The 273,458-nt window shown below is 54.5% G+C and overlaps 14 protein-coding genes and 1 long non-coding RNA gene across 42 annotated transcripts in view; 7 read left to right on the top strand and 8 right to left on the bottom strand.

Annotated features, from left to right (window-relative positions):
- The window catches only part of GCDH (glutaryl-CoA dehydrogenase), a 6,894-nt gene extending 622 nt beyond the window's left edge, over window positions 1-6,272 (top strand). The window contains exons 4-12 of the mRNA XM_025983519.2: window positions 209-352; window positions 495-557; window positions 847-1,017; window positions 1,725-1,854; window positions 1,935-2,151; window positions 2,648-2,751; window positions 3,038-3,163; window positions 3,467-3,627; window positions 5,037-6,272. Of these exons, the coding sequence (XP_025839304.2) occupies window positions 209-352; window positions 495-557; window positions 847-1,017; window positions 1,725-1,854; window positions 1,935-2,151; window positions 2,648-2,751; window positions 3,038-3,163; window positions 3,467-3,627; window positions 5,037-5,110 (1,190 nt within the window). The 3' untranslated portion in view covers window positions 5,111-6,272. The remainder of the gene's footprint in view (window positions 1-208; window positions 353-494; window positions 558-846; window positions 1,018-1,724; window positions 1,855-1,934; window positions 2,152-2,647; window positions 2,752-3,037; window positions 3,164-3,466; window positions 3,628-5,036) is intronic.
- SYCE2 (synaptonemal complex central element protein 2) lies at window positions 3,940-20,184 on the bottom strand. Its single transcript, XM_025983520.2, has 5 exons — window positions 20,140-20,184; window positions 19,457-19,572; window positions 7,298-7,508; window positions 6,048-6,236; window positions 3,940-4,947 (listed from the first exon to the last, which is right to left on the bottom strand). Exons 1-5 carry the CDS (start codon window positions 20,152-20,154, stop codon window positions 4,903-4,905), a joined length of 576 nt encoding a protein of 191 aa, XP_025839305.1. The 5' UTR covers window positions 20,155-20,184; the 3' UTR covers window positions 3,940-4,902.
- A 3,484-nt stretch (window positions 20,185-23,668) lies between these two features.
- FARSA (phenylalanyl-tRNA synthetase subunit alpha) lies at window positions 23,669-32,204 on the bottom strand. The gene is made up of 13 exons (XM_025983521.2): window positions 31,925-32,204; window positions 29,922-30,059; window positions 29,742-29,840; window positions 29,543-29,661; window positions 28,100-28,192; window positions 27,887-28,015; window positions 27,694-27,809; window positions 25,632-25,716; window positions 25,439-25,538; window positions 25,182-25,350; window positions 24,997-25,074; window positions 24,730-24,844; window positions 23,669-24,052 (listed from the first exon to the last, which is right to left on the bottom strand). Exons 1-13 carry the CDS (start codon window positions 32,150-32,152, stop codon window positions 23,914-23,916), a joined length of 1,608 nt encoding a protein of 535 aa, XP_025839306.2. The 5' UTR covers window positions 32,153-32,204; the 3' UTR covers window positions 23,669-23,913.
- A 3,147-nt stretch (window positions 32,205-35,351) lies between these two features.
- On the top strand, window positions 35,352-39,335 carry CALR (calreticulin). The gene is made up of 9 exons (XM_025983546.2): window positions 35,352-35,576; window positions 35,942-36,043; window positions 36,232-36,435; window positions 36,869-36,963; window positions 37,054-37,263; window positions 37,343-37,456; window positions 37,549-37,692; window positions 38,377-38,469; window positions 38,553-39,335. The coding sequence occupies exons 1-9, from the start codon at window positions 35,486-35,488 to the stop codon at window positions 38,751-38,753; spliced, it is 1,254 nt and encodes a 417-aa protein (XP_025839331.1). The 5' UTR covers window positions 35,352-35,485; the 3' UTR covers window positions 38,754-39,335.
- Window positions 39,336-40,605: 1,270 nt separating this feature from the next.
- Window positions 40,606-46,477, top strand: RAD23A (RAD23 homolog A, nucleotide excision repair protein). 2 transcript variants are annotated; one of them, XM_025983491.2, is made up of 9 exons: window positions 40,606-40,846; window positions 42,166-42,327; window positions 42,495-42,676; window positions 42,813-42,868; window positions 43,001-43,128; window positions 43,403-43,481; window positions 43,637-43,767; window positions 45,464-45,628; window positions 45,709-46,477. In XM_025983491.2, the coding sequence occupies exons 1-9, from the start codon at window positions 40,775-40,777 to the stop codon at window positions 45,820-45,822; spliced, it is 1,089 nt and encodes a 362-aa protein (XP_025839276.2). In that variant the 5' UTR covers window positions 40,606-40,774; the 3' UTR covers window positions 45,823-46,477. The 2 variants fall into 2 exon arrangements, with proteins under 2 accessions (XP_025839276.2, XP_025839275.2); XM_025983490.2 differs by having other exon boundaries at window positions 40,623-40,846; window positions 43,634-43,767.
- A 500-nt stretch (window positions 46,478-46,977) lies between these two features.
- GADD45GIP1 (GADD45G interacting protein 1) lies at window positions 46,978-48,999 on the bottom strand. The gene is made up of 2 exons (XM_025983492.2): window positions 48,473-48,999; window positions 46,978-47,330 (listed from the first exon to the last, which is right to left on the bottom strand). Exons 1-2 carry the CDS (start codon window positions 48,820-48,822, stop codon window positions 47,021-47,023), a joined length of 660 nt encoding a protein of 219 aa, XP_025839277.1. The 5' UTR covers window positions 48,823-48,999; the 3' UTR covers window positions 46,978-47,020.
- Window positions 49,000-60,071: 11,072 nt separating this feature from the next.
- Window positions 60,072-67,620, bottom strand: LOC140593962 (uncharacterized). Its single transcript, XR_011994467.1, has 2 exons — window positions 67,228-67,620; window positions 60,072-62,563 (listed from the first exon to the last, which is right to left on the bottom strand). It is a non-coding gene; the product is annotated as an uncharacterized lncRNA (long non-coding RNA).
- DAND5 (DAN domain BMP antagonist family member 5) lies at window positions 60,676-63,619 on the top strand. The gene is made up of 2 exons (XM_025983550.2): window positions 60,676-61,002; window positions 63,374-63,619. Exons 1-2 carry the CDS (start codon window positions 60,676-60,678, stop codon window positions 63,617-63,619), a joined length of 573 nt encoding a protein of 190 aa, XP_025839335.2.
- Window positions 67,621-75,706: 8,086 nt separating the features above from the next.
- Window positions 75,707-172,254, top strand: NFIX (nuclear factor I X). Of its 19 annotated transcripts, XR_011994469.1 has the most exons (12): window positions 103,176-103,585; window positions 103,893-104,424; window positions 109,693-109,817; window positions 150,445-150,507; window positions 150,869-150,943; window positions 151,304-151,424; window positions 152,597-152,733; window positions 155,628-155,750; window positions 158,406-158,581; window positions 164,318-164,465; window positions 166,609-166,700; window positions 170,978-172,254. XR_011994469.1 is itself a non-coding variant. In XM_072721467.1 (11 exons), exons 1-11 carry the CDS (start codon window positions 75,814-75,816, stop codon window positions 170,990-170,992), a joined length of 1,509 nt encoding a protein of 502 aa, XP_072577568.1. In that variant the 5' UTR covers window positions 75,707-75,813; the 3' UTR covers window positions 170,993-172,254. The 19 variants fall into 19 exon arrangements, 14 of the variants coding, with proteins under 14 accessions (XP_072577568.1, XP_072577575.1, XP_072577574.1 ...); XM_072721467.1 differs by lacking the exons at window positions 103,176-103,585; window positions 109,693-109,817 and adding an exon at window positions 75,707-75,840; XR_011994472.1 differs by lacking the exons at window positions 103,176-103,585; window positions 164,318-164,465 and adding an exon at window positions 101,877-102,905.
- Window positions 172,255-175,619: 3,365 nt separating this feature from the next.
- Window positions 175,620-178,833, bottom strand: LYL1 (LYL1 basic helix-loop-helix family member). Of its 2 annotated transcripts, XM_072721479.1 has the most exons (5): window positions 178,533-178,814; window positions 177,752-177,878; window positions 177,220-177,572; window positions 177,045-177,136; window positions 175,620-176,185 (listed from the first exon to the last, which is right to left on the bottom strand). In XM_072721479.1, exons 3-5 carry the CDS (start codon window positions 177,549-177,551, stop codon window positions 175,770-175,772), a joined length of 840 nt encoding a protein of 279 aa, XP_072577580.1. In that variant the 5' UTR covers window positions 177,552-177,572; window positions 177,752-177,878; window positions 178,533-178,814; the 3' UTR covers window positions 175,620-175,769. The 2 variants fall into 2 exon arrangements, with proteins under 2 accessions (XP_072577580.1, XP_025839310.2); XM_025983525.2 differs by lacking the exon at window positions 177,752-177,878 and having other exon boundaries at window positions 178,533-178,833.
- Window positions 178,834-180,642: 1,809 nt separating this feature from the next.
- On the bottom strand, window positions 180,643-187,652 carry TRMT1 (tRNA methyltransferase 1). 2 transcript variants are annotated; one of them, XM_025983446.2, is made up of 16 exons: window positions 187,393-187,652; window positions 187,249-187,304; window positions 186,853-186,995; window positions 186,495-186,682; window positions 184,886-185,001; window positions 184,680-184,792; window positions 183,728-183,876; window positions 183,454-183,540; window positions 183,301-183,370; window positions 183,065-183,199; window positions 182,881-182,966; window positions 182,471-182,579; window positions 182,309-182,385; window positions 181,248-181,367; window positions 181,026-181,155; window positions 180,643-180,833 (listed from the first exon to the last, which is right to left on the bottom strand). In XM_025983446.2, exons 1-16 carry the CDS (start codon window positions 187,650-187,652, stop codon window positions 180,684-180,686), a joined length of 1,989 nt encoding a protein of 662 aa, XP_025839231.1. In that variant the 3' UTR covers window positions 180,643-180,683. The 2 variants fall into 2 exon arrangements, with proteins under 2 accessions (XP_025839231.1, XP_072577566.1); XM_072721465.1 differs by lacking the exon at window positions 186,853-186,995 and having other exon boundaries at window positions 187,393-187,474.
- A 336-nt stretch (window positions 187,653-187,988) lies between these two features.
- On the top strand, window positions 187,989-208,053 carry NACC1 (nucleus accumbens associated 1). Of its 4 annotated transcripts, XM_025983451.2 has the most exons (8): window positions 187,989-188,154; window positions 188,908-189,000; window positions 202,358-203,326; window positions 203,478-203,651; window positions 204,245-204,350; window positions 204,450-204,547; window positions 205,156-205,411; window positions 207,865-208,053. In XM_025983451.2, exons 3-8 carry the CDS (start codon window positions 202,366-202,368, stop codon window positions 207,959-207,961), a joined length of 1,692 nt encoding a protein of 563 aa, XP_025839236.1. In that variant the 5' UTR covers window positions 187,989-188,154; window positions 188,908-189,000; window positions 202,358-202,365; the 3' UTR covers window positions 207,962-208,053. The 4 variants fall into 4 exon arrangements, with proteins under 4 accessions (XP_025839236.1, XP_072577578.1, XP_072577579.1 ...); XM_072721477.1 differs by lacking the exon at window positions 207,865-208,053 and having other exon boundaries at window positions 188,033-188,154; window positions 205,156-206,315; XM_072721478.1 differs by lacking the exons at window positions 187,989-188,154; window positions 188,908-189,000 and adding an exon at window positions 189,192-189,366.
- Window positions 208,054-209,867: 1,814 nt separating this feature from the next.
- On the bottom strand, window positions 209,868-213,037 carry STX10 (syntaxin 10). 2 transcript variants are annotated; one of them, XM_025983453.2, is made up of 8 exons: window positions 212,592-213,037; window positions 212,169-212,338; window positions 211,932-212,026; window positions 211,793-211,855; window positions 210,745-210,852; window positions 210,538-210,644; window positions 210,349-210,443; window positions 209,868-210,253 (listed from the first exon to the last, which is right to left on the bottom strand). In XM_025983453.2, the coding sequence occupies exons 1-8, from the start codon at window positions 212,624-212,626 to the stop codon at window positions 210,177-210,179; spliced, it is 750 nt and encodes a 249-aa protein (XP_025839238.2). In that variant the 5' UTR covers window positions 212,627-213,037; the 3' UTR covers window positions 209,868-210,176. The 2 variants fall into 2 exon arrangements, with proteins under 2 accessions (XP_025839238.2, XP_025839239.2); XM_025983454.2 differs by having other exon boundaries at window positions 210,542-210,644; window positions 212,592-212,750.
- Window positions 213,038-213,330: 293 nt separating this feature from the next.
- Window positions 213,331-217,262, top strand: IER2 (immediate early response 2). Its single transcript, XM_025983456.2, has one exon. The coding sequence runs from the start codon at window positions 215,609-215,611 to the stop codon at window positions 216,272-216,274; it is 666 nt and encodes a 221-aa protein (XP_025839241.1). The 5' UTR covers window positions 213,331-215,608; the 3' UTR covers window positions 216,275-217,262.
- Window positions 217,263-252,390: 35,128 nt separating this feature from the next.
- The window catches only part of CACNA1A (calcium voltage-gated channel subunit alpha1 A), a 288,336-nt gene continuing 267,268 nt past the window's right edge, over window positions 252,391-273,458 (bottom strand). For all 3 annotated transcript variants that reach the window (XM_072721457.1, XM_072721459.1, XM_072721458.1), the window contains 12 exons: window positions 272,461-272,588; window positions 270,147-270,243; window positions 267,562-267,667; window positions 259,432-259,539; window positions 259,190-259,290; window positions 257,920-258,029; window positions 257,670-257,808; window positions 257,377-257,490; window positions 255,968-256,003; window positions 254,713-254,899; window positions 254,127-254,377; window positions 252,391-253,331 (listed from right to left, as the gene is read on the bottom strand). In XM_072721457.1, coding sequence (XP_072577558.1) covers window positions 252,621-253,331; window positions 254,127-254,377; window positions 254,713-254,899; window positions 255,968-256,003; window positions 257,377-257,490; window positions 257,670-257,808; window positions 257,920-258,029; window positions 259,190-259,290; window positions 259,432-259,539; window positions 267,562-267,667; window positions 270,147-270,243; window positions 272,461-272,588 — 2,088 coding nt within the window. In that variant the 3' untranslated portion in view covers window positions 252,391-252,620. The remainder of the gene's footprint in view (window positions 253,332-254,126; window positions 254,378-254,712; window positions 254,900-255,967; window positions 256,004-257,376; window positions 257,491-257,669; window positions 257,809-257,919; window positions 258,030-259,189; window positions 259,291-259,431; window positions 259,540-267,561; window positions 267,668-270,146; window positions 270,244-272,460; window positions 272,589-273,458) is intronic.

The following is a 273,458-nucleotide window of genomic DNA, read 5'->3' as shown; positions in this document are numbered from 1 at the left end:
TGGGCTCTGTCCCGGAATCCGAGAGCTGCCCTGGAGGGAGGCAGGGCGTGGCTAGGGCCGAGGCAGTGAGTTTCCCGGAGATAAGCTCACATCCACCGGGAGCCAGCTGGAGCCGGGAGCGGGGCTGAGCATTCCAGAAGAGGAGGGTGCGGTGGTAGGGTGGCGGGGCCCAGTTAAGCCTCCTCCCACTCTCTGCTCTGCGTCCCAGCCTCACGTCCTGAATTTGACTGGAGGGACCCGCTGGTACTGGAGGAGCTGCTGACAGCGGATGAGATCCTCATCAGGGACACCTTCCGCACCTACTGCCAGGAGCGCCTCATGCCCCGAATCCTGCTGGCTAATCGCAACGAAGGTGCTCATGCCAGTGGGCGGATGCTCCCACCCTGCGCACCAGCTCTGCCTGCTTTAGCTGAGCCCCTGGCCCCCTCTGTCCCTGGGATGGGGTTCCAGGGGGGCCAGGGCTGGGCCTGAGTTTGGGCATCCATCTTTTGCAGTTTTTCACCGGGAGATCATCTCAGAGATGGGGGAGCTTGGTGTGCTGGGCCCCACCATCAAAGGTAGGGACAGGTTTGTCTCCACACTCTGCAGCCCCCACTGTGGCCTGGAAAGCCCCCTCTCATCCCTGAGCTTGAGTTTCCCAGTCTGCAAAGCGAGGCTGTTATTCCTCCATCTGAGAGTGGCTGTGAGGACAAATTAATAAACCCACAAACTAGGGCCAGCTTGGTGTCCCCTCCCTGGGCACCCCTACGTAGCTTTGTTTCTTGGGCCCCAGGAATCACACTGGTCCAAGCTGGGCAGGGCTTTGTCTCCCATTGCCCCATCTTCCTTCTCCCTCCCCATCACCAGGGTATGGCTGTGCTGGAGTCTCATCTGTGGCCTATGGGCTCCTAGCCCGAGAGCTGGAGCGAGTGGATAGCGGCTATAGGTCAGCAATGAGCGTCCAGTCTTCCCTCGTCATGCACCCCATCTACGCCTACGGCAGCAAGGAGCAGCAGCAGAAGTATCTGCCCCGGCTGGGTGAGCAGTTGCCATGGAGTCTGGTGGAAGGAAGATTGTGTCAGGGGTCTGGAACTTAGGAATGGGACTGTCCCCAGTGCCTGCAGAACTTCTGTCCCTACCTGAAAGATACCCAATGGCTACCCAGATCCCCTGCCAGACCATGGGCTTCGCCCCTGCATCTGATCCTGACTGTCCCCTCCTAGGTCTGTCTAGACTCTGCCCGCTTCTTACCACCATCATCTCACTCCTGAGTTGCTTTCTGTGCTGCCCCTTCCCAGCCCAAAGTTTAAAGTCTTAATTTCCTGATGGTCCACAAGACCCCACATGAGTAGCCTGGCCTCTGCTGACCATTCCACCTCATCTATGGCCATTCTCTTGACTGCTCCTCCATAGCAGTCAAGAATTCTCCGAAAGTACCACCTTGCCTTTGCACATCTCTACCTTGCTGGGAGCACTCTTCTCCACTCTTCCTCCTCCTGCTTAGCTCCTTTTCACTGCCTTCAAGACAGATTATCTCTTTCCTGACTCCTATGGGGCCTCTCCCCATCGTGGCATTGTTACTGTGGCCTGGGGGGGGGGGGTGGCTGTCCCCACATACCACCATCACCTGAGAGTGCCATGAGGGCAGTTGGGTCTGCCTTTGGCCTGGCTCAGTGGAGAGGCTGACAATTTTGAGGGGATGGGTGAGGGACAGGCAGTCTTGTGACCCTGTATTGTTCCTGCAGCCAAAGGGGAGCTCCTGGGCTGCTTCGGGCTCACAGAGCCCAACCATGGGAGTGACCCTGGCAGCATGGAGACCAGAGCCCGCCACAACCCATCCAACAGGAGCTACACCCTCAATGGGACCAAGACTTGGTGAGGGGCCTGGTGTCTCAGGCAGGTGGGCAGGGGCAAGGGGGAGGTGGCCAGACCCTCACTGTCTGTCCCTCCCCCAGGATCACCAATGCACCTGTGGCCGACCTGTTTGTAGTATGGGCCCGGTGTGAAGATCGCTCCATTCGGGGCTTCTTGCTGGAGAAGGGGATGCGGGGCCTCTCAGCCCCCAAGATTGAGGGCAAGTTCTCCTTGCGCGCCTCATCCACGGGGATGATTGTCATGGACGGTGTGGAGGTGCCGGAGGAGAATGTGCTGCCTGACGTATCTGGTCTGGCGGTGAGCAGCAGCCACCTTGGGAACTGGTATCACTCACCAGCTGGTTCAACTTTCTAGGGCAGGGACCATGCTGGGGGCCCAGCTGGGAAACAGACACAGTCCCTGTGCTTGCAGAGCCCACACATGAATGATTCTGAGAGGTCCTGTTTGGCTCACTGATGTTTGGAAATTGCCCCTTTTTGGTGACCATTTTGCTCATACTGGCTCTGCCAAGGGCACATACGGGCCTGAGCCAATTTAATTCTTTGATGCATGTACATCTTTGTCTCCTTACATCATTCCCTAGATCTGAGCATCTAGCTCAGATCCTGGGCTGGGTAAAACTGTATGCATGAGCTTTGGTGCTAGGACCATGTGTGGTTGAAACGGCTGCCCCGAATCCCTCTGTTTAAACTGACTTCGTGTCTGGGGAAGGGGGTTTCCTTTATGTAGGTTAGTTCTGCATGGGGCCTCTCAGCTTCCGGCTGGGGCTGAGGCCTCTCTCTCAACTTTACAGGGGCCCTTTGGCTGCCTGAACAATGCCCGGTTTGGCATCGCTTGGGGTGTGCTTGGAGCTGCTGAATTCTGCTTGCACACGGCCCGGCAGTACACTCTGGATAGGTATGTGGGGCTGCCATGAGATTTGGAGGTGTGGGAGCAGCATGGGCTCCATCCCTTACCCCTACCAGTGACTCCTCATCCCCTGCCTACCAGACTTAAATTCCACACTGGGTGAAATGGCCTGGGAAGTTCTTCTGAACAGTGAGGGCCTGAGTGCTCAGTGACATTGGTAACACTGAGCAGTAACAGGGCCAGGGTGAACTCGGTGAGGGCCCAGGCAGCCTAGGAAGGCCTCCAGGACTGGGGGGTGAACATCCCCACACTTACCCTGAACTTGCCCACCTAGGATCCAGTTTGGGGCCCCACTGGCCAGGAACCAGCTGATTCAGAAGAAGCTGGCAGACATGCTCACTGAGATCACGCTGGGCCTTCATGCCTGCCTACAGCTTGGCCGCTTAAAGGATCAAGACAAGTAAGGGTTATGTGTTGGGGGAGCAGGGCGTAGGCAGCAAGGACATGGTGGTGGCTGTCCCTGGGGACCAGGAGAGGAAGGTCTTTTGTTTCTGGTGGCCCCTGGGGACCTATGCCTTCTTTCCCTCTTGGCCTCGATGGGACAGGACTGCTTGCTTATCCCTTACTGGGAGCTCAGTGTCTGCTGCTAGGACTAGAACTTGGGGAATCGTCTCCCCTGGCTGGGTTTGCCCAGGGCTTAGGGATGCCTGGGGTCAGTTCTTTGTGTGAGCCCATACTTGTTACATGCCTGTGCCACTCCCAGGGCCACTCCGGAAATGGTCTCCCTGCTGAAGAGGAATAACTGTGGGAAGGCCCTGGATATCGCCCGCCAGGCCCGAGACATACTGGGGGGGAATGGGATTTCTGATGAGTATCATGTGATCCGGCACGCCATGAACCTGGAGGCTGTGAACACCTATGAAGGTAGGGGCTGGGTCTCTGGGGGGAGGAGTGTCACAGTGGCCTGTCTAAAGAAGAAGGGTGGGGACAGCAGGCCTGAATCCTCCCAGCTGTCATCACTGGTGACCTGGGGCAAGTCCTACCCTGTGTTCTTCATCGGGAGTGGCTCACACAGGGACTGTGGAAGTGAAATGCTCTCAGCCCTTTCCCCCATGGTGCTCAGGTGGAGGGGTGCTCCCTAGACTGTTTTATGACCTCCTCGGGCATCCCCAGAATGGGGCACGATGCCTAGTGAGCTGGTAGATGCTAGGAAGCAAGAGCGCAGCTACACACAGGAATCACCACTCCATTTTATGTTAAGAGAAAAAAGACAAATCATTGTCAGGCTGTAGTGCCTACATCTGGCAACTGGATATAATCGCATTGGACCTAGAACACCTTTCCTTGAGGGAAGAGACATGGAAAAAGATTATTTGAAAAAGTGCAATCTAGTATGAGCCAGGCAGAGATGTAAAAAGGTACAAGTGCTCATCTTGAGAAGAAAGTGGGACCAGGTTAGGCCTGAAGGGAAGTGTAGCTCCCTGGGCAAAGACAGTGAAGTAGCTTCTGTGTGCTATTCTAGATGGACATTCCAGAAACAGCAAGAGGGAAGGTTGGGGTTGGGGTGATCCTACAGGTGTGGGGATGACCCTGAGGACAAGCAGAGCCTTCAGGGAGTTTTATGCAGGGGAGGGATGGGGTCAGATTTGCACTTTAGGAAGTAAACGTAATTGTTTTGCTCCATAAAAGGAAAGCAGTAACCTTTGCCTTCCACCCTGTTAAGCTGAGGAAGAGCAAATGAGAACACTGATGGCTCTAAAATGTTACCCAGACTTGACAGCATGGGATGTGGTATGTGGGGTGGTGGCTTTAGGATGGGGAGATCAGCTGGGACAAGCAATTTATCTGATGTCTGTGTTCCCATCCCTCTTGTAGGTAAGAAAGGGCCTGACATATCTCCACAGAGCTCATCAGCTTTCTCAGCCTCTGTGTGAAAGAAGCATGAACGGGTTGAAAATTAAACATTTAACCAACTGTGCAGGGTGGGGTGGAGTGAATTTGCCAAGTATGGGGAACACCAAAGCTGGGCCCATGGCCACGGCTGGACTTGCTGAAGTTTTGGGTCTAGCACAAGGACTTTTTTTTCCCCCGAGATGCATTATAGAACTGTGAAAAACAATTTTCTCAGTGTGGCCTGAACGGTGGCCTCTGAGCCTTCTCTTGGTTGCTGTCACTAAGAGGGGCCTCTCCCAGTAGCTGTTAGCAGTCGCCATCTTTGTGGGTCTGATCTTCCAAAGTAGTAGCCTAGGGGGAAGAGGGACATGAAAATGGACTTTAAAGGGAAGTTGTGAGCTGTTCTGACTTCAGACCATCTCTGTATTTATCTTGTCCAGGCACTCATGACATTCATGCTCTGATCCTTGGAAGGGCAATCACAGGGATCCAGGCGTTCACGGCCAGCAAGTGAGCATACTTCACCCAGGAGCCCAGATGGTCTCAAGCTCATTCCCAGGGAAATGCTGTGCTCTGAGCTTACTCAGGGAGGTGGCAGATGGAGCCAATTTTTATAGTGGGAAGTGAGAGACACTGATTCTTAATTATCAAAATTTTCCCTTTGAAGTCATTCAAATGTGTTCCTTAAAAAAGAAGATGGGACTCTCTGTACCAAGTTCCTCAACCCACTTTTAACCATGGACGGGAATGGATTCCACTTATCTTGGAACAGAAGCTTCTCTTGATGGAGGGGGGGCAGGAAGAGGGAAGGAGAGTGACGTGGAAGCAACCTCTGGTGTCTGAGCAAATCCCCCCGACACCAAGAGTTCACTGTGTGCCCTCTGACCCTTCCATCCTGAGGGTAAGTGCCTTATGCTGGATGTTAGAGCAAAATGAGAGTGAAAGAGAGAATAAAGTCTGTATGTCTGACCTCAAGGTGTTGGGGCACATTTAATTGTAACCACCCAAAAGGTCATTTCCGTCACAGGAAAAATGTGGGGACGGTGAGGTGATTGGGCGTATGGCAGGGATTTCCCCACAAGTGGTCTGGCCTGGGTTGGAGTCTTGGGCTCTGCTCCAATAACCCTGGTCAGACACTGACCAGGGCTCAGGCCTGTAGACAGAGGGGCCCTTGTCCTTTCTGTCACCACAGGGCTGACCACACAGCCTACCACAGTGGTAGGAAATAACAACTATCTAGCTCCTCAGCTCAGACACACCACCTCAGAGGGAGCCCAGGGCCACGGGTGAGATGTCAAGAGCATCAAGGGTTTTGCAGTGATAGTGGCCCCTACGGGGTTTAGGCTGGGCACGGTGCTAACATCCTTGGTTTGTGTGGACATTTACTTTCATCTTAGCCACCAGGCCTCACCTTCCTCAGGTGGCACCCGCATGCATGAGTTTAGTCATACCTCGGGTTGGATGCACAGATCTTTGTACACTGTCTCCACGGTGTGGCACACTTGTTTGAGCTCTGTTTCCAAATGGCTGATCTTTGCCATTTTCTGGGTGAACTCTTGGAGCTTGTCTTGAATGATCTTGTTATGGTGATTATAAATCTGATACATCCTCTCCTCTAGCTTCTCTGTCAGGTCTGAAACCTTTTAAAGAATAAAGCAAGTTCTTAGAAAATCAAACAAGAGGTATCATAAGATATTTGTTTTAAGTGGCTAATATTTCTGCAATTTATTTTATAATAATGGTAAGAACAATGCCAGTGACTGGAAGTGAAACTGCCTATATATTCTGTTTTTTTTTAAAGGAAGATGCAAAATTATGTATGTGGTACAGGCTCAAATAGGAAGAAAATATGCAATGGAAACTGTAAGAAAACATGTGACAAAGTAGCTGCTGCATAGTGAGATCATAGGAATGTTTTCTATTTTTTCTGCTATGTTATATTCTTCTCTACTTTCTAAATTTTCTATTATGTACCAGGGTATGTGCTGATAGGGATGGGAGGAGGGAAAAGGGAAAAAAAAAGTCAGCCTGTCATTGAGAGATGCATGACATGTGTCTCCCATGTGACCAACAAGCTGTCCCACTCACAGGACTCAGTGCATTCTGAAGAAGCATCAAGGATGATCATTAATGTTGGACCTGAACATCACATCAGGCTTTGTTAGACTCTTAAGGCCCAGCCATGTCAAGGGAACCCTAATCTCCCATCACAAACCATTCCACTTTTTTTTTTTCTAAAGATTTTTAAGTAACCTCTACACCCCACACAAGGCTCAAACTTACAACCCTGAGATCAAGAGTTGCATGCTCTACTAGGTGAGCCAGCCAGGCACCCCCAAAACAATTCAACTTCTGAAGGACAAATGGGTGTAACAATGCAGGCTGTGCCTTGGCCCCTACTACATTGGCCATTAGCCTTGGCATGAAATAAGAGGGCTAGGCTGCAGGTGCAGATGGACCTTCGTTCCTCCTCCTGGCTCCTTCATTTGGGCAAATCATTTCCAAACCTTACTCTACCATCTGTAAGATGGGCCTGATCTCTGGGCAGGATTGCTGTAAGGGGGAAATGAGGTGCTACTTGCAGGTTGCCTAGAATCTGAAAGACACTCAGCAGCAGCTTCATTCCCTCCCCTCTCACCCTTTATACAGGACTCCTTCCCCTGCCCACTGGGGCTTTGCAGTGTATGGGGGAATCTGTCACCTTGATCTTGAGGCTGTCCCTGAAGTTGGTCATGAGTGCGTGGTCTTTCTGCCTGCTCTCGTTGATGTTTTCAATCAGTTCCTGGGCCCTCTTCTTCAGGATGTCAATGCTTGAGTCCAGAGAGGAAAAGCAGGATCCTGACTTCCCTTCTAGCATCATCAGCTGGCGGTTGGCACTGGAGGTGGCGATAGAGGGGCTAGAAACCTGACTTCTGAAAGTACAGGAAACTGAGGTCAACACCAAACTCTCCTGAGAGTGCTGACCTGAATTAGCTCTATGGTGGGAGGGGAGCCAGTGTTGTGTGTCTCCTGTGGGTGATGCTTGCTTATTTCATTCACACACTGAGAGGCAGGGACAGCAACCCCATTTTGCAACTGGGGAAACAGATCCAGGAGTGCAAACAAAATCCACCTAAGGTTCCGGAACAGGGGGATCTGCTGGACTCCAAAGCCCACTGTCATTTTTATTACACCAAGTTGCTGCCTTGTTAAATGCATGTCAGTTATACTATTTAACTGAATAATGAATGTCAGTTCATTATTGAATGAATGTCAGTTATACTATTTAGTTTATCAACAACTATAGGTTGGGGCAAAGATTGTAAACAACTAGAGGGATTCTGCATAGAGATTCCTTTGTCAAGACCTGTAAGTTTTCACTCTGGTTTAAAAACAAGTGGAAGGGGATCGCTGGGTGGCTCAGCTGTTTAGCGCCTGCCTTTGGCCCTGGGCGTGATCCTGGAGTCCTGAGATTGAGTTCCACATTGGGTTCCCTGCGTGGAGCCTGCTTCTCCCTCTGCCTGTGTCTCTGCCTCTCTCTCTCTGTGTGTCTCTCCTGAATAAATAAAAACTTAAAAAATTAAAAAAAAAAAAAACCAAGTGGAGGGGTGCCTGGCTGCCTCAGTTGGTAGAGCATGTGACAATAAATAAATAAATAAATAAATAAATAAATAAATAAAGTATTTGAAAACAAAGAAGTGGAAATTATGCATAATGCGTTATGAATGAAGTTTATGCAAAGAAAAAGTTGCAATCTGATTAGTAGACCCTTTGGTGTTTAAAATTAAGATAAAGGGATCCCTGGGTGGCGCAGCAGTTTGGCGCCTGCCTTTGGCCCAGGGCGCGATCCTGGAGACCCGGGATCGAATCCCACGTCGGGCTCCCGGTGCATGGAGAGCCTGCTTCTCCCTCTGCCTGTGTCTCTGCCTCTCTTTCTCTCTCTCTCTCTCTGTGACTATCATAAATAAGTAAAAATTAAAAAAAAAAAAAAAACTTTAAAAAAAAATAAATAAAATTAAGATAAAATGTTTAAGGTATGTTTTTTTTTTTTCTTCCTTCCTTCTTTCTCTTTCTTTCTTTTCTGTATCTTGCTTTATCTGATCTGTAAACACTTTCCATCTGTCAGGCTCCATGCTAACCTGCACAGGTTGTCTTGCTGCAACCTCTTGACCATGTTTTGGGGTTGGTCCACTCATCATCTTTACCTACCTTGTAGCTGAGGATGCAGGGTCAGTGTGTCGCTCTGAGGGTCACTGGCTGGGGTCCGGCAGAGCTGGGTGTGGCACCCAGCTGGCCTGACTCCCCAACCCATGTCCTGCTGCCCCTGGGTCCTGTTTCTTCCCCTCTGAGGTCCTTCTAGCTCTTAATGGCTGAGACTCAGAGGTGCCAACAGCGTGGTTCCTGAACTCACCAGTTCACAAGCAACCATAAAGTTGGCCAAGACCACACAAGTCAGGCACTGATTACTTAGAAAATTACATCTTGATTTTTGGATGTTTTTTCCATAAAACTATTTTTCTTGGTGGTTTCCTGACTGCCCAAGCTCTTCCCTTTGGCTCAGGATACAAGCACAGTAAAACCCCTGAGCACAAGAGCCTGGGTGGCCAGAGCTCTCACCAGCACGAAAGCTCTCAGGCCCAAGACTTCAACTGTGTCCTGGTCCTTAAGTATTCCTTGCCAGATTGCTTTTTGGCTCTGTGGCTCTGTGCCTGCTCTCTGACTTGACCTGTGAGACCTAGCCCAGACCAATGCCTCCTTTGAGAAGCTGTCCATGATCCTGTGCCTATCACTGCATGTGCTTGTCACAGCTCACATCCCTATCTCCCCAGAGGGCTGTGTCCTATTTATCTCCGAATTCCCAGCACTCACCACATAGTAAATTTTCTATTGTTGGTTGAATGAATGAAGGACACCTTCTATCTGATCTATCCCTCCCTCCTCTGGCTTCATACAAAGTATGCAAGTCCATCAGTCTCCACGGCAAGATACACGAGGTCAATGCATTTATCAAGTTGGGAAAGTATTCTCTGAGGCAGATAATCTATAGCAAAGACTTACGTCAGCTAGAAAAGAATAGACCAACTAAAGTCTTCCTGAGTATTCTTGTAAAAAGACATTTTACTGCAGGACAATGGTTTACTAAGGAGTTTATGGCCTCTTAAGCTTGCAATTACTGCTTTCCTACAGGGAAGTGAGGCAGAAGGAGATTAATTCAGACCTGGGGCACACTGATGTTTTATTTTTTCCTTTTTTTTTTTCTTAAGATTTTATTTTTAAATAATCTCTAAATGCAATGTGAAGCTTGAACTCACAACCCCAAGATCAAGAGTTACATGCTGTACGGACTGAGCCAGCCAGACCCCCACAGACTCAGTTTAACACTCAGACTTTTGTAATGTTTGGATGCAAGCGAAAAACACCATGCTTCATGATGATAATGAAACTTGCAGAGGTTCAAGAAAACCTGGTGTTTCACTTCCCTGAGATTTCAAGCACTGAAGGCCCTCATGTTCAGCCTAAACTGGGGTTCTATTACTTCAGTCTCCATCTAAGAGTGTCAGCCGCTCTTCCCTTCACCACTGTATCATACTCACACCAAAACCCTACCCTGGCTCTCCATAACCAAGTGGTGTATCTTTTCTCAAACTCAGGAGTTTGAATGATACTGGAGGAAATAACCTGTGAACAGGGTCACTGCAGAGTCTTGCTCTCTAGCCTCTGGGAGTCCTCAGGGTCACTGGGCATCCTATCTGTGCTCTGGTCACCTCCTTCTCACATGCCTATCAGCTATTCCAAACCTTCATAATTCTCCTGTCCCTGACCCCACACTTGCCTCCCCTCACCCTGAGCATATACAGAAAGAGACCAATTCCCCCCACTACTGTTCCTCATAAATGGATCCACAACCATTTATTCCTCTTTCCAAATTCCCAGCTTGGCAGGCAGGAAAAAGGTCCCATGCCTCTACAGGGCTCCCAATCCTTCCCCCCTGTACCTCGCCCTCTTCTTATACTTTTGACCTTTCCCTTGGGCTAGCCCTTTCTGGGGCATGTCATCCCCAGTTTTATGTTTCTTTTTTTTTTAAAGATTTTATTTATTTATTCATGAAAGACACAGAGAGAGAGGGGCAGAGACACAGACAGAGGGAGAAGCAGGCTCCATGCAGAGAGTCTGATGTGGGACTTGATCTGGGGTCTCCAGGATCACACCCTGGGCTGAAGCTGGTGCCAAACCACTGAGCCACCCAGGCTGCCCCCAAGTTTTACATTTTAAAACAACACACATATACATCCCTCCCCTCATACACCCTTCAGTCAGCCTCCTTCTTTCCTCCCCTTCACAGCCATGTAGCTCTTCTAGAGAGAGTTGCTGACACTTTCTGAGATATTTTCCCACCTCTCACTCTTCTCAGCCCCCCAGTTCCTATCCCAGTTCTCAAATGAAGTGTCTCCTGCCAGGGTCCCAAATGGCACCCAGCAGATACCTCACACCGTAATTCCCTTGAGCTGGCTGTGGTGTTACTGACCATCCTTCCCTGCCATTCTCAACACTTGGTGTCCTCAGGCCCTGTTGTCGGCCTCATTCTCTTCTCTTCACACCATCCGTTCAGACCCTTGCTCTGAAGCCAGGACCCCCAAGCCTCCTCCCTGCTGCCCTTTCCTGCTAACCCCCCACCCACCACCTCACAATGGACAACCTGTTATTCCCTAAAGGCATCCTTGTAGCCAGAATGCCCTAGCAATCCTTTTCCCTTCCTATATACTGCCTCTTCTAGAAAGTCTTCCCTGGCTGCATTATTTGCATGCGGTACCTACAGCGTCAGTATCTGCACCTCAGCCTCTCCCTGTAGTCTCTGGGAGGACTGGACCATGTGTCACTCATCTTTATGTCCGTAATACCTATGCCTCATGACAGGAGTAATAAAGGGGTGTGGGATAAATGGATGGATGACTAGCGAGGGCATTCATTACCATCCACCTTCTACAACCCCCCAGGTTTATCCTCAACCCAAACCTGTCTCCTGAGCTCCCAACAATGTATCTATTTTCCAGGCCCTCTCCACTTGGCTGTCCCAGAGGCCATCTCAAACTACAAATTTGCATACCGACATTGCCATCCTCCTTATTCTTCTGTGAATGACACCAAAAGCCACCTGGTTCCCGTGCCAGAAACTTAACAGTCAGCCTAGAGTCTAGCTTTTCTCTGCAACTCCACATCCTGTCAAAAAAAATCCTCCCTTCCACCTCCTTGATCTCTCCCCAACCTATCATCTTCTCCCCATCTAATCATTTCTAACTCTCCACCTATCATTTCTCACCTGGTCTCTAGGGACCTTTCTAAATTGCAATCTGATGTCCTACTCCTGCTTGACAGCTTGAGAGCTCCCACCTGCCACAGGATCTAGAAAATTCCCTAGCACTGAGCACAAGGCCTTCCGGGGTCCTGGCTGCTACCTTCCCTTTCCATCCCCTACTCCGAGCAATTTGGAACCTTCCACAACTTCACCAAACCCATCAGCCTTTGCCTGAAATGGCTTTCCCTTCCTGCAACTTCACCATTTGGAGTGTATGCTGGTGCAGGCCCACAGCACCTGCGCTTACTAATCACAACACTGCCCAGATTACACACATTGGTTCCTTCCAAGACATGGCGCTCGCTTGGGGGAGAGGGGGGTAGTTATGGATGGCAGTCTGCACATCCCAAAGGCAGCATAAATATTCACTGAATACCTAAAGGGAGACACCGGGGTGGCTCAGCAGTTGAGCGTCTGCCTCTGGCTCAGGGCGTGATCCTGGAGTCCCGGGATCGAGTCCCACAACAGGCTTCCAGCATGGAGCCTGCTTCTTTCTCTGTCTCTCATGAATAAATAAAATCTTTAAAACAATTTAAAAAATAAATGAATACCTAAAGGAACTAACTTCTTCCAGAGCTGCGTGTAACATCCCCGCTCACAAACCTTCTTGTCCCCACAGTTGCCTTGTCCCGACAGTGTAAGGGTCTGAGATTAAAATCAATGATAAAAACAGGTGCTTCTTTTTATGTAATTGCTCACAACCTGCTTGAGCTGCTAACAATTCTAAGTTGCTCCTTTCTCAGGCTCCAGGGATGAGGCTGGAATGGTCTTCATGGCAGCTATGCAAATAGTGAAAAATCACTTGAATTCATCTCATTCAAATTTTGTTGTGGGACAAAGGCCTGCATCAGATGTCTGCAGAGAGCTTCTTGATTTTTTCCAACCTCTCCTTTGGGGATTTACTTCTTTCCATTTCATTTTTCTTAATACTCAGCAGCTGCATATTCATCAGGATGCTAATGAATCATAGGCTTCCCTGGGCCTGCATTCACCAATTAACTTTAATAAACAAAATGCATGGTGTCCTCTTCACTGGTTTCCCCCATTCCCAGGCCTGCTTCTATTGCCCAACCCTGGATGGAGGCCAGCGAATGGAAGTGGGCCCAACAAAGCAGGCTGGGTGTGCATGGCCTCACAGAGGGGTCGGGCAGGGGGGATCTGGGGTGGGGGCTGTGAACACTTCACCCGGCTCATCTATTATAGTCTGTCCTTCTAAGAAGTCCCTAATTCGGCTGCAAGGATTAGGACATAGTTTCTGAGCAGGGCCCACGCTGGCAGGGGGCCCGGGAACGGTGAGGAAATGGGTCTAAGTGAAGAGACCATCTGTTCGCTCCAGGTAAAGCTGTGATTGGCAGGCGTATGAGCCAGAGCCCCCCGCTGGTGGGGCCCTCCCTCCATGGCCTCTAACAGATATACAAGTAAACAATCCGCCAGCCACTTATGACCACCGCAGGCGGCAGTCCCAGGAGGGGAGACAAGCTAATCAAACATTCAAGAAGGAACACAACAGAATCGCTGGTGCTTGGGCAAAATGAGGTTTTGCTGAAGTACAGCCAGGAAGGGGGAAGGTCTGAATCAAAGCTACCGAGCCTGTTCTTCACCCTCTGCTTTTCTTTCCTGAAATGTGTTCACATTTTAATCATGTCACTGAGTGTCTGCTGCTGGATCTATTAATTGCTCCTTGCACTGGTTCTAATCCATCTGTTTTTTTCAGCCCAAAGCTCTTGTGGAACTCCTTGAAGTCTTTGATACACAATTGTCTATGTCTCTTTGCCACTTAGATCCAGGTCTAAACATGCTATTTGTAGGAAGATGTTATCAAACAAATGGCTCCAGTCATTTCCTTCTTTTTTCTGGTCTCCAATTGATAGCACACACCTAGAAACCACTCCACCTTGTAGTCTGCTTTACAACTGGGGAATCCGGAGGTAAGGAGAAGCTGGCTTTATATGTAGAATCCTTAGGGCCCTATCCTGAGCGTGGCCTTGTCTCACTCCTTCCGCAGGTGAACTCATTCACCCCACAGTTGCCACTGAATCAGTGACTCCTACGGAACCATCTCCAGCCCCTTGTCCCACCCAGAGTTCCAGATCAGCAAGTCCAACTGTATTCTGGATGTGTTCATGCGCATGTCCCCAGTTACCTCAAGCTCAATAAGGGCAAAATGGAACTTGTGTTCTTACCTCTGCCACGGAAACCACTATCTGCTGGAAACCAGTCCAAAGTGGGGAGAAAGAGGTGTGCTAGTAAACATTTAGCAAGTGGCTCTCCGTGGGGGAGGAAAAAAAAGGCCTGATTTGTAATGTTTGCCAATTTCCATAGTGCCGACTCTCACTATGGGCAATTTCAAGCTACTAACATAAAATCGCTAAATGCTATGTTGGGAAGAGATGTGGGAGCTGGGAGGAGCTGGCCCCAGTACAACACAGCATGGGTATCCCTGCTGCCAATCACAATGCCTGATACACTGGCCTTTTCACTGTTTGGTAGCACACTAGCAGGGAGAGATCCTCAGTTCATCCCCTTTCTCATGCCTCACTAAACACTCCCCCCTAACCCCCATAAGAGTTTCCCTCCATCTGCCCTGCTAGATGCGACCCCCACAGAAACCTCCCACCCGATCCCCCAAATCCACTCATGCCCCCTCCCTTCCATTCTCCACAAAGCAGCCAGTATCTTTTAAAAACAGAAACTAGGGATCCCTGGGTGGCGCAGCGGTTTAGCGCCTGCCTTCGGCCCAGGGCGCGATCCTGGAGACCCGGGATCGAATCCCACATCGGGCTCCCGGTGCATGGAGCCTGCTTCTCCCTCTGCCTATGTCTCTGCCCCTCTCTCTCTGTGTGTGACTATCATAAATAAATAAAAATAAAAAACCACTTTATTAAAAAAATAAAAAATAAAAACAGAAACCAGAACATGGCACTTCACTGACACAGTGATTCCCCTCCTATGTATCTACACAAGAGAAATGAAAATATATATCCACACCAAAATGCATACATGGATATTCACAGCAGCATTATTCACAAGAACCAAAAAGCAGAAACAACTCAAATGTCCATCAACCAATGAATGGATAAGTAAAACATGATGAGTCCATAATATAGAATATTACTCAGCCACATAGAGAAATGGAGTTCTGATACATTACAGCATGGATAAATTGTGAAGACATTATTCCGTGGACGAAGCCAGTCACAAAGTACCATGTAAGTGGGGCAGCCCAGGTGGCTCAGTGGTTTAGCGCCGCCTTCTGCCCCGGGTGTGATCCCGGAGACCAGGGATCAAGTCCCGTGTCAGGCTCCCTGCATGGAGCCTGCTTCTCCCTCTGCCTGTGTCTCTGCCTCTCTCATGAATAAACAAACAAAGGACCATGGAAGTGTATGATTCTGCTTATATGAAATGTCCAGCAGAAGCAAATCCATAGAGACAGAAAGTAGTGGTTACTAGGAGCTGAGGAAGTTGCAGAACCCGGTGGATAATGGTTAGAGATATAAGGTTTCTTTTCAGAGAGATCAGTGTTATAAGGTCGATAGCGTTGATGGCTGCATGGCTGTGTGCATGTACTAAAAACAATTGAATTGTACATTTTAGGGATGCCTGGGTGGCTCAGTGGTTGAGTGCCTGCCCTGGGCCCAGGGCATGATCCTGAAGTCCCTGGATTGGGTCCCACATCGGGCTCCCTGCATGGAGCCTGCTTCTCTCTCTGCCTGTCTCTGCCTCTTTCTCTGTGTGTCTCTCATGAATAAATAAATAAAATATTTTTAAAAAATAATTGTACATTTTGGTTGGTGAACTATATAGTATGTGAATTATATTTTAAGCTATTTTCAAAAAATCCTCTGAATAAAAAAAAAAAAAAAAAAAATCCTCTGAATAAAGTCTGTGGCTGACAAAATGCCCATGATCTGGCCTCTGCCCAGCCATCCAGTGCTCCTCTTGTGCTCACACCCACACCCAGCCACACTGGTCTGCCTTCAGTTCCCTGAACACCACAGGGGCTTCGCATAACTTCTTCTCAGCAACTTCTCCCACCCCCATGGCCACTCAACATCCATTCTCCCTTACCTTTTGACTCAGCATTGCTTCTTCAAGGCTGCTGTCTCTGGCACCCCATTCAGGGCTGGCTGCCCTGGGGTATTTTCCCAACACCCCAAATTCTTCTTGTTGTCAGTACTTGTTCAGTACTTGCCTCTCGGTCCGATGGAACCACCGGGAGGGTATGTATGAGAGCATGTGTCTGGTGGACTCAGGACCTCCCCCTGCTGCAAATCACAGTGCTTGATATGCTGACCTTATTACTGTTTTGTGGGCATACCAAGCTTATTCATACCTCAGAGACTTCCACTCGTCCTGTAAAATCTGGGTCCCCCTCCTCTGAGGCCTCCTGGTTGGTACTTTTCATGTGATCTCCTTAGAAATTTTCTCTAGGGCAGCCCTGGTGGCTCAGAGGTTTAGTGCCGCCTTCGGCCCAGGGCCTGATCCTGGAGACCTGGGATCAAGTCCCTCATTGGGCTCCATGCATGGAGTCTGCTTCTCCCTCTGCCTCTCTCTCTCCCTCTCTGTGTCTCTCACGAATAAATAAATAAAATCTTAAAAAAAAAAAAAAAAAAAGAAATTTTCTCTAAACTCCCTATCACTCTAGCTGCTTCTTACTCTGTTTTTTTTTAACAGCAATTGCCACCAGTTGAAATAACATTATTTTATTGTTATGATTATTATCTCTCTCTCTTTCTCTCTCTCTCTTTTTTTTTAGAAAATTAGCTGGGCAACAGACCCAGAATAACCAATACAATATTGAAGTAGAAGAACAAAGTTGGAGGACTGATGAGCCTTGGCCTCAAGACTTACTATTAAGCTGCAGTGATCTAAATAGTGTGGCCCTGGTTAAAGAATAGATAATAGATCAGTGGAACAGGATAGAGAGCCTAGAAATAGAGCCACACATATGTAGTCAAAAAATCTTTGACAAAAGACCAAAGAAAATTCAATGGAGAAAGAAGTCTTTTCAACAAGTGACACTTAAATGACTGGACAGCCATGGGCAAAAAACGAGACACAGACCTCATATTTTCACACAAAATACAGCACAGACCTAAATGTCAAACACAAAGCTATCAAACTGGAAGATATCACAGGAAAAAAAATCTAGAGGACCGTTTTAGATATAATATCAGCAGAAAAAAATCGGTAAGTTGGACTTCATTAAAATTAAAAACTTCGGGGATCCCTGGATGGTGCAGCGGTTTGGCGCCTGCCTTTGGCCCAGGGCGCGATCCTGGAGACCCGGGATCGAATCCCACGTCGGGGTCCCGGTGCATGGAGCCTGCTTCTCCCTCTGCCTGTGTCTCTGCCTCTCTCTATCTCTCTGTGACTATCATAAATAAATAAAAATTAAAAAAAAAATTAAAAACTTCTGCTCTGCAAAAAGGAACTGTTAATAGAATGAAAAGATAAGCTACAAACTTGGAGGAAATCTTTGTGAAACACATGCCTGATAAAGGACAAGTATCTAAAATATACAAAGAACTCTTAAAAACAATAAGGGAACAATCGACCTGATTAAAGAAGAGGCAAAAGATCTGCACCTCCCCGCAAAAGACTTATGAATGACAAGCATATGAAAAGATGTTTAACTTCATATCTCTTCAGGAAAATGCAAATGAACACAACAATGAGATACGACCACACACTTATTTAAATGGTGAAAATCCAAAACACTGACAACACCAAGTGCTGGCAAGGATGTGGAGCAACAGAAACACCCTTTCCTTGATGATGGGAATGTAAAATGGCACAGCCACCTTGGAAGACAGTTTGGCAGTCTCTTAGAAAACGAAATATATTTTTATCATATCGTCAAGCCATAGCACTCCTTGGAATTTAGCCAAAGGGAATTGAAAACTTAACTCCACACAAAGACCTGCACGTGAATGTTTATAGCGGCTTTATTCAGAATTCCCAAAACGTGGAAGCAATCAAGATATCCTTAAGTAGGTGAATAAACTGTGGGACAACCAGTCAATGATGTATAATTCAGCACTAAAAAGAAAGGAGCAATCAAGCCACGAAAAGATACAGAGGAACCTTAAGTGCATACTGCTGCTAAGTGAAAGAAAGCTTCAAGAGAGTAGAACTTCTGATTTGTTCACTTCTGCATGCTCAGCATCAGTGGCCAAAGCAGATCCTCAAAAAATATTTGCTGAATAAATACATGTTCAAGACAAAAACATTTTTGTCACCCTTGATGCTGCTCTTTCAAATCCAAAAACTAATCCATAAGCAATTTATGTCAGTTCTATCTTCTTAAATATATCCAGAATCTGACTTCTCATGATCTCAACAGATCCATCATAGGCCAAACTGGAGTCATCTTGCACCTAGATGATTCCAATTGCCTCCTCACTGGTCTCCCAGCTTCTACTCTTGTCCTCAATAATCTATACTCTACATGGAAGCCAGAAAGAGGCTTTTAATACCTTAGCCCAGAGGACTTCAAACTTCTATAAAGGGCCAGAGAGTAAATTTTCAGCTTTGTAAGGTTCTGTTGTCTCTGCTGCAAAAAACTTGACTCTGCAGAAGCAGCCATAGACAAGCATGGCTGTGTTCCAATAAAACTTTATTAACAATAGTCCTTGCTATGTCACTCTATTCCAAACCTGTCCATGGGTAATTAACACCCAAAGTCCCATTATCCTGTCTGACTGCATCTCTTCCTATCTCCCTCTTAGGCTCCTCCAACACAGTCCTCCTCACAGCCTCTGCAGGTACTGTTCCTCTGTCTAGAGCATAGTTCTGCCTACCCTCATGGTTCCCTCGTCACCTCCTCCATGAAGGCTTTCCTGACCCTCTGCTCTAAACTGGCACTCTCTTGGGGCACCTGGCTGGCTCAGCGATTGGCGGCTGCCTTGGACTCAGGTCACAATCCTGTGGTCCTGGGACTGAGTCTCACATCAGGCTCTTCACAGGGAGCCTGATTCTCCCTCTGCCTCTGTCTCTCGTGAATAAAAAAAAAAAAAAAAAAAAAAACCTTAAAAATAGGGGCAGCCCAGGTGGCTCAGTGGTTTGGTGCTGCCTTCAGCCCAGGGTGTGATCTTGGAGACCCGGGATTGAGTCCCATGTCAGGCTCCCTGCATGGAGCCTGCTTCTCCCTCTGCCTGTGTCTCTGCCTCTCTCTCTCCCTGTATCTCTCATGAATAAATAAATAAAATCTTTAAAAAAAAAAACCTTAAAAATAAACCTCAAATCTTTAAAAATAAAGAAACTGGCACTCTCTCCTTATTCGGCCTCCCACCCCCACAGTATTATCATCTCCGGACTACTAGATACTCCCAAATTTACCAGCTGTCTTGTCCTCTCACTACTCCCTCCCAACACTTGGAACCATGCCAGGCACGTGGTAGATGCCCGACCAGTAGGTGGAGCAAATGCACGCAGAGTGGACGCTCGCAGGGTCTCGTGGAAGAATCGGGTGAACAAGAAGGACTAGGGGGTCTGTGTGCACCGTGGGCCCGAGGGCTTCCTCACCTAGCTGGCCCTCGACCAGCTTCTTCTTCGCGGCTCTCCTCGCCCTGAGGCTGCTCCTTGCTCTCCCCCAGCAGCTGTGGCTCCTGGTCCTTGCACTCTACGTGAGGCATGTCCACCTGTGAGCACAACCAGCGCTTGAGAGGCCAGAGGAGGGAGGGCGAGAAGGGGTCCCTCCTCCTGCCCCTTTGACCCCGGGCACCTCCGTTTGCCCCTGCGGATGGCTGGGGACCCCCAGGAGAGGCGCGGTGGGGCGGCCCTGCGCCTGGAGCGCCCGGGGACATTGGCCGGGAGACCTGGAGGGGCTGGAGTGAGGGGAGTGGCGCTGGGCTAACCGGTATGTGCCTCGGCTCGAGTCCTTCCAGGAAGGGGAAGAGGTAGGAGAAAAAGAAGAAAAGGAAAGAGTGCGGCGCGTGGGTATCTGAGTCTTTCTCTACCCTGCGCCTGCCACGCGCCATGCGTCTGGGTCTGTCCTTCCGGCCTGGGCTGTCAGCGTGTCAGTCACACAGTCCCGTCAGTCAGGGCCTGGTCAGTCAGTCAGGAAATCGCGGCCCAGCCTAGCGAGGGGTGGCCCTGATGGCAGGAGACAAGCGGCCCGGTTCGGGTCCGCCAGGGAAGTCCGAGATCGGGGCAGTTCCCCGTCCGTCCGCCCGCCGCCCGCGCGAAGGGAAACCAGCGCCGCGTACTCCCTGTAGCTCCATTCTGTCTTTTCCCGCCTTCTCCTTCGAGCCCTCTGCGCACGCGCCGACCCCGCCCCCCTGGCTCGCCCCGCCCCCGCGCACGTGCGACATCACGCGCTCCTGGTTCCGCCTCTTTTTGAGAACTTGCGCGCGCAGCAGGGCGGAGTCGACCGTTAACCGGCGGTTGGGCTGTCCCAGGGGCTGCGCGCGCAGCCAGCGGCGCCCGGAGGAGGGGGTGGTCTGTGTGCGTGCGTCCCCCTTGTGGGAGGATCCCGGGCCTACTCAGGTGGAGGCAAGCGATTGGCCGCTGCGTTTATTCTTAGGTTTCGATTATCTTCGCTCCCCCAAGAAATCTTTGCAAAGAAAAATCCTGACCGTTCCTGTTCTTGATTATGACCTATTGTCCTCAGTGAAAAAGTTTTTGCGGTATCATCTTGAATCAGTTACCTGTGCACTCTAGCACTGGAAGCTCCTTAAAAACCTGATGGGTTTGGCCTTTACGGAGTTGGGCCCATGTGCCTTACTACTACTACTACTAATAGCAATATTACCTTAATGGTGACAACCATAACAATTGGCACCCGAGGAGCCAGAGTGGGAGAAAATACTGCTAAACATATTTCTGAGCACTTCTAGCCAGCATCTGCAAAGAACTCTTACAACGCAATAAGACAACCCAATTTAAAAATTGGCAGAAGATTTGAATAGGCATGTGCAAAGGTCCTGAGGTGGGCACAAACTCCCTGTACTTGAGGAGCAGCCAGGCCCGGGAGGGAGGGAGAACAAGGATTGGGGGAGGCTATAGGTGAAGGATCAATGTTGGGCAGGGACTGGGCTGGGAGCCAAAGCAAGGGGGTTTGGCTTTTGCTCCGACTCACTGGTAAGGAGGTAGAGCTGCTCTGTGGGACACGTGTCAATGTCCATGTGGGAGAGGCAGCAGGAAGCCTGTGCAGGACTCTTGTCACCTGTCACAATGACTAGGGCACACACATCGTGACACCTACATTCTGGAGAATGTGGTTTGAAATCTGGTCGCTGGGATCCCTGGGTGGCGCAGCGGTTTGGCGCCTGCCTTTGGCTCAGGGCGCGATCCTGGAGACCCGGGATCGAATCCCACGTCGGGCTTCCGGTGCATGGAGCCTGCTTCTCCCTCTGCCTGTGTCTCTGCCTCCCTCCCTCTCTCTCTCTCTCTCTCTGTGACTATCGTAAATAAATTTAAAAAAATAAAATAAAATAAAGGTCAAGTGCATGCATTTGGCTTTAAAAAAAAAAAAAAAGAAATCTGGTCGCTTGGGATGCCTGGGTGGCTCAGCGGTTGAGCGTCTGCATTTGGCTCAGGGTGTGATGCCAGGATCTGGGATCGGTCCCACATTGGGCTCCTTGCAGGAAGCCTGCTTCTCCCTCTGCCTGTGCCTCTGCCTCTCATGAATAAATAAATAAAATCTTTAAAAAAAAAAAAAAAAAAAAGGATGGGATCCCTGGGTGGCGCAGCGGTTTGGCGCCTGCCTTTGGCCCAGGGCGCGATCCTGGAGACCCGGGATCGAATCCCACATCAGGCTCCCGGTGCATGGAGCCTACTTCTCCCTCTGCCTGTGTCTCTGCCTCTCTCTGTCTCTCTGTGTGACTATCATAAATAAATAAAAGTTAAAAAAAAAAAAAATGAAACCCTTTAAAAAAAAAAAAAAAAAAGGGAATCTGGGAATCTGGTCTCTTACCAACCAGAGAACTGCCACTCAGTCTCAATATCCATTTTTGCCTGTAACTGAGGCAATAAAATCTAAACTGGAACACAATGAGTTTAGTAAACAGCAGCTAATATTAGTGTCTTGTGGCAAAGCCACAACGTAAGCAAAATGTACCTTCCTGCAGTACCAGGTTTGGAGATTTGAGTAGATAACTCAAATCTCCAATCAAAAATTTCAAAAGATTTACTGTTAAGGACACACACATGCACACACACACTGAAAAGAAACAAAAGCAACACAACATGCAGGACAATTTTTTTTTTTATAGTGCAGGGTTTGTAGAACTTCTGAAAATAAGCAAAATCAAGCCTGTCTTGTTAAAGGAACATATATAGCAGCAAAAATTTAAAAACACAGAAGAGAAACACCAAATTCAAGAGGGAGCAATCTTAGCAAGGTGCTGGCAAAAGGAACTAGGATAAGCCCATAGGGTCTTCAGAACATTAGTCACAGATCTAAAATGCGGAAGATCCAAAACAAATATAGTCAATGTTGAGATTTGATCAAACTGGGGGCAGACTCCTAGGTGCTTGATGTATTAGGCTTTATATTTTATGCTATACACTCTTCTTACCCACCCACCTTCACTTTTCTGGGGTTGTATCCCTCCTTCCATTTCTGGAACTTACCTGTTTATGGCCCCCATGCCCTCCCTTCCCCCTGGGAGCTCCCAAGGGCAGGGACCTGAGTCAGCTTTGCCTATTGCTGAGTCTTTAGCTCATGATACTGCTGGCACTCAGGAGGTGCACTGTTGTTGCATGAGTATTTTTCTGTATGTCTGAATTATTTAATTTGAAACAAAGAAAAAAAAAAAAAAAAAAAAAACCTGACCGGGTAGCCCTTGGGAGATTGGTGACCATACACCCTGGGACCAGAAAATTCTACAGCCTCAGCTGCCAACTGTGCTGGCTGTTAACGGTGGCCTCATGGTTCCAGAAAACTGTTCACGTTTCCAAGAGTGCGCTGACCTTGAAGACGTGAGGGGAGCAACACGGAGACTGAGATTTACTTTAAAATATTTCCACAGACACAGGGATCCTGCTCACACTGTTCAATGTGGGTTCATGAAGCTCTATCCTACTCATCTCCCTCCTCTGAGCTCCTGTGAAATCCTTAGGAGATCATTAAAAAAAAAAAAAAAAAAAAAAAAGCAGTTTTTTAGGGGGAGGATGGAGAGATGAATTGGTGGAGTACCAAGGACTTTTCTGGGAGTGAAAATGCTGTCCGAACCCAGGGGATGAACATGGAGCATGAACCACAACACAAACCATGAATCGTGGGTGATCAGGATGTGTCTATGTACTTCATACATTGTAAGAAATGCACCCCTTTGGTGGGGCTATTGGTAGTGAGGAGGCTGTGTGTGTGGGGGGGCAGAAGGTAGATGAAAAAGTCCTCTACTTTCCACTCAATTTTGCTGTGAACCAGAAACTGCTTAAAAAAGGGGGGGGGGGAAGGGGCAGCTTTAAAGAAACGCTTTAAAAGTACAAACACCTATCTAAAGCTGCCCCCCAGTCACCCCACCATGCCTGGCTCCCAGGGTGAATCATGGCACTTGTCTTGGCCTTCCCCTCCTATATGCCCCTTCTACAGGGGTGGGGGACTTCTGTTCTATTCACCTAGAGAGTCTGGCACCACCAGGTGATGGGTAAATGCTTAATGGAGCTAGCCTTCCCCAGGTGGATCTGGCTCAGGCAAGCCAGGTGCTCCCGAGGATCCAAGTCCCCCAACCCACCATTCCTCACACCCAGGGCTCTAGCACTCCTCCACCCCTAAGGAAAGGCACCATATGAGGACAAATGCCACTTTATTAGCCAGCAGCTGGCCTGCAGGGCTCCCACCTTCATAGATCAAACCTGCTACCTGCTCCCTTGCCCCTGGGACCTTGGGGCAGGTGAGGAAGAGGAGATACCAGGAACGGGGGTGGGGGGATGGCCTCATAGAGGCCTTATAAATACAAGGGGGTCACTGGCAGGGATGCAAGGGAGCTGGACAGCTGGGGCCCAGGGAAGGCAGGTATCCAGAGTGGCCCATGTCATGCGGCGCCCTGTGTCCGTGGGGGCCCCGGTTCAGCATCCAGGCGGCACAGGGGACTGTCGTACACCATCTGGAGGTTCACCTTGTGGCCCACAAGCTCCCGGATATTGTTGATGCCATATTTGATCATTGTCGGGCTTGCAGTGGGGAGGGAAGAAAACAGTTTTGATGCTATGTCAGGTCACACTCTCCTCTGATCAACCAAGCCATCTCTGATGGTCCCCACCTCCTTAAAAGCCCAAGTTATTCTCAGGGCTCAGAAGGCCCCGAATGATCTATCCTGTCACTTCCCCACCCTCATCTCCTCCCATTCTACTTATTCACTCTCTCCAGCCACGCTGGCCCCCTCAATGTTCTCCAAATACAGCACACACATTCCTGCCTCAGGGCCTTTGCACTGGCTATTCCTGCTGCCTGGAACACCCTTCCCCAGATAGGCCCCCAGCTTACCCCTTCATCTACCTCCAGTCTTTGCTCAGATGCTACATCCTCCTGGAAGCTTTCCCTGACAATCCTGTCTCAGCCCTCCCTGCTGTGTTTCTATAGCACCTACTGGCTTCAGACACACTCTAAATTTTACTTGTCCAATTTACTTATTTATCTTGCTAATTACCATCTTTCTCACTGCGCTATAACCTTAGCTTTGCAGAGGCACAGATGTGTGCTGTCATACTCCTAGCATGACACATAGCAGACGCTCACTAAAGGCTTTTCAAATGAAGAACAGATGGAATGGTGTGAAGGTCTGTAGGCCCCCGTGCCCAGCAAGTCACCTGAGTGGCAGCCAGACACTCTAAGTGGTTTGGGCACTCACCGCTCCAGGGAGAGGCCCCAAGCAATGACTGACACATTTTCAGGGAGCCCCATGGGCAACAGCATCTCGGGGCGGAAGAGCCCAGAATTCCCGACTTCTACCCACTTCTTCAGACCTATAGGGGTGGTAGAAGGTAGGGCAGATGTGTGGATGATGCTGGGTCTGGCAGTGATCTGGGGAGTGGGCCTGGCAGTGACAGGGACCCAGGCTTAGCTGTGGGCAGGCTGACACATCCCTCCCCACCCCATTACCAGGTTCTGCCCTGACCTTGGTGGTAGCTGAACACCTCCATGCTGGGCTCCGTGTAGGGGTTGTAGGCCGGCTTGAAGCGCAGCTGGGTGATACCTGGGCAGGGGAGGCAGGGGGGCAAGCAGAGGAGTGGAGGATAAGCCTGGCAGCAGGGCCTCCTGCCATGGCTCCACTAGACCGTCCTCCGCAGCCTGCCTGCCTACCCAGCTTGGTGAAGAACTCCCGCAGGATGCCCATGAGGTGGCCCAGGGTGAGGCCATGGTCGGCCACAACGCCCTCAATCTGGTGGAACTCAGCCAGGTGTGTGGCGTCTAGGGTCTCATTTCGGAACACACGATCAATGGAGAAGTACTTGGCTGGTGTGAAGGGCTTCTGGGGGTGACAGGTAGGCCAGGCCTGGGAGGTCAGAAGGTCGTTGGGACAGCCCCCTGCCTCCCCCACCGCCCAGGCTGAGCTGCACCTTCTGGGCCAAGCGGTAGAGAGCACGGGCACTGGCAGACGTGGTGTGCGTGCGCAGTATGTTTTTCCGGGCCTCTTCCAGCTTCCAGTTGTATTTGTACCTTTAGAAGGACACATGGGAAGTCCGCGTTGTCGCCTTCAGACCCCCAAAGTTCTTTCCCCTGATACCCCAAAAAGTCCTGGTCCTGCCTCACCCCTGTGAGCCGTAGCCACCCTGAGAGTGAGTCCGCTTGACCCGATGGACGTAGTCCATTGGGAGCTGCAGGGCCTCCGCTGGATCTGGGCAGGACAGAGTATAATCGTGTCAGTCAAGGAGCATTTCTCAAACAGCCACTGTACAGAGGACAAACAGCTACATGTGTCGCTCCCACTGTTAACACCCACAGCAGCCAGAGGGTGCCTAGGAACACCCAAGTCCATCACAACCCTCCATCCATCTCCCAGGGGTGGGAACAAAGCCCTCCCTTTGGCTACACTGTCCTGTCGCCTCTCATTCCTAACTAATCACTCCCTCCAGTCACAGGACCTCCCACCTGATCTGTGAGCAATACCAGGCACATTCCAGCCTCAGGGCCTTTGCACTGGCCATTCTCTCCTGGAACTTTCATTCTCAGATAAGGTTTTCTCCCTCACCTCCTTTGGCCTTTAAACAAAGGCTTGGTTTTAAATCCACAGGCCCTTCCCCCTTCACACCAATTTCTACTGTGTCTACTGCCACCTTGCATTACTGCATTTGTCTAGCACTCAGGATTTAATATACATCTATCTACCAGGACACAGGTCTCACCAGGGCAAAGACTTCATGTTTCATTCATGGCTGTAACCTAGATGTTTAACAAAGACCTTGGCCCACAGGAGGGCATTAGCAACCATTTGTTGTGAGAACGTGCAAATTTTTTTAAGATTTTATTTATTTATTCATGAGAGACACAGAAAGAGAGGCAGAGACATAGGCAGAGGGAGAAGCAGGCTCCCTACAGGGAGCCCGATATGGGACTTGATCCCAGGATTCCAGAATCGTGCCCTGGGCTGAAGGCAGACGCTCAACTGCTGAGCCACCCAGGCATCCCTGAGAATGGGCAAGTTCTTAGGCTCCCCTTCCAGAAACATAATTTTCGTGCACCTGAAAAGCTTGACATCAAATCCCAGCTCTACTATGTATAAGCTGTGTGACTCTGAGCCCCAGTTTCATCCACTGTAAAAGAGAGCTAACAGTACTACTTCCTACAGTTTGCAGAATTAGAACAGAGATTAGAGTGAATGGGAGGCACCTGGGTGGCTCAGTGGTTGAGTGTCTGCCTATGGCCCAGAGCATGATCCTGGAGTCCTGGGATCGAGTCCCGCATTGGGTTCCCTTTGGGGAGCCTGCTTCTCCCTCTGCCTATGTCTCTGCCCCTCTCTCTCTGTCTCTCATGAATAAATAAAATCTTAAAAGAAACAAAAAAAAAAGAACAGAGTATACAGTGAGTACTTATTAAGTTTTGGGTGCTGTGACAATGACGACAGCAATGCCATTGTTGCTCCTAGCCAGGTAACAGGCACCCACTGGCCTCCCCTGCCTTCCTGCAGTGGAGAATTGGGGGACTGGATGCAGTTGGGGGTGGGGAGAAAACGACTGTGGAAAATCATTCAGTTTCAGACAGAACTAAACATTGTGAAATTAAGAAAGAAAAAAATTGGGAAACAAGCTTCAAGACTAGGGATGAGGGACTTTTAGAACTCAAGGTGACAAGGGTATGTCATCTTCTTTTTTTTTTAAGATTTTTAAATTTATTTATTCATGAAAAACACAGAGAGAGAGAGAGAGAGAGAGAGAGAGAGAGAGGCAGAGACACAGGCAGAGGGAGAAGCAGGCTCCATGCAGGGAGCCTGATGTGGGACTCGATCTGGGGTCTCCAGGATCACACCCTGGGCTGAAGGCGGAGCTAAACCGCTGAGCCACCCGGGCTGCCCTGACAAGGGCATGTCAAAGTGGCCTCTGTGAGGTGACCCCCGTCAGCCAAGGTTTGATGCTGGAGCCAGCCTTGAAGATCTGGGAGAAGGCGGTTCTCAGCAGAGAACTGCCTGGAAGCTCAGGCAAGGGCCATGAAGTGGGCAGGCAGGATGTGGGAGGAGGTGACAGAGGTCAAGAGGACCTGCTCACACCAGCCCAGTCAGCCACACCAAGGATAGAATTTATTCTGTAAAATGAATAAGCCTCTCCAAAAAGTTCTGCCCAGGCCTGGCACCTCTGGTGGCGCGGCCAGTTCCACCCACCTCGGAGGAAGAAGGTGTCGTGTTGATCACGGGCCGGGTGCTGCTGGGGCTGGAAAAGTGCATCAAAGTTCCAGAAGGAACTCTCAATGAAGTTGTCAGTCGGCATCTCTGTGAACCTGGAGGGAGATGCAGCCTGACTGTCCTGCCTGTGCCCAGTGGCTGGGTCGGCCCCACCCCCTGGCCCTGTGCTCACCCCATCTCCAGAAAGATCTGCCGGAACTGTGTGCGGACCTTGAGCAGAGGATGCAGGTGGCCGCTGTCTGGGAGGACGCCACGGGCCAAGAAGTTGTATGGCTTGAAGGGCCGGTCCCGCCAGGAGCCGCTGTTGGGGGATGCAGGGTGCATGGGCCCGGTGAAGGCTCCCCTCCCTCCCTGACCTGACCCAGTTCCTGAGGCCACCCCCTACCTGGAAATCATCTCTGGGCTCAGCTCTGTCTCCTGCTTGGAGATGTTGGTGCTAAAAGTACTGCCTTTGCTCACCCAGTAGGTCTTCAAAGTCCTGTGGTCAGAGAGGAGAAGGGCACTGTCACTTCCTTCAAGAAGTTTCCTGCGATATATCTGATGCCGACCCCAATACCAGCCACCAAGTCCCTCTGCTTTATTTTCTTCCTGACATTCATCATCACCTGAAATCCTCTTATTTAGCCCACACCTACATCCTTCTGCCGCTCACTTACTCATTCAACAAGTACCTAATGAGAATCTACTATGTGCCAGGGTCTGTTCAAAGTACTAAACATACATACATACATACATACATACATACTAAGAATAACAGGTAAACTCTTGAGGGTTTATTCCGTGCTGGGTTCTATTCCACTGAAATCATCCCACTGTCTTATGAAAAAGAGGTCGTTTTACAGATAAGGAAACTGAGGCCCAGAAAGATCAGGTGACTTGGTCAAGGTCACAAAACTAATAAGGACCAAAGCCATGACCTGGACTGGGCAGCCTTCCTCCAGTCTGTATCCTCAAAACTGTTATGCCACTAAGTTATCAGTCAAAGGGTATATCAGCCCTGTGAGAGCAAAGCCCCTGGCCTGTCCAGGTCCCAACATACAATCAATTTCAGACACGGACATCAGAGCCATAAAGGAAACAAAAACGGCATCCGATATGCAGAGGATAAGTAAGGAGATTTTGGGGCGCCTGGGTGGCTCAGTTGGTTGAATGTCTGCCTTCGGCTTGGGTCATGATCCCAGTGCTCTGGTATCGAGCCCTATGTCAGGCTCTCTGCTCAGCGGGGAGTGTGCTTCTCCCTCTGCCCTTCCCCTACTCAAGTTTGCTCGCCTGCTCTCTCTGAAATAAATAAATCTTAAAAAAATAAGTGAGCAGCTTTTATGGAACTCAAAGGGAGAAAGGGGTGCGAGGATGGCCTCTTTAAGGTGACACACAGGGATGTCTGGGTGGCTTAGTCAGTGAAGCATCCGCCTTCCACTCAGGTCATGATCCCAGGGTCGTGAGATCGAGCCCCACTTTGGGCTCCCTGCTCAACGGGGAGTCAGCCTTTCCCTCTCTGTCTGCCTCTCCCTCAGCTTATGCTGTCTCTCATGCGCACTTGCTCTCCCTCTCAAATAAATAAAATTGTAAAAATAAATAAATAAATAAATGGACACACAGGCAGAGGTTTGATGCCCAAGCCTGGCTTAAGAGAAGACAGTTCTCGGCAGAAGTCATGGCATGAGCAAAGGCCCTGAGGTGGCACGAGCCTGGCATGAGTACATGGTAAAGCAGTGCTGGGGGAACACTGATAGCATTGTGGCCCAGTGTGGGCAGGATGACTCCGTCCGCCACGCCCTAGGACCACTTGGGTGATGCGGGATGGAATGGGGGGAGGGCATCCACTCACACTTCAGTTAGCAGCTTCCTCTTCCTGAGCTCACTCCTTTCCTTCTCACCCAGCTTCTCAGCCTGCCCACCTTGGACCAGCTGGAGCCGCCGTTGCACCTCGTCCTCCACACTGTCCACCTGCCGTGATGAAGGGTGTGATAGGCTGTGAGGGCCAGGGGCCCACCTGCTTGCCTGCCCCCCTGCAGGCAGGGACTCACCACTCGGAACACCCGGGGCCCATCAGCTGCACTCTTGTCCACGCGGATCCACTTGTTGGACATGGCCTTGCTGAAGCCCACCTTGCCGCTGGGAAGTCGCTGGGGGAGCAAGACCACAGTGAGCAGAGCATGAGGGCCACCTCAACCGTCACTTCCCATGCCTTGCCCTTAGGACCTTACCATGAGCTCGCTCTGGGCCAGGCCCTCCCGGGGGATGCTGTGAAACACCCGCGCCTCATGGCTGCCCTCCCGGGCTATCTCCTCGCCTTCGGCGGTAAGCTCCCAGCGCTTGGTGGAACGCAGCTCAGCCTCAATGATCTGCAGGGAAATGGGGAAGGGAAGACCCGCAGAGACAGGGTTCAGAGCCAGGAACGCCCTCTCTACAGCACTCCGGTTGCACGGTACCTGAATCCAGCTTCACATCTGAGCTGCTCCACTTCCCAGCTGAGTGACCACCCCTTGTTGAATCTCAGTTTCCCTTCTGTGACACCAGGATAACAACACAGATGGCTCACATCTCCCAGGGTGAGGTAAGGTACTAAGAATGGTTCCTAACAGAAAATAAGTTCTTCCTATTGCTTTTGAATCTGAGAAAGATTTTTGAGGTCCCAGGTGAACTGATTCATCTCCACCTTTAATGTGTTCGCATCTTAGTGCCCAGAGTGTCAGAAAAGGGCCCCTGGGTCCACATTACACACAGGAACACAAAGCTCCATGATGAGGATGGGTTTAGGCCATGCACAGAGGAGCAAGGCTGGGTGGGGCCCACAGGGCTTAGCTCCCTATTCATTCTAATTCCCAGCTCTGCTCTTCACTCCCTGTATGACCTGGGGAAAGTTGCTTAACTTCCTTGAGCAAGCTTTCTTATCCCAGAGAGAAAGGTGTGATGGGCTCTACCCCCAGGAACCGTTCATGAGTAGTTATTAAATTAACATATGGAAAAGACGTAGGATGTTTAGCAGTACCTGCCAAATACTGTGTGCATTCTACCAACTATTACCATCATTGTCGTTATTACTATCACTGTCATTAAACTGAACCACAATAAACAGCCACTGTTAAACCTACTGTGACCAACCCAAGTCAATTTCACAGGAATCCAGGTGCTATCATGCCACATAAGATCCCCAACCTGTATTGATGACGTCAGGCTCTGCAGCCTGAAAGCTTAATTTAAAATCCAGGTTTGCCTGCTCCTTCCAGTGACACTGATCCAGTTACTGACCAGTGCTCAGAAGATGTCCTGTCTGCAAAATGGAGATATCAGTGCTACCATCGTGGGATAATGACAAAGACTAGATGCTACATAAAGCTGAGACCAAAGTGGGGCACAGAACATGAGCTGATGAATATGCAGCCCAGTTAGGTTTTCTGATTCGTAGCCTCAAGAATCCAGCCTCCTGGGTCGCCCACAGGCCTCTGATAATCATTCTTCTATGGCTCCATCACCTTTCACTCGTCTAAGTCAAAAAGGCTGGGCTTCATTCTTGCTCCCCCTGACTTGCCATGAATCTCCTTTCATTCCCTCTCTTGAATCTTCTCCATTCCACCTGCCTCCCTACAACCAGACACCATGCCCTCTACCTTGGGCATGTGCCTGCCTCACCACCAGTCCTGTCCCTGTCAATCCTTCGCCAAAGAGACACAGACAGGACACATATCTGACTGGCTCCAGCTCCTGCCATGACTTTCCATGAGATCGAGACCTACGAGGCCTTGCAAATTTTGCCTCTACTAATGCCTTTCAACACCTGTTTCGCCTTTCTGCCATTGATCCCTGAAGCTTTCTTCCTCAATGCAGAGGCCCGACTCAGCTGTCACCTCCTCCAGGACGTTCTCCTTGATTCCCATGCCTGGGCCAGCTGTCACCTCTGGATTCCCTGTATTTCCTTCATCACTCTAAGGGTCACCTGAGTATCTCCCTCGTTAGACCGTAACCTCTGTGAGGGCGGTGACCACCGTCTTCTTGTCCACCATCGTGCCTTCCCCCATGCCTACTATATCTCAATGGACATCTACTGAGTGCAGAACGTCAGTGCTCCTGGGCTCTTACTTGTTCTAGACTCCCTGCCTGCCCACCCTAGGCTGGACTACCGAAGGATTCTTCAGCAGGCAGGGTCTTCTGGGCAAGGGGACGGCAAGCGCAAGAGCGAGGAGGCCCAGCATCACGGGGCCGGACTCACCTCGCCCAGCGCTTGCAGGCTCTTCACGGCGCCCACCACCGCCTGGTGGTCCACGCCCAGCTCAGCCGCCAGTTCTGCGCTGTCCAAGCCTCCATCCGCCGCCTCCAGCTGCCGAAGCAGCACCTCTGCCACCGGCCCATCCGCCATGGCTCCTCCGAGCGTGTGCGGCTTATCCCGCGGGGGCCTGAACAACCGGAACCGGAACCGGCGCTGGGAGTGCGTCGCCATCTTGAGCGTGGCCGACCTGTGGCCAGGCTCAGGACGCCGCCATATTCAGTGTGGCGACTGAAACTTAGAGGGTAGGAGAAGCTCAGCGCCCGCCTGCGCCCCAGCTAAACTAGTGGTGTCTGGTTGACCAGAGAACCCTAATTGAAGACCTCAAGGACAGAATCACAGTGTTGTTTTAGGTTTCATACAACCCCACTTCCAGCAGGTGGTGTGACCTTGGACTTCTCTCTCTGAGCCTCAGAGCCCTCTGCTCTGGGATTTGCTCTTGGCCTGCGGGAGGGCTATAGGTGGTGGGCTCCAGAGATAATCATTCCGCTGAGATCAAGACGACTTTTAATTAAAAAAAAAAAAAAAAACGACTTTTAATTTTTTAAAGGGAGGCTAGGTAGGGACCATCCCTATTTATAAAGGGGAGAGAGACTCCATTTAATAATAGTTATAGGCAAGATAGCAGCTAACCTGTAGGGACATCTCGCGTTCTCCACCCAGGTACATCAGGTGTGTTATTTCATTTTCCCAAACTTTGATGTAGATATTAATATAATCCCTCTTTCACAGATGTGAAAATGGAGACTTAGAGGGTGATATGACTTCCTCACAGTGGGTAGAGATGGTGTTAGAAACTACAAACACCCTAAATCCCACCCCAATCCCTGCATGTTTTTCTGAGAAGGTCAATGTCAGGGTAGTAATGGATGCCCTAATCAGTTCTGGCCTATAGAAATATAATGGAAGACACAAATCTAATTTCAAGTGTTCTAGTGGTAATGTGAAAAACAAAATGGATGAAATTAATTAGAAGAATTTGGGGATCCCTGGGTGGCTCAGCGGTTTAGTGCCTGCCTTTGGCCCAAGGCATGGTCCTGGAGTCCCAGGATCGAGTTCCGCACTGGGCTCCCCACATGGAGCCTGCGTCTCCCTCTGCCTGTGTCTCTGCCTCTGTCTCTCTCTCTATGTTAAAAAAAAAATTGCCAAACCTAGTATGTCCAAATTATCATTTCAGTACTTTTTTTAAAAGATTTTATTCATGAGAGACAGAGAGAGAGAGGCAGAGATATGCAGAGGGAGAGACATACGCAGAGGCTCCATGCAGGAAGCCCAACGTGGGACCCCATCCTGGAACTCTAGGATCACACCCTGAGCCGAAGGCGGATGCTCAACTGCTGGCATCCCTATTTCAATACTTATTATAAAATTGCTAATGGAATACTTTGTTCTTTGTTTATAGTAAGTCTCAAAATCTGTTGTGTTTTACACTTATGGCACATCTCAATTGAGACCAGCTACCTTTGGTCAATAGTCACAGGTGGCCAGTGGAGATTAGAGGAAACAGTGCAAGTAGATTCTAATCCCATTTATGCTACTCAGCCAAGTCGCTTAATCTTTCTGTGCCTGTTTCCTTGCCTGGATAGAGATGATATAAATTCAGGTTATTGTGAGATTTAAGTGAAATACTGCCCACACATGTATGTGTACTTGCTAATACTAAATTGAGTATGGACCACGTGACAAGCACTATTGTAAGCAGAACATCTTTACTCATTTAACCATCATAATTATTATGTGAGGCTGGAAAATGGGGTTACTAACATCACCCAATCCTGACCCCATAGTGAGGTCCTAACAAAAATTCATGATGTGTCCCTCAAAGTCCCTTCTTAGCTTTGAAGCACTTTCCTCATTTTTTGTTTAATTGCTCCAATTTCCTTCTTTCTCTCACACAGCAGGTTTTAAGCCTGTTGTGTGCCAAGTGCTTCAAGAGACCTGGGGGATGAAGTGAATAAGGTAGTCACGGGGTCTACCCTCAAGCAGGAAGCACCAAGCTCATGCATGCATGACATATGGTGGAAGGGAGGGAAGGTGAGAGGGTCAGTGGCGGGCTTGGAGTGGTCACCCCAGATTGGCTCCTCATGCAGGTTGAGTGATACTGGATACTGCCTGGGGCAGAACCCCAACTTCTCCAAGACTCCACATTCTTCTCTTTTCTGAGTCCCCACCACTATCAGGGAAGCACGCCTTCCCTGCTTTTTTGCCAGGATTCCACCCCCTTCCCCAGTCCACTTCCAAGTTCCCAGGTCCAGGGCCTGTTTGCTTAGAGTTTGGGAAACCCCCAGAGTGCCTTCCTGCTTCCTGCAGCTTGGGAGGAGGGACATGGTTTCAGTCACGTGCCCCTGGCTTCTGAGCCTCTAAACTCAGGGGTCCTGCCCATCTCCCTCGGACCTTATCTTCCCTACCATCTGTCTCATTTTTTTCTTCTTCAACGGAACCCCCCTCCTCTCCTCTTTAGCCGTTTAATTGCAAAAGTCAGGCCGTTTGTGGGAGACCACAGGCAGCGACCCCTTTACCGGCTGAGGGAAGGTTTAAAGGAGAGGCTGCAATCAGACAAACAACGCTACCAAACTCTAGGAGCCACAGCCTATAGTCACATCTTTGTCTTCTAGGTTTCCTTTCTTCTGTCCCAGGACAACCCTAACAGTTTTGAAAGCGGCTCTGTAGAACGGCACCTAGCCAAGGGTGCTCCTAGCCTCTTCGGGGCTCCTGTGATTTCAGAGGCTAAGTGACTCGTCTCAGTCACTCAACAGCAGTCTGACAGGCTGTCAGGGCACTAGGGACCACTAGGGGCCAGAGAGGAGAGAGCTGGCACTGAACTCTCTAGCCTGCAAGGCTGTGGCTCTGGAGTGAAATGAAGATCCAGAGCCCCAGCCCCTGAATTCTGGTGCCCTCTGTCCCATCCTGGCCTGGGGCGGGGGAGGGCGAGATCGAGAGCGAGCGTGTGGGAACAGGGGCTCCCCAGCTGCAGAGTAGAAAGTGGTTAGGAAAACCTTGCCCACACCTCCCCGCAGAGGGGATGAAAGAGGGCGAGCTGGAGCGGGGTCCAGGTCCTGCGAGGTGACACCGGCACTGGCGCGCGTTCTTTAAACGCCCAGACCAGGAGCTAAGCGCGCGGGTAAGGGCGGGGTTGGGTCGAGGTCTGGTCACATGACCTGGGCAGAGGGGCTCGAGGCCCCCACCACGCCGGTGGGCGGCCCCCACAACGCGTGGTCGACCTTCATTGGCCAGCTGTGTAGCCAATAGAAATCGGCCATCTGGGAACCCTGCGTTCCGAGGCACAGCCTAACATGCTCAGACGACAACGGTCCAATGGAAAGTCAGGGTCGTGGCCACAGACCAATGATAAGGTGCGGAGGGCGGGACAAGAGGCCGGGCCAGGTTGGTTTGAGGGGCGGTAGGGTATAAAAACGCGCGGCCGGCGGTAGCGTCCGTCCCTACTGCAGAGCCGCCGCCGGAGGAGAGGTTTAAAGGGCCCGCGCGCCGCCGCCCCCTCGCCCCGCCATGCTGCTACCCGTACCGCTGCTGCTCGGCCTCGTCGGCCTGGCCGCTGCCGAACCCGCCATCTACTTCAAGGAGCAGTTTCTGGACGGAGGTAAGGCCTGGTCCGGTCTCGAGGCCGCCCCGACGACGAGGGCGGCCTCTCAGCCTAGATCTGCGTTGTCCTCTGTAATTACTGCTTAGAGGACCAATACGGTGGCCTCCAGGGACCAGAGCCGCAGGCGATCCTTCCTTCCATGTCCCTGGGGAGCGTCGAGGGTACAGCGGACTCCCGCGGCGGGAGTTAGGGTTCGCCGGAGGAGCCCTTAAGCCATCGAAGATGTCAAACTAGAGGTTGGGGTGGGGTCAGTCATGGGATAGCTCCTTTCCAGTCTTCAGCAACTTGAGGCCATTGGCAGATAGCTATTCTGTGGGGAGAGGTCAGTACGGCCGCACTGACCTGCCCCTTTGATCCCCTAGACGGGTGGACCGACCGCTGGATCGAATCCAAACACAAGTCAGATTTTGGTAAATTTGTTCTCAGTTCCGGCAAGTTCTACGGTGACCAGGAGAAGGATAAAGGTAAGAGCCTGCGACGGATGGATGTTGGGATTCAGGAGGACTTCCTGGAGGAAGCCGTGCATGCCACACAGTGTGGATATCCCCATGAGCAGGGCATGGGGAGGAAGGGGGCAGTCTTCTTTGACTCCAATGCTTAGGGTCCCTGGAGCTTGGGGCTGAGCCATGACCTCACTATGGTCTCCTGCTAGGGCTGCAGACAAGCCAGGATGCCCGCTTTTACGCTTTGTCGGCCAGATTTGAGCCCTTCAGCAACAAAGGCCAGACACTGGTGGTGCAGTTCACCGTAAAACATGAGCAAAACATCGACTGTGGGGGCGGCTACGTGAAGCTATTTCCAGATGGTTTGGACCAGACGGACATGCACGGAGACTCTGAGTACAACATCATGTTTGGTGAGGGACCCCGCCCTGGCGCTGACCTTTGATTAGTTGGAAGGAGACCTAAATCTGGGTTCCTTAAGGGCCACCACAGGTAGTGTTGAGAACATGGGAAGATACTTGTGTAGTTAAGGCTTGTCTTTGCAAGGAAAACTGAGGACATTGCATTGTTACTGTTGGTCTGAAACTTGTAGTTCACGGGATTTTCTGTAGCTATTTCCTGATAGTTCCAGTGAGGGCATTAAATTCCAGAGGTGATTTTTTGTTCTTTCTGTTTTTCCTTTTTAAAAGGCTCCATTTTCAGCTCCTTAGAACCAGTCAGGGTATGATTCCTGTCCTGTAACCCTTTACAGATCTGCATTTAAGATCCAGGCCTTCTTTTGTAAAGGTTGGGAGCTTTACAGTGGTGGGCAGTTTCTTGTTCTAACTAAACCCACTTTTTACCTAGGCCCGGATATCTGTGGCCCCGGCACCAAGAAGGTTCATGTCATCTTCAACTACAAGGGCAAGAACGTCCTGATCAACAAGGACATTCGTTGCAAGGTGTGACTGGGGGTGGTGACAAGTGGCTGATAGGGAAGCCTCAGAGGCCAAGCCTGATGGGCGGGGCCACTCATCTCCCACCCTCTTCAGGATGATGAATTCACACACCTGTATACGCTGATTGTGCGGCCGGATAACACCTATGAGGTGAAGATTGACAACAGCCAGGTGGAGTCAGGCTCCTTGGAGGATGATTGGGACTTCCTGCCTCCCAAGAAGATAAAGGATCCCGATGCTTCGAAGCCTGAAGACTGGGACGAGCGGGCCAAGATTGATGACCCCACAGACTCCAAGCCTGAGGTTGGTGCTTGGGCAGAAGCTCCCCATGTGGAGGGTGTAGAGGACGGCTGGGTTGACTGACCTTTTTGTGTTCCCTCAGGACTGGGACAAACCTGAGCACATCCCTGACCCTGATGCTAAAAAGCCAGAGGACTGGGATGAAGAGATGGATGGAGAGTGGGAACCACCTGTAATTCAGAACCCTGAGTACAAGGTGAGCTTGGAGCTCAGCAGGGTGGGAGCGCACAGTGGGGAGCACACTGTCCTGTCCTCCACTCAACCACTGGTTCCCTTTCCCTTCTGCAGGGCGAGTGGAAGCCCCGGCAGATTGACAACCCAGATTACAAGGGCACTTGGATCCACCCAGAGATCGACAACCCTGAGTACTCTCCTGATAGCAACATCTATGCCTATGAAAACTTTGCTGTTCTGGGCTTAGATCTCTGGCAGGTGAGACACAGAAGGGATTCATGGAGCACTTCAAATGTTGAGAGTCACTCAGGAGGAAAGGGATGATAAATGTTCAACCCCAGGCAGCTCTGAGCCAAAACTTGGTGCTTTTCTTGAATAATATTCTGGTCTGTCTTTATGGAGTTCTCACGGCACCCAATTTGAGGTTCAGTTTATGTGCCAGATACCTTTCTAAGTTCCTTTTTGCAAACAAACTTTTTAACTGCCTTCAACAGTTAGAAGTTAGTTAGATACCCCTGGCACTATTTTTCTAATGAGATTATCTGTCTGACTTAGTTGGTAGAGCATGCAACACTTGATCTCACAGGCATGAGTTCAAGCCCCACATTGGGAGTAGAGCTTACTGGAAAAAAAAAAAAAAAACAAGTAAATAATAAATGTGACTACTAGAAAAAAAATGGTTCCTCTGAAATGAAATGTTTTAAAATTTTGTCAGTTTTATTAACTAGTAAACAATATGTGTCTGGAATGGTGTCTGGCATGTAGGTAGGTACCAGAAAAACATTTGAACAAGATATTGAGAGATCCTATTTTACAGATGTAGAAATCAAAGGGCATTGTGTAGTTGTCATGGGAACATGGTGGTGGGGGGTGGGGCTTGTCCAAGGCCAGGGACATTAGTGTCCACCCTGACCACCCTCCATCCACTCTCCTGTCCTCCAGGTCAAGTCTGGCACTATCTTTGACAACTTCCTCATCACCAATGACGAGGCGTATGCAGAGGAGTTTGGAAACGAGACCTGGGGTGTCACGAAGGTGGGACCAGGGTCTGGTCCTGGGCTTGGGAGTGGGCAGGTCTGGTGGCGGGGGGCCGGCTGAGCTGTGTGGTTTCTGTGCAGGCGGCAGAGAAGCAGATGAAGGACAAGCAGGATGAGGAGCAGAGGCTAAAGGAGGAGGAGGAGGACAAGAAGCGCAAGGAAGAAGAGGAGGCAGACAAGGAAGATGAGGAAGACAAGGACGAGGATGAGGAGGATGAGGATGACAAGGAGGAAGAAGAAGAGGATGATGCTGCCGCTGGCCAGGCCAAGGACGAGCTGTAGGGGCTACACTGCTGCCTCTAGGGCTGGACTGAGGCCTGAGCGCTCCCGCCGCAGAGCCGGCTGCGCCAAATAATGTCTCTATGAGACTGGAGAACTTTCATTTTTTCCAGGCGGGTTCTGATTTGGGGTGGATTTTGGTTTTGTTTCCTCCCCTCTTTTTTTTTTTTTTTTTTTAAAAAAAACGTGTTTTGTCTTTGATTCTCCTTTAGTCCTTGTTCCTGATCCTCATCTTTCTTGATTGACATCTTTGCCTTCCTCTGTCCTGTCCTTTCCTCCGATCCCTTAGTTCTCCTCCAACCTGAGGGGGCAGGGGGAGTGTGGAAGAGAAGCCCCAGGCCTAAGATTCCATCCACTCACCTTCCTGGATCCCAGAGTGGGGCAGGAGAAGAGGGTGGCATCCCCAGCACTGAGGAAGAACAGGGCTCCTAGGGCCTGAGCTCTGATCCCCACCTCCCACCTCCCTTTCTTCCCTGCTCCCAGAACTGGGCCACTTCTGGGTGGGGCAGCGGGTTCCAGCTCGGCTCACACTGAGAATGTAAGAACTACAAACAAAATTTCTATTAAATTAAGTTTTGTGTCTTCCTCCTGTGTCTCCTTCTGGGGGAGGTGACTCTCGAGTAAGGCTCATTTTCCAGTGGCTAAAGTGTTGGTTGAATGTCCCCTAAGGCTACAGGGTCTGTTGTTTACCCCCACAACCTCAAACCAGTGGGAGAAGAGTGTGTTCTAAGTGCCTTTACAGAGACTCCAGATACTACTCATTGAGTCTTTGTGCCAAACTGAGCTTTGTTTTTAGTTTGCCCCATTCAGTTTGATGAGGCTAAGCTCCAAAATGTAAGGAGTAGGGCAGGGCTATGAACTCACACCATAGCACCATTTCATGAGATCTGTTTTACACTCAACCATATATACTTCTTGACTGTTAAAAGAGCAAGACTAGGATGATTGGACTATTTTAAACAAGTATTCTTAATACAAGTCAGGGTTAAGTTACTCCTTTTATAATCAAGAATATAGGTTCAGATATGGTAGATCTAGCATGTTGGTAATCCTTGAATTCTTGGAAAGAGATAGCCTCAAGGAAGGTGCAGTGATGACAGGCCAACAAGGTCTAGGTTCTCCAGAGCCCATCTCTTTTGGGGTCTACCATGGCTGCCACTGAAGTCCACCAGGTGGCCTGGAGCTTATGTCCCTTGTTGCAGGAGAGAGACAAAAAGCCCTCAACAGCCTGGCCTACTGTGGTGGGAACTTCTAGGCTCTGCCTGCTGTGAAGGGAAAAACAGCAGGACCTGGTTACAGTTGGGCAATGGGTGAGGTGTCTGGTAACTCCCGGGTGCAGGGCTTATGCTGAGTGAGAAACTATAAAGAGTTTTGGAGGCAGGTAATGGTCAGTTCAGGATGGAAGGGCCTCTACCCAGTAACTGGGAGAGAACTCTGCCTTGCCACCAACCAGTCCCCCAAAGCACCATCTTCACCTTCAGCCAACTAATCCTTCATTTTTTAAACTAATTGTTGGTGACCTTTTGAGTGTTTTTTCCCAGTCCCGAGGAACGGTTCCTTTGAGGGTAGCCACACAAGAACAAAAGTCTTGGGAGACAAAAAAAAAAAAAGCCTTTGTACAAGAAATACAAGTGTCGACAACAAGTATATGAAAAATCTTGTTCGATGTAATCAACAAACTCAAGATCATGAAAGTGGGGGACTTTGGAGCCATTTTGTGGCTGTATGACGTCACCGCTAGCGGGCATGGCGTCACTCTCAGGGAGCCACGTGACGTATATGCGTGCTGAATGAGAAGCTGCCTCCGGGAGCTGAGTTTACTCTGCGCATGCCTGGCCAAAAGCCTCTCGCGCATGCCCACCAAAGCTAAGGGGGGGCGGAGGTCACGTGCTCTGGTGGTCGGCGCGCGCACCTCCTGCCCCGGAAGCGGTCGGCTCGCGGCGCGGCTGGGCGCTAAGATGGCGGCGGCGTGAGTTGCATGTTGTGTGAGGATCCCGGGGCCGCCGCGTCGCTCGGGCCCCGCCATGGCCGTCACCATCACGCTCAAAACGCTGCAGCAGCAGACCTTCAAAATCCGCATGGAGCCTGACGAGACGGTGGGAGCTGGACCGGAGCCCGGGGGCGGGAACGACGGGTGCCGGGGGATGGGGTGGGGGCGGGGAGGACGGGATCCCTACTGGAGGGGCGGGGAGGACAGCGCGGGCAGGGCTCTGCCCACCCGTCCCAGCCTGCCTGTCTTTCCCGAACTTCCCTGTGGTTCTGGGCCCAGCCCCCGGCGACTTGTGCTGTTGGCGCTCAAGGGCCGGTCTCCAGACTAGGCCCCACCCCCGGGGCACCCATCAGGCCCGGCTCCAATGTCAGCGCCCTCGCGGGTCGCGGGAGCCGAAGGTTCAGATTCCCGGCCCGGCCACGCTCTCCGGGACCGGGGCTCCGAGTTCCCAGCTTTGCAGGCGTCTCCTTGGGACGTTGGTGGCCACATTTGGGAGTGGTGACGCCAGTGACGATGATAATGATAATAAACGGCTTGACTTTTCAGTGGTCTGTGTTGGCGGTTTGTTCTTTACCAGCAGCGGAGCAATTTTGTGTTATCTTACTAAAGTTGCAAAACAGACATCATTTGAGCACTCTTGACTCACTCCGTTTTACAGATGTGGAAATTTAGAAATAAGAGAATTTTGCTACGGTCACATAAAGCAAGTAATGGCAGACGTGGTTTCAAATTTGGTTTTGTCTCATGTGAGAGCCCGTGGTCTAAATATTGCACTGCGTTTTTAGCTGAAAAGAGGTTTAGGACCCAACGGACATTGAATGTGTGTTTGGCGCTTTGCACAACTACCTCATGGAGACATTGAACTCTACGTTTTGTAGAAAAGGAAACACTCGTATTTTTTGATCATGCCAACTGTTTGACTTTGGGCAAGCTACTTAATCTCCCTGTGCCTGTTTCCTCAAATATAAAACTGGGATAATGATACCTACTTCATGCAGTAGTGAAGCTTTAAAAGCGGTATGTACACACTTATGTTAGTGCTGTCCGTATAAGATGTTTTTGGCAAACACAGCACTGTCAGCAGTGTGGAATGAGGAATCTCGTTTCCTTTTTGTTTTACTTTTCATCACGTTTTACGTTATCTGAGGTTATAATTGTTTTCACTTTTCTTTGCATTAGTGTTATCTTCACAGACGCAGGGAGTTATGTTGAGTTTTGTTCCTTTCTATGTTATGTGCTCAATTCCTAGAACAGCACCTGGCGTGTAATAAGTGTTAGGTAAATACTTCGTTGAGTAGTGGGATCTGGCATGCTTGACTATGAAGCTTAGCTTCTCTGCTATTGAGGTCTGCAGTCCCTTCCCCTGCCTGTCCCCCCATCAAGAAAGAGTCTTGAGGTTTGCAATGAGTGTTCCTCTCCTTCCAGGTGAAGGTGCTAAAGGAGAAAATAGAAGCTGAGAAGGGTCGTGATGCCTTCCCTGTGGCTGGACAGAAACTCATCTATGCTGGCAAGATCCTGAGTGATGACGTTCCCATCAGGGACTATCGCATTGATGAGAAGAATTTCGTGGTCGTTATGGTGACCAAGGTGGGTAAAGTGTGCTGGCTGGGAGGGTGAGTGAATTAGCTGAGGAGCTGACAAAGAGCCTGTGTGCCCAGGAGAGATTAGCTATGAATAGGGCGGGGCTGAGACGGGATGGGATGTTGGGGCTAGATAGGGATATTGATGCCTGCTCCTTTTTCTGGGTGTCACAGGCCAAAACTAGCCCAGGCACCTCAGTACCCCCAGAGGCCTCACCCACTGCTGCCCCGGAGTCCTCCACATCCTTCCCTCCGGCCCCTGCCTCAGGCATGTCCCATCCCCCACCTACTGCCAGAGAGGACAAGAGCCCATCGGAGGAATCAGTCCCCACGACATCCCCGGAGTCCGTGTCAGGGTAAGGCCAGGGAGCAGAAGCCCCAGCTTGGGCCCTGTCTTCCCAGCACATTTTGACACATACATGTTTCCACATACCTGGGGGGAGGGCAAGCCGCCAGAAGCCAGGGTCCGATTTCTCTCTCTTGAATTTGCAGCTCTGTTCCTTCTTCAGGTAGCAGCGGGCGAGAGGAAGATGCAGCATCCACACTAGGTGGGTGGGTGGTCCCTGTGGCAGAAGCAGTTGGGTGCCCCAGCCAGCTGTGGGGCCTTGTGTGGGTGTGGGGGGCCTGGGAACTGACCTTCTCCCTCCTTGGTGACCCAGACCTTGCTGCTCCCTCCACAGTGACCGGTTCTGAGTATGAGACGATGCTGACAGAGATCATGTCCATGGGCTATGAGAGGGAGCGGGTCGTGGCCGCCCTGAGAGCCAGCTACAACAACCCCCACCGAGCCGTGGAGTATCTACTCACGGTGAGGTGGGGCTGCTGCCTCCTGGGGAGGCCTCAAGGGAGTACATGGGCTTACATGCTGTGATGGGTGGTCAGAGAGGCAAAACTTTGTCCTCAGAAGACTTTGGGTTGTGATTCCCACCGGGAAAGTCTTCCTACAAGAGCCTGGGCTTGAATGGTGGGGTGGACCTCTGGAGGGCAGGGCCAAGGCTTCACCTGTCTTCTGCCAGGGCTGAACATGCAGAAGGGAGGCAGTGGGCAGTCTATGCGTTAGAACTAAATAGGACCCCTGACAGGGAATTCCTGGGAGTCCCGAGCCAGAACATGGTTCTGTCCAGGAGAGCCAGGTGTTGGAGCAGCCAGCCACAGAAGGAGGTGAGTGAATTGGGAGATGTACATGTGGGGTGTCTGCTGAGTGAATTGGGAGATATACATGTGGGGTGTCTGCTGTCAAGGCATCTGACTCCCTGCCCCCAAGCTTCTGGGAGTCCAGTGTGGTGTCTGACTACACACCTTTCTCCTGCCAGCAGGAGAGAACCCCCTGGAGTTCCTGCGGGACCAGCCCCAGTTCCAGAATATGCGGCAGGTGATTCAGCAGAACCCGGCACTACTGCCTGCCCTGCTCCAGCAGCTGGGCCAAGAGAATCCTCAGCTTTTGCAGGTGCGGCCCTAGTGGTAGAGGGAGCCAGGGCGGGCACCACCTCTACTCCCCTCTGGGTACCACAGCCTCAGAGAGCTAGTCTGGCCTAGCGTGGTATGTAGGAGCCCCACTGTATTTGGAAAACAGACTAACAACTCCCTGATGCTCCATACAATCTAATGATCTGCCTGGTTTCATGTAATTTTCTCAAACACCTTGTGAGGAATGGGTGCTGTTGTCATCATCTCTCACAGAGGAAGTTGCCAGAGGTCTGGAGCATTCTGACAGTTGGCATAGTGTGTGTCTGCTTTCAGCTTCTGGGCCCTTTGCTCTACCTTCAGGGTCTTTTTGCCCTGTCTTAGCCTCGTGTACGGTTAGTGCATCATAGGTGTCCATGGGATTACCCATAAGCACTACCCAGGATCATTGTGTCCCAGTTGGCTCTGGGACTCCTGTGCTCAGCAAGGCTTCATCCTGCCCTTGAAGGTTCCTGTGCAGAGGGGCAGTGGCCCTTCCATGTGACAGGGTTTATTAGATCCTCTGTAAAGGCATGACTCTCCTGCTTTAGGGCCTGTCGTCTGCCGCTGTTCTTCACTTCTCAGTCTCTTTTGTTGGCTCTTCCTCCTCACGTTCTCAGGTGTGACAGCACATAGGCTGAACACCTTTATTTTTCATTTCTTTTTAGTGTTCCCTGCATATCATCTTGAGTGATGATGTTCCCCCCCAGATTGACGTAACTGACCCAAACCTCCAAATCCATGGCTGACTTGACGGACCCGTGAAAATGCTTTCTAGAGGTCTAAGATTTCAGAGCTGATCCTCTTCCCAGTCCTCCCCATGCCTACAAAGACCAGCCTGGGGTTGCTTGAGCCACAGGCCCTATGCCCCTGCTGGGGTCATCCGTCACCTATCTTGCCAGAACATCTCACTCAGCCCAGCCCTGCATTCAACCTCCGTGGCTTCCACCTCTTCTCCGACCCGGTTCCCTGGCAGCCAGTACCCAGGCCTTGGCTTCTGCACGCCTGCCATGGTCCATTTTCCACCAGGAGCCAGATTCCTGAAAAAACATGTTTTGCTGTGAAGTTAAAGTCAGATGTACATAAAAATAGAGTTGTAGAGAGTTTTAGAAGCCCCAGGTATGCAACACCCACGAGTTAGTCTTTTTAAAATGTACATGGATCTCGTCTTTCTCTATTTAACCATCACCGTGGTGTCCCATCATACTAGAAGGCACTAGAGAAAGGTGTGGTCTTGGCCTTTTTTTCTTTTTTGTTCCCCTTCTGTTGCTTGTTTACTTTGTTCCTGACACACAGATCTTCTGTTTCTGGGATTTGTCAGGTGCATTTCTGTCTCCAGGCCTTTGCCCTTACTGTTCTATCTGGAGGAAACTTCCTGTCCTACAGATCACAGGTCCCTCTTTTCCTGGCCTGCAGTGTTTTTTCTAGTCCAGTTTTTTGCCTACTATATGCCAGGCCCACTATTTACATTTTAAATAATTACCTATTTGCTTCTTTATAATAGCCTGTGTTCCCTATGCCAGAATCTCAGTTCCACCAGGATAGGGCCTGTATCCACTATGATGTTGCTGTTTGATTAGACTAGGCACCCTCTGAATATTTGCTGAGTGAAAGAAAAACCGGCTGGGATACGGACCTGGCAGGGGTGGATGGGCACCAAGGGCTGTGGGTCACAGTCCCCTCCCCTTTGTCTCCCACAGCAAATTAGTCGGCACCAGGAGCAGTTCATCCAGATGCTGAATGAGCCCCCTGGGGAGCTGGCAGACATCTCAGATGTGGAGGGGGAGGTGGGCGCCATAGGGGAGGAGGCTCCACAGATGAACTACATCCAGGTGACACCACAGGAGAAAGAAGCTATAGAGAGGGTAAGAGGCCTGGCTGCGGGGTGTCCTCCCTGGTGGGCAGGGCCCCCAGCCCCTGCTTATACCTACCCATTTTCCCACAGTTGAAGGCCCTGGGCTTCCCAGAGAGCCTGGTGATCCAGGCCTACTTCGCTTGTGAAAAAAACGAGAACTTGGCTGCCAACTTCCTCCTGAGTCAGAACTTTGATGACGAGTGATGCAGGGAGGCCAGGCCGCCCCCCCCCCCCATCTCCCCACCCCTCAACTCCACAAAAGTTTTATAAAAGAAAAAATATATATATATTCATGTTTATTTAAGAAGTGGAAAAAAAATCAAAAACCTTAAAAAAAAAAACCAATTTCCCACCCTCCTAAAGTGGCCCCCATTCCCATCTTGGCCTGAGAAGACCCAGGCCAGACAGCTGTCCCCCATCCCCCGCCCCAGCCCTGCCTGCTCTAAGAAACTGGCAGGACTGGAGGCGACAGATGGGCCCCTCTTGGCCTCTGTCCCAGCTCCCTGCAGCCAGATGGAGAGGCGGCTGCTTGCTTCCCCCTCCCCCTGAAGAGCCCCGGAGACCTCCCCCCCCTTCTTCCAGGGTGAGGGGAAGCTGGAGCCCCAAACTTTGATCCTCCATTGAAGTGGCCTGACCTTTCCATTTGGGGTGAGCACTCAGAGGCCCAAGGACCCCCTCTCCAGTCTGGCCTTGGGCTCTGGCCTGCATCCCTTTGCTGGGGAGGAGGCGGCCTGGTTTATTAGTTCTGCCTGGGGAGGGGTAACAACAGTGCTGCTCTGGAGGTCGAGGCCACCCCCCACCCTAGGACAGAACTGTGTCTCTGATAAAGGTTTTGAAGTGAATAAAGTTTTAAAAGCCAGTCCGGTGGTGTGTGCCTACTGGGGCTTCTTGTTCCAGCTCATCTGGGTCTGGGGGCTAGTTGGGCACAGGTGATACAGCAGTGCTGAGAGGGGGCAGAGCGGTCCGTCGGCCTCTGCAGATTGGGGCTCCCTGTGTCTCACACCCCCCTCTGAGGCTGTCTCATTCCCAGGCAGTGGGCCCCAGCCTAGCCTTGGAAGGGCTGCTTCTCCCTGCCCCCCGCCATCACCACCACAGTCTGTTTTGGCTACACTCCCCCCCCTAGTAATTGGCTAATTACTGGAGATTAATGTTGGTAAACAGAAGCCTTCTTCTTTTCTGCCATCTGCTCCTGCATTATTTTCCCCCACTGCAACCCCTTTTCTTCCCCTGAAGCCCCAGTTAGTCAGCATGGCCTAGAGTCCCCAAGGAAGCCAAGCCCAGAAGGGTGGGGGGCTCCTGGCCACAGGTGTTGGGGCACTGAGGAAGGGGGATGATGAGAGAGGACACAGAATTCTCCAGGGCTGGGGCCATCAGGTGGCAGGTTTTATTGGGAAAGGCTAGCTCAGGAGCTGGGTGCTGCAGAGTCTTGGGCCATAGTAGTGGCCAGTGCCGCAGCTCGTGCCTCCTTCTTCTGTCTTTGTTTCTCCTCCTTGAGGCGTTTGCGCTGCTGCTTCTCCAGGTCCTGCAGCAGCTCCTGGAAGCGGGCACTCCTCGGGTCCACGTGGTAGCCCAGGCGCTCCTGGGCCTCAGCCTGCAGTCGGGCCCGCCGCTCCTTGTCTGCCTGTTCCTTCTCCCTGCGCTCCTGCTGCTGCCGCCGCCAGTTCTCAATCATCTGTGGCATCTTGGCCATGCGCTCTGCAATGAGCTGCTCCCTGCAGGGGAGGGTAGAGTGGTGAAGATAGCAAGAGCCAGCCAGAAGAGGAGCACCCATCCAACCACAGCCCACCCCTAGTCTGCCCACATTCTGATTCCCCTAACTCAGATGAAAAACTGGGAAGGCTTCCAGGGGTCGTTAAAACTGTCAGGAAAAGTCCTTGACAAGTGAAGTAACAGGCAGGAGAGGTAGATTAACTTGTGTATGACCCTGAGCACAAGAGCACTACACCCCTCAGGGGAGACCTCAAGTCAACTCAGTGTTTCACTGAGCTGTCTACTGAGCCATCCCAGAGCTGCACACCATATGGCCTTTCCCACAGCACACTCTCATCCTGCAGACATCGCTGAGCACCTCCTGTATGCCAGGCCCAGTTGTAAAGGCAAGAAATGGATTGGATCTTTCCTTCCAATTCTGTGAGTTTGTGGGTGCCAGTCACAGTCCCCATTTTGAGGATTAGAAACATGAAGCTGAAAGATCTAAAGCCCCACAGCAGGGTTATCCAGCTGGGATGGGGCAGAGACTGAGGTTCACATTCTAGCTCCACTGTTCATTGATGGGGTGACTAGACAAATGACTCCAAACTTCCAGGCCTCAGTTTCTCATCTCTAAAATGAGGGTGATGCTCTCATACTCCTACAGCTATTACGAGGACAAGAACAATGAAAACCAGGAGCGCACTTGGCCTGCTCCCTCCCGGAAGTGGCAGCATCCCGACTTTCTTTCCTGGTCTTGAGTTGTTCTTTCAAGCCCAATGCTTAAGACCTGTCTCCAAGTACAACCTCTGCATTGATTCCAGGCCCCATCACTTCCCATTCATCCCCCACCACACTGACCTTAGCATATTCCTACCTCAGGGCCTTTGCACCAGCTGTTCCTGCTACCAGGAACACTCTCCCTAAGATCTCCCCATCGCTATGTCTGGTCAAGTCCCTAAGGATCAAGTTCTTAGAGTTTCCTGGTCTCACAAACCAGAGTCGCTCTGCAGCACACACATTTTCCACCCAATTTTATCTTCCTAATGGTTCACTGTTGCCGTCTGAAATTATCTTGTTCTCTGCTATGTGCTCAGCACCTGGGAAAGCCTTGCACACAGGAGGGCCTCCGCCCACAGCCCCGCGCCTGCCCGACCGCACACACCTGGCCTGACGCTTCTGCTCCGCCGCCAGCTGCTGCACCCGCAGCGACTCCTGCATGGCCGCGAGGCTCGGGCACCATTCGCGCTCCTCAGCTTCCAGCTCCCGCAGCTGCTCCCGCGACGGCCACAGAGAACCGGGGGCCACCCCGGAGGCGGCGCCGTGCCGCCCGAACTGCTTGGCCGCATAGCGCGGCCCCAGCTGCCAGCGCGGGGTCAGCGGGTCGTCCGGGTCTGGCCACCAGGGCCCTGGCAAACGGCATGGGGGCGGCGGAGCCCGGTAATCACGGGAGCCGCGGCCCAGGGTAGCCGGCAACCCTAGCAGGCTGCGCGCCCGCCGCACGGGCGCCGCCATCTTGGCTGTGCGGGGTCCTCGCGGGCCGGCCGGGCTGGCCACCGCACTGCCTGCGCGCGAGGTCCGATGGCCGCCGGGGCGGAGCGAGGGGCGTCCCTATGCCCCAGCCCCAGGCAGGGGAGAGAAGGGGGTAATATATTTTTATACATGTCAAACATACATTTTTTATACATCTCATCTCTTATTTATTTTAAATAAAATTTAAAATTTTAGCAGCTATTTCTTAAAATCATACTAAATTTTACTTTTATACATTTAAAGTAGCATTTGATTTCTTTCAAAATTTAAATGTCTAAATTTCAAACTACTTAAAAATTTAAATATTGCTTCAGTTTGAAGTTCAATCTACATATTACTTTATATTTTAACTAGTCTTTTTAAGATGTTCGTTAAAATATTTAAATTCCATTTTAGATACTCGAATATTGTTCATACATAACATTAGATATTTATTTTTATGCTTTATTTTGTGCTTTTAAATTTGATTTTGAAGGGACGCCTGGGTGGCTCAGGGGTTGAGCGTCTCGTCTGCCTTCGGCCCAGGGCATGATCCCAGGGCTGGGGGATCGAGTCTCACATCATTCTCCCTGCGTGGAACCTGCTTCTCCCTCTGCCTGTGTCTCTGCCTCTCTCTCTGTTTCATGAATAAATAAATAAAATATTTAAAAAAAAAATTTTTTTTATTTTTAAGATCTCAAGATTTTTAAATAATTATTTAAAGCCTCACCAAGTCAATTATTTTAAATATTTAAATTTCTACTTTAAAATATTTAAAGTTGTATAATTAAGATATTTCTGTAGAAATTTTATTTTAAATTTTATTGTAAACATTTTGTTACTTTGTGCCTTTTAATTTTTAAACATTTGAGAGAGTGAAAGAACACAAGCAGGGGGAGTGGCAGAGACAAGGGAGAAGTAGGTTCTCTGAAAGCAGGGCTCAATCCCAGGACTTCCAGATCATAACCTGAGCCAAAGGCAGATGCTCACCCACTGAGCCACCCAGGCGCCCCTAATTTAATTATTCATATTTAAAAATATTTAAAATATTTAACCATGGGGTAGCAATTAAACTGTTTTTTGAAAACAGGATTTCTACCTTAAAAAGAAAGGAAATTCGGGGACACCTGGGTGGCTCAGCGGTTGAGCACCTGCCTTTGGCTCAGGACATGATCCCAGGGTCCTGGGATCAAGTCCCATATCGGGCTCCCTGCGTGGAGCCTGCTTCTCCCTCTGCCTATGTCTCTGTGTCTCTCATGAATAAATAAATAAAATCTTAAAAAAAAAAAAAAAAAAAAGGAAGGAAGGAAGTTCTGTCTCATGATACAACACGGATGAACCTGGAAGACATTACGCTGAGTGAAATAAGCCAGTCACAAGAGGACGTATTTTATGTGATTCTGCTTATATGAGGTCTTTGGAATAGCCAAATTCATAGAGACAGAGAGTAGAATGGTGGTTGGCAGGGACAGAGGAGACAAAGAATGGGAGTTAGCGTTTAATGGGGACAGAGTATCTGTGTGAGAAGATGAAAAAGTTCTGGAGATGGATGGTGATAATGGTCGACAACAATGTGAATGTGCTTAATAGCACTGAGCAATACACTTGAAAATTACCAAAACGATATGTTTTATGTTCTGTGTATTTTATCTCACACCCACAGACGAATTGTGAACTAGGAAGCCTGGAGAAGAATGTTTATAATTTATAGTCGCAGCATATATATATCATTTATGTCCATCCCAAACTGGAAACAGCTGGCACCCCAAGTCCATTCACAGCAGAATGGAGACCTGTTTTGATGTTTCAACAAACAGAATGCTACACAGGAATGCAAGGGCAGAAATTAAAGCTGGGTGTGACCTCAACATGGGTGATTCTCAGGGACATCATTTGCAAGAAAGGAAGCAGGACCCAAGTGGTTCCTGTGCATAAGGGAATGTTTTTCATTGTGTAAAGTTTACACAAATTGTTCTTTTTATGTAAAGTAGAAAAATCCTGGTGTCATTATGGATGCACACCTTTAGGGGTAAACGGTAAAAGCAAGGCAGCCATCATTCTGGAAACCAAGATGGGACACTTCTGATGGGGATGAGGGCGCGTCCAGATGTGGCGGGGGGAAGAGGGTCACTCGGTAACAGGTCACTGAGCTGGACATTCCCGTTCTGTTTGCTCTTCTCCAAGTGGACTGTATTTAATGTTATTTCTTGATCTGGGCTACGGTGGTGCCTGAGTTAAAATTATTCTGTAAGCTGTGTATGTGTGGGCTGCACACTTCCCTGTAGATTTATTATATTTTGTAAGTGAAAAAAATAAAAATACAAGCAACAAAAAAGACTACAGTGAGCAGTCGTACAACCACCTGTCTCCCATGCCCTCCACCCCCGCCAGAGCTCCTCCCCCCACTTGTGTTAGGTTCTCATGTATCCTAGAGCATTGCTTTAGACATTGTCATTTACAGTGTTAATGAATTATTTTGCAAGGGCAGATGAGTACAGTCACATATGTCATCACCCAGAGTTAACAGATATTAACACGTTGACTAGATTGTTTCAGATCGTTTCTTTAAATGGAAGTATAGTTGACATAACAATATTCTTTTAGTTTCAGGTGTTCAACGTAGTGATTTAACAATTACATACATTGCAAAATGCTCACCACTATAAGTGTAGTCACCATCTGTCACCATACAATGTTGTTACAATATTATTGACTATGTTCCCTATGCTGTTACTTGTCATCCTCTAACTTTATTTTATAAAGTTTGTACATCTTAACCCCCTTCACCTATTTTACCCATCCTTCTACTCCCCTCCCCTCAGGTACCCACCTTCAGATCTTTTATTTATTTTTTTAACTCCTTTTATTTATTTATTTGTTAAAGATTTTATTTATTTATTCATGAGAGACACACACACACAGAGAGAGGCAGAGACACAGGCAGAGGGAGAGGCAGGCCCCATGCAGGGGCCCCCCCATGTGGGACTCGATCCCTGGGACTCCAGGATCAGGCCCTGGGCCAAAGGCAGGTCCTGAACTGCTGAGCCACCCAGGGATCCCCTTTTTTTAACTCCTTTTAATAAGACTTGCCCCCTACTATGAAAGCCTCCAATGACGAGTAAGGCCTCCACGTACAAATGCCATCCCTTCCCTCCCCACCCTTCTCAGGAGTAACAATTATTCGGAAATTAACTTATTCTTCCAGGACCAAACTTTATGTATTTGCTACTTACCTGGAGTCTTGAAAACAATATGCAACATATATTTTTATTTTTTTTAAGATTTTATTTATTTATTCATGAGAGACACAGAGAGAGAGACAGAGACACAGGCAGAGGGAGAAGCGGGCTCCATGCTGGGAGCCCGATGTGGGACCCGATCCCAGGATCTGGGATCACGCCCTGAGCCAAAGGCAGACGCTCAACCGCTGAGCCACCCAGGCGTCCTGCAACATATATTTTTAAACAGTTTAATGGTATTTGGAAAGTATTGGTTTGCAACTTTTCTCCCTCAACTTCACACTTTCCAGGTGTTTCCACGTGCATCCCTGGAGATTTACTGTACATGCTGGGTAGCTGTTTTTCACACTATGGGTCATGGGACCCATTATTGACTCAGGAAGTCAATGAGGTGGGTTACAACTACCATTTATTTATTTTCAGGTTTACAAGAAGGGAAGAATAGTTCATAGAAAACTTTTTATTTCAAAAATTGTTTATTTAAAAACTTGTGACAGGGGCACCTGGGTGACTCAGTGGTTGAGCGTCTGCCTTTGGCTCAGGTCATGATCCCGGGCTCCCGGGATCGAGTCCTGCATCGGGCTCCCGGCATGGATCCTGCTTCTCTCTCTGCCTATGTCTCTGCCTCTGTCTGTGTTTATCTCATGAATAAATAAATAAAATAAAATCTTTAAAAAATATATCAGGTTGTATCACATGTAGTAAGGATAAGTATCTTTTGGTAAAACTTTTATTTCTATCACATATACATGGACGTATATACTGGTGTTCCAGTTGCAAATGATGCGACAAACCTTGCCCAAACAACCACTTTGATTATGCTCATAGAGCGTGTAAATCAAGAATTTGGTTATCAGGCACCTGGGTGGCTCAGTGGTTGAGCATCTGCCTTTGGCTCAGGTCGTGACCCTGGGGTTCTGGGATTGAGTCCCACATTGGGCCCTCCCCACAGAGAGCCTGCTTCTCCCTCTGCCTATGTCTCTGCCTCTGTGTGTGTGTGTGTGTGTGTGTGTGTCTCATGAATAAATAAATAAAATCTTAAAAAAAAAAAAAAGATTTCGGTTATCAACAATAGCCAAACTCTGGAAAGAGCCCAAATGTCCACGGACAGATGAATGGATAAAGAAGATGTGGTGTATGTATATACAATAGAATATTACTTAGTCACAAAAAAGAATGAAATCTTGACATTTACAATGATGTGGATAGAGCTAGAGGCTATTATGCTAAGCAAAATAAGTTCGAGAAAGACAAATATATGATTTCACTCATATGTGGAATTGAAGAAACAAAACAGATGAACATATGGGAAGGGGGAAAAGAGAGAGAGGGAAACAAACCATAAGAGACTCTTGACTATAGAGAACAAATTGAAGGTCAATGGAGGGTCGATGAGCCAGATGGGTGGTGGGTATTAAGGAGGGCACTTGTTGTGATGAGCGCTGGGTGTTGTATGTAAGTGATGAACCACTGAATTCTACTCCTGAGCCAATATTGCACTGTATGTTAACTAACTAGAATTTACACAAAATTTTGCAAAAAGAAAAAAAAAAGATTTTGAGCAGGGCATGGTGGAGATGGCTTGTCTCTGCTTCATGCTTTCTGCAGCCTCAGCTGGGAAGAATTTGAAGTTGAATGAATTGATGCCTGGCTACCAGAATCATCAGAAGGCCTCTCCCTTCATTCATGTCTCATCATTGATGCTGGCTGAAGTCTCAGCTGGGCTATTGGCCGAGTATCCTCTACCAAGTGCTTTCTCCGTGTCAGCCAATTTGAGCTTCCTCACAACATGGTAGCTGGGTCCCACGTGCAGGGGGCTAAAGTGCATGATGTTTTTATGACGGAATCTCAGGAGTCACATGACATCATTTCTGCTCTATTCTATTGGTGGAGCCAGTCATAAGGTTGTCTAGGTTCAAGGGGGAGGGGACAAAGATTGTCAGGCAAGCAAAGGATTTTCCAGGTCATGTACAAAGAATTGTATGTAGAACATGTGGGCTTGGGCCTATTGTGGAGGTGTCTTTGGAAAGTACCTCTAGTTCACAATAAAAAGTGTATTTCTCACTGCATTTTGTTGTAAAAAAATAGTTAAAAACAGTTTTCAGAAAATCTCTGCTCAGTATTGTTCGTGGTATGAATAGGCTATAATTATTCCAGCAGGCTGCTTTTTAAAAAAGATTTTATTTATTTATTCATCAGAGACAGAGAGAGAGAGACAGAGACATAAGCAGAGGGAGAAGCAGGCCTTCTCCATGCAGGGAGCCTGATGCAGGACTTGATCTTAGGACCCCAGTATCACACCCTGAGCTGAAGACAGATGCTCAACCACCTGGCCACCCATTCGCCCCCAGCAGGCTGTTTTGATGAACATTTGGTTCCAATTTTTGATTGCAGAAATAATGCTGTAGTGAGCCTTCCTATTGGTGTCCCCATGTGCCCATGGGAAGGTTTCCCTAGTGTGCCCCCCAAATACAAATCTTTCCCCAAAGTTTGCTGAGGGACACATGGCCAGTGTGGTTGAAGTCTAAGTGAATGAAGGGATGAGGGAGGAGGTGCATTGAAGAGTGATAGGCAGAGAGGCCAGCCATGTATGCTTTATAGGCCATGGTGAGGAGTTGGGTTTTATTCCAAGGGCAATGGGGAGCCATGGGACGTCTTTGAGCAGAGAAGAGATGGATATGATTTATGGTTCTCCTCTGGCTGCTGAGATGACAAGACATTGAGTGGGGCAACGTGTGGAAACAGGAAGAACCATTAGGAGGTAGAAGGAGGCACATGGTCCCTGACCTGCCCTGGCCTCAGGGCTTTTGCATTACCTTTGCTGTTATGATGCCTAAAACTATCTTCCAGGATCTTTATATGGCAGGCTCTTTCTTGTCATTCATGTTTAACTCTGCAGTCACCTCCTCTACTTTTTGAAACTTTGAAGAGATTGGTAATGAAGTAGAGCTGGTCCTTGACCTCAAACAGCTCACAGTCTTTTGGGTGAGACACACAAATAATTTTAATGGAGGTGAAAGAAGTAAGTTCCCACACTGGGGCTGATGCACAGCCAGATGTGGGATATCTGAGCCACCGTTTCCTACCAGGCCAGGAAATTTGGGATCCACTCTAAGAAACACCAGTTTAGAAGTTAGCACTTTGATGTCAAAGTTTCAGCCACTGGCCAGGGCTCTGCACATAGCGGGGCCAAATGGAACTGGGGTGGGGTGGGAGTGGGGGTGGGGGGGTGCAGAGGGGGAGACTTCTGAGGGTAGGTAAATTTTTTTTATTAAGATTTATTTATTTATTTATGATAGACATAGAGAGAGAGAGAGGCAGAGACACAGGAGGAGGGAGAAGCAGGCTCCATGCCAGGAGCCCGACGCGGGACTCAATCCCGGGACTCCAGGATCGCGCCCTGGGCCAAAGGCAGGTGCTAAACCGCTGAGCCTACCCCGGGTAGGTAAATTTTAAGTAAAATGTCCACAGCAGAGGACATTTAAAAAAAAAAGGTGGGTGGGGGAATCCCTGGGTGGCTCAGCAGTTTAGCACCTGCCTTCAGCCCAGGGTGTAATCCTGGAGTCCCGGATCGAGTCCCACCTTGGGCTCCCTGCATGGAGCCTGCTTCTCCCTCTGCCTGTGACTCTGCCTCTCTCCCTCTCTCTGTGTCTCTCATGAATAAATAAATAAAATCTTAAAAAAAAAGAGAGAGACACGAGTTGGGCTCTATGTTCAGTGGGGAGTCTGCTTGGGATTCTTCTCCCTCTCCCACCCCTTCTGCACCCCACCCCATGCTTCCTCTTACTCTCTCTCTCAAATAAATAAATCTTTAAAAAATAAAGTGAACAATCCAGTGGCATTTAGAACATTTACAGTGTTGTGTAACCAGCACCTCTATCTAGCTTCAGAGCATTTCCATCACCCTAAAAGGAAATTCCATACCCGTGAACAGTCACCCTCTTTCTCCCCCTCCCATCAGTTCCTGGCAACCAGTAATCTACTTTCTGTCTCTACATGGATTCGCCTAAATATGGACATTTCATATAAATGGAGTCATTTGTGACCATTTGTGTTTGAATTCTTTTACTTAGCATATTTTTGAGGTTCATCCATATTGTAAGATATCTCAGTCCTTGTTGGACTGAGTTGTGGCTCCTCAAAATTCATATGTTAGAGTGCAAACTCCCAGTATCTCAGAATGGGGCCATATTTAGAAATAAGGTCTGTAAAAAAGTAATTAAAATGAGGTCAGTAGGGTGGGCCCTAATCAAGTATGCCGGTGTCCTTATAAAAGGAAGAAATTTGGATACAGACTCACATGGGAGGAGGATCATGTGAAGATACAGGGAGAAGATGGTCTTCCACAAGCCAAGGAGAGAGGCCTCAGGAAAAAAAAAAAAAAAAGACAGAAAAAAAAAAACAAAACTAACAAGAGTGACCCCTTGATCTCAGATTCCTAGCTTCCAGAACTGTGAGAAAATTAATTTCTGTTAACCCTCCTAGTCTGGGGTCTCTGTTATGGCAGCCCAAGCAAATTAATATGTAATTCATTCTTTTTTACAGCTGAATGATTTTCCATTGTAGGGATTTTTTTTTTTTTGTAGTAACAAGATGGAAAAAAAACAAACGCCCCCAAATAGAGGGCTGGTTAATTAAAGTACTGAATACCTACATGATGGAATACTATGCGGGTGTTAAAAAAGAATAAAAGTGTTCTTGGGGCACCTGGGTGGCTCAGTTGGTTAAGTGTCTGCCTTCGGCTTAGCTCATGATTTTAGGGTCCTCCGATTGAGCCCCACATTGGGCTCCCTGCTCATTGAGGCGTCTCCCTCTCCCTCTGCTCTTTCCTCTTCCGCGTGTGCTTTCTCTCTCTAAAAAAAAAAAAAAAAAAAAAAAAAGAGAAAAGAAAAGAAAAAGAAAAAAAAAGAATAAAGGTACTCTATAGATTATGGTTCTCAAGATTGTGGTTCTCAGATTATGGTTATCAGCATCATCACCACCTGGGAACTTGTTAGAAATGCAAGTTCTGGGCAGCCCGGGTGGCGCAGCGGTTTAGTGCCGCCTTCATTCCAGGGCGTGATCCTGGAGACCTGGAATCGAGTCCCACGTCGGGCTTCCTGCATGGAGCCTGCTTCTCCCTCTGCCTGTGTCTCTGCCTCTCTGTGTGGCTCTCATGAATAAATAAATAAAATCTTTTAAAAAAATGCAGGTTCTGAGGCTCCGTCCGGAGAATCAGATACTCTATCTACAGTGAGCTTTCCAGGAGACACTGATGCATTGCTGAAGCGTGAGAGCCACCGTTGTATAGAACATCCTAGGGGTTTACAGCAGCCCCAAGGTGGTTTCTAAAAACACCAAGGTCTAAATCCCATTTCCAGAGATTCCACTGTAATTGATCTAGAGCAGGGTCTGGGAATGGATTACCCGATTAGAAATAACTCTGATCGGCAGCCAGGAATGTGAACGGCTGATTCGGAGCAAACTCTCAGAAAGAGGAAATGCAAACATTCAGATGGAGACGAGTCACGATCCAGATTGTTCCTTGCAGTATTGATTGTGATGATTAAAAATTGGGTGATGGGGCAGCCCCGGTGGCTCAGCGGTTTAGTGCCGCCTTCAGCCCAGGGTATAATCCTGGAGACCTGGGATCAAATCCCATGTTGGGCTCCCTGCATGGAGCCTGCTTCTCCCTCTGCCTGTGTCTCTGCCTCTCTGTGTGTCTCTCATGAATAAATGGATAAAATCTTTTTAAAAAATGGATGATGGAGAAATAAATTTGAGGTATGCATGTGCAGTGGAATACTATTTATTCATAAGAGACAGAGAGGCAGAGACATATACAGAGGGAGAAGCAGGCTCCATTCTGGAAGCCCAATGTGGGACTCGATCCTGGGACTCTGGGATCACACCCCATGCTCAACCACTGAGCCACCCAGGCGCCCCATATCTGTATTTAAATGCCTGAAATAGTTTGCTTAAAAAGCAGGGGCAAGACCAATGGTATAGATTGCTTACTTGTTTTCTTTTGTTTTGATGCTTAAAACAATTTTTTTTAAAGTAGACGCCACACCCAGCATGGAGCCACACACGGGTCTTGAACTGAAGACCCTGAGATCAAGACCTGAGCTGAGATCAGGAGTGGAAGCCTAAAGGGGCACCTGGGTGGCTCAGTGGTTGAGCATCTGCCTTTGGCTCAAGTCATGATTCCCGGGGTCCTGAGATGGAGTTGTGCACTGGGCTCCCTGCCTGTGTCTCTCCTGAATAAATCAATAAATCTAAAAAAAAAAAAAAAAAAAAAAAAAGCAAAACTTAGTTTTTCTTGGATATCTTTCCACGTAAAAACGGCTTCCTTAGCCCTGTACTACTGTGTAGTATTATGGGATTATGCCTGGTGAGTCTGGAGAACAACGAGGCAGCTCCGGGTGGCTGGAGAAAGGGGGAGAGGGTGGGGAAGCAGACAGTGGGGTAGTGGTGATAGGAGTGGACACCTGTGGGCTGCAGTGAGGACTTTGGCTGTTACCGCGAATGAGGTGGGAGCCCTGGAAGGTTCTGAGCAGAGGAAAGAAGTGCCTGGACACCAGTGTCCATGGGCACCTTCTGGCTGCTGTAGAACAGGGAACAGACTTGGGAGGAGGCAGCGGGAACTGGAACACCAGGGTGGAGGGACCGTGTAGGTTCAAGTGGGACATAATGGCTGTGTCCGGGTAAGGGATCGAGAGAGGAGTGAGAAGTGGAAGGATTCTAGGTAGATTCTTTTTTCTTTCTTTTCTTTTCTTTTCTTTCTTTTCTTTTCTTTTCTTTTCTTTTCTTTCTTTTCTTTCTTTTCTTTTCTTTCTTTTCTTTTCTTTTCTTTTCTTTTCTTTTCTTTTCTTTTTTCTTTTCTTTTTTTCTTCTTTTCATTTTTATTTTATTCTTTTCTTTTCTTTTCTTTTCTTTTCTTTTCTTCTTTTCTTTTCTTTTCTTCTTTTCTTTTCTTTTCTTTTCTTTTCTTTTCTTTTCTTTTTTTCTTTTCTTTTCTTTTCTTTTCTTTTCTTTTCTTTTCTTTTCTCTTTTCTGATTTTATTTATTCATGAGACACACAGACAGGCAGAGACACAGGCAGAGGGAGAAGCAGGCTCCCTGCCGGACTCGATCCCAGGATCCCAGGATCCTAGGATCCTAGGATCCTAGGACCACGACCTGAGCCAAAGACGCTCAATCACTGAGCCACTCAGGTGCCCCGCTAGGTAGATTCTGAGGCAGCCGGATTTGCTGTCATATCAGATCTGGGAGGGGGGCCAGTCAGAGAAAGAGAGGGGTCAGCGGTGCTCCAAAGTTTGGGGCCTTAGCACCTGGCAGGACCTGCCATCAGGTGGGTCTAGAGGACAGCGAGGGGGCGGGTTGGGCGACGCTCAGGGTCTCGGAGGTAGCCGGGTGGGAGGGAAGCCCCTAGTACCTCCAGGTGGGGCGTCCAGAAGGCGGTGTCCTGGGCTCCGCCGCCGCGCAGTCCCGAGAGCCGCCGCCAGAGGGCGAGGGCGTCCCGTCGCCGTCCGCAGCTCCGCGGGGCGCGGGAAGGACCCGGCCTGCCGCTTCTCACGCCCCGCGGCCGGCAGCTCCTCGCCTGGGTGCGAAATGGGGCCCACGGAGGTGCCAGGGCCCGGCCCGGACCCCCCATGCGTCCCGGGGCTCCAAAGCCTGGGATGCGGCTCCCACCTGCTTTATGTGTTTCTGGCACTCCAGCCTCCACCCCCCACTAGGCTGTTCCCACCACCTCCACCGCCACCCTCAGGGGTCTGCAAAAATGTCACCTCCTCAGGGAGGCCTTCTCTGACCACCCCGGGGGCAGAAGCCCCCGCCCTGACACCTGTAGGGCACAAACTATTTAAATAACTTCTTAACACTGAAGGCTCTGAAATCATCTTGCCCGTTTTTGGCACCACGATGTCAAATTCGCGGCGAGGCCCGTGTCTGTCTTGCCGCCCCCCTCTCCCGTCTCTCCAGGGATCAGAATGCTCGGCCTCTAATATGCACTAAAGGAAGAAACAGCTACAATGATGTTTATGGTAGTTTACTCGTGGTTCCACTGGGTATCAGCCTCTATTCCAAGCTGCTTACATGAATCATCTCCGGGGCCCTCTGAGCCACCCGACCAGGTAGGGGGTGTTAACACACCACATATATCCCCATAAGAGAAGAGGAAGCTGAGGCCCAGAGTGGTTACGGGAGTTGCCAGAGGTTGCACAGCTAGAGAGTCCCCCACCCTTGCAGCTGAAACCCTACCAGCCTGGCTGCAACATCTGATCTTGCCAACTGGATGGATGGTGCCCCAGACCTGGAAAGAAGCCCCTCGGAGCCTCCAGGCATTGTGCCCCTGAGCCCCTGTTTCCAGATGTGCCTTTCCTTGTCCCCGCAGCCCACACACCCACAGACCCAGCCCCTGATCCCTGCCAGGCTGGGGGGAGGGGTGGGAACCCAGCAGGCCTCAGTTTATTTTCCTCCCCACTGTGGTGGGTTTGCAGAAGTGCCTCCCCAGCTGCCCAGGTTGGGGGCAAGTCATTAAAAGCGGGTCCGAAGGGCTGAGACTCCACTCACCAGACAGCAGGGTTGACTGCCCAGGACCCTGAGCCCAGCCCCAGACTGAATGACAGGCGGACGGATGTTCCTCGGCCAGCTGACCGCTCTCCTGAGCCTGCTCTGTGGGGCCCAGCTGCACGCAGGCTCTGGGACACTGGGACTCCTGGGTCCCCCATCTCAGCTCTGGGCTGCCACCAATCAGACCCAGGCTCTGGGTCGAGGGCTCCCAGGCTCGCAGGTACAATCCTCTGCCCTCAGCAGCTGGAAGGCCTTCTTGGGACTGCAGAAAACCAGGTGGCTGGGGAGAGGTCGCCTGCACCGAGGGCAGGAGGTGGCACCCACCGTGTCTCTGCCACTGGACCTGCAGGAAGTGGTCCAGGAGATGTGCAGGGCTGTGCCCTTCACTCAGGTGAGGGGTGGGGGAAGGGGGGTGGAGTTCCAGCATGGGCAGAGAGCCCAGACTGTGGTCCTGCACAGATCTGGGGTCAGTCTCCTATCTTCCATCTAAATAACTCCTATTCTCAGTTTCCTGTCTTATAAAATGGGGCATAAGCTTCTCCTACCTGACCATACAGTTACTTCCATCCTGGTCTCTCACCCAAGTCTATTTTCCCATTTAATGGCCAGAAGGCACCTGTGAATACCTGAGTCACATTCCCTCCCTCTTCCCCTCAGAACCCTCCATGGTTCCCACTGCACTCAGCAAATCCATGTCTTTCCCGAGGCCCACAAGGCCCTGCACTCTCTACTTGTCACCTCCCTGACCTCTCCGCCTCCCCCTCTCCCCCTCACCCATTTCACTCCTGCCACACCAGACACCTGGCTTTTTATCCAGATACACCAATGTCACATTTACCTCAGGGCCTCTGCACTGGCTGTTCCCTTTTGCCTCTACCATTCCCTCTGACTCCCCAGCATTCTGTGGCTCCTTCTCTCACCTCCTTCATGTTTTTACTCAAATATCACTTAGAAATGCAGCACCTTTCACCCTGTTCCCCTTTTCTGCTTTATTTCTCGCTGTAGAACACATGATCACCTAACATATAAAACTGATTTTGTGATTGCATTTATCATGTCTCCCTCACTAGGATCTCTTCTCCACCAGGGCAGGGATTTTTATGCCTTATTCACTTCTATAGCCCCATCCATCCCCAGGCCTGTGAGCAGAGCTAGGCCTACACTCAGGGTTTCTTGAATGAATAAATAAATGTATAAATAATAGTATCTGCTTCCTAAGGGTTATTGGGCAGTCAAATGAGACAGGTATGTTTATGGGCATTCAGTCAGTGCCCCATAAGAGCCGTGCGAACTCATAGCGTGTGTTTAGAGCCCCGGCTTTGGTGCCAGGTGTACCTAGCTTCAAAATCGGCCTTACCTGATAATTTCTGTGTGATCCAGGGGAAATGGATTCCCTTCTCTGAGCCTCATTTCCTATCTTTGCAAAACAGACTTAACGATAGATGTGATTTCATGCACAGTGTTTGGAACCATGCCCTTCAAGGCATCAGCTCCCCAGGCCTCCTGGCTTATTATTCATTCAGCAAATTTTTGCTGAGTCCAGGTGATGCGGTGGTGATTGCATGGCCTTGGACCAGTTCCCTGGCCCTGAATCCTGCCCCCGTTGCCCTGTACAGCCAAGCACACTGCACACAGCAGAGGGAAACCCTGGCCTGGGGTCCAGCTGTGTGCCCTGGGGTGACAGAAAGACATTCTAAGGGTTAGCAGCCCCTTCAGCAGCTGTGTGGCTTTAGGTGAGGGGTGGCTCTGAGCCTCCGTTTCCTCATCTGTAAATAAGGATCATAATGTTTCAGCTTGTAGCATTGTGGGAGGAGTGAGTTCATCTAAGGTGAGCAGCACAGGCCCAGCATGGTGTTAGAGCTCAGCAAGTGTTGGCTTTTGTTCTGATGTGCCTCAGAGGTTATGGCCATAAACAAGGCAGAGAGAGTCCCCGTCTCCAAGTAGCTTGTATTCTAGGAGAGAACAACAGAAAAGAGACAGAACTAGAAATTACTAGGAGTCCATGAAGAAAGGGATTGGCTGGCTGAGATAGAGACCACCAGGGGGTGACATATCCTTTGGGGGTGCTTCTGAGAAAGGATGAGTTGGGATGAGCTCAGGGAAAGGTAGAGGGAGGAGTGGTCCAGGTCCAGGGCTCAGCAGGGGCAACAGGTCAGAGGTGGGCTTGCAAGTTTGGTGTCTTGGAGGAGCAAGGAAGAGGGTGGGGTGTTTAGGGCAGGGTGACCGAGGGGAGGAGGGTTGACAAGGGGGGCAGGACAGGGCGGCAGGAATGCAGGGTTTAAACAGAGAAGGGCCATGATCTGGGGGTGAGTTGATAGAGCCACTTAGTTGGAAGGGATCATAGGAGGAACTTTTATTGAACACTAACTGTGTGCTAGGCAAGGGGCTAAGGGTTTTCTGTTTAATGCCCCCAGGCTCCTGTAATACCGCCCCTTCCTGCAACCCCTCATCCCTAGAGGTGGTAGCAGATTCCTACCAATGCCAGTCCCCAGGCGACCTCATTATTGTTTCCTGCTTGGGAGAAGCAGCCTATATTAATCCTCTCTGTTGAAAGGGCTAGATTGGTTTCTCTTCTTCCTGGTTGAACTTGCATGATTTTACAGCTGAGGAAACAGGACCAGAGAGGTTAAGTAGCTTGCTGCGAGTCACACAGCCAGCAGATGGCAGTTGGGATTTGAACCCCAGGGTGGAACTAGATGGGAGATGATTCTCACCATTCTGGTCCCATAATCCACTGCCCTTGACCCATCTTCCTGCCCCAGGTGCTCTCCCAGCCCGGCTGCACGGCAGTTCACCTCCGCAATCACCTCTGCTTTGGCCACTGCTCCTCCCTCTACATCCCCAGCTTGGACCCTGCCCCATTCGTCCTCTGCAACAGCTGTGTGCCCACTCGCCAGCGCTGGACACCTGTGGTCCTGTGGTGTCGGGCGAGCAGCCCAGCCTCCCGTCGAAGGATCAAGATGTCTACTGTGCTGGTTGAAGGGTGTCAGTGCAGCCCGAAGGCATGATCTGAGCTTGATGGATGGACACATCTTGGAGAGATGTGGGGCAGGGGGACATGTGCCCAGAAAGACACCAGCCTGGATCATGAGCACTGGGTCAAGAGACCAGGGACACAGGGACAGCCAGACAGGGCTCCAGAGTCCTTGCCCTGCTCCCGGGGACACCACACGCATGCCTAGCTGTGAGGGTGGACCACTCATAATCATAGCACACACTTATGGAGCGCTCAGTTTGCCAGGCCCTGTACTAAGCATCTGACACGCACTATCTCATGTCACCCTCAGAGCGGCTCAATGAGATAGGTGTTAGTATCATCCCATTTCGCAGAGAAGGAAACTGAGGCTCTAAGAGGCAAAGCCACTCACTCGCTCAGGTCACACAGCGATCTGGCACTTGAATCTTAGGCAATGTGGCAACTGATTTTAACCACCAGGCTGGACCCCCTCTCATAGAATGAAAGACACACTCCTAGATGCAGGGAGGACAGATCGCCACACACAGACCAGGAGACACAGTGATGATCTCCGTCCTAGGGACCCCAAGGAACCAAGGCAGGGAGGCCCATGTAGCTGCTGGGGAAAACGTGGGCTCCCCAAATCAGGGGCAGGACCCGTGTGATCCCAGCTGCCCCTCCTGCCTCACACCCTTAAGTCTCCACACAGCCCTATGCACAGTGTGACATTAAACAGGAACCATAAAGGTTGGCCAAACCCAGTGGTGTATGTGTGTGTGTGTGTGTGTTCCTCCAACTGGGGTTTCCTGGGAGCGGGTGCCTGTTTTGGGGTGTGGGCATCAGGGGTGTTCCTTCCTTAGCTGGGCACAGGGTCTGCAGCACATGAGGGCAGCCTGGCTTTGGGCGGCTGGAACCAGGGCCCTAGCAGATGGGCCCGTCTGGCACAGACGCAGGGACATGTGGCGCTGTCAGGGTTGCCTCCAAATGCCCCCCGGAGCGCGGGGCGGGGTGGGGGGGTGGCCAGGCCCCTCTCAGCCTTCTTCCTGCCTCAGGAAGGAAGGCCCCAGGTGAGGGGAGCAGAAGGAGGGGACCCGAGGAAACAGATGGGCCAGCAGGGCGTGGGAGCCTATGACCTCTGACCCTACAGGCCTGCACAGAGGGGTGGGAACAGGCCAGGCAGCCAGCTCCCAAGGCCCCGCTCCAAGGGCCCTGGGTGGGGGAGGGTCATGAGAGGCCCACAGGGGGCGCACTCTCCCTCCTCCCTCCAGGGTTCTGTGCCAAACCCCAGGCAGAGTCCGAGTGGGCAGCTCAGACCTGGCACCATGGGCACCCCTCTCTCTGGCAGGCACGAGGAGCCTGTTTCTCCCCGTGCCCCCCCCCCGTTCAGCTGTGCCCACCTCCTGCCAGCCGGGGAGCCAGCTGGGAACCTTGGTGCCAGGGGGCCCCCGGAGTCCCTGCCCCCTCCTGGGCAGTGCCAGCCGGCCCCCACCCCCGCCCCCCAGGCCCAGTAATGGGTGGGTAATGAGTGCTGGGGGAGCGGGGGAGGGGCAAGGGATGCAGGTGCCACAGGCTCTGGCACGGGGGCCGCTAATCAGGTTTGCCAACGCCATCTGTCACCGCGCGAGCATCTGGGGCTCAAGGTGACCCTGTCACCCTCAGTTACAATTATGAGTTTGGCATCTGTATTAAAGCCCGCCAGCCGGCCAGGCAGGGGAGGGCTGGGGTGGGCACGGGGGTGCACGGCAAGCCCTGTCCCGGGGGTCCTGTTCCCAGGGGCTGCATAGCTGCCAAGGCACGGGGCTTCTCCATGCTTGGGGGAGTTTGTGTGTGTATGTGTGCGTGTGTGCGCATGTGTGTACGCCTGTGCCAGCCTCCACAATTCTGTGAGTGTGTCTGGATGCAGGGCACAGAACCCAGGGTGTCCTGGGTTTTTGTGTGTCTCTGGGTATGGTGGCTGTGTGTCTGAGCTTGGTGGGAGAGGGGGTGGCTCTGAGACTGCATGGGTGCAGAAAGGAACATGGGTCCATGTGCTGGGAGAGGAGTGCTGGCTTGTAAGTGTGTGCGTGTGTGTGTGTGTGTGATTGTACATGTGCATCTGCAGTGTGTGGCGCTGTTCATGTGATGGTCACAGGCTATATGTTTTGGGGTGTGGGTCTGTAAGATCCTTTTGAAGTGTGTACGTGTAAACACACAGGGGGAGTGGCTGGGCGAAGCTCTGTGTGGTCACTGAAGGGCTCATCTTCTGTCCTTCAGCTTGTTCCTGCCCTCACCAACCCCTGCTGCCCCGGGGTCGAATGTGGGAGGCTTCCGGAAGGTAGGGGGCTGGCTCTGAGGAAGGCGCTGGGCTCTAGGTTCTTGATCTGAATTCTACATCGTTGTTTTTAGATTCTGGAAGATAGGATGTCTAGGTCCTGGCATTTGGATCTGGATTTTAAATTCTGAAACCAGAGTTCTGGGATCTGGATTCTAGATATTGGTATCTGGGATTCTAGATTCAGATTCTGGCTTCCGAGAGCTGATTCTGAATTCTGGGATCTGGATTTCAAGGTCTGAATTCTGGGTCCGGGTTCTCGCTTCTGGACCTTGGCTTTGGGTCTCTCCAGGCTCCTGCTAAGCTGGGCCTGTCCTCTCTGCCCTTCTATTCAGGCTGGGCCAAGGGGCCTCCCACCACCTCGCCACGTGATGGGTGCAGAGACCACACATGGCCACCAGGGGACACCCTTGGTCCAGGTTTGGGCCAAATTGACCCAGACATCCTGGAGGTAGGGGAACACCCTGGCCTGGCTTGACCCAGCCCTTTGAGGCAGAGCGAGGTGGGGCTTCACTTGGTTCCCTTCCCTTCCCAATGTCTACTGATGACAGATGTCTGTATGTCATACATGGAGAAGTGGACCCTGCAGCCCCAGGGACCCCCAATCTGGACCAGGGGGGCAGGAAGCGGTCAATGGGACAGACCAGAGGAAAGGCACATGTGGGTCTCAGAAGATGTCACTGAATATAGGGAGACATGTGCGGATGAGACAGAGAATTCTGTGTTTGGGGTGGGTACATATGACACTGTTCCCTGGAGCGTGAGCCTGTGTGGTGATGTGTGTCCATGTGTGACCAGGACCACATGTCTGGCAGAGTCCTTCCGAGATGGTGCATCTGTGGGGCTCTATCTGTAACTGTGGTGATGGTGCATCTGTGGGGCTCTATCTGTAACTGTGGTGATGGTGCATCTGTGGGGCTCTATCTGTAACTGTGGTGATGGTGCATCTGTGGGGCTCTATCTGTAACTGTCGTGATGGTGCATCTGTGGGGTAGGAGTCCCTGTCATGGGTGTGCCTGACTGTAACCACGACTGTGTCTCTGGGTGTCTGTGGATGTGTATCCGTAGATATCACAGTGTCCCTGAAGTTGTCTCAGAGTGTCTGGACAGTGTCCCCAAGGACTGGATCTCTGTATCGATGGTGTCTTGTAACCCCGGGTGTGAAAATGTGTAGGGCAGAGGTTTGCTGCTGAGAGTGTCTAGCAGGGGGAGGCAAGGCATGGAAAGGAAAATAAGCAAAGGGGAGTGGAGAAGGGACTGAGGTGGGTGGGCCCAGAGACCCTGGGAGCACTCCCTTCATTTCCATCCTGGGTCTCCCTGGCCCTCTGGCTGGCTGGGTCTGCTCCCACCTCTCGGCGTCTCCAACTTTGTCTGGGGGTCCTGCTCCTCTGCCTCCTCCCGTTGCCAGGCGCGGGCCGGGCACCGCGGGGCTCTGTTCCCAGCCTCCGTCTTCCATCTCGACCCCCGGCTCTGCCTCTCCTTGGGCCTCCTCCTCTGTCCGTCTTTCCTCGCTTGTGCATTTCTCTCCATCTCGCAGGTCTCTGCCATCTCTGTCTCCAGAGCTGTCTCTCCCCCTTGTCTTCGAAGCCTCCTCTCTCCCATCTACAGCTCTGTCCGTCTCTCCCCACCTCTTGTCTCTCCCTGCCTCCCTCCCATCTCTCCCCATCTCTGTCTTTCTGCGCCCCGTCTCCCGGGCTCTGCCGGCCCGGGTGGGTCCGGGTGGGTCCTGGACAGCCTGGCCCGGGCGCCGCGACGAACAATGCCCCATTCACGCGGCCCGTCGGCGCCATGGCAACGCGCCCGCCCCGCCCTCCCCGCGCGCGGGCCGCGCGTGCCAAGAGGATGCCATGGTTACGTCAGGCGCGTGCCCGCCCCGCGCGCCGCCGCCCCGCGCGCTCCTGAGGGGGCCGGGCCAGCAGGGGGCGCCCGGCCGCAGCCTCTGCCTGGAGTCCGGTGGGACCGTCCTTCCCCGGGCCTTCAGGGACTCGGTGCCTCAGTTTCCCGTTCTGTAAACCGGCAGGGATGGGCAGAGTGAGATTGTGGTGGGAGCGTGCGAGCGTGTGTGTGTGTGTGTGTGTGTGTGTGTGTGTGTATTTGTGAGAAAGAGAGGAGAGAGAGCAAGAGAAAGTGAGAGAGACAGAGACGTTCATGAAGTCGCTCTTTGGGGGTGGTTGTGTGTCGGTGAGTTTGCATTTGAGAGTCGGTGGAGCTCTATGTGCGAACGTGTGGGTCCATGTTTGCACCCTTATGTAGGTATTTGATGGGAAGTAGCTTGTAGTTTGGAGGTGTTCGTACACGCGTGTGTGTGTGTGTGTGTGTGTTTCCATGCCTGTGTGTGATACTATGTAGTTTGTGTGTGATGGTAGATCGGCGTTTGTGGTTGTGTGACAGTGTTTGTGTACCTCTGTTTCCATGTTGTGTGTGTGTGTGTGTGTGTTGCGTCTGTGGTTTGGGTGTGATTATGTGTTTGTGGTTGTGAGTTCATGTGATTGTGTGCCTGTCTTTGCATGTGATGGTGGTGGATGGCTGTGTTGTTGGGTGTGGTTTTAAGTTTGTAGGACTGTCGTTTGTGTGTCTGGGGGGTCCATGTTCACAGATTCGCGTGTGTTTGTGTGCAGAACTGGGGGTGGGCTCTGAGGACTGCTGGGGCTGGGCTGAGCCCCTCCTCACCTGAAGGCCTCCTGGCACAGAAGGGGGTGCCCAGCTGCCTGGGACCTCCAGCTCCCCACAGGTTCAAGAGTGCCCCAGCTGATGAATATTCATGAGTTGGGGGGGCTGGCACCCACTGCCTACAGCTGCGAGTCCATTAGCCCCCTGGCTCTCTGCACACTGACTGCAGCGTGCGGCGGGGGGGTGGTGTCAGAGTGGGCCTGTCCCTGTCTCCACGACTTGGGAGGCTGGGGGGTATCCTAGTGACTATTGTGGGGGCCATGCAGAATGCTTGGCTGCTTGTTGGGACAGCTAAGGGGCTGTCTCAATGTTGTGACAGGCACTGGGGAGAGCGACTGTTGTGTGACAGGATGTTCTTGTAACAGTGGTGGCGGCTGTCATCCACGGTTTCTTTGTAGCTCTGTCCAGGGATTCTGGGTGTTGTGTGGCGGTGTGAGATGTGTGCCTGTCACCTGCAATGGTGCAGCCTTGAGTGTATGTCTTCAGAGTGTCTTTGAACACTTTTGCCGTGGCCCATACCTGCTGGCTGCCTGCTCTGTGACACCATGACAGTGAGGGGATGTTGTTGTGTTGTTGGAGTGACTGGTTCGGCTCAAACATTGACTGAGGGACAGCTGTGTGCCACAGCCTGGGGATGAAGTGATCAGATCTGCTTCCCCTCCTTGTGACCAAGGGGGGCGGTGACTCCATGTGGCCACGTGGCTCCCGCAGCTGCCAGGGCCCCCGGACCGAATATGTCAGGGTGCCTCTGCTGGTCAGCGTCACGCTGAGGCAGTGTGAGGGTCAGCGTGTCAGGCTAACTGTGAGGACACATGAGACCATGTGGCTGAAGGCGTGTGTGACCAGAATTGTTGAGGGTGTGATGGTATTTCTGTGTGTAACAGCGTGGCTGAGGGTGTGACAGACAGTGTCGCTGGTTGAAGGTGTGACAGTGTGGCTCTGTGTGTGGTTGAAGGTGTGACAGCATAACTATGTGTGACAGCATGTGTGACAGTGTGGTTGTGTGTGACAGTGCGACTGAGGATGAGATAGTGTGGCTATGTGCGTGGCTGTGTGATCGAAGGTGTGACAGTGACACTATGTGTGTGACAGTGTGTGTGATGACATGAGCCAAGGGGCTACGACTGCCCCACCCCCATCCCCAGGCTGCACAGGGAGCCTAGCTACACTGTCACACACAACTACACTGTCACATCCTCAGCCATGCTGTCACATACAGCCTTGCCGTCATACCTTCATGCTGGGGCAAGGGGCCTCATGGCATGAGACTGGTGGCTGCCCAGTCCAGGGACACATGTGGGCTTGAGGCAGGGACACCTGGAGATCCAACCTCTAGCGGATCTGTCTTCCGCAGGCTGGGTTTGGGGAGGCCTCCAGATGCAGCGGGGATGGGTGTGGGGAGGGCTCCTCCGGTCTGTGGGGCTCCCGCCTGGGCCCTGGTGTGTGGTTGGGTGGCCCCTGAGGCTTGGCTAGGGACATGGCGCAGCCAGCCTCACCCCCCCTGATACCTACTCCCTGGGTCAGCTGGGCGGTGGCAGCATACAGAGGCCCCATTCAGGAGCCCGGGCTGGGTTTCCAGGGCGGGTGGGGTGGGTCTCCTGCCGGCTGCAAATGAAACATTTCCCCAATGCCTTCCCCTCGCTGCCAGATGAGTGCTGGCCACGGGAGGCCTTGCTGCCTGCCTCCCCTCGGCCCTGGCCAGGCCGCGCCACCAGTGGCACATGTGAATGTGTGCCTGTTGGCCTTGTGTGCAGCTGTGGGCTGGTCTGCATATTCCCATTTGGGATTTGGGAATGTTTGTGTGTATCTTGGGGTGTTGGTGTGACCAACTAGCTTGTGTATGACCATTTCCGATCACAGGTGATCTTGTGGATCTATGTGTCTGCGTGTGTGTGTGTGTGTGTGTGTGTGTGTGTGATCTGTATATCTTTGTGTGACTTTGTGTGTGCCCCATCTATGGATGATTTTGAGAGCATCCGTATTTGTGACCAAATGGATTTGTCCTGTATGAGATTTTTGTGTACCTGCGACTTTGTGTGGCCTTGTGTGTATCTGGGTAACTAGGCTCAGTGTGAATCTGGGAGTCTGTATCTGTCCCCGTATGTCTGAGTGTGTCTTTGTAAGTTGGTGTATATTGGAGTCTCCATGGGGGTCTATGTGACGGTGCTGGTCTTTGTGTGTCACTGGGGTGTTATTGGTGTTACTCTGTGGATGGATCTGGGAAAGTCTGTGTGGGAGTGTCTATGTGGCTATGTGTGTGTTTGTGTGTCTGTGTGCTATTCTGGAAGGGAGCTCTGGGTGATCCTGTGACTGTGTGGGATTATGGTGCTTTGTATGACCTCCTCCAGAGGAGGAGGGTCTGTATCTTTGTGTGTATGAAGACCCTGTGTGTCTTTGTGATTCTCTTGTGTGTGAGACATGGTCCCAGATGCCTGGCCAGGTGTGCCTTGGGAGCAGGTCCCATAACACCTCAGGATTAGACCCCATTAGGGGGCTCCCAGCTTGGGGCGAGGGCATCAAACACAAAGCTAGGACCCCAGGCCTGGGGCACAGACTGCCTGCCAGGCTGGGCAAGGGAGGAGGCATCAGGCTCTCTTGGAGAGTGAGGATCCCTAGTCCCGACAGGAAGGCCTAGAGCACCCGTCTCCCTGATCCTGGCAGGATCCACAGGCTGGCTCTTCACTTATCCTGAGTGCCAGATGTTTACCCGCATCCCCCGAGAGGCATGCTCAGCTGCCTCAGAGCCCAGCAATGCCTGGCCCCACCTTCAGTAGCCCAGGACAGGGCTGCCGGGGCCCAGATGTTTCAGTGCCCTCCCTTACCAACCCCCAGCATCCTGGCCAGGTAATGCAGTGGGCCTGGTTCCCGATCCTCCCTCCTCCTCATCCCCCCACACACACCTGCATTGTAAGAACACACCTGCCACCAGCTGCAGCCAGGTGGGCAGTCCCGGCAGGGAGGAATGCGGGGGATTCCAGCTGTGGCATCCCAGCTGTGCCCAGCCTCCTGGCAGCGCCCTCCTCCCCCGCGATTTCTCGAAGGCCAGGTGTGCCCTAAGACCTGGGATCTGTGGGAGAGGGGGTGGGGGAGCCCGGGTGTACTCTAGGGCAGCCCCCCCCCCACTTTTTTTAGAGCAGCCCCTTTGCCTCATAAAAATCCACCCAGCTGGCAGCTGTGGAGAGGGGAGCAGAGTGTGTGTGTGTGTGTGTGTGTGTGTGTGTGTATACACAGGGCGGGGGGGTGGTCTCAGCATGTGGAGAATTCTGAGTGCAGATATATGCATGAACATGGGTTCAAGTGTTTTGTTTGTGTGAACATAAATGGATGTAGTTTGTGATTATATAAGGAAACAAGTGTGTATATGCACACAGTGGTTTGAGAATGTGTGTAAATGGAAGAATGGGTATTGTGTGTTTATGAATGGAAGGAGGGGTGTTGTGTGTGTATCTGGATGTTGTCTGTGCATGTCTGTGTATGTGTGTAAATGGAAGGCTGGATGTCCTGTGTATGTGTATATGGATGCTGTGCATGTGTGTCTGTGTGTATGTGTAAATGGAAGGATGCGTGTCCTTTTTTGTGTGAATGTGTTTGAATGGAAGGATGGGTGTTGCCTGTGTGTGTGTCTATCTGTCTGAATGAAAGGATGAGTCCTCTGTGTGTGTGTGTCTCAACAGAAAGATGTCCTGTGTATATGGATGTTTGTGTGTGTGTGTGTGTGTGTGTGTGTGTGTGCCTGAATGGAAGGATGGGTGTTGCTTCCATGTGTGTGTGCGCACGCTCACACCTAAATGAAAGGATAGGTGTTTTTTGTGTGTGAGTGTGTGTGAGTATGAGCAGAGTGTGTATGTGAAAGAAGGATGGACGGTTTATGTGTGTGCAAATGGAACTGTGGTGTGAGTGTGGGTGTAAGTGGGTATGGGAAGCTGGTTCAAGCAGAGCCGAGGTTTGGGGCCAGATGCAGGACCAGGAGGGTGATAAGGGAGTGGGCAGACCGAGCCCCGGGGTCTGGCATGACTGGTGAATGGGGCTGGGAGGACAGGCCATTGGGTGGGGGCGGACTGGACCCAAGTTGGGGGAGGGGACTTCGGAGGGGCGTGGCCCTTCATGGCCATTTGCAGAGGGGCCAGGAGGGTCTGCTTGGCCCTCAAGAGCCCCCGCAGGCCCTCCAGCTATATTAAAGGTGCCAGACATCTCAACCTGCTCCATTTCTTCCCTGAGCCATCCAGGCCCCAGTCCCCCTTCATCTCTAAATCCCTTTCCTGTCCTTTCTTTCAGCCTCTCACCCCCCCCGCCCCCCCCTTCTCTGTGCAGCTTGCAGCCTGGCCCCTTCCCTTCCCTTCCCTCCAAACCCTTGCTCACGACCCCCCCTGCCTTCCTCCTGCAGCGGTGCTGCTGCGAGGAGCAGCAGCAACGGCCCTGAAACTTTAAACGGTGTTAAAAGTTTCTGTTTACGAGAAGCCCTTGAATTTTTAAGGACGTATCGATTCCCTCTGCCACGGCCTTGCATCGCTGCGGCTGTGGCATAGCAGGGGAGGCCTTGTGGGACCCGCAGGGTTCTAGGGACAGAGCCCCTGAAGCACTGAATGACGGACACATGTACCCAGACACTTGCTCAGGCACACAGACTCCCTCCCTGACACATGCAAACACACACACACACACAGATCCTCATCACTGCCCCAGACCCACAGAGACCACCCCGCAGGAGCACACTCCTGGTAACAGTCACACCCGTGAACACTTCTGCTGCACAGACCCTGATCACAGACTCACTGGGACCCTTACCCATGTACCCCCTTGGTCACTTGCACTCTGGGACACACAGACCCATATCTCTGCCACACATACACAAGCTCATCACACACACTGGCACTCTGACGGAAAGACCCTCAGGGCTGTTGCACACGCTGTGGTCAGTTTGAAACACGCATGCTTGTTCATCCATGCAGCCACATCACCGGTACTTTCTGTCAAACCCAGACCCATCTACACCTGACTCCCACTAGAATGTCAGCCCTCTGAGGACAGGGGCTTCTGTCTGTTTCTCACTGTGTCCCCAGTGCTTGGGGCCTGACAGATGCTTACCTTCTCTGACTCATAGACACCCCCCCAAGCCCACAGCGACACCCACCACTCCACAACACTGGTCCACACAAAAAGACTCCTGGAGGTACACTGATCTGTGTCTCTTTTCCCCCAGAGAACACCTAGTCCCACACAGACATCTGAGGACACAGTTCCAGTCACCCTGCCTCAATGATGTAATGTGACCAGGAGCTCCCCACCTTGGTGGGTGTGCTCTCTCTCTCTCTCTCTTTCTCTCTCTCTCTCACACACACACACACACACACACACACTAACCCCCCCTTGTGTCTGCTTGCAGGGACCCAATGGGCACAGCCATGGCAGTCCCACACAGCCAGTTCTGCACGTGTGTGAGTGCATGTGCACACACATGCGCGCGCACACACACACACATCTGGGCACCAACACCCCTCCAACAGACAATGCATGGCTTAGAATTGCCACAGCTTCTTGGCCCTGGAGGGTGAGAAGGTGTTGACTGTACCTGGCAGCAGGAGAGAGCTTTGTCTCGGCAGGAGCTGCCCAGGGGCTGCAGGCACTGCCTCCCCGCCCACTTGGGGGTCACCTAAGGGCTCCCCCTGCCCCCATACCAGGGTCCTCAGTACCAACCTCTGCCCCCATTCCTTTCTGCTCTGGAAATGAGGAGTCAGGGGCCTGCATGAGAGACTAGAGTCTTATGGGCAGCGGGGGTGGGGACAAGAGTATACATGTACCTAAGGCCTCCATGCCCATTTTTGTTCCTGCGGTTTGGGCTCTGTGGTGCTACTAGATCTGTGTATGTCCATGATCAGGGTCAAGTAGAAGTGTGTGTGTGTGTATGTGTGTGTGTGTATCTGCATGAGTGACATAAAGCTAGGGTATGGGAGGGGCCTGGGTGTATACATGTCATACCTGTGTGCATGGCTGAAGGATCCTCTGGACTGTTGGTCCATGTACCCAAGGCCCAGGGGCACATCTGGGCACCAGGTGTGTCCTATGTATGTCCCTATGTTGTTGTGACTGCCAATGTCACTTTGTATCAGTGACACTATATTTCTTTATATCAGGGTCAGTGTGCTCCTTCCCTGTGTCATTTGGCATGTGTATCCAGGTATCTAATGGTGTATGCTTGTATGATAGTGTGTTAGCACATTTCCCTTTTATTAGTGTCATTCTGTGTGTGCCGGGCTGTGTCCTCTGTGCTGCCGCTCTTGCCAAGATGTTTTGGTGTGGCTTTGTGTGTGCCTTTGGGTGTCTATATATAGGAGTTGTATGTCTGGAGTGCATCAGAGTGTGGTTGTGTGATCATGCCTGTCAGTGTGTCAGCGTTAAGTGTCAGCGTGCATTGGTGTGTGTGTCTTGGTGTGTATCAGTGTGTGTGCACCCGAGGCCCGCATCGCGTGTCTAAACATGGTTCGTTGTTGGAATGCGTGTGTACAGGTTATCATCATGTGACGGTGGGCCCGTGTGCCTGTCAACGCGTGGGTCGTGGGCTGGTGTGCCAGGGCGTGTGTCTATGCCGCGTGTGTGTAGGTGTCTGTGTGTGCTTCGTTGTTGGAACGTGGAACGTGTGGCAATGCGTTCTGTACGTGACATGTGTGGCGGGGTCCGAACCCCGCTGTGTGTCAGCGTGTGTCTGCGATGGAACGCGGGCCAGCACGTGTCGGGGTGGCTGTGTCGGTGTGCGCCCCCGCGCGCGCGCGTGTGCATGTGTGCGTGTGTGCGTGTGAGTGTGTGTGTGTGTGTGCGCGCCGGCCGCCGCTCCCCCGCCCTGCCCGCCCCTCCCCGCGCCCCTCCTCCCGCCCGCGCCGCCCGCCCGCTCCCTCTCCCCGGAGTGCGCCGCTTCCAAACTTTGTCTAAACTTTCACTTTCACAGCGCGGCGGCGGCGGCGGCGTTGGCGGCGGCGGCGGGCGAGGGTGACCGGCCGAGCGGCGGCGGCATGGAGTAGACGCGCAGCGGCGGCGGCAGCAGCGGACGCGAGAGGCAGCGGCGAGCGCGGCGGCGGCGGCGGCGGCGGCGGCGGCCCCGGAGCCGGCGGGGCCGAGCCTGCGAGCGGCGAGCGCGGGGCCGCGGGCCGGGCGGGCGCAGCGCGGCGGAGGCCGGAGGAGCCGAGCCGGAGCCGGAGCCCGAGCGCGGCCGCCGCCTGCCGGGCCTCCCCTCGCCGCGGCCGGCCGCCGCGCTCCCGCCCGGGCGCCCAGCTATGTACTCCCCGTACTGCCTCACCCAGGTACCGGCCGCCGCCCCTGGGCGACCGGGGAGGGGAGCGGGCGCAGGAGGCCGGCGGGCGGGCGGGCGGGCGGGCGGCCGGAGGGGGCGCGCGGCGGCCCGGGGGGAGTGAGCCCGCGGGCGGCCGCGGGGTGCAAGCCGTGCTGTGGGCAGTCCCCGCACGCATGCGGGCGTCACGGTGCGCGTGCGACCCTGGCCGCCGGGCGGACTCCTGTTGGGGCTCTGGGGGTGGCCGGCTGCGTGCGTGGCGCTGCCCCCGGAGCGCGGAGCGGGAGTGCGTGTGTGTGTGCGTGCGTGTGTGTCTGTGTGTGTGCGCGCGCGCTCGACTGGGGTGCGGTGGACTCCCGCCGACCGGTGGGCGACTGTGCCGTGCACCCGGGCAGCGTGGCCACTGGCAGCGGTTGCGGGGGTGACAGAGTGGCAGGGGGTGGTCCCGAGGGCGCAGAGCGGGGACTGGGTCCCGCGGCGCTCTCCGGGGCGGGCGCAGCTTTTCCCGAGGGTGGCAGCGGCCGGCATGCGTGGCGGCGGCCCCTGCGTGCAGCGGGGGTGCCGGGGGCCGGCCGAGCGGCCCGGGCGTCGCCCCAAAGTCTTTGTTCAGGCCTCACATGGGAGCGGGGCTAAGAAAATGGCGGGGCTCCCAAATTTCGGAGGGTTAGGGGAGGGGAGGGAGGGATGGGCGCGCTGCCAGCCGGGGCCGCGCCTCTCGGCCGACCCTGGACGTCGCAGCCGCGGCCCCCCCACCGCCCCAAACTTTCCTCGGCACAAACTTTCCTGCCCCGGCTACCCCGGCCGCGGCGCGGTGGCCCAGGCGGGCCGGGGGGGAATCCCGTCCTGCCGCCCGGAGGCGGGAGGGGCGGGAGGCAGCCGTGGATGCCGCCGACAGCGCTGCGGCCACGCCGTCGGGTCAGCCGCGGGCACAACAGAGCCGACCTTGGCGCGCTGCGAGAGCAGAGCGCGTCCCGCCTCCAGCGAAGTTCCCTGCGCGGCGCTCGGCGGCGGCAAAAGCGCGGGGGCTGCCTGCCCTGCCAGTCCGCCTTCCTGGGCTGTGGCCCCAGGCTCCGAGAGGGCACAAGAACTGTCCAGAGTCCCACAGTGGCCCTGGCAGCGCTGCCTGCAGGGCCAGGCCACTGCTGGCAACACAGACTCCGAAGAGGGGACACCTGGGGGCTGCCCAGTCCTGCCTGCCAGCGGGGCCTGCGTGTGTAAGGAGAGTCTGTGGGCCAGGCCTGGGGTCCTGATTGTCTCCTCTACCCAGTCTGAGCCCTGCCAGCCTTCTGCCAAGTGTGCCCACAGATGGGAGTGGGAGTCCGAGTGAATATGGCGGCTACCAGGTGGCGGTGTGTGGCGAGGGGCAAGGCAGTTTGCCGGGGTTGTGTGTCACCCGTGGCCACGACACACGCCTATATCCACAGACTCGAGTGTGTATGTATGTGTCGATCTCAGGGTCTGCATGTGGCTCCTCTGGGTTGGCGGTGGGCAGGCCTGCATGGTATGGACTGGTGTGTGGCCCGGGGAGCGGGTTTTCCTGTACGAAACCGGGTATAAGTGTTTGTGGGGGCACACAGGCACATGTACGTATCACAGTGTGCATGCAGGTGTAAGCAGGCACTCTAGCCACCATGGCAGCATGAGGGACCCCCCACCCCCAATCTCTGCCTCTGGCTGACCAATCACTCTATCTTGGGCCGCATGACAACCTTGCCCACTAGCGGGGTCTGAGCTGTGCTTGCCTTTGGGGCTACGCTTGGCTGGACTGTGTGCTGGTATTCGGGGCCCTAGTGGGATCAAGACCCCATGCTTGTGTAGCGCCTTGCCCACCAGCCACCCGCCCAGTACTCGGGCCTGCCCCCTGAGACCTGGATAAGACTTGGGCCCCTGGAAAAGAAAATGCCAGTTGATGGATCCATTGGTGATAAGACTAGGAAGGGGCTGGCGTAGCACCTAGGGCCATGGCCAGGGCTTGACTCTGTGATACCCCAGAAGGGAGCTAGGGCTCGGCTCTGTGTCACAGGCCTGAGTGTACCCAGGGTGGGTGGGGGGGGAGAGAGCGGGCATGGTTTCTCTGGGTTGCACCCCTCAGCTCGGTGCAGGCGGCTGCTGTCAGCTGGTCAGCAGGGTCTGGTCTGCCCCTCCTGACAATCACATCTCTTGGATCTGGAGTCTCTGTTTTTACAAATCTTTCTGCTTCCATAATTTGCCCTGCCAGTCTCTGTCTTTTTCTCTGTCTCTGTCTCTATATCTGGCTTGCTCTGCACCCCCCCCCGCCCTTCTATATCTTTGACTGTCTCTGTCTCTCCCTGTCTCTGTCTCTGACTTTGGTTCTGTCCCCATCTCTGCTTCCCCCCCTCTCCACGAGTCTCGGACTCTCCCTGTCTCTCTGGCCTCTCTCTCTCTCTCTCTTTCTCCCCCTTTTCTTTTTTTTCAAACCAAAATTGGCTTCGATTTTAAAGTCAATAAATGATTGAGCAGGAACGAGCTTGGAGCAGCGGGGCCCTGGCGGGGAAAGGCACTGTGGGCGAGGGGGAAGGGCGGGGGGTGGGGGGGGAAATCTCCTTCTGGAAAAAGCATCGAAATCCAGGGCGGCTGGGCGGGGCGCTTGCTGGCGCTGCTTGAGCCCACTGCAGCCGTAGGCCTGAGTCCTGAGTCCTCGGCAGACAGGAGGGGGTGGATGGATGAGACCCCTTCCCCAACAGACAGACACACACACCAGAATGTGGACAGACATATACATCACTGCCGCTCCCAAGACAGAACATAAGTGACCTGCTCATGCTGATCATCCAGACACATGGCCATTGAGAAACCTACAGACCCAGGAAATGGTGGACCTGTGTTCGCTCCCACCCACAATGCACACACATAAACACACACATACGCACGCGTGCACGCACACACACACACACACACATCCCATGACATGGGACACGTATATCGATGTAGGCTCCTGAAGACACAGCGACAGTGCCTCCCAGATACACTCGGAGACAGGCTGACTCAAGTGTGTGTTCATCCCTGTGTGTACTCACACAGACTCAAGGACAGATGGATGGACAGACACACGGCTTTATGGAAGACGTAATGCTGTTGGCTCACCTGGGTGTGTATGTAGACATGCATGCTTGCCGACATTTCCTGCCACACAGCCACATGAGCAGCAGAATGTTCACGCGCCCTTGTTTCTGTGCAGCCACACACACAATCCTTCCAGGAAAGGGGATACGGGCTGGGGCCTCCCTGATGTCCCCACCTCAGCTATCTCCTTGGGTCTCCGCGGCCCCCCTTCTATCCCCATGATGCTATTGCTCCCTGTCCTGGCGCAGTGTAGGGTCCTCTTTTTACAGTGCATTTTCTCCCTGGCTCTGGCCCTGGCTGCTTCATGCCCACTTCTGGGATAGAAGGTGTGTGCAGGCATGAGTTGGGGTGGGGCAGGCCATGCTTGGGACTAGGTTGGGCTCCATTAGATGTTTTGAGGCTGGACCAGGCCACGCTTGGGGCCAACGGCTCTGCTGGGCTGATTTGGAGGGCAGGATGCTCCCTTCTTGCTGGGTGCTAGAGCCAGGGGTCCTTGCTGAGCCAGGAATGTCTTGTGTGGCCTCAGGGGTCCCAGATGGAGGCTGTGGGTGCAGAGGTCAAGAATTGGGCTTTGTCATAAGAGCGCAGGGTCTGAACTCTGGCTCTGCATCTTTTAATCCTGTGACTTGAACCACAGATTTTCCTGGTTCGTAAAATGGGTAATAATAGCACCTATCTCTCTGGCTGTGATTAGGCTTTAGCGCAGTGCTTGGCATAAAGCATGTGTTCAGGAAACGGAATGAGTTGTTGTCATTTTGGTCATCATCATTAAGTCACCCCTAGGCCTTCCCAACTGAGGGAAGAGTACTTTCAGGGAGGGAAAGCACGGTGGAACCCCTCCCAACCATAGAAGTCCAAGTGTACTGCCTGGAGGAGGAAGCAAGAGAAGAATTTGGGAGGAGGGAAGCTAGCTCATGGCCCAGCTCCTTTCCCTGGGGTGGAGTCCTGTCAGCCAAGCAGGGGACAGCAGGGGTTCAAGGCAGGAAGAGATGGTGGGGGATGGCAGAGGGGCCGGGGAGGAGAGACAAACCCTGCACTGCCCGCTGGGGACCAGATACCATTTTAGGGGGCCACTGGCTGCCCTGACCCTTTCCCTAGTCTTGACCCTGACTTCAACCAGGCCCACCGTGGGGCTGGGCTCTGAGGCCCTATTCTAGAGTGTGCAAAAGTATGTGTGTACATGAATGTCCAAACGTGAGTGGGTCAAAGAGCCTGGAGTTGGGGGTGGGTCGTGATGAGGGCTTCAGGGACGTCTGCATGGCTCCAGAGCTGTTTCTGCATTTGCATGCAGGTGGTGTCACCTGGGTCCACCATGGGGCTAAGATGCACATGGGGGATCCTATGTGGGCACCTGGCAGGGTCAGGCAGTCACTGTGGGTGTGTGCAGGGGGTGGGCACACAGCTGTGGCTGCCAGTGAAACTCCCCTGGTAGTGAGTGTCTGATTGCTGGCTTCCATGTTCAACCTGCTGGGAGCCTGGCCTTTTGTGTCTGCCTGGTCCTTGTTCTCTCTGCTCTTGAAGCGCAAATTTGGGGTCTCTCGCTCCCCCCCCCCGCCCCCTGGCTGCACCAAGAGTCAAAGGAGGCACAGACACCTGTGTTTTCCTCCAACAAAGTGCTGAGGATGGGGCTCCTGCCCCCCCCACCTTGCCGCCCTTCAGCCGGGCGGAGGAGGGGGAGGGAAAGAGGGCTGTGTATTCATTTTCCTGTCCCCAAACCCCCAGATGTGGAGGCAGAGGAGCTAGGAGGATGGCTGTGAGTGACTAACGGGGTTCTTCCCAATCCGCATGTGTTCACTGGTGTGTTGGGCCGTAGAGCCACCATTTTGCTGCAGATGACTGTGTAGCCACAAACGTGTCTGGGTCCCTTTGCAAGTGTCCCTGTGTCTCCAAGGGTCCGTCATTGGGTGCTGCCTGCCTGTGTCTCCAAGGGTCGTTACGAGCTCTGTCTCTGCGTATCCGGGAACAGTGGGGTTGGGGGGTGGGGTGCGTCACTGTTTATTGGGTGCCTGGTATGGTCTCTGTGTCGTGGTGCCCCCGTGGCATGTCAGTGTGCAACCAAATGTATCCTCTGGATATCTGACTGTTGCGGCAAAGGTTGTTATCGGTGTGGTTTACCACGCGTGTCGACCTATGTCAGCAAACGTGTCAATGCCTGTGTCTCCGGGGATCACCTCCCCCGTAGCATTTTTCATGCTGGGCTTGTCCTTGTGACCACCAGGGTGTATCTCACCGCAAGGGCCCCTCTCCTTGGCCCCCTTTGGCTTTCTGGCAGCGTGTGCAATGCCCGCTATGGCGGCCAGGCTAGCGGCTGGGAGCAGGCCGGCCTCTCCATGGCTTCCCATGAGGTCGGGCAGCCGTGGTGGCCCTGCTCCGGGCCCCGCCCGTGCCCCTGGACCGGCATGGACAGAAGCCCGTTGTGTGGCGAGGTGCGGGTGTGTGTTTGGGCCGCCCACAGGCCTCCCTCTGTCTGCCGGGTGCGCATTGATCTTGGCTTCTGCCTGTGTCCGTCCTGGCCTGGCCAGCTGGGGTGTCCGGCTGTCTCTGTGGGCCTGAGCCCTCCGCCCCCGCTGCCCCCACTGTCAGGCCTGCCCTGGGTCCCACACCTCCTATGCCACCCGCTGCCCCTCTGAGGCTCTGAGAGCTCAGATTTGGAAACTGAGGGCCCCCCCCTTCTTTCTCTCTCTCTCTCTCTTTCCTCCCTCTCTCCTCCCCTCCTCCCGCTCCCTCTCTCCCTCTCTCTCTCCTCCTGCCAAACGCGTCTTGGCTCCGTCTGAATATCTCTCCTCCTCGATTTTTGGCTCCAGCTCTGGGCGCGTTCACTAAAAGAAGGGCTAGCTCCCCCCTCCCTGCCCCCCCTCCTCGCTGCCGCCCCCCCTCCTGAGGAGCCCCTCTGAGAGCGGGAGTGGCCGTGCGTAGGGGCCTGGGCCCCCCAAGTGGGCTGGCCAAGGGGGCACAGGCCTGATGGGTGAGGGGGCTGGGTGGACAGGGCCTGGCAGCCTGAGGGGGGCGGCAGCCAGGGTGACCGTGCTGCCTGGCTGGCCGGGCGGGCAGGTGGGGAGGGGTCGGGGGCATGGAGCTGGGGTGTCTGGCTTCTGGTGGGGCTGGCAGGCCTCTGTGAGGCGCAGCTGTGCCCAGAACTCTGAGCTGCGTTTGCCACCACTACCGATGTGGCTGCGCCAGCCGGGGAGGGGGAGGCGGGTGGCGGGCACTGCGGCGATCCGTAGCCAATCGGAAGCCAGGGTTGCACTGGGGAGCTTTCCCCCTACTGGGGCCGCACCCTGAGGGGAGCTGGGGGTGGTGGCCAGCAGTGGACAGGGGGCAGTGCCACCACCACTGCTGAGGACCCTGCCCCCTTGGCTGAAAGCTCAGCGCCAGCCTTCCTGGCACAGATTGGGCAAGGGCGGGGGTCTGTCCCCACCTCAATCTGTGGGAGTCGAGCCGGAGGAAGGGGCAGCTCAGAGGTGCACCCCATCCCCATGGCCTGAGGAGGAGGCTTTCAATCCGGGGCAGTCAGGGGTGGGGGCAAATCATCCAGGAGATTCCATCCTAAATATTGGCTTCAGTAGAATCATCTTGGGGGTTTATTCTGGGTCCATCTCACACAAAGTCGTACACTGTCATCGGCACACGCGGGCACAAAGAATCATGCTGTCACACACAGACACGGCACACCCGGGCACAGCACACCTTCCTAAATCAGGAGCACACAGACACAGGCGTCCCCACACAAAGAGACTTGCCTTGGCACACAGACACCTAGAGACGCCCACCGCACCCGAACACATCGGTGTGGGCTACGCATGCAGGGACGTGCACACGGGAGCAGCCCCGCAGGCACACATGGTCACACAATAACATGCCACGAGACACACAGCACAGGCACATGCATTGCTGTTGCCAAACACACAGGAGTATGGAGTGTCGCACGGACCCACAGACACTCAGTGAGAAGCACATGGCACATGCACGAATTAACACTGTCAGACACCCAGAAACATACACATGAGCACTGATCCGCACCCACCCACCATCAGACACATAGGAGCACATGCACACAGTCACCCGCTCTCAGACACACAGTGATACACGCACACTTGGCAGTGTCTGGGAACATATTTGGTCATCACACTTGGAGGGGAGTTTGCTACTGGCACCTAGTAAGGGGAAGCCAGGGATGCTGCCCAACACCCTACAGAGCCCAAGATGCCCCCACCGCAAACAGTGATCCAGCCCTCAATGTCAACAGTGCCGAAATGGAGAAACTCAGCCCTAGTCTTGTCAGACACACACAGTAACACACACACACACACACACACACACACACACGAGCACAACTGACACCCATCACATGCACGTGCACACGCACGTGCACACACATGCACACATGGACAAGACGCTGCTGCTAGTGCAGCACACTCGGTCTTGCTCATCAGGATCCAGGTGTTGTCACCATGCAACCCCCACCCCCATACATAAGCCCAGGCACAGGCGGTGTGGCATTAAAGTCCCAAGTTGTCCCAGTACATGTGGATGAACGTCACACCCACACAGGCATTCACACCTGGGTTACACCTGGCCCTGTTTGGAAATGGTGTCTGAGAGATGAGACCTGGCCTCCTCGAGCCTCCCCTCTGCCTGCCTGCCCTCTGGCTGCCTTTGAACAGCCGATTCAACCACCCTGACCTCTTCTGAAGGAATTTGGGACTCTGAGCCCCTGTGCTGGTTTGTCACAGCCTGGGGGAGAAGGCTGGGAAGCCACAGGCCTACCCTGGCCCGGGACACTCCAGCCCTCTGGCCCAGCCGCCCCACTCTAACTGTCCCACTTCGGAAGCCATCAAGACAGTTGGGGACTGAGGCGAGGCTAATTTCTGAAACTCTTGTCCTTCGTGGGGCTGTCTCATTAATCCTCTGGCTATGGACTCTTCATTTCGGACACTGGAGAAAGAGCGAAGAGAGAGAGACGGCTGGCAAAACCACACGGGGAGAGAGCATCTCATAGGATTATAATGAGGTGTCCTAAAAACCATGGTGATGGCTAAAGTGTGGTATGTGCTTGCTGTGTTGCACCCTGTGCTGCCTTCCCAGTTTGTCCCCAGAATCCTACCATGTGAGGCAGGTGTGGCAGGCGTTAGCTGTACCCATGTATGCGCTACTGCACGTGTCTGACATTATAATTGGATGGAGTCTCTTTAGTTCTGCACTGTTGGCATTTGGGACGTTTGGACATTACTAGGAGAGTGGGGGCTCCAAGCCAGCTTCCTGGGTTTGAATCTTGGCTCTGCTAGTCACTGGCTGTGTGACCTTGGACAAGTCACTTAACCTCTCTGGGGCTCTAGTTTCCTCTCACAGGGTCATGGTAAAGGACCAAAGGAGTTGGCTTGTAGAAAGTACTTTAAAATAGTGCTTGACGTGAAGTAAGTGCTTGATTTTATAGATGAGAAACTGAGAGAAGAGATATGCAGTGCCAGGGCCAAGGGCTAAGAGGTGATAGAGCCTGAGCCTCTTCTCTGATTGCCACCCCTCTACATCCTACTGATGGGACAGAGTTGCAGCTTATTCTCTGGCCCTTACCAAATTTCAGAGTGGGCCTGTACATCCCCACACCCCCATGTGGAGCTTGCCTCAGCTGTCAGCCCTTGAACCCTCCTTACCACCCTGACCTTCAGATCTTCTTCCCTTCAGGGCTCAGCGTGAGAGTGGTGGTCGGCTCACCCACTCTGCACCACCGCTGGCCGGGCTTGCTTCACTACCTCCACAGGGGGTGATACCTTCTCCCACACCTTGCTAGGCACCCAGCTGGAGCCCGAGTGCTGGGGATGCCGCCGGGGGCCTGTGCATTCCTTCAACAAATATTTACTAAGCACCTCTCAGGTGCCAGGCCCCATTCTAGGCCCTGGGGGCTCAGCAGAGAGCAAAATCGGCAGAGGTGCCAGGCCCGGTGGGAGGGCAGACAGTGAACCTGATAAACAAGGGAGTGTCCAGTACTTGAGACAGTGATAGGTGCTGTGAGGAAAAGAACGAGTAGGGCCCACGAAGTGCTGGGCAGCTGCCGTTTTAGCAGAGGTGGTCTGAGAGGCCTCGCAGCGTGGTGCTGACTTGCCAATCGATGTAGCTCTGCCACAGCTTACGTACAGCCTCAAAGGCCCTTTTGCCTCTAAGAGGGGGCAAGGGTATGTGCCTTAGCATGGTTGGCGGAGGTCAAGGGTATGTGCCTTAGCATGGAGGGGGGAGGTCAAGGGTATGTGCCTTAGCATGGTTGCCCCCACTGTCGGCCCCAAATGCATGGCCTGTTGCTGCCGCAGCCTGAGATCATCCATTATCCATATGTTTGGGGTACACTGAATGCTGCCCGTCCAAGACCAGGAGAAAGGTGGCTGGGGTTTCTCCTGTAGAGAAACTGGGCCTCGATGGGCACCCGGTGTTCTCAACCCTGCTGTTCTGAGCTGGGGGTGGGGCAGGGGCAGCTGGTGGCCCGGAGTGGCACTTCCACCTGGGCCCCTCGATTTAGCTCCCCCGGGGCGGGCCCGGTTTATTTTTACCCCAGCCCGTCACCTTGGCAGTGCCAGGCTGCGCCATCTTTGTAGGGTCTTGGGGACCTGCCCACAGCTTGAGGGGACCTGGCTTTGTCTGCTCTACCTCTGAAATCCGCTGGGCCCCCATCTTCCTCACCCCCCGCAAAGTTCTAGATGTGAGGGCTCTGGGCCTGGGCTGGTGGGGTCAGCGCCGCCGGCTGGCAACCACTGTGCCCAGCCTGGTGGCATTTGGTTTGGCGCCCTGCCTGCCCGCCACCCCCACCCCATGCCCGGGCAGAGCCCAGCGGCTGCTGCTGCCAGTCTCCATTTCAAAGCTTGGGGTGGGGGTGGGGGAGCGCTGGGCGCCTCCCGGCCCCCTGCCTGTCCCGTGCCACCTGGGGCTTGTCCCCCCCATGCCTGCTCCCTGGAAGGCCCTGGACTGCTTTTCTCGATGCCCCTTCACAGCCCAGAGCTCAGCGAGGATGCCCGCCTGGCTTCCATCTTCCCTGCTCGCTTCCTCCCTTGCCTGCTTGCCTGTAATGGCTCACCATTTTTGGCATCTCCTCCTCCTCCCCCTCCCATAGGCACCAATCTCACTTCCAAACCCGCCATTGCTGGCTCTCGGGCCTTCTCTGCTGCCTGGGGCTGGGACCCTAGAAATGAGAGTTTGGGAGGGCTGGGAATGTGGGCACCAGGGGTTTTGTGTGTAAGTGTGTGTGAGTGTGTGTGTGTGTCTGGAGGGGGACACATGCTCAGAGCCAGCTTGTACAAACGGCCTCAAGGCTGGCAGAGCTGGGCTGCAGAAAGGGGGCAGCACAGAAAATGTAGACCTTTCCATGTCTAACCAGACCCAGGGACCCAGAGTTAGCCCCTGGGCTACCAGGAGACCAAGGTGGGCATTCCTGCCAAAGTCTAGGGACTGGACTGGCAAAAGCAAGGTTTTATCTGTGGGGTGCCCAGATCCTTCCTCCTCCCAGATCCCCCTCAGGGCTTCAGGATTCCTGCTCCTCCTCTTTGGAGCTTTGGGGAGGTGAACTCAGCCCCATGTTGGGCACTCGTGCCCCCAGAGGGGCAAGGGACTTTGGAGGAACCGGTTTCCTCCCCCCCCCCCCAAGCCTGCTGCCCGGGCCTCTCTGCCTCTCTCGGCACTAAACAAAGTTTGCTAAGTAACTTCAAATGTTATTTGAGGACGGCCTGGCCTCAGCCCAAGGCGGCCCTGTGGAAACTTGTTTTTCGCTGCCGAGGCTGCAAGTATCAAAGACACACTTTCGGGGGGGGGGTGCTTCGATGCCTCTCCCCCCTCTGTGGCAGGGGCTGGCCCTGAATGGACACACAGATGCACAGAGGCCCGCACCAACAGAGGGACACATACATCCTGCTGCGGCTTACACACCAGACACTCGACAGCCGTGGACCTTACCCTCGTGCCCATACCATACATGCAAAACATACACTTCCTGACACACGAAATGGGGGCGGGGTTCACGGGGTGCTGCCCCCAGCCCACTGGGTCTGGGATTTTTCCAGCTAGTGAGGTTTCTGGAAACCTGAAGTCCTGTATCCTCAGGTCTCCTGGGCATGAGCTGGTGTGCAAACAAGTCCCTTCCCCTCAGTCCCTTCCTCTCAGCCTCAGTTTCCCCAACTGAAGAGGGAAGAGATGGGCTGGGATGATAGAAGGGGAATCCACACTGATTAGGAGGGTGCCTGGGTTTTCTCCTCCCTCTGGCAGGGTTGATATGAGGAGCTAGTCCCTAAAATCGGGGACTGAGCACAGAGGCTGGAGTACAAGCAGTGCTCTTAAGTGGCAGCCAGTCCTGACCCCCACAAACCTGATATGCATCCACCCTGACTGGAGGCCCCAACCTCAAGGAGCTGCAGGTTCTCCAGGTCCCAGGCAAGTCTCTGGTCTTCTCACCATTTCCATTTATTCTCCTGGCTTTTCTTGATCTTCCCCAAATCCTTACTTCTGTCTCTACCAGCCCTGCCCAGGCCTGGAGCTCAAGGAGAGTGTGGGAAACAGGCTTGGGGTGTGTATCCCTTACTGAAGCCAGCCAGACCTGGAGTCCTCCATATCCTGAGATCTCCGGTGACCCTCCTGGGGTCCTCTGAATCTAAGCAAGAAGCTGGGCTGTGGGGTGTGGGGGGGACGTGAGCACCTTAGTTGGCAACAGTGAGTGAAGGAGAGGCTCTATCATAGAGTCCCTCCGACCCATCACCTACCCAGATTTGCCAGCAAGTAGAGTCCCACTGGACACAATAGAAAGGTCAAGGCCTGGGGGGGGGGGGCGGGCCTGGACCGACTCCCTATTGTCCCCGAGATCCTCCTCCTCTGTTAGCCAGAGCCTCACGGAGGTAGGTTTTTGGGAGTCCCCCAGTCCCAGCCCCACACACACTGCCTCATCTCCACTCACAGTCAGTACCCGCAACACCCCGCCACCCGCAGTCTGTCGCGCAGTGACAGCCTGTCACAGGCACTGCCGCACACCGGCACAATCTGTCGTCCACGCACAGTCTCACACACAACCTGTCACACACACGCACACACACACAGCGGCACAGTCGCACGCACAGCCAGCCTCACGCGATCACACCAAGCGTCACAGCTTGTCACAGCCATAGACTCCTCACAATAAAAATAACAGCTACCAACTCCAGAGCAATTATGCCTGGGCAGCAGGCGGAGTGTGTGTGTGTGTGTGTGTGCGCGTGCACGCGTGCACATGACCTCCTGTAACCCTCCCCACATGAGGCAGGTATGAGTAACCTGTTTTACAGATGAGGAAACAGAGGCCACAAGGTCAAGTGCCAAGGTCATGGGGCTGGAGGTGCGGGGGTGGGGGGGTGGGGGGTGGAGGAATTACTCAGTCCGGGCCCCAGGGGCAAGCAAGGCTTAAACAGGTCACCCTGTCTTTCAACCCACTCCTATGTACCTGAGACTCCCCCTCCCGACCCTCCCTGTGGGAGTTCCCTTCCCATTCCCCAGATGGGCAGAACTGAGGTTCTAAGCAGTCCAGCCAAGAAACAGGGGAAGGGGCCTCAAACCCTCTGCCCTCTGAGGAAATTTGAGCCAGGCTCTCCACCCCAAATGCTATTTGGCTCCTTGTGGGCCTGTGGTGGCAGGATTTCGTGGGTAAGAGCCTTTGGCTGGGGCCAGGGTCTCAGTCCCTGGGGGTGGGGATGGGGGTGAAGGAGTAGGGGACTGAGGAATTGGCAGCTGTAGGCCCCATTGAAGTCCCTCCCCGAAAGCCAGGGCCCAGAGACTAGGGCTGCCCAGCACCCCTACTCCCCAAGGCTCTCCGCATTCCAGGGCGATTCCTCCTCCTCTTCTGCTGCCCGCCTTCTCTCACTTTCCCCTTCTTTGTTCCACCCCTGCCGCTCCCCGGGGCTTCCCCCATTAGAGCTGCCCTGGCCAAAACCAACACGCCTCCAATGACTTCCCGCCGAGGCTGGCTGGGCAGCTGGCCCTGCCCCCTGGCCTGCTCAGGGGTTAGATCCAGGCTCTGCTGGTCTCGATGGTGGCCCCGGCACACATGGCCACTCCTAAGAGGCTTGCAAGCACATACGTACGCCTCGGTGCAGCATCCCGGTGCACCCGTCTGGACCTGCATGCCCATGTCCAACAACCCAGCAAGACACTCAGGCGGGCTTTCATGTGCACACATAAGCACACCCCCTCACAGAGGCTTAGACAGGGGTCTCAAGCACACTCTTGCCTAGCACCCCCATGGGGATCCCAGGCACCGCCAGTTTATATGCACACACAGGCCTGACACCCTAGTGAGACTGCCAGGAGCACACATGCCCATAAATACGCCCTTGCCCGACATCAGATGGGGTCCCCCTAACACACATACACACACCACACACCACACCACACCACATGCACTCTCCTGCTTGTGCCCAGACCTGGCTCTGAGCACAGGCACTGCCCTGTGCCCCCATGGGTGTGCTGGGCTCAGGTGGGTCCACAAGCCTACAGGAGGTGCTGATGCCCACACACGTGGCTCCAGGCCCACGTAGGTAAGCACCTCCCCAGCCTGCACACGCGTGTGTTTCACGTGAGCTGCACACCTGCCAGGCCGCCCAGGGCACCTGGCTCCAAAGAAGCATTCAGGTTGTTGGGGGAGGAGACCGGGAAGCGGAGGCCTAATTCCCACCGCCAGCCGGATTTCTCTTATAACACCCGCCTCCCCAAATGTCCCTGGGGTGAAGGTGAGAGCCCCAGAACTGCTACTCAGTGGCTTTCCTGCATGTGACATATTTATATTGGAAATTTGTGCCTTTATATGTATTTTATATAGACCCTCCCCCCAATTCCTAATCCACATTTGGACTTGGATTTTACCATCCCCTGCTCGGCTTGGTCCCAAACCTGCAAACCCATTTCGCCAAGCAGGGACATGGGACCAGGCGGCGGCAGCAGCCTTCCCCCTTCCCGCTGTGGACGCCCCACGTTCTTAAAGGCCGGGCCACACCAACGAATCCTGCAGCACTCCCCGAAACACAATCGCGGGGGTGGGTGCTGGCGGCCAGACGTTGCTTTTTGGTGTGTGTTTGCTGTTGCTGCTTAAATTAATCCTGAGTGACGGCCCACAATTCCTCTCCACAAAGAGGCCATTTAATGCCCCCTCCTCGGGCGAAACTTCCATTTGCCCCCATGAGCCCAGCTTGGCAGCTCAGACCCTGCGCTGCCCTCCAGGCCTTCCCCTCAGGTGCGCCTGGGGCAGAGGCTGATTCCCCTTGCGCACCAGGGACCTCAGGAGCGAGTGGGTGGATTTTGGAGGGGTGGGAGGTATCTTAAAATAGAAGCGCTTTGCCGAGCAGAGGTGGGGCGGGGGTTGTCTCAGGACTCCCTAGATGGTCCCACTGCCCAACTATAACGCTTTGATGCCCCAACCAGGCCGCCTCCCACCCCCCAGGTATGCGGGTGCATCACGTCGTGTGCCTTTGCGAACCTCGGCAGAAATGTGCCACCGGTATCATGTACTAGCCCCAGCATATGCCCCTTGCCAGGTGCCCACCGCCTACAAGCGCCTTTCATTGTTGCCTCCAAGGTGTTCGTTTCGTGCGTGCGTGGCATTCCCGGACCTGCGGCAATCAGCTCACGCCGGGGGGTGGGCGGGCGCGGGGGTGGGGGTGGAGGTCGTGGGGAGGACCCTCCCGCGGCTCGGGCAGGGGGAGGGCTGTGTTCTCTCCACGCGGCAGGACACAGGTGCTGACGGTCTCGCTCCCCTGCACCGCACATCCCCAGGTGGAAGCGACAACATACCCCCTCGACGGTGACGGTGCGGGTGACCCTGGCCCCGGGGCACCGCGGGCCGTTGGCCCTGAGCGGGCCGTGCGCAAAGTCAGACGTGCGCGTGCGTGGAGGCAAAAAGGCGGGAAGCCGCAGTGCGCCCAGCGCCTGTGCACACGACGGTTGGGTCGCTTGGGCGGAACCGCACAAGGCAGTTGAGCGAGGACTGAGGAAGGACCACCGCCCCCACGGGCAGGTGAGAGGAAACCCGGAACAGGCGTGAAGGAGCGAGGCTAAGAACCAGGCCGCTGCCGCCCCCCAGGCCCGGCCCCTGCGGGGGTCCTTGCCCTCCCTCGGCCCCGCGCCGAGCCGGCGGGGCTCCCTTCCGCCCCAGCGCGGCCTAACCGCCCCGGCGACCACCCAAAAGTGACCCCGCGTGGCGTCGAGGGCCAGCCCGGGTCGCGTTCTGGGGCCCTCAACCTTTGCGACAGCAAGGCCACCGCCAGAAGGGGCTCAAATGGCGGCGTTTTGGCCTGCAAGCCGCTTGGGGCCCTAGGCGCCCCGGGTGGGGCTGCGGGGCCGCCTTTGCCTGTTTCCCTCTTGCGTGCGGTCCGGATCCCCGACCGGGAATAATGCGGGCGAGGGCTTTGGAATGAGTGCGGTGTTGGTAATTCCTGTTATTCTTTGGTCGCGCGGAGGACTTTTGGGGTTAAATGCCCCAGAAAGTGAGGGCAGCCTCGGGACACCGATCTGGAGAGGGTCCCTTCTCTGCGCCCCTTTGCCGGCGCGTCGCTGCCTCCGGACCCCAGGCCTCCGAAGAGCCTCCGCATTTCTCCCCGCGCTGCCTCTTTTTGGGGAATGAGGGAGGGGAAATTTAGCAGGGGAGATTTTTGTTTGTTTCGAGGGTTGGCTGGGTTTGGGGGCGTTTGGCCTCCAGCAAGCACGGGGAAGAAATGTGACTAAGTGGCAGAAAATGTGCTTTCCCTTCCCCTCTCCTCTGCCTTCAGGCCCCGGGAGTTGCGCAGTCTCCAAGAACCTTTAAAAAAAATTTCGCCCAGATCCCCTCTGATCAACACTGCGTTTCCTCTCAACGGATGACTTCTTGAATTTGGGGGTGCTAAGCTCCCCTGCCCAACTGCTGCCAACCATTCTGCAGCACTACCTGGGCCGGCCAAGGGGGGGAAAGGATGGAAAATCGTGGAAAAGGAACGTGTGCACGGAGTGGGCCCGACTTAACCTGTTGGAGGAGGCTGGTGTCCGGATGAAGCCACCCAGCCACCCCTCCCGAGCTGGAGCTGCACCCCAGCATTCAGTGAAAGTGCCCCCGGGGCCTCCCAATGGGAGGCCCCTCGGAAACCAGTCATTAACACAACTTCTTATCGGCCAAATTACTTAAATGCGCTTTGGTGGTGTTAGGTCCTTTTCCTTTTCCAAGTGCAGATGACTCAGCCTACTCCAGCTGTGCCTGGGGAGGTGACCCGGGCAGCGGCTGACCCTGCCCCCTGAACCCAGAGGCAGCCCATTCCAGCAGCACCCCCAGGCCCCAGACTCCCAGACTACACTGGCTACACCCCCAACACCTTATATTTCAGGTCATCTTTTCCCTCTTTCTAAAAAAAATTTTTTTTTAATTTAAAGGAGTTTTATTACTTTTTTTTTTTTTTTTTTTTTTTTTTTTTTAAAGCGTGAGACAGAGGCTGATGGAACCGGGCTGTTAAAAAAAGAAAGAAAAATACATGCCGGTGGCACTCTGTGGAGCTGGCGAGGCTCGCCTGCCTCACGACAGAGCTTTTTGGTCGCCAGTTCCCTTGTAGAACCGGGCAGGGGCACCTGGGATCTCCGACGCTGAAAAGGCGCTATAGAAATGCAAGGAATTATTATGATTTTAATAAAATTGTGTCTCATTTAGGAGCGCGCTTCTGCGCTGCCTCTGTCGTCGGAGCCCGGGTTTGCCGCGGCAAAGTCTGTAATCAGAGAAAAATACCAGCTTTGTTGAGGGTTAGAATGTATCATTGGCTAATGTGTGTGGTTTTTTTTTTTTTTAAATAATGCTAAGCATTGGAATAATTAAAGAGTGAGAAATAACTCGTCTCTTCTCTCCCCTCGTCATTGTCTTATTTAAGGGTGAAAAGCGTGCTTTTAGGCAGAGCTGGTTAGTTTTAATGCGGGCTTTTTTTTCTCGCCCGCCTTTCCCTCCGCTCCGGTCTGATTCGCAAATCCCCAAACTGGCACAAGCCGGGAAACTTGCGGCAGCCGTTCCTCTCTCGGAGTTGGAGCCTCGCTTTCCTTTTTTCCCCTCTTTCAGAGACAACCCTCTCCTCTTCCCTCCCCCGCCTCTGGGCCCTGACCCACTGCCTGGTTTGCGCTAGAGCGATTTAAAAAAGAAAGAAAGGAAGAAAGGAGCCGGGCTCTGGTACCCCTGTGCCAGCCGAGGGCGCGTTTCCCAGGCGGCGGGCTGGTGGGAAAGTCAAACTGGGTGGGGGGGTGGGGGGGTGGGGTCTCAGAGGCAGAGTTTTGATGCCTACCCTGCACTCCACCCCCCTTCCAAAAAGAAGCAAGTATTTCTAAAGATCGCAGGATTAGAGGGCTCAGATCCCTTGTCATATTTTAAATTAAGCTGAACAGTTCTTTCTTCTCAGCCCCATATGCAATAGGAAGTGAAAATTCGGTCCTTGAGCCTGACTTGGCAGCCCAGTACCCGTGGTAGGGGAGAGAACTGCCCACTTGGGCTGGGTCTGGCGTCCAGCCCCAGGACAGTACTACCACCACCCACAGGGACCAGATTTGAGGCAGGAGAACGGAGTACAGAGCCAGTGGTGGGCATGGCCTGGGGAGATGTGGGAATCGAGGAAAGGGCGCTTCATCAGGGCTGTAGATGTTTGCTTCAGGCTAGTGGGATGTTAAGTGGTGCCCCACCCTTCCCCCAGTTGTGGGGTGGATGGGCTCAAAAGGAAAAGGAGTTTCTGTAGTGCTTGGAAAGTCTTAGCTCCCTGTGAGAAAGAAAAGGGAAAAGTGGGCAAAAAATGGAGGTAGAGACTTGTGCCCACAGGCACTGCTTCGAGTTGCAAAGGAGTTATTTATTTGCTTCAGGTGTTTTTAATTAAATGTGTTTCTCTTTTATTTTCCTTATTATTTGGTGCTTAGACTTTTTCGTGATCCCTTGCATTTTGTCTTTTTACATAAGCAGAATCCCCCCCCCCCCTTGGAGAGATATTGTGGGAGGTACTTTGCCTTCAGTGCTTTCTCTTTCCTGCTTTTTTTAAAATTTAATTTTAAAATTATAAAGTAAATTTAGTGCGAGTGAAAGTGAGGGGGGAGCCAGCTGGGGCTGGAGCCAGGGAAGGGGGAGGCAGATGCAGCAGGATTGGGCCTCCCTTCCTGTGGCAGCTCTGCCCCAGGACCCCCTCACTCCTCTCCCTGATAGACTTTTGGGGACTGGAATGAGGGCAGCCTGCCTGGATGGGTGCTCACTTACCCTTCAGGAATCCCTGGCTCTGCAGAGCCACTTCTTCCCCATTACCCCCAACATCCCTGGGGCCCCCCAGTCTCTGCCAGCCGGCAGGGTGAACAGAGTCTCTTACTCCCGTTGGTCACTATGGCTATTTGGCTTTCAGCTTGGTGGGCCCTGTTTGTCCAACACACACACACACACACACACACACACACACACACACACACACACACCCTGCTGGTCTGCTAACCCTGCTGCACAGTTGGTTGCCCTGTTGATGGGATCAGAGCTGGGCAGGCACAGAGAGAGAGAGAGACAGAGAGAGACAGAGAGGCGAGAAACCCCTCTGCAGCAATGAGGTTTCAAGGGGCTTCTTTTCACCACACGTTTTTTTGTGATCACATGAGTAGTGCATGCTGCTCTGTTAACACATGTGTATACATAGGTACTTGCATTTGACATTACTGGTGGAGGCAGGAGCTGTTTCTAAGGCATATAAACTATGAGAACTCTATAGCTTAAAAACTAAAGGCCTGTTCAGCAGTGCTGAAAATGTTATATTTCTTAATCTGGGTGGGGTTACACAGGTATGTTCACTTTGTGAAAATGTATCGAGCGCCAGACTTAGAAGTGTGCTATCTTCTGCTCTTCTTTTTACACATTTCAGTTAAAAAGTTTTTTTATTTTAAAAAAGGAAGACCCAGCCTCAAAAGAAAAGGCCTTCCCTTACAAAATAATAATGATGATAATAAATGATGATTTAAATAAGAATGTCCTCCAGCCTGCTTTGCTTAGGTCTCCCGCTAAAGAATGGTGGCAGGGCTTGTAAAAATTAGTGGGCTGATAAAAAAGCTCACAGGCGTGTGGCCCACGAGGCTTCCAGACCCATCCACGTGTGTTCGGAGTGCCAGGAAACTGCCTGCAAACTCAGGTCTAGTTGTAGGATTTTTAACATCTCAGGACCAAAGGATGAAAAGTGGTAAGGAAGAAGTTACTTGCCAATTACATTTTGCTGTCAACATCTGGAAAGCAAAATTGCAGCTGTTCTCTCTGCCCCCCGATTACCACCTCTTCTTTTTTTTTCTGCACACTTAAAATTTTGTATGCATGCCATCCATATTTCGGTTTTCTACTCTGTTAAAACATCTTCACGGCTCTGTTCAAATCGAGTTGTTGGGTTTGGGATATATATATATATATATATATGTATATATATATATATATATACACACACACACACATATATATTTTATAGTCTGAGGGTGTAATTTTTTGAGCAATTTGCTTGAACAGGCTGGCAATCAAGTGATAATCCCTTCCCTTTTCCCTTTTCTTTCCCCTTCTCGGCCTTCTCAGGACTGTTTAGGCCAGAAGCTTTCAGGGAGGACGCTCTCGGCCGCCCTAGCCTCTGCTTCTCTGGGCAGGTACTACAGCTTCACCCTCCACGGCCCTTCTGCGGTGTTTTTGTTTTCCCTTCGCCCCCCAAAAATATTTGAACCAAAAAGCTTCTTTTTTTTTTCCTCCACCCACAGCAAACTGAAAGGGCTAGTGAACCGTGATTCAACAGAGCGAGGGCGCCTCTTTTCTTCCTTAGCATTAATTAACTCAAGTTCGTTAGGACGTTGGGTCTGTCGCCCACAGTTTTCTCTTGTGTGTGCTGAATCGGGTCATAGAGGGAGACTTCCCGTGCAAACAGTTTGTGTTGGAGCTGGAGGACACAGAGGGGGAGAGAGGGTGAGAAAGAAAGAGAACCGGAGAGGGATGGATTTGTGGCCGAGGGGGTGGTCAGGTCCTGAGCTTTTGGCACCCCGGTGCCAGCTTCCGCAGGGGTTAGACATCAGGGGAATGAGGATTCTCAGGTTTTCTTGGCCACAATCCTGCTAATAAAATAGTTGGGGAGAGCAATACATTTTGAAGGATTGAAAAATGTCTCCCTTCCAACTCCTAAAATTGTACATTTTGGGAAAGCTGCTTGCCTAGGCAGGGCCAGCCCAGCTCCCCTGAGCCCTCAAGCAGTGAAAATCCCAGGCTGTTCCTATCCTGGCCACCCTGCTCTCTGCCCCTGGCTCTGGGCACTGCCTGTTGCCGCGGCAACTGCAAGAAATAGGCTCTCTGTGGGCCAAGGGTGCCAGGAGTGCAGACCGGCGGAGGGCAGGGGTGGGGGCGGTGTTCAGAGAAACTCTCCTCTTGCCCTGGTCCTTCTGTCCTGTGGCACGGGGTAGGTGGTGGTGGGAATAGACCAGGTAAAGCAAGGCCGTGTCACAGTGGAACCTGATGGAACTCTTGAAGACCTGGGAGGGCCACTAGAGGAGTCTCAGAGGTGCAGGATCAGTGGCGTGGGGAGGGAGAGGAACATCTCCCCTAGAGGATCCCTAAGCCATTTATGGGGTCGGGAGTTACAGCTGGCCTCAGGCAAATTTTCAACATTTTGCCATTTGCTCTGGCCTTCTCTCCTGCTCTCTGGGCATTTTTACGTGGCCGCAGAGACCTCAACTTCACGTGCTGGTTTCTCCTTCCGGTGCCTTTTGTCAGTTTTTCAGTTCTCAGAGAAAGTTGTGAAGCTGGCTTGTGGGGTTCTTCCTTCTTCCGGGGCTGAGGCCATGGCTGAGTGGCACTTTCTAGTGGCACCAGGTGGGTGAGACTCAGGCTCTGCACTGTTCTTGCACCTTCAAGTCCAAGTCCATGGCTATCCTCTGCCTTGTGCGCCCAGCGGAGGATCCCACGTAGCCCTCCAGCTGGAGGACAGGGCTCTGGCCTTCCTGGCTTTTATTTCTATTTGGTGGCATAAGGAAGTCTCAAGCTAAATAGTGAATTAAAGACTAGGGTTTTTGTTTTCTAGTCTCTGTAGAGGATGAAAGTAAATTTCCAGATGCACTAGAGAGAATAGACGGTCTTCCCAATACCTCTGTTCCTACCCTATTTTATTTGGTGCCAGGAGGGTGAGGGGAGATGCGCCTGGAGCAGGGTAGTGTTTGGAGCCAGAACGAGGCTGCCTGTTGGCCCGATCCCAGGCCACCGCTCCCAGTTTGTATGTAGACAGGAGGAGAAAAAGAAGGGAAAGGGAGGTGGTTTTATAGGAGAGGAATGTGCGGCCTGGTTCTGATGCAGGCCGTATCCTAGACCCAGCATGGGGGTGTAGGGCAATTCCATTCAGCGATCGTGAGGACGCTAGAAAAATCGTGTGGGGCTGCCTTTCCTGAGCAGAGGAAAACAGGCCCAAGTCAGCCAAAAACCCGCTTTGTCCAAATTCTCTGAGCCTCCTCGCAATGTGCATTTTCTGGTTTCCATGCCTGGCATTTCCAGATTCTTGGATGATTTTACTCTGGCTGCAGAACCCCTTCCCGCCTTCCCCCACCCCCTGGAGAGGGGAGGCCCCACCTACCTCTAGGATAAGCCGGCCTGGCCCCTTCCTTTTGCCTGCACTACAGTTCTTTTTCCATTTTTGCCCTAGGGTCCGGACACTGCCTTCTTCTGTGCCTTCTTGTGTCCCTCCTTCTGTGGGACAAGATGGGAGATATTGGGGATACAAAGTTGACCTCCTTCCGTTCAGGCCAATGATGAATTATAAAAATCCCAGGAATTGGGCAGACTAATCAGGGCTCTATTTGTGGCTTTTCAAATTTTCCTGCTTCCTTTTTCACCCAGGCTGCAGATAGGCAGTAGTAAAATGGATACTGAAATATCTGGTTAGTCCTATGTAGGTTTTGTTAGTTATTTGCACTCACTGTGTATAGTTTTCCAAATTAGCATGGAAATATATATATATATATATATATATATATATATATATATATATATAAAATCAGCATGTGTCCAGGGTCTGAGAGAATAAATTTGGGTCTTAAAGCAAGTAGGATGTGGACAAATAGGATTTTTGTAAAGATAAACGTTCAAACAGCAGCCCTGTTTTAAAGATACAACTTCTTATGCTTCTAGATGTTTCACTATTGGCAGGTATGGGTCACTTTTGAAAACTGTCTCAAGCTGGGAAGACTATTTTATTTCCTTGAAGACTTTTGAATACTGAGTGAGGTTCTGTATGAATTTTCCTATTTTCCCTTAAGTAATCCACAAGGCTTCATTTGTTTTGTGGAGTTTTGGAAAACCACGCATTTTACTTTCTTCACTTTCTTGCGATAGAAGCAGGCATTTTCCTCAGCTAGTTTTTCTTTTTTACCCCTGACCCAGAGCCCTTGTTTTTTGTCCCTGCTTGTGTTTTTTTTTTTCTTTTTTTCTTTTTCTCTTTTCACCCTTGTCTTCTCTCCCTCCATCTTTGTCTTTCTCTCTTTGCAGTTTTGGGGCCAGCTTGGCTTTCTCGCTCCAGGTTTGGCTTTCTTCTCTCTTTCTCTCTCTTATCCTCTTTTACTGTGGTCTGATCAGTCTTTTTCTCTTGGAGGCACATTATTCCTAGTGATGGCTGAAACTGGCTTGGGTATTTCAGAAATGTTTCAGTGAAAACTGTTGCTTTAAAAAAATCAAATTCTATATGCTTGACAATAAGAGAGGCCCTTCTCTCACAAAGGCAGAAAAATCCCTTTCCACAAACCAAAAGCCCATGTTAATTTTTAAAGTCTTATCTCTGGCTTCTCAGTTTTTCTTTTAAGTGAAGAAAACACCTTTCCCCCCCAAATTGCCTGTTTTTCCTTTATTTTCTCCCTTGTCTTTAGTTTTGTTTTTTGCTCCCTGCTCTCACCAGCATCACTGGCTTCCTCTCCCCCCTCCCTGTTATTTTTCTCTCATCCTCTCTCCCCCCTCCCCTCTCTCAGAGGCCTGCCTGTCCCCTTGCTCCCTCCATACCCTGAACCCTTGCACTTGTGGGTGACTCAGCCCTTGGAGAAGCCTTGAATTGTCTGAGGGTTTTTTGTCTTGGCTCTTGTCCGTGTGCAGGGTGCAGAGCCTCTGAGCCGGCAGCCCAGGCGGGAGGGGAGAAGCGAAGGAGGCTGGGTCTGGGACAGGTAATCTTCCAACAGAGCCTCCACTCTCTTAACAAAAGGGGGACAGTCCCCTTTTGTCTGGGGCTCCTGAGAGGCGTGTCTAGGGCCTAGAGCCACCACTGGGGCATGGAGGAGGAGGAGGTTGCTGCGGTGGGGCCATACCCAGTGTTTCTGATGGAACCCGATTGATTCCTCTCCGTGTGTGCCCATGGAAGAGAGAGCTTCTCTCCTCCCTCCAACCGTTAGGAATACCCTGGCCTCTGGTCTCTCTTCCAAAAAAAACTATCCTGCACACCCCAGACAGTGGCCCCTGTGGGAACAGGGTTAGGGGAGAGTGCTCCCTGGGAATCCACTCTGCCCACCTTCAAGGTTACAACAACTGGCAGGAGAAGGACAATTGCCGATTGTTCTCCTTCCGTGTTACTCCCCTGGGAAGGGCCTGTTGCTCCTCCTGTTAAGAGAGCATTGAGGGGGTGCAGTGGGCTCTGTATGGATCCCTGAGGCTCTATTGAGAAACTCCGCTGGCCCTCCTGGGCCACTTCTACGTCCAATCTCTCTGCCATTCCCTCGACCTTTGACCCCTCCCTCCAGAATGAATCGTGCATCTTGTCCTGTTTCCTTAACTTCCATGTGGATCTTTCCATCTCCCCACCACCCACCCAGTTGTACCACTGGTTTCTGAATCAACCCATGTTTTGCACATCTTTTCTACCCGGCACTGTGGTCTGTGAAACAAAATATGCCAGAATTCTCCAGGAGGCCCATGTTGGCCATTTTCTGTTCGGTGTCTAATATTTAGTATAAATCAAAATGCCAGAAAAACACCCGTGTGCCAAATATAAACTCACTTCTGGTTTTTACCATCTCATCTTGACTCTAGAAAGTAAGATTGCTTCTCTCAAGGTGGAGAGGCAGGGTTTGGTATCTTATGTCACTCAGTTAACATCTTTGGCTAATTGGACTGAAGCTGGTTATTAACATGATGTTAATTATTGAATGCTACTCTGAGGCTTGTCCGCAATGACACCTGCCTCCTGCTTGCTCACCTCTGTTTCTCTTGAGGTCAGCTGTGAGCTCTCTTCAGACAATTCAGGACCTGGACCAGGGTCCCAGGTGCTGGCCCACACCTTTCCCATTGTCAAGGTTCAGCGCCAGCCCAGGGCTGCATGTTTTGTTTTGGCACACCCCAGGCGCTCTTCCGGGAACCTTTCTGCCAGCATAAAGGCCACCGAGCACAGGGTTTCAGATGGGGAAGAAAGGGGCACGAGTGAGCAGTGACCTTTTTCTCGATGCCAGCTGAGGGCTGAGCCTCGCCTGGGGAGAGGGCAGCTGTAGGGACAGTTCTGAGCAGGATCAGTCTCTCCCTGTCTGTTCGTGTTCTCTGCTCTTCTTTTAATAACTGTCTCCTCCTTACAGCTTTTCCAAGGCCTAAGGCAGGCTGCCCAGTAGCCCCTAGCAGAGAGAACCCTGTGGAGGTGGCACTCACCCCAGGCCTTCCTCTCCTGCAGTCATCCTCTCACTTGGCTGGGAGGAAGGCTGCTTCCCCATGACTCGGTTTCCCCAAAGTTGTCCTGCTTTTCCTGCTAGAGCCCTTTCTTTTCTTGTTTGTTGTTTCCTGGCTTAGCTTTCTCCTTTCATGCTGGTTTCTTTTTGTATGCTCTTACACCTTGCTCCGTAGGGGTTCTATGGGTTCGGGCCCTTTAGTCTGAATTGAATTGGGGGATAGGTGAGTGTTGCCCCTCCTCCAACCTAGAACCTAGAAACACTAAACATGGATCAAGTAGAGAAAGCGAAGCTGGAGAAAGCAAAGAATGAAGTGTCTAGGGACTGGGGGGAGGCATCGCAAGACTCAGTGACTGTTCAGAAGTAGTGTCCATCTTCTTGCCTTTGTCACTTCTCCCTGGGATTGGCTGTTGTGTTTGTGGCTGCATGTAGTGCTTGTCAGCGGAGTGCTGTGACAGGAGGCTATTTTAATAAACTGTTGCAGTTTCTCTAGCCGAGCTGCATTGCGTTGGCATCCCTCGTCACCGCTAATGGAGCGTGCGTGGCTGGGTGTAGGCTGAGGGAGGCAGTCGAGCTCGCTGGGGGCCTGGGGGTGGGGGTACACCTCGTCTGGGAGTGTTCCTGCCAGCGGCAGCCAGGCCCGGGGAGGAAGGGGTGGCCGCACCCTGGGCGCCAGGTCCCTGCCCTGGAAGTGCTGCTGGCATCGACACTTTCCGAGCTCTCTTTCTTCTCTTTCTATTCATAGCACCGCAGGCTCGCGTGTATGGCCAGGGAGGAAAACTTCCACTCGCCCCTGTGCGCTCCATAAATAAAAAAAGAAATAGAACCAGAAAGAGAGTGTGAGGGCCTGAGAGAAAGAGACTGAAACCAAAACACAGAGAAGGCGCAGCTGCTCTCCCCAAGGCCTTCTGGGGCGCCCGCCCGAGCCAGGCCTTTATTTATTTCTTTTTCTGGCTTAAAAAAAAAGAGAGAAAAAATCCGTGTCTTCCTCAATCCTAGGCCCCCCCCCCCAAGCTCTACCCCCCCTTCCAAATTTGCTGGCTGGCTGCTGCCAAATGGACCCGAGTGGGAGCCTGGAATGAAAAATTCATAACTGCTGGACTTTGCTTGTTCATTAGACGTGAACTTGTCGATTGGGCAAATTGTTTTTGGTCTCCAACTGCCGGGGGCTCTCCCCACCCTCCCGGCTCGCCCGGTTCCCTCCTCCCCTTGGACACAGCCATTGGCTGCTCGAGGATGTCTCATTGCCAAATAGGTGGATCCTTCTCTCTCTCTCTCTCTCTCTTCCTTCCCCCCCCTTTTTACTGGCTTTGGCACAGGCAAATGGATGGGGATTGAGCATGAAAGGGGAGAGAGAGGGAGTTTGAGAGAGAAAAGCAAAAAAAAAAAAATAATAAAATAAAATAAATAAATAAATTTAAAAAAATCCAAAACCCAACCAGCTCTCTCTCTCTCTTCTCTCTCTCCCTCTCCCCCTCTCTCTCTCTCTCTCTCTCTCGCACTCTCTCTCTCTCTCTCTCTCTCTCTCACACACACACACACACACATACACAGCACCATCCCATCCACGTCCTCCCTCGCTCTCTCCCTCGCTCTCTTCTTTCCTCCCTCCCTCCCTTACTCCCTCTCTCTCTCTTGCACGCGTCTGCCAGCGACGGTCTGCAGCCGGTCCGAACTCGTCCTTTTCCCCGGGAATCTGCGAGCTCCCCCTTTGCCTGCGATCAGGCTCAGAGGCGGAGGGAGGCAGCGCGAAGTTTACACCCCTGTGCCGCTGCCAAAGCCGAAAGCCTTTTTCTTCAGCTGCTGCTTTCCCCCTCCTGGTTTTTGTTTTTGTTTTGTTTTGTACGGGGGGGTTGGGGTGGGGTGGGGGGTGGGGTAGGGTGTACTGTGTGTTGGGGGTGATGATTGGGAGGTAGGTTTTGATTTTTAAATTTTGCATATTTTCCTTCTCTCTCTCTCTCTCTCTCTCTTAAAACTGAAAGAGGATGCACAGGAGGCGAAATTGAAAATTTTTTTGTTGGCTTTTGTTTACCTGGCGTGTGTGGCAACCGGCTCGCTCCCTCTCTCTGCTTGCTATCCCTGACCTTTCTTTCTTTTTGCTCCTTTTCAAAAAAAATATTAATTTCCCCCTTCTGTGCAATGGAGCGTGGAGGGGGGAGGAGGGGGAAGGGTTTGAGAATCCACCCAAGCCCAGCCCCTATTCCCCAGCACACCAATAATAACCCCCTTTAAAACATTTACCTTCCTCCCCTGCTCCTCCCCCTCCCCCCTCCCCCCACCCGCCCCCAACTCACAACTCTGTTGAGTCCAGAAGCTCAGAATCGGGCGTTGGGCTTTGCCGGGTGCTTCAGATCAATGGTAATTATTTAATTTTTTCCAGTTTTATTTTTGTAAACAGAAATCAATTATTATTTAAACTTCAAACAAGCAAACAAGCAAAAAAAAAAAAAAAAAACAAAAAACAAAAAGCGAGAGCCCAGCCCTCTGTCACCTGACTGAGTGGGAAAGAGGGTGAAGGGGTCAGTGGGGAAGGGGCTGCAGGACGCCCCACGTAGCTTTTAACCCTAATGTGGCCGAGGCAACCACCTTATTTGTGCTAACAAGAAGTGTTTTGTTCCTTATTACTGTGATTAACATTAGTATCGGTGTCGGTAACAAAGCTGAAATCACATATTTAGGATTTAGATCTGATTAAAAAAAATGCTGGGGTGGATGTTCCAATTGGAGCAGGAGAAAAGAGAATGAAAACAGCTTGGGGAGGGGAAAGCCAAATCCGGTTCCTCGCTGGCTCCTGGATGTCATGTTCGCTCTTTTTGGGGGTGGCCAAAACCCGACCGGTGTCGGGACACGAGGCGGCCCCCGCACGCCTCGCCTGTGCGTCCTCGAGAATCGGTGCAGACCGGACACTGCAGCGGGGCGAGCTGACAGGAGTTTGCGGCAGCGATAGAACATGGAGATGTCATGGGCGCGACAGAGCCTGGCGGGGATACCAGCAGCGTGTGTGTGTGGACGGCAACGTTGTCTGTGCGCGCGTGTGTGTGAGTGAGTGAGGGAGAGAGAGAGAGAGAATAGGTGTGTGCTCAGGCTCTGGGTGCCTCTGTCTGGCTGCTGAGGCTGAGATGGGAGCAGGCGGCTGGCTAGGCTGGTGGTGGCTCCAGACCACACTTTTGTAGAACAATCACAAGAGAAAATTGTTGTGGGAGGGGGGAAGAGGAGGAGGAGGAGGCGATTTTTCTTGTGCCCCCCTTCTAACGCTTCTTTTCTCCTTTTCTCTTTCCCCCTCACCCCGTCTTCCCCTCCTCCCGTCCTCCCTCGCCCCGCATGCTCCCGGCTTGCCGCCTGCAGGATGAGTTCCACCCGTTCATCGAGGCGCTGCTGCCTCACGTCCGCGCCTTCTCCTACACCTGGTTCAACCTGCAGGCGCGGAAGCGCAAGTACTTCAAGAAGCACGAGAAGCGGATGTCGAAGGACGAGGAGCGGGCGGTGAAGGACGAGCTGCTGGGCGAGAAGCCCGAGATCAAGCAGAAGTGGGCATCCCGGCTGCTGGCCAAGCTGCGCAAAGACATCCGGCCTGAGTTCCGAGAGGACTTTGTGCTGACCATCACGGGCAAGAAGCCCCCCTGCTGCGTGCTCTCCAACCCCGACCAGAAGGGCAAGATCCGGCGGATTGACTGCCTGCGCCAGGCCGACAAGGTGTGGCGGCTGGACCTGGTCATGGTGATTTTGTTTAAGGGGATCCCCCTGGAAAGTACTGATGGGGAGCGGCTCTACAAGTCGCCCCAGTGCTCGAACCCCGGCCTCTGCGTCCAGCCACATCACATTGGAGTCACAATCAAAGAACTGGATCTTTATCTGGCTTACTTTGTCCACACTCCAGGTAGGTCACTCTCAACCCCCCTCCCCATTTTATTTTACTTGCTGGCATTTGTTTTATTGTTCCTCTTCTTTCCAAAGGATACACGCAATGGGCCTAACTCGTGCGCGTGTTCTGCCCAGGGCTGCAGCATGCGTGATGTTCCCCTTTCCCTTCTTCCGTTTCCTTCCATACTGTCCATTCTTCCTCCTTTGCTCTCTTGCCACGGTACCTACTGGATTGTCGCGCATCTCCATCTTTGGAGGACTCATCTTACCCCAAAGACGCTGCAGGGCTTAGGACTAGGACCAGGCTGCCCCAGAATTATCCACCGTGGTGAGAATTGGTGATGAACACCACCACACATGTACAAAAATCCCTCGTAGCTCAGATTTAAAATGAGTCAGAAGTATTGGAAGCCAGGTGCTGGCTTTCCTGCGGCTTCCCCACAAGTCCCGGGGAAAAGCGGGATTTGGCACAAGCGGGGTGGGCAGCAGTTCGGCGGAGAGAGGGGCATGCAAAACCCCCGGTTAGGAGCCAGAATGAATAGAAAAGAGGAAAGAAGGCAGAGGCGGGCAGATTCTGGGGCCCAGATGCCCAGGCGGGAGCTGTTTTGGCTGGGATTTGGCTGTTGGGAGAGGAGGAAAGTCATTTGACTTCATAGAGAGTGAAAAGGAGCAGGAGATTCCTTGCGCTCTCCCATCCACAGTGTGCGGCTCAAGTGGGGAGATCCCGGGGTGGCTGCCCGCAGCTCCCACCCCTCTGCTGGACAGCAGAGATGCTCTTCCCAGCACTGGCAAGGCAGGGAGGGGCATTGTTGCGGCAGTGGTCTGAAAGAAACAAACAATCCAAAAACTCTGCAAATTTCCCTTTTCCTTTTGTGTTCCAAAGTAGTTCCACTTCTCTTTGCTTTTCCAGTTTCACCCAGCATTGTGGGTCGGAGTGGTGCAGTTCTCTTCCTCTGCTCCTTTCACCGACTCCCCCTTTCCCTTTTTATAATTTCTTTCCGCTTTTGTTTTCTTACAAATTGAAACAGAGATGGCTGGTTAATTTTTAGCCTCCACTCAGCTACGCCCAATTTACTGCCGCCTTTGAAACCTAAACGGGCGGCACTCTGTGATTAAGCAAGGCAGAAGTGTGTTTACATTATGCCCAACCAACTTGTAATGAGAGGGCTACCAAACCTTTTTCTGTGTGTGTGTGTGTGTGTGTGTGTGTGTGTGTGTGTGTGTTTTTCCTTTCCACCATTCCGGTATTTTTTCCCCCCTTGTTTCCCTTCTTTCTCTCTTTATGCAAATGTAACAATGTGGCTTAACTTCAACTCTAGTGAATGTTCTTTCCCACAAGTGTGTGTGTGTGTCTTCCTTCCTGTTCATTCATAAAAAAGAAAAGCAACTCACTTTTCTGCTGTGGTCACTCGCTTGCCTGTTTGGGAAGTTGGGAGGAGCAGTATGACTTAACCCAGAGATGAAATTTTGGGGTGCTTTTAGCACTACGTCAGGAAGGTAACCTCAACTCAGGTTAGCTGAGGGTTTAGATGTTGGACAACTCTAGGGAGGAAAAGGTGGTGTTTGAGGATTTTCTCCTTACTTACATTCTCTCTCATTCTGAGAGGTGGCTTTGGTGGTCGAATGGAGGCAGCAGACAACCCCCCATCCCCACCCCTACAGCCATTGCTCCTTCCAGGGATCTTTCTAGGGCTGTACCTGGCCCTGTGTGACTATCATGACCCCTCATGAAGAATGATCAGCTACCAGTCTTCTTCCTCTGTTCATCCTTTTTCTTTCTGGAAATGAGACTCAAGAAAAAATTTAAGAGTTATTCTCTCATTCCCTGTCTACACAGCAAGTCAGACTGGGGAGGGTGTGTGCCTGGTGGTGCTGGAGGTAGCTTGGGGGTAGCTTGGAGGCTTGAGTTTGTGTCTGTCAGATAGATCTTCTGCAAGGATTCTATAACTTCTCATTTCAGAACTAGGGCTTCTAAGATGGAAATCAATACTCATCTTTCTCTGGCTTCCTCCTACCCTGTTCTCTAGCTAGATTCCTATAGCCAGGCTGTTTTCCGGGCCTCTTTTATTTTGGGCCAAATTCTTGACTGGTGCCAGCATGGGGCTGAGGTAGGATGAAGTGTGTGTGATGAAGGAGACCGTTTCTGGCCAACCTCCTGGCTCCTGGACTAACCAGGCAGGTGTCTGGAGAAGGGAGGCATCCCTGCCCGCCCCCCAGCTATAATGAGATCATTTGCCCAGGAATATGAGCAAATTCATGGCCCATCGAATGTGGCCGCAGACATTTCTGTCCCGGCTGAGGTCCAGTTCCTTGACAAAAGCTGAGTGGAGAACTGAAGACATTTTAAAATAATTCATCTATACTCTGGCTCCCTGGACTCCAGATAGTTTCAACAAAGGTAGGATTTCTTGCTGGAATTGCTCTAATTCAAACCTGCCTTACTGCAGGAGTGGGGGTGAGTTGTTGCAGCATGGGCTACCAGTGGGCCTGGGATAGGTGGTCTCAAGAATTTGAGAGGCAGGCACAGATTTTTCTCCAAGCCACTCCAGTTTGCTAGAAAATGTCTTTTCTTGGCTAATTCCCCAAACAGCATGGATCTGACAGTACCTGCCCTCGGACATCCCCAGCAGGGTGCCACTTCCTCCTTCTTCCTACTGTAACCTGGGAGTGGGGGCAAGGGTTTAGACAAGAGTTGCTGTGGATTCCAAAAGAAGTACTTTTCTTCCCTTAAAACTGCGCCAGAGGACCCAGCCTGGGCTGAGCGGTGGTGCTAGGTTCGATGACAAGTGAATTTGACATGTTGGTAAGCATGAGGGCACTACTTTACCTCCAAAGCACCTGGGGCCCTTGTGTGCTCTTGTTTTGCCCTGCATGAAGCTTCGGGAGGAGTCATGGTTGGAGAGAGAATAAAGGATATGTGTGTGATGTCGGGAGCTCCACTCCCAGTGTGTGGGGTACAAAAGACCGCCCAAAGTATGTTATGGCCCCCATGAGGGTTAACCTTCCTGCTGGGAAAGGACTCTTATCATGTGTCTGTCCCATTTAGGAGGGGAGGTTGAGGCAGAGCAGGGTCAGAGAGCACTGCCATGGGGAGGAGAGGTGCATCTGGGTGGTGTCCTTTCATCCAAAAAGGTTGCCCAGAGTTGAGTGGTCGGAGATAGACGGGAGTTTGGGTCCAGGAGGCCTCTGTGTGGGGAAGGATGGCTGAGCTGGTCTGGAAGTGCTGCTAGACTATTTCCAAAGCTTCCATGGGGCCCTGAAGGTGAACTGGTATCTTCAAATCTGCCCTAACCTAGGCTTCAACCCCTGGAAATAGAAAAATCTTGGGCACCTGGCTGGCTCTGTTGGTGGAGCATGTGACTCTTGATCTCCGGTTGTGAGTTCGAGCCTCACACTGGGTGGAGAGATTACTTTTTTTTTTTTAAAATCTGAGTAATAAAATGCTTTACTGAATGGAAATGGCAGCTTCTCCCTGTCAGCTTCGTCTGACAGGCCCGTAGTGGAGGCGCATGAAGTCCAGATATGTGGATGGTGGTTCTTTCCTCTATCTTCACTTTTGCATTGTGGAGAAATTCATGTGTAGAAGGAACAGCCCCCATTACCAGTGCCAATAGTTGCCAACTTGTGGCCAGTCTCGACTCATCCATACCCCCCACTGCCCACTCACACTGTTGTTTAGAAGAAAATCCAGGCTTTTCATCTGTAGATCTATCTCTGCACATCTCTAAAGATAAGGAGTTGAGGGACACCTGGGTGGCTCAGTGTTGAGCGTCTGCCTTTGGCTCAGGGCTTGATCCCGGAGTCCTAGGATCAAGTCCTGCGTTTGGGCTTCCTGCATGGAGCCTGCTTCTCCCTCTGCCTGCATCTCTGCCTCTCTCTCTCTCTGTGTCTCTCATGAATAAATAAATAAAATCTTAAAAAAAAAAAGTTGTGAAGAACGTAACCGTGGTATCACTGTCACACCTAAAAATAATCCACAGTTTCTTTAGTATAGTCCAGTCAGTCAGTGTTCACATTTCCCTAATCATCTTCTAATTTTGTTTGTTTGTCTGGGTCAGGATCAGAATCAGAATTGGGTGCATACAGGGACGTCTTACTGGCTCAGTCGGTAGAGCATGCAACTCTTGATCTCGGGGTCGTGAGTCCAAGTTCCGTGTTTGGCATAGAGCTTTAAAAAAAAAAATCAGGCGCATGCATTGCAATGGGTCACTACGGCTTTCAAGACTCATAATCTCTAGGTGGTTCTCCTCCTCCATCTTGGTTTCTTTTCTGGCAGTTTATGGGTTGTTGCTATTGAAAGACCTGGGTCATTTGTCCTGTAGGGTTTCTCCGTCTGGACTCTGCAGGCCGTGCTCCCCTGCATTGTTCAGTGCAGTGCCCCGAAAGGAGACTCTGCCTCCTTCCTCACCTCCCAAGTCCTGGGACGACTGGACCTTACCTGTCACAGAAATGGATTAGCACCTAAGGATTTGTCTAAGTGAAGTTTTTCAAGTCCACAGTCACCCGTCTCAGGTATAAGAGTCCCCTGGTTTATGCTTTGTGCTTCAGAGCTCAGGGCTTTGCCGTGAGCACTGGTTTTCAGGTCTGAGGGAGGATTCCTCATCTGGGTCCTTCCCTGGTGGTAGAGGGCATCGTTAGCCCTGCCAAGATGCAGCCAATGCCAGCAATACCCCTAAGCCTTCGCTGGACACTCAGCCCGTCTGGTGGCTCTGGTGCCAGTACATGGGAGGGGCTGTAGGAACACCAGCTGTGCTCTTGGGGAAGTAACCCCCAGTGTGGCCCCTGGGCCACCTCATCCCTAGCCTTTTTTTTCAAGGCCCAGAAATGCCACCGGTCTGCGTCTTTGAGGCAGCACCATCTGGTGCCAGGGCTGGCGGAGACTGCAGGGCCCAGGAACCAGATTCATAAGATTAGCAAGTATCTACGGATCATCTTTTAACCCAATGTAAGGTCCCCTTTAGAACATCCTGGAGGAGACGTTGGTGTCGTGCTAAGGTCAACTTCGGTCGTACAATTCTGTTCGTCCAACCCAGAGAACGGTTAAAGGGATGAAAGCAGCTAACATGTACAGATATGAGCACAGAGCGGGCAAGCGGTGGCTCACAGCTGCCGCACTCACTGCTGTTAGGCCTTCATGAGCCCAAGGCTGCCTCCCTATCACCTTCACCTGCCAGTTTTATTTCTGGTAAGGGATTGTGCAGGTGAGAGCTAAGTTTTCTGTAACATGGCAGCCTCTTAGATGCTGAAGCCTACTCTCATGGTTCCTTTCCACCCTTCTCCCCAGGAAGCTGTCCTTTCTCCAGGCCAAACGTTGCCAGTCCCTCCCGCCTCCCGCACTGGATGCAGCTCCTCGAGCCCTTGCCATTTTGGTCACCACTCCCTGGAGGCCCTCTTAAACTGGAGCATTTGGTATGGAACACAGAAACTCCAGGCGCGATCAGATCCCATGGTAGCTACGGGATTTGCAGGGCCTTCCACCTACGTAATTTGCGGGGCCCCATGCAAAATTAAAGCATGGGCTCCTAGTTCAGAATGATTAGGGACTGCCAAGTGACAACAGTGAGAGCATTAAAATCAAGCGTGGGTCGTGTATGACTGTCCAGGTTGTATACCTGAAAAGCTGACCCAAGCCACCTGTGCTCTGTTAATGTGACATGGGATGCCTTGTTTGGTGGAATGGAAGGGTGATGGGAGCTCAGGCTAGCCTCAAGAGGGGATGTGACCCCAAAGACATCAGAAGTGTCCAGACCAGTCCTTTGACTTGTCTCATTTTAGGACTCCCTTGGCCATCTGCTGCTGTCCCCTTTGTCCATAGCCTGTCTGCTCAACCGGTCAGTGGTCTGCACTGGCTGTGATGCAGAGGGGGTCTTGGTGGAGTACTCACTCTGAACTGGAAGCTGTAGCTCAAGGGAAAAAAGAATCACCCTTATCTAAGCTTGAACCAGTAGAGTGAAGGCTGTGAATAAGCTGGAGGGGACCTGGATGCCTGAGCATGGTGATCAGCTGTGCTCCACCACCCACCCATGGGAAAAGGGGCCACCCTGCAGCACGGGGTCTGGGCTTGAGACATGCAGAAGGACTTCCTGAGGATTCAGTTTACTTTTTGGCACTGCCACAGGATGGTCAAATTTCCTTTATTCATGAAATACGCACTTGGTGAACCTACTGTGAGTTAGGCTCTTCTAAGAATGAGAGACTCCTTCATGCAGCTGGCAGGGTTTGGGTGAGGGCCTCATGATGACTTCTAGAAGGCACTGTCCCATAGGCATGAATGTGCAGTGATCCATGCTGGAGGGGAGGGAAGACCCGCTAGGGCTTCACCAGGGGCTATGAAGAGGGAGGCAGGGCCCTTCTCTACCACTTCCTAGTATTGCAGAGACCTGGGGCACTGGGGAGGGGTGGGCCAGAGGGGTGGAGGGCTGTGCCATGGTCCCCCTCTGCTCTGGTGTCCTGCAGCAGCTGTGCAGAGAGGGCACAGCTGAGCATCCCCTTTTCTGCCCAAGGAAGAGGGTGTCTCCCTTCCCACCCCTTTCTCTCTTTGCCCCATCGGTCCCACCCCCCACCCCTGTCTCAGGAGCTGCCACGCTTCAGTTATTTTATCCTTCAGTGTCCGATTCAGAAGTCCTTTCAAAGGCCCCAGCCGTGTCAGCGCGGTGCTCGCACAAAAGGCCTCTTTGATTTCTTGTTTGTTTTCATTTGCCAGTGGAGGGGGAGGGGGCTGGAGAGAAAGAGCTTCTGGGTTTTAAAATTTTTATTTGGGTTGCTTCATTCTCAGACGGGTCGGTTCCCTGGAACTCCTTCCTGAGTTGGGGGTTTGAAGGTGATGGGCGGTCTTCTGGGGAGAGCACTGATGCGGGAAGTGGGGGCGGCCCCACCAAGCAAAAGTGGAAAGTGTGAGGATTTGGGATATGGTCATCGGTTCACCTTTAGACATTCGGTGCTAGGGCCCAGGGTGGGAAGGGTCGGGTTAGAGCCCGATGCTTGGGTAGGAAAAGGTCCGATATGCCTGGCACCAAAGGACATTCCCGTGTTAGCCCTGTTGGTCCTGTATGTCCCTAGTAGAGACGTCGGCACAGCTGTAGGATTTGAGCAGTCCTGAACCTTGACTTCGCCCATTTCCCTTCAGTGCCCCAGGTTCTGCCAATGTTCCCTCTTCGTTGGATGAGAAGGGAGTGGGGATCCTTCTGGTGTGCACATTCCTCAGAAATTCTAAGTGTCTTCAAATACAGGCTGAGACACCCCACTCTCCGTCAGAGGATGAGGTACAGGGGTAGCCTGGTGTCCCGTTGCCTCCAGGCCTGGGACAAGCCCCTGTCCTCCCAGGCTTGCTCTCTCACCCCACCCCATACCACTTGTCTCTCCATGATGGCTGGTTTGTGAGACACTACGGCGGGGGTGCCCCTCCCAGAGGACACGGCCCATAGCTCCCGGAGGACTTTGAGGACAGGGAGCTGAGGCTGAAAGGAGATGGAGGGCTGCCTTTGCCAGCGGCTTGGGACTGGAGATACCCAGACTGATGCCGGTCGGGGGGCATACATTAAGCGCATGTAGGTGCGTCCAAGCATACAGTAAGAAGGGGCACAGCCCATCGGTTGTTGTGCCTGTGTGGAGGCCTGACTGCCACTGCCCAGGAAGGGAGCGCAGGAGAGCGGGGCTTGGGCAGGTGGTCACAGGCGTCAGCAACGGGGAAGTGTGCCCACTGGGTGAGGGGGCTCCGCAGGGCCTGGCTGGCAGACGGGAGGAGGAGGCTGGGGGGCTGAGAGATAGATAAATATAGCTGATGGCATTTCTGATGATAGGTTTTTCTTGGCACCAAGGGCACCGTGGAAAACAGCACGACAAACGCCGGCCCCACAGGCCGCCGTCGCCATTTTAAGCATGTTTGAGCCGAGGGGTTGCTGGCATCAGAAGAGGGTCCCAGCAGGCGGAGGGGCTGCGGCAGGGAGGTTCGCCGGACTGGGCCTCACCGCCTGGGTGCCTGTGTTTTTTACTTTGTCCGTATGGATATCTGCTGATTCTCTGGCCCTCTGGGGATTAAAAAATATTTTGGGGTTGCTCTTTGTGGGCTTATCTCCCAAGTGACTTGTCCCCCCCACCAGCCACCATGGCTTGTCTATTGGTGTGTGTATGAAGGGGTGTTCTGGCTCTTGTCCTCACTTTTGATGTCTTAATGATGACTTGGCATGCTACTGCCCCAGGTCAGAGCCACTGTTTGCTGTTATTTGGGGGGGACACCCAGTAACTTAAGGGGCACCCATTTGTTCCGGCTCCCCACAACTTCGTGTTCCCTGTCTGGTGGAGGAAGCAGCACACCTCTGCTCTCCACCCCCTGCTTTAATTCCATTTTTTTCCATCAAAGGCCCAGTTGTGGCTAAGGCACCATGCCGAGTCCTGTCGGTGTGTTAACCATCAAAATTCTTACACTGATCCTAGTTTTAAATCTGTGCTCCTGGCTGAATGTGTTTGTGCTCAGGTGACACACAGCAGACTCCGTGCGCAGTAGGGGATCAGTGAATCAGACCCGGGGGCCTGGGAGTCTTCCTGGAAGATGACCTGTTTGAACCACATCTTGAAAGACAGTGAGGAATTAGCTCGTTTTTGTCAGCTGGCTGAGCCTTTTCAGCTGCCAGAAACCGATTCCCTCCTCACAATGGTTGAATGATATAGGCAGGGCAGGTATTATTATCCCTGGGCCGTACAGAGACGGGAACCCGAGTAGAGATGTCAAGGCACTCAGGTCAACGCGATGAGTTTCCGGCAGAAGGACCCCAGGATCCTGGTCACTGAATGCTTCCACCTGTGGGCCTTGCTGCTCCTTGAGCTTCGTGGAGATTGCTGGCCTTGGCAGAGTCAGGAGAAAGCTGTGTGGGTCCCCATGGTCTCCGTTGCTCTCTAGGAGCTAAGACATGGGTCTGGAGCCTAGCCTGTGGCTCAGCTCAAGGGCTCCCCCAGCTGCTGAGCACGTGGGGTGGAGACGGGCACCTGGCCTGTCCTTGACACTGGCCTCCCTACCAGCTGGCCCCCTGCCTCTGACCTGAGAGGCAGCGTGATACGGGCTGGGTCTGCTGGATGTCTCCACCCTGTGGTGGCCAGCTTGGCTTCTTGGCACCCCTCCCTGTAGTGTGGGGAAGGGCAGGTAGAGTGGGCAGGAAGTCCAGGCCTGGGGCCAGGCAGCTCCGCTGGATCTTGGGATCCCTGATCCTTGCTCTGTCACGCCCTTTTCCTGGGAGTCTGCTTGGAATGGATGTTTGAAATAAAAATGAATGTAATTATCCTAATTAACCAGATGATTGCTGGAAGTTTTGCAATAATCTTATCTACATTATCTTTTATGCTCCTTCACATAAACTCTCATCCTTACCTCTTTCTTAAAATTTGAAAACTTTAGGTCTGTGTACATTAAAAACTCTCCCAATATGTGGATGGGTGGAGTTGTAGGGATAGGGTAGCCCATGCTGGAGATTTTCCTGTTTCTGTGACTAGACTAGTAAGACAGGGACATAACCTCTTAACCACTGATAACTCCTGTAGAGCAGAACTTTCCTACCACGGCACTGTTGGCTTTCAGGCCAGACGATTCTGTTTTGTGGAGACTGTCCTATGCATTGTGGGGTGGTTAACATCTCTGGCCTCAACCTGCTAGATGTCAGTTGCAACACTGCACACCAGGTGTGACAGCCAAAATATCTCTAGATATTTCCATGGGGGAGAGAATTGCCCCAGCTGAGAGTCTCTGACCTGAAAGAAGTAGGGGGATTCCGACAGAACATTGCCCACATTTCCCTCTTGCCTCTCCTCTCAGTCACATGGCCACAAAACCTCTGAGCCCTGGCTGCTCCCCTGCATGTCTTATGCCACTATTCCTCTCTGGGCAGCAGGACCCTGGGCTGAAGCCATCTGGGGTGTCCTTTGCTTCACGGGAATCATAAGCCCATCTAAGAGTCTTCTACTGAATGTCCCTCCTGATATCTTGCATCATGGTCTCTATGTGCTGGGGCTGCTGATCTGGGGACTAGAATAGGGGATCTGCTATTCAGCTGACCCAGGCCTATGTGGCAAGCTAGTGAGTCTTTCAGGCCCATCCCAGACCCTGAAGAGCAGCAGACGTTTGTTTCTGCAGCATGGGATGCAGAGACCAGAAGTGTCACCTGAGCCTCAGCACTACTCTTTTTAAATGCTGTATTTGATTTTTTTTTATTACAGTAGTGAAACACACTATTTAAACACACTATAAAACACAATTTCTAAAAAATTCAAACAATAGAGAAATAGAAGAGACAGATAAGCTTCCCAAACAACCCTCGTGTACCAGACAGAAACTCACTTCCCTGATCTATGTAGGTTCTTCTAATTTTTTTCAATTCTTAGATCAAATAACTTTTAAATATGGAGATATCTATTTTAAGAGCAGATGGTGTGCTTGGGCTAATTGAATCAGGTCCAGGGAGTGGTCTTGACTTTTCCCATTTCACCCGTGTCCCTATCACCCCACATGTAGAGCTGATGTCTCTGTCCTCTCCTCCCCACCCTACTTCCTGGAGCAGGGTGACCAGCAGAATGTGCATTAGTGTCTGAGCAGCCAGCATCCTGCTGAGGGGCATTTCTATTGGCCATGTCACCTGGATGGTGGAAGTCAGGACCTGAGCCTCAGCCCATGCTGAGACATTGCTACTTCCCACCAAAGGCTCAGCCACCATGGCATCGGAGGTGTGACAGGGGCCCTGAGGGAAGGAGGGGCCGCTGAGAAGTGGCCTGCTTGGCTGTGCCCTGCTTGGCCTAGCCTCTCCTTTCTGGAGCCAGCTTCACAGCTCTTTCCTAGAGGGCCAGAGTGATCCTCTGCGTGGGGTAGACTCTTCATCAACTAGCCTAGAGCCTTTTCTAGACCTTACAGGCTCCTTCTAGGGTCCACGGCTGCTGCTGCTTTTTTCCCTTTCTTAAAATGGGGGGTGGGGGTGCCTGGGTGGTTCAGTAGGTTAAGCAGCTGCCTTCCTCTCAGGTCATGATCCAGGAGTCCGGGGATCCAGCCCACTACTATAGGGCTCTCTGCTCTGCTCAGTGGGGAGTCTGCTTCTTTCTCTCTCCCTCTGCTCCCCCCACCCCTGCACGTGGTCTCTCACTCTCTCTCAAATATATAAATAAAATCTTTTTTTAAAAATGGGGGGTGAGGTGTCCCTCAGCCTTCTGGGATTTATCCCCTCATAATTCTTTGTGTCAGACTTAAAGATATGGCAGAGAGAAGAGTGTTCTCTCTAGGCCAGGGGCAGGGACAAGACTGGGAGAAGGAATCTAGAGAGATTGCGGTTGGGTCAGCTGGTGAAGGGGAAGCTGCAGATGACAACCGGGAGTAGGGTGACACCTGGTGACTCTTCTGGACTGGGCGGAGTGTGCAGAGAGATCAGGAGATCCCTGGAGGCGGCCTGCAGGAGGCTGACTGAGTGTAGCCTTTGAGGACTGTGTCCTTATTATGCCTGCAGATTATATCCCCATTAGCGCATAATTATTATATAATGGGTGTTATTGCATAATGGCAGTTATATAACACGTGGCCCAGAATACGGGATGTGTGTATGTGTGTGTGTGTGTGTGTAATAAGTGTATATTCTCTGGCTATAAATAGCTGCCAGCCCTGCACTGAATCTGTGGTCACACCAGAGCCACCTTATAAATACCCAGCACTGGGCTATAAATTTCTGAGTGGTGACGTAGGCAGACATGGTACCTAGTTAGGAGGTGGTGGGAGGGACCTGCAGCCCCACCCGGCCACATGACATCATTGTTTCCATAGTAATAAGAATGCTCCCTGGGGGACCAAGCAAAGAGAGGCCTTTAAAGGGAGGAGGCAAATGGATAGAAAGCTGGGCGGGGGTACTGTGCCTGGGGCTGAGCATGGTGGGGTCCCCTGGGCAGAGGGCTGCAGGGGTGAGACAGGCCCTTTACCCTTAGGTGTTCAACCAGTGGCAAGGCAGGAAGCTCCATTTTCTTTCATCTCTTCTTTAGAGGGTCTCAGAGCCCCTCCTTGTGTGTAGCAGGTTGTACGAGACTCAGCTGCCCATTAGGGAGAATGAGGGAGCCAAACAGCTTCTCTCCATTTTTCCCTCCTCCAGGTGGACCCTCCTCATAGCTCTGGTGCCACTTGAAGGGGAGCTGAACATGGGCAAACCAGAACTCTGCACCCCAGTCATGTCCTCCCAAGGGCGGAACGGTTTCCCCTACCAGAGGTTTTAGGCCAATTTGGCCTTAGTAATATAAGAAGTATGTGAGCAATTTGGAGCTCGTCTCAGAAAGCCTTGTGGAAGTCATGGCACTGGGAGATGGCGCCTGGGAAGACACAGGAGACAGGATAATATTTTGGCCCCAGAAGAAGCTATGGGGTAGGATGTCATCCATTTCAGTGTATGAGACATCGTTTTATATTGGATGGTGAAGAGCTACTCTTCACTTTTCTGAGGGTAGAGGAAGAAATCGGGTTGTTGGCAGGAGGTGGAATTGAGGTTAGTTGGGAAGAAGGAAGGGTGGGTGACCAACTTGTCACAATATGACCAGTAGTTTTCTGGTTTCAGCACTGGAAGTCCTTTGTCCCAGAAAATCCCTCTGTCCCTCAAACATCAGGATGGTTGGTCACCCTAGAACAGTGGTTTTCCACGAGGGGGGACTTTGCCCTCCAGGGAACACTTGGCAATGTCCATAGACACTTTTGGTTGTCACAACCAGGGGAAGATGCTGTTGGCCTCTAGTGAGTCAAGGCCAGTGCACAGGATAGTCCCTCAACAAGGAATCATCTGGCTCCAAACATCACTAGGTGGTGAGGCTGAGAGGCTCTGCCAGGGGACAGGGGTAAGCAGAGCTTCTGTGTCTCTCCTCAAGATGGCCCTTGCTTCTGCTAGCAAAGAGGCCACCACTGTCTGCCCCCCCCCCCCAATCCCTTTCTGCATTTCTTGCAGCTCTATTTCCTGTGCTTTTCTTGGTAATGTGTAGGGTTCTGGGGCTGGGAGACCTTTTCTAGGGAATCATGGGGCTTCTCAGAGGCCACCTCCCCATCAAAGCTCAGAGGCTTTTGCAGCTAAGACAGTGCTGAGTGTAACCCCTGCTAGGAAGCATGGTGCTGGTGTGAATCTTTTGCCTGTTATTATTATTATTATTATTTTATGATAGTCACACAGAGAGAGAGAGAGAGAGAGAGAGGCAGAGACATAGGCAGAGGGAGAAGCAGGCTCCATGCACCGGGAGCCTGACATGGGATTCGATCCCAGGTCTCCAGGATCGCGCCCTGGGCCAAAGGCCCACGCCAAACCGCTGCGCCACCCAGGGATCCCTGTTATTTTTTTTTTTTTAAGATTTTATTTATTTATTCATGAGAGAGAGAGAGAGAGAGAGAGAGGGAGGGAGGAAGAGGCACAGGCAGAGGGAGAAGCAGGTTTCATGCAGGGAGCCCGACAGACTCGATCCCGGGTCTCTAGGATCAGGCCCTGGGCTGAAGGCGGCACTAAACTGCTGAGCCACTTAGGCTGCCCCTCTTTTGCCTGTTATTAAATAATAATAATAATGGAGAAATCATTAAACAGCAATCCCTTATTGCCTACCAAAGAGTTTCCAAGAAGCAATACCTGCCTGCTTCCCTCACCTTTCAGGCAAACACTTCCCAGGTAGACCTGAGCTGCCACTAGCTGCTGGCCCAAGGGGGTCCCCCGAGTGTACCATTTCCAGGGCGAGAACTTGTTTCCCCAAAAGCCCACTCCCAGACCCAGCAACTAGGGCAGGACTCTGCTACTCAAAGAGACTTTACAAATGGAACAGATGAAGGAGCTCCATCTTATTCTGGCATGTGGAGTTCACAAAAATCTGGTTTACCTGATGTCATTTGTAGCAGATTACATTTTGCATGTGTACATGAAATGTAATCATGAGAGTCTAGCACTTTCTTTCTCACCTGTGTTTAGTGCCTGTTTAGTTTACTACCTGCCTATAGTTTACTTGGTGCCCTCTGGCCCTGACTACATGCGTAGTGTGGCCAATTGGGTCATTGTTTCTTCCTGGAGGGGACCCACAGACGATGGCCAATATGGTGGTTCGTTGGCCTGGTCTGCACTGGGTAGTTGGCCAGAATAGGAGGATCAGCTGGGCTGCAGGCTGCCCCTTCTGTGTGTTGAGCTCAACTTTTGAGTTTGGACTTGGGATAGAGATAGCTAATGAGCACGGACTGGGGAGGCTGGGCCCACAAGTCTGCAAGCAAGGCCCTGCCTGCTGCGCCAAGGGGAACTCTGTGGGGAGCAGTGCTGGCTTCAGACACAAAGGCCACTGCTCCATAGAGTAGTAATCCTCAGGGTATTGCCAGCCCGAGAATATGGCCAAACGAGAGGCCCCTGCCCCGAGGATGGGCCAGATTTCTCTCACTTATTTATGGTATTGTGGTTTATAAAGTGGGCCCGGCACACAGATCTCTGGGCACAGTTTCAAATACAAGCATTTCTTTTAAATTAAACACCATGCGCGCGCGCACACACACACGGTCTGTTTAAGCCATGCTGCTGCCCAGGAGGGTTTGGCCACGTGGGTCAGTAACTGAGGATGATGGTCCTGAACCACCATTTAATATTAGATTTTGTAACTCAGAGATTCATTAATATAATTACTCAGATGCCAGCCTGGCTTGGCAAGGTCTCTTGAATTGTGTTCCTCTCCAACAAAGCGCTCTGGCTGCAGGGATGCCCCTGGTGTGCCAGAGCCCCACTTGCTGGTTTGTGGACTGTGGGCAGAGGCATGTGTTGGCCTCTTTGGCACACCCTCTCTGGGAGAGGCTAGATGATCCCATGGTGGCAAGTCCTGCCTTTATGTGTCTCATTAGGAGACAGGCACCTCTGGAGAGTCTGCGGCAGAAGTGAACAGTCAGCGGGGCGAGGCCCCACTTGAATGCAAGTTCGACCCAGGTTTGGCTGGTGGCTAGGTAATTTTGTTTCCCTGGGACACTTTGCACTTAATTTTGTAGGTTTTTCTGCTTCTGGAATTGTGGACCTAGGACTCTGTTTTATCTGCCTTTACATATGTCTCTCGCCCAGTGTATAGCTTTGTACAACCCCCAAACCCAATTTGAGTATTGAATTATCTTCAGATGGAAGTGGCCTGTGGCCCATCCTTAAGATGATACAAAGGCACGGAATGGCATAAAAAAATCAGAAAAGGGGGTGATGAAGGAAGGGAGTGAAGGCAGGAGAGAGTGGCTGGTGTGCTGAGACATCATGAGGGGAGAATTCTGACAGATGAAGAATAGTAGAAGCTTCTGGAGGGCTGGAAAGAATGTGGCAGGCAAGTGAGAATCTGGGGGTTAATATGTTGAAAGGGAATTGGTTACTCATAATATTTTTTTTTTTCTGCTTTCTGGCAGTTGAGGTGTCAGGAAGATAGGGAAAGAGCAGCCCTCTTTCTGGCCCCCTCCCTCCCTTGGCCCTTTGTTCAGCCTGTCCCCACTCTCAGGCCTTCCCTCTTGTCTGGGCTGGCCCTGCAAGATGGAAGGGGTGCCCCCCTTCTGGCCTTACAGCAAGCACATGGTCCCCGGAGCCCATGTCCTCTACAGAGGCAGCCTGTGGGGCTGCTGAGCTCACCCGTGACAGGATCTCTTCCCGTGTCTGATCCTCTCCACCCTGCTAACCTAGAAGATGCCCAGCAGCATGGGCTGGGAGGATGTTAGGGTTTCTCTGTCCACATCCGCAGCTGTACCCCGTTCATGCTACCCAGAGCCCTGAGCATCAAGCATTGTGCATGGAGCACTGGGCATCAGGATTGCTTGCCTTTGCCTCAGAGGCTCTCCATTGCCCTCCTCTTCTTTCCTCAGAAGCCCTGGCCTCCAGGTCCCTTGTGTGAATGCTGACTCATGGCTGGCTCGTCCAGCCCTCTCTTTCCTAGAGACCCCTCTGGCCCTGGTCTCCCTGGTCTAAGATGGCTGCCGTCCCCCAGCTGGTACATTTGAACCCAGCTCTGGAGGCTGGATTTGGTTCTTAACAATAAATTATTAAAGTAGGGCAGCCCCGGTGGCACAGCGGTTTAGTGCCGCCTGCAGCCTGGGGTGTGATCCTGGAGACCCTGGATGGAGTCCCACGTCAGGCTCCCTGCATGGAGCCTGCTTCTCCCCCTGCCTGTGTCTCTGCCTCTCTCTTTGCTCTCTCTGAATGAATAAATAAATAAATCTTAAAAAAAAAAAAAAGGAATGTGAACAGTGTGTTTCTCACACACTGGCACACACATGGCCCCTTTGCTGAGCTGATCCCAAAGTCTGTTCTGCCCGCTGCCTCCCCTCTGCTTACCTCAAACCTTACAGTTGGTCCCATTTCTTTTGGAGGCGATTCCCACCTCTCCCGTCTTCACCTCAAGGTCCTCCAGCCAGCCACTTCCTCCCTGGCCCTGAACCTCTTTCTTCCAGCCCCACGTGCCTGCCTGTTAATTTCTTGGAGACCACTTTCCTTTCTGAAGTCACCCTGTGTCCGTAAAAGAGTGACCCCAATGACCAGTCTCAGAAGTTTGGCGTGTGGGAGGGTGGCGTGCTGCAGTGTGACAGGGGTTTGGGGGCATCACCCTCCTTCTTGCCCTGTGTCGTTTGGCCTAGAGTCTACTTGAGTGTGAAAGTTCCATGTGAACACTGACAGACCCCAGGGCTGTGGTTTCCCATTGCCTCATAATGTTCTCCTACAATGTGGGGTGACGGATATGGACGCCCATCTGTCCACTGTTTAAAAAAAGGTATTTTCTGATTATAAGACTAGTGCACATTCATCATAAAAACACCAAATAAAAAAAAAACCCAAAAAACAAACAAAAAAACACAAAAAAATAAATAAAAATAAATAAAAATAAAATAAACAAAACAAAACAAAAAAAACACCAAATAAGCACAAAGCCTCGGGGGCGGGGGGCAGTCAATAAAAATCATCACCGTTCTGTGACTTAAAAACCACCTTTTGTTGCATTTTTGTACCTATTCATGCACACATTCAATTTTTGAAAATTGGTTTATGATGCAAACACTTTTAAAATTTTAACAGCACCGTATATTCTACCAAGTCACAATTTTTCTAAAACAAATTTTTGGTGATTTAGCATCTTTTCTTAGCTGCATTTCCCCTAATTGTCAACATTTCTAATGATTGCTATCTCTTTTTCATTTTGGAAATGAGAAATTACCTTCTGTGGGGCTCCTGGGTGGCCCTGTCAGGTAAATGACTCCTGATTTGGGCTCAGTCATGATCTCAAGGTCAAGACTCGAGGCCCCCTGGCTGTGTGCTGGGCCTCTCTCTCCCTCTGCCCTCGCTCTCTAAATAAATAAACAGGCGAATAAAATTGCCTTCTATTATCAATGTAATAGGTGCTTATTTAAAAAAAAAAATACAGGGGTGGCTGGCAGGCCCAGTCGGAAGAGCGTGAGACTCTTGATCCCGGGGGCATGAGCTCAAGCCCCACGTGGGATGTAGAGATTACTTAAATAAATAAAACTTAAAAAAAATACAAACATGGCTTTTAAATGGCTGCGTGAGACTTCAGTCAGCATGCCAGAGTTGATGTAATCCCTCATCTGTGAAGAAGCCTTTACATCGTGCACTCTGCTGGGAGAGACATCCTAATGCACCCAGCTCTGTAGCTATGTGTATGGACTTCAGACAAGACTTCTTAGTAGTTGAATCACCGGGCAAAGGGTACAGACTCTTCTAAAGATGCTTCATATGGATTGTTAAATTAATTACTATCTGGAAATCTGGCTCCTGCAGATAATGCATTAGGGTTTTTTTGTCCACATCCTCAGCTATACACCGTTCATGCTACCCAGAGCCCCAGACAGACACTACGATCATTTATACATCACGCACACATCATGTACATATTACATTACATCAGGATGCCCTTTAAAAAAAAATTTAAGTACAGTCTGTCCTGCAGCACGGGGCTGGAACTCACAACCCCAAGATCAAAAGTCGCATGCCCCACCAACTGGGCCAGCATGGCACTCTCAGGACGCGCTTTTAATGAGCCCACCCTTCCATCCCTGTCATAGATGTATGTCTGTTGCATCAGCTAACTTGTCCCAAAAGGACACATGCTATCATCCTCCGTAAGAGCTAATCTTGGACATCTCTGTGTTAGCACTGCTGGCAGGCGGGTGTGTGTGTGTGGGGGGGTCCCTGCAGGGCCTTGGCATGGCAGTGTCAATTCCCTTGGGCCAGGAACTGGCAAGGGAGCGCCAGGGCTGCTTGGCAGTGAGCAGGTGCTGGACATAGCATCTGAATGGCAGCAGCCCCCCAGCACCACTGCTGAGGTGCAAGCCATGGCGGCCACCAGCAAGTGCCTTGAGAGCTCCTGAGGATGCAGCTACTGCTGACTGCTGAGGTCAGGCCCGCCGTCTGCTGCCAGGACCCTGGGCCTGCCTGGGGAGATGCATTCCTCCTGTGACTGGAGGGGAGGCTGAAAGAGGGTGGGTCCCTCACTCTGGGCTGTGGACTCTATCTTCACTTGCACACATACACCATCCTGTGCCCCACAGATGGCATCCCCCAGGGCCACACAGGCTGGGACACATAGCCCCTTGTGCCATGCCCCAGAGCTGGAACTGTCTCCTCCCACAAGTCTCTAGAGGCATGCATGTGTGAGCGTGCTCTCCTCAGGTTCTGTCCCCACTGATTCCTGCCACGTGCCCCTGCATCTGCATGTGCACACACGTATGTTCATTCACCTTGAACCTAGGCCTTGTGTCACTTTCTACATCTCTTTGGCTCATTGAGGCTACAGTATCTCAGACCTCTGGCAACTCTCGTCCCCCACCTCTTCTGCTCAGTGGTCCATCTTGCCCAGAACCTGACTGTCCTCTGCCATTGTGAGGTAGGAGACACCTCCTGACCCCCGAGGCCCAGCAGGGGCCTGTGAGGTGCAGCAGTGGAGAGAGTTGTGGACAAGGAGAGGCTGTCCACAGAAGTCTTTCTTCCCTCTTCTTCTTGCAGCAGCAGCTGTGGTGTGGTAGTGCCAGGCATCCCATGCCTCCAGGGCCCATGGCCGTGCCATCGTGGGTGGGATGTGTGTTTATGAAACTTAGTCCGTTCTCTTCCTCTGCAAGTGTTCAGCATGTGTTACCCTGTGAGTGTCTGTGCGTGTGTGTCTGAGTGTCAGGAGGTGGGTGTCTGTGTATGAGCGTGGGTTGGAGTGTGTGTGTAAATGTCAGTGCAAATCACACCCTGGGGACATAAGGGGAAACTTTGAGGGTCATGAGGTTTGAACTGTTGTTGCTCCCATGAGGATACAGAAGCCCAAGGAGAGTGCAGTTACCTGCCCCCCACCATCACCCAGTGAGTACCCAAGTCACCCAGGGGCACCACCAGCAAACTCCAGGCCCCGAGCCCCTTAGACCCCTGAACAAGTGTCTGCATAGGCGGTGTGTGCATTTGCCACATAGTGTCAGACCCTTCCTTGCCTGCTCAGCAGCTGAGCAGCTCCTTTCTAGGGCTCTTTGTGAACCTGCCTCGCTATTAATCTACCTGTTAGTAAAAGAGATTACAATTGCTGTAATTACAGGGCGCTATGGCTCCACCGTCAGGAGCAGGGCTGAGTGAGAGGCAAGGGGTGGGGGGAGTCCAGCCCCACAGGAAGCTGCTATTAAAAGCCCCATGTTTTGATATGGCACAGGGACAACAGCCCTTCCCGGGGGCTGAGCAGGCTGGGCGGGGGCGCAGGCAGGCTAGGTTCCCACTGCAGGTTCTGGCATGACACAGGAGGTCAGCAGGGCTGAGGATGGGGAGGGGCTGGGAAGGGCCCCCAGGAACCCTGACCTCAGGGGCCCCATGCAGAAGGCACAGGCTTTTGTAGGCATAGAATGGAGGAGACATGGTGGCACTTGTCAGGATGGGGCAGTGGCTCTTCTTCTGAAGGGGCTCCACAGCCACTAGCCCCCCACTGATTTGTATGGACACACAGAAGCACCTGGTCTGTGCTAGCCCAGAGCTGTGTATGACATGCTCCTAGAAGAGGATACAGGTGATTATATAGCACAGAGGTTCTCAGTAGGGTGTGTGTGTGTGTGTGTGTGTGTGTTTCTATCCCCAGGGGACTTCTGGCAATGTCTGGAGACATTTTTGGTCGTCACTACTAGGGGGAGTGTCACTACTGGCATCTAGTGGGCTGAGGCCAGGGATGCTGCTAGCTGTCCTACAATGAACGGTACAGCCTCCTACAACAGAGAATGATCCTGCCCCAATGTCAGAAGTGTCAGGGTGGGAAACCCTGAACATAGCAGAGGAAAGGGATGGCAATGGGCAAGTCAGACCGGAAGAAGTCAGACAGGACTCCCTGGTGCTACAATTGGAGACCTCAGCAAGTCTGTCCCTGGGTGGGAGTGGGAGAGAGCCAGCATCCCAGGCCAACAATTGCAGTGTTGTTGACCCCTGGGAGATGTCGGGGGACCACAGGCTGTGAATATTCCTGTCCATTCCCCTCCCTTTTCTGGCAAAAAGAACTGGACCTGGATTGGGGCATTTGCCCTTTCTCACTGTCCCCCTGTGTCCTCATTGCCCACCAAAGCACTTGGGAATGAGGGGCTCAGATCTTCTCCCTCAGTTGGAGCCTCACAGGCCTCTCTGGGTGGGAAAGGTTGGGAAGAGGGTGTGCAGGCATGGGGAGGGCTTGCACCCTCCTGCTCCCATCTTGCAGGGACACCAGCCACACCCCGGCTTCTCCAGAATGCACATCTGGCCCGGGTGCTGCTCTGAGGCACAGAGCAGAGCAAGGCAGAGGCCTTACCGGTAAAGCCAAGTTTGCTCCTTTCTGGATGGGCACAGGGAGCTTTCTTCCACCATTCACTCCTGGGCACTGCTGCCCCCTTTCCACTTTTGTTTCCACTTTTCTCTTCCAACTTTGGTCCCCTCCAAGGTGCTCCTTGGGAGGGGGAATCAGATGGTCGAATAGGAGATGCAGTAGGAAGTGGCCTGCGGGACTAGGCGAGGCAGGTGTGGGCACTACTCAGTCCTCTGTCTTAGGGTATGTGCACTGCTTGTGAGCAGGGCCAAGCTGTGTGCAGAGTGGCTTCTGATGCCCTCTTGGCCCTCAGGCCACCAAGTCTCTGTTATTCCACAGACAAAGCACTGAGATTTTCAGCTGTTGTGAATTCTGTGTTTCACACCGAGTCCCTAATAGTGGAGTCACTTTGCCTCCCCCCCCCCCCCCCCGTTTTTTTGCCTTGACAGCTCCAACCTTATAATTTTACCTTCTCCCGTCTTGTAATCGCTCCTTTTCTTCCCTCTCCCCTTCCTGGGGTTTTTGCTGCTCATCTCTGGGAACCCCCTTTAGGAAGGATCACTCCTGACAAGAGGGGAGGGGCTTCCTGTCAAACATTGGGAGTTGATGTTTTGTTTGGTAAAATGTCTGTAAATAGGCTGTGAGGCATTAATTCTACATGGATCCCTGTGCACTAGAGCGTCTTTTTGTGTCTGTGCACGTCTCTGTGTGTGTGAATGTCAGGAGCAGAGAGAAAGGGAAGGGAAGGAGGATGAGAGAGGAGAGGGATGGCTTCTGGGGGTCCTGGTTCTCTTCCTTCTGGGACATTGTCTTGGCCTAAATCACAAGCCCTGATTAGGAGAGGTCCCAAACCCAAAGTGTTTAAGGGCCAAGGAGAATGTCAGGAGAGAAGCTGCTGTGTGCCGCCCTGGTTGTGGGCTGGGTGTTCAGAGGCTTGGGATGGGACAGTGGGCCTGTAAATCCAAGGATCTGGGACTCTGAGATGTGTCATGGAGGGAACTATTCCTCCTGCTTAGCATCAGTTGGTCACCTTAAATTGTTGGGAACAGTGTTAGTCTTCCACCCATAAGTGGAAGCCCGTATTTCCCTGGACATGAGGCTGTGTCTTAGGTCTGCAAAGCCACTATGTTTTATTTGTTTGTTTTTTAAATTAATCAATTGATTTTTTTGAAAAGTAACCTCCAGCCCTAGCATGAGGCTCGAACTCATAGTCATGAGACGGATGGTCACGTGCTCTATGGACTGAGGCAGCAGCCCCCCTTGTCTGTTATTATTTTTTTTAATTTTTATTTATTTATGATAGTCACAGAGAGAGAGAGAAAGGCAGAGACACAGGCAGAGGGAGAAGCAGGCTCCATGCACCGGGAGCCCGATGTGGGATTCGATCCCGGGTCTCCAGGATCGCACCCCGGGCCAAAGGCAGGCGCCAAACCGCTGCGCCACCCAGGGATCCCTTTTTTTTTTTTTTTTTTAATTTTTATGTTATTTTTTTTTTAAAGTAAGACTTCTTGTTGTCTTAGATTGGCCCCTTTTAAGCTTCAGTTGGCTTGACGAACAGCAAACTCACTAGAAACCCTGGTGACTTGACTTTACAAACTCAGCCACATCCGTTTTCCCGCCACCAGCCTTCCAGACCAGGGAATACTTTCTCTCTTTCAGCTGCTCCTCAGCTGACACCCTCCCTGAATCCATTTTGAGTTGCTCTTCCCCGGCCCCGTTAGAAAATGTCGGCTCCGACTGCACCATGCTCGCCAACAAAGGTGCAGAACGATTTTGGCTGCTTCGTCCAGGAAATAAATTCCTCTTCAGTGCCAGAAACCATTGAGTGGTGCCATGTGTTGAGCTCCAGGGCCCAGCACCATGGGCAGGGCTGTTGCTCCAGGCAAGGAGGGTGGAAGCATGGGATCAGGAGGCTCTGGGGATGAGAGCCTTGCTTCCCACACATCCTACGTGCCTTGGTCAAGGACCTAAGAACTTGCCACTTGGCCTGTTCTTCCAGGCCTGGCTTTCCACCTACAATTGCCTGTGGTCTGGTCCGTCTCTGGACCCATGGTAGACTAGCCTCCTTTCTGCCCTGCGGCGTGCAGGCTCCTTTCTTTTCAGGTACCTTGCCCAGGTTCTCTGGCTCCACTGCCTTGTAAGGGTTAGTTTCCCCAGGGCATGCCCACTCTCCTCTTTTCTTCCTATAATTGGTGATGCTGTCAGTGTCACTGAGCCCCATCTCACTGAAGCCCACGGACAGTCCCATGAACTAGGCACTGTTGTAATCCTCCAGTTATGCCCAGAAGCCCCATGGACAGAAGAACCCTGCTGGAGGCCATGCAGTAGGGAGCGGCAACCCAGGGCCTGTCTCCTCCACACACATCTTCCCCCCCACGCTGATCCCCCTGGCTCATCTCAGGACTGATTTCTCCAAACTCTTCTTTCCAGCTCCTGGGCCAACAGCCAGTTGATACAGTATCCATAGTGACCTCACGACACTCCCTGTTCTTCTTTTTTCTATCCGTTCCATGCCTGTCTCCGTTCAGGTTGTCACCAGCTACCCGAGCTTGTGAGTTTGTGCAACCGAATTAATGTGGCACTATGGTGGCTCTGAAGCATCTCTGCATTTTCACCACTATTGTTACTTTCCAAATGCAGCTTCTTCTCATTCTCTTCCAGATTTGTTTTTTATTGGGATATAATTCACATAATAAAAGTCACTAATTTAAAGTATACGATTCAGGGGCACCTGATGTCCCAGTCAGTCTTGATCTCAGGGGTCGTGAGTTCAAGCCTTATGTTGGATGCAGAGGTTACTTAAAAATAAAGTGTACGATTCAGTGGCATTTAGTGCCTTCACAGTGCTGTGCAGCCATCACTTTTGTCTGGTTCTGTAACAATTCTATCACACCTGCCAAAACCTCATACCCATTAGCAATTTGTCCCAACTCCTCCTTCCTCTCAGCCCCTGGCAACCACTATCTACTTGCTGTCTCTATGGATTTACCTGTTCTGGACATTTCCTATCAAGGGGATCATACATTGTGTGGCCTTTTGTGCCTGGCTTTCACTAACATCCTGTCGTTGCAGCTCATCCATGTTGCAGCTTGGATCAGTACTCCATTCCTTTTTCTGGCGAAATAATATTCCACCGTGGATGTACCACATCTTTTTAATCCATTCTTCTGTTGATGGACATTTGGGTTGTTTCCACTTTGGGGCAATTGTGAACAGTGCTGCTGTGAACATGTGTATACAAGTAGTTTACGTGGACATATGTTTTTGATTCTCTTTAATGTATACCAAGGAGGGGAATCACTCTCTCCTATAGTTTTGTGACCACCTTCCAATGGGCAGCTGGTCATGCTGTCTGCCAGAGATGCCTCCTTCTTAGATTAGCAGTCTAGCCTCTGCTAATCATTCCATTCCAATCTGCTAATCATCTCCCCTCACACCCCCTGGCTCTGTGTTCCAGAAGACGGAGCTCTCTGCAGGCCTTCAGTGTGCTGTGCCCGGGGTTCTCTGCGTCTGGGCTTCTGCTCCTGTTTCTCTCCATCTACTGTTGTCTTTCCCCCTTTGTCCAAACACCTTTATCTTTCACACTCCCCTCATGCAGCCTTCTCCTACCACTTCTCACGCCCAGAGCGGAGCCCTCCTTCTTTGGGAGGCCCTGCATTGTATCCATTATGCACCCAGTTTCCAGCTGCAGGGAAATTGCCCAGGGCAGCTTCTCGGGATCTGTATTCATGGGCGTTTGGCAGGTAATAGGTGCTTAACAAACGTAACACACAGATTAGATGAACATTAAGGCAGTGTATGCACTTTTCCTGCCTGTCGCAGATCTGTGGGTGAGCCACCTGGGTGCCCCTGCTGATGCACAAACGAATATACTCCTGCAGTGTGCCTCCCATCGCCTTCTGGGCCCCAGGGTGTCAGTGTCCTCATGTTTGCTTCTCCATGGCCTCCCGGGAGCAATTAAAGGAAGTATAGAGGACAGGAGTCCAGGAGCTCCACAGGTGATTCTGAGGGAACTCAGTCTCCTTTAGCCCAAACAGGTGAACAGCAAGTCATGCGTGACCTAGTTTTTTACTGTTCCTCGCTCCTCCTCTAAGCACAGAGGGGTTGTTCTCTCCTCTCATCCAAACCAGCCCATCTGGAGGTGGTCCCAGAATAGCCACCCTGTTGTAGGCTATAAGCACAGGCTAGCCTTGAGCGCCAGCCCATGCCCCAACTTTCCCCAGGCAAGGGCAGGGGTTGAGCAGAGGAGCCAGCTGCCCCAGGCTTAGGTGGATGCTGTGCCTTGAATCCCAGATCCTGTCACAGAAGGTGGGACTGAGGTAGTCCCACAAGGTGTAAAGGACACTGCCAGGCCCCTGTACCAGCCCCACTCAGGCCCTGCCAGGTGGCCCAGGTGGGTAGGTGGCTCAAGAGGGCACAGCACCACCCCAGCCACCCCACTGCAGGCCCAGGGAGGAGCAGGGGTATACTCACTCAGGGTAGGGCGCATAGAAAGAGAAGGGGGGATGCTGTCTGGACCTGAGGGGGTCTGTATCCAACAGCAGTCAAGTAAGGCCACGTTTCACATCTTGTCTCCCCCCACCCCCCGACTGGATCCTACCCAGTCCTTTTCAGGCTGGGGGGGGTCTAGCTCTAGTCAGCTAGCCACACACAGGCAGGTTCCCCAGGCAAGCTGGACGCCTAGTGGCCCCGCTCCTGGCAACTCACTGTCTTCCTAGGCGCAGCCTGGCCCTCCTCCTCCTCCGCCTCCCTCCTCAGCCCTCTCCTCTCCCTGGGCCTCTTCCCCACGTGGCTCATTACAACTCCAGTTGTTCAGGTCTTGACCTCAAGAGCCTTCCCTATTGACCCCTGACCAGCGATACTAATCTGTGTCAACAGGCCCCAGGGGTTAAAGAAACACAACCGCCGAGCTGCCTCCTTAGCAGGTGCCTGGAGGGGGCAGGGTGGCTCCTGGGAGTGCGCCTGGCGGAAAGGAGCTTCCACAGCACCGCCCCCTCCCCAGTTCACTCCGCCCTCCAGCTCCCCCTTTCCTGCTCTCTGGGATTCTCTTCTTCCTCTGCGGACCCCCTCCAGCCCAATCTCCCCTCCTCTCTAGTTCCCTTCTGTCTTTCCTTTGCTCTCCACTCTGCCTTGTAGGAGTTGGGACGAAATGCCCCCACTGCGTCCAGATGGTGCTGCCCCTGTACCACCCCCCTCCCCCACTGCACTTACCCCCCCCCACCATTTTTTTCTTTTTAAAGATTTTATTTATTCATTATATACACAGAAAGAGAGGGGAAAAGACACAGGCAGAGGGAGAAGCAGGCTCCATGCAGGGAGCCTGATGTGGACTCGATCCTGATACTCCAGGATCTGCCCTGAGCCTAAAGCAGATGCACCCAACCGCGCGGAGCCTACCATTTTCCATCCGGGTCAGGATCCTCCCTTTAACCTGTGGTTCTCACATTAAAGCCATCATCAGAATCCCCTGAAGGGCTTGTTGCGACACAGGTCCTAGAGCCCTGCCCTGAGGGCATCTGCATTTCCAACTGGTTCCCTCACTCTGCTAGTCCTCCAGGCTACCCCGCCCCCAGACTCAGCAGGCAGCCCACTCCCCCCAACGCTGTCTGCACCTTTTTCCCCAGGGATGCAGCCATCCTTGGAAGACTGAGAAGGCAAACTGGTAGCCACCTGGGTGGGGCACAAACTCCCGTTGAACAATTGCTGTGTTCCCAGAGCACAAGGGTGGGTTACCTCAGGGTGGCCTGGTGAGAATGCAGGAGCTGGGGTGCCAGGCTGGCTCAGTCAATAGACCATTCGACTCTTGATCTTGGGGTCATGAGTTTGAGACCCATATTGGATGTAACTATTTAAAAAAAAAAAAAAAAAAGGATACTGCAGAGGCTGCCAGGGGGGACCCACCATGTATTCTTGTGAGTCATGCAAAGGAGCATCCTCTGGTCCGGACTCTGCTGGGGGCCCTGTCAGAGTGATGGGCCACACTCCTGACTTTGACAAGACAGCCTGGGTCTTCTCAGAGAAACAGTTGTGTGTCACATGTGTCTCCTTTCTTGGAATGAGCCTAGAGTTATAACGTGCTAAACCCTACCGCTTGATGGAACCAGAGGCCATCTCAGCCCAGCCTCCTCTGCTCTGTGCTGCAGGGGGTACCCCCTCTCCCCCCACCCTCACACTCACACACACACACCGGAGGAGGGAGAGTGCTGGGCTCAGGGGCGTTGACCTCTGTTATTGTCCAGTATGGCCCTGGCACCTGGGAGTCTGTATTCCCATGTAGCCCTCATGCTGCTCACAAGATGGAAACCCAGAAAGAAGAAACCCACAAGCCTGGAGTCCTCCTGCTTTCTTCTTTGTCCCTGTTTTGAGCTGCTGTTACTGCCTCTGGCTGCCCATCTTAACATGACCTCTTGTTCTGTGGGGCCACAGCCACAGGCTGCCCCTCCCATTGGGTGCACACATGTCTGACAGGGATGGTCCTAGGACACTGAGCAGGGTGCTGGTGGGACTCTAGCAGGGAGAGGCCACCGAAGGCCTCGTGTGCTTGGGTGGGCTTGACAATACTTTCCAGGGTCTTTTTTGCTGCCTGGGATGCTATTAGCCTCAGGAAACCCACCCCTGGGGGGTCATGCTGGCTAGTGGGGCACCCCTGGGTGCTCCTCACTTTCCCTGGGTGCTCTTATTCTCTTGTGACTTTCTACTCTGTCCTCCACTCTCCCAGACCCCTCCTTCCCTTCTTCCTCTTGGCTATGGCTCCCTGATGAGGCTGGGGAGAAATAGACAAACTCCTTAAAAAATTTTTTTAAGTTTCCCAAACTTTTCCAGATGCCAAGAAGAGGCCAGAGAAACCCTGCAACTGCAGGGCGGGTGTTCCAAAGCCTCTCCCCACTCCCTCTCGATGGAAAGGAGGGGAACTAGAGGAGCAGAGTGACTTTGGTACCTCAGACAGCACACCTGAAGGTCAGAGGGCCGCTTTGCCATCCCCAAAAGCCCCCCATCCTCACTTCAACCTCCAACCAGTGTGGGGAGGCAAAAGCAGAGGATAACATCCTCAGGACTGCTAGGAAGTGCAGCATCACATTGCAAAGGCAGTGACTTCTGGGGTTCAGAAGGATTGAATTTGGGACAGAGTATCCCCCCTCCAGTTAGTGAGGTGAGGAGCTGAGAAGGGAGATAACCTGGCCTCAAGGGCTCCCTCCCCTGTAGTCTGGGGCCTGACGTGAGAAGCCACCACTGCTGGAGCCAGGGGTGGGGGGGACAGACAGGAGGGAGTGGTGTGTGGGGACCATGCAGACACCACTGTCCTCCCCAGATCGCACCCATAAGGGATGCTGCCCCCAACTCTGCTGTTCTGTCCATCTACTCCCTGGACACCTCCTAAAACAAAGGCCTCTTTGTGGTCCTGGCCTACTGGCCCGCTGCCAGCCACATTCTTTGCGTGTTTCCTGAGCACGGATCCCAGCTCAGTGGTCAGCTCCTCCCCCATTGGCCCAACTCCTCCGGGCTCAGAGCAGTCCCCTCTCCGCTGCCCTGCCCAGGGTCCTCCCACAGCTCCCATCCCTCCTGTCAACGGATCAGGGCTGAGAAGGGAGAGCCCAAGGAGTTCGGCCTCTGGGCCTGTGGCGCTATCAGAAGCAAGTAGAGATTCTATCCATCCTGGCTCTGAGGGATCCCAGTCAGTTCCACTGAGCCTGAGACTTGTTGTTCTCATCTGTGAAAATGGGGAAAATAACTACCCCATGGGACTATCAGGCAGATTAAATGTCTCCCAAACACCCAGCTCCTGCCTGCCACACAGTGGCTGCACCAAGTAACTAGAGCTCCCCACCTCGGCACAGCACCCTGGGGAGTTGGGGAGCTTGTCGTGACTTTGGTGGGTGGCTCAAGAGCTCAGAGGGTCTCTAGAGTGGGACATTTCCTTCGCTCCTATGGGAGACCCAAAACCTAAGGTCTACTCCTGGAGGAGCCCTTCCCCTCCTGTGGGATAGAGCTAGGTCCTTAGCAAGTGACCCACCAATCCCAAGCACAGTGCTGCTCCCTGTGCCCCTCCTGGCTCCCACCTCAATCTGTAACAGCACTGGGGGCCCCTGTTTGAGTTAGACATGGGGAAGGGGAGGGGCTAGATCTGAGTAAGGGGATCTGGGGTGGGTGAGGCAGGGAGCCCCGAAGAGGGATGCCTGGGCTTTTAGGAGTGGAACACTTTGAAAAGTCAGCAGATACATCCCTTGTCACCTCCAGTCACCAGTTACTCACGGTCACACACGGTCCTAATGAAGTCCTAGATTGCTGCTCTGGGGTCCCCCCCCTTGTTAAAAAAAATGTTCATAATTTGGAAAGAAAAGAAGCTTTTTACAAGCTGGCGGCTCTAGGGAACTTTCCGTCGGGTTCTTTCTGGCCTCGTGATGGGTGGGGCCCACTTTTCCCTTCCCCTCTCGTGCTCTCCTAATAATCCCCCTTCCCTAGCCCCACCAAACACACATACACTTTAGGCGACCTACAGCCAGCTGTCACCCCAAGAAAGCTGAAGGGAGGCTGAGGACCCGTCCGTGCCCTCCTGGGCCCCAGCCAAGGCCCCGCACCACCTCCCCTGCCCCCAAGAGGTGTCTGACAAGGGCCCGCGGAATCCTCAGATAGCAGCTCTTCCCAGAATCCACCCCAGGACCCCAGCCCTGCCTGCCCTCCCCCAGGGCTAGCCCCACTCTCCTGCTGAGTGAGGGTCCCCCGAGTCCTCCTGCAGTCCTGGGGCCCCTCCGGGGAGGAGGCGAGAGGTGCTGAGCTCACCGCCTCGGCATCTGCCCTCCCCCTCTCTGGTGCGAGGGCCGGCCGCACTCCCGCCAGCGCCTCGCTCCCTAATAGCTTTTTAAGTCCAACCACATGTGTCTGCGGAGCAAGGAGCCGCCCCTCGCAGGGCCTCGGCTCCCCTCCCTTGCCGGAGACCACCCTCCACTCGGAGCAGCCTCGGGGCTGGGGGAGGGGGTCTGCCTCCCGAGAGCCCATCTGCTAGCTGCCGGCCCAGCTGAGCAAGAAGGGCCGCTGAGACGGCTGAGTGCTGGGGTCTCTCTCGGGAGTGTTATGCGAGGAGGCCAGCCCTGAGGCTCCTCTGGGCTCAGGGTCTCCCAGTCTCCCTTCCCGGTTCTGGGGTCTGGTATCCTCTCTTCCTGTGGCAGCAAGGAGGGGCGAGCTGTCTGGGTTTGGGAGCCTGAGGTGGGCGGCTAGGAAGCGGGTGAGGAGCTCTGACCTCCTCTTGAGGGCCTCCCAGCCATGGCTTTGTGCCAGCACCTCTCCCCTGCACCCGGCCCCATTGTGGTGACCCCATGATCGCCCCTCTGACTTGTACACGTGTGGCTCCCTGTGCGTGTGAGTGGTCTGTGGGGAGGCCTGTGGGGTGCGGTTTCGCAGAAGGGGAGTGAGGGCTGAGAACCAACGGGCAGGCAGGCCTGGGGTCCTAATGAGAAAATTGCTTCCAGCCAGGGAGCCCTGCTCTGCGGCTGAAATTGCATCCAGCCCGAGCCAATTCTGCTGCCGCGGTCCCGCCCTTCGGAAGGAGGTGGGGGAGCTGGCTTGGGCAGGGGGAGGAGCGGGGCTTGCACACTACTCAACCAACACTCCCCCTCCCCAACACCTTAGAATCTTCTGCCTCTTGGGGAGGGGACTCAAGTGAGCTCCAGGGCCCAGCTTGGCTCGAGACCCTACTGCTGGATCCTTGGGAGGCAGAGGCTGGAGAGGGAAATGGAGAGATTCTCCTCTCTCTTCTGCTCAGTTCCACCAAGCTTGTAGAGCCCCCCACTGCCTGCAGAGGTTCTCAGAGAGGTGAACCCATTAACAGGCTTACCGAGGAAGGGTGTGAGGAACGCTTTGTTTCCACAGAGGTCCTTTGGGCAAGTTTGTCCACCTGGAGTGACTTGAAATTCAGCCTCTCCTAAAAACTTGGGGTCCGGCCCCTCTTGCCTACCCCTCCACTCAGGGGAGCCCAGTGCCTGCACCCCAGGCTAGGGACCCAGTCGGTGAAAGGTCAGCGAAGCTTGCTTTCTTCTGTTACTCAGTCTGGGCTTTCAGTAGAACCACCTACAGGAACAGCAGAAATCAAGGCCACGAAGTCAGTCCTGCTTCTGAGGAAGGCTGGTACCTACCATCCAGCTGCCAATTGGCTCCGTGAGCTCCAGCCCCACGGATTAACCAGCCTCAGGCGTGCCCTTGCAATGCCCCAGTGAACCAGAAGGTCCACCTTCTGGTTACCTATGGGGAAGACCTATCCCAATCCTGGGAAAATACTTTCCTCACCTGGGGCTCTGATCTCTGCTGCTGCTTTGCTTATAGACTCTGGGTCACCTGTTTCCTAGATTTCTGAGATGGTGGTTAGGGAGGAGGGTTGGGGGAGGGCACAGAGAGAGAATGGGGCCACATCTAAGTACTTAGCTGCCCTTGCCACCTGCGGTGAACCTGGCCTTGGGATTGTTCCCCGAGAGGTAGCTGGTCACCCTGGACCTTCCTGCCCCCGCCCCCCACCTCCTGGGTGGGGCCTCCCTCTGGCACTGGCAAGTTGTAAAGACTGTGCAGAGCAGGGAGTGAGCAGGAGTGCTCGGAGGGAGGGAAAAAGGCAGGAGGAAGGAAACAACCCCATTGTCATCCCCCAAATTACTGGCTGGGATGGCAGGGGAGGAGGCGGAAAGCCGACATTGTTTACTTAATTAAAAGTAAACAACAATTTGCCGCTGCCAGCCTCCCATTAGCTGTGTGCCGGAGCCCTACGAGCTGGGGACTCGGCTTTCGCTCCCGCCAAGCCTGGCTCCTTTCACCACACCCCCAGCCTGGGCTCCCCCAGGGCCCTGCACCCTTCCCTGGTTCTGCCCTTCTCAGCCTGAGCAGAGGAAACAAGTTAAACCCCATAGTGTCTCAGCATCCTCCAGGTTGGGATAAGAGTGTCAAGGAACTGTCATTTGGCAGGTCACTGTGGGGTAAGAGACCCCTGAAAGTGTATACTGTTATGCCTGGTTGAGGTCCAGTGGAGCAGTGCAGAGGGCACCATCTTGTCAGGTTAGCCAGATGTCTGGCTCATTGGGGGAGGTGGTCCCCCTCCCCTCTCCCCACCTGAGTGTCCAGTCTCTACTACCTGGAGGCCTGGGCCTCTCTGCCCCACCCCCCTTTTTTCCTTTTCCCTTTTAGCAGCTTATAAACATCCTTCTCCCATCTTTTTGGCTCTGCTCCCAGAAGGGGGCTGTTCAAGGCTCCAGGAGGGCTGAGGGAGAGATGCAAGCGCTTGGGGCCCTTGGGGCATGGGCCTGCGGGGAGAAGGGCTTCGGGAACTGAGTATCCCCCACCCTTGCCAAGACAGCCACAGGTGTCCCCAGGATCCGGGAAGGGGAGTTGGACAGGTTAGGGCTGCCCTAGGGCGCTACTAGGGTAGCATGGTGAGAGGGTTGTGCATTGATTTCTGTTGGCTTCCAGGGGCTTCCAGGGTGCCTTGGGAGGGGGGGATGGGTGTGTGTCCCCAAGCAAGTCCCCACCTCTCCCATGGGCTCCACCCCCAGCGAGGTACAGCTCAGGCTGAAGGGCTGGCCCAGGATATATGACTTTGGCTCATGACTTTAATGGTGACAGCTTTCCCTTCCCCTGTAGAGGTGGGGGCTAAGTCACTTCCCAGCACTGTGCTGCTTATAGAACCACTGCTGAGCTGGAGTCGCTATCAGGCTCCTGTGGCCAGATGCTAAGGTGGGGAGAATATCTCAGGGAAAAAAAGCCAAACCTGAGACACTTGGGAAGCCAAGCAACTGGGATTTAAGCCCAAAGGGGGAGAGGTGAGGCAAGGCATGGGCAATGGGCAGTCAATACACGAGTCCCAGTGTGCATTATGTCCCAGAGTGCTGGGTCCCACCAGGCTGATTCTTCCCCCAGGGGACAGTTGGCAATGGCAGAGACATTTTTAGTTCTCACAACTGAGGGGGCGTGATGCTACTGGCATCTAGTGGGTGGAGGCCAGAGATGCTCAAATCCTGCAGTGCACAGGACAGCCCCACCACAGAGAATGATCCAGAGGGTAGGGGTTGAGAACCCTTGTCTGGAGTTTGGCCCTTCAGGAAGATTTAGACACATATTCACTCTCTCCATGAGCCATCCTGCCCCACCTCACTCCTCCCCCAACATTTGCATCCTTTCATCTTCCTCTTTCCCCCATCAGGATTCACACATCCACATGCGTGCACACATGCTCACAGCTCCCGGGATTCACACACATCAGGGTTTTCACATGCACTCGCACACACAGAAAAATCTGGGAAGTCTGTCCTGCGCTTAATTGAATTAAAGGACTGGGGTTTGGCAGGACATTGTGTATCTGAGCTGCAGCTTCTTGCAGCCGTTTCAGTCCTGGACAGGACGGTTCAGGCTTCCTGCGATTCCAGCTGCTGCTGCTCCTCTTTCCTCTCTCTTTCCCCCACTTTCCAAGCCAGAGACCTGGGAAGGGCCCCTGGTCAGCGGTCAGTGCAACAGGCTTCTGCTCCTCCCTTCTCTCACTGCTTTGCTTTGTGGTACTGCTTGTAGGAGGCCTGGGCCTCCAGAGAAACCGGTATCCCCCATGCATGAGGCCAGGGGACTGTCTGGAGCAGACCGGTCCAGGCCAGTCCCTCATTCCAGGTTTTCTGCTGTCCATGCATGGGTTGCAAGGTAGAGGGTACCGCTGGTTGGGAATGGGATACACTTCTTGGCTGAGTGTGAAGCCATCCAGCTCTGCCTAGAGGCCTGAGGGCTCCCTATCTATAGGGAGCATCCTCCCTATAGCCTGCATCCCTATCTTAATGGACAGAGCTGGGATGTCAGCAGAGGGCACAAACTATTTGGGGGACTGCCATCCCTCAGATCCTTTTCCCAACCTGAGCCCATAGGGTGGGACAGGGGATGGGGTGTGCTGCAGGGCAAAGGGATGCTTTTCTGTGTCTCTTCCCTCCCACTACTGCAGGGTCCCACTGAAGCCTCTGCTTTTGTCAGGCTCTGGAGGTGGACTTGTTCTCAGTCCCCCCCCCCCTTATAACCCCATTCTAGCCCCTCCGGGAACAGGAGTGAAGCTGCCTCTCATCTGAGGATGACCCCAGCACCAGAGCCCAGCTCTCACTTTGAGAAAGCTCTGCCGGAGCCACCTCTAGCCCAGAGCCTGAGGCTAATGGGAAAGGTCCTTCGTCTAGAATGAGTACAGGAGATGCCCTGGGCCTCACTGTGGGCAGGAGGGGCATGGTCAGCAAGCCTGTGCCTCCTGGGGCGCCATCTCCTAGCTTGTGCCACCCTCTCAGCCCTGCCTTTATGGGGGGCTTACTGAGTGCAGAATCTGGCCCCCCAGCCCCACAGCTTAAGAACAGTCTGGGCATACCAGCTAATGGCTGGTAGTGCCACCATCCAGAAGGCCCATTGGAGGACCCAGCCCCGCCCCACATGTGTGACCCTTGGAGCTTGGACAAGGCAGGGGGTAGGGGGCAGTGCTTCCCCCCACCACCCCTGCTGCTGGGCTGTTTCACTGGCTGGCAGGAGGAGTGAGAGAAGGATTGGGGGGCCAGGGAAGAGGCCAGACCCAGTCCGGAGCCCTGAGAAGCGATCTGCACTGCCCAGGGTCAGGGGGGGGGTGGGGGGAGCGGGCCTCACCTCGGCTAACCTCCCTGACGAACAAAGGGGCCTTTCTCCACACCCGCCTGGGAGGGTGTGCCTGCCCGACGGCTGCCGCCACTGCAGAGAGCGCTGTTGTTTTCTTCTTCTTCTTCTCCACTTTTCTCCATTTCTCTCCCTCTCCTTGGTTCCTGATCCCTGACTTTTAGTATCCATTTTTAACTTTGAGAGGGGCGGCGGGGGAGGGGAGGAAATCTTCCTCTTCAAGCGATTATCAAGTGCAGCGCATGTCTGTAATGCCAAAAGGTGGGGGCGTCGTGGGAGTGTTGGGAACAGCCCTGGGGTCACGCGGCCGCAGACTCGCGCACACCCAGAGCAGCCCCGTTCTGGGGGAGGAAGGCAGGGACCCAGAGCCGCGGTGGCGCCGCGCAGGGTGGGCCCGGGCTCACGGGTTTACCCCCACAGCCATGCACCTGGCAGCTCCCCCCTTCCTCCTCGCTCGCCCATTCCGCGGCCCCCTTCCATCCGGCCCCCGCACCGCAAGCTGTTCCTAATCAATGAGAACGGGAAGCTCGGCCCTCACATCACATCACGGGATGTGCTTGGCAGCGGCAACGGCAGCAACGGGAATCGCCGTCTCGGGCAGCACGGCCTGGGGTTCGAGTGGCCTGGCTCTGGGCGGGCCTCCTCCTTCCTGCTTGAGCCTCTAGGGGGTGCAGAGGGAACCCCGGCCCCTGCAGCCCCGGCGGGCAGCGCGCAGGTTCGCCGCCCCGGCCCGGGTCCCCGAGGCTGCCGGCCGAGGGCAGCTAGTGTTAACTCGCTGCGCCACCTAGCTACGGCATCTAGGAATGCAGCGCGCCGGTTCGTCGGGGTGCGGCCGCTGAGCCCCGCTGCCCCGCTGCTCTGGAGTACCTGCTTTGGTCCTTCAGGGCATTATCCATGGGGGATTTGGCACCTGACGACCTGGAGGGTCGATATCGTTTGGTCTCTTCAGCAGCTTAGACTGCCGCAGCTTAAGTCTGGGTAGCTGCCTCCTACCCAGGTGGCCTTCCTCAGTACTGTGTGCACCTCCAAGCTTCTGGAAGTTGCCCCTCAGCTGCTGTTCAGGATCACAGTAAAACTGAAACATAGGGTCCTGGAAACTGACTTCCCTGCCCCATCTATGCCTTCCTTATGTGTGCTTGGCACTTTATCGTGTATAAAATCATCCTATCCTCTATGTAAAAATTCCTGCTCACAGCTCACTGTGCTGAGGCAAGCTTGGCATGTGTTGCACAGGGAGGGAGAGGAGGCCTGGGAGACACACTAGGTGCCCAATAACTGCAGGTCTAGGATTTGGATCCCAGGCTCACACCTCCTTCTGACACCTAGAGCCATCTCATCCCCCAGAAGGCCACCTGCCTACCCATTTTTTCAACCCAGCCTGGGCTTTCACTGCTGGCGATTTGGAGTCAAAGGCTCAAATTCTTCATGTATTGTCTGGGTAGCTCTGGACAGTGGCTGCCTTAAGGTCTTTGGGGAATGGGGAGCAGAGCAAGCTTGTAAGAGTGCTCCCCTGCCCTGCCTTCCACAGGGAGACTGCATCCTTCCTCTGATCGGTCCAGCCCTCAGGAATGGGGGTCCAGATGGCCAATGCTGCACTCCAGGCCCTGTTGGGCTTTGCAGGAGAATTACTGGTACTGGAGTTTCCACATCAATTCCTTGGAATTGAGTATTGAAGATGGACCCGCAGGAAAAATGTTCTCTTCTTGAGAAGGGGAAGGTGCCAGCCACCTGGTGTTCTGTCCCCTCGGTGGTCAGTGTAGCCACAGTAGGAGGAAGGATCTAGAAGGATCTATGTAGAGTCTCATTATCCTTTCCAACTGCATTTCCAAGTGTAATGGATACACTAGTGAACAAAATAGATAGGCCTTGACTCCAGGAGGCTGATGGTCTGGTGGGGTGCACCCAGCTGGAAACCCCTGGTCTGGGAGGCCTGGTGACCAAGTCCTTGGGGCTCTTGAACACTCTAGAGCCAGTCTTCCTGTCTCCCAGCCCTGGCCCAGCCAGAGGCTCCCAGTGTGGATGGAATTTGAAGGTAGGATTACTTGGCTTCCAGCCTCCAGGCGGAAGTTCTGCGCTTAGACATTTGATTGTGGCATGCGTTTGTGTTTGTTGCTCTTCCAGGAACCCACGTATGTCTTCCCCCAGAAGGCCTCCCCTGTAGAGGAGGCTCCTTTAGAGTCACCAGCCTGGGTGTCAGGTGCTACCTCTTAGGGGGCTAAGGAAGTTAGAGCACCTGAGGATGGGAGGCAGGGGGCCTCGGCCTGCTCTTGCTTAGATGGGCTCTCCTACCCCAGGCCCTCTGGATTCTCATAAGGAAAGGAGTCAGCAGGAGGCAGGGCAGGGGTAGGATTCTGCTCATGGCCAGAAAGAGAGAGGTAACCTGGAATGCAAGGAGGCCAGGGAGCCCCAATATTCCCCATCCCTCTCAATATTCCCCCATCCCCACCATCTTCTGGCCAGCCTGACCCTCTTCCTATAAGTAAGGAGGCTCCAGCTGTGGGAGCTTCCCCTGCCCAGGGCTGAGAGTGACTTTGCCCTCTGTGGGGACTCACACCTCCCACCTTCTTTTCCTGGTCCATTGTTCCTTTTCTGCTTTCTCTTCTCATCCCTTCCCCAGAACATTGCAAAGGTGTATGGGTGTATGAGTGTCCCCCATCAGGTACCAACAGCTGGATGCAGCCCAGCTGTGCTTATGAAGCCACTCCTGAGTATTTTTAGGAAAGTTTTCTTTCCTTCTGGTTGTTGGTTTTTTTTTTTTTTAATTTTATTTATTTATTCATGAGAGACTCAGAGAGAGCGAGAGGCAGAGACACAGGCAGAGGGAGAAGCAGGCTCCATGCAGGGTGCCCGATGTGGGACTCGATGGGGTCTCCAGGATCATGCCCTGGGCTGAAGGCGGCGCTAAACCAGAGCCACCCGGGCTGCCCAATGTTGTGTTTTTTTTGAAAGCAGTCTCTTTTTCCTTTGCTTTCTCTTTCTCTCTCGCTTTCTTCCCTTTTTCCTCCCTCTTGGAACCTTCTACTTCTCTGATTCTTTCTATTGCAGTCCTCTTGCTTAGAACCACTTTGCTTTGGTTCTGATTTTCTATCTTGGCCCCTTCCTCTCTTAGTTTTAGTTTTGTGTTTTTGTCATTTTTCTTGCTCTGGGGTTCGCTGATTTCTTTCCTCCTTTTCCCAAACTCCCACATATGCCAGGCATGCCCCTTAAGCGGTCTCTAGAACTTCTGAACTTCTGAATCCCTGGTTGGCATTAGTGCCTGGAGGACTCTGTACCTTTACAAATAAGTAGACCAAGGGCAAGTGCATTTGGGGGATGGGGGGAGCTTGATGCCTGACCCTGGGAGGTGGGGACACTATTAATAGTCCTGAGAGCAGCTGGAGGTGAGGGCAGTTGTCTGGCCAGGCCTGGCCTGGGCAGCTCAAAGGGTCAGAAAGGGCAGTGCCAGAAACAGAAAGCAGGAAGGGGTTGGGAGAGGCTCTGTATGCCCCTAGCCTGGATGGGGGCACCCCCTCCGCAGAGCCCATATTTTCTTGGTGTACTGGGTATGGAGGGCATTCTCCACTGTCAGTTTCTATCAGGTTCAGGAGGGGACAGAAGCTTTAGGGGCTGGGGGCCATTTTTATGGACCCAACTATTACATGACTCCTGGCCCCAGGCCCTCTTGGAAATGTTGGCTCCAGCTGCTGGCTGAGTTGTGGCACCAGCTGGCACTCCCAAGAGAGGCAGCTGGCCACCCATGGGGGAGCACCTATGCTTCTGGTGTCCTCAGCTCTCTATATCTTTAGGGCTGGGCTAGGACAGGCAGGGCCTAAGGCCCAGTGCCCTCAGAATCCTGGGGCAAAAGCATTTTCTCCCCCCTTCCCTATTGGCCTTACCCATCCTCTGGGCTTCCTTTCATTGCCTCTCCCCCACCATTTCCAATGTGGTGGCCATCCTGAGGCCATTTACTGTGGCCACTGACTTTGGAGAGGGACACACTGTAGAAGGCATCCTGCTCTTTTATTTCCAGAGAAACTTCTACCCCTCTTTGCAGATGGTAATGGTTCAGGCCCTGAGGAGAGCCCCCCTTGACTTCCTGGCTGTGTTCTCAGGGGCTAGACACCAAGAAATAATAATTTGGGCATACTTAATGTGTCATTATGAGTGTACGGTCCTGTGGGATGGGAGCTGAGGGTTACCCCAACCTCCCTCACTGAGGCAGCCTTTGAGCCCAGTGGGAGAAGGAGTGGAGTTTCAGCTAACAGAGGTGAAGGGAAGTGGTGGTCCTAGTGGAAGAACAGCTGATGTTTGAGTTGGGCCCTGGGCTAAGCTAAGCACCTTATACCTGTTTTTTCATTTATTCCTTGACCAAGAGCCCTAGGTGGCAGGTAGCATCTGCATTTTACAGCGGAGGAAACAGCTCAGAACTTGACCAAGGTCACTGGACTGGTAGGTTCTGGAGCACGGATGCAAACTCAGGGGGAGCCCCTTTCCACTGTCCTTTGCTGGCTGTCCACCTCCATCCCCTACTGCCCTTGGTGTGCCCCCTTCACCCTCTCTGTGCCTGGCTGAGATCCCCTTTAGAGTGGACATGGGATCCAGATGAAGGACATCTCCCTGGCTAGACTCAAGGGCAGGCTCCAGGCAGAGGTGGGCCAAGACCTGAGGTGGGGAGCTCCTGCCTTCCTCCATCTCCCCAGAGGTCCCTCCCTTGCCTCCTTCAGTAGTGGCCGCTTCACCTCTAGTCCCTGTCTGATGGGAATTCTGCTCTGATGGGACTTCCTACCCGCTGAGCACCTCTGGAACATCCCAGATGGTGTTACTTCAAGGCCCCAGGTCTGCTTGTTCACAGACAGCCATGGATCACTGATGTCTGAGATGCTGGGGGTGGGTGCTAGATCATTCCTCCTCCCCCCCTAAAGGGCAGACCCTGGAGGAGCCTGCATGTCCATTGCATCTCTCTTGAATCTCATAGCATCTCACATCTCTCACATCTCACCAGTGCTGCTGGGCTTAACTGCTGGGAGTTAACTGTTTAACTGCTAGGCTGGGCTTGGAGGGGCCCCTAACAGGCTGACTGGGCTTTTCCATCCATCTGCTGGGTGTCATGCTCTGCACCAGGATGCATCCCTCCTTCTCTCTCCTTTTTCTTTGGCCACTGTCTGTCATCTCATGGGGATGACCAACTTGGCACCCAGTTCCTCTGGGCTTCAGTGATCAGTCCCCATCTCTAGTTCTTCCTGGGCTAGGGGAAGGCTAAGGCAGGCTCTCCCATCAGGTGCAGGGTGGAGAATGCTGAGCAGCTCACACCAGGAGAGCACCCTAGAGGCACCAGGGCTGTTTGCCCAAGTCCGACCTTTGGAACCCATTCTGCTGGTCTCCTGGGCACCAGATGAGACCACTTTCTTTCCTTCTCCCTTCCTGCAGTTTTGCTGCTGGGTAGTGAGCTCTGCGGCAGCCATATCTGGCCTTCGCTTCTGGAGGATGGGAGACAGCATGGGTTGAGGTGGAAAAGGTAGTGCTTTGGGGGCCAAAGACTGAGTGGAATGTCCCATCCAGATGTTCCCTGTGGCCTAAGCTGTTGTCCCTGCCTCACCCCCCCTTCATATCCTTTTTAAGCTCAGGCTTCAGGGACAGCCAGAGGAGATCTAGGCTATGCAGGTGTGACTGGGCCTCTTCCTTTTCCCTGGCACGCAGCCTTCCTCCCCTGCACAGGTGACTCAAGTCAACGACTCAGGCCCTTTCAGATCCATGAGTAGAGGGGGAATGAGGAAAGAAGAGATGTGGGGGTGACATGTGTGCCCATCATGCACCTGGCCATACCCCTGCCCAAATCTTCAGGGCTGTGCTTCCTGGTCATGCTCCTGCCTCCCACTATGTGGGGTTCTAGGGAGGACAGAAGAGGGATAAACTTCAGGATGGCTCCAGGGCCTGTATGCACACACACACAAGCTGGCTGGCTTGTGGGGGTGGACTGCAGAGTGGAAAGAGGGAAGGAAAGATCCTAGAAGCCCTGTGGGCTTGGCCAAGTCGTAGCCCCTCCCCTCTTTGCCCTCTGGCTGCCCTGTACTCTCAAGGACTTCCTCAGTCCCCGAATCTCCTGTTTGCAGAGATGAGGAGAACCCCTCTGTGACCCGTCTCCCTAGCCCCCCATCTGTCCACCGCTCCCCTCCTCAGGGTGTCTCAGATTCTCAGACTTAGGTTTCAAGAGGCACAATAGTTACATTCTCCAGCTCTGATTGCCACAGGCCAGGCCTCTGGCTCCCCTTGAGATTGGGTTTCCAGTGCCCTGGATGCTCCGGAATCACAGAAGAAGGGGGAGACAGGTAGGGGGAGGGAAGTGCCACACTGGGGAGGGCCAGGATAAGCTCCTGAACTGCATCAGCCTTTCAGAAGACAGCACCCCCAGAACAGAGCATGCCCCCACCTGCTTCTCGAACCTGAGACCTGGAGAGAGCCTGGGGAGGGGCAAGCAAACTGTGAACCCTGGGGGCTGTCCTCTTCCAAGTCCCCAGAAGTCAGTGGTCCTTGCAAACCTAGAGGTGGGTTCCTCTCTGGCCCAGCGCTTAGTGCTGAACATGCTGTATACAGTGGGACTGCAGCTGTGAATGCATCATCTCCTTCTACCCCTATGGGACGGCAGGAAATTGCTGGTGGTATGTCCACGTGTGTGCGTGTTTGTGCTTGGCCGTGTGTATGCATGTGTGGGTGTGGCTGAGCTGGGTCTTTCCGCCCCTCTTGGCCACCTAAGAACTCACTCTGTCAGCGATGTGCGTGGAGGCAGCTGGCCAGCAAGTTATATGCGGCCCCCTTCACAGAGAGAGTTTGTTTCGGGTGGGAGCCGAGGCAGCACGTTCCCTGCAGCAAGGAGGAATTCCTCCTTCACCTAGCGGGAGCCATAAATATCTGCCCGGCTGTGACTGGAAATGTATATACATATACATAACATGCTGTCAATTGGGGTTTGTGTGCAACACTGGGCTCTTCCTGGCAGCTGGAGCTTCCCCTCCAGAGCTCCAATGAAGAGACAGAGCCTTTCTGGATGGACACACATACACAGAGAAACAGGCAAGGTCGGGAGAGGAAAGAGAGCAAGAGAAAGGGAAAGTGAAGAAGGAAGGACAGAGAGAGGAGTGTGGAGCCAGGAGAGAAAAATGAGACCAGAAATGGGATTCCAAAGGGGAAGGTGAAGGGCTCAATAAAGCAAGTAGGGGGGGCTTCAAGGGCTGACAAGGTGGAAGCTGGTGCAGGGTTGAGAAAGGCAGTCAGCGGTGGAGGGCTTTGTGACTGTTCCAGGGGATCTGGAGGGACCTAAGGAAGAAGGGCCCACACTGCCGACTTGGCTGAGCTTGGCCCAGGTCTGGGTACTGCAGAAGGCCACAAACCATTGATGCAGGGGGGAGACTGACGACACGTGTGCAGATGAATGGGGAGTAGCCCTAGACCCAGAAGCCATGCTGAGACAGGGTCCAGATCCATCACCTGCCCCTCTGTAGTGCTCCCTTCCGGAAGCCTCGATAGTGGTCAGGGCCTTACTGTCAAGTGGCCTCTGCCTTGGAGATGTGGATCACATGAATAGCCCAGGTCCCACACAGAGGGCAGTTGGCAAAGCATGCTCCTGGGGGTGACCGGAGCCCACCTAACTCCTGGCTGCATGGAGAATGAACTATGGGCTCTGAGATTCTCTGCATCCCCAAACCTGGCCCAGGCTCAGGGACCCTGAAGCCTGTCTGCTCAGGGCATCAATCCCCGTCATCAGACACAGTGGCTGGGCTATTTTTAGGAGGCTACATTTGATGGGCTTCCTGCAAAGAACCCTAAAACCAGGGGAGATGCTCTCTGGTCCTCAGGGCCCGGATAGAGAGAAAGGTTGAATTATGTCAGAGCAAAGGGAGGTAGTGGTGCCTGCTGCTGCTCTGTCTCATCCCAGTCTCTAGGATGTGGAGGCAGCAGTAGTTGCTAGAGATACAGGCAGGGGTGTTAGGGTTGCTTTGCTGACCTTAGGGTAGCCCTGAACTGAGGGTGTGCACTTAGGATCCCCACCGCTCTGGCAACCAGACTGAAGAGAGCTGAGGCTGGGGAGGCTTCTAGGGGATGTGGCCCTGGCAGGCTGGGGAATCAGAGTGACAGCCTCGGGGGCATGGAGGGGGGGAGGAGGTGTGGAGGGGGGAGGATAAAAGATGGAGCTGGGCACCTGTCTGCCTTGTGCTCGCCAACACTGTCCCTGCCTCTCCACTGGCCCATAGGCCACCAGCTGGCCCATTATCCCTGGCGAGAAAGCAGACACTGGAGGGGGGCTCCCATGTGGCAGCAGCTCACTCATGCAAACCCGCCCGGCAGGGACTGCCAGGGGAGAGCCACCCTGTTCTGGGTCGGAGGCGAGGGGAGAAAGGGGGGCAGTGGAGAGAGGAGCCCCCGCTGTGCAGCAGTCAGGTCTCCTCCTGTGCTGTTGGCAGGGGGCAGTACGTGGGGCCTGTGAACAGGAGATAAAGAGTTCAGGCAGAGGGTTTTTTCTCACTAACCGTGGATTTGTATGTTTGTTCAGCTGGTGGCTCTGATAAGCCCCATTCTGCCAGATAAAAGCTGAGCAGCCATGAGGCGGGGCGTGGGGAGGGGTGTCATAAAGGGACCTTCCCCCTGTCTGTCCTGAGGCCTGGGGTTATCCCCTCCCCCAGGGAGCCCAGCAGGGAAAGCAGTCAAGATGCTGGGGTGTTATGCTCCCTGTTGTGCCAGCCTGTGGTGCAGCTTCTGATCCCAGAGGGCTGTCTATAGAGTAGGCCCTGACCTCAGGGCATGGCTCCCCGAAGTGCCCAAGAAAGCTGGCAGGCTGGCCCCCACCTCTGGAGGTGAGGGTGAGCAGGGAGGCGTGGTCCCCTCACCGTCCCTAGAAGCCTGTCCACCAGGGCCCAGTGGCCTGATCGCCCAGCAGCTGCTCTATGGGTTCCTGCCAGCCCCCTGTCCCCTGTCTGTCCAAGGCGCACCCGTAAGCCCACTGGGTGGACAAAGGCCCGCCCCCATCATGGCCCTTACTGTCCCTTCCGGCAGCGATCCGAGTTGAGCCCTTGGGCCTGGGTCTGGCCTGTGGGGGCTTCAGCTGCCCGTGCACAGACCACGGTGTCCCCAGGGCCCCCCGCCTTAGCCCTCCCTTCCCCTTCTGCTGGGTGTTGGCCGCGAGGGGCAAGGGGGTGCCGCTAGGGCAGGACGGTGAGCCCTGGCTGAAGCTGCCCTGCTGCCCGGCTGGCTCCTGAGCCTCCGAGCCTGGGTCCAGATTTCCAGCGTTTCTGCCTTTTGTCCTGAGCTGGGCTGAGCCTGCCGGGGCCGGCGGGGGCGGCATTGTGGGGACGCTGGCTGGGCCGCCAGCCTAAGATGGCTGCCAAGGGCTAAGATGGCTGCCAGCAGCGCCTGGAGGCGCGTGGCAGCGGGCCTCGCCCGCGCTGGATCCCCGCTCCCGCTTGCTCCTTTACATCAAGCTAATAGTAATAACAGCAATAACGTTTCGGGACAGTGTCCTGGTTTAGAAGGATTTCCTGTCTATCGCGCTCTCCTGGAGCCCCATTTGTCTCTGCCGTAGTCGCTGGCCCACCTCCATCTCTTTGTCGGGTTCTCGCGCCTTTCTGTCCTTGGGCTGGATATGCGCATGCGCGCAGCTTTCTGTCTCCACCTGGCCGCTTCCAGGGGGCCCTGCGACCACACCCCTGGGTGGACTCTTGTGGCTCCCCCAGCTGCGCTGACCCAGACCTGCAGGCCTGGTGGGGACTGCGTTGGTCCCAGGGTGGGTGGGGTCAGTAGCAGGAGCCCCGGGGCAGCAGAGCCTGGAGCATGTGCCACCCTCGCTGGGCTCCACATGCTGGGCCTGCGGCTCTGCCCTTTCTACATTTTGAATGGAGGAGAGGGCAGTCGGCAGAGAGGAAGCAGGCTCAGCACACCTGCGATCTGCAGAGGTCCTAGAGCAGGCCACCCACCACCTCTGCCCCTCACCGGCTCCTTCCTGGACTGCCTGGGGTTGAATCAGACCCAGATAGCCAGGAATAGGCCAGGGCGAGAGGATACAAAGTTCCTATCCACAAGACACTGGCACAGAGGTTGCCCTCCTGGGAGCGTGGGAGGAGGTCCTATAGGTCTCTCCAGAGCAGAGAGTGCCACCAGTGAAGGGGGGGCCTGGGGTAGGATTCAGTATCCCTAAACACACCACAGGGGTGAGCAGAAAGGGAGGTGTGGCAGGCTGTACCTCATACTTCGGGAGTGAGGGGCTGTCATTAGCACTTGCCTTGTAAACCTCTGTTTTCTTGATTTGTGACAAGATTTATTATTTTGGGGGCAAGGTAAAGAATGAGGGAAGTGGGGACTGAAACTGTCCTGTAGGCAGCTTGTCCTTTCCCGCTGGTCACATTGAGGCAGGTGCCCAAGAACTTGGCCTGAGCCAAGCCTGGGCCTTTGCTCCCAAGGATGCTGTTCTTACTGGCCCCCCTTGTGCATTACCCTTCCATCCCTCCTAAGGGGCTCAAGTGGCCACAGGGCACCTTGCTGCAATCCCTTGGGCCCACATCTCATGGGCCCTATGTTCTTTAGGAACTTCCTTGCTGGTCACTCCTCAGTGTGAACAACTTGGCTGTGAAGCCAGTGAGGGGTGGACTCTCCAGCCAGTAGGCTTGACCTTGGGATGGTGGGTGAGACGCAGGAGGCAGGGTCAAAGAGTTGGGCAAAGCCTTGGCCAATACCAGGGCCTGGTTTTCTGATGCCACCCCCATGTTGTCCCCTTGTGAGCAGCTGATTCTTTATCAAATGCCTAGCCTTCCCCCTGCCCCACAACCTGCGCTGGCCCCCCTCTGCCACCCTCTCGCCAGCTGTCGTGCCTGGGCAGGCATTCTGGAGGTCCCCATTGTGCCCCTGGCACACAAAGCTTTGAGGACCTGGGGGGCGGGGGTGGGGGGGCTTTCCCAAGCTCAGCAAAATATTCACACACACACTCCACCCTGCCCCGGCCCTCTGTGAGCTCCCACTGCACAATGGGCCCTTGTCTCGGGGCTCCCTCTGAGCAGCTGTGGCACTGGGGCATGAGACAGCCCAGACAGGCTGGCACAGAGCGGGCGACAGCGTTAGGGCAAACCTCCCCCCTCTGTGTTGCCAGGCACTGCCTATAAGCATAAAGGTGAGGTGGGGGTGGTTCGGGCTGACAGGAATGGCTGTAATTAATGAAGTGAGAGAAGGAAAGGGCTGCTCCTCTGGTAGCTTGAGCAGAGTGGAGGATGGGGGACCCTTGGGTTCATCCCAGCTGTGCAAAGAGGTGGTCACTGGCTTCTCTCCTGTGCATCCTCCTTGCCCTGATTCTCAACCACTGCTGTTCACCCCAGGGTGACTTTGCTCCCGGGCCACACTGGGCAGTGTCTGGAGACAGTGTTGGTTGTCACACTGGGGTGCTACTGGAATCTAGCATGTGGAGGCAAGGGCTGCCACCAAACACCCGGCAGGGCCCAGGATATCCCACCACAGAGAATGATCTAGCTCCAGTGTCCATAGTACTTCCTTTCTCTCTTTGGGTCCTCCTAGGCTGCTCCCCTCAGAGGAGAGGGTGCTGTAAAGGTGTTAACAGGGCTTGAGGGGCAACTGCTTGGCTGGTGTGGGTGGGGAACACTTTGATCTTGACCCATTCTCCCCTTTGTGTCTCCTGCAGAATCCGGACAATCAGATAGTTCAAACCAGCAAGGAGATGCGGACATCAAACCACTGCCCAACGGTCAGTGCCCCCCAACTCCCACTGGCCCCTGCCTTGCCTTATGGCCTGCCCTGCTCCCCATCGCTCTCCTCTGCCCTCCTACGCCCTGGCCAGCCTGGCCTCCCCTCTCCCTCTGTTTCTTCCCCTTTGCTCAGCCATTCCTCAACTGAACTTAAGCTGATGTCCCAAGGAGTGGGGGCTTACCTGAAGCATACTCATTCTTTTGTATAGACATGAGGGCCCCTGAGGGCCAGCCTGTGTCTGGAATGAGAGGTTTGGGAGGGGGTGAGTCAAAGCAGGAGTGGGGAGAGCTTTGGGGAAACAGGCAGGCAGCCCCTCCTAACCTTGCCTGACTCACTCACTTGTCCTTTCCACTCCTCAGGGCACTTAAGTTTCCAGGACTGTTTTGTGACTTCCGGGGTCTGGAATGTGACGGAGCTGGTGAGAGTATCACAGAGTAAGTGAGTTCTTTCTTCTAGCCGGGGTTGAGCTCAGCAGATTGGGGGTATAAGGAGGTGGGACTCAGACCCCATGTGGCCCCCTGCTGGTGGGGTCTTGGCAAAGGGGCAGGCAGGGTTTCCTGGGACACTCTGTCCATTGGTACTGGGCTTAGTGGAGCAGAGGTGCCCAGAGAGCCCAATCTCTAATCTCTACTGCTTTGGAGGAAAAAAAATCACAACCAAGGGCTGTTTTCCAAAGACCCGCCCCCTCCCCCCAGCTAGGAAGAGGCTTCTGGGGTTAAGCTGTTCATGACAACGAAACAGGCTCCACTGGGCCTTCCACACCTCAAACCTTATCACCTTCTCCCTTTTCCCAGCTCCTGTTGCGACAGCATCAGGGCCCAACTTCTCACTGGCAGACCTGGAGAGTCCCAGCTACTACAACATAAACCAGGTGACCCTGGGGCGGCGGTCCATCACCTCCCCTCCTTCCACCAGGTGAGCCCAGCAGTCCGCCCGCCCCCCTATCCCCACCCAGGCCATCTCAAGTGCTGTAGACAGCTATACCTCCAAGGCCTGGGTGCCTTCAAACGTCACCGCTTGTTGAAGGCGTTGGCTCCAGAGCAGCCAGGGCCCACCATGCTACCAGACATCGTTGAGCTTTTGGTACTGGGGACGTAAACCTGAACAAGGCACAGCTCTGCCTGGAAGGCACTTCCAGTGGAGATCTGAGAAGGCCTTTCTCTTGGGGAAGAGACATTTGAGCCCAGGTGTAAGGTGGGGAGGAAGGGGCTGCTGGTACAGGCATGGGATGGATGCTCCAAGTACAGAAGCCTCCATCCCAGCCGAGGAAAGACATTCTGGTGGGACCCCCAAAGAGGGCTTTGGAGGCCAGCGGAAGGTGTTTAGAATTAAAACCCATGGAAGGGTTTTAAGTAGGAGATGCTAGGGATATGTGTTCCAGGAAGTGCCCCTGGCAGCAGCATGTGTGGGCAGGACTGACAGCCAGGTAGAGGCCCTCCCAGCAGGCTAGAGTAGAGAAGGACCTCAGTTGGGTGGGGCAGCAGCCTGAGAGGGAGGGATAGAGTTGAGAGGTGTTTGGGAGGTGGACACATTCAGGCCTTGTCAGAGCCATTTGTTTAGGGCAGGAAGGAATCCTGTGCCTTTTTTTTTTTTTTAAAGGAACTTGAATATTTGGTTCATTTTGAGGTTTTTGGCATTCATTTTGATTTGTTAAAATATAGCTTCACATCAATACTATTTTAATATAAAATAACATAGTACCTTGATGTCTGAGTTTTGTAGCTCCCTTGGGATTTTTGTCCCAGGCAAATGCCTTTTGACTTGCCCTGGCCCTAGAGCCTGATGGGAAATAGAAGGTGGGGCCAGGGAAGCAGTTGAAGAGGCTTTTCCTCCTCTTTGACATGGGCAGTCGATGAGGGTATCACAGACTGAGAAGGGGCTCAGGAAGGAGGAGCAGGAGGGCTGGGCCCCAAGGGACCCCGGGACCAGTCTAGTCTCAGGGGTGGGCACGTAGTGAGTGCCTGGAAGTGCTGCTGTCATCAGGACCCTGCTCCCCACATGATGGATCATCAGTATAGGCTCCCTCAGTTCGAGTACCTATACCTCAGTCTTCCCTTGGCCTACCTGATCCCTCTCCTCTTCCCCAGCACCACCAAGCGCCCCAAGTCCATCGATGACAGCGAGATGGAGAGCCCTGTCGATGATGTCTTCTATCCTGGTACAGGCCGCTCCCCAGCAGCTGGCAGCAGCCAGTCCAGTGGGTGGCCCAACGATGTGGATGCAGGTATGGGTGCTGTAGAACCAACCCAGAGCAGGGCAGCCAGAGCCTCTTCATCCCCCTCAGCTTACCTAACAAGCTTCTTCTGGTTCCCCTGCTGTGGGTGGACTACCTGTCTTCTTGCCTCCTGATCTTCCAGAGGAGGGCAGACCAGGCTGAAGGAGAGAGCAGAGACAAGGAACTGGGCTGTCCCTACGTGGGCAGCAGAGCCCATGGGTGTGGTGGAAGGAAAGCAGAGGCCCTGGGCACCAAGCTTGCTTGGTCTTCTTCTCTTGCTGTTTCTCTGGAGATGTTGCCCCAGCAATGTGGTCCTCATGGTTTAAAGCAGTTCCTCAATCCTGGGCATCATGGACATTGGGGCCATATCATTCTCTGTGGTGGGGTCATCCTATGCGCTGTAGGGCATTGAGCAGCAGCCGTGGCCTCCACCCACCAACTAGTAGCAAGCCCCCTCTCCTCTCCAGAGTATAATGACCCAAACATCTCTGGACATTGCTGAATATCCCCTGGCATAGGGAAGAGGAGAACAGAATCGTCCTGAGTTAGAAACCACTGATCTGAAGGGCCTCCTCCACAGAGAGGAGCAGAGCCTAGTAAAGAATGACCAGAATCATTTTCAAATCAAGCAGGAAAGCTAAGGAAGGGCGAGGGTCTAAGGGAAGCCTGCTCAGTCCTCTCAATACTCTCCAACCACCCCTTTCTTGGTGAACCCGCCCTCCTTCATTTCCAGTCTTGGCTGGAGACATGAGCAGACCCAGAGAACACAGATGGAAAGGAGAGAGAGTACGTGTGTGTGTACTCGTGTGTGTGTGTGTGTGTGTGTGTGCACATGCACATATACCTGTACGAGGAGGCTGGCTGCAGAATACTTCTGCCTGACATACTGCCGGTACAATCTGTGTGTATTCTTGAGGTGTGAGTTTCTTGGACCCAGGGTACAGACCTGTGTGGGGGGGTGTTGTACGCGGGGCATGTCTGCTCTGGTCAGGCCTGGGGACAGGGGCTTCGCCCCTGAAGCAAGAAGAGGAAGGCCTGATCCAATGTTGCTTTCCCTGGTGTTTTCCAGATGCACTTCTACAGAGATGGGCCAGGTGGATGGTCCCGGACAGGGGCTGGGGGAAAAGCAAGGCAGAAGGGTGGGGAAGTACTCCTGCTTTCCTGCTGCCCAGACATAGGCTGCACAGGCTCCCCTCTCTCAGCTCCCTGGGAGGAGGGGAGGTAGAGAGGAGGAGGGCTCACCTCCAGACCTGGGGCTGAGGGAGTGGGTTCCAGACCAGGAATGAAGCTCACCTCTGTGGGACAGCTATCCTGAAAGTCTTTGGGTGCTTTTCCCAGTGTTTCCTTGTGGCAAGCAGAGACCTGGGGTCAACACAGCCCAGATACTTCCCTGGGAGAGAGAGAAGAGGTTGAAAAGGTCCTGAAGCCTCCCCAACCAGGGCCTCAGTCAAGTGACTGCCCCTGAAGGACTCAAGTGCCTTGAGAGCCACATCCCTAGCTGTCTTCTGCGGCTCAGCCCGCAAGTCCCTCTGCCCAGACCTGGTGCCCAAGGAACTGTCCCTTCCTTGGCTCCCACTCTTTTTTCTCTACTGTCTGCTTTGGTGCCTGCCATTTCTGCTACTTCCAGCTGTCCTGCCATGCACGGCCCCCAATACCCTCCTGCAGCACCCCTAGCTCCCTTGCTTTTCCCTCTTTTCCTCTGTATCCCCCACCCACCCACGGCGTTGTTTCCCTGTGCTGCGACAAATCGCCAATTAAGCAGCCCAGCTGCAGGACAGGGAACAGCTGGGGAGGCGCTGTGCGGCCATGGGGACAGCTGTGCACAGCTGGTGGGGGTGCTCCCCACCCCCTCACCGTGCCAGCTATCAGGTGGCACACAGCTGCTGCCAGATAACACCTCTGCTGGCAGCTGAGAGTTCGCCCTTCCCCCACCTCTTCCCTCTGCGGTTAAGACTGCAGCCCCCCTACCCCCCACTCAAACGGATTCTATGCCTCAAAGATGGCAGCTCTGCTGATCTGCTCCACTCCATCTTACCCCTCCCAGCCTGGGCACAGCCTCCAGGCTCAGCGCAGGACAGGTGACAAGCTCCCCTGGAGGACCTTGCCCAAGGGTCTTGCTGTGTCATAGCATCATTTAGATATCATGCCCATGGGGCACAAAGATGGCCTTAGTTGGCAGAGCTCCAGTGGGGTGTTCTCTGTGCATCCTGTCTCCCACTGAATGCCACCCCATTTCTGGCACCAGGAGCAGGGCAAAGCTCCCAAATGACCCATCCTACAGCTGCCCAGCCTCTGGATCCCCTGACAGGGGAGTCCTTTCCTGTCCAGCTCTGTCCCGAGTACCCACCCAGGTCCTCCAGCCCCTTCTCTATGCTCTTGTCTGGTGTTGGATTACCCCTTCAGTCCCTCCCGAGGACTAGTGGATTCTCTCTACCAGAGAGCTTCCCCTAGTCCAGGGCCCCCACAGAGCAGACCCCAGCCCATCCCTCTTCCGGGTCCTCCCTCATTCTGAAGCTGGCTCCCCAGTTCTCTTCCTGCACACCTTCCCCATCCTCCTGCCCCTGCATCCCACCGTTTCATCCTGTGCCGTGTGAGCTCCTATGAGCTCCTAATCTGCTCATCAGGGAGCAAGATGGGCCCCCTTCCTTGCTCATCTCCTACCCTGCACACCCAAGGGTTTCATGTTCCTCTCTGATCAGAGCACCTGTAGCTGGCCAGTCAGCATACCAGGCCGGAGAAACAGAGTCGGAATGGGGCAAAGGAGACAGGAAAGGGGTGTGGGGGAGCAGGGGTAGCCATGAGGGGGCCGAGGAGAGAAGGAGCTAGCTGCTGGCTTCCCACCTTCCCTTGCTCTTGCCCCAGCCCAGCTAAACCTCCCCTGTGTTGCTGGTTCCTCCCCCCAGGCCCGGCTTCTCTAAAGAAGTCAGGAAAGCTGGACTTCTGCAGTGCCCTCTCCTCTCAGGGCAGCTCCCCGCGCATGGCTTTCACTCACCACCCGCTGCCTGTGCTTGCTGGAGTCAGACCAGGTGAGAAATGGGGAGCCTGGGGGGGGCAGTGGGGTGGGCGGTGGAGCACATAGGGGCAGCTGGCCAGGTGCAGGAGCTAGGGCCACAGCCCCTGAGTCACAGCTCCAAGCTCTCTGAATATTCCCCGGTTTAGTCTGGTCTGGTGGAGGGCGGGCACGGGACTGGGCTCTCCCTCCAAGGCAGCACCTCCTCACCTTGTTCCTGAGCAACCTCCCACTTGCTCCTCACTCCCCATGTGCACGTGTGTGCATTGGTGCATGTGTGTGTGCATGTGTATGCACGTGTGTGTGCTGTGCAGCACAGGCCTGTCCTGAGGCCCTCTCCAACCTCCCTTTAGCTGCAGAGGCCTCAGACCCATTCCTACCTGCTCTGCTTTCCTCCTGCCAGTTGTGGGCGGGAAAGCACAGCTTATTCTGTCCTCCTTTCACCTCTTCTCTTCTAGCTCCTGGCTGAGCCCAGGGTCTGGTTTCCCAGCACCAACTCAGGTTGGTGTGGGGCACAGATCCACAAGAGGACTCAGGGGAGCCCAGGCTCCCTTCTCAGGCCTTCCCTGCCCTTTTCCGAAAGTGAAGGGGTAGGCCCAGTGGCTGGTAGCTCCTGGGTTGTTCTCCAGGGAAAGGAGCAAGCCCTTTGCCTTGGGAGGCTCTCTTGCTTGATGGGTGCTTGGTGGGGGCGGGGGGGGGGGGGGGGGTGGGGGCGGTGTCGGAACATCTCAGCATTCTTGAGGGGATGGAATCAGGCAGGAAATTGTGGGAGCTGAGTCCTTAGCCTCCCCGCTCCCTTGTTTGCTTTTTCCCTCTCTTGGTACCCTTCTGGCAGAAAAGGGCCTGGGCTTTTTTCTGGACACTGCCCTGTGTCTGCCTGCCTGCCGTCTTGTGGGCCCTTCTGTAGGACACGGAGAAGAGTGAGGTTTACCCTCCCGGCTTCCTCCTCGGGGCCTCCTGGCTGAGAGCCCAGAGGCAGCCTGTGCTGGGGCAGGGTGTGGTGGCCACAAGGTGGGGGCGGGGACCGAGGCCCTCTGTGTAGGCAGCGGGAGGGCGGCAGGCCCAGCTCGGCTCAGCTTTTATGAACTCCAGAGAGAAGCCAAGTTTCCTCAGCCCCCTAATGAAACTGAGAGCAAGAGCGAGCTGATTGGAAACAGACCGGAGGGGGAGGACTCAGCCCAGAGAAGAGCTGGGGCCTGTGCTGGGGTGGGAGCTATATGTGGGGAGGATGCGTGTGCAAGGACTGTGGGGCCAAGCACGCAGGGATGTGGCCTGGGCAGCAGCAGCCAGAGGCACAGTCATGTGCACGCAGGAGTTGGGTGTATGCATTTTGAGGGCTCGGCCTGCAGGGGCAAAGGGTCCTGTCCCTAACCAGAGCTTAGGAGTTGTTGGCCTCCTCTGTCCCTCCCCTAGACTCCCCCTAGGCCCTAGACCAGGGCAAAGCCAATGAGGCACTTGCCACAATGTAGTGTCAGGAGTCACCAAAACTTTAGTCATCAAGATAATATTTAAAGTAATATTTTTTAACAATTAAAACAATTCCAAAAAACAGTGATGAACAGATACCGATTTATTTATTTATTTATATTTTTTTAAAGATTTTTATTTATTCATGAGAGACACAGAGAGAGAGAGGCAGAGACAGAGGTGAAGGGAGAAGCAGGCTCCATGCAGGGAGCCCTAGGACTCCATCCTAGGACCCCGGGATCATGACTTGAGTCAAAGGCAGGCACTTAACTGCTGACCTACCCCTGTGTCCCGATACCAACATTTTAACAAAGATGGGACTGGCTTTGCATTTGCACAACCAGGCACCCTTGACCTGTTCTTGTCACCCTAGCTCTAGCCCTGGTTCTAGTCGGGACTTTTTTTTTTTTTTTTAGATTTTATTTATTTATTTATTTATTTATTTATTTATTTATTTATTTTTTATTTATTCATGTGAGAGAGAGAGAGAGAGACAGAGGCAGAGGCAGAGGCAGAGACGCAGGCAGAGGGAGAAGCAGGCTCCATGCAGAGAGCTTGATGTGGGACTCGATTCTGGGTCTCTAGGACCAGGCCCTGGGGTGAAGGCGGTGCTAAACTGCTGAGCCACCTGGGCTGCCCTCTAATCAGACTTCATTACAAAGACAAGCAGCTGGCTGACAAGCCCTAGTTTGCCAATTTGACTTTTTGTTTTTTTAAAAAAAAAAAAAACAGGATTTATTTATTTATTTTATAGTTGGGGAGGGGCAGAGGGAGAGGGAGAGAGAATCTCCAGCAGACTCCCCACTGAGTGCAGAGCCTGGCACAGGGCTCCATGTCATCACCCTGAGATCATGATCCTGAGATCAGGACCTGAGCCGAAATCAAGAATCAGATGCTTAACCGACTGAGCCACCCAGGCACCCCGCCAGTTTGACGTTTTAAAAATATTGCATTAAGATGTTATTTACCTCAATTGCTGAATTACCTGGCACTGCCTTAACTTTCTCACCAAAAGCCAGTACCTCACTCTCCTTACCCTGGTCCTGGCCCTGCTCCTACCTGGTTCTCCCTTTTCCTCTGGTTCCTCAGTGCTCTGTCTGACCAGCAATCCGTCCCCACCCCACCCCCGCTACCCCATCTTCTGTCGCACCCCTGCCACCTCCTAAGCCCTGATGCCCTTTTCTTCCTGCCGGCGTGCATGCAGGAAGCCCTCGGGCCACAGCATCAGCGCTGCACTTTCCCTCCACATCCATCATCCAGCAGTCGAGCCCGTACTTCACGCACCCGACCATCCGCTACCACCACCACCACGGGCAGGACTCGCTGAAGGAGTTTGTGCAGTTCGTGTGCTCGGACGGCTCGGGCCAGGCCACCGGACAGGTGAGTCCAGAGGCCCCAGGAGCCCTACCACAGCTCATCTCTGCATCTGTTCGTCTGTCTCGGGGCTCACAGGGAGAGGGTCCAAAAGCCAGGAGCCCTCCTAGGGCTGGAAAAGCAGAGAGCTAGTAGTGCCAAATACCTCGATCTTCTGGATCTGGGGGTAGGGGTCCGTGTGTAATGCCAGGGCCTGTCTGTCACCATCCAGAGTTGGGGGAGGCAGTGGCTGGGCCCATCTTGTTCTGAGGGCTCCTTTCCCTCCTCCCCCCAGTCTCTCTTACCCCAGTAAGAGTGTATTCGTGATCTATCCAACCCAGCCCAGGCTCCTTACCTCTTAACACCCCTCTTAAAACCTCAGGGCTATAAGGATTTGGTAGGTTCTAGACCAAGGTTCATTCTCTGTTCTATGGGGCCAACCTGTGCGCTGTGGGGTACAGGGCAGCATCCGCGGCCCCCCACCCACTCAATGCCAGCTGCATCACCCCCTCCCAGTCCTGATGATCCAGAATGTTTCCAGATTTTAATGTGCTCTGCGGGCACCATCATTTCCTGGTGAGAAGCTGTGGGTAGAGGAAGGCCCTCCTTTCACAGGAGTTGTCATGGAGTCTCTTGTTGGGAGAACCCTTAGCAAGAGGTTCCCAGGTCAGTTATTATTCTGGAGCAAAGCCCTTCTGCTCCTCAGCCTAAGAGAGACACTGGTTGCCCATGGAGCTCTGCCACCCCATGACCCTGCTCCGTCAGCAAGCCCTAGGGCCCAGTCACTGATGAGCAGAAACACAGGCCACTCCGCAAAGGGCTTATCCCAGATAACGGTGGGCCAGTGGTGACCTTTCAGTGGGACAGTGGTCCTCTCTTAGTCCCTGGGAGACCACTCCGGATTGGGACATAGTGGTCTCTAGACCTCTGGGAAGGTTCTAGAGTCCCAGCAGCACAGTATGCTTTGAGCAGGCCCAGCCCCTCTCCCTGCAGCTGGTCCAGCCTGGAAACTTGTTGTGAGAGGTTAGATGGGGAGGATGCTCAAAAGGTCATGGTGGGGAAAGGCGTTCGGAAGCCCATGACAGAGGCAGCCCAAGGAGAGCCGTGGGTGGCCCTCGAACACTCAGTCCAGTGCTGCCTCAGGGCGGCCTGTGCAGAGTGGGCATTTGCTAAGTGCTGGTGTATTGATTTGGGGCAGGGCTATGGCTCAGCCTCCTTGATCTTGCTGTCCAGACCGGAAACCAGTCCTCTTCCCTCTCTCCTGTTCTCCCTCTTTCTGCTTTCCTCGTTTCCTTTTCCCGTTTTCCCTGTGAAATTTTCTCTTGCTGGCTCTGTAGCTCCTTAGCACACTCAGAGCCTTGCCCACCTCTCTGGGCAAGCTCTGTCCACTTTTAGGGGCATGGAAAGAGAAGTGGCCATGACCCCTACAGCTACTACGCCTCCTTCAGAGATACCAGCAGAGTCTACAAGAGCTGCCAGCCTGTGTCTCAGCACCAAGGGTCCTGGGGTCCTGGAATATGGATCAGAGAGTCCAGGAATTCCACCTTGCCTGCCTTCTTACCCACAGAGGCAGCTGGGGTGTGGAACCAAAATGCGATTGGCCTGAGGGACCAGTTTAGCCCAAAGACCCCTCAAGAGTATGGGTCAGTCTATCCATAAGCATCCTGATGATGGCTGGGTCCTGAGCCTTTTCCTTGACTTGACCATCCAAGATTAAGGGCTCAACTGGTCCAGAAGGCAGATGCTTGCTCCGAGTAGACCATGGATAAAATACTGCAGACAGGAGGGCAAACAATCACTCTGATTAAACAGAGCCTAGGCTGGCTGGGGAGCAGTCTCTCTGGGTTTCCTCTTGTGACCTGTTGCCCAGAGAGGGAGGAATGTCTTCAGGGAGCCTGCTCCCTAGGCCTCGGCAGCAGGCTCTGGAGGAGGAGGGAGGCCAGAGGCCCCAGGCCCTGCAGCTGACCTGGTGACAGGGAGTGGCAGTACCTGCTCTGGTTCCATGTCTACCTCCAGAGGAATAGTTCTCAGTCTTAGCATGCATGAGCCACCTGAAAGGCTTGCTAACACACAGGTGCCTGGGCCTCACCTGATTCTGATTCAGCAGGCCTGGGGTGGGGCCGAGAATCTGCATTTCTCCCTAAATTCCCAGGTGATGCTGGTCAGGTGACCCACTTTGAAAACCATTGATCTAAAGCCTAAAGGAGTAAATTCCTAACCTCTTTGAGAATGTGAAGTTACAGATCATCTTTGCAGAAAAAAATATGCATACAAAAGTTTTACAATTTGCAAAAGGGTTCCCAGGCACCACCCCTATGCTCATCCTCGGACCACAGCATGAGGCCCTAACTGAGAAGAACCAAATCAGTAAAGGCCAAGGCCAAACGGACACACCATTCAGAGGAGATGCAAAGGGCAGAAGGAGGATGCCTGGTTAGCGGTATTTCTGGCAGAGAGAAGAGACCGCCAAGTGAACATGAAGGAGAAGTCACAGGGCCTGATGGGATAGCATGACTCCGGGAGGCAGGAAGACTGGTTGTAGCTCAGCCTCAAGAACCAACGCTGGAGTGGCCAGGCCTGCGTCTTCATCTAACAGATGAAAGTGAAGAGCTATCCCAGTCTCCAGGTTCCTTCTAGCTTTTAACTCATGAGGTTTTAAGGCACCACAAAATCACAAGACCTTGAGATTTTTAAAACCTCAACTTGTACCCCAACCAGAGCTGAGATATCCTAGCCTGGTTGGAAGTAGCTTCCAGAAACTAAATGTTGTAAATCAGTGGTTTTCAATCTCTGGCCATGTCCGGCTGGGATTGGCTTTATCAAGTGTGATTAATGATTTAGGTCCTCCTGGGGGGAAACGGGATCTGAGGACTAGAAGGAGGCACAGGGCACTGTGTGGGAGCAAGGGCTACCTGGAAGGCCACGTGTCTCAGCCCCTTGGGGGAGGCCCAACCTCAGGATCGCCTGGAGTAAAGGAGTGAGGCTGTGATCGATTGAGACTGTCCTGTTTCCTGCCCTGATGGAAGAACAAGATAGGCAGATAGGTACCAGATAGGCTGTAGACATGGGGGCAGGCAGCTGCCACTTGCATTAGAGCATTCTCCTCCCCACCCCCAGCAGAGCTGGAATCCTCTTTCCTCTGGCCTACGTTTTTGCCTGTTTCTAAAGGGACACCTGGCACAAAGGGTATCCAGCCCAGGACACAAATAGGAATAAGCAGGCCCTGCTTGCTTTTGTCAGGGGACCACTAAGTGGGCAGGAAAGAGCAAGTCAAGGGAACCATTTGGAGGGACAGTGTCACACCTAGGTGCTACTGGTCTTTAGAGGTAAAGGGTGGTGGCCGTTCTGGTGGACCAGCCAGAGTTTGGAAGGGTGTGGCCTGCACGGGTCAGGCATGGGGCTCAATAGTTTTATTTTTATTTATTTATTTATTTTTAAAGATTTTATTTATTTATTCGTGAGAGACACCGAGAGAGGCAGAGACATAGGCAGAGAGAGAAGCAGGCTCCATGCAGGGAGCCTGATTTGAGACTTGATCCTGGGACTCCAGGATCACACCCCGAGCTGAAGGCAGACACTCAACCACTAAGCCACCCAGACATCCCAGGGCTCAATGGTTTTAAAGTACAGCGGGATGGACTAGTCAGTTCAGCTCAGTCAGTGGGACTTGAATACTGCATGCCTGGCCATAGCAAGGTGGCAGTCCCTGGGCTTGTTGGGGAGCCTCGGAGGCAGCCTGCATCAAAGGCTACAGTGGCAGTCTAGGAGCATCCTAGAAAAAAAAGGCAGAGAGAGATGGATGGTGATTTAGGGTATCTGGCTGGTTCCACATTGGGGATGGTGTTTTCTGAGCAGTACTTAAAGGGTGTGGGAAAGGGTGTTGTAGACAGAGGGTTCTGCAGTGAGCACATGTGCAGCCCCAACTGCTTAGGCTGTGTTCTAGAAACCCTGGTTGGTTTGCAGTGGGAAGTACTTGGAAGGAGGTGAATGTAGGGGCATGAGTGGTAGAAGACCCCATCTGGGCTCCACCAGAGGAGTCTTGAATGCCCAACTGGGAAGCTTGTATTTTATGCTACATGCAGTCAGAGCTGTGGAAGGGGAGGAGAGAAGCCTGAGCACCTTCGAATTTGGAGAAGAGGGTTGGGCTGAGCCTGCTGGAAAAAATACACAGGATTCCCAGAGTGAGACAGACATGGTTATGAATTTCAGGCCTCACCAGTTACAGCTGGGAGAGTTTGGATAAATCACTTAGCTGCACAGAGTCTCAGTTTCCCCAGCTGTGAAAGGGGGAGAATAGAGTTTCCCTTGTATCAGGGTTTCCCAGCGGTGCTATTAAACTTCGGATTGTTGAGCCTTCCTCCTGGGGGCCATCTCATGCATTGCAGGGTATGTAGCAGCATCCCAGCCTCCACCCCTCAAATGCCAGCAGCAGCGCCTGAAGTGGTGCTACCCAAAATGGCTCCAGACATTGCTAATGCCCCCTGCCGGAGCAGAATCCACCCCACCAGCCACACCACCAGCGAAAACTGCTGCCTTATAGAGTCGGAGGATTGGACACAACGTGAGTCAAGTACCTGGTACACTGAGCTAAGGAATGTGCTGTTAGCACAGGGGAGACCCTTTGGGAGTCTCATTGTCCTAGCCCAGGTGGAACCAGTGAGGATAGAAGTTGGGCTGACTGAAGACATCAGGGGGTGGACTCTGCAGAGTTTGCCTACCAACAGAAGCAGCAGCAGCACAGGAGCCTCCCAAAGCCTTGCACCTGAGCGGCTGGGTGGCAGAGCTCTGCCCCTCAGGAGAGGGGACCGTTTAGGACTAAGCTCTGGCCCATCCACCCTGAGCCCAGGCTGTAGGTGGTCATCGAGGGCACTGCCCACAGCAGTGGGAGATATGTGCTCAGAGCCCCAGGGAGGCCTCTCTAGCAGAGCCATGGCTGCCAGAGGCCAGGGACCTCTGCCCCTCCCTGTGGTGCCTACATTCCCTGAATCCCAAAGGCTGATGCACACAAGGCACGCACGGGGCTTGGGGAGGAAACTTGAGTGAGGCACGAGAGGGAATAAAGCCGAGGAATGGATCTGGCAGCTGATCCCAGGCTTCCAAGACTTCCAAGGGCACTGTACAGGGAAGTCCTCTCGAAGAGCCTCGTGGGAACTAGCAGCGATGGATTTTCCTCTTGGGCTGTTCTGTAGAGAATTGGCCGGCACCCTACAATCCTCAGGCTGCCGGAGCCAAGGGCGAGACCCCCGGCACCTGGTGTCTCCCCAGGCCATGATGTGGGATAGACGCTGAAGGGTCTGTTGCCCTTGGTTGGGTCAGCTGGCCCCACCCCAGGGGCCCACAGAGGGAGGCATGCGTGTGTTTTCCAGGGACAGTAGGGGGTGAGCTGGTGCATCTTACCTGCTGAGGGAGAAGGTCTTCAAGAGCATGAGAGCTCTAGGTGCAGCTGCTTATATGGCTAGGTGGCATGTTTTGGTACCTAAAACATGTTACCTAAGAAATAACAAACCACTCGTCGGACACCCCCTTTCGTCCCTCCCACAACTTCAAAAGAGGACCACCAAAAAAAAAAAAAAGAGAAACACCTGAGAGACCAAATAGAAGCCTCACACCCTCACCCACCCTGTGTCCCGGAGGAGAGGACCCCATCCTGCATCTTCTACCGGGAGCGCCCGCTCTCAGGAGCGAGCTGGCGTGGCCGCGCAGGGGAGCGTGTGTCTGTGTGTGATGTGCCTTCATGCGTCACTCTATTTATGTTGTTCGCAGCCCAACGGTAGCGGCCAGGGCAAAGTCCCGGGGTCATTTTTGCTACCGCCGCCGCCTCCAGTGGCCAGACCTGTGCCCCTTCCTATGCCTGATTCCAAATCCACCAGCACTGCCCCAGACGGCGCCGCCTTGACTCCTCCATCACCTTGTAAGTGGACGATGAAACCGAAACCACAACGCCCAGCATCCCTGGCCCATCCAAACAGTCTCCACAGCAAAAAGAAAAACCCTTGCCCCGCCCACCGCCAAAGTCCCCCAACCCAGAGCGCCATGGAGCCTCCCACCCGGACAAGAGCAGAGCTGAGCCCCCTAATCGAGGCCTCCTGGGCCTCAATTACACCAGCCAGCACCCCACGAGCCCCCCTGCCCACCCGCTGCTCCCAGCCGGGGGGCCCCTGGCCCAGGCCCCTCCCGAGGGCGGGAGGGGGAGCACAGTGGGGCACGCAGGCCAGGGGTGCTGGCCAGGGTGGGAGGGGGGTGGGGAGGCGCAGCCATGCCATCTTCATGCCTGATTGCTGTTTTTTTCATTTTTCGTTTTTTTGTTTTTTGATTTTTGTTGTTTCGTTGTGCCCTGCTACACCAAAAAAATTAAATGTGACCACAAGGCGACGCCACCACCATCCCCTTTTGGCCTTGCCCCCTCACCTCCATTCCGGGGCCCTTGGGCCTCTAACTGTACAGAAGGCCGGCCCCTGACCTCCTCTCCTTCAATATCACATTTGGTTTCTCGTTGTTCCTCTTTTTTTTTTTTTTCTCCTTCCTCCTCCCATCCCTCTCCCTTCCCCAGGTTGAATGTTCCGAGGACAAGGGAGGGCTCTGGGCCTCGGCTTACTTCATTTTCTTTCTCTCTGTCTCTCTGTCTCTCCTCTCTCTCTTTTAACCAATGACAAATTTTGTCAAAGGGAAAAGAAAAATCTGAGTTGAGAGGCCCAAGGTAGACCCGACGTGTGAAGGACAGGAGAGGTGGAGGGTGGGCGGCGTGCCGTCTGCGGGCAGGGGGGTGGGCAGCGCTTTGGGCGCTCTGGGGGCTGGCAGGCTACAGGCCAGGACTTCCTGGCCAGCAGTGGGAGGGGCGGCCCATCTCACTTTTCTCCGTCTCGCGCTCTCTGTTGCCTTCTTTCTCATAGTTTGAGTTCTTTTCCCCTCTCCATCCTCTTCATGCCATCTTCCCATCTGCATCCGCCATAAGACACGAAGTCATGGTCATGGTCATTGGAGGTGGGCAGGGTGGGGGAGGAGGCGCCAGGCTGCAGGGGGCTGTGGGGCACCCTGGACAGAATCTGGCAAGCACGCAGTCCCTGGGGTTTGTCTGGTAGTGGGTGTGTGTGTGGGGATCCCCGGCAGCCTGTGACACTCTTGTCCCTTCTGGGGACATCCTCCCTGTTGGGGGTGCAGGACCCCTTCCCCCCGCATTGAGCTCCAGCCAGAAAACCTGAGAAGAGCTCAGGGGTGTTTGGCTGCCTGTTTGCCCCCTCAGGCTCTAGAACAACTGCTCCCAACTGCACCCAAGCCTTAGGACTCTGCCAGGCCCTCCAGCCTCCTCCTCCTCCTCTTGTGCTTTGGCCCATTTCAGGCCCTGGGAACCACAGGACCACAGGATCTGGCTCATCTATCAGAGGAGGAGAAGGCCTGCTGGGCCTGAGCCTTGCCACCGTGGGGCCAGAGCTGGCAGCCAGCTCCTCTCTCTGGCCCTGTCCCACCCGACTCCGCCCTCTGTTGAGCCCCTTCAGGTTCCCTGTGCCATCAGCCCCATTCTTGGGACTGCCTGGTGTGCTTAAATGATGCAGCACCCAACTAGCTGCCCTGGTTGGAGAGGTGGCCTGGCTCAGTCGGCCTTCCCAGAGCAGGGTGGGGCCAGTCGTCAGAGCTCCCACCCTCCCACCCTGCCACCCTCCTAGGCTCCCTCTTTCCAGACCCAAGAGAGTCCGGGGGAAAGCAAGGGTGCCTTGCTTCAGTGAGGGCTAACCTCAGTCCTGCTCAGTGCCTGGCTTGGAGACATGACAAGGTCTGTGGGACCTCCGCTAAAGCCTCCAGGGCCCCTCCCTCACCCTGGACCAGGAAAGAGGACACCTGGCTGAGGTGGAATGCTGGGGTGGGGGACAGTGTGTGCTCCCGGTCAGTGAGAGGATGATGGGACCCCTCTGGCCTGTCCTTCCCACTGCCAGCATGGTCTAAGCCCTGGCAGCATGGTCTAATCCAGTCTCTCCCTCTCTCAGCAGCCCCGAAGGGCAGTGTCTGGGCAGGCCCCAAGGCCTCACGGGGTCTCTCCCTCTCTTCCCTGCTCCCCACAGCATTCGCAACGACAGGCGCCTCCTCTGCCAACCGGTTTGTCAGCATCGGACCCCGGGACGGCAACTTTCTGAACATCCCACAGCAGTCTCAGGTAGGAGGCCCCACCCACGATGAGGATGTGGGCATGGGGGGACAGGCAGGGGCGGGGGCATTAGGGAAGAGGCTGGTTCCTTGGGGCCAATCCGGGAGAAGGGGCTAGGGCAGGGCTGGAGAGCCCAGGCTTTTGCAAGCCCAGCTGAGCCTGCCTCCCCAGGCAGCCCCCAGGTCCCCTGGCTAATCAGCTAATTGGATAATTAGCTCTGACAGCCCGGGCCCTGGGGAAGGCGGCCAAAGACCTGAGGCTAGAGGCGCTCTGGGCCAGGCCTGGTGGTAGCCCGAGGCCCCATCAGGAAGAGGACAGCGTCTGCCTGTTGCTCTCCTCCCGCTCCAGCTGGAAGCCCTGGCCCCCAGCCCTCCCTTCTTCCTTGGCTTTGGGTGGGCTGGGCAAGGGGTGGAGGGACAGGGCCGTCCTGGTGGGCTGTGTGCCCAGAGACTCTGGCACCCAGGGTAGGGCAGGGCCTGTTGCCACCCTGGAGGCCCCTCCCTCAAGTCCCCATGAATCCTGTTAGAGGGGAGGCTGGGCTGCCGGAACCTCCAGTCCAGCTCTCGCCTGTCCCTAGTTTGCACAAGGGAAACTCCAGCCCTCCTGCTGGAATCCCCTGGATCCGGCTTTGTACAGGCATCTGTGCACACACACGCATGGGGGCCCCCTCCTCCCTGTGCCTGTGCCCCAGAGGCTGGCAATAGCCCACAGAGCCCCGGGCTGTGGGGTGCAGGGAGGACCCACCTCAGGAGCAGAGCAGAGGCAACTTTTATAGCTCCAGGCTTCTCGGAAAAGAACATGCAAATATCTTTCTCTTTTGCACATTTTACAGAAACACCACCCCTTCAGCCCAAGGCCTGGAGGCTCTAGAAGCCCCAGGAAATCCACCTCAGCCCAGAGCCCCAGGGCCACCTCTTTCAGCTCAGGCTCCTTTACTGCTCTGAGGCCTGAGTCCAGAGAAAGTTGGTGGATGGAAGTTTTGTGTGTGTGGTTTGAGGTTTTGTTTTTTTTCCCTTTTCCTTTCCCTCCCTCAGAAAAAAAAAAAAAAAAAAAAAAAAAAAGCCAAAAAACTTTGTCAAACTTCAAACTTCAGAGCTCCCTAGTGGCAAGGAGGGGAGGGGAGGGGAACTTCAACCCCTCCAGCTTCCCACCCCCTTTCCCCAGAGTCACGTCTGACCCGTCTGGTTTCCAGGAGCAACCAGACATGATGTAACACCCAGATGAACTTGAACTTGGGGGTGTTGAGAAGAAAAACAATGGCTCCGAGCAGGGGCTGGAGCCAGCCCCCTCCGCTGCTCTGTGCCAGGGAGGCCGAGAGAGTCCTGCTGGCAGAGGGCGGGAGGGGGTGCCAGAGGAAGGGACAGCAGGCGGCCTCCCCTCCTGGCTCTGGGCTGGCACCATCGCTCTCGCCCTCCCTCCCTCCCTCCGCCCCAGCCGCCTATAGCTCTGCGTTGCTTGCTCACTCTTGGGGACCACTGCCACTGAGTCCTCCCCCGCTCACCCTGTTTCCGCCTCGCCTCCATGTGCTTTCCCTTCTCCACTTTCTCTGCTCACTTTGCTTAAACTTTGGGGCCAAGGCAGAGTTGGAGGCAAGTTCAGGAAACGGTTTTTCTCCCCCTTGTTTTTGCAAGGGGCCTGAGCCCCGAGCCCCAGCAGGCAGGTGTGTCTGGGGGTGATGGTGGGGGAGACTGTAGCCCGACAAGCCCAGTGCAGCCGAGAGCCCTTGGGCCTGGGGGCAGGCAGGCGGCTGCAGCGGGCGCAGGGGGTACAGTGGGGGGCGGTTTCCACAGTAACCAGTGACTTTAGCTGATCTCTGGAGCACCAGATGGAGAGAGAACAATAGAATGAGGGAAGAAAAGAGAATTTTAGCAATTTTGTCATTCCCTGGGCAGCGCTTTTTACTTAGTTTTAATCAATTTTGGACCTGGCTCAGGAAGCAGAAAGGGTGAGCAGAAAAAGCCACTTTGTGCTGGGCAGCAGATGCCCCTCCCTTTCCTGGGACCTGTGGGGGAGACACTGGGGAGCTATCCTGGAACCACCTTTGTCCCTAACTCCAGGCCTTGAACTGAGTCTTCCTTCCCTGGGAAGGGGGCTCCCCAGTCTGAGGACTGGTGGTTGTTCCCCTGCCGTGTCACTCGGGGGGACACCAAGGGGACCAGCCTGGTGCATTGGCTCAGTCTGACAAAGACAGAAGGGGCCAAGCAGGCCTCCAGGTCCTGGTTGTTCCCTGCCTCCTTTCCCTCACAGGGAGGGTGAGGGCTCACATGGCCGTGGTATAAGGGTTCCTGTGTAGACTCCCTCCCTCCCTTTCCCTTGGGAAAAGGGGTTCCAGAGAACACCAAGGCCTGAGACTGCAGTAATAGGGGCTCAGCTCACCCAGGCAGCTTTCTCCTCCTCAAGCTAGGACTGGAAGCCCAGGGGCTGGCTGCTGACTCAGCCTTCGCCCCACTCAGGGGGTGCCTTCGGCCTGGGTCCCCCCCCCCATGTGGTGTCAAGTATCCCATGAGCCTCCCTTTGGCCTTTAGTCAGTTGATGGGGTTGGACTTTGGGCAGTTCCTCCAGGAGTCCCGCCACAGGAAGGCAGCTCTCCTCTGCATGTTGTCCAGGAGGTTTAGTGTCTCTGCCCACCCAATAAACGCCAGCAGCTCCCCAGCCATGGTGGCAACTCCAAACCCCCATTGTTCTAAATGCCCTCCATCTGCACCATCCAATGGGGCAGGCGCTGGCTACATGCAGCTGTTGAAGTTTAAATTAAATAACTAGAGAAAACCTGAGTCCCTCAGTCACACTAGCTACATTTCAATTGCTTAGAAGCCACGCGCAGCTGGTGGCTACCACATTGGCTAGAGCAGAGAATGTTTCCGTTGTTGAAGGTTATAGGTGATCTTCCAGGTCCTTTGTGACACTAAAACTCAATGTCTTCATCTCCCAATAGATGACAGCCTGTGGTCCCAGACCAGAGCCAGAGGGATGGGTCCAGCCTACAGGCATAGTCTGTGTTCCTGAAACAAGTGGTTTTTAAACACTGACAACTTTCACATACCATTCTGTCTGGACTTTTGGCGCCTTTTGAAAAGCTGGCTGCCCCAGCTGCCCCAGGCCCTCACTCCAATGCGGAGTGAGCAGGCCACATGTAGCAGTTCGGAGAACAGACTCTGAACTGTCCCCTGGGTTTGAGTCCTGGCTGGGCCATGCCGTCAGACTGTGTGGCCTCAGGCAGGCCAGCCACCCTCTCTTCACTTGGCTTCTCTCTGGGGCTGGAACAAGGGTAGAATGGGATACTACTAAGTGCATGCTCTGTAGTTAGCTCTACGTGGCTTCTGCAGATCGGCCTCTGTGACCCAAAGCCTGGGAGAGACCCTGAAATACATTTTCAGACCCCTTTTTTGCCCCAGAGGGCACTACCAGGCCTACTACTCAGGTACTGTAGACCATAGAGAACACTTCCTTCCCAACCTTCCCTCCCTTCCCCCGCTGCCCTTTGACCGCAAGGTGGGGCAAGAGTCTGATGGAGGGCTTTGCCGGCAGCCCAGCCTCTGGGTCAGGTGTATTTTGTGATGAGCAGCCACCAAGACTTGTTTGTGGGAAGGTGGCTCCCCCTGCTGGCACCCTGAGGGAAGTGACTCCTGCCCCAGGGAGCCCCCTCGCCAGGTGCCCTGAGGGTAGAGGATCAGGCAATGTGGGCTATGGGCCCCTCCCCCAGGCCACGTACTGCTATACTGCTAGGGACTGAAGCCATGTGGTGTGTCTCCCCCACCCTCCCCACCGCCTCCCCAGCTTTTCAGCCTGTGGGACCTTGGCTGGGGAATACAGACGGGAATTTTTGCTTTTAATCCAAAGAGACAGAAAGAAAACTCAGCAAGAAGCTGGGCCACCCCCACCCCACTCCCAAAACCCCTCTGGGGACAAAAGCTCCAGCCTGGCATCCTCCCCACCCTCCAGGACCCATACAAAAACCTAAACAATTGGAAACATGGCCAGATCCCAGGTCTGTGCCTGTGCCAGCTCCAGCCATGGGGGTCCCACCCGCTGGGCACAGTGCCCACGGGAAGGCCAGCTGGACCCTAGCACTGGGGGGCAGGGTCTCTTGGGGGCGGCAAGATTCCCATAAGAGGTACAGACAGAATGGGGATATACCTCTTGGTGGGGTGTTGGTGTCCTTGGCTGTGCTGGAGGTGGGCCCTCCAGGGGCCTTGGCCACTGGCCTGCAGTTAGCAGGCCAGGTGGGATGGAGAAGAGACTTGCCCCTGTTGTTCTCAATACCACCTCTTTTTGTCCCATTTCAGTCCTGGTTCCTCTGATAAGATCGACAAAAGAAATGACAAAATGTAAAGAAGAGGTTCCTCAAACGGGGGGAGAAGAAATTTTGAGACGTGGAAAAATCCCCCAGCCCAGCCCCACCGAAAAGCAAAAATTAAACGTCGTCAGCCACTCAGCCCTTCTCTCCTCCAGCCCGGGGAGCCCTGCAGGCCCCCAGAAGCAGCCCAGTTCTCGGAGAGCCCTCAGAAGAGGTCTCGGTGGAGCTGTGCACCAGCAGCCAAGCAGAAAGAAACATGCAAAACGGACTCTGTTAAGTAGAGGACAGAAAGAAAGAAAGGATGCAGCAGAACTGCCTTTCTCCCCTCCCTACCCCGCCCCGACCTTCCGGGGAAGGAACAAAATCAACCCGACAAAGCAACCAGCACAGTTCTAAAGGGGCCTGTCCTACACCCTCACCCTTCCTAGGGGAACCCCACCCTCGACTCGGGCCGAAGCTTCACTAGGGAGCTCGGAGGACAAGCTTGTACAAATGATGGGGTGCAGATCCAGAGGGTTCTCCCTCCAGACTCCGCCCCCTCCCTGCCTGTCTCCCCCCTCCTCCCCTCCCTTGCCCCCCAGTCCCCACTGCCTTGGCCTCTGGCTTCTTCCCCCCAGCTGCTCTGGACTAGGTGAGGCCCCTGGCTTCCAGGTCTCCCTGCCCTACCTTCGGGGTAGAAGCCCCCCCTCCACCCTGGGGGTCAGGGAGCATCCCCTGGAGCTAATTTCTTGCTCCTGGAATGGAGGGTGTTGTCACCCCACCCTGAGTTTCGGGGGTAGTTTCAGGGCCTCAGACCCCTCTGTACAGTCCATAGGAAAAAGTCGGAATGCTACGACAGCCCATCCCAGCCTGGGACAGGCCCCCTCTTCCCTTTCTCTGCAGGCTGGGAAAATCACTCTCTCGCCATGCCACAAGTGAGGGGAGGTGGGCCCCAGGTCGCCCCCACACCCCAGTCCCGCATGCAGGTGCCCTCGCTCCGCCCCACCGGTCCCTGCCCCTGCCCCTCACACAGACAGCCCTGCTGTGGCCGGGCCGGAGAGTGGAGCAGAAAGGGGACCCCGGAGCCGAGCGAGGAGGACGAGGCAGCCGCCGCTGCCACTGGCTAAGCTGCCACCTGCGCTAGGTAGGCGTCCTGCTCGCCGACTTTCAGTTCCTTTGGAGGGTGTTGGGTGTTGTCCTTTTTCAAAAGTGTTTTGGACCTTTCTCTGTCCCCCCCCCAACCCCACTTTCTCCACCACATGGGCCTCCTGGCCACTTCTCTCTGGATTTCAGCTGTAATGTCTTTACTCTTTATTTAGGGGTGGGGCATTCATTGTTTGGGTCTTTTGCCGTTGCAATTGGGAACTCCTCCTCCATTTGAGCAACTTGGGAACAATTTGGTAACACACCACAGGAAGTAGCTCTCCTCCCTCCCCCTGCAGCCCCTTCCTCCCCCCAAGGGATGGTTGGGGGCCTGTCCAGAGGGTTTTCTGAAGCCCCCTGGGAGGGAGGGAAGCAAGAGCATGCCCAGCCCCCCTCCGGGGTGTGACTTGGCCCCTCTGGCTTGTCTTTCTGTGCCTTACTCCCTGCTCCCTGCATCTCCCTTCCTAGGCCCCCTTCTCGAGTCCTTGTGCCTCTCTCTCTCTCTTTCTTAACTGTATGAAAACACAAAGCACAGGTCAGGATCCTCTGAAAGTCAGTCAACCCAACATTGCACCGTAGGGGTGGGTTGTGGGCTTTATTTATTGTGAATCTAGTTTGTGAGGCTGTGGCCCCAGCAGGGAGGGAGGGACGGAGGGGAGGGAGCTGGCTGGGGAGGCGAGGAGGGCCCTTACCTGGGGCCAAAAGGGCCAGCGATCGGTGCCTCCTCCTCAACTGGAAGCCACTAGGTGGCTGGCCCCAGGAGTGGCTTTTGTTGGAAGTTGAGCGAAGGCCCTCCCCCAACCGCGTGCAGCCTTCGGGGAAGACCGGGACTGAGAAGCAGGGGACAGGGGATCCCGCGGGAGCCTGGGTGGGGGGGGCGTGGGGAGTAGGGCGGGGGGGTGGGGGGCCGGGTGGGCCGGGCGTGACGCGCGGTCAAAGTGCAATGATTTTTCAGTTTGGTTGGCTAAACAGGGTCAGAGCTGAGAGGGGAGCGGAAGGGACCCCCTGCCCGGCCGCACGCGCCCCTTCCCTCGAAGACAATCGGGGCCGCGGGCGCGGTGGGCCCGCGGGAGCCGGGGTCTGCGGGGCGCCCGCCCGGGCGAGGTCGGAAGCTGCAGGCCAGCTGGGCCGGGGCGGGAGCACGCCCGGCGGGGCTGCCCGGGCGGGCAGGGGGGTGGGGGCCGCTCCTTTCCTAAGTGTCGTTGTGAGGGGCAGGCAAGGGGCGACGAGGGCGACAGGAGATGTGGGGACGTGTTAGAAGAGAAAAAAAAAACCCACAAAAAATATATATGGGGGAAATGAACTTTTTTTTTTTCATTGAACCAAGTGCAATGCATCAGAGAGTTTTCCTATCTTTGTATGTTAAGAGATTGTTAAGAAAAATTCTATTTTTGTTGTAATGTCCTCGCGGCTCTGGGGACGCTAAAAGAACTGGGCCTGCCCCGCCCTGCGCGGGGATAACGAAAGCTGAGTGTTTTTTCCTTTTTTTTTTTTTTTGTTCGTTTTCAGTTTTTTTTTTTTTTTTTTTAAGTCGTTTTCCTGCGTTGACGAGGATGATCTGGGGTTTTTATTTGTTTCGTCGTTCGTTCTCGGTTTCGGTGGGAGGGCTGAAGGAAACGTTCACATTTTAGAGTTAAAAAAAAAAAAACACCTCGACATTAAAAAAAAACAAGATCAAAAAGGAAAAGGACGAGAGAAAATTATTTTTAAGATAATTCAACATAAAAACCCTGGTGCTTCTTACATTATAAAGTACGTTTTAAAAAAAAACCCACAAACTATTATACATAAGTTTATGAATCAATTAAATATCCTGCACTTGTTAGGAACACGCATATCCCTTCTTTGTTGAGTTTAACGGAACGGGACAGCGGCATACGCCCGGCGGCTGGGCTGCTCTGGCCGCGGGTCTCCCCGGGCGCCCCCTCCCCAGGGCCCAGCGCCCCCTCCTCGCCCCATCCCCGTCCGGGCACGGGGGCGCGGCGGGGGGGTCCCCAGCCCCTCCCCCGCAGAGGTCAATGCCAACGAACAAACGTCCCCTCCCTCCCTCCCTCTCCGCCCCGAGCGCCCTTCTTTGAGCCAGACGCCAACTTGACCCTCACCAGCATTATCAGGAGCGCGCTCAGCAAGTTGGTAGTTACCCCCCCTCTTTTCCCCGGCGCCCCCGACTCAACATCACTCCTCCCACCCCTACCCCTACCCCCGTCACCCACCGGGGAGCACGAGGAAGGCTCGAAGCTCCAGGACAGGACCAGCCAAGCTGACAGGTCGATTCGCCCAGGCCCGCGCCCGCACGCACGCACGCACACGGCCCCGCACACAGCCCCCCCCTCCCCCGCAACCAGCCCCGTCGACTGCCTTACACACCCGCCCCCGCGCTGGCCGGCCGACCTAGTGCCTTGTTCTCACCCCCGTGCTGGCGGAGCGGACGCCGCGCTCTGGGTCCCAGAGGGGCCGGGTGGCTCAGACGACCCACCATTTCCTCCCCCCGACCGTGCTGAACGGACCCCCCACACGAGAGAAAATAAAGGAGCAATAAAGTCACGAGAAATTTCGTCCCCCAATCGAGAGCCCGAGGGGCACCCCAGCCCCGCCTCTGCTCCCCCCACCCACCCACCCTCGGGGCGCCCCCCTCCCCCCAAGCCAGCCTGGGCCAGCCCCGCTTCGGCCCCTCCCGGGAGATCCGTGCGCCCGACCAGCACCAGCATCGCGGACCGCAAAGGCCGCCCGTCCCGTCAAACAAGTTTCTTCTTAGGCTAAGAAACGCAGTATATACGAGTATCTCTATATATAGTACTAATGGATTTGGTGTGCTTCCCCCTTAGCGTCCCCTGTCCCTCCGCTCCTCCTCCTTCAGCCTGGTCTCCCCCTCTCTCTGCCCTCCACCCCCGTCTCTGCACTGAGATACATAAGAAACAAGGGTAGTTTACTGTCTGTTTTGTTTTCTGGGTTTTCAGTGTCCTAGCGGAATGCAAGTAGGCAGCCAGCCCGTATGTTCCCTCTCCGCCCCGCCCCGCCCCGCCCCGCCCCCGTCACTGCGCTTCTGTTATACCATCTTTGCCTGACTCTCTCCGGCTTCTCCATTGAATGGCTAATGTGTATGTGAAATAAAGAAATAAAGAAAAACAAAAGTAAGAGCGCCCGAGCCTTCGCTAACGCCGTCGTGCGGGACCGGTTCGAGATCAGTGGGGTGAGTGGCGGCGGGGACCCCGCGCCTCCCCCGACGCCCCTGGCGCGCCGCGGACGCGGTCCAGGAGCGTCTATCCCTGGGTCTCCAGGAGGGGGCGCCGCTGAGAAGGGCCAAGACTCCCCGGTCCCTCCCCACCTCTCCCGCTGGCCCCAGCCCGCAAAAAAGAGGCACCACGTTAGTCCGATGACCAGGCTGCCATGTTGGTCCCCGGCCCCCGGCCCCGGGAGGGAGATGCGGGAAAGGCCATTTCCAGGGGCGCCGGGTGATATAGATAAAGGTCTGCAAGACCCCTGGGGGCGACAGCCGCCCTTCCGGACGCCGGGGCCCTTCTCCCCGTTGGGGACGTCCTCACTGGTCCCTCTTCGGGGCAGTTCGCTCCAGAGCAGGCGCAGGGCATCGGCTGCCCTTTCCCCGACCGCTCTGGGCGGAGTTCCCGGTGCCCCTCGGCTCAGAGGCAACGCCGCGGAGGTCACCGCACCTCAGGGCTCACGGCCGCTCGTTCCGTCTTGATGGGCCGGGCCACCCCGTCGGGGCCGCCGTCGGGGCCGGCCGGGGGCGCGGGCTGCGCGCGCACCGCGGCCTCGGCCCTGCGACAAGGCCCGCGGCGGGAGCCGTCGTGCGGGGCTCGGTGCGCCGGCCGTTTGCGGGGCCCGGGCGGGGCGGGGCCTGCGGCCAGAGCGGCCGCCTGGTCGCGCAGCAGCCGCACCAGGAAGCCAATGTATTTCATGGCCAAGCGGAGCACCTCGTTCTTGCTCAGCTTCCGGTCGGGCGGGTGCGTTGGCAGCAGCTTCCTGAGCTCTGCGAAGGCACCATTCACGTTCTGCTGCCGCCAGCGCTCCCGGCTGTTGGTGAACACACGCCGGGCCACCTTCTGGGGCTGGTGCCCTGCGAACAGGAGGGGTCGGGTTGGCGCCGGGGCCCAGGGGGCGCCCCCTCCTGCCCTGCTTCGGGCACCCAGGACCCTCGTAGGCGCTTCCACACAGGCGGTGGGCTGGGGCTTTCTCCACCCGAGCGGAGCGATCCACAAGTAGGATCCATGTGTAGGTCCCCCGCTGCTCGTGAGCAACCGGCTTCCCGCTCCCTCCCCCTTCGACAAGGACCATCACAGGCCAAGGCTGCAGACAACCGAGATCTTCTGTATCTCTGACTGCCCACACCTTTCTGTCAGTGGCTGAGATGCCTAGGGAAATGTTTCCCGTGGCCGTCAGTCTGGGGAGCTGTCCCATGGTCCTCATTCTGAGTGTGCCCCTGAATGTGCCTGGAGATGCACGTGGGTCTGAGAGGTTCCGTAGGTGTGACCGTGGTCCCCCGTCTGTGTCTTGGGTGAACTCTGGCATAGTTAAATGGCTGTGGTTGTGTACAATCGTTGCCAGGTGGTTGTGGTTGTGTGGCTGTGGTTCTGTGGCTGACTCTTGTGTGGCCGTGGTCCTAAGTGGCTGTGGTTGTGTGGCTGTCTCTTGTGTGGTTGTTGTCCTGTTTCCTGCACGGCTGTGCATTCTATTGGAGCTGTCATTTTGTGGCCCCCACGCCATGGCACATTTGCCGTGAACTCTTTGTGGCTTGTTGGGTGGCTGTGGTCATGTGGGGCTGGCCAGGGGTCTGTGGTTTTGCACAGGGGTATAACCTGAGTACTGAGTCCCTGTGGGGGCTGTCCTGTATATGTCTGTGTGCACCTGTAGCACCTTTTCCTGTGCAGATGTGAGTCCCAGCAGAGATGGCTATGCACACACCAACCCATACTCACCCTCAGCCAGCTCCAGCTCACAGTGGCTCGGTCTCCGCTTCAGCCGGCTGCTAGGGAAGATGCCAAAAGGTCCTGCTGGCCCAATGTAGAGGCTGTAAGGGGTCGTGGGTCACTAACGCCTTGTGGGCAAGGACCCCGGCCCTGGATTCCCCCCAGGCCCCAGCTCCCCACTGACCTGTTGAGGAAAGGGTGAGGGTGATAATGCAGGGCCAGGGGCGGTGGGGCGGTTCCCAGGGTAGAGAGCTGCAGCAGCGGGGGCCGCAGGGCACTCAGCTCCGTGGTGGCCACGGCTGCCCCTGGGGGCCTGGTGTGGCCCAGGCTGATCACTGGCACGCCAGGAGGCAGCCTGGGGGATGAGGAGCTTTGGTGGCCAACCTCCTTCACTTTCGGGGGCCCAGGCGAGGCGGGCTTGGGGGGCAGAGCAGGCACTGGGCTGGGGGCACACACCATTTCGGCCTTCTCAGTCATGGTGGGGCCCACCTCTGCCTGGGCCTGGGGCGGGCACATGGACCCCAAGGGGGTGCTCACCTGTGGGAGAGAAGGAAGCCAGTGGGGAGGGAGAAATCAGATGCCATGCACATCCCTTAGCCCAACACCACCCTCAGATGATGGAAAGGGTGGGGAGATGGCGGGGTGGTGGGCAAAGGCAGGTGGACTCAGAAACCACCAGGACACGCGAGGGGAATCTGCACAAGGGCAGGAGGTACCCAGTGAGTCTTGGCAGCACTGAGCTTGGCAGTGCCATCTCTGAGCTGTTTGTGATTCACGAGGGGCCTCAGTTGCCCAGCTTCTGAGAAAATTTCCTTTATTACAGAATCCCTTCTCACCTGGAGCCTGGAGAGAGGGGGAAGGAAGGAACCCATGAAGGATCCCATTGCCCCCAGGATGACCCTGTAATTCTCAGATCTGATCCTGAGACACCCCCTTATTGATACCATGTGACCTTAGAGTTCCTCTACAATTGACTCTGACCCTTCACTGATTCCTCCCCCAGCTGACCATGTGGGCCCTCAGCTATGACCCTGGGGCTCTCTTCTCATTGCCCATGTCACACCCTGAAAGTCCTCCATTATCGCTCCATTGACTCCCACCCCCTTATGAACCCTGTAACCCCACTGCCGACACTATGATCAAAAATGCCAATCCAGGATCCCCAAACCCTGACCCCACTGATCAGTACATAGTCATGTCCCAATTCTTCTCTGGCCCTCCCTGGTGTCCCCCACACCCCATTTCCTACCCGCATCAGCATCCACTCTTTTGCATCTCTGCTTAGACGGTTTGGCTCCATGGCTTGCAGTGTCCCAGCAACTTCTGGGACTCCTGGCCTCTCTGCCCTGTCATCCCTACCTAGGCCCTGGAGAAGCTGGCCTGGACTTTCCCTTAGTGGGTACCCCCTGATGAATGAATGAATGAATGAATGAATGAACAAATGAATGAATGTAGGCCTTCCCAGGATCCCCCACCTTCAGGCAACTCCCCTCTTACCCCGGCGCTGGTCCTGCTGTCCGGTGAGTGCCCTGGCTCTGTCCTTCAGGGCTCCAGGCCGGGTTCCGTGGCCCCAATCGGATGCGGCCTCGGCGGCGGCGGCGGCGGCGGCGGTCGGGGCCGCCGGGAGCTTGCCGCCCCCTCCCGGCAGCAGCGTCGGGGCCGCGCCTCTTCCCGGGCTCCCAAAGGCCGCGGCGACGGCGGCGTGGATCCCTCGAGGGAAAGTGAGCTGCTCCTGGCCGGCCCGCCCTCTCCCCGCCCCCGGCGGCCCAGTTTCCTCCCTCTCACCCCCGGCCGCGCCGGAGGATGCTGGACCGGCACAGATAAGGGCCTGGCCGACTGGCCGCGCCTGATAAGGAGCCGGGCTGACCCCGGAGGAAACCGGCGGGCGGGGATCTCTGAGCGCGGGCCCCGCGGCCCCGCCCCCGGCCGGCGACGGACCGAGCCTTCACCCCTCAGGGCCTCACCTTCCGTCCCCCCAGGCGCTGGAGTGGCCCAGGGCCTCGGAGGACCCCGACCAATGCACGGCTGGGAGTGACGGACCCGGATGCACGCAGAGGGGAAACTGAGGCAGGGAAGCAGCAGCTTCCCGTATCGCTTGGGTTTCACCTCTGGCTTTGAACACCCCCCTGCCCAAGTGTCGGCGCTGATGGGGGTGGAGAGTCCTTTCCGGCAGTGCTGGGGCCTCGTGACCCAGGGCCCCCTCCTGCTCCTCCTCTCTTCACCCAGTTTGGTTCCTCTTTTTACACCACCCCTCCCTCCGGGGCTCTGCACCACCCCCACCCCAGGCTGAGGCCCTGGAGGGAAGGCCATTCTTACAGGCAGCCCTTAGGTGTCCAGCCTGGGCCAGCGTCCTGGGCCCCCTGGGCCTGCTGTCCCTACCACCTTTTCAGGCCCAGGATGGAGGATGAGAGCTAGTGCCAACAACTGGGAGGGACTCCCAGGGTGCCAGGGCTAGCAGCACCTTACAATAGGTGCTCCCCTCCTGTCCCCAGGATGTGGATCCTCTAGGCCACAGGACCACACAGCCCCAACTTGGTGGTCTCTGGCCCTCATCCCACATCACAGGCCACTTTGAGGGTGGAGGGGACCATGGTGATAAAGAGGTGTTGGGCAAGTGTCTGGGGTGCTGGTGGCACTCAGCCCCGAGCCAGAGCCTCACGAGAGGGGCCGCAGGAAGAGCTTGGTAGCAGGGACCAGACTCTACCTTTCTCTAGTGCCCTCCCACCTGTGTCAGTCGTGCTTTGCCTCGGGTGTATCTATCTGGGGACAGCAGGAGCCACCGCCTCCCAGGACTCCGGTGAAGCCCAGGAGCAGCCGACCACCAGCCGTCCCACTGCCCCAGGGAAGCAGGGGTTCGGCTCGCAGCACATCAGTTACCTGATGTTCCCTACAAGCTAGGTTCTTGGATTAGGTTCATTTCACAGGTGGGGATGCCGCGGAGAAAGGTGTTTGGGAGGTGGGGGTGGGGACCCTCGGCCTCTCCGTTAACGTCGCTCAGCCTCCGTGAGCTCAGCCCCCAGAGGGGAGGGGAAGCGCAGGCCCGCCAGCGCCTCAGTGCGCTCGCCGGAGGGGCCGCGGAGCAGGAAGCACCTGGTCTGGAGCGGATGCACCAGGCGCCTGGTTCCGGCCCGGCTTCCGCCACCGAGGCCCCGCGGGGAGCTCGGCCAGGGAACCCAGGCGGCGACGCGAGGCCGGGTAGGGGTTGGTTGACTGGGGAGCCCGTCTGCGACGGCGCGCACGCCGACAGGGGGTGTGGGTGTGCGCGTTGGGGCGGGGGAAGGGGTTAAGGCCCTGCGGGCACGAGCACACGGCCGCCGCCCCGTGGTCGCGCCAGGAACTGCAGGCACCCGCAGCGGGGGGGCGGGGGGGGCAGCGCCCGGAGCTGCAAGGGGACAGACCACCGCGCAGCCAGAGAGGGTCAGCTTCCACCCCCACCCGGGGACAGAACGTCCCAGGCAGAAACACTGACCACACTTCAGTCAGCAAGGGACAGACAGGCTTCCAGAACCACAGAGCTCCCCCAGGGAGGAAGAGACTGCAGACAGGCCGCTGGAGAGGACAGAGCCCTTAAGGCAGATGGACAGACAGACCACAGGCAGCCTTCTCATCCAGACAAGACCGTCGAAGAGATGACATCTCTTTATTGGCTCAGTCTACTCCAGGACCAGTGGCGACGCCTGGCCCTGGTGGGTTCTGGTAAGGGGTCTTGGGACCGTCACTGGGGGTGGCTTCAGCAGCGTCCTCAGGTGTTGGGGGGCTGTGGGAGTAGCAGCACTCGTCCCCACGCTGACAGGTGCCCTGGTGGGAGGATGGGGGGTGTGAACCCTGGCCCAGAGCTCAGCAGCCTCTGCTGGGTCCTTTTCCTGGATGGGGAGCTCACTCCTACCCCTTGCCTGCCCCAGGTGTCCCGGCCCTGATTGGCCCTTGGCCGTATCCTGTTGCTGGGAGGGGGATCCCCGGGTGCTGCAGGGCCAGCTGAGGGTGCCTCACCTCCTTGAATCTTTTACAGGGAAACGTCTTGAGCCGGGCAGCCCGCTGGACTGGGTCTTCCGCGGGCTCCTTTCTCTTATTCTGGTGCAGCCTGCGTCTCTCCTCCATAGCTTCACCTGCAGCCTTGCCCCTGTGCAGGGAGAGGGAGTAGCTGGGACCCCGTCTGGCCTTTGTGGCCCCCCTGCCCTGGCCAAGCCCCACCGCCACCGTATTCTCACTCACCCTGGCCGGGCGCGGGGCCGGGGGCCCCAGTTGGCCTCGGGATTAGCCTGGAAGCGCTTGAGTCCTCGCTGGCGGGAGCTGGGGTTGGCATCATCCCGGATAGTGAAGTTGGCCTGCAGCCTGGTGAAGCGGGAAGCGGGAGTCGGGGCTGAGGGGCAGAGGCCTGCGGGTGTGCACAGACCACCTGCCGATCGCAGTGCAGCTCCATGAGCTTCGAGAAGACTGCGTCTGCCTGTCAGGACCCTCATCCATTTATTTTTTTATTTTTTAAAAAAGATTTTATTTATTCATGAGAGACACGGAGAGAGAGGCAGAGACATAGGTAGAGAGAGAAGCAGGCTCCATGAGGGGAGCCTGATGCAGGACTTGATCCAAGGACCCCAGGGTCATGCCCTGGGCCGAAGGCGCTCAACCGCTGAGCCACCCAGGTGTCCCGACCCTCATCCATTTAAATAAACATTTAGCAAGTGTCTATTCTGTGGTGCCTCAAATCTGCTGCCAGTGGTAAAGCCCATGTTCTAGCACATGAGACAGTGGGACGGATCAGAAATATGCAAATGATATGGTGTTAGGGCAAGAGTAAGGGTCTTGAAAAAAAATGGAGCAGGATAAAGGGAAGAAAAGCCCTGATAAAGGTGGCTGGGTGGGGTTGCGCCTGGGGAGTTTGGCCCGGGACGGAGTGAGTGAGGCGGGGAGAGCCGGACAGAGGAGGACAGGAGATGTCAGGCAGATGCTGCAGAGCCTACAGGTAGAACTCTGGTCTCTAGTGAGTGAGGTGGGAGGCACAGGGATCTGAGCACAGGGCAGACGTGATCTGACTCAGGTGCTCACTGGTTGTACCTTCGCTGCTGTGGGGAGAACAGACTGGGTGGGGAGAGGGTGGGGCCCGGGGGTGCGGGTGGGCAGTGGTGCGCCCAGACCAGGGCAGGGGCAGAAGGGGAGGGCAAGGAGGAAGATTCTGGGTCTCACTCGAACGAGCAGGTGTCTGTGTGGGGAAGTATCTGTGTCGTCTGCACGCACGGGGCTTCCCCTGCCTGGGGCGGCCCTGGCGGTGCCCGTACCTGGGCTCCACGCTGAGAATGCGGAACGCCGGGCTGGTCTCTGACAGGCGCTCCCGTTTCACCGGACACTCCTTTTCCTGGGAGGCAAAGCTCGAAGGTCAGGGGATGCAGGCCTGACCATGTCCTGCCTGCCCATGACCCTCCGGTCAGACCAGCCCTCACCCAGCAGCGCATGATGTCCCAGAGGGCCGAAGAGGGGGCATCCGTCTTCACCGCATTCTTGCAGGCATGGGACAGTGAGACCTGGAAGCCAGCGTGGAGGAGGGCCGACCTGGGGAGCAGGAGGGGCTGCGGTCAGCAGAGTGGGTGGGGGGCCGGACCCCAAAGCCAGTGCTGACCTGTGTGGGTGGGAGCCACTCGACTGGACCGGTGCAGCTAGACGTCTCACGGGGGCTGCGTGGCCTGCATGATGCCAGTGATCGTAAGAATAAGGCTGTCCCCCCTCGCCAAGGCTCATAGCCTCCGAGCTGTGTTCCCAGCTCCTGTGCAGAGGCACGCTGGATCTCTGTTTTATGGGAGACCCTGGCCTGAGAGGCTCTGGACTCGCCCGAGGGCACGCGGGGGACCCTCACCGCAGCTGTAGAAGGCTGGGCGTGCTGCAGTGGATGGTGCTGCTTAGCTGGTCCAGCGTGTAGTAGAGAGGCACATCCGGGAGCTCCTGCGAGGGGGGACACGATGGGTGTGGGCAGATGGAGGAGGGATGGTGGGGCACAGGTGGAGCCCCCCACCCCCTCCCCGTCGTGGCCCAGCCCCCACCTCAGTGATGACACTCAAGACCCCTCGGATGCGCTCCGAAGTGTGGAAGCGGCCAGGGTTGGTGCTCACAGCCTCTAGGACACGACCCACGAAGTCCAGGTCATGGATGGGCTCTGCCCACAGGGGACCGCCAAGCTACAGACACACACGCACGGCAGCCAGATGGGCAGGGGTCAAGACCACCACGATCCTAGTGGTGCCGCCCCCCTCCCCCCATTTCCTCTCCCTTGCCTCACCTGGTGTCGCTGCCCACAGTGCTCACACTCCGGAGCGACCGGGGGACCGCAGGCTGCAGAAAACTTGACCCTGCAGATAGACAAGGGTGGTGGGAGGGGACAGTGACCCTGGGACTCCCCCTACACCTTCCTCCCCGGCTCACCCTTGCTCACCGGCCACCAGCGGCTCCCGACGCTTTGCCAAGACGCTGAAGGTGGAAGGTCCCGCAGCCCACACACTGGAATACCAGTGCCTGCTTGCTGTGGGGGAACAGGGGTGGCCCCATGTTCCTAGCGTGATTACTACACCCCAACTCCTCCCTCGGGCTGACTTCATCCCCATCTGGACCCCCATTTCCCCGGGGTAGCATCATGCCCCGCCCTCCCAATGCCCCTAAAGGCCCCATTGCCTCCTTCCATTCATCACTCTTCCTTGCCCCAGACTAACCTGGCTGAGGCTTTGACCTTGGCCTGGCCGGTGAAGACACGAACGAAAACACGCACATAGAAGTCAGCACTGATGCTGAGCAGTGGCACCACGAAGCGCTGGTAGCAGTTGGCTCGGAGGTCCAGGCTGTGCAGGACGATCCTCAGGGCCTGGGGGTGGGAAATGGCCATCAGCCATCCTCATGCCTCCACTGCCACCTCCCCGCCACCCTGGTGGCACACAAGGTGCTCACAACACAGATCAGGGCCAGCTCCCTGGGTTCCAGGCCCAGCCTCAAGCATCCTGGCTGCATGACCCTTGCCAACTGAATGCCTCAGCTACCTCTGTCTACGAAATCACAGAAGTTGGTGTCTCTTTATGGCCCTGCAGGGGGGCACTACACCATTAAGGAACGCACGGGGCCGCTAAACTGAATGTATTCCAATTAGTGATGTCAGCGTGCCCCATGCGATGGGCTCCAAGGACCTGCGCTCTGGTTTCCCAGGCTGACCTGACGACAGGGCCCCTAAGGAACAAAGATGGGACATCCTCCATTTGGGCCCATGGATGCAGCCACCCCCTGCCTCCTTGAATCCCCATGGCAACCCATGCTCATCATGCTCATTTCACAGATGCAAAAACCAAGGCCCCAGAAGATGAAATCAATTGTCCAATGACACTGGCAAAGCTAGGATGTGAACCCAAACCCAGACCCAAAAACGGTCTTAAAAAGCAATTTTGAAAAACTGTTAAAGGAGATGATATATTAGGAAAAATGACATAACTAATCACGGGCTCCTACCCTGGGCAGAACCATTGCCCCCCAAATGACCAGAATTGGCAGGCCAGGCTCTCGGGACTATGTTGGTTATAGACATGCTTGTCCGGAACTCTCAGGATGGATCTGGCCCTGGCTGCCTGGAGGCAGCTCAGCAGGTCTACAGGGTGGAAAGGGCTGGGCCCCCCGCCTCACCATCTCGTGGCAGGCACGACTCTTGAGGGCCATGGCCCCATACTTGCTGTAGCACGTCTCTCCGCTGTTCCCCGCCAGCACTGCCATGTCCGTGCAGGTCACGCACAGCAGCCCTGCAAGGAGGGCTTGGACAGTCAGGATCCGAGAGTCCCCTCTCTACACCCCTGTGTCAGCCACTCTTCACCCTCGAATTAGCATGGCCTCACCTCCTTCACTCACAGCCTGCACAGCTGCATCCAAGAAGGGAGCAGGGCTGCCATAGGGGTCCAGGTCGATGACATCAAACCGCTCGGATACCTTCTGGTGCTGGTACATCAGCATCCTGGGAGCAAGAAGGCCAGGTCCTCAACCCCCTGCACAGGGAGGGTCCTGCTCTGTCCCCTACTCATGTTCACTCATTCAGTGTGACCATGTTGGGCTGGATTTGGGGGCCAGCTGCCTAGGTTCATGTCTTGGCAAGGCCACTTGCTGAGTGACTCTTCCTCCTTGGGCCTCAGCATGCTCATGTCTAACAATGGCAATAGTAAAAGCCAGTGGAGATATAACATGTATGTACCTGACAACTGTTTCAAGCATTTTATAAATCTTATTTTTTTTTAAGATTTTATTTATTTATTTGAGAGAGAGAGATCAGGAGTAGGGGGAGGACAGAGGGAGAGGGAGAAGCAGACTCCTTGCTGAGCAGAGGGATCCCGAATCCCAGAAATCCTAACTTGAGCCCAAGGCAGACACTAATCGACTGAGCTGCCCAGGTGCCCCTATAGATCTCTTAACTCATTGATTCAAATAATCTTCCAGATAAATCAATGGATTTGAAATGATTATTGCTCCCTTTGTAGGTGAGGAAATGCAAATGCTACCTTCTCAGTGTAGCCTGCCCTGACCCTGTTATTTAAAATTGTAACCCACCCACCACCTTCCTCCATCACCTACTCCACCCTCAATCACCCCCCACCCCAGCACTTTTCACCTCTAGCTTATTATACAGTTTACTCATTTGTCTTGTTATTTGTTATGGTTTTTGTTTCCTATGAGGTCTTTTTTAAAAAATATTTTATTCTTTTATTTATTTGAGAGAGAGGGTGAGCGAGAGAATGAGCAGGGCAGAGGGAGGAGAAGCAGACTCCCGCTGAGCAGGGAGCCCGACTCAGGGCTCAATCCCAATACCCCAGGGGAAGATGCTTAGCCCAAAAGGGCCAGCCAGGGGCCCCTCCTATCAGGTTTTTAATAGTCAGGAAACCGTGTACTTTTTAAGCAAATACTTTTTATTTGTTTTCTGTAAAGGGTCAGAGAGTAAGTATTTTAGGCTTTGTGGGCCACAAATGGTACCCTTTTTAACCCTTTAAAAATGCAAAAAGCATTCTTAGCTGGTGGCCTCTAAAAAACCAGGCACCTGGCCTCACCGGGGGGTTGTTTGCAAGGCCCCTGCATTAGAATGTGAATGCCACAAGGTCAGGGATTTTGTCGGTCTTGTTTACAGATGCCTGGCACAGAGCAAACGACTAGACTAGATATACATACGCTGGTTCATAGAATGAATAAAAGTACCAGAGGTGGAGAAGTCTAAAAGGGAAACCACAATGGTACATGCTTCTGGCCAAACACCATCTCTCATTTAATCAACACAGCATTAGTATTACAACTCCTGTAATACTCACATCCTTGTGTTATAGACAAGGAAACTGGGGCTCAGAGAAACTGAGGCACTCTCCCAAGGTCACAGAGGAAGACTACGACAGGCCTAAGATTTAAGCCCAGGCAGCCTTGTTCTAGCATGCACCTCTCAGCCATCAGGCTCTGCGGCCCCAAACCTACCGGGCATCTGCATGCCTGGGATGTACCAGGTGGGCCACACCGTTGAGCTGCACGTTACGGCAAATGAGATCCACGGCTCGGGCAGAGGCATCATTGGCAACCACAGACTGGAGCCCGGGCACCTCTCGCGCAAAGCGAATGGAACGTAGGCCGGAGGCTGCCAGACCCTCCAGTACTCGAAGGCCTTCCTGTTGGGGGTAATCAGGGGGCCCCACTTACATGGATACCTCTGTCCTCTGCTGGGCAACAAGGAGCGCCCCCCCCCTCCCCACTTCCTATAGCTCTGCCGCCTCAAGAGCCTTCCTTCCTCCATGACTGGAGGACTCCAGGGCTGCCACCTGCTATGTTCAGGCCCCACCTCGCAGATCTCCCCCACGGCAGCTGTTCGAGGTTGGTCTCCTGGGGCCAGGTTTGCACCCTCCTTCATCTCAGCCTTTTCCTCCTCTTGCTCTGACAAGTCCACGACCACCTTTTGCACGTCCTTCTCACCTGGTACCTTGACTGCAGCCACCCAGAAGCACAAGTCAGGGAATATTAAAGCTTCCTCTGAGACACCTCCCCCTATTTCTCAGTAAACGGAAGATTCATGGAAGATCTTCCTCAAAGCCCCTGGGGAAAGCCTGAAGGAAATGAGCCCGAGGCCCGCTGTGTGTGTGGCCAGAGCCTTTCAGGACTTTAAGGGAAAGGGAGGCGGGGCAGGGAGAGAGCTCTGTGTGACCTCCGCCCACCAGGAGTGGGGGGGACCTCGACTCACTCCGGATTCCTTTGGCCGCGAGCTGAATGCGAGCAAACTCGGTGATCACGGCACATCTGCGGGAGACGGAGGGTTAGCTCACCCCTCCCCCCATCCTTGCAGTTCCACTGCCCTCTGCCACGCTGGCCCCAGACCCCTGCTCACGTCAGGTCCCGGTTGAACTCCTGCACTGGGTTGTAGAAGACTTCGTTGGCGCTGGGGAAGGCTATTTTGGCGGCCCCCTCGGTGACAGTTGTCTCCTGAATCTCAGAGGGGCGCTCTTCTCCGCAGGGCTCAGTGCCGTTCTCCATTTCGGCCGGATTCGGTAGCCCTTGCGGCTGCCCCTTCATAAACCTGGCTCTACAGAGACTGCAGGCGGAGCGGAGAGTCAGGTTTAGCCACGGAAGGATTCTCGCACGGGACATCCGCGGGGGCCTCTACCCGTCAAGCCTGGTTGGGGGGGGCGGGCAGGGGAAGGCATAGGAAGCGCATCAGAGAGATGTGTCCCCGAGCCAGGTGTCCTACACCTTAATAAAGATTAAGAAGACCCGGCGGCCTCGGTAGGGTGACACCACACCCCATCTTCGGAGGATCGGCCCCTGAGAAGCCAGAAGCCCTCGAGAGGGCCCGACCCTGGCCTGGATCCATCCCCGCGACGCCGAAGCCTTTCTCACCCTCGCCCGAGGCGTCGAGGACCGAGATATTCTGGGTGCACGTTTCCCGGATTAGGACCTGGGCGTCGCCATGTTGGCACAGTGGGAGGCCAGGTCACATGATAGATTTTAGCCAATCAGTAATGCTACCTACAGTGGGTGTCCGGGATCAAAATGCACGGCGGAAAGCTCGGAAAGTAGTGTGGCTAGCCTTAATCGCTTCAGCTCCCCCGGGAGGGGACTCGTCACTCGCCCCATTTCACGGATGAGGAAGGTGAGGCGCAGAAAGGGGGCGGGAAGCGGAGAAATTCAACACCTACTGATCGGTTTCTGTGTATTGAGTGCTGCAAGCATATTATTTCGAGGAACTCTGCGGGAATAATCAAGGCTCTGAAATCAGATTTACTGAGATTGAATCTCAGCCCTGCCACATGGTCTTGGCAAGTTGCTTAAACTCTCTGGGCCTCACTTTCCTTACCTGTTAAATAAGAATGCAAATATAGAGCAAAGGTTAAACTACAGAATGCCTGGAAATTGTGCAAAACAGTCCCTCTCACGTAGTAAGGTCTCAGTAGGTTTACCTGGTGTAGGACTTGGGGAGAGCGTAGTGGTCTGCCCTGCCTGGGTTCCAATCCCAGCTCGCCTCGTCACTCGTTTTTATCCCTCTCTATGGTTTTAAGTTTGCCCATTTGCAAAATGGACAGAACTTTTTAACGTTCGTTATTGGATTGTGGGGAGTTCTAAGCGAGTTAGTGCAGGTTAAATGCCTACAACGGAATCTGGCATGGCATAAACAAAAGCGTTAACTTTTATTGTCGATTCTTGTGTCTGGGTTTGATTCCTGCCACCCGCCACCACGTATTTGCTGGTCATCTTGCGCAGTTTTTCTCAGCTCTGTGTGCCTCCCTTTCTATAAAGCGTGTCTAAGTGTGTAATGTTACTGTGACGTTTAAGCGAGATAATTCCCATAAAGAGCCTAGCACAGTGCCTGGCACAATAAATAGAACTCGTTGTTTCCATTTTACAGGAAACGAATGTTCCGAAAGGCAGAGGCACGTGTCCAAGGTCGCGGGACTAGAAGGTGGCAGGGTCGGCAGTCGAACTCTCCAGCAGAGCCCAGGTACTGGCGGGGACCCAGAGGGGCGAACGGAGAGGACGGAGATGGGAGGAAGGGGCGCGCTCGGCGCTCAGCTGGCCTGGCCTCGGGGGCGGGGCCTGGGGCGGTGCGGGGGCGGGGCCGCAGCCGCTCCTCCCCGGCCGAGTTGCGGCGGCGGCGCGACTTGCGCTCGCTCGGCGCTCGGCTGGGGCGGCCTGGCCCACAATGAATGGCCGCCGCGGCTGCCGCTGCTGCTGAGGCGGAGGCCGCGGAGGCCGCGGAGGCGGAGGCCGAGGCCCCGGCGCAGGGGGGCGCGCCCCGGGCCCAGGCCCGGCCCCAGCCGCCGCTGCGGAGCCCGCCGGGAGCCCCCGGAGCGCGGCCACGGCGCAGGTGAGGCGGCCCGCCCCAGGCCCGGTTCCGGCCTCCTCTCGCCGGGGCGGCCCGAGGGCATCCGAGGGCCGGTAGAGAGCTGAGCGGGGAGGGCCGGGGGGGGGCTCCTCGGACAGAAAAGCAGCCGGGTCTTCCGCCTGCACTATGCTCGGACCGGCGAGTGTGGAGAGGCCCGGCCCTCACTGGCGGCCTTGAGCGTCCGGTCCCGGGCCGGGCCGTGGGGCTTGGGGGTGGCGGGATTGGGCTCAGACCTCCCCCCACTCGCTCGGCGGCAGGGGGGCGCCAGGCTGGGCCAGGGCAGGTGCCGGAGGCCCGGGAAGTTGGAGGGCGAGAGGAGGGAAAGTGAGGAGGCGCCCGGGGAGGCCGGGGGGAGGGGGAGGAGGAGTCAGGCTTTGGGTCGGCCGTGTGGGGGAGGAGGGGAGAGCGGCGCGGCCGGAGGGAAACGGCCCGGAGGGGGGCGGGGAGGGGCCGGCTTGCAGGTAGTGTCCGGGCGCCGGAGGAGGTGGGTGGGTCAGGTTACAGGCCTGGGGGCGGCTGAGGAGAAGCCCAGGAAGTGGGGCAGGGTGGGTGTGGGCGGAGTTAGTTCGGGTGGGGGCGGATAGGCGATCCCAGAGGTGTTTGCAGGGGTCATATGAGGTTAGGGCTTGGAGAGATGGTGAGGGGGACGGCCAGTCACGGAGGCCATCAGGTAGGCTGAGGAACTTCTGTGGGAGCTTTGGGAGAGGGGGAAAGCAGCGCCTTTGGGCTGGTAGTGGCAGCGATACGGGGCGTCCCGAGAAACTAGTGCGCTCTAAAGGCACTTGCCATTTCTTTTCCCACCAGGTGTTAGCTCTGTGCCCGACCTAGGGTCTTTCCTCTTTTCCTCATCCCAGTTAGGCTCTGGGTCCCCGACCTACCCTTGGGGCAAGACCCCGCTGGCTTTTCCAGGGTGCTGGTCCACCCAGTGGGTGTTTGTGTGGGCAGCTTGGGAAAGTCGAGAAAATGTAGCTCGGGCATGTATATCTGCAGGGAGGCAGCCCAACTGCCCTTACCTGAGTATCTGGGTTGCTAGATTCTTTCCCCACTTGAGAGCAGAGCCTTGGGGCTTAAGCCTAAGGGATAGGACCTCACAGCCACCATCTTATACCATGGCCTCCCAGGCACCAGCTCCCCAGAGGTGAAGAACTGGAGGTGAGCCTGTAAAGCTCATTGTATCTGGGAGGCTCCTGATGGGGTGAAGGCGGGCCACTGAGGATATCAATTCTGGTACCACCTACACCCTGGCCCAGGCCTTTGGGGGTACTGGCCTCAGGGCTCTGCCTTTGGGGTGATCTTCTTGGCTCAGGCCTGATTGCTGGGAATTGATTGCTCACCACCACTGGGTCGGCTTAGGCCTTCTCCATGGTAGGAGGAACCTGAGGCTCTGAGTGGCTTGTCCCAGGCCACACTACTAGTCAGTGGCAGACTGGGATTGACTGGCCCTCAGCTCAAACCCACAGTCTCCCGGGCCGGCTTTTGAAGGGGCATGACTGGAGGAGCTCCCACTGTTCTGGATTCCCTGGTGGGAATTCTGTGCCCAGGCCTTTTCTCTTGCTCATCCCAAGGGATAGGTCAAGTACCTTTGTGGACAAAGTTTTCTTGGTGTGTTTGGGGTGGGGGTGGGGGGCTCGAAGAGTGTAAGCTTCTTTCTCAGAGGCCAGGTCACACCTTATTCCCCCCCCCCCCCAATCCCTTCCGGAAGCCAAGAGGTCAGGGGTCATGGAACTGTAGGCTGGCAAGGGGAGGCAGTCTGAGGATGGGGCCTGGCTGCAGAGCTGCATCTTGCTTTGCTTGTCTGGTTTGTCTTTTTCCTTCTTTCCCTTTTTGGTCCCCGGTCAGACCTCCACACTTTCCTTCCTTCTCTCAGGGCTAATTGTTACCATTGTGTCCTTGGGATCTTCAGCACCTGAAGCAAGAGCCACAAACTGCTGGGTTGAGTGGTATCACCCAGGCCTGGGTTTAATGATGGGTTGTCACCCTCGTTCCCTGCCTTCCCCTACTGTCCCTGTAGTTCCTAGCACTGATCCCACCTGGGCCCTGTTCCCCTTCCTCTCTCTGGCTTGCCTCCTGGTTCTGGGAGTGAGGGGAGCTGGGCCACAGCCCCACTTAAAGATACTTTTTCCTTGCCTGGTCAGGCTGAGGCTGGCTTCTGTGGCACAGGCTGGGGCTCAGGGCTGGGTACTGAGGACAGGGGGTGGGGGGGTGGCTACCTCTGGTCACGTGGTTGGAACAGGGCCAGATACTGGTGGAGACTGGCCCTGGTGTGTGGATAGCAGAGGAGGGTAGTGGCTCTGAGTTGCGCCTGGAGCTAGAGAAGGCACTCAAAAGCTGCTTTTCTGTGCAGACTAAGGGGCACACAGACCCGGGGTGCCAGAGAAGGCTAAAATAGCAAGGACAATAAGTAAAGGGACTCATGGGACAGTTTTATTTCACTAGGGTGTCGACTGTCTGCTAGGGGCCAGGGGAGCAGCCCTGAATTAGAGATCTGGGGTGGGGGGTGAGGGGGGATGGAGAATTTCAAATTGAGTGATCAGAGAAGGCTTGTGGGAGAGCTGAGCCCTGAATAAGAAGAAATCAGCCTGGTAGGGGAAGCTGGGGCAGGGAGGAGCAAATGTTCTGGGCAGAGGGGACAGCACATTGAAAGCCTTTATTGAGCATGTGCCAGCCTCCTGCCAAGTACTCTAAATATCTTGTCCTCATGAGGGAAGGACTGAGTGGTGTGAAGGTAAAGACCCTTAGTGCCATTTGCAGAAAAGCGCCCGGTCTTGGGTTCTCCTGGATCTCCCCACCGCCCCCCAGTTGAAGTGCAGACCCCTTGGCCTGCATCCAGGCCTTGTAAAGTCCGGGGCCCTGGCCAGGCAGTCGGGAGCCCCAGTGAGCCAGGCTAGGTTGCAAGGATGGCTGAGTCTCAATCGGTCTTGGAGGATTTATTGTGGGGGTGAACCTGGAGACACTGGTTTGAAGAGGGTTGGGGGTTGGTCCAGCCAGGTCTGACTCAGAGCTCATCAGGGTCAGTGCCAGCACCAGCACAAGTGATGGAGAAGGGAGCCTGTGTTTGAGGTGATGAGGAGCCTCCCGGCCTTGGAAGACAAGTTGGTGGTACTTGGGATGGCCTGTGCTCCCTCTCTGGGATCCTTTGTGTTCCTCATCACCCCCATCTCTTTCCTCCTCCTCCACACCCTGGGTGCCCATTGTCCACATTGCAGGAGCGTGCAGGCTCATCTCTTGCCTCTGCTCCTGGCCCCCTTTGGCTGAGAATGTCATCCCTCCAGCTCCCCCCTGGAGGGCCCTTTGAGCTGCAGAGGCTATGGAGTGGGATTGGTCTGGTGGCTCTTGCAGGCTGTGCCCAGTGTGTGGTTGTGGTCACCATCCCAGCTCTCCTGCGCTGCCTCCTTTGGTGAATGTCTCAGCATCCTTAGAGACCCAAGAAACTTTGGTGAGGACAGTGACTTTGTTTTCCAAATTAAGCAGGGATTGGGTAAAGGCAAGCCAACTTGTTATAGTGGAGAGGTTGATTCCACCATTAGCACCACGCTGCTCAACCATGAGACCCCGGGCAAAGGTCATAACCTTGGCATCTCCTGTTTCCTTTTCTGACAAGTGAGGACAGGCAGGCATACCTGTGTAGCAATGGTTCCCAAATCAGGAATGACTCTGCCCCCTCTTAAGGGATACTTGGGGAATGTCTGGAGACGTTTTTAGCTGTCACAGCTGAGGCTGGTACTGGCCTCTAGTGGGTGTAGAGGCCAGGGATGCTGCTCAACATCATAAAAAAAAAATGTACAGGGCAGTTCCCCACCCTAGAGGATGATCTGGCCCCAGTGGATGCAGGGTCAAGGTCAGGGGATCCTTGTGTTGCTACTATGAGGAACACAGAGGTTGGCGTATGGGGTGTTTGATGATGCTAGGAAGGCACTGGGTGGGGAACCCTCTGGAAGTCTTGCCCGATTTATCATAAAATGGCATGAGGTTCTAGGAGCTGGTGAGTAGTGTAAGATGTCTCCACTGCTGTCAGCGAGTTCACAGCCCTGCAAGGGGCTTAGGGGGACAGACAGAAGGGAAATAACTAATAATAACAGTTGGTGTTACTGCCAGTCACAGGGTAAGCACCCATGTACCCATTTTGCTTGGTGGTGTGATCTTGAAACAGCCTTGTGAGGTGGCTCCTGCTTACTCAGCCCATGTTATAGTTGGGAAGCCTGATGTCAGGGGGCCAGTACTGCTCTAGGTCAGTATTTTCTGGTGGTATAGAGGAAGGGAAGCACGGTTCTAAGCAGAAAGCTTTGAGCTTCACATAAAATAATAAGATTCGGATTCTCAAGCCCCACCAAGGGCTCACATGGCCTCCAAGCATGTCCATCTTAGGTGCCACCTGCACTGCAGCCCTACCAGCCTCCTTCCTTGGGTGCGTGTGTCCTTCAGGGCCTTGGCTCTTGAGGCTCCCTTCCCCACCCTTGGCGTGGCTGCTGCCACCAGGTCCTTTGAGACTGAAGGCACAGGGGCATAAAGGTGGGCCAGTGGGGAGGGGTAGGGCTGCTGCCCATCTCCTTCTCCTCAGAGCTGCTGCAGGCAGAGGCCAGATTCCTGAGGGCTGTGAGAAGTGGGAGGAGAGAGGGAGAAGCATTGGGCTAGACTGCTCATTCCTGGAGGTGGCAGGGAGGGGAGGAAGGGTGGAAGTGGCTGGGGGAGGCTGGGCAAAGGAGAAGGCTTTCCCCCAGGAGAGCCAAAGGAGCAGCATCCACTCTGGCCCTCAGAGGGCACCCAAGACCCCATTTCTGGAGAGGACACATCCTGTGAGGATAAAGAGCCCTAGCTCTGCTCTTGGCCTTTCTTGGCTCTGGCGTCTTTGAGCCCCAGTTTTCTCATCCACAAAATGGGTCTAAGCATGGTGGTTGCCTACCTTGGGGAGTGATGAGACCATGCAGAGCACGAGCTTGGCAGGGGCCAGCCGTGGTCAGGAAGCCTCAGCTGCTGTTACCTCCTGATTCTGGGACAGGAGCCAGATGGCCTGGGTGCAGTCCTAGGCCTTGCTCTCCTCACCCAGAAAATGGCGGGAAGAGTCATTTCTGCCTCAGAAACTAGCAAGAAGTATAAATGAGCCCTTGCCAGGTGCCAGTGCACAGTAGGGGCAATGTAAATGCTAATTGCCAGCTATCACCCTGTTACAATCCTGTTACCCACCGAGGATTTAATGGCAGCATTTTGGGGAAAAAGAAAATGAATCAAATGTGCACCTACTTTAAAAAATGCCAACAAAAAAAAAAAAAAAAATGCCAACAGTAGGGGGACGCCTGGCTGGCTCAGTTGAAGGAGCATGCTACTCTTAATCTTGGGGACTCTTAACCTTGGGGTTGTGAGTTCAAGTGCCATCTTGGTTGTAGAGATTACTTTAAAAGAATAAAAATTAAAAGTTAAAAAAAACGCCAACAGTAGGGATCTGTACAGTCAGATAACACTTTGTTCTTTGCTAACAAATGTTTGCCTAAGCTGCCTTCCAATTCAGCTCCTGCAGAGGGTCCGAATGGCTATGGGCTAAGAAGGCTCCTGGAGCAGCCTTGGGATGTGTTGCCCCTCCCCCCCCACCTTTACTCTGACCTCATGTTGAGCTGCATGAAGGATTGTAGGACTCTCCAAGGGCCTTTGGTCCTTGGGATTGGTCGTTTCCCTTAATTGGCTGACACGTCATTGAGCAGCTTACCACTTCCCTGGAAAGTCAGCTGGAAAGACAGTCCCTGGTGGTGGTGCACATCTGTACCCTTAGCTCCTGCTGCCTGGAGAATTTGGAACCCTTTCCGAACCACTGGCAGTTTCCACTCCCACTCCCAGGAATCGCTCTGCCAAGCACTTCCAGTTCAAGCCTCCTGCATTCCAGCATGGTCCGGTGGTTTATGAGCAGTTGGTGGGAATCCATAATTCAGTGACACTGAGCCCAGAGCGGGACCCTGACTGCAGGCCACGCACCTGGTGTGGCTCTCAGGGGAGGGCACCCATCTGCACAGCACCCTCCACACTGGCCCCAGTGACTCTCCCTGTGGTGTGGGTGGCACTCCTGCCCAGCTCAGAGACCTCTGCCTCTGCTGAACACCACTGTTTTAGTCATGCTAATGTGCAACAGAACAGGGAGTTAGGTTGGAAGTAATGGAAGTAATTCTTCATTCCACAAACAACTACTGAGTCCCTGTTGTGTGCTGATCCGGTCCTAACGGCAGCGGACACTGCAGTATGAACCAGACAGGCGGCCGTTCTGCCCTGAGAGAGCTGACACAAGCCAGAGACACATCTAATTAGACCGTAGGAAGCACCAAGGAGGAAAAATCAAGCCAGAGAAGCACAGGAATTGGGGTTGGGAGAGATTCTATTCTGCCTTTGGAAGTTCGAGCTAGGTGAGTGGGAGGATTTCAAGCCCTGTTGCCATCTCAGGGACAGCATTCTAGGAAGTCTGAGAGCCGGGGCTGAGAACTGGTTTTAAAAGTGTTTGGGATCGAATCCGAGGGTCTTGACTCAAGCAAAGAGGGCTAGAACTGGTAAGAGCTACGGCCAGCGGACTGGGGTTGGTGACACCAACTCAGGTGGGATATATGCAGGTCCAGGACCCACAGGAAATTGAGACCAGGCATTCCATGGGGGGGTTGTAGATGAGTGGATGTTACTTCAAGCCTGACTTTGAGTCAGCCTGCCATAGCAAAATGCCAAGGATGGGGTGGTTTAAGCAACAGACGTTGCTCACAGTTCTGGAGGCTGGAAGTCCGAGATGAAGTAAGTCTGCTTAGAGAGAGATCTCTCTAAGGACACCAGTCCTAGCACATTAGGGCCCCACTCTTACGTTCTAGTTTAATCTTAATTACCTCCTAAAGACTCTTTCCAAATATAGACATGTTGGGGGTTAGGATTTCAACACATGCATTGGGGCAAGGGGCATAGTTAGATCCAGAGCAGATCCCTGAATCTCTGGGTTCAATTTCTGGGAAGAGAGAGTTGACCAAGGATTAAGCCCTGAATCAGCTTTATTTATCTTCACTTTCTGGAAGGACTATGCCTGCTTCACCCTTGGGATTCTGCATGACTTCCCTGTACATTGATGGCTAGGCTCCCATTCCACCACTACCTCATTAGATCTGTCGTCCCCCGCCAGATTTCAGCTATAATGCCACCTCTTCTGGGCAAGATCAGAAGCCCTGGGGCAGCCCCGGTGGCCCAGCGATTTAGGGCCGCCTTCAGCCCCTGGCGTGACTCTGGAGACCCAGGATCAAGTCCCACATCGGACTCCCTGCATGGAGCCTGCTTCTCTCTCTGACTGTATCTCTGCCTCTCTCTGTGTGTCTCATGAATAAATAATTAAAATCTTTAAAAAAAAAAAAAAAAAAAGAAAGAAAGAAAGAAATCAGAAGCCCAGGTATGCAGCACATTGGTCTGTGTGACTTTGGATATATGGCCACATTCCCCATCAGACCATGAGCCCTTGGAGGCAGCCCTTGTCTCAGTGCTGGCCTGCCCCGGGCTCCCCAGCACTTCATGCCCCAGGCCGACGCTTAGCAAATATTTGTTGAGTGACTTGGGAGGTCATGGAAACCGTGTGCTGGGCCCTTGCATCTCGCTGGGAGAACTGCTCACGTTTGGGGCCAGGCACTAGCAATGCTAGGAGGGTCCCCTTGGCCCTGTGTAGGGTTGGGGGCTGCCCCTTCCCTTGGGGGGTTCTGAGGACCCCAGAAGTTGAGCAGGCTAATATGCCAAGTTGTGAGGAGAGAAGATTCCAGAGGTTTTCTGCCCTAAGGGCGTCTATAGTCAAGTGGGATTTAGTGTTCTCAGAGGTAAGCATAAGGGCACTGGATGGGTGGTGGGGAGAATGTGCAGAAGAGGGATATCTTCTCTAGTCTGGAGAATTCTCAGAGCCAGGGGGTGACAGGGTGGAAGAGGAGGATGTGGGTGGTGGGAGGAAAGGGGTCCTTGGGGCAGGGTATGCAGTTTGGGGAAAGACCTGTCTGAGGTAAGAGAGCTGTGCAGTGTGCTTGGTGGGGACAGAAATGTTGGCCGATTTAGAGACCCCCTAACTGTGGCTCCATCACATCTCTTCCTAAGGTAGCAGGTGACCTAAGCCAGGTACCAGATACTTCAGACCTGGTTTTTCTGGGTGTGCATTGTGGTTCCGTGGTCTCTCCCTCACAGGGCAGGTGTGGGCTAGGGGCTTCGGCCAGGGCAGCTCTTCCCTTCTGAGGTCCAGGGGACCAGATTAGGTTAGCTGCCCAGGGACAAAAGGAGGGAGGGGAGCCTGGGGGTGGTCTGTGGCCAAGCTTCTAAAACCAGCCATGGCCACGCCTTCCCCATCCTCGGAAGGGCAACAAGACTACAAAGGGTCAAGACCTGCCACCCCACTCCTCTGCACTGATTGGTTGGGCCATTTAACTGTCTCCCTCACCCTCCCAAATTGTTAATCAAGGGCTTCAAAGCCCTGGGTGCTGGGCTCTGAGGCTGGGGTTCACAAGGCTTGGGGGGACCCCAGCCCGACTGTTGGGTGCCTCTCACCTTCGGAGGCCCTTTCCAGTGTGTGTTCCTCCTTCTTACCCCAGGAACCTCAGCGCTCCTGTTGCTGAGCTTCCCCTGAGCAGCCATCCTCTGCTGACTCCCAGTGAGTGGTCAGGCCCTGAAGTCCAGCTTTCCGGGAAGGAGGAGGGCAGCACTTCAGTCCCCGCCTATAAAGTGGGGCAGTCCTAGCACCTACCGTGGAGGGGACCCTGAGGAGAACGCCTGCCGCAGCACCTGGCACACACCACACACAGCTGGGAGCACCCCTCAGAATGCCCTCTGCAACTCCTGGGTGCAGCTGCCGCTTCCCAAACTGGAGTCGTTTATTCTTGCCTTGGTGCCACCTCTTCACAGCTGCTCATCCCTGGGTCTGACTTCTGCTCTCTGTCCCTGCTGCTGCCACCTGTCCCTGCCACTGGCCCAGCCCTGTGTCTCACCTGTTTTCCTTCTCCATCCTGCTGTTCAGAGTTCTCCCTAGGCTGGTCTGGGCCTGCATCTCCCTTGCCCCAAGCTTCCCACTGCTCCGTCAGGAACATTGGTTCTCACCAGGCCAGGCACACACTCCCACACCCTTCCCAGCAGCTGGTCTTCCCAACGCTGGTCTCCTGGCGGGGGTGGGGGTGGGGGGGTCCTCCATACTACACTTCACTCCTTCCTGCCCCAGACTTTTGGTTGCCCTTTGTCCCCCTATCTTTGTCTCACTCCCAGAGTCCGCCCCTCAGTGACACCCTCGCCCCGGTTGTATCACTCCCTGTCTCTCCACCAGCCAACTGCATGCGGAAGCAGCCAGTCTTTAGAGCTATATACCTTGTGCCTTGCAGTTTACTGAGGTGCGTTGGATGAATGAGTCCCCGTTTACAGATGAACAAACCAAGGCAAAGAGTTGAGGGGCTGGCATCTGAAATCAGGTCTGGGGTTGAGTGGGTGCTCTGACTCTACTGCAGGCCTCTCCTGCCTTGGTCCTGCCTCCCCCCTTATAGTATGAGCCTTCCAAGCTAGGGTCTAGAGCTCTCCTTTGGGACTGAAATCTAGCCTCTCCTTTGACCCCCTTGACTCTGGTCACTTGGACCCCAGTACCTGGAGTACCTTCATTTTAGCAGCTTAGGAGTCAGGTCGGGCTTTCAGGCCTGTGGAGTGGACTCTCTGGGCTCTGTCCTCCCACTCCCACTCCTACACTCTGCTTCAGTTTCTCCTATCTCCACACAGAGGGCCAGCTCCTAGCCCATCTGGCCCTGAGTTTGAGCCCCTGGAAGGGGTGTGCTGCCTTCCAATGGGGGAGTCCCTGTCTCCACCCCACATATGGCCCTATTTTTTTTTTTTTCTGGAGGTGACCGTGATTTTGACGATGACAAGGATGTGGAGGCTGGCATAGCCAAGGGAAGTCACAAGTTTCAGTGCCCACACAGACCCTGGTTTGAATCTTGTCCCTACTATATACTGACTAATGACCTCAGAACAGTTCTTAACTTCCCCATGGCCTCAGTTTTCCCATCTCAGAATTGAGGGTATGAAATCGGCCCCTTCTATCTGCTAAAAGGGTTCAGAGAACTGCTTCCTGCAAGTCAGCAGTCAGCTCTTTGGTAGCATGGGGACCAGGAGGGGCAGGGCCTGCCCGTGTCTCCCTCAGGTAGCAACTTCCTGAGGACAAACTGAAATTGCATGGATCTGGTTGGCCTTATCAATATTTGTTTCCAAACGGAGAAGTAGAGATTTGGAGTTCTTGCTCTCAGGAGTGAGTTGGTTCATGAGTGCATGGCTGCTTTTATTTGTGCAGCCTTCTTTGAACCACATAGGGTGCCAGCTTCCATTGTGTCCCAGTGCTCAGCCTGTGGAAGCAGCTCAGAATAGACTCACCAGTGAATGAAAAATGTGAAAGATGCATGAAAGCTAATCTGGGAATGGGAAACAGCCGGGGGCTCTAGTTGGTACTTGCCCCAGGGCCTTTGCACACCTGCTTCCCTCCTTTCTCATCAGCCTGACTCTTCTCATACCCACCCTGCCCATTCAGGACCACTGCCTTGTATATTTTATAGAATTGCAGGGAACTCAACTTTTACTATGGGTGCAATTATAAAGCCACACTGTCCTTCAAAGCCCACACTGTCCTTTGAGTGCCCTCAAAGTATTGGACATGCCCAGTTTGGGATCGGAATGTGCACTGATGGAATAGGCTGTGATGCAGAAGTTCACATTTGAGGAGTGCCTGAGCAGGGTCACAGACAGTTCCTTTTTTGGGGGGGTAAGATTTATCACTTATTTTAGAGAGTGGAGGAGGCGCAGAGGGAAAGGGAGAGACAATCCCAGGCAGACTTTGTGCTAAGGATGGAACCCCACGCGGGGCCTGACCCTGGACCTGGAGAACATGACCCAAGCCAAAACCAAGAGAAAGGTGCTCAACTGACTGCACCACCCAGGCGCTCCACACAGACTGTTCCTTAAATTTTCATTTCTAACCTCCCTCCAAAACTTGGGGGTTAATCTGCATAAATTGGATGTGTATGGTGTGATTTTACACATCTTTATTTTAAAATATTAACCTATTTTTGTAAATAAGCCAACTTCAAAATTCAAAACATCCAGAATGTTCATGGCAAGTATGGGTTCTTCCTTCCTCAGCCTAATTGAGCTGCACGTACCATGGAGTCCATTTAAGGTGTATAATTGAATGGTTTTTTAGTACAGTTGACCCTTGAACGACAAGTGGGTTAGGGTGCTAACAACACCCCCCCACCAATGTGCAAGCGAAGTTAAAAGTCCATGTATATAACTTTTGACTCCCCAAAAACTTAACAGTTCACTGTTGACTGTAAGCCTTACTGATAACATAGTCAATTAACGCGTATTTTGTATGTTATGTGTTATATACAGTAAAGTAAACAGAAGGAAAAAAATGTTACTAAGAAAATCATAAGGAAGATTTGCTGGGTGGCTCAGTGGTTGAGTGTCTGGCTTTGGCTCAGGGCGTGATCCCGCAACCCCGGGATTGAGTCCGGCATGGGGCTTCCTGCTTCTCTCTCTGCCTATGTCTCTGCCTCTCTGTGTCTCTCATGAATAAATAAATCAAATCTTTAAAAAAAAAAAAGATGCAACTCTTGATCTTGGGGTTGTGAGTCCAAACCCCACACCTTGGGTATAGACATTATTTAAGAAACAAAAGGAAGAAAATCATAAGGAAGAGAAAATACATTTACAGTACTGAACTATTGAAAAAATTTCTGTGTATAAGTGGGCCTACACAGTTCAAAGCCGTGTTGTTCAAAGATCAACTCTTCAGATTGTGTGCACATGACCACAATTTTAGACCATTTTTTATTAAGGCAAGAAGGAACCCCCGCATCCTTCTGCTCACCACCCCACACCCCACCTAGCCCTTGGCAACCACTAGTCCGCTTTTTTTTTGCTCCAGATTTGCCTGTTTGGGACATCTTATATAAGCGGGATCACGTAACACACAGTCCTTTTGTCTGCCTTATATTTAGCATATTGTTTTCAAGGTTCACCCATAATAGCATGTATCATCCTTTATATGGCTGAATAATATTCCATTGTATGACAGGACCATATTTTATTTAGCTTTTCACCAGTCGATGGACCTTGGGGTTGCATCTGTCTTTTTTGGCAATTGTGAATGGTGCCATCAACATTCACGTACAGGTTTTTCTGTGGATATAGGTGTTCATTTCTCCTGGGTATAATAAATCTAAGGAAAGGAATTGCTGGGTCATATGGTAATTTCATGTTTAATCATTTGAGGAACTGCCAGACTGTTTTCCATAGCAACTGCACCATTTTACATTCCCACCAGCAGTGTAGGAGGATTCCGATCTCCTCCTTGCCAACACTTGTTGTCTGTCTTTTTTATTCTATCCAGCCTCGCTGGTATGAAATGGTGTTTCATTGTGCTTCAGATTTGCATTTCCCTGATGACCAGTGATGTTCTCATGCTGCTTCAAAGAGTTTCTTGAGTGGTCATTCAGTCATTCGGCCATTGGTGGTTGGGGGGGTCACCTGGTCACCACTTGGACGCGGTGTGAAAAATCAGATGCCCCTGACCCCCTTGGTGTTTTGAGGCCGGTGTCTTGCAGTTACCCTTCGTGTGTAGTGCTGGTGATGGTTAATGTTCACGGGATGCTCACCGTGTTAACTCACTCATTTAGTCTTGAAGCACACACGTGTGTGCATGCTTTTGCCCCCCTGTCTGCAGGGGACAGCCGCGGCCACCCAGTTCTGTAGCTGCCTTAACTGATTCGACAGTCTGTCGTAGAGGCTGGAACTGAGGGCGTGGGTGGCTCCGGGCAATTCTCACAACCACGGCAAATTCCACCATGTGGATGTCTGCTCCCATGTGTCTCCCTACGGCAGATGAGGCTTGTGAGAGAGGTGGGGGGCGATGGGGAATGAGGCTGCTGCCTGACATCGTCCCCCTGTTCGTCTCCCCCTGTCCCCCGCGCAGCTGCCGCCATGGCCCAGACCCTGCAAATGGAGATCCCGAACTTTGGCAACAGCATCCTGGAGTGTCTGAATGAGCAGCGGCTGCAAGGCCTGTACTGTGATGTGTCTGTGGTCGTCAAGGGCCATGCCTTTAAAGCCCACCGGGCTGTGCTTGCTGCCAGCAGCTCCTACTTCCGGGACCTGTTCAACAGCAGCCGGAGTGCAGTGGTGGAGCTGCCGGCCGCTGTGCAGCCCCAGTCCTTCCAGCGGATCCTCAGCTTCTGCTACACGGGCCGGCTGAGCATGAACGTGGGTGACCAGTTCTTGCTCATGTACACGGCCGGCTTCCTGCAGATTCAGGAGATCATGGAGAAGGGCACCGAGTTCTTCCTCAAGGTGAGCTCCCCCAGCTGTGACTCACAGGGCCTGCACGCTGAGGAGGCCCCATCGTCCGAGCCCCAGAGCCCCGTGGCTCAGACGTCAAGCTGGCCAGCCTGTGGCACCCCGCTGCCCCTGGTGTCCCGTGTCAAGACGGAGCAGCAGGAGTCGGACTCCGTGCAGTGCACACCTGTGGCCAAAAGGCTGTGGGACAGCAGCAGCAGTGGCGGTGGCAATGGCAGCCGCAAGATGGCCAAGTTCTCCACACCGGACCTGGCTGCCAACCGGCCGCCCCAACAGGCCCCAGTGGTGGCGGCAGCACAGCCTGCCGGTGTGGCTGTGGCAGCGGCTGCAGGGGCTGGCGCTGGGCAGCCTGCTGGGGGGGCGGCAGCAGCAGCAGCGGTGGCGGCAGCAGGGGGTGTGGTGAGTGGGCCCAGCACGTCAGAGCGGACCAGCCCGGGCACCTCGAGCGCCTATACCAGCGACAGCCCTGGCTCCTACCACAATGAGGAGGATGAAGAGGAGGACGCAGGCGAGGAGGGCACAGATGAGCAGTACCGGCAGATCTGCAACATGTACACCATGTACAGCATGATGAATGTTGGCCAGACAGGTGAGGTGCCTGCCCTGCCCTGCTCCGCCCCCCCCACACCCCCCAGCCCGGTCCCTGCCCCCACCACCTGCCCCCCCCCCCCCCCCCCCCCCCCCCCCCCGGCTGCCCTGCAGTTCCTGTCCCTGACACATGCTGCTTTCTGCCCCCGAAGCCGAGAAGGTGGAGGCCCTCCCCGAGCAGGTGGCCCCTGAGTCCCGGAATCGCATCCGGGTGCGGCAAGACCTGGCATCTCTCCCGGCTGAGCTCATCAACCAGATTGGCAACCGCTGCCACCCCAAGCTCTACGATGAGGGTGACCCCTCTGAGAAGCTGGAGCTGGTGACAGGTGGGCCAGCCTCACTTCCTCCCCAGATTCCCTGCCTCCTCCCACTGTGGGCCCCTGTGCCCTCTGAGCCAGTGGCTTTGGGGATGGTGGTTAGGAGCCAAACACAGGGGCCAGCCCCAGCCCCGCTGCCACCCACTGGCTATGTACTAAGGCAGCTGACAGCCCTTGGCATTGCTACGTGCCAAAGACTGGCCTCCAGGTTTCCAGCCCAGAGGCTGGTATGAGTGTTGGCTGGCATTGTTGGCCACCCGCGTACCTTAGCAGCTTCATGGGGTGGTTGGAGGGATAACTAACACAGTGGTTAAGAATCTTGGCTCTTGGTGGCAGGGTGCCTCAGTGTGAGCTTCCACTGCCTGTTCTTTTTGATGCCCAGGTGGTTGTGTGGGCAAAAGCCACATATGTGCAAGCCAGGCCCGGCCTGTTGTAGGTGCTCGTGGACAGTGGCACCACCATCTGTCCTTTCCTGATCGCTGACAAGGCCATGCTGGGGCGAGTTATCAGGGAATGTCTTGGTGGGGCCCAGGCCAGGGCCCGGCCAAGTGGGGAACGTGGCAGTTTGGGGCCCCCGGCCACCCTCCTGCTCCCCACTCCAGGCACCAATGTGTACATCACGAGGGCGCAGCTCATGAACTGCCATGTCAGCGCGGGCACGCGGCACAAGGTCCTGCTGCGGCGCCTCCTGGCCTCCTTCTTTGACCGGTGAGGCCCTCACAGACCCCGGATGGAGGGGAGGGGGCTGCCCTATCCTCCCCCACCACAGGGGGGCCTGACTCCCCTCCCTCATGTCCCCCACCTCAGGAATACACTGGCTAACAGCTGTGGCACCGGCATCCGCTCTTCCTCCAACAATCCCAGCCGCAAACCGCTGGACAGTCGCGTCCTTCACGCTGTCAAGTGTGAGTGTCTGGCCTTCTGGAATCAGGCTGGGGTGGGGTCTGAGGCAAGCAGATGGTCCTTTCTTGTGTTGGCCCTGATAGGTGGGTGGAGGGTGGTGTTAAGGAGGATTCTGAAGCTCAGTCTGGGCTTGTTGAGAAGAGGCCTGTGATTGGTTAGATGTTTCTTCATTTGGTATGAGATTTCTTCATAGTGGTGGGTTGGAGGGGGTGGCACTTAAGCCTATGTCAGATGTGGGGATGGGCGAGGGGGAAAGGTCCTGCAGTAGTCACTGAGGTGATAAAGCAGGAAGGCCCCAGCCATTTGTCAGGAGGGAAGTCTAGGTTTTCACATGGAATCTCCCCATTCCTAGATTCTGGCAAATGACCCAGGTTTTTCAAGGGGTCATCCCCAAACCTCACACATGGCTGACCTCAGTCAGGCACGGGGCCAGCTGATGTGGTTTAGCATCCTGGCTTGCGAGTCCTCCTTTCTGTCACTTCTGAGGGGAGTTTGGGGTGGCATGCATGTCTGCACACGTTTGGGGATTAAGGAGCCATGTGGCTGATCTGTCGTTGAGGTGAGAGGCCAGGGCCGAGCTCTGCCTGAGGCACCCACTCTATCTTCACAGACTACTGCCAGAACTTTGCTCCCAACTTCAAGGAGAGCGAGATGAACGCCATCGCAGCTGACATGTGCACCAATGCCCGCCGTGTCGTCCGGAAGAGCTGGATCCCCAAGCTCAAGGTGCTCATGGCCGAGGGCGATGCCTACACCACCTTCATCAGCGACACGGGCAAGATCGAGCCGGACATGATGGGCGTGGAGCACAGCTTCGAGACGGCCAGCCACGACGGCGAGGCCGGCCCTTCGGCCGAGGCCCTCCAGTAACTACCACCGGACCCTCCCCGCGGGGCCGTCACACTCCCCTCCTTCCCCGGTCACACCCGCCCACCATCTTGGTCACGAGCTACTGTCTGTCCCTTCCCTGGACCCGCGGGGGGTGCTGCATGCTCCCAGCCCCTCTGCCTTCCCTCCATCCCACCTTCCGCCCCCCATCCGAGCGGGCCGGGAGAGGGCAGCAGCTGGTGCGAGCTCTGCGCTGCTGTCTCTAGCGCACTCGGGTGCAGTTGGGGAGCTTCCGCTCCTCCTCTCCTAACCCCCAGCAGTGGTCTCCCCACTCACCAGGCCAGGTGGGGAGGGGCCGGCCTGGGGGGGCTCAGGAAGGCCCCCTCCCCAGGGTTCTCAGGACCCCTCCTGCCACCACCTCCCAGTGCTTCCATGTTTCCAAAAGCGCCTTCCTGTCTCCCTCGTCTGTCCCTGCACCTGGGGGCTGGGGTAGGCGAGGCTGAGGGGACTGCCCATTTCACAGCCGAGGGACCCCGGGCTCAGAGCAACTCCACGACTGACCTAAGGTGGTGGGCGGTGGCAGGCCCAGTGCCCTTCTCTCTCCCTGACCCTTCGCCCACCTCTGTTGCCCCCACCTGTCCCCTGGGGCCTGAGAGGGGCAGGTCCTGAGTGGAGGGCTCTTGGGGGCCTGCTGAAGGTCTCTGCGAATAGAACGAGAGGTTTCCTGGGCTCACAGAAGTGTGTGCGTGTGTGTATGCGTGCGTGTGTGTGTGTGTGTGCGCGCGCACACGTGTGTAGAAGTTTTGCTTTTAAACAAATGAAGATATGAGAGGCAGTAGGGCCAGGGCTGGAAGCCAGGGGAGCAGGCTGGGGGGCTGCTGCCCTTCCCCCCTCCCCCACCCCCTGTACATACTTTTTAAAGCATTTTTTTAGCTAATGAAATATTGAAGTATAAGATTCCTTTTATTTTTCAAACCAACGGGACTGTGTCGGATGTCCCCTTCGGTCCCCGGGGACAAGGCAGCCAGGACGGGGTGGGGGCTGGGGGCAGGCTGAGTGTGTGTGTGTGTGTGTAGTGTGGGTGCGCATTTCTGAGGCGAGAACTCGGCCAGGCCTCTGCTGGGGCTCCCGTGGGTCTGACTAGGTCCCCTCTCGCTCCGTTGCTTCCCAGCAGGGCTCCATTTGAAGGGTGGCCCTGGCCTTGGCCCATTGGCTGAGCCCAGCTTCTTGGGGACAAGGCAGGGCCCGCTTCCATTGTTAGCAGTTTGCAGAATTTTCTCTAACCATTCCTCTTTCTGTCCTTGCCCAGCGCGAGGGGTTTTGTTTTGTTTTTTTTTGAGTTTTACATGTGAACTCTGGAGGGTTCTCTTTTTTATTCCCTGTCCCCCCACACTGGGTGTCGTTTCTTTACAATTTTACCTTTTTTCCCTCCAGCCCTGGTCCCACTGCCTCTCATCTCCTCCCCGATCTGACTGGCCCATTGCTCCCATTGCTCCCAGCAGCCTCTCCAGAGGCAGGGGGATGGCGGGAGGTGGGGGGTGGGGGTGGGGGCGGGGGTGGCCAGCCCTGACGGGACCCTTGGAATCTGATTTGGAGGCTTCCCCCACCACCCAGCAGCCCCCACTGGTCTGACATCTTGTGGGGGTGGGGGTGCCTGGTCTGGCTGGGGTCCTGGCTCTCAGCTGGCATGGCCCGGCCCCTGCACCTTAGTCCTCAGCTGGCTCAGTGTCTGGGGGGGAGTCGACACCCCAGCGAAAGCACAAGCACCTTAGTCGCACCTCCCCCACGCCCTCGTCCTGGCCTTGACATCCTACCCCAGCATCGATCCCAAAGCACAATATCCTGGTCACTTGGCAAGCTGCCGGGCCGGCCGAGGCCGAGGGGCCGGCTGGGGCTCCAGCCAGACCCTACAAGGAAGGAGTCCCTAGGCGCTCCCCTCCTTCAGGCCTTAGCAGGGGCCAGCTCTCTGGGACTGGGGTCTTCTCCCTCCCCGCATCTTTGTCCTGGAGGCCCCTGCCCAGCCCCTCCCTGCCTTGTCCTTGGGTGGGGCTTGCCCCTGCCCCTCCTCCAAGCCCCTGCAGCACTGGGTTGGGTGGCAGAGCCCCCTCATTTCAGGGACCCCAGGAGGTGCCCCTGGCTCCCGGGACTGTGTGTTGGGGGGAGGGGCCGGGCAGGGGCACAGGGGAGGAAACTCCTCACCAGGAGAGCCAAAGACAGGGTTGTGCCTTACCCCAGGAGCCACCCCTGCGCCCCTCCCTCCCGCCCTGCCCTCCCCACCTCCCCACCTCCCCACCTCCTGGGCGGCCTGCTGCTTTTCCTTCTCGCCCTGCCCTGCCCTGCCCTGCTCTGAGCTGCATGGTTCCCCCAACCCCGGGCAGCCCAGGGAGGAGCACGAATGGAGAATCACCGACCAACGCAAAAAAAAAAAAAGACTGTGGGGCCCCCCCCTTCACCTCCCCCGGCCGCCCACTCACCCGCCTCTTTCACGCAGGACAGACCGCCCGCCCTGTCCGTGTGAAGTGCCAACGCCCTCCCCGCCCTGGGCCGACCCCCCACTCCCCGGGCCCGTAAGTGAGATTGCACATTAACTACTGTAAGGAGAGGAGCCGCACTGGGAAATGTGAACCATGAGAATATCAGTGACACTGATGAGGAGAATAAACGAAACGCCTTTGTAACAGCCCTGCTGCATGCTGCTCTGTGGGTGCGCGGGGCTCAGGAAGGGACAGCCACTGAGCACTAGGGCTCAGTGGGCTTGGGGAACAGCCGTTCTGGACATCCCATCTCAGAACCTTGGTGTGAGGGGGGAGGGGCAGCATGCCCCTTTCAGATGGGGGAACTGAGGCTCAAATCCAAGCTGGGGTAGGTAGCTTCCACTTGGAATGGTACCTTGCCGGCTCAGTCGGTAGAGCACAGGACTCTTCATCTCAGGGTCATGAGTTTGAACCCCATGTTGAATGTGGAGCCTACTTTAAATAAGTGGCTTCCACTCACAACACCCTCCTCCTGGCTACCCAAGTATGTAGAGGCATGTCGCCCCAGGGCCGTTCCGGGTGAGCATGGGCCCTAGGTCCTGCGTCAGGGTCCCACAGAATCACGTCTGGGAAGGGCCTCCACTGAATTGGCTGCATGACACCCACTGGCTCGCTCCCCTCCTGTGACTGTTTGAAACACCCCCAGCCCCAGATACACATCCTGAACACACCCACATCCTTTGCCGCATCTGAGCCAATGCACCCACACACTCCTGCATCAGGAGGAGGGACACAGAAATTGAGATGGCAAGTCCAATCCAGTGGGTGTCCTTTAAAGTACCTAGAAGAACTGTAGGTCCTCAGGATAGAGGGAAGGACGGAATGTTTGCTGGAGTCAGATGGAAAAGAAATGTGCCTCAGTGTCCTTATTCAGAAACATTTCTAGCAGTGTGGGAAGGTTATTCGTTGATGTTAGGGATCCCTATCAAGTTGGAAGATACTCGCCTTGAGGTGGGAAAGGAGAGGCTTCATCCCCTGCCCAGGCAAAGCCTGTCCGCTCTGTGGTGATTAGCGGGAGTGTCCAGACAGCACCGGGAGAGATATGATCATGTGGGATTTCAGTTCCCAGGGAGGATTGGGTATACTTCAGGAAAAGCAGCCCCAGCCTCCTCCACTACCAGAAAAGTAGGGTTTTGACAGCCAGCAGCATCAACAACAACAACAAAAAAACAGGTGACTGATCCAGTCACCTCAGGTAACAGGAAATCTGTCTTCACACGGAGGCAACCCCAGGTAGGTGCAAACACCACCTGACTCCAGAAGTAGGTCTTTTAACTCCAGGAAGACTTGGAACTAAGTATAGAAAGATCAGGGGAACCCAAACCATAGCATTAGGGAGTTTGCATAAAAAAGGAAATCTCTACATCTCTGGTTGTTTCTAAGTTCTGACAAATCAGCCTAATGTGAGGACATCCTTGTAACAGGTAGCACTTTGCAATGTGTATAAACAGGCAACTGAGTGAGACGCGTGGTTCTGATGCCTGGCTGCGTAAGGCGCAGGATGCAGACATCTGAGATCCTGCAAACACCAGAGATGGTGGTCCAAGGTTCATGGCCCTTGCAAGCTTTCCTGGCTCGCAGGAATCCTTGTGTACTCGGGCAAGCTCTGGCAAAGCCCTGACATCGACAAACCCTAGTGACCAGGGGTGCCGTGAGCCCCGCAGGACTCTGGCTCCTCAGAAGTGATCGCTCCGCTCCCCGGCTAAGGGGTTGGCCCAGAGCCGGCAGATGTTGAGGCTAAACTTCAAAAGCTCAAGGAAGACTAGTCGGGGTTGGAATTGTAACATCAGTAGTGAAACCCAGAAATAAACTGGAATAGTCTTCCCCACACCAAATCCTGACCACTGAAATCCCTAGTGGGCACCTGTGCAAGCATGCGCGTGCACACTTAAGTACCCACCTAGGCCCCAGTGTATGCAAGCGGGGCAGGCACAAGTTAACACAGTAGGATACAAATGCATATAAAAAAGACTGGGATTTTATTTCCAAGTTGGCACTTGTAGAAGGCACAGAAGCAAATGACATTGGGGCACCAGAGTAGAAACAGGGAGGAGTGTGAGGCTCCCCTACCTCTACCACCTCCTAAGCGCACTTGAGACAGGCCCAGTGGTGCAGGCTCTGGCCCAGGGCCCTGCGGGTCCCATAGGCTCTGGCTAAGAACCTTGGGGCAGTTCCCCAGGAAGGAACTCCTACCAGGGGGGCAGGGCCTTGCCAGCTCTCCTGGCTACAGGGACCAGCATCCTGGGTGGGGTGGGGGTGGGGCCCACGGTCAGAGAGAGAAGAGCAGGATGAGAACCAGAAGAAGCACCCCCAGCAGCACCACGATGGCACACCACTGTCGGCGGTCTGGGGCAAGAAGGCCAGAGGTTACAGGGGCACAGGGCACCACCCTTGCCGTCCACTCCCCCAACCACCCCAGCTGCCTTCCCAAGAGGACTTACCACTCGTCATGTGGGATACTTTGGCCATCTTCCTGAGGACCCCATCCATCCGGGACTGGGTGTGGTCCATCTCGTGAACGAAGGCATCCAGCATGCTGTCGATACCAACATGGTGTCAGCCCCCAAAAGCTGTGTGCCGAGCGCGGCCAGTGAAGGGCTCCCAGCCCACCCCTAGGATCCTGGCCTCACATGCCCTGCTCATCCAGCTCTTCCCCAACACGGCCGGACATGTGTTTCAGAACCCGGATGCTCCCAGACACCATTTCCAGCTGTTGATCCTGTTGCTCCATGATCAGCTGCAGAGTGGAGTGGGAACAGCTGTCGGGAAGGGGCCCTGAGCTGTCCCCCCCACCCCCAGGCTCCTCCCATCCAGGATCTCCAACCACCCACACAAACCTGCTGTGTGGCCTGCTGCTCCTCGATGTAAGGAGAGGTGGCTGAAGCCATGCTGACATCCAGCAGGTCGCTGGATGACTTCTGGGGAGCTGGCTTGCCTGTGAGCATCTATGGGGCACAGACCACAGGTTCAGGGAGAGACGGCCACTCAGAGCAGAGCCAGACACAGGTTTGTGGCAAATCTAGGTAGCTATTAGTCAGAAAGTAGTCTTGGAAATGGGATAGCTTGGGTTTCCCAGACCCGCCACTTACTAGCAAGGTGACCCCAAGGCCCTATCACTTGACCTCCCTGTGCCTCAGTTTCCTCTGTAAATGGGGGAAATTCCTAGGGCTAGGATGAGGATTTGCCAAATTAATTCATGGAGAACACATCATATAAACAGATGTATTTAAGAATTTGGACTGTAATCCTCAAGGCAGCACACCTGGGAAGCCCGTGGGCATTGACACAGGACTCCAAACTCGTGCAGGCCTCAGCTCCCCACCCCCTAGGTCCCATGTGGGGATCCCATGACGGGATGGAGACAGGCTGGTTTCACAACATGCAAAGGATGGATACACGACGCAGAAGGAAAAGTGTACCAACAAAAGGCAGCTGGGAGAGTGCACACAAAAGCCACGAGTGGGCACACCCGTGGAGAGAAATGGTATGCAAGCCGACTGCAGATGGGGATCCACTCAGAGGCCAAGTTCACGTGCTCAGATGCCCAGGTACATACACGGAAAATAAAGCAGGCGTACATCCTGGAAACAGTAACACACCAAGCACGGGAAAAAAAAAAAAAAAAAAAAAAAAGGAAATAGGCATATAGACCCACACCAGGAGGCAAAAAAAAGGACTCTATACATAGAGAGGGCTCAGGTGTACACACCCAGAAAGAGCAGGCCAGGGGACAACTGCACACAGAGAAGATGGACACTGACTCAGAAGGGGCAGACAGACATCTGTGCAAGGGAGACAGGTGAACACACCCAGGTCAGGACTGAACTCAAAGGGGAGGGTCTCTCTGGGAGGCTCAGGTGAGGATTTTGGGTCCCGAAGCCTTACCTCTCTATTATTCCTCTCCATAAAGGCTATGGCTGCTGGGCTGACCATGTGGTCCTTCATATCCTGGGGGCAAGGACACCATGAGACAAAAAGACACCCCAACCTTCCCACACTCACGCCACCAGAAAACTCTCCTCACCTGGACTGCCTCCCGCATCCGCTCCACGAACACCTTTCTCTCCTGCAGGTCTCCGGCCGGGAGCTTGAACTTTCCGGGGTTGGCTTCCACTATGCGTGAGCCCCGAGTCGATTGTCAAGGCCAAAGCCAGACACAACCCCCTCCTCTGCCTCAAGCCCTCAACTCCCCCCAGGTGTGCAGCCGCTCCCTGCCACAGCAGTGGGCTCTCCCGGGACGCCTTGCAACCCCCCAGGATATCGATGGTCTCCTCCAGGTCCTCGAGGTCCCACTCGATGCTGCGAAGGCCATTCCGCAGCTCATTGGTCGTCCAGTCCAGCTCTTCGCGTCCGACCGTCGCGTCCTCCTGCAGGAGCTCACACCAGCGCTGGTACAGCCCGCGGGCCGTGTTCACCGCCTTCTGCACCTCGCTGCGGGCAGGGGCACAGAGCGGTCACGTCTGGACCCGGCGTTCCCCCCGCCCGCCACTGCGCCCCCAAACGAGTGGGGGCCTCAGGATACCCCGGTGCCCCCTGCGCACCCCTCCCATTCGGCCACGGGTCTACCCTGACCCGAGCACCCGGAGGCCGTCCCCAGACCGCCTGGCACGCTCTGGCGGGCACGCGGGCACTAGCTGGCAGGGGAACCGAGCACCCTCCTCCCTCCCCCATTGCTGTCACTCACCCTCGGACAACAAAAAATGGGTCTTCGAGAGACATGTCACCCCCCCCCCCCCGCCCTAGACCGAGCCCCCTCCCCTCTCGGCTTCGGTAGCGGGTTCCTCCCAGTAGAGGGGAACGCGCCACCACCCCCGCCCCCGTCACGTGACCTGTGCCACCATCGAGAGCCGGGACGCCGGGGCAGAAAGAGAGGCCTCGGAGGCCCGAAGCGCAGAAACTTCCGCCCGTCTCACGGCCATCTTTATTGTGGGCAGAGATGGCTTCGCGGCCGCGTAGCCCGTCGCCTCCAGCAGCGTCGCAGTGATGTCTGGCTGGGTTGCGGGTCGAGCTCTTAATCTCTCGGTTCGAGACCCAGCCCCTCGGATGGTTGCTGCGCAACCTGTTTTCCTTTGGAGCGATGTGAATAATAATAACCTCCTTCAAATCAGAGGAGATTATGGCTGGGAAAGGGGATCATTCGATTCATAGATCCTCTTAAGACTTCCTGAGCCTGCACCTTGATCCTATCATGGGCGATCGTCCCAGCCCAGGGTTGGGAAGAAGTGGGGGAAGGAAAGATCCTCCCCACTCTCCCGCGGGGGTGGAGTGAGGTGCGGAGTCTTGTTGGGCTCTTCTGTTGGCCTCTCTCCTCCTCTTTTTTCCTACGGAGGAGGTGGCCCTGGGGCGGGGTGGCTGTGGGTGGGGGGCCCCAGAGATGCTTCTGGGGTGTGGAGGCTGGCAGTAGCGGGAGAGGGTGTGGTGGTGGCTCTGAGGATGGTGTATACAAGGTAGTCCTCTGTGTGTGTGTGTGTGGGGGGGCGGTGGCAGGAAGGTCTGGAGAGAGGCTCACAGAGATGACTCCTGTGTGACAGAAATGCTGTGTGTGCGGTCTCCGGAAATGCACTTTTTTTTTTTTTTTTTCGGAGGGGAGCCATCACCTGAGAGGGGTCCTGGTTTGTTTCAGGAGAGATCTGGGTGGGAAGTCTGAAGTTCTTGGAGAGTCTGTGCGCCCCTGTGCTTCGGAGTCGCTGCGTAGAGTCTCAGAGAGAGCGCGCCTGGGCTGGGGACGTCATTGTGGATTCGCCGCGGTGGTGCAGGGGGAAATGGGGACCTCAGCAGGTCGCCGGAGCGTGTGTAGGGTCGCTGAATAGGGACAGTTTTAAGAAGAGCAGGACGGGGCGTAAGGATTCTCCAAGGCTGCATCATTTGGCGGGGAGGGGAGAAGCAAGAATACCTGGGGGAGAACCTTGTAGGGAGAAACAATTGTGGGGTCTCTATGGGGCAACAAGGATGAAGGGGTCGTCAGCGAACCGCCCCATATGTTGGCAAGGTCTTTGTGTAGGGTGTCGGGGAGTTGGCGTCAGTGAAAGTCCTGAGATCGCCCCTTTTTGCCAGCGGGGGTTTTCCCGAAGGCGTCACGCCTTTTTGGCCTCCGGAGCCCGCCGGGTTGGACTCCGGTCCGGAAGCCGGGGCCTACAGCCAGTCGGAGCTGCCGGGAGAGGGACGCGGTTAGGGAGGGGGCGTGTTCCGAGGCCAAGGCGCCGCCCCCGCCCTCCCGGAAGGGGCCTGTCGCGGCTCCGAGCGGAGATTCCGGCCCCTGTCCTTATATGGGCAGCCGGAAGCGCCTCGCGCGCCTGCCCTACGTCATCATACCCAAATTTAGTCGTGGAAGTCTGGCGCTTCCAGTGGCCGGAAGACTCTGCCCTCCTGTCGGCGGCTGGGGGAGGGGACGGAGGGGCAGAGAGGAGCCTTCCCTTAAAGGGCCCTTGCCACGAATGAATGGAGCTTAGGAATAATTTTGCATCTTGTTTTGGAGGAACTGGAAATAGGTTTTCTTGGAGCGATAGGGCGTAGCGGAGGGTGGGGCCGACGTTTTCTATCTGCTCTATCTCTGCGTTGCTCAGTTTACAGCTTTTATCCCTGCCTCGCTGCCCCGGGCGCAGAGGCGGAGCAGGGCCGTGTAGTCTTAGGGGGCGCTGCCACGTGTTCACGGGGACTGTCGTGTTCCCGGGTCCTCTGTTTTGCGAGTCTCCAGCCCACTCGTAGAGCTCGTGTAGAGGGAAACTGGGGGTGAAGGTGGTGTTCGGTGTGGAGCGCACGAATGGCAGCCCGGGCTGCGCTCGTGTCTGCACACATCCACTCCCCGTGGAACGGGCAGCTACGGCCCTGGAGCCAGCCGCGCTGCCCGCCGCCTCACCGCCTCCAGACAAGGGGACTGAGGAGGGCTGGCTTACGCTAGAGACGCAAGAGCTGGAGGCCCCAGTGACCCATTTATTCGTTTAGCAAATATTGAACAGCGTCACTCTGTCTCGATTTCCCCACCTGCAGAAATCAGGTGTAACAGTACCCTCCGCGGAGTGGAAATGAGGCATCAATGAGGTATTTAGTGAAGGAAAGCCCTTAACAGCGCCTGGCGGGTAGTGCTTAGTAAGCGTTAGCACGGTTATCCAACTAAAAAACATTAATAGGTTCTGATCCAAAAACCATTAATTAGACACCTGGTGGATGCTAGGAACTGTGGCCACGGAGGATGTGCCGGTTCGAACCCCGGTCTTCCCCCGTGCGAGGGGAAACTTGCCGCCTACAATCAGCTGGGGTTTCAGACGCAAGCACGTGGGTGGATTCGGACCCGCACCCGCGGCTCCCCTCGTCTGAGCCTGCGCACCGGCGCACGGAGGGCCCCGAGAAAGGAGACCACCCCGCGCGCTCCGCGTGGACTCGGGAACGCTCCCCCTCACTCCGACTCCCGTCCCTTCTCCCCCACTCGGTAAATTCCACCCTGTCGCTTTAAGGAGTGTCTCACCGCCGTGCGTTGGGAAGCCCGGATGCGGCTCTCTGATTGGGCGGGGCGTCTCGGTGACTTCACTCTCGGTACAAAAGGGCCCGGGTGGCGGGCGCCGGGGCAGAGCGTCCCAGCAGAGTCACGGCGTGGGCTGGTGTGAGTGGAGAAGCGTGAGCGAGCGCTTTGCCCGGAGTGCACCTGCTACCTGTCCTGCCCAGCCAGGGAGTCCCCGCCGCCCTCGCCCCTGCCGTCGAGCCGCCATGGAAGTGCAGAAGGAGGCACAACGCATCATGACTCTGTCGGTGTGGAAGATGTACCATTCGCGCATGCAGCGCGGTGGCCTGCGGCTGCACCGGAGTCTGCAGTTGTCGCTGGTCATGCGCAGCGCCCGGGAGCTCTACCTCTCGGCCAAGGTGGAAGCCCACGAGCCCGAGGTGCCCTTGCCGCCCGTCCGCTCCCCCGATCCTCGCCTGCACCAGTCGCGGGAAGCGGAAGCTGGAGCCGAGGCAGCGCCCCCCGACGGTGAGCCGACCTCCCCGGAGCCCATGGACACGCGGGAGGCGCCGCGAGCGGAGGAGACCCCAGCCCGCTGTGCCCCGCGCCCTACAAAAGTCAGCCGAAAGCGGCGCAACAGCAGCCTGAGTGACGGCGGGGACGTCGGACTGGTCCCAAGCAAGAAAGCCCGTCTGGAGGAGGAGGAGGAAGGAGCCTCCTCGGAGGTCCCTGACCGCCTGCAGCCACCTCCCGCGCAAGCGGAGGGCGCCTTCCCCAACCTGGCGCGCGTCCTACAGAGGCGCTTCTCTGGCCTCCTGAACTGCAGCCCCGCCGCCCCCCCGACGGCGCCGCCGGCGTGCGAGGCGAAGCCGGCCTGCCGCCCCGCGGACAGCATGCTGAACGTGCTCGTGCGGGCCGTGGTGGCTTTCTGAGGGTCCCCGAGCGGCGCCACCGGAGCCCAAGCGCGGGCCGAAGCGTCGGCCGGAGTGCGCAGACCCGAGGCGAGGCCCGCCCCCGGGGGAGCGCCCGCCGAAACCGTGGAGAGGAGCTGCCGCCCGGGCTGCTGAGGCCTAAAGAGGGACTCTGCCCCCGGGGAGCCGTCGCCGTCTGTGCGCAGCGGCGGCGCCGAGGAGCCTGAGCCGGAGCGCGAGCGCCTTCCGCCGAGACCTGCTGCGCCCACAGGTGCTGTCTTAACGGACTGGGACGTGGACCTTTCCCTCTCCTTCTGGGACTGGGAGCAGGGAGGCTTGGTTCTTTCAACTCCTCAGGGTCGGACTTTAGTTTTTACTGGGAGCTGTGCTGCCCTTCCAAGGTTTTTCAATAGTTGGTGTTTGCATTTCCAACCTCAGAGGATTCCAGGCAGGCGCTCCCCTTCCCCCACCGGTGACATACTTGTGCAAGCGGTCATCGTTGCGTCATGGGGCAGACGTGGGAGCTTCCTGTTGCCTTGCGTGGGTGTGGGGCCTGGGAGGAGGGTCTGGGGTGTGGACCGCCCTGGGGAATGGGAGGAGGGCGTCCTGAGTCACCTCGCACCGCTTGCTGCGGGCTTGTGCCCCGCGCCCCTGCGCCTTCGGGTGCATAGCGGGGGGCTGATCTAATTTCAGGTTAAAATTTTTTTCATCTGGTGCGTTAGAGGTGGGAATATGTTCACGGTCTCAAGCGTGACCATCCCTCAGACACACAGACACAACCCAGACGATCCTGGTCTGAATCACAAAAATTGGGTGGGGGTGTTTGGAGCGCTGTAAGGCTGAGCTGGGACCAGTTGCTGGTGAGACTGGGCCAGCCCGGGGAGGGGAAGATTCTTGCCAGGGCGTTCTGAGGTCTGTTTACCTTTACTGTGGTGGATTCTGTTTAATTTCATCTATCTGGCCTTTTGCTGGAAACGCCAGATAGGAAAATAAAGAGCATTTGAATAAAGTCTTTGCGGCCCGTCTGGTTTTCTTCCCTGATGGGGGGATGGGCAGGGTTAAGGGGTCAGGAGCGGGCGGCGGCTTGCTGGGGCCCCAGAAACCGGTCTGACCGGCTATCACGTGGGCAGAGTGGGCGGGATGGGGCTGGGCCCCCTTTTCTTTGCCAGAGCATTTCCGTGCTGGGTGCCCTGGTATTCCGACTCCTTAAGCTCCCCCATATTTGGGAGTTTCTTAGAAATTCGAAAACTCCGGGGGTTGGGAGAGGTGGGCTTGAGATGTCTGGGGGAAATTGGGTGGGGACTTGGGAAAGATAGCAGATCTCCCCCCCCACACCCCACTTGACCTACTGCATCCGCTTTGGCTGGGGCCCCACGGCTTGCGGGGGAACTGAGGTGAGCTTTGGAGGGCCCTTTACACCCCTGCTCTCATCTCTAGCGGTATAGTTGTGTGACTCAGACCGGGAAGTGAGTTCCCAGCCTCAGTTTCCTCATCTGCGAAGTGGGCCTCTAAACAGCTTTCCCGCGGGGCGACTGGAGATTTGGAAATGCCCGTGAGAGCCCTCGTTATTGGATTTGGCTCCATTCCAGCTCCATGTTAGTCACCCCAGAGGAGAAACGCTCATCATTTACCCTCCGCTGATGTAGGAGAGGGGCCGCAAGGCGTTGCGCCGGGGCGGGTGGCGGGGTGGCCGTGGGAAGGACAAAGGAGCCGCAGGTGCGGGCCGCCAGGGCGGCGGGAGGCCCCGGGAAAGCCGCCGCCCCGCCTCCAGACGGCTGGCTCCGGCGCTCGGGCCTCCCGCGACCCGGGGGGACCTGACCCCGAGGCCCCAGGGTGGAAGGAGGAGGAGGGTGCGGTGGCGGGCGGACCCGCCCAGAACGCCCGCCTCCGGCTCTCCTCCGGCTGCATCCACCCACCCCCACCCCTGCCTCCCCGCCTCCCTCAGGGTTCCCCCGGGGAAATCTAGCCTCGCTCGCCTCCTCGGCCACCTGATTCTTTCCTGGGAAACGGGAGACTTTAGTGCCACCCACCCGGGGTCCTGACCCATAACTCCCCAGTGGGACGTGGGCGGGGGAGAGCCCCACACCCCAGCAGCAGTTCAGTGCGTTCGCGTGGGAGCTACTCCCCCGAGAACAGAGCCCGCCCCGGGAAGTCCCTGGCGGCTGGGGAGGGGGCCCTCACTGCGCATCCTGTCGCAGGAACCTCCTGGCCCTTCCTTCCTCCGGGGAAAAGGCCTGGCCATCCCCGCCCCTGCCTCCCCGGGGGTTTCCGGGCTGGGGGCTGGAGGTGATGTGGTGGGAGACCGGAGAAGCACCCCCCCACACACGCACCCCTTTAAGATACACCCCTTCCCTCCGCCCCCCCCCCCCCCCCCATTTCACCATTCAGAGTAGGCAACATTGAAAATTTGTCACAATAACCAAACTCTGATGAGGTTTGGAGTTTTCACACCTTTACATGGCATTGGATTATTGGGACAGGCCCTCTGGGGAGTGATGGGTGGGCCAGGAGCTTTGAAAACTAAAAATGTCACATGTCCCTTGACCAGTGGATTCTCCCGGGAGTCTCAGGCCTGCACCAGGATGTTTGCTACAGCGCTGCACAAACTGGCACAATTTGGAAATGACCTACATGCCCATCCAACCTGACTGGTCTGGTGGAATGTGACTACCCATGCCTCCCCAGAAAATAAATGGCCCGAGTAGGACAGGTCTACATACCCTGGCAACCTCAGAACCATGATGCCCAGTGACAAAGACCAGATGTGGAAGTTGGGTCAGAACAGATTCCGGAGCCAGACTACCAGCTCTACTTGCCAGCTGTGCAGCTCTGAGCAAGTTACTTCACCTCTCTGGGCCTGTTTCCCTGGCTGTAAATTGTGGACAGTAACAGTCCCTACCTCTCAGGTTCATTGTGAAGAGGAAGTGAGACGATAGGTATAAAGTGCTTAGTGGAACGCCTGGGCACACCGGAAGTGTTATTTTCTTATTGTTAGAACCCTTGATGATAACAGCACCGGCCATTTAGAAGCCCATAGAGCAGGACACCTGGATGGCTCAGCGGTTGAGCGTCTGCCTTCGGCTCAGGGCCTGATTCCAGGGTCCTGGGATCGAATCCCTGCATCAGGCTCCCTACAGGGAGCCTGCTTCTCCCTCTGCCTATGTCTCTGTGTCTCTCGTGAAAAAATAAAATCTAAAAAAAAAAAACAGCACATACAGCGAGACAAGCATGTATGTAACATGTATACAGATGCCGTGCTTATCCCAGAGAGCTGGGAAAAAAAGTTCCTCCAGTAGCTGGGTGTGAAGGGGGTCAAGCTCCCCTCTCAGGTCGTGTTTGGCCTCATCCTAGTGATTTGACAGGGTTGACTCTTCCCTCCTCTAGGCCCCCACACTTCCGGTTTCCTCCCAGCCTCTGTCCACACTCACCCCTTTGTAGGTAGTCTCATTCAGTCTTAGGGCTCTAAATGCCAGTCTGTACTGACTCCCATATTTTGTTCTCCATCCTGACCCCCTCCCTCGCCCCCAGACTGTCTGAGCCCCCTCCCTATGTCAACTTGTGGGGCACTAAGATATTCCAAACAGAACAGGACCCGCAGAGAGTTCTTGCTGTTCTCTGTCAGCTTCTCAACTGAGGAATCCTCCTTGAATCCTTTTTTTCTCCTTCCCTCGCACAGCATGCAGTCACGGGTGCCATCAACTTGACCTCTCATTCCACTCCACTCTCCCCACCATCAAGACTCCCGTCTTTAGTGTGAGCTGCCATCACTTCTCACCCGGATCAAGGCCGAGGCTTCCTCCCAGCCCTTGCTCCTGCCACAATCTAATCTACACGGCCCCTCCACAGATTTTATAAAATGCAGATTGGATAATTTCACTCTCCAGCCCCACCCCCCCCTTCATCCACAGTAGCCTCCTTCCCACTTGGAGAACAGGCCAAGGATGTTCCAGCCCACGGCCTTTGCACTTGCTGCTCCTTCTGCCAGCAATGCTCTTCTCCCAGACACTCATCCTCACTTTCTTTGGATTTCGGCTGAAATGTCACCTCCTCGGAGCGGTCTTCTTTGGCCACCTGATCTAAAATAGCTCCCTTTTCTGCCACTCAGCCCTTTTGGCCCTCTTTTTGGCCTTCCTTAGAACACTCCTCACTATCTCAAAGGGTAAATTTATGTTCTAGTTAGCATCTGTGCCCTCATGCGAATATCACTTGCACAAATGTCCAACACAGGCCTGAAAGAGGGAATGAGGCTGTCTGGGGTAGGCAAGTGCTAAGAGCTTAATATTTATTGTCTCATTTACTCAGTGGCTTCTTGTGACTCTTAGAATTTCCAACATTTGACAGGATTTCTGTCATATCTGCGTAAGGACTGTACTATTATTTATCTAAAAACTTTTCTTAATGTAACTCACTTGTTAATCACTAACCATACTTAGAAGGTAACAGTTAATAAAAGTTACAGTGAAAACAAAACAATGTCATAAGATCCTGCTGAAACAGTAGCCAGTATGAGGGTCCTCACAGCTTTATTAATTAGGAAGGGAGATTATCAAGAGTTAGAGACACATTATTACCATAGCAAGAGGCCTATGACTAGGTGAAGACTGAAATCTAAAAAGAGAAATGGAGAGATTCATTGTCATATTTAAATATCAGCGCTAAGTCACTTTGCTCACTGTTTCGGAGTTAGGAAAATTCTGCTTCTAGAAGAGAGACAAAGCTACAAATGTCCCCCATTTTGGGCCTCTGTTTACTGACACTCCGACCAAGAGGTACTTAAAAAAAAATTTTTTTTTTCTTTTAATAGTAGCCCAGTTGCAGTTTTACATTTGTTTCTGGGGTTGTCTCTTCTAGCCTATGGCCTCCATGCGATGGCAGAAACGAGTCCAGCAGGTGCTCTGCTAAGTGGTTTTTGTGAATGGATGATGCATTTGCAACTCTCCTTTGAGATCGCTTCTTTGATCCACTTTTTACGGATCGGGAAACTGAGGCCAGAGAGGATCGCCCTGCCGGAGAGCAAGCAGAGCCGGCTCTCGCCGTGCCCGCCGTCCGGAGATCCCCTCCCCTCTCCGCTGTGCCGGACCGGCGCCCCGCTGGGAAAGGGCAGGGCCCCAGAAGCAGCACCCAGACCGGTTTGCCGAGTTCCGGGAACCTGGGCGAGGTCCGCGCGTCCGAGACGGTGGAGACGCAGCTCTTGGCCAGGCGAGGCGAGGACCGGACTTGATCTTCGCGAGGAAATTTGAGTCCGGGGCCAGGCGCTCGGGGTCTGTAACTAGCCGCAGCGCGGGGCGGAGCCGTCTGGGTGTCAATCGCGGGCGGGGGCGGGACCCACGAGCCTCGCGCTCTCCTCCGCGCCCCACCCCTGCGCGCGGCACCCAGTGACTTCCAAGAACTCCCAGGGTCGCGTGCAGCCCGGGCCACGCCCCTCGCCCCCAAACTGGTCCCTTCTGGATCCCGCCCCGGCCCTGCGCACGTGGCCCCCCACCCCCGAGCTCTCCCCGGGGATGCGGGGGAGGGACTTGGGGGGCCGCGCCGGAAGGCGGAGGCCGCGGGCCCGCTCGCAATCAGGTAAATTGCGGAAAAAGTCGAAGGGGAAATGGGTATTGCCAGAGTTTGGGGCCCACGCCATTCACGGTGGTCGTGGGGGCTGCTGGAACCCCCGTGTGCCCGGAGGAGCTCAGATCCACACCTTCCCCACCTGCGCCCAGAGTTCCTGAGGCTCAGCCTAGGGCTAAGTTCCGCCCACTGCTGTGTTAAGGGGAGTTTGGGTCTCCCCACGTTTTTGTCCAGGTGAGCCGAGCCCAAGGCCTGAGGCCCTCCACCTACTTGTCCGGGCTTGAGACCTCCCTAGGCCCACGCCCACCTCCCTGCCTGACCTTTTTTTTTTTTTTTTTTTTTTTTTTAAGATTTTGATTATTCGTGAGAGACAGAGAGGCAGAGACATCTGCAGACAGAGAAGCAGGCTCCCTGCCGGGAGCCCAATGCAGGCCCCGATCCCAAGACCCCGGGATCACGACCTGAGTCAAAGGCAGACGCTAACCACTGAGCCACCCAGGCGTCCCCCTGCCTGACCCTTTTTAACGTAGCCCTTCTCAGCAGAAATATCCCTGGGCAGCCCCCCCCCCCGCCCCCTTTTTAGTTCTCCAGCCTTCCAACGTGCGGGGCCGCAGCACATTGTTGACTCTGGGTTAAGAAAATGATCCCAACATTCACTGCCCCTCCTTCCCCTCCCCTCAACCCCTCAGCTCCTTCCCGCACCTAGGCGGCTCCCCTGGCCCCCTGGGGACCTGCCTTCCCCCCCGCCACCGACTGGCACCAATTAATTTCCTCCTCAGCCGGTCCACCCACATCTGGTGGCCAGCTGCTCGCCCTGGCCCTGCCCGCCCCCAGGGTCTCCCAGGGAATTGCTAACAGCTCCCCTCCTCCCTGCGCCCCTCAAGCCCTGACGCCCCACCAAAGCACACTCTTCCCTCCTCCCCCACCAGAGTCTGCTAATCGGAAAAAGCTGACAGTTAGGACCTGGAGAAGAGAAGATCTGAAATCAGATGGAGGAGGGGTGGGGTGTGAAACTTTCTGAACCAGAGACGGGGGTGGGGTGGTGGCGTGGAGGGAGGGGGGAAGGCAAGAGCTTAAGTTGTACCTAAAGGCTCGAGATCAAAGTTTTCTGGCTTCCAGATGGGGACTGCAGGGAGGGCTGCCCCCACCCAGGGGCGGGCAAGGCTGAGCACCCCCCTTCCTCGGAAACCCCCTGAGACGTGGCGGCGGTGACAGCTGTGCCCCAGCCCGCGCCCGGCGGGCTTCCTTTTCCTGTGCTCACTCTCCCCGACAGGCTGGCCAGCCGCCTGGAGACACCGGTCAGGCCCTTTTGAAGGGGCTCCCCAGAGGGTCTTCCTGGATGAGGGGGAGGGGACTGGCTGAGAACAATGGGCTTCTGTAGCCGCAGGACGCCAGGCGCTTCCTGTTAACCCTTCCCTCGGGTTGCAAGGTTGCAGCTTCGGGGAGCATCTCAGAGGCCTGGACTGTGCGGGGGGACAGAGAGGGGATTGGCAAAGTAAGCAGACGTGCAACTCTTTTTCTCCTGTGGCGGGTTTTGTTTTCAAAAGTGATCAGAAACCGTGAGCTGAATGCAGACCTTACCTTCCTCGATGGACTCGCAGAGTCTGGTTCTTTGCTTTCTGCTGAGCTGAGGGGCTGTACAGCCTGGGGACAGGGAGAGGCCTCCTTTGGGAGAATCCACGCTCAGCAGTGAGAAATCCCAGGATCTCTGGGGGTGGGCTTGGCTGGCCTGAGGGACCCAGGTGAATCCAAGATCCAGCTATGTTTGCTGGATTAGTTGTTTCCTGCCAGATTAGCTGGAGGCCACATCCCCTGAGCGAGTCCTTGGGTGGTCTGGGCCTCAGTTTCCCTGTTTGGCGAGTTCTCCCATGGGCCTGAGAGGAGCACCGCCCAGAACGACCTGAGCTGGGGGGTCTTGGAAACCTTTTGCTGTCCCTTGGAGCCCTAGGAAGCCACGCTGGGGAATTAGCTGCTCTGTTAATTGGAGGATTCCTGCAAAGTCCCTACTGTTTACAGAGCTAGCCTGAGAAGCTCCCCCTCAAGAGATTCTGTGAACCTCTATGAGCCTCTGAGGGCCCCTGGAGACTCAGCATCCGGCCCTGAAGGCTTTTGGGTAGTTACAGACCAGATAACATGCCCTGTTTTAAGAAGAGACTACATACATAGATGCCTCCCACCAGCCAGGTACTGTGCTTGGCTCCTCTCCCATATTCACTTACTCCTCGCTACAAGCCTAGGTCAGAATTAAAGTAGACACTTTCCCTGGTTCCATTTTACAGATAAGAGGATTGAGGCACGGAGCAAATGTGTGTCTAGTAAAACAAAGTCCATTGTTTTTCTTTCTCTCCTGGATTGAGGTGGGGGTGGGCAGGGGTTAGGTAGCTTGTCCACACCACTGGACTGTTGCTTGTGTATATCCAGCAGCTTATCTTCCATTCACCGATAAGGAAAGAGAACCCAGGGGTGTGAGAGTCACGTACCCCACATCTCACTGCCACCCCGGGCAGCCTTTTTCTCTCTCCTTCCATCCTCAGCAGAGGGCCCACCAGGTTTGCCCACCAAATGCCCTCTTCAGTTTTTAAGGGCCACTTGCTGGGTGACTTTGTACCACCTTTTCTCCCCCTTCGGACAGCGAGAACCTTCCCAAGGGCAAATATGTACACACTCAACCTGAGGACTTGAGGAGGACAAAGTAGGTTTTGGGGTTTTTTGTTGTTGTTTTGTTTTTTGGGTTTTTTTTCCTGTTGTTTTTGATAATCAATATTTACTGAGCAAAACCAAACTTCTAGACTGGAAAGGCCCCCTTGCTGGTGTCTGGAACAGGAAGTGGCTCACTGCTTTTGCCTTTCAGACCGGAGGGCAGGCGGAGGAGGGCCTGCTGGAGGCCCAGCAGCTGGGGTTGGGGCTGCTCTGGGGTTTGGGCCCCAGGCCAGCCTACCGCCAACCAGCCTCCACCTGAGGCCCCCTTACCCCCCCCCCTTCTCTCCCATCTGTGGCCCGCCCTTCCGGAATGAACCTTGTCCTGGCTGCTGGCCACCAGGAAGGCAAAGCAAGCCTGCAATTACTCACTGCTGGGTCCCTGCAGGCTGCAGCTCTCAGGCTCCTGGGGTGAGGGTGGGTGGTGCCTTGAGGCCCTTTCCCTCTCAGGCTCCACGTGGGTGTGGCAGCTGGAGTCTGCAGCACTGAGTTCCATGTAGCCCCCAGCCACCCTCGAACTCCCCACAGACACTGCCTTAGCAGCAGATCCTGGAATTTTCGCAGTGCTCTCCTGTCCTTTGGACAAGGCCTTCTTTTCTGATCGGGGTGGGTGTGAAGCCAGTTCTGAGGACAGCTGAGAAACGGGCTGCGAGAAGGGGACTTCGCAGGGACCAGCAGAGCTCTCCTTTCAGCCCGGGGTCTTCTCTCACTGCTTTGCTTTGCTTTGCTTTGCTTTGCTTTGCTTTGCTTTGCTTTGCTTCTGTGGCTGCTGTGAGACGAGGCTGCCCTTGGCAAGGGAGGGCCCTGGGGGACGCCGTGTGCATCAGCGGCCTCTTCTGTGTCTTCCAGTGCAGCCTGGGCCTCATCCTATTTGCACGTGCCTCCTTCCTTTCTCCTCGGGCTTGTCCCGCTTTCTCCGGGCTCTCAGGCGGTCCACGCTCCCAGCAGTTCCACTGTCAGGCTGGGAAGGCCGGAGCCAGGATCCATCCCCGGGGCCCTGTCTCAAGCTTGGACCTGGGTTTCTGGTCAGAGGGGGAGGGTGGGCTCAGTCTCCTCAAACCAGGAGCTCAGTCTAGGCTCTGTGGCTTCCATATACACAGACACGCTCACACACAGAGACACACACACACACACACACACACACACACACACACACACACACACACGGCTCCTGAGCATTCTCTGCCCCTGATTGTCCTGGATTGGCCTTGTGTGCCTGTTCCCTCCTGTCAGTGACTTCCCCCTCTCCTTGCAGCTGGTCTTTACATTCTAGAAAGCTGGGAGGGGGCGGGGAAGTTCCTCAGAATGCTCCTGCCAGCCACACTCCAGGGTTGGCCAGGCCTCACGCACGCACAGAGCCATATGCTTCCCGCTTGGTGCTTGTGGCCAGCGTGAATCCTCCCTGAAACCTTCTCCTCAGCTCTCTTGCACCTGAGCCCATCCTGTTCGGTTGCCATGGCATCCACGGAACCCAGAAGCCAGATGGTCTTGTGTCCCCTAATGCCCCTTCCGGGCTCAGGCACTTTGAGCTCAGCACCCCTCTGTCCTCAGCACGCGTCGAGGCTCTGTGCCCGGTGGCTCATCTTTTCCCCTGGTGACTCCTGAGTCAGGCAACAACAGCACTTGTCCAAATTCAGCTCATAGTGTCAGGTTTTTGTTTTCTGGTTTTGTTTTTAAAGTAAGCTTCACACTCAGGGCACCTGGATGGCTCAGTCTGTTAAGCGTCTGCCTTCAGCTCAGGTCTTGATCCTGAGGTCCTGGGATCGAGCCCCAGCATTGGGCTCCCTGCTCAGCGGGGAGCCTGCTTCTTCCTCTCCCTCTGGTGCGCCCCCTGCTTGTGTTCTCTCTCTCTTTCTGTCAAATAAATAAATAAAATCATAAAAAAAATAAAGTAAGTAAGCTCTACACAGCATAGGGCTTGAACTCACAACGCCAGGGGCCCCGTGACAAGTGTCCAATTTGAATTCTAGTTTATGTATGGGACCTGGAGCCTAAGGTCTTAAGAATGACAACAGGGGTGCCTGGCTAGCTCTGTCGGTAGGGCACACACTCTTAAGCTCAGGGTCATGAGTTTGAATGCCACGTTGGACATAGAGATTACTTAAAAAAAAAAAAAAGAATGACAATGATCATAGAAACCAGTGCTTATTAGTTCAAGTACTTCACTCATGGAGTCTTCACCACGTGAGTTATTATGGCCTTCTCCTCATTTCACATTGAGGAAACTGAGGCTCCATGTGGGGAGATAACTTTCCTACTATTTACAGTCTTTATAGCTAAAAAGTACCATAGCCTGGATGTGAACCCAGGCATTTGGCAGTGTTTCTTGACTTTTACAGCTGGATGGTTCCCTGTGGTGGGGCTGCCTTGTGCATCAGCGGATGTTGGGCGTCAGTACTGGCCTTCCCCCCAACCCCCCGCCAGGTACCAGCAGTGGTAGCAATAAAAAATATAGGTGTGGCTGACCGTTGGGGTGGAGTGGGTGAGGGGTAGGCTCACCACCGCCATCCACCGCCCTGCCTCTCCACACATGTCCCTCTGCAAAGCATCACTCTGTGTGTGTGTGTGTGTGTGTGTGTGTGTGTGTGTGGTGTGTCTTTTCCCAAGTATGGTATAGAGTATAGGCTGCGGCCTTGGCTTGAGTTCTGGAGATGGAGGTGATTGGCAGGTCCTGGCATGTTGGGGCCGGTCAGCAGGGTCACCTTTCTAGGCCACATCCCTCTCCCTGGAGGGAGGGGTGCCGGCTCCTAGCCCCTGGTGGACTTGCCCAAGTGGTGGTGGCTTGAGCATCCACCAGTGCCCAGGTGGGTGGAGACAGGCAGCCCTTCCTTCCTGGTTCCCAGGGGTGGGCGGTGGCGGCGGCAGCTGCCCAGGATTCAGAGGGCGTGGGGAGCCCCGACCTGGCCTCTGGATTTACTGAGTGGGTGCCGGGGTGTGTGCTCTGAGACCCAAGGCCCTTGTGGGTGCGGAGGAGAAACCAGAGGCTAAAGTAGGTCTCCCCGCCCTCCTGCCTGCCACCCTGATGGCCCACCCAGCCCTGGCTGCATGCCAGGAATGCCGGCATGGTGACTCACAGAACTGCTGGGAGAAGCGCCGCGCAGGGTGGGGGGATCCCCCTCCTTCTCCACTTTCCCAGCATCCCCATCATGACCAGGCCCCTTGAGGCATCTCTGACTAGTCACACTGGCTCTCTTCCCCCTCCTCTTCCTCTCCCTGTGTGCCCCCCAACCTCCCAGCTGGAGTTTTGTTCTCCACATCATGCTAGGGCAGAAAGGCAGAAACGAACGTGGGGCCGTGGGGCGTGGAAATATCTCTGAGGCTGGAATATATTTAGGCCTGGACGAGAGAGTGTGCATGGTAGAGAGCAGACCTCAGCGTTGGCCTGGCCTGGCCTGGGCTGGGGGTGGGCACCCGAGGAGTGAGGCCCCGGCCCTGAGCCAGGGCAGGAGGATTCTATCTTCTCTCTCTCTCTCTCTTTTTTTTTTAAAGATTTTATTTATTCATGAGACACACACACACACACACACACAGGCAGGCAGAGACACAGGCAGAGGGAGAAGTAGGTTCCATGCAGGGAGCCTGACATGGGACTTGATCCCGAGTTGCCAGGATCAGGCCCGGGTCTCCAGGGTCAGGCCCTGGGATGAAGACAGAGACGCTAAACTGCTGAGCCATCCGGGCTGCCCTCTTCTCTTCTTTTCTCTTTTCTTTTCTTTTCTTTTCTTTTCTTTTCTTCTTTTCTTTTTCTTGATTTTATTTATTCATGAGAGACAAAGGCAGAGTCCTAGGCAGAGGGAGAAGCAGGCTCCCTGCAGGGAGCCCGATGTGGGACTGGATCCTGGGTCTCCAGAAACACGCCCTGAGCCAAAGGCAGATACTCAACCGCTGAGCCACCCAGGTGTTCCTTGCCCTCTTCTCTTTCTTAAAGACAGAGCTTCCCAGTTTCCCAGGGGGAGAAAAGAGAAAGAGTGGGAGGAACCAGAGGAGGCTCTAGAAGAGCAGGCTTGCCCTGCACAGTGCCAGACAAGGTCATTTACAGCTGAAAACCCTTGAGGCTCAGAGAGGTTAATTGACTTTCCTGAGGTTGCTCAGGAAAAAAGTAAAGGTACCAGGGTCTGCCTGCTGGCCAGCTGGCGGCCAAGACTGGCATGCTGTTGCCATTTGGATGCCTGCATCTGGGCGTTCGTGGAGCAGCTTTGCCCGTGGCCTAGCTTGTCCAGAGGTACGACGTGTAGGAGAGCAAGCACACTGGACCAGGATCTCCCAGCCACAGCCTGCCAGCCATAGTCCCTCATCCTCTGCACGACCCTCAGCTTCAGAATGGTTTTTACAGTATTAAACAGATGAAAATGAAAGAAAAAGAATATTCCATGGAACATAAAAATCATATGAAATTAAGTTTCAGCAGGCATGACTTATGTGTATACAGTCATGCCCATTCACGTCCACATTGTCTATGGATTTTTTTTTTGAGTTAAAATATACATAAAAATTTTACCATCTTAATCATTTTTTAAAGATTTTATATTATTTTAAATATTTTATTTATTTATTCATGAGACACACACACACACACACACAGAGGCAGAGACACAGGCAGAGGGAGAAGCAGGCTTCCTACGGGGAGCCTGATGTGGGACTCGATCCCAGGACCCTGGAATCATGACCTGAGCAGAAGGCAGATGCTCAACCACAGAGCCACCCAGGCACCCCTAAAATATTTTATTTTATTTGACAGAGAGAGAGTGCACAAGCCGGGGGAGTGGCAGGCAGAGGGAGAAGCAGAGTCTCCTCAGCAGGAAGCCCGACATAGGGCTTGATCCCAGGATCCCGGGATCCTGGGATCATGACCTGAGCTGAAAGCAGATGCCCAACTGACTAAGCCACCCAGGAGCCCCCCCCCCCATTTTAACTATTTTTAAGTGTACAGATCAGTAGTATTAAGTACATTTACATTGTTGTGCAGCCATTCCCACCATCCATCTTCAGAATTCTCGTAAATCTGAAACACTGTTCCCATTAAACACTGACTCCCTATTCTCCTCCCCCAGCCCCTGGCACCCACCACCCCACTTTCTGTCTCTATGGATTTGGCTCCTCTAGGGACCTCATATGTAGTGGAATCAGACGGTATTTGTCTTTCTGTGACTGGCTTATTTCACTCAGCATCATCTTAAGATTCACCCACATTGCAGCGGTGTCAAAATCTCCTTCCTTTGTAAGGCTGGATAATATTCCCTTATATGGATGGACCACATTCGCCTATCCATGAGTTTGTGGATGGACACTTGCATGCCCTCCACATTTTAGCTGTTGTGAATAATGTTACTATGAACATAGGTGTACAGATATCTCTTTAAGACCCTACTTTCAGGGGCACATGGGTGGCTCAGTGGTTGAGCATCTGCCTTCTGCTCAGGTCATGGTTCCGGGGTCCTGGGATGGAGTCCCACATCAGACACCCCACAGGGAGCCTGCTTCTCCCTTTGCCTGTGTCTCTGCTTCTCTCATGAATAAATGAACAAAATCTTAAAAAAAAAAAAAAAGACCCGGCTTTCAATTCTTTTGGGGTATATACCCAGAAGCATTGCTGAGTCATATGATAATTCTCTCTCTCTCTTTTTTTTTTTAAAGATCTTATTTATTTGAGAGAGAGAGAGTGCCAGCACACAAGCTGGGGAAGAGGCAGAGAAGAGGGAGAAGCAGACTCCCCACTAAGCGGGGAGCCCAATGTGGGACTCCATCCCAGGACCCTGGGATCATGACCCAAGCCAAAGACATTTTTTTTTATTATTTATTTATGAGAGAGAGAGAGAGAGAGAGAGAGAGAGAGGCAGAGACACAGGCAGAGGGAGAAGCAGGCTCCATGCACCGGGAGCCTGATGTGGGATTCGATCCCGGTTCTCCAGGATCGCGCCCTGGGCCAAAGGCAGGCGCCAAACCGCTGCGCCACCCAGGGATCCCCCCAAGCCAAAGACAGAAGCTCAACTGACTATTGCCACCCAGACATCCCAGTAATTCTATTTTTTAATTTTTGGAGGCCCCGGCGTACTGGTTTTCCGACAGTGCACAAGGGCTCCGATTTTTCCACATCCCACCGACACCTGTTTGGGGTTTTTGGATAGTAGCCATCCTGATGGGTGTGAGGTGGGGTCTGGCTGCTTCTGTCCTCTAGCAGCTGAATGCACTTGTTGCAAGAAAGACCCACAAAGCCAGACCTATTTCCTACCTGGCCCTTTACAGCAGTTGCCAGTCCCTGGACTGGACAGGTGTGGGCGGACCCCCATTCTTGGAGACCTTGTTTTCTATCGGGGTGGGGGCACAGGCAGTGTCTAATAGTCTCGGGCACTGTAAGCCAGGTGAGATAAACACTGTGAAGAAGCATAATAGGGCTATGGGAGAAGGAGAATGGTGGCTAGCGGAGGGAGGTGGTCAGAGAGCCTGTCACTGGGGGTACATTTGAATGTCTATTTTTTAATATTTTATTTATTTATTCATGAGAGACAGAGACAGAGAGAGAGAGAGAGAGAGAGAGAGAGGCAGAGACACAAGCAGAGGGAGAAGCAGGCTCCATTCAGGAAGCCCCATGTGGGACTTGATCCTGGGTCTCCAGGATCACACCCTGAGCCGAAGGTGGCGCTAAACCGCTGAGCCACGGGGGCTGCCCTGGGGACATTTGAATGCTCTGCTCCCCATCCCAGGCCAGGCGGCGAGGCGGTCTGTGTTTGTTACAAAGACCCCTCATCTGGTCCCTCCCGGCTAGTTTCTCCCGGGCAGCTGGGGGCCCTGGGAGTACATGGGGGTCTTCAGGGACCCCTGTGTCTCTCCCCTGGTAGAGGCCTGGCCCCCAGTGGCCGCTGGCTCAGAAGGGTGCTGGCGTGTGTGGCCTCTGAGTGTGGTCGTGTCTGAGTGACATGTCTGAGGGTTCAGGGCAGCATCTCAGGGCAGGTTGACCTGGGGATTTGGAAGGTGGCAGATGGGGTGGGGAGAGGAAGGAGGCTATCCCTGGCCAGTGACAGAGACTGAGGTGACCTGCCAGCCTCCTCCTAGTCACACTGCGCTGGCAGGCCAGATGCAGGGCCAGGCGTCTTGTTTGTCGAAGGGTTTGTCCCGTCCTGGTTCCTGTGCCTCTGTTTCCTCGGCGCTCCCTCCCTCCCCATGGGCCGGAGCCCATGGCCATTGCACAGGCGGCCTCAGCCTGGCTGGTGATGCTGCCTTCACCCTATGGGCCGGCCTCACCCTCTGGGTTGTCTTGGGAGAACTAGCACCCTGTTCCTCCATCCCCTTAGAGCTGGACTTAAAATTTGGGACCTTTCCAGAAAGGCACTAGGGTCCCCAGAGTTCAGGAAGAAGGAGTCGATGTCCCTCCCTGTGTTTTGCTGGGCTCCCCTGACTTCGCATCCCCCCCCAGCCCTCCAGCTGAGGCACTTGAGGTTCTCACCTTAGCCAGACAGCCTCTCTGTCGACAAAAACTGCTGTGCTGCTGAGGAAAGAGGAAAGCTCCACCTAAACATTGATTCATTGATTGCTTGATTCATTCATTTATTTCATTTGCTGAGCTTGTTGTGCACTCCGTGAAGAACTGGGTGCAGAGCTGGCCTGCCATCGCAGTGTCCTAGCTCTACTGTTAAGTAAAAACTCAAGTCACCAGACCCTAAGGAATTCAAAACCATTATTCAGACAAATCCCTCTATGTCCGTGTTTGTTGTAGCATGAATCACAGTTGTCAAGAGGCCCATCAGTGAATGGATGGAGGGTGCCTGACTGGCTCTGTCGGTGGGTGTGCAACTCTTGATTTCAGGGTTGAGTCAAGCCCCACATTGAGTGTAGATATTACTTAAAAATCAAATCTAGGGCACCTGAGTGGCTCAGTCCGTTAAGCCTGTGACTCTTGATCTCAGCTGAGGTCATGATCTGAGGTTATGGGACTGAGCCCTGTGTTAGCTCTGCCCTCAGCATAGAGTCTGGTTGAGATTCTCTCTCTCTCCCCCTCTGCCCCTCCCCCTACTTGTGTGCACACTCTTTCAATAAATAAATAAAATTACAAAAAAAAAAGTATTTATTTGACAGAAGGAGAGCACACGTGGGGGAACAGGAGAAGGACAACAGGCTCCCCACTGAGCAGGGAGCCTGATGTGGGGCTTGATCCTGGGACCCCAGGATCATGACCAGCGCCAAAGGCAGATGCTCAACCAACTGAGCTACCCAGGCGCCCACCCCCACCCAAAATGAGAGAATGGATCAACAATGTTGTCCATCCATACTATGGAATATTATTTGGCCATAAAAAGGAATGAAGCGGGATCCCTGGGTGGCACAGCGGTTTGGCACCTGCCTTTGGCCCAGGGCGCCATCCTGGAGACCCGGGATCGAATCCCACGTCGGGCTCCCGGTGCATGGAGCCTGCTTCTCCCTCTGCCTATGTCTCTGCCTCTCTCTCTCTCACTGTGTGCCTATCATAAAAAAAAAAAAAAAAAAAAAGGAATGAAGCTCTGATGTGTGCTCTGACATGGATGAGCCTCGAAGCATTAATGTTCAGTGAAAGAAACCAGTCACCAGAGTCCATGTATTATAACTTCATTTGCCTGAACTATTCAGAACAGACCAGTGGCCAGGGACAGAAAGTGGATTCGTGGTTGCCAGGGGCTGGGGAGGAGGCATGGAGAGTGACTGCTTAATGGCTACAAGTTCTCCTTTGGGGCTGATGGAAATATTCTGGAACTAGATAGTGGTAGTGGTTGCCCAACAGTGTGAGTGTACTAAATGCTGCCGAATCACACACTCTAAGATGGTTAAGGGTTGATGCTACGTTCCGCGAATTTCATCTCAATTAAAAAAAACAAAAGCAAGTCAGCACGCTGTGTTTCATGCTTCTGCTCTGGCTTCAAATAAAAGGATTTACAGCCGTGTGTGTGTGTGTGTGTGTGTGTGTGTGTGTGTGTGTGTGTGTGGTGGGAGGCAGTGCAGTGCGGGAGTGAAGGGGAGAAACCTGCCCAGTGCTAACCCCTGCTCCTACAGGGGCATGAGGCTTCCCTCCCCGTAGCCCTGTCTGCAGGGGTGGAGCTGGCCTTCAGGCGGTGGGGAGGGTGCCTCCCCTTGGAGCTGCTCAGAAACAGAAGTTTCAGGATGGTGGGGAGAGCAGAGCCACACATAGACCAGGTGGCTAGCAGGGGTCACCCGGGCAGGAGGGGAGACAGGCTCAGGGGGCCACTTTGATCATAAGCCCAAGGAATGATGACAAGGGTATCTGTGAAAGGAGGCCTGTTGGCATCCACGGAAGAGGTCACCCTATTCACTTGGTTATTCAAAGAATCCTCCTGTGCCCAGGTCATCCTTTGGTGAATGTCAGTCCGATTGGGCTGCTGTAACAAAAATGCTGTAGGCTGGGTGGCTTGTGAACAACAGACATTTATTTCTCACCATTCTGGAGGCTGGAAGCCTAAGATCAGGGCTCTGGCCGAGACAGCCTGCATCCTGGTTCATAGACCAAATTTTTTTGTTGTGTTCTCAGGGGGCAGAAGGAAGAGGGAGCGCTCTCTAGGGGCTATTTATTTATTTATTTATTTATTTTTAATATTTGTCCTTGCTCTCCATAATTTTCTTTTTTTTTTTTAAGATTTTATTTATTTATTCATGACAGAGAGAGAGAGAGAGAGAGGCAGAGACACAGGCAGAGGGAGAAGTAGGCTCCATGCAGGATGCCTGATGTGGGACTCGATCCCGGGACTCCAGGATCATACCCTGGGCTGAAGGCAGGCGCTAAACCCCTGAGCCACCCAGGGATTCCCTCTCTGGTCTTTTTATAAGTGCACTAATCCTGTCCACGGAGGCCCCAGTGATCTCAGCACTTCCCCAAGTCCCTGCCTCCCAGGACCATTACTTTGGGGGTTAGGATTCCTTCCTTCCTTCCTTCCTTCCTTCCTTCCTTCCTTCCTTCCTTCCTTCCTTCCTTCCGTCTTTCTTTCTTTCTTTCCATTGTTTTTCTTTTTTCTTTTTTTAAAGATTTATTTATTTATTCATGAGCGAGACACAGAGAGAGAGAGAGAGAGAGAGAGGCAGAGGCACAGGCAGAGGGAGAAAGCAGGCTCCACGGATCACACCCCGGGCCAAAGGCAGTGCTAAACCGCTGGGCCACTGGGGCTGCCTTCTTTCTTTCTTTTAAAATATTTTGTTTATTTATTCATGAGAGACACATAGGGAGAAGCAGAGACACAGGCAGAGGAATAAGCGGGCTCCCTGCAGGGAGCCCAATGTAGGACTTGGTCCCTGGACCCCAGGATCATACCCTGAGCCAAAGGCAGATGCTCACCCCTGAGCCACCCAGGCGCCCTCTTTTTTTTTAAAAAAAAATTAAGATTACTTATTTATTTGACAGAGAGAGTGGGGGGCTGGCAGAAGGAGGAGAGGCAGACTCTCCGCTGAGCAAGGAGCCCAACACAGGGCTCCATCCCAGAACCCCAAGATCATGGCCCGAGTCAAAGTCAGACGCTTAACTGACTGAGCCACTGAGGCCCCAGGGGGTTAGGATTTCAATGGATGGATCTGGGGGCAGATCTGGGGGCAGGGGACATAATCATTTAGATCACAGCGGTGCGCATTCACTCACACCTTCACTCTTTGCCCGTTCAGAGAGAAGTCTGTCCACACACCTCCTTCCCAGGCTTCCCCGTCGCCAATCTTCCTATCCCTTCTCTTTCAAGTCACTGACCACCCAGCCAAACCACTGGCCACAGCCCACGAATCCACATGGGATGGCACAGCAGCCATCTCTCCTGCCAGCTAAAATGAGCAGCCAAGCCAGGTGCACTGCTGGGTGTTTGCCCACGGGGAGGGTTTCCTTTCACGACCACCCTTCCAGGGTGTCCTTCCAGGGTGTCCCGGGAGGGGATGTGGTGCCGCAGCTGCCCTGCTTTCAGGTGGTGTCTGCAACTCGGGCAGGACCATCTGTAACCCATGCCTGAATTTGCTCGTCCTTTTTTTTTTTTTTTTTTTTTTTAAGATTTTATTTATTTACTCATGAGAGACCCACAGAGAGAGGCAGAGACACAGGCAGAGGGAGAAGCAGGCTCCCTGTGGGGAGCCCGATGTGGGACTCGATCCTGGGACTCCAGGATCACGCCCCGAGCCGAAGGCAGCACTGAACCCCTGAGCCACCCCGGCTGCCCAAATTTGCTCGTCCTTAACTGATCATAGGGAACTCACCATGAAGCTACAGGTGCAGGATGGGAGCGAGAAGGAGGCGTGGTGGGACGCTGTACCACATGACCTTTTGCTTATTACAATGTGGGCTTGTATTATCCTTATAATAACATTTAAAAAAACATTTTTATTTATTTATCCATGAGAAACACAGAGAGAGAGACAGAGACACAGGCAGAGGGAGAAGCAGGCTCCATGCAGGGAGCCCGATGTGGGACTCGATCCCGGGACCCTGGGATGACGCCCTGAGCCGGAGGCAGATGCTCAACCACTGAGCCACCTGGACGTCCTGAATAATAACTTATTTTTAAAAACCTGGTCATCCTTCCAGACTCCCTGATACGATATTAGAAAGAACCGATGTGGGGCGAGAGGTGGTGTTGGAACCATCCACAGCCTTGCTTTGCTAAATGCAGCCTGCTGCCCGTTTCTGCACAGCCTGCAAGTTGAGAATGGCCTTTTCATTTTTAAATGGTTGGGGAAAAAAAACCACGATGTGAAAATTATATGCAATTCCAATTTCGGTGTCCAAGGGAGCTGGAGGGACAGGACAGATGTTGTTTAAGGGTACAACCTGGCAAGGGAAAGAAACTAAGTCCCGGAGAATGAATGCACAGTACAGTGAATATAGACAATAATATTGTATTATAACCACCAGACTTGCTAAGAGACTAGAAGTCTTCATTATTCCAACTACTAAAAAAAAATGATAATTAGGTGATGCAGGTGCTAATTATCGCTACAATGGCAATCATGTTACAATATTTAAATATATCAAATTAACGTGTTGTACACCTTGAATTCACACAATATTGCGTGTCAAGTATATTTCAATAAACTAATTCAGTGTCCACAGATAAAGTTTAATTGATACACAGCTGCACTCACTCATTTACCTGTCACCTGTGGCTGCTTTTATTCCAAGTGGCAGAGTTGAATCATTGCGACAGTGACTGCCTGGTCCACGAAGCAGAAAATATTTCCTGCCTGGCCTTTTTGAGAAGTTTGCAAACCTCTGCTCCATGGGGCCCGGGAACCAAATGGCAACCTGCCTCGGAACTCGGGGCTTCCTGGGATGTTTCTTCATCCGCTCATGGAGCGACTATGGGACACACAGGAGACTGATAATCACACTGGGATGGGGGGTAAGGATGATCCCCCGGGGGCAGGGGACACCTGGGCCTTCAAAGTGGGGAGGGATTGAGCGCTGGGATGGATAGGCTGGCGGTGGGCACAGCTGGGGGACATGGTCGTGGCTCTGCCCCTAGTCTGCAGACAGGCAGAGCCATCCCCACAGCCACATCCCACCTCACCAGCCACCGCATCCCATTCACCATCCCAGTGTTTTCCCCTTTCCTCGGCTTTTCCCTGCCCCTGCTCGCTGTCCCGGCCTCACTGGGTGCTGTCACTGCTTCAGGTCTGGAGGTATATCCTAGTGCAGCAAGTGAGCTTTCCTTCCCCTCTCTCCCTCCCTTCCTTCCTTTTCTTTCTTTCAACAAAATACATGTAACATTAAGTTAACCTTTATTTGTTTTTGTTTTTTTAAGATTTATTTATTTATTTATTTATTCAGAGAGAGAGAGAGAGAGAAAGAGAGAGAGAGAGGCAAAGGGAGAAGCAGGCTCCATGCAGGGAGCCCGACGTGGGACTCAATCCCGGGTCTCCAGAATCACACCTCGGGCTGCAGACGGCGCTAAACCGCTGCATCACCGGGGCTGCCCTAACCTTTATTTGTTTGTTTATTTTATTTTTATATTTTTATATATTTTTATTTTTTTTTTTATTTTTTTATTTTTAAAGATTTTATTTATTTATTCACGAGAGACACAGAGAGAGAGAGGCAGAGACACAGGCAGAGGGAGAAGCAGGCTCCATGCAGGGAGCCCCACGTGGGACTCGATCCCGGGTCTCCAGGATCACGCCCCGGGCTGCAGGCGGCGCTAAACCGCTGCGCCACCGGGGCTGCCCCTATTTTTATATATTTTTAAAGATTTTATTTATTTATTCATGAAACACAGAGAGAGACAGAGGCAGAGACATAGGCAGAGGGAGAAGCCAGCTCCATTGCATGGAGCCTGATGCGGGACTCGATCCCGGGACCCCAGGGTCATGGCCTGAGCCAAAGGCATATGCTCAACCACTGAGCCATCCAGGTGCCCCTTGTTTGTTTATTTAAGTGAGCTCTACACCCAATGTGGGACTTGAACTCATGACCCTGAGATCAAGATTTAAGACCCTCTACTAGTTGAGCCCAGCCAGTTGCTGCTAAATTAACCATTTTATTTTATTTTATTTTATTTTATTTTATTTTATTTCATTTCATTTATTTTTTTTAGAAGAAGAGAGCATGCACAAATGAGCAAGAGGGGTGGGGGAGGGCAGAGAGAGAGGGAGAGAGAGAATCCCAAGCTGACTCCATGCTCAGCTTGTGGGGCTCGATCTCACAACCCCGAGATCATGACCTAAGCCAAAATCAGGGGTTGGGTGCTTAACCAACTGAGCCACCCAGGTGCCCCCTAAATTAACCATTTTATTTTATTATTATTTTTTTTAATTTTTATTTATTTATGATAGTCACAGAGAGAGAGAGAGAGAGAGAGAGAGAGAGGTAGGTAGAGACACAGGCAGAGGGAGAAGAAGGCTCCATGCACCGGGAGCCCGATGTGGGATTCGATCCCGGGTCTCCCGGATCGTGCCCTGGGCCAAAGGCAGGCGCCAAACCGCTGCGCCACCCAGGGATCCCAAATTAACCATTTTAAAGGTTTATTTGTTTATTTTAGAGAGAGAAAGAGAGAGAGCATGGGAGGGGGGAGGGGCAGAGAAAGAATCTCAATTAGACTCCCTGCTGGGCCCAGAGCCCCACACAGGGCTCCATCTCATGACCCTGAGATCATGACCTGAGCCAAAACCAAGAGCCAGACGCTTAACTTACTAAGCCACCCAGGGGCCACCAAATTAATCATTTTGAAATGGACGATTGCCTAGCATCTAGCGCACTCACCATGTTGCACAGCCACCTCGCCTTCCCATTGCCCCAAGACACCCTGTAGCCATTAGCCACCACTCTCATCCCCGCCCTCCCAGCCCCCAATCTGTCCTCTGTCTCTGTGGATACTTTGCCTGTGCTGGACATTTCATATCGATGGAATCATGTATATGTGGTGTTTTGTGTCTAATTCTTTTAGTTGGCATGTTTTCGAGATTCATCTATGTCATAGCATGAATCAAAACTTTGTTCCTTTTATGGCTAGACCACAGTCTGTCTATCCATTCATCCATTGCTGGACGTGGATTGTTTCCCCCTTAGCCAATGACCTGTGTGTGTGTGTGTGTGTGTGTTAAATATACATAATATGAAATTTACCATTGTAACTATTTTTACTTTTAAAAATTGTCATGGGGCAGCCCGGGTGGCTCAGCAGTTTAGCGCCACCTTCAGCCCAGGGCCTGATCCTGGAGACCTGGAATTGGGTCCCAGGTCGGGCTCCCTGCATGGGGCCTGCTTCTCCCTCTGCCTGTGTCTCTGATGAATAAATAAATAAAATCTTTTTAAAAAATTGTCATAAAAGACACATAAGATCTACCATTTTAACCATTCTTAAGTGAAGATTCTGTGGCTTTGCATACATTTACATTGTCATGCAGCCATCACCACCATCCATCTCCAGAACTTTCTCATCTTCCCAAATGGAACCTCTGATCCCATGAAACACTAACTCCTCTTTCCCTCCCTCAGCCCCTGGTAATCACTGATCTGCCTTCTGTCTGTAAGTCAGTGAGCTTTTACAAATGGACGTCTGAGCATGCCAGCTCTCCTGAGCCTTCAGTGGCTCCCTGCTGCCCTCAGGATAAAGACCAAATAGATGCACTTTGCATATTGGTCCTCTTAATTTGTTGCTCCTCAGTCTCGTGGACACCTTTCCTTCCCCTTCTGAGGAAGTTTGGCCTCTATTACTCAGGACTGCTTCCTCACAACATATGTCCAGTTATAATTCATTATTTCACTATGCTTTTTCTTTTGGTTTGTTGATGTAGGTCTCTAGATGTGCTCCCTGCCTCCTCCACCTGACTGGAGGGTATGGGCAGGGCCCATCTTACTCACTACTGTGTATCTCTTGCTCCTGGGCCTGTGCCTGACACATAGCTGGTGCTCAGCATAGTGTAGAAGGAATGGCAGAAAGTGCACGGGTGGGAGGGCTAAAGGGGTGGTCAGCTCCCCAGGGTGGTGGGTGGACCGAGGCAGGAGGTGATGCCAAGAGGCTCTGGGTGGATGTGGGGCGCTCACGGGCTGCAGGTTGGGTAGGTGCATGAGCAGAGAGCAGGGCTAGCTAGCTGGGTGGAGGAAGCAGAGGAGAAGCAGAGGGCATGGAGAGGTGAACCCCCACCCCCCCCACCGGACGGAAGTACAGCCCAGAAGTGGAGTCTGGTGGAGGTGGTACCTGGAAGGCAGGTGGGTGATGCTGTTGTATCCGTGGCCACCCTGCACGTGAGGGGCCAATCTGGGGCTGGAGCCCTATGAGGAGGTCTTGGTGTCCTCGATGAGAGGGAAGTTCCTGGGGCCGGCTTGACCCACTTCAGCTGGGGGCATCTGCACAATTTGTAATTTCTCGGGCCCAGCTTTGGCCAAAGGAGAGAGGCCTGTTTCAAGCTGGACTTGGCTTTCCCCCAACTGGCTGGCCTCCTTCTGCCTGATGCTAAATGCCGGCTTGTCACAGTGTCTGCATGCACGCACACGCCTGCACCTCTCCGGGGGGTGTGTTTGCAGGGCTAGGGGCAGGAGGGGGGCGGTATCTCTTAGCCAGCCAGCGGCCATACCCCACCCCTGTGTCCGCCCCACGCTTCTTTTTATATCTCACATTTACAGGGAGCCTAAAACATCTGAGCCCATGAGGGAAGGGGCGGCAAGGCGGCAGGGGGGCGGGGGACGTCTGAACCCAGCGTGGAGGGAGGCTGGCTGGGTCAGGGGCGGCCACTGGCTTCCTTCCATCAGTCCCGAAGCATCAGATGGTGCTGAGCTATATTTAAAGGCTGCTTTCTCCGCCTCCACTGCGGGGTCCTCACCAGGATGAATGAGTCAGAAGGAGGCCTGGTGTGGCCCCGAGGCCTGGCCGGGTGTCCCCAAGAAGCAATCCTGTAGCGGCCTCGGCTGGCTCCCTGTTGACCTGAGGTCCCCCTGCCCAGGCTCCCTGCCCCGGCCCTGCACCAGGTGAGAAGCTCAGTGGATGACCCCCCACTCAGGGGAACCCCCAGGCACCTAAGGGAGGCCAGCAGTGGCTCCCTGGCCTTCTGCAGTGGCCTTTGCAGCCAGCAATTCCTGTGGGATTCCCAAGGCCCCTGCAGCCCCGTTCTCTTGCTTTACAGCATCATCACGTGCTGCTGTGGTTGGCAGCATGCACACACACCCTTCCTATTTCGCTCCTATTTTATTTTATTTTATTTTATTTTATTTTATTTTATTTTATTTTATTTTTCAGTAAAATGTAGCAGGATATTGTATTAGAAAGAACACTGGATGCAAAATCAAATAGCTATAAGTTCAAATTTTGGCTCCCCACTTACAAATCTGGTAACTACATAAGAATCTCTATATACAAATTCTTTTTTAAAAAATACTTTTTCTTAAAAAAAAAAAACTTTTTCTTATTGGAGTTCAATTTGCCAACATATAGCATAACACCCAGTGCTCATCCCCTCAAGTGCCCCCCTCAGTACCTGTCACCCAGTCACCCCAACCCCCTGCCCACCTCCTTTTCCACCACCCCTTGTTTGTTTCCCAATCGCTCCTATTTTATTGATGACAAGGCTGAGGTCCCAGGTTGGGATGGATCTTAGCTCTGGCTGCTATAACAAAATACCACAGACTGAGTGCTTCTAAGCAGCATTTATTTTGCACAGTTTTGGAGGCTGGAAGTCCAAGATCAGCATGCCAGCAGGTGAAGTATGTGGTGAGAGCTCTCTCCCTGGTTCATAGATGGCATCTTCTCGCTGTGTCCCCACTAGGTAGTAGGGCTGAGGGAGCTCTCTGGGGCTTCCTTGATAAGGGCACGGCTCCCATTCACGAGGGCTCTCTCCCTCATGACCTCCAAAAGGTCCCCTCATAATACCATCACCTTGGGGGTAAGGGCGTCAACATATGAACTGGGAGGGGGTGTGTGTGTGCAGACATAAACATTCATAGCAGGATGTGTGCGTGTGTGGGTGAGGGAGCCGTGGAATGATGGGCAGATGTGGCAGGGATTGGAGGGTACAGTCTGTACCCTCCCTAACTATGCGGGCATCACCGACCTCACCGCAGCGCCGAGTCCACAGATGGGTGGGATCCTGTACCGGACACTCATGGGCAGTGGACGGGGTGGCCACCCGGGCACAACAGAGCTCAAGGATGATCCCAGGAAGGCTCCTGGGTGGCTCAGTTGGTTAAGTGGCTGCCTTTGGCTCAGGTCATGATCCCAGAGTCCTGGAAATAGAGCCCTGCATTGGGCTCCCTGCTCAGTGGGGAGCCTGCCTCTCCTTCTCCTTTCCCTGGCCCCGCTCGTGCTCTAGCCCCCTCTCCCAAATAAATAAAATATATTTTTTAATTTTTTAAAAGGTTTTATTTATTCATGAGAGATACACAGAGAGAGGCAGAGACACAGGCAGAAGGAGAAGCAGGCTCCATGCAGGGAGCCCAACGTGGGACTCGATCCCGGGATCCTGGGATCACACCCTGACCTGAGCCAAAGGCAGATGCTTAACTGCTGAGCCACTCAGGTGTCCCGAATATTTTTTTAAATAAAGATTTTGCTTATTTTTTAAAAAAATTTATTTATGATAGTCACAGAGAGAGAGAGAGAGAGAGAGAGAGGCAGAGAGATAGGCAGAGGGAGAAGCAGGCTCCCTACTGGGAGCCCGACGTGGGACTCGATCTCCAGGATCACCCCAGGATCATACCCTGAGCCAAAGGCAGACGCTCAAGCACTGAGCCACCCAGGCATCCCAAATAAATAAAATCTTAAAAAAAAAAAAAAGTACAAGGAAAAGAGTGTAAGTGATAGCAATACTTATATTGGTTACATGTTGAAATGATTTTATTAGGATTTGTTGCATTAAATGAATGTATTATTCAAAATAATTTCACTATCCTCAAAAAGCTACACAAAGGGGGATCCTAGGACCCAGAAATTCCACTCCTAGGTATATGCCCCAAATAATTGAAAACAGGCGTTCAGATAAATACTTGTACACAGCAGCATTATTCACAACAGCCAAAAGGCAGAAGCATCCCAGATGTCCATCAACAAAGGAACGGATACACGAAATGTGGTGGGTCCCCACCGTGGAATATTCTTCAGACCTACAGAGGCATGGAGTCCTGATACATGCCACAGCGTGAGTCTGTCTTGAAGATATTATGCTCAGTGAAAAAGAGCTAGTCTAAAAAGTCACATATTGTATGATCCCATCCACATGAAATACCCAGAATAAGCAATTCAGTAGAAACAGAAAGTAGATTGGTGGTTGCCAGGGGCTGAGCAAGGAGGATGGGGAGTGACTGCTCATGGGGACAGGGTTTATTTTGAAACTAGACAAAGGTGATAGTTGCATAATATTGTGAATGTACTAAGTGCCAAGGACTTGAACACTTTATTTATTTATTCAAGCATAAGTTCTGTGAACCTCATACAGTTCACCTTTTAAAGGTTTTTTTTTTTTTAAGATTTTATTTATTCATGAGAGACACAGAGAGAGAGGCAGAGACACAGGCAGAGGCAGAAGCAGGCTCCCTGCAGGGAGCCCGATGTGGGACTCGATCCGAGGACCCCGGGATCACGCCCTGAGCCAAAGGCAGACACCCAACCACTGAGCCACCCTGGCGTCCCCCTTTTAAAGATTTTATTTATTTGTTTGAGAGAGAGAGAGAAGCAGAGTCTGAGAGGGGCAGTGGGGAGCAGAGGGAGAGGGAGAAGGGGGCTCCTCCCTGAGCAGGGAGCCTGATGATGTGGAACTCGATTCCAGGACCCTGGGATCATGACTTGAGCCAAAGGCGGAGGCTTAACCGACTGAGCCCCCCAGACGCCCCGGAATTGAACACTTTACATGGTTAGTTTTATGTTATGTGAGTTTCACCTCAACTTGAAAACCCAAAACAAAAATTCGCCTGTTCTTTTTTTTACTTTCTTTAATGTGGCGACGTAAGACCGAAGCGTGGCTCTTCGTACAGGTTGCTGTTGGGGCTGTCGGTCTAGAACCACTGTGCCTCTAGGGGAATCCAGTCACACCTGCTTCCTCTGCCCGCCAGGTGAAAACCCCACAGGACCCTGCTGACCCCCGAAAGCAGGGCAGGGAGGAGGTGTAGTCAGGGGAGCTGAGGTCAGGAGAAGGGCTGAGCCTGTCCACCACCACCCACCCCACCCCTGCCCAGCCCCGGGGACTTTCGATTGTCTTCCGTGGTGGGGAGGGGTGGTGGGTAGAGATTGGTGCAAAGCTTGAGCCACCTTGGACTTTCGGCCACCTGAAGTTCAAAGACCTAGAGACTGTTATTCCTGGTTGTTGGCTTCCTGGTTTGCATCCCCAGTGGTCCTGGTGGCAGAGAGGCACTTGGGAGTGGTTAGGATGAGATGACAAGAGGAACAGAAAAGGGGTCATGGCATGATGGACGAGGCGAGAGGTCACTAGGTTCCAGCCACGAGGGGCGAGTCGTCACCCTGTGGGAGGCACCAGGCGGGGCTGGCTGGAGACAATCCAGCTGGGTGAGTTTTTTGAGATTCACCTTTTCCCCCCATGTGACTTTGGGCAGGATCTTGGGCAATTGACTGAACTTTTTTAATTTTTTTTAATTTTTTTTGGATTTTTTTTAAATTTATTTTTTATTTAAAAACATTTTTTTTGATTGAACCTTTCTGACGCTTGTTTTTCTTCTTTTCTTTTTTCTTTTCTTCTTCTTCTTCTTCTTCTTCTTCTTCTTCTTCTTCTTTCTTCTTCTTCTTCTTCTCTTCTTTTTTTTTTTCACTCTTATTTTTCTGATCTGCAAGTGCCTTCCTCAACTTCTCCTTTTAGCTAGCCCCTCCTCGCTACTGCTCCCGCAGCTCCTCTCCCGCCCTCGGGCCTCCCCCTGGGCTCCTCCTGAGAAAGTGGAGGCAGAAACAAGGAGACCCACGGGGCCTCCAGCTCCAGCCAGCCTCTCTGGCTCCTGAGTGCTGGGTCTTCCTGAGCCATCAGCTCTGCGTAGTCGTTAGAAGGTTCTTCCCTTAGCGCCGCCGGGTATTTACATCCGTGACGTCCTCGCTGGTGCAGCTTCTGTCTCTGGAGCCGGGAGTAGGGGTACTCTAAGCTCCCAGCCCAGGGCCTCTACTCCTGGCTGCACCCAGGTTCCCGGAGGAGTCACCCCTGCCCCACGCCTGAGCCATTTGCCCTATGGCCTCTAGGCGGCGCTGCCTGTCTGGTGCACCTTGACTCCTGTGGGGGCAACGTTTGCTCAACCAAATGCTCCTCTTGGGTCTCCTTGGGGGCGGAAGCCGGCGCTGGAGTTGGAGACACCGCCTTGAATGAGCCCAGGCCTCGGTTTTGGGGCGCTCTGAGTCCCATTTGGTTATCCAGTCGATTATTATAATGTGATCTTTGATCCTATAGGGAAATGTGGGGCTCTTTTTTTTAAGACATCTAGGTGCCTTAAGCACTGTTTCTGGGGCACCTGGGTGGCTCAGTTGGTTGAGTGTCTGCCTTCCACCCAGGTTATGATCTCCGGGTCCTGGGATGGAGCCCCATGTGGGGTTCCCGCCTCAGTGGGGAGCCTGCTTCTCCCTCTCCTGCCATTCCTCCTGCTTGTGCTTGCTCTCTCAAATAAATAAAATATTAAAAAAAAAAACTATTTCCACATTGAAAAAGCAGGGACGCCTGGGTGACTCAATGATTGAGTGTCTGCCTTCAGCTCAGGTTGTGATCCCGGGGTCCTGGGATCCAGTCCAGTATCAGGCTCCCCATGGGGAGCCTGCTTCTCCTTCTGCTTGTGTCTCTGCCTCTCTCTTTATGTCTTTCATGAAAAAATAAATAAAATCTAAAAAAAAATTGAAAAAGCAATCATGTATTTTGGAGAATTAATTCAGTATGATATCAAAGTCTACACAGCTCTCCGTGGAAGTACCCACTGTCTGCAGCTGGCTGTGCATCCCCCCAGATCATTTTCTATGGAGGAAATGTAGTCTTGGAGGCTGTGTTGTGCATGGTGAGGCCCCTTTCTCATGTTTAAGGGCTGGAGCCGGGTGCGGGGGGAAGGGGGGCCTGAGCAGAACTGTGTGGGAGGCTGGGAGGGGGCCTCCAGCTCTGGGAAGCTCACAGGGCCCGGGGTGGTGGGCACGTGGGGAAGACTGCCAAGGGGCTCAGGCTGCTATTCTGGGCAGGGACAGGAGGCCAGATGGAACGTGGGTGTCACGTTTAGCAGATGGGGCTGTCGTGGCAGATCCAGGGCAGGGGTGGAATGAGAACGGTTCCGTGTCCACCCCCTCTGAAGACTCTACTCCGGCCAGCAGTCCCCGTCCCCTCATCCTCCACAGCGATATCCCTGAGCCCTCAGCAGGTGCTCAGCCGTCTGAGTCCGCTTGGGCTGCTCCAACAGAAAACCATAGTGTAAGTAACAGATAGTTATTGCTCACAGTTCTGGAGGCTGCAAGTCTAGGACCAAGGTGCTGGCGGATTGGGCATCTGGTGAGGTCCGCTTGCCTCCTTAGTCACGGACACCGCCTTCTTGCTGTGTCCTCATGTTCTGGAAGGGGTGAGAGCTCTCCTGGGTCTCTTTTATGGGGGCACTAATCCCATTCATAAGGGCTCCACCCTCGTCACTTAATCACATCCCAAAGGTCCCACCTCCAAACACCACCACACTGGGAATGAGATCACAACATAAGAATTTGGGGGGATACAAGTGTTCAGCCCCTAACAATGGGCAACACTGGCAAGCATATGGGTGATGCCTTGTCCCAGGAATTGTGTACCTGAGACACAGGCTCAGGGCGAAGTCGGTTCCTGTAGGACCCACAGTGAGTGACCTCTAATGATTAGGTCTGTCTGGTGACCAGTCCCATCCTGAAGCTACCTGGGGGGCCCACTCTAAGTCGCCTCCTTGACATAAACTCAGGTGTGATCTAAAGAAGCTCCTTATGGGGGTGCCTGGCTGGCTCAGCAGGTGGAACGTGTGACTCTTGATCTCAGGGTTGTGAGTTCCAGCCCAATGTTGGGTGTAGAGATGACTTAAAAATAAAATCTTTAAAAAACAAAGAGGGGAGCCCTTATGAATAAGACACTCCTCTGACTTAGGAAATTCCACGGGTTTTAGGAGCTACTAGGAACTGGGGACAGAGACCAAATATATTTCTTATTAAACCACAGGGACCTTATTTGGAAATCGGATCTTTGCAGATGTAATTAAGGTAAGGACGGAGATGAGATCATACTGGATTGCCGGGGGGAGGGGGTGGCGAGCAGTGCTAAATCCAGTGGATGTGTCCTCCTGAGAGACAGAAGAGGACATCCAGAGACACAGGGACGAGGCCGGGTGAAGACAGAGGCCGAGACTGTGGGGACATAGCCACAAGCCAAGGAACACTGGAGGGCTGCCAGCAGCCACCCGAAGCTGGACAAGAGCTATGGACAGAGTCTCCCCCAGAGGCTTCAGTGGGAGCCGACTCTGCCAACACCCTGATTTCAGGACTTCTTGCCTCCCGGTGTAAAGCAATACATTTCTGTTGTTCTAAGCCCCTCGGTCTGTAACTTGTTACATCGATCTTAGGAGAGCAATTTTGCTACTATTTTTTTTTCTTTAAATTCTTTTAAGCCATCTGTTTTCCTTTTTTCTTTTTTTACTTATATGTTTTATCACTCTAAGCCCCAGTCTCGGTAAGGTACTTGGTTCACTGTGCTGGTGAGGCTTTTTCAAATGCACGGTGACGTGAGCGCAGCCTCCCGGCTGAGCGTCTTGTCCCTTTCCCCCGCCTTCTGGATGCTTCCTTAAAATCAGGCCTTCCCCTCAATGCTGTGCAGAGTTTCTGAGGAGCCAGTAGTCCTCCTCCTGGGGTGCTCGGGTTGGCGCCCACACGCGGATCTGGCTTTCCTGCAAGTCTTCGAGCCGAGCGCTGTCACCCATCGGCACCCCGCCAGTCCTGTGACGCAGCTGAGGGGGGTCAGATGTGCCACCCCCAAATATGCCACTTTAGCAAAAGGATTATTTTGAGCCGCAGGCAAGTGAGATGCAGAAGAATTCTCTGTCCTCCCCTTTGCTACCGAAAAGCAGGGCATACGTTTTCCTTTTAAGAAAGTGACATAAATTTCTTTTTGAAGGTGTCCCCTTTTCTCCTGTATCAGGAAGGGAAGTGACTCATCACTGAAGATGGAGAGGCACCAAAATGAGTCTGTATCAACAAACCTTATGAAAATAACCCTTTTCCATTAGTTTCCACCAGACATTTCCTAGTCATTTCCCCACAGTTTATCAGCCCCGGAAGCCCAAACCCCTTTTCTTTGTTAAAATGGTATATAAAACCCTGAGTCTAATCACTTCTTTGAATTTCACTGCTTTTCTTATGCATGTAAATATTAACAGAAGTTGTCTGCCTCCCCCCGCCGCCCCCATTAATCTGTCATTTGTCAGCTTAATTCACAGGGCCGAGTCACTGCATCTAAGAGGGTAGAGGAAATGTTTTGCCTCCCTGACAAAGTGGTAGGTCCCCATTTCGCGGACAGAAAAATGAGGCTCAGAACAAGCAGTTCCTTGAAGCCCTGAGGACTCATCTGTAATAAGCCTGGGGTGTCTCAGACTGTTGCCCCCAGGAGGGGAGCCACCTGAGACTTTTGCATGGCAGGCTTGGCTTCCAGAGTCTCTATTTCCTTGCCCCTTCCTCAGCCTTTTAGATGTTGTGGCTAAGGCCAGGGATTGGGGGGTTTTGTGAGACTAGGGCTTAAGCCAAGCCACCCCCTGCCTCTTCCTCTCCTGATTCCCTCACTCTGAGTCTCCCAGGCAGTTTACACTTGCTCCAGCCTGAAAGTGTTGGGGAGGCCTGGGGTTCAGCCTCCTGGCACTCAGCCACAGGTTCGGCCTTTTGGGTCCAGGGGTTGTGGGGAGCTCTGGCAGTGGGCCTTGTTCCCTCGTGGACAGATAGCTGCAGCTTCCCGGCTCCAGATGGGCCCACGTGCTCCTGAATAGCTTCAGCACCATGGGAGGTGGACCTCTGCCAGAGGCCAGCCCGGCCTGGGGCGGGCAGCTGGTCTAGAAGCCTGCGGGGGTTGTGATTGGCCAAACTGCCTGGGTAGGAAGTCAAAACCCTCTATTTAGCTTTTGGCTGGACTGGTCACTTCCTGGATGCCATGATTACAGAAGGAGCTCTGCTGCCTTGCCATTTGGAGTCTCAGCCTTCTTTGCCCCAGGTAAGCTCGAGGGTTGGGGTCTGGAGCAAGGCCTGTCAAACTTTCTGCTTTGGTGCTATGGTAATAATGTCAGTAGTAAATAATTACTCACTCTGGGACAGGTGAGGTTCTGAGAACAGCAGTTCTCAAAGGGGTCCAGGCCCTTGGGGGCTGTTGAAATCATTCCAGGAAGCCCATAAGGCCAAACTATTTTTATAATAATATTAAGATGTCCTGTGCCTTTAATACTTTCGTTCTCTCACATGTGTACGGCCGAGTTTCCAGAAGATATGGGCTATTGCAACAAGCTGAATGCAGAAACAGATGTGAGAATCTAGCTGTCTTCTGTAAGCTGACATTAATGAGGTGCAAAAAGGTAAAACAAAGCCTCTCTTTTCATGGAGGTGTTTTTTTTTTTTTTTTTTTTAAAGCTTGGTTATTTTTCATTAAAAATATTGTTACTATTAGGCTTCTTTTACTTTATTTTTTTAATGTTAGGTTTATTGTTGATGGTGATTTAAAAACTAATGCATAGTTTAAAAAATTCTGTTTTAATTTCTAAATGGTAAGTATCAGTATCTATAATCCACATAACTAGATATGCTTTGGGGTCCTCAATAATTTTTTTTCCCTAAGAATGTAAAGGGATGGGGCGCCTAGGGGGTTCAGTTGGTTAAGAGTTCGACTCTTGATTTTGGGTCAGGTCATGATCTCAGATTCATGGGTCCCAGCTCGTGTCAGGCTTCAGGCTTAATGTCCCTCTCCCTCTGTTCTGTCCCCTGCTCTATTTCTGTCTCTGTCTCTCTCTCTTAAATAAATAAATAAATAAATAAATAAATAAATAAATAAATTCTTAAAAAAGAAAAAGAGAATACAAAGAAGTGCTGACACCAAAAAGTTTGGGAATTACTGATATAGGACAAGGCCTCCTCTGGCCCACTGTCTGTATTTATAAATAAAGTTTTATTGGAACACAGCCATGTTCAGTTGTTAACATATTATCCCTGGCTGCTTTCCTGGTACAATGGCAGAGGTGAAGAGTTGCAACAGAGACTATGTGGGTCACAAAGCTGAAAATATTACTCTGGTCCTTTAAGGGAAAGTTTGCTGGCGGCTGATGTAGAATAATGCATTTAATTTTCATATGCAGTCTTTATTATCATTTCTATTTTACAGATGGAAAAACAGAGGCACAGAGAGGTTAAGTCACTTTCCTAAGATCACACAGTCAGTGAGACTGGAGCTGAGATGGTGGGAGTGGTTCTAGGGAGGGTGGTGGTGCCGAGCTCCTCAGGGTCCAGTGACTGACCCAAAAGTCTGTGGTTACTTTCCTGCTGCCTGGCCTCTGATTTTCCTTCTCGGGTACCCTGATATTCCTTGAGGACCATCCCCTTCTCCACGTCTGCAGATTTTGTGGGCTTCTCTGAAGCCCTTTCTAGGGAGAACCAGGAGCTGCCCTTACAGATCAAAGAGAGGCCTTTTAGCTCAACCTGAACAAGGGCTTATAAGTGGCCTTTTGCTCACCTGAATCAACACAGTCTTCTGACCTCCTAGTCTCATGGACTACAATTTTGTAGCTCTTGCCCGTATTCACAGAAGCATTCACAGAATAGGCAAGGAGGTGAGGCCTGGGGATGGGAGGCAGGGTGGGAGTCTTCTACCATCTTCATCTGTGGGGCAGCTTCCGTAAGGCTGGAGTGGGAGCATGTGGCAGGTGCACTGGGTGGGTTTGAAGGTGGAGGGAGGCTAGGTTATCAGTCCCTTTGTATGAACTTCACCTCTATCTGTACCTCAGATACATTACCTGCATCTTAAGCTGGCCATGGCCATCCCCTGCCACCCATGGGTGGGCTGCTTTGACCTTTGACCTCTAGGACTCCCCACCAGCTGCCAGGGTATTTTCGATAGGAGTTCTGCTAATGTTTGGGGCCTCACAGGTGATCCCTGGGGTCTCACTGGCCTGATCATATAGGACGGTCAAGGGGGCACCTGGGTGGCTCAGCGGTTGAGTGTCTGCCTTTTGCTCAGGTTATGATACCAGGGTCCTGGGATCGAGTCCTGCATCGGGCTCCCGGCAGGGAGCCTGCTTCTCCCTCTGCCTATGTCTTTGCCTTTCTCTCTGTGTCTCTCATGAATAAATAAAGAAAAAAAAATTTTTTTAAAGGATGGTCATTCGAAGATGGTTTATCTTCCAGGATGGTTACTTTAAGGTAGAACTTGGTTGGCAGGCAGACTGCAGGAGACCTGGGTGCTTGAGGGCGGAGGCATGGGGTGGCGGTGGGGTCCACTGCTCTGCCTTCCAGCCGGGACAGCTGGCAAGGACCTGGATAACATCTTTGGCCTTGGCTTTCCTGGGCTTGTTAAGGCAGTCAGCATTTCTAGAGCTCTGGACACTAAGCTTGGTGAGGAACAGAGCTTGTCTGCCTTGTTCTTTGCTGGGTCTGGAGCGACACTCAGACATGGCAAAGACTGGATGATTAGAGTCACAGCTTCCTTGGCTACTTTCAAACACTTTCAAAGGGCCTCCTTCCACCATTCCCCCAAAAGAGACCTGGGGAGCACTTTGCAGAGGGATAAAGACCAGTCCAATCAAAAGCCCTTTGATTCAACTTTTTTATTTTTTTTTTCTTTTTGAATGTCATGCAGTAATTCACAGTCCCAAGCCCACAGTTTTCAAACAAGGTAGGAAAAAGGAAAAAAGAAGCAAAGGAAATCGGTGGTGGTGGTGGTTTTTTTTTTTTCTTTTGTTATTTCAAGCAGGACCAAATGTCAGAAAAAATGCTTCTTTTCTCAATCATTAATTTTTTTGTCCTTTTTAAAATTGTTTATTTTTTTTAAATTGATTTCTGCAGGCAGTAATAGTAGGGTTTGGTATAACCAGCAAGCACTCCTGTGTGTGTCTGAGAACGTGTGTGGGGTATGAGTGTCTGGTGGAGGTCTGTGTGGGACGCTGGGTTTTGGCTTCACTTCCCGCTTCTCCGCCACACACGGGCCACCAGCTCGCGTTCACCAGGGAAAGGAAAGATTCGATTGAGATGATAAAACTCATCAATAGAAGCGATTTTTTTTTCTCCCCGTTTTTCTTTTAAAAATGTTTTTTTTTTTTTTTTTTTAAATTTTCCATTTTCCCCAAGGTTCTCCAAAAATGGCTGAGTTAATTCGAATCCCTTGGCTGTGTGGTTTGTCTGCCCCCGAGGGCACCCCACCTCCCGACCCCGTGGGGGGGGAGGGGGGTCGGGGTTGGGTGGGGGGGCGCATCACTGCCCAGGAGCGGCTCTTTTTTGTTTTTGTTTTTGTTTTTTGTTTTTGTTTTCTTTCCTGGCCGAGGGTCTTTGCGGGACACCCTGGTGTGTCCGGGTCCTGGGGACTCCCTCCAGAGTCCGGGGTCGTCCGGCAGGTCCTCTCCTGGCCCTCCCGGGCCTCCCCCGTGTGCTGGGCAGGTGGCAGCGAGGTGGCCCCGCGGCCCGTGCGCGGCTCCTCCCCGTGGGGCGTGTGCGTGGGGTGCGTGGGGGGGGCCGGGCGGGCGCAGGTGCCACCTCGCCCGGGCTTAGCACCAGTCGTCGTCGTCGGTCTCGCTGTAGGCTTCGTGCAGGCCTTTCCGGGAGCCCGGCCCGCGGGGCCTGGCCAGTCCGTGGGCCAGGTAGTAGCCGTTGGGGAGTCGCCGGCCGTGCCGGGAAGGCGAGGCGCAGGCCGGGCCCGGGGCCCGGGGAGTCCTGGGCGAGCACGCGTGTCGCGCGGGGGGCGGCGCGTCGTAGGCCGCGGCCCGGGGCTCCTCCCCGCCGCCGCCCCCGGGGCCCTCGGCCTCGTCGTAGTCGGAGCCCCGGTAGTAGCCGTGGAGCCGCGGCCCGGGGGGGCCCTCGGACGCGTGCGCGCCCGACGCCGGCCACCGCGCCCCGCCGTGGCGACACGCCCGGGGGGACTCGCTCCGGGCCGCGCCCAGGCCCCGCCGCTCCATCGCGGGCGAGCGGCCGCTGCCGTGGCCCCCCGCGGGCGGCCGCTCCCCGGCCAGAGGCTCGGTCGCGGGGCCCGGGTACCTCCGCGGGCCGCTGGGGGCCGCCCGGCCCGGCCGCGCCGGCTGCTGCTGCTGCTGCTGCTGCTGCTGCGGGGGCCCCGAGCCGCCGGCCTTACGGATCACGGGGGAATAGGACACGTGTGGCCGGGGGGTGGAGGGGGTCTGGGGGAGCTGGCGGCGTCCCCGCCGCGGAGTGCTGGTACCAGATGTTGAGGGGGCTGGGCTTCCACTTACGGAACTACTGCCCTACACGAAAATTGAAACAAAGGAAATCAAAAAAAAAGATACAACAAAATCAACCAGAAGGAGACGGAGGAGACACAGAGGACGGGAGGGAGAGAGGGAGGGGGCAGAGGAAGACCAAAGGGGACGGGGAGGGACCGGGAGGAGGAGAGGGGGACACGGGACATTTGAATGGAAAAAAAGGAGAAAAGCAACAGCCACAGAGAGGAGGAGGAGGGAGAGGAGGGGGGGAGGAGGGAGGGGAAGGGGAGGGGAGGAGGGAGAGACAAGGAGGGAGGGGAAGTCGAAAACCAACACAACAAAGTGAAAAGAGAAATGAGAAATGGAGTTTTGTAAGTTTCGGGGTTAAATAGCAGAAGTTTCAAAAATTACTCACAGGCGTCCAGAGGACAGAAATCATAATCGAAACAAAAACGGAAGCTGGGTTAAAGGAAAGCAAAAGGCAGCAGGCAGCCGGCGGGGGGGCGGGAGCCGTAAGGACTGCGCTGGCCAGAAACTCAAACGTGATCCACAACCAAAGAGGAAGCAGCTGCGGGGCAGGGGAGGGGGTGGCAGGCGGGCAGGGGGGCTGAGGGGGGGGCAGAGGGGGGAGCCAGAGTGGCTGGGGGCGGTGCCTACCCTGGCCCGGCTCCCCCGGGGCTTGGGGACCCCAATGGTGGCCAGGTCAGAGGTCACAGTGGGCAGTGAGGACCCTGCCTAGAGTGGCTATCTGGTGTGTCCCTCCATGCCCCCCTCTCCCCCCACCCCGGCGCTGGGCTCCCATGGGCTCGGGTCAGGGGCGCCTGGTGCCACACCCACCTGCCGGTGTGCCATGTGTTCACGGCCCTCGCTGGGCGAGCGGGACCAGCGCTGGTCCCGGGCCCGGGCCCGGCCATGGTCAGGCCGCTCCTGGGCATAGCGCTCCTTGTCGGAGGGTGGGGGGTGGTGGTGGTGGTGGTGGTGGTGGTGCTGCCGATGCTTCCGGTCCTTGGGCCGGCCCCGCTCTTGGTCTCGCTCCTTAGATGGCAGGTCCCCAGACTGGGTGGTCATGCTCAGGTCTGTCCCCAAGCCTGGGCCGGGTGGGGGAGTCAGACAAACAGAGGGCCATGAAGGAGGGGTGGGTGGGATGTGTGCACAGGAGACCACCCAAGAGGTCTGCAGGGACACCTTTCCCTGGACGGAGGGAGGGCCTGGTGGGCATCAGGGGGTCTGGCCCCCAGGCTCTGAGCAGCAGCTGGCCCAGCTCGGGGTCCCTGGGTCCTGTGTGAGTCTGGGAGTCCTGTTCTTCATCCAGGCCTCTCCTGTTTTCTCCCTCCACGTTTGCCTGACTCTGCTTGATTTCCCGACCCCCCCACCCCCGTCTCCTGTACAGCCTCTAGTTCCTGGGTCCCCCGGGGTAGCCTACCTGTGTCCACGTCTGTGTAGCGGCCCAGGGAGCGCTCAGAGGCTCGGTGGCCGCGGTCCCGGCGCCGCTGGTGATGCCGCTGGTTCTCTTCAGGCGGCACCCTCTCCAGGGAGTAGTCGTCCAGGCGCCGGGCCTTGGGGCCCAGCACGGAGGCCGAGCGCTTCATGGGGCTGGTGTCTGAGATGGTCTGGGGGGGTGGACAGGCCAGCGGACCAGGGTCAGCGGCTGGCACCAAGTGGTCCGGGTCTGTCCTGTCCCATCAGCCCTCAGTGACCGGGTGTGACCATCTGGGGCAGAGTCCGACTGAGTGGGCCCTGGGGCTCGGCTTCAGGTCCAGCAGGGTCCCGAGACTCCTCTGCCTCCTCCCAGGCCCCATCCTGGGTTCCGGCCAGGAGGCTTCATCTGATCCATCCCTGCTGCTTTTTAGGACCACCCCGGGGAGGTACCACCCAGCCCTGTGCGTCCAGCCAGGAATAGGTGGTGAGCTGAAGGGGAGACCTTCCCCCATGCAGAGTGCCACCTGGGGGCACTGGGCACTGGGCAGCAGGGCCCTGCGCTCGCTCCTGCCTACTTTCCTCCCCCGGTGGTTAGGCCTCCTACATGCTCAGAGCCAGGCGCCCAGCATCCCAGCTCACTGTCCTTCCTCGGGCTAGCCGGGACCAGGCTTTCCTGATCACCCAAATCTGGCTCCTGTAGCCAGCCCTTGAGGGGCTGCCCTGGTATCTGAGGCCCTGGGGGGGACCCACTCTTCTTGGCCTGCAGCCAGGGAGCCAGAACGAACTGCACCCCCTGGGTCAGACCCCGGAGAGGTGCCTGTGGTTCTCTGCTGCTGGGAGAGGAGAGGAGGAAGGTGACAGCCAGGGCTGGCCCAGCTGAGTGGCCAGTGGCCCTGCCCAAGACGGCAGTTTTAAGGGACGCAGGGCTTTGGCACCAGAGGGTCAGGGGTGGTGTCAGGGGAACGAGCCTCTGAAAAAGAGTGAGCCAGGTGGGGCTGCAGATCACACTTCTTGGAAGGATGGCACCTCCTGGTTCCGGGGCTTGGAGGAGAAGACAGGGGAGGGGGAGGGGGCAGGCCCACCCAGCGGGGCACACAGAGGACACAACACACAAGGATGGGGCTTCATGGGGGCGGGGTGCAGTCTGCAAAGAAAGGGTGGGGTCCAAGGAGTGGAGAGATGACAGGACTCCCACGAGGGGGGGTGGGCGGGAAGAGGGGGCCGGAGCCCAGCTGGGAGGCGGGCGGTGCGGTACATACACTGAGGTTATTCCCACGTGGCCGGCCCCTTCTCCTCTGTCACAGCCCCACGGGATGGTGCACACAGAAAAACAGAAAGAAGAAAATAAATATAAAAGCCAAGAGGGAGAGTGAGAGGCGGTACACGGAGATGCCAGGGTTGGGAAGAAGGAACCTGGGCAGTGGGGGAAGGGGGCAGGGAGGCAGGGAAAGAGGTTAGAGTCCCTGGTGTGTGAGTGACCCCGGGCCCGGCTGGCCAGCCTCCCACGGGTGCAGAGCAGACAGACAGGAGACACCAGAGACAGACAGATGGCAGAGGCACGAGACCGACAGATGGGATGGTGTGGCCACAGGCCCCTGGCCCTGGGCTCTGCCTCATGCAATGCGCCCCAGCCCTGGCTCCGGCTGCCACTCAAAGCTTGGGGAGGGGGTGGCTGTCAGCCGGCTTGCCCCAACCCTCTCTCGGAGCCCAGCAACTCCGTCCTGGGGGCAAACGGGGGCCTGGCAGGATGGGGCTGGGCAGCCACATGCAGCTGGGTGCCCCCCGACCCAAGTTCTCAGCAGCCAGGGGCCAGGTCCCTGAGCCACCCTGGCCCAGCCAGGCAGAGCACAGCCCTCAACCCCGTGCAGACGCCACGGCACAGCACACGGGAAGCCTGCCACAGCCAGACATGCCACCCTGCCTCTTGGGCTGGGCGGGCAGCCAGCCATGCTTCTGGCTTCTGGTCCCTCTGTCCCTGCGAGCCTGGGGCAGTGGGATCACGCGCCACCCCCTTCCCCCCACCACCCCCACACTAACCAAGTGGGCGCTGCAGCTGGGCAAAGCAGCCACACACAGACATATGCCAGGCATACGCCCCTGTCCCTCCCCACTGGCCCCCACAAAGACCAGACGGGAGATACAAACCCCAGCTGCCCCCAGGCCCCCCCCAGACTCGGCTACTGAGTCCTAGGATCTGCCAAATTCCCAATAGCAGACCTATGTGCATGTGTGTGCGTTCATGTGTGCAGTATGAGCACATACATGTGTAGTGTGTGTGTGCGCGCGCGCGCATGCGTGCGTGTGCATGCCTGTGTGTGTATTCTTGACTGTGGCCGTCACCTGGCCCTGACACATCACCTCCCACACCCCCTCCACACCCCCGTATGTCCTCCACATCCTCTTGCCTTGACACTTCAAATCGGGTAGATGGAAACCACTGGGGCGTGACTACCGTACCCTGCCCAGGGGAGCCCCTTCCCCTCTCGGCCCTCCTTCAGGGAGCAGGTGAGGGGGCCAGGGCTCCAGGCACTCCAGTGTGGCCGCGCCTGCCCCCTGCTGCTGGAGTACAGACGGCCCCACCCACGCCTGGGTCCCAGAGGAAAGAGATGCCCTGGGTTGGCCCCCAGGGGCCTGAGCCGGCCCCGGGGCGGTGGGTGAAAGCCCTCACCTGGTTCTCCGCGGGGAGGCGGGGCATGGAGGCAGCCCGGGCCTGGCCTTCCATGGGGAGGTAGTGCTCACTGTCCGAGTAGCCGTCTCTGCCCATCTCTCGCATCTCCACAGACTGCGGGGCAGGGGCACAGGGTGAGGCCGCGTGAGTCCTGCGGCCTGACACTAGGAACCCAGGGGTGGCCTGGTGTGTATGCAGCTGTGGCTGTGAGGCCCACACCCTTCCCTCCTGTACTACTTGGGCCTGGGGGAGCTGTGAGGCGATGGTGGGGGATGTGGGGGGGACAAGGGCACCTGGGAGTTGGGCTGGCTGTTGGGCATGTCGGTGGGAGGCCCCCGCTCTGGGCTCCATGTTCCTGTCTTCTGGAACATCTCCTGGGCTCGCTGGGTCACCCAGGATGGGCTCTCCTTCATGCCGCCTTCATGAGCCATCCTGTGCAGGGGAACAGGGGGCAGGGTGGTGGTGGGCACTCCAGGGGCGTCTGCACGGGGAATGGCGCCCCCTGCCCTTCCATCCCCACCTCCTGGCCAGAGCCACACTCACAGGCCTCCACCTGGGTCCAGCTGGGAGGAGGGGAGGGCGTTCTGGCCGGGCCCCCCCTCCTGTGTTGGAGACGGGGGCTCCATGCGCTGGAACATGAGTGGTGTCCGGTTCTGGAGAGGCAGAGAGCAATGTGTGTGCACAGGGTGCAGAGGCTCAGGGAGGAGGTTGGGTGGGGTGTTCAAGGCTCAGGGCCATGTAGGGCCAAGGCTGCGGCTGAGAGACAGCAGGGACACTGCATAGGGGAGGCTCAACATCTCCCCCGCCCCACTACCCCAGCCCCCCAGCCCAAGTCATATCCTGACACTGCCAACACACACACACACACACACACACACACACACACACACACACTCAGGTTTGATCCATCAGCTGGTCCTTTGCAAGTCCACGCAGAACAAGATCACTTCTCATCGAGGTCCGGCCCCATGGACTCCCACCTGGACGGGCCGATCGCCTCCTCCCAGGTCCCCCTGCTCCAGCCCTTCCCTGCCACGGCCACCAGAGGGCGCCAGCGATCGCCGGCGTGTGGTCCCTGTCCCTCCTCCCATCTGACCTGGAGCAAAAGTCAAAATTCTCCCAGGGCCCCCAACGCTGCCCTGTCACCTCCACACCCTTGTCTCCACTATTTTTTTTTTTTTTGAACTCACCACCCTGAGTTCAAGACCTGAGCTGAGATCAGGAGTCAGATGCTTAACGGACTGAGCCACCCAGGGCCCCCCTGGTCGCCCCCCTTGCTCACTGTGTTCTGTCACGTTGGCCGGGGATCACTGTTCTCCAAACTCGCCGTCCTGCCACAGGCCTCTGCACTGGCTGCTCCCTCTGCCTGCAGTGCTCTTCCCTCAGGTATCTACCTGGCTCACTCCCTCTCCTCTTCCTTTGCCTCTCTGCTCAGACATCAATCACCTCCTCCAGGAGGCCTCCCCGATCACCTGTTTCAAACTACATCCGTCTCCCAGCACCCTTTCCCACGGCATTTACTGTTTCCTGCCATGTCGGTCATTTATTATCGTTGGCCTTTCCCCGATTGGAACGTCCACTCTGCAGGGATTCCAGTCTGTTTTGCTCACAGCTGCACCCCCAGGGCGCAGAACCGTGCCTGGCACACAGTAGGTGCCCAATAAGTTCGGGGAAGCAGATCAATTCATCCAGGCTGCCTCCTGGCCACGGCCCTACTTTCGGGGGACCTGGCTTGGGCCCTGGCCCCACCCCGCTGTTCTGGTTTGTCACCGCAGTGCCCATGAGGGGAGGGTGCCGGGGCCCGGGGCTGTACCTGCTCCTCACGCAGGGCCTGCAGCTTCTTGGCCTTGCTCTGCCGGTAGTACTCCATGATCATCATTGCCGCGTAGATCTTCCCCACCGTCAGGTCTGTGGCTGGGGGCACAGCGCGAGCTCACCGTGGGTGGGGGCCCTGGCGGCACCAGCCTGGGCCCCGCGCCTGCCTCCTCTCCTCGCCCCCCGCCCCCCGCCCCCCGGCGGGTCAGAGCCCAGGGCCGGGCGAGGCGCGGCTCTTACACTTGTGCGGGGTGACCAGCAGGTCCAGTGTCTTCTGGGACAGGTTGGGCCAGATGGCCATCATCTCCTTCCTCAGCTCAGCGTCCATCTGCTGTTTGTCGGCTCCGCCTGCAACGTGGGCACAAGAGAAGGCCTGACTGCCGGCCTGGGCGTCAGCCAGCCTCTGGGGCAGCTGGAAAGCCAGCAGCTCCTGCCAAGTCAGGCTCTGGAGCCCCGCTTCCCACGGGCCCCCAGCCCCCAGAGGAGGACGACCATGCGGGCTCTGGGCTGTGGAGTGTCTGCATGGGGTCTAGACGGCAACGGGAGGAGCTGGTGGCCCTGCTGTGTTAGTCTGCGGTGCTGTGCCTCCGTTTTCCCATCTGCAAAATGGGACCACAGCAGCGGGACCTGCCGCACTGAACGGTCTGAAGATCACAGTGTCTGGCACGGGACCACTACGGCAGCCCACGGGGCTGAGCCTCGGGGAGGCTGGGCTGTCCCAGGGCAGTCCTGATAGGGGCGGTTTCTCCCTCCAAGTCTCCCCTCCCACGGATGTGACCTTCAGCCGCCGCTGGTCCTTGGCACCTCATCCCCGCCACAGCGGGTCAGCGGGTCATTAAGGCTCTTTGCCTGTGGTTCCTGGTCCCTCGCCTGACTGCCTGGGAGCATGACTCCTTCCGGCCCCTGTGCTTGGCCAGGGGCCATGAGATGAGTTCTTGCCAAAGAAGTGTGAGCCCGGTGAGCTGCCACTTTGGGACCAGGGCCTTTAGCGGCCAGTGAGGGACACTCCTGAGCTCTTTTTCCAAAACTCTGTGACGGTGGCTGGTGGTATTGGACAGTGGCTGCTCCCTTGGGCCTGGCATCTAAGGGAGTGATGAAGGAGAGCCCCTGCCAACCCAGGGAGGACGGAACAGGAATCGGAAGCAAATTTTAGTCGGTTGGAGCCCTTGGGATTGTCTGTTGCAGGAGCACATCGTCATCCACCTCGACTGCTACACCAACCAAGCCCCAATCGTACTTCTGTTTCAGGGCACAGGGACACTGGTACCAAATTTTTACCAGCAGGTATGCGGCCACAGAGCTGAGCAAGGGCCAGAAGGCCCCCCGTTGGGCGGGATATGAGGTCTGTGGTTGCTGGATTGTTGGGGGGGGCTGTCCAGGAGATGTGGGGGAGGGCAGGGGCCGGCTACCAGCCAGCAGACAAGCTTTCAGTGTTTGAGCAGCCGTCCCCTGGGTAAGCCGGCGGAGGAGCTGCCCCGCCTCGGCAGCCGCAGCCTCCCTCTTGGCCTCCACTCCCTGTGAACCTCTCCTTGCCCAGCGCCTGCCCTCTCTGCCCCTCCTCCGCCCGCCACTGGTGCCCCTGCCCAGCTTCTCAGCAGATGTGGGTCAGAGCACAGACGTGTGCCCGGCTCTCTCCGCAGCTCTCACTCATCTTCACCCACGTGACCTTGGACACAGATGCCTTTATTTGGGGAAAGATCCTTCCGAAGGGCCTTTTTGCCTCTGCACAGGTAAAGCTCAGAACCCCTTCTGGGGTGAGTATTGAGGCCATGCGGGACAGACCGGCCTGGACTAGCACAGGTGCCCGTGCTCCGGGCTCCGTGTCCGCCCCCCCAACTCCACCACCAGAGGGCGCCTGTGGCACCTCGGCTCCAGCCCTCCGTGCTCCGCGACTCCCTGGCCCCTGTGATCGCCCAAGTCCTTGCCCTGAGCCCACAAGGCCCTGCGCCACCTGCCCTCACTTCCTCTACTCCCACCCCCCTTGCTCACTCTGTTCCAGACACACCCGGCTCGCTGTTCCTCAGACACAACAGGCAAGGTCCTGCCCCAGGGCCTTTGCTCAGGCTCTTTCCTTTGCCAGGACTGTTCTTTCTATGAATATCCACGTGGCTCCCTTCCTCACCTCCTTCAGGTTCCTGCCCAAACCCAAACAGGGTCTGGCTGGCGTCCCGCCCCCGATGCCCTTCTGCTTTATTTCTCTTCTTTTTACAAACTACCTCGTGGTGTTGTTCCCCATCTCACCCACTAGAGGGCGAACTCCATGGTCTGGTCTTAACACCACCGGTGATGGGGTGGTGTGGTCACAGGGGCCAAGATGCATGGCAGTGGTGCTGATTCGTGGGTCAGGACTCCAGGACTCCCGGTTGGGAGGTCAGGACTATTGTGGGAGACCCTTGAGAACATCTCCTGTGTTGTTAAGCTCTCATGACCCTTGACGCTAACCTATAGTTTTTCTTTCCTTATGAGAAGCAGCTGGAATTCACAGCTCGGTCTGCTGTCCCGGTGTAGCTAAGTGAGGCACCCGGGGTCTGTGTGGCAGCTCCTCTGCGACCCAGGAAGGGAAAAAAGAGAACATGGTATTTCCTATTGAAAGTCACTTTCTTGGGGCTCAGTGGTTGAGCATCTGCCTTTGGCTCAGGCTGTGATCCCAGGGTCCTGGGATCGAGTCCCTAATCAGGCTCCCTGCAGGGAGCCTACTTCTCCCTCTGCCTGTGCCTCTGCCTCTCTCTGTCTCTCATGAATAAATAAATAAAATCTTTTAAAAAAAAGCACTTTCTCTTTCCAGCTCATGTTTCCTATTTCTTGTGAAGAGAAAGGACACACTTGCCATTGAAGACTGAATTGTGGCTCCCCCTGCCCCGCCCCTAAACTCATGTTGGAACCCTAATCCCCTATGTAATGGCATTTGCAGACTGGGCCTCTAAGGAGGTAATTAAAGTTATATGAGGTCTGACCCAGTAGGACTGGGGGCCCTATAAGAGAGAGACACCAGGCCAGGTGAGTGCACAGCAAGAAGGTGGCCATCTGCAAGCAGGGGAAAAGGCCCTCCCCAGGGACCAACTGCACTGGCACCTCGATCTCAGGCTTCCAGCCTCCAGAACCGTGAGCAAATAAGTCGTTTAAGCCGCCCCGTCTCTGGCATTTCGTTACGACAGCCTGAGCAGACTACTGCACCCGCTCTTGGCATGGGAGTTAGGTAAGGGTGCCCGGGCAGGGTTTCTCAACCTGGTTATTAGCAGTGTGGATGCTTGGGGCTGGATCTTCCTGGTTTGGGGGTCATTCCATGCACTACAGAGTGGTGAGCAACACCCCTGGCCTCCACACACCAGCTACTAGTAGCACCTCCTTCCCCAAGTCCTGACAACCAACCTGTCCCCAGATGTTGCCAAGTGTCCCCAGAGGGACAAAACTGCCCCTGGTTGAGAACCACCACCTTAGACCCTTTCTGCTTCAATCTCACTTTCAGGATTGTCATTCATGTTTAAATAAAGGGAAAATCCTTAGGGGGATTTCAAGGTGGCCTCCTGCTGGGGTCGTGGGGTTCCCTTCAAGGCTGAGGCTCAGGCTTATTCCTCCTCCAGGTACAGAATTACTAACACCCAAGGTGGGGTTGGCAGGGGAACAGGACCAAGAGGTCCTCCTGGATGTAGGCCACAGTCACTCACAAACCAGTTGTGTTTCAGGGTTCTCCTCTCCCCCCATTCCATTCTGCATGACTCTGGTCTCAGAGTCTGTGCCTGCATCCCTGGCCTCTATACCCCAGATGCCACTAGCACCAGCTCCCTTCTAGTTGTGACAGCCAAAAATGTCTCCAGACATTGCTGATGTCTCTTGGCGGCAGGACAGGACAGGGCAGGTCCCTGCTGACCTAGGGCTTTACCCCTCCCCCATACCTGAATCCCCAGCCACCTCCGTTCTATCTTTTCCGCTGTGCGCCTCAAATTCCAACGCATTTCATACTCCATGTATTTATCACGCTTATTGTTTGTGACCTGTTTGCCTGCAGCCCCATGAGGGCTGGAGGTGCATTTGTCTTTCAGGGCTGTGTCCCACATACCAACGACAGGGCTGGGCACACAGCAGGCACTCAATGGGTGCTCTCGTTCAGTGAGCCATGGCTAACATGATAACAACGTGCCAGGAGGCCACCCTCTCGGGTGCACACAGGGCACAGCCTTTTAGGTTCCCATGAGGCTTACCCCAGAACCTTCCAGAGTATGGCAGATCCCACCTGCAGAGAGAGTCTGGTCTCTGGGCGGATTAAAGGGCAGGACAGGGGACGCCTGGGTGGCTCGGTGGTTGAGCATCTGCCTTTGGCCCAGGGCGTGACCCTGGGGTCCTGGGATCGAATCCTGCATCGGGCTCCCTGCAGGGAGCCTGCTTCTCCCCCTGCCTGTGTCTCCGCCTTTCTCTGTGTCCCTCATGAGTAAATAAATAAAATCTTAAAAAAAAAATAAAGGGCAGGACAGTGGCCTTTTGGCTGGTCAGCCATGTGGAGTCCTGAATGAGAGTCCAGCCTGGCCCTGGGTGCAGTTAGTCTGGACTGTGGCCCTTTCTAAGCCAAAGGCAGAAGGCATTCTTGTTTTGGGAAGCTGAGGTCCCTGTGCAAGCAGCGGCATGTCAGGGCTGAGGACCACGTGGGCATGGGGGATGCCAGGCAGGTGCAGAGATGTGCGGTGCTAGTTGGCTCTGGGTTTATCTTTTCTCCCCCACCCCACAATGTTGGGGGTGGCTCCACACGGGTGGCTCAGTGGTTGTACAGCTCTCCCTCTGTGCTCTCCCAGGAAATCGGAGTATTAGGCTTTGATCTGCTAACTGGGTTTATGTCTGTTCTGGTGGGTGGTTGGCTCTGCCCTCATTGCTTGGCCAGGGGGCGCAGGAGGGCAGGGGCCGGTGAAGGGACGCAGATGGAGTCCCTTGGAGGGAGGATTCAGGGGTTCAGACACAACATCCGGGAAAAGAGAAACATGAAGAGAGAAGGATTTTCCCCAGGCAGAGAAGAGATTCTCCTGGGTGCGGAGAACAGAGGGGCAGGGAGGAGGGAGAGATGGACACACACAGGGGACGCAGAGGTGAGCAGAAGGACCTGCCCTCTCCCCCAAGAATCTAGCTAAGAAGGGCCTCCCAATTTGTGGAGGATCTGAATTCCAGAGGTTAATCCATTCTCCCACGCTGCCCCCTGCCTGCTGGAAAGGAACTCAGTGTGTTTAGAAGTAAATTGAGCTTTTGGGAAAAAAAATAAAAAAAAGTTACACTTTCAGCTCGCCTAGACTCAAGTCAGCTAAAAAAGCTGTGACTGTCATCACTGTTGAAGCTGTTGTCCGCAGCACTCAGCTGACCTTCCGTAATCCCCTAGACTGGCTCAGCTGTTTCCTGGGGAGCCCTGGGAGGGCTTGGTGCCTTTGCCAAGGTCAGGATGAGGAGCCGCCCCTGGCTCAGAGACACCAGTGGGGGGGGGCATGATCCCCCAGGAACTGAGTAGCGTCTGGAGTATGAGTGACAACAGTCACAGCCGAACTCAGACACATCCCCAGGAGCCTTTGAAATCCTCATGTGGGGAATCTGGTAGGTGTCGTAGAGACTGGATTGACTGGGGTCCTACAGAAGGTGCCCTCATGGTAAAGGACAACTCAGCAGGTTGTCCAAACCCTACAGATCCAGAAAGAAAGGATGGCTCCCTGATTGGCTCCTGGGAGGTCACTTCTAAGTCCTTAGAGTGTCCTGTGTGATAAAAGCGTCTTTGTTTATGTGAGCGCCTTGGGTACACAAGACAGTTTATCCTAAGAGTGTGATTTATGGTAGGGGCCTTGGGCCATGGGACCCACCATCAGTGTGACCTCCGGAGGGCCTGGATCTGTGTAGCTAAGCTCAGCTCAGCCTACATGGCCCACCCCCAACATACACTGCAGTCACCAAAGCTTGGGTGGGCTTTCGTGGTTGGCAACACTTCATCTGGGCTGTCACATTCTGTTACTGGGGGGCAGCAAGGCTGCCCATGAGACTCCCCTGGGAGGTAACACCTAAAAGTCTGCACCTGGTCTCCCCTGGACCCTGACCCCAGGGCCTCTGCTTTGCAGACTTTAACCTGTATCCTTCTCTTGTAATAAACTGTAACTGTGAGTCCAATGGTGCCTCTCGGTTCTGAGTCTTTCTAGTGAATCACTGAATCCGAGTCTTGGGTTCTCTCAGGACCCCTGAACAGGTCCCCAGAGAGGGACAGCAGCTGGGTCACGGTCACAGAGGCGTTATATACGAAGAGTGGGTGCACCACCAGACCCATTTTATAGGTAAGGGAAACATAGCGGACAGAATTTTAAAGCTTGCCCCTGCCTCCTGCTCCAAGATTCTGGTTATTCAATCAAATGCAAGTCTGGAGACTGCTAGGAAAGGCCTTTACACATGTAATTAGAGTCTCAAGTCAGCGGACTGTAAGATACAGGGCTTATCTGGGTGGGCCTGACCTAATCAGGTGAGCGCTTGCAAAGGTGAGTGTTTTCTGCAACTCCTGGCAGAAGAAGTCAGACCTATTTAGAGTACACAAAAGATGAGATGCATCCCTGGGAGCTAAGTGCAACCTCTGGCTAAAAGCCAGCCACGAGGGACACCTGGGTGGCTCAGTGGTGGAGCGTCTGCCTTTAGCTCACGTCATGATCCCGGAGTTCCAGGATTGAGTCCTGCACTGGGTTCCCCGCAGGAAATGTGCTTCTCTCTCTGCCTATGTCTCTGCTTCTTTCTCTGTGTCTCTCATGATCAAATAAATAAAATCTTAAAAATAAATAAATAAATAAAAGCCATGAAACAGTTCAACAGCCACAGGGACTGAATTCTGCCCACACCTGAATGAGTCTGGAAGTACACTTCCCCCCAGAGCTTCCAGAGGAGAGCCCCGCCTGGCCAACAGCTTGATTACTGCCTTGGAGACCCTGGATGGAGAGCCCCGGTGAGCCCGCCTCGACTTCTGACCTACAGAACTGAGAGGTGATAAGTGGGTGTTTTAAGCTGTTATGTTTGTGGTCACTTGTTACGTGGCGTAGCTAGCGAATACATGGACTGAGGCTTACAGAGAGTGAGATGACCTGCCAGGTTTACAGCAAGGCCAGGGCAGGGGCAAGTGGGCAGGATAAGCCCACAGAACGTGACTCTCTCATCTGATTATGAGAAATCTGGGCGGCCCCGGTGGCTCAGTGGTTTAGCGCCACCTTCAGCCCAGGATCTGATCCTGGAGACCCGGGATCAAGTCCCATGTCAGGGTCCCTGCGTGGAGCCTGCTTCTCCCTCTGCCTGTGTCTCTACCGCTCTCTCTCTCTTTCTGTGTCTCTCATTAATAAATAAATAAAATCTTTAAGTTAAAAAAAAAAAAAAGAAATCTGCTGCCCGCCCTTCTGCTTCCTCCCCTCCTTGGGTTGGGACCTGGCTCAGCTTCAACCACAATGAAGAGGAAATGGTCTTGGGGGCGCAGAACCACAAACAGTCAGAACCTGGGCCTGGATTTCTGATGTGCACCTGGCTGCCTAGTGGGTCTGAGCCACTCACCTCTAACTCACTGCATGAGAATTTCCAGGGTGTGCCAGACAAGGGCCTGAGCACCCCACCACCACCCCTGCTGCCCCCTGAGCCTTACCTTTGCTCTTTCTGATCCTCTCTATCCTGGGGGGCTTCTTCTGCCCTCCGTACCTTCACCTGCATGCTTCCTGCCTAACTTTGTCCTCAATCTACTGGCCTCCCCACCTTTCCCTGGTCTCAGGCACCAACAGCTCTTGTTTTTCTTTTCTTACACCCCAACCCCCGGGGGTGGCCTCTCTTCCCCTCACACTGTATATCAGCCGTTGGCTTGGTCAGCTCCCAGGAAATATCCAGAACCTGAACATTCCACATCCCCTGAGTCTAGACAGCCGTCCTGCGTTCACCTGGATTATGTCAGGGGCCGCCACCGTGACCTCCTCCCAGGCCATTCTGGCCTGTTCAAAATGTGAGTCAGGTCAGGCACCCCCTCGCTCAGAGGGCAAGTCAGTTCAACACAGCTGTGGACGGCCTCCTGCCTCAGGGCCTTTGTACTTGCTGGTCCCTCTGCCTGGAGCACTTTCTCCCCAGGTGTGTCCACGTGACTCCTTCAGACCCTCCTCAGGGAAGCCGCTCCCCCTGGAAGCATAAGCTCCCACGTCCCGACACTCAGAGCAGGGTCTCGGCGCACAGGAAGCTGCACTAGATGTTTGCCGAATGCGCAGGTGGGTGGGGTGAAGATCAGGGCAGGGCAGTGGCTCCTCTGGTTTGGGGTGGGGGGGATGTGGGATCCCTGGCTGCACATGGCCCTCCCCTCCCCGGCCCCCAGTCCATCCTGTGCTACCTCTCCACTCCCAGCCCTGCCCTTACCCTTGGCGATCTTGATGTCCAGGGCTGTGCGGATCAGAGCCATGAGGGTAGAATTGAAGTGGACGGTGTTGTCGTCGGCCACAGGCAGATCCATGCGAAGGAGCCTCTACAGAAAACCCAAAGCAGGGGCGGTCATTGCCAGGCACCCCTCCCGGTCCCCCGTGAGCCAGACCCATACTTCCCCGGGGAGCCCCAGGAAGAACTCTGAAAGCAGTGGCTGAGGTGCCCCCACCCTCAGGTTACTTGTCCCTAGGGCTTTAGCCATGTCCCTTTGCGGCCCACGGGGAGAGCTCTGGGGCTCTCCCACCCTTCCCCCTCCTGCACGCTGGAACCCAGACCCTTTCTGCCCTGCCCCAGAGTTCTTCTGGACGGCTCCCTTCCATTCTGACCCCAAAGAAGAAGAGCGCAAGGCGGATCGCAGCAGATCATGCAGCAAGCAGCCAGGCACGGGAGTCCACGGCCACAGCCGCCAGGGGGCCGCCGGCTCCCATCTCCACCCCCGGCTCGGCCCAGACCAGACCAGATGGGCACAGACCACATCATTCCTCTGAGAAGCGGCAGGCAGGCGGCCCCCCGCAGGCGGGGCGGCCCCTCGCAGACATGCAGCGAGGCCGTGACACACAGAACAGCAGACAGGGGTGCGCATGCAGACGGAATCTCGAGACTCATTCATAGCTCCGTGGAAAGTGTTTCTCAGGGGCATGTCCAGATCTTGGCTCTGTGATGGCAGGGGGGAGGGGGAGGGGGCATCCCCGTGGCCCAGGGAAGAAAAGACTCCCCCTGTCCCAAGCAGGGGCTCTGTCCCCCATGCTTGGTGATGTAGGAGAGGATGCCGGACCGGTGGGCACCAGCCCAGGCTGAGGTGGCATGGAGATGGGGGTCGAGGGTGATTTAGGTGTTCGCTAGGGAATTCAGACACGTGTCAGCAGGAAACACAGAGCTGGAGGTAGGGAGAGGGATGGCAAACCCAGAACAGGACACAAGAGAGGGGCTGGGGCAGGGTGGGGAGGAAGGTGGTAGACAGAAACACACACAGACTGGGCTGCTGTGCACAGCTGTGCAGGTTGTGCACTGCACAAAGGGTCACCGTCTTAGAAATCATGGATTTGTACATTTAAATGACAACTTTCAGCTGATAGCAAAGAGGTTTCTTGTTATTACCACATGGGTGGATTACAATTTTCCAACAGATAAAATATTCTGTGGAAAGGGTGTCCTTTTCAAATTTGCACAAAGGTGCCTTATGGACCCCGGTGGCCCTGCACAGAGACCCGGAAGGGAAGGGCTCTCTCTCTCTCTCTCTCTCTCTCTCTCTCTCTCACACACACACACACACACACACACACACACACACACACACGCAGAGCCAAGCAGAGACCAAGAGAAGGGACAAAAGGAAAGCTAGGGGAGGGACAGGTGCTGGGAGAGGCTTGTCATAGATGCGGGTGGGGCAGCCTCTTCCCAGCCTCCACCGGGAATGGGGGGGGGAGGAATGAGGTTACAGGGAGGTGACTACTCAAGCAGGAAGGAATAGCATTAACAGAAGGGGGGGATGACTCTTACAGACACAGGGTGGGCCAAGGTGGATGGGAGAACAGGATGATGGGGCAATTTTCTGGGAGGGGGTGGCAATTTTAGAGGTCATCCCTGAACTTCTCGTGGATGAGGCGGAGGGAACAGAGCATCTGTCCTTGGGTGCCAAGGGAGATTCCGGGACAGGGGTCTGGAGGGGTGGCCCGGCCCAGCCGCCTGGCGGCAGGACCCTCGCTCCTTCAGCCAGCATGCACCATCCCCCGGTCGGCCATGGTGCTGCCCGCCCCAGGCCCCCGCCAAGGCAGCGTGCATGGCCTGCATCAGGGTGCCACGGTCCAGGGGTCCAGCTGCGGCCTGCCTGCCCATTCTGGAACAATGGAGAGGCATGTTGGGGTGTCTGGGGGAGAATGGGTGGCATAGGGATGGGGGCTTTGGAAACAACTTTTCAGGGGGAGAGGAGGTGGGGTGGAGGGAGGAGAGGCTCTGGGTACTCCTCGGGAGGACTTTGAATCCCCCAAGGCCCTAGGTCAGAGATCAGCTTCAGGTGTATGTGGGAGGGGCCGCTGGACCTGGGGGTTCAAGATACAAAAGATGGGGGCCCAGGGCCTCGCTTTTTTGGGGCCAAAGCTCCCCTGCTGCGAGGTCCCTGCCCCTGGCCTGGCCGTGGGGGCTGCTCTGGGTGGGCAGAAAGGAGGTGAGGCGGTGTTCCCTCCGAAGCATGTTTGTGTCCAATTTGGTTCCCCGGGGACCAGGTGCAGGGGCCTGGGGGCTCCCCTCCCCCTCCCCCCGGCGTGTTGGCCATAATGGAGTCTCAAAACACCAAGACACACTCATCAGAAAAGACGGACACAGTGTGCTGTTTAGAGTCAAGGGATGGTCATGATCCATTTACTCGAGGAGGAAAGGGGGGAAAAAAAAAGAAGAAAAAGAAAAAGAGGGAAAAAAAAAAAAAAGAAGAGTAAACTCCGGAAAAAGAGACTCGGCTGGTTGTTCCTGGTCAGCGCTGAAAAATCCCCAGTGCCCGACGCCGGTGGTCGGCAAGGGTAGACTACCTTGTAAGCCACTCTGGCCGGACACTTCTTCCCCAGACCCAGGGGCGGAGACATGTGTCTCAGCATCTGATACATGTCCGGGTAAGGCATGCGGCCCCTGGCAGCACCGAAAACAAAACGGGGTGGGAACGGAGAACCAAAGGAAGGGGTGGGTGGAGGGAGAGAGGGAGAACGGAAGAAGAAGAAAAAAAACAACCAAAACCAAAATCAAAACCAAACCAAAAAAAAAAAAAAAAAAACCAAAAACACCAAACCAAAAAAACCACACGAGCCGAAAAAATAGAGAGAGAACGATGCAGAGAACAATAAAATAGGTATTTCAAATAAATGGAAAACAGGAGGAAAAAAATGGGAGAAAAGGTCATTAAAAAAAAGATTATTTCACTGCTCACGAGCAGGGAGAGAGAGAGAGAAAAGAGAAAAGTCAGATTCAATTTTGACTCTGAGCTATGGTTCCGGTGGGACTTGCAGGAAAGGCGGGTTCTCAGTTCCGAGGGCCTGGCACAATGCTCTGGCTCGGTGTTATTTTAAAAATTGGGTCAAGTTCTCTGGTTTGGCTGAGGCTGGTCTCTGAGGGGGCCTAGATGGGGAAGGGGGGGCTGGGGCGGCGGGAGGAGGGCTGGGGGCTTTGGGAGGCGAAGGGTGGAGGGGGAGAGCGTGGAGGTGGATGGGGGGGGTCAATGCGCACTTCCGACCCCCCCCCCGATGTGTCTGATTTGGGGTGCCGTTGAGACCCTGGGATGGACAGCTTCAGCTAAGAGCAAGCAGAAATGGCTGAAGGGAACAGAGAGATATGTCCCATGCTTCATCGAATCTACGTGACTGCATTCTGTCGGCTAAGAATTTTCTAGTTTAATGCAAGAAAGAGAGATGGCTCTGTGTTTTAGATATATATATATGAAATATATATATTGAAGAACCCCAAGCCACACTCATTCCATGGATGCTAGCAGGTTTTAGTGGAATTCCAACCTTGCAAGCAACCCTATGAGGACATTTCTTGCCTAAGCCGAGAGGGGGAGATATGACGCGCAATAAACTGTACATATCCTTATAATGAATCCGACCGCTGAAAGGAGAAGACAGGGGTTAGTGGAGGCAGGGGTCAGGCTGCGCTCACGCTGGCTCCCCGCGCACGCAGCAAGGTCGTGTCGCTGGGGGCTGGGGACCCCTCCCCGGCTTGAAGGGGTGGGGGAGACTTGGGCTGCTCCCAGACAGACCCGGGGCAGAGGGTGTCGGTTGGGGTGTGCAAAAGCTCTGGGCCGGGGTGGGTGGGTGCGTGGGTAGCAGGGGGTGGGGAGGCCCTCCCCCAGGGCTCTCTGCATCTGCCTTCTCCACAATCTACGGGGCTACACTGCGGGGAGAGGGAGAGCTCGTGGAATACAGGACAGGGGGACAGCATCCAACTGCTGTGACCTAAAATCAAAAGAGGAAGAGTTAGGAACCAGCCAAATGTCAAGCCCCCAGACCCGTGGCTCACCCCAGCCTCTCGGTCTCGTGGAGGACTTGTCTGGGGCTGTGGGGATGGCAAAGATGCAGTCCTCCCCACCTTCCTCCTGAGGCCTCCCCTCCAGCACCTGGGCTGCTGAGGGCCCCCGTTCATGCCTTCTTAGGCCCCAAGCTCAGCCTGAATGAGACTCTTCAGTTAGTGGCTGGTGGGGATGGTGGCCTGAGGTTGGGGATGGCTCCTCTGAGCAGCTTCAGGGTGCTGCCCAGGTGCACGGCGGCGGGGAGAGGACCCTCTGGAACCACCGCCTATCAGTCAATAAGCGCTCTGGGGCCCAAGGGTAGGAGAGCTCTCTCCCTCTGTGACAGTGAACATGCGAGAGACCCTGAGGCTCTGTGTCTTTTGTCCTGGTCTCATGCGATCACCTGTTCTAGCACCACTCTGATCTCACAGCCAATCCCGTCTGTTGAGGGAGCTGGGCCGGCCCTGTTCCCATTGCTCCCAGGACCTCAAGGCTGAGAGGCCTCTGGTTTCCTCCCTGGGGCTTGGCTAATTTGTCCTCACCATCCGAAGGCCCCTCAGCGAGGGCCGGGGCAGATTTACAGGAGGCAAAATCCCCAATGCTTGATTCCTTTCCCTCATGACCCAGAAGGCCTGGGCCTCAGGCAGGGGTGGTACCCAACCGTTTCACCTGTAGTGTGCGAGGGTGCTGATTCTCATCTCTTTCCTCCAGGTCGACCCCTCGGAGATCCCAGCTAGCTCCCCAGGGATGCAATACCCCAAAGTCTGGGGCCTGACCTAGCCTCGTGTGCTCTAATGCCAGAGAAAGGTGGGCGATGTGGCTGGAGGATTCAGGTGACTCCTTACCACGCTGCGGGGTCGTACTCGGCCCAGACACGCACGTACTCATCCAGGTGGTGGGGACCCAGGATGGAGGAATCTCGGGTGAGGTACTCAAAGTTGTCCATGATGACGGCGACAAAGAGGTTCAGCATCTGTGGGGACCCCGGGGGCCGAGAGGGAGTGGGGGAGAGCGAGACACACCCAAACACACATACACGGGGGCCCAGAGAGAGAGAGAGAGAATGGGAGAGAGGGAGGGAGAGAGAGAGAGGTGAGATGGAGAAAGGGAGACAGAGAAAGAAAGAGATGGGGGGACAGGGAGGAGAGACACACACTCATGCAAGGAGCCCAGAAATGGGTGCAGAAATGGAGATGGGACACAGAGATCATGATGGAGACAGAGAAATACAAAAAGACAACGACCAATAGTGATGGATGGAGACGGAGAGTTGGAGGGGGGGGGAGAGGCTAGGTGAAATGGAGGCCAACCCCAAGGGACCACCATGACCCCAAATCTTCCCACATTGGCCCCCCAACAAGGCCAAAGCGAGCGTTCCATGGGTGTTGTATTCCCAGCCCCAGCACACAGTAAGCAATTAGCAAACATTTCCTGGATGGATGATGGATGGAGAGACGGACGGATGAATTAATTCTCCTGCCCTCATCTGCACCTGGTAGCACCTTCTCACATGTTCTCCTAGCCCTCAGCACAGGGGAGCTGGCACCATTTTGCCTCCAGACCTTGGCAAATGTTGTTCCTTTAGTGAACACTGTGATTTGTCTCCCTGTGGGTAGCAGCACCTGGGGACCTCCCTCCTTTATACTTAAGAGGCTGTAGCTGGGTGTGGCTCACCCCCACTCTCTGGCTCCTCAGGCCGCGGTCATACAACCCAGGTCTGTGATCCGTTAGGGAGGAGCCCATGACCCCAGGTGCCCACTGAGAGCCTTCCCTGGGATCTTTGTTGAAGCCCGGTGGTCATTTTGCCTCTACGAGGAGAAAGTCTGAGAGCGAAGCCAGTGTG

The sequence above is a fragment of the Vulpes vulpes genome, chromosome 9, assembly GCF_048418805.1.
Source record: "Vulpes vulpes isolate BD-2025 chromosome 9, VulVul3, whole genome shotgun sequence".
NCBI lineage: Eukaryota > Metazoa > Chordata > Mammalia > Carnivora > Canidae > Vulpes > Vulpes vulpes.
This window is presented reverse-complemented; position numbering and strand designations above follow the sequence as displayed.

Excerpts from the sequence above, each read along its gene's own strand:
- SYCE2 (XM_025983520.2), bottom strand. Across the intron at positions 7,509-19,456 it reads GCTGGTCGAGGGCCAGCTAG|AAGTCAGGTTTCTAGCCCCT; the intron begins GTGAGGAAGCCC and ends CTGTACTTTCAG. Across the intron at positions 6,237-7,297 it reads GGGACAGCCTCAAGATCAAG|GTTTCAGACCTGACAGAGAA; the intron begins GTGACAGATTCC and ends ATTCTTTAAAAG.
- FARSA (XM_025983521.2), bottom strand. The coding sequence starts at position 32,152 with ATGGCGACGCACTCCCAGCGCCGGTTCCGGTTCCGGTTGTTCAGGCCC. Across the intron at positions 29,841-29,921 it reads TGGCCCAGAGCGAGCTCATG|CGACTTCCCAGCGGCAAGGT; the intron begins GTAAGGTCCTAA and ends TTGCTCCCCCAG. Across the intron at positions 28,193-29,542 it reads AGGAAGCTGCTAACTGAAGT|GACTTTGAAGACCTACTGGG; the intron begins GTGAGTGGATGC and ends CTCTGACCACAG.
- CALR (XM_025983546.2), top strand. The coding sequence starts at position 35,486 with ATGCTGCTACCCGTACCGCTGCTGCTCGGCCTCGTCGGCCTGGCCGCT. Across the intron at positions 35,577-35,941 it reads GGAGCAGTTTCTGGACGGAG|ACGGGTGGACCGACCGCTGG; the intron begins GTAAGGCCTGGT and ends TTGATCCCCTAG. Across the intron at positions 36,044-36,231 it reads TGACCAGGAGAAGGATAAAG|GGCTGCAGACAAGCCAGGAT; the intron begins GTAAGAGCCTGC and ends GTCTCCTGCTAG.
- RAD23A (XM_025983490.2), top strand. The coding sequence starts at position 40,775 with ATGGCCGTCACCATCACGCTCAAAACGCTGCAGCAGCAGACCTTCAAA. Across the intron at positions 42,328-42,494 it reads TGGTCGTTATGGTGACCAAG|GCCAAAACTAGCCCAGGCAC; the intron begins GTGGGTAAAGTG and ends TGGGTGTCACAG. Across the intron at positions 43,768-45,463 it reads AGAATCCTCAGCTTTTGCAG|CAAATTAGTCGGCACCAGGA; the intron begins GTGCGGCCCTAG and ends TGTCTCCCACAG.
- GADD45GIP1 (XM_025983492.2), bottom strand. The coding sequence starts at position 48,822 with ATGGCGGCGCCCGTGCGGCGGGCGCGCAGCCTGCTAGGGTTGCCGGCT. Across the intron at positions 47,331-48,472 it reads GAGCAGAAGCGTCAGGCCAG|GGAGCAGCTCATTGCAGAGC; the intron begins GTGTGTGCGGTC and ends CCTCCCCTGCAG.
- DAND5 (XM_025983550.2), top strand. The coding sequence starts at position 60,676 with ATGTTCCTCGGCCAGCTGACCGCTCTCCTGAGCCTGCTCTGTGGGGCC. Across the intron at positions 61,003-63,373 it reads GGGCTGTGCCCTTCACTCAG|GTGCTCTCCCAGCCCGGCTG; the intron begins GTGAGGGGTGGG and ends TTCCTGCCCCAG.
- NFIX (XM_025983589.2), top strand. The coding sequence starts at position 103,289 with ATGAAAACAGCTTGGGGAGGGGAAAGCCAAATCCGGTTCCTCGCTGGC. Across the intron at positions 104,425-150,444 it reads TTACTTTGTCCACACTCCAG|AATCCGGACAATCAGATAGT; the intron begins GTAGGTCACTCT and ends TGTCTCCTGCAG. Across the intron at positions 155,751-158,405 it reads GCTTGCTGGAGTCAGACCAG|GAAGCCCTCGGGCCACAGCA; the intron begins GTGAGAAATGGG and ends GCGTGCATGCAG.
- LYL1 (XM_025983525.2), bottom strand. The coding sequence starts at position 177,551 with ATGTGCCCGCCCCAGGCCCAGGCAGAGGTGGGCCCCACCATGACTGAG. Across the intron at positions 177,137-177,219 it reads CCTCACCCTTTCCTCAACAG|CCTCTACATTGGGCCAGCAG; the intron begins GTCAGTGGGGAG and ends GACCCCTTACAG. Across the intron at positions 176,186-177,044 it reads TGAGCTGGAGCTGGCTGAGG|GGCACCAGCCCCAGAAGGTG; the intron begins GTGAGTATGGGT and ends TCCTGTTCGCAG.
- TRMT1 (XM_025983446.2), bottom strand. The coding sequence starts at position 187,652 with ATGTCCCGTGCGAGAATCCTTCCGTGGCTAAACCTGACTCTCCGCTCC. Across the intron at positions 186,683-186,852 it reads CCGTGGGGGAGATCTGCGAG|GAAGGCCTTCGAGTACTGGA; the intron begins GTGGGGCCTGAA and ends TACCCCCAACAG. Across the intron at positions 180,834-181,025 it reads CCTGTAAAAGATTCAAGGAG|GGCACCTGTCAGCGTGGGGA; the intron begins GTGAGGCACCCT and ends TCCTCCCACCAG.
- NACC1 (XM_025983451.2), top strand. The coding sequence starts at position 202,366 with ATGGCCCAGACCCTGCAAATGGAGATCCCGAACTTTGGCAACAGCATC. Across the intron at positions 203,327-203,477 it reads GATGAATGTTGGCCAGACAG|CCGAGAAGGTGGAGGCCCTC; the intron begins GTGAGGTGCCTG and ends CTGCCCCCGAAG. Across the intron at positions 204,351-204,449 it reads CTGGCCTCCTTCTTTGACCG|GAATACACTGGCTAACAGCT; the intron begins GTGAGGCCCTCA and ends CCCCCACCTCAG.
- STX10 (XM_025983453.2), bottom strand. The coding sequence starts at position 212,626 with ATGTCTCTCGAAGACCCATTTTTTGTTGTCCGAGG. Across the intron at positions 212,027-212,168 it reads GGACCTGGAGGAGACCATCG|GCATAGTGGAAGCCAACCCC; the intron begins ATATCCTGGGGG and ends CTCGGGGCTCAC. Across the intron at positions 210,645-210,744 it reads AGCAGCAGGCCACACAGCAG|CTGATCATGGAGCAACAGGA; the intron begins GTTTGTGTGGGT and ends TCCACTCTGCAG.
- IER2 (XM_025983456.2), top strand. The coding sequence starts at position 215,609 with ATGGAAGTGCAGAAGGAGGCACAACGCATCATGACTCTGTCGGTGTGG.